Genomic DNA, 288,358 nt, shown 5'->3' with positions numbered 1-288,358 from the left:
TTGTAAATAGAGCTGCAATGAACATTGTGGTACACGACTCTTTTTGAATTATGGTTTTCTAAGGGTATATGCCCAGTAGTGGGATTGCTGGGTCCTATGGTAGTTCTATTTTTAGATTTTTAAGGAACCTCCATACTGTTCTCCATAGTGGCTGTATCAATTTACATTCCCACCAACAGTGCAAGAGAGTTGCCTTTTCTCCACACCCTCTCCAGCATTTATTGTTTCTAGATTTTTTGATGATGACCATTCTGACGAGTGTGAGGTGATACCTCATTGCAGGTTTGATTTGCATTTCTCTAATGATTAGTGATGCTGAGCATCTTTTCATGTGTTTGTTGGCAATCTGTATATCTTCTTTGGAGAAATGTCTATTTACGTCTTCTACCCATTTTTGGATTGGGTTGTTTGTTTTTTTGATATTGAGCTGCATGAGCTGCTTTTATATTTTGGACATTAATCCTTTGTCAGTTGCTTCATTTGTAAATATTTTCTCCCATTCTGAGGGTTGTCTTTTCGTCTTGTTTATGGTTTCCTTTGCTGTGCAAAAGCTTTTAAGTTTCATTAGGTCCCATTTGTTTATTTTTGTTTTTATTTCCATTTCTCTACGAGGTGGGTCAAAAAGGATCTTTCTGTGATGTACGTCATAGAGTGTCCTGCCTACGTTTTCCTTTAAGAGTTTTAGAGTGTCCGGCCTTAAATTTAGGTCTTAAATCCATTTTGAGTTTATTTTTGTGTATGTTGTTAGGGAGTGTTCTAATTTCATTCTTTAACATGTAGCTGTCCAGTTTTCCCAGCACCACTTTTTGAAGAGGCTGTCTTTTCTCCATTGTACATTCTTGCCTCCTTTATCAAAGATAAGGTGACCATATGTGTGTGCATTTACCTCTGGGCTTTCTATCCTGTTCCAGTGATCCATATTTCTGTTTTTGTGCTACTACCATACTGTCTTGATTACTGTAGCTTTGTAGTATAGTCTGAAGTCTGGGAGCCTGATTCTTCCAGCTCTGTTTTTCTTCCTCAAGATTGCTTTGGCTTCGGGGTATTCTGTGTTTCTACACAAATTGTGAAATTTTTTGTTCTACTTCTGTGAAAAATGTCATTGGTAGTTTGACAGGGATTGCACTGAATCTGTAGATTGCTTTGGGTAGTAGAGTCATTTTCACAATGTTGATTCTTCCAATCCAAGAACATGGTATATCTCTCCATCTGTTTGTATCGTCTTTAATTTCTTTCATCAGTATCTTATAGTATTTTGCATACAGGTCTTTTGTCTCCTTAGGTAGGTTTATTCCTAGGTATTTTATTCTTTTTGTTGCAATGGAAAATGGGAGTGTTTCCTTAATTTCTCTTTCAGATTTTTCATCATTAGTGTATAGCAATGCAAGAGATTTCTGTGCATTAATTTTGTATCCTGCTACTTTACCAAATTCATTGATTAGCTCTAGTAGTTTTCTGGTAGCATCTTTAGGATTCTCTATGTATAGTATGATGTCATCTGCAAACAGTGACAGTTTTACTTCTTTTCTGATTTGGATTCCTTTTATTTCTTTTTCTTCTCTGATTGCTGTGGCTAAAACTTCCAAAACTATGTTGAATAACAGTGGTGAGAGTGGACAACCTTGTCTTGTTCCTGACCCTAGTGGAAATGGTTTCAGTTTTTCACCATTGAGAACAATGTTGGCTGTGGGTTTGTCATATATGGCCTTTATTATGTTGAGATAAGTTCCCTCTATGCCTACTTTCTGGAGGGTTTTTATCATAAATGGGTGCTGAATTTTGTCAAAAGCTTTTTCTGTATCTAGTGAGATGATCATATGGTTTTACTCCTTCAATTTGTTAATATGGTTTATCACATTTATTGTTTGGCATATATTGAAGAATTCTTGCATTCCTGGAATAAACCCCACTTGGTCATGGTGTATGATCCTCTTAATGTGCTGTTGGATTCTGTTTGCTAGCATTTTGTTGAGGATTTTTGCATCTATGTTCATCAGTGATATTGGCCTGTAGTTTTCTTTCTTTGCGACATCTTTGTCATTTTGGTATCAGGGTGATGTTGGCCTTGTAGAATGAGTTGGGGAGTGTTCATCCCTCTGTTATATTTTGGAAGAGTTTGAGAAGGATAGGTGTTAGCTCTTGTCTAAATGTTTGATAGAATTCACCTGTGAAGCCATCTGGTCCTGGACTTTTGTTTGTTGGATGATTTTTAATCACAGTTTCAATTTCAGGGCGTGGGAGTGGTCTGGTTATGTTTTCTATTTCTTCCTGGTTCAGTCTTGGAAGGTTGTACTTTTCTAAGAATTTGTCCATTTCTTCCGGGTTGTCCATTTTATTGGCATATAGTTGCTTTTAGTATTCTCTCATGATCCTTTGTATTTCTGCAGTGTCAGTTGTTACTTCTCCATTTTCATTTCTAATTCTATTGATTTGAGTCTTTTCCCTTTTTTTTCTTGATGAGTCTGGCTAATGGTTTATCAATTTTGTTTATCTTCTCAAAGAACCAGCTTTTAGTTTTATTGATCTTTGCTATTGTTTCCTTCATTTCTTTTTCATTTATGTCTGATCTTATCTTTATGATTTCTTTCCTTCTGCTAACTTTGGGATTCTTTTGTTCTTCTTTCTCTTATTGCTTTAGGTGTAAGGTTAGGTTGTTTCTTTGAGATGTTTCTTGTTACTTGAGGTAGGATTGTATTGCTACAGAGTTCCCTGTTAGAACTGCTTTTGCTGCATCACATAGGTTTTTGGTCGTCATGGTTTCATTGTCATTTGTTTCTAGGTATTTTTTGATTTCTTTTTGATTTCTTCAGTGATCTCTTGGTTATTTAGTAGTGTATTGTTTAGTCTACATGTGTTTGTATTTTTACAGATTTTTTTCCTATAATTGATATCTAGTCTCATAGCATTGGGGTCAGAAAAGATACCTGATACGATTTCAGTTTTCTAATATTTACCAAAGCTTGATCTGTGACCCAAGATATGATCTATCCTGGAGAATGTTCCATGAGTACTTGAGAAGAAAGTGTATTCTGTTGTTTTTGGATGGAGTGTCCTATAAATATCAATTAAGTCCATCTTGTTTAATGTGTCACTTAAAGCTTGTGTTTCCTTATTTATTTTCATTTAGGATATCGGTGCACTGGTGAAAGTGGGGTGTTAAAGTCCCGTACTATGATTGTGTTATTGTTGATTTCCCCTTTTATGGCTCTTAGTGTTTGCCTTATGTATTGAGGTGCTCCTATGTTGGGTGCATAAATATTTACAATTTTTTATCTTCTTCTTGGATTGATCCCTTGATCATTATGTAGGGTCCTTCTTTGTCTCTTGTAATAGTCTTTATTTTAAAGTCTATTTTGTCTGATATGAGAATTGCTACTCCAGCTTTCTTTTGATTTCCATTTGCATGGAATATCTTTCTTCCATCCCCTCACTTTCAGTCTGTATGTGTCCCTAAGTCTGAAATGGGTCTCTTGTAGACAGCCTATGTACGGGTCTTTTTTTTGTATCCATTCAGCCAGTCTTTGTCTTTGGTTGGAGCATTTAAACCATTTACATTTAAGGTAGTTATCGATATGTATGTCCCTATTACCATTTTCTTAATTGTTTTCGGTTTGTTATTGTAAGTCTTTTCCTTCTTTTGTGTTTCCTGCCTAGAGAAGTTCCTTTAACATTTGTTGTAGAGCTGGTTTGGTGGTGCTGAATTCTCTTAGCTTTTTCTTGTCTGTAAAGGTTTTAATTTCTGCATCAAATCTGAATGAGATCCTTGTTGGTAGAGTAATCCTGGTTGTAGGTTTTTCCCTTTCATCACTTTAAATATGTTCTGCCACTCCCTTCTGTCTTGCAGAGTTTCTGCTGAAAGGTCAGCTATTAACCTTTTGGGGATTTCCCTGTATGTTAATTGTTGCTCTTCCTTTGCTGCTTTTAATATTTTTTCTTTGTATTTAATTTTTGATAGCTTGATTAATACGTGTCTTGACATGTTTCTCCTTGGATTTATCCTGTATGGGACTCTCTGCACTTCATGGGTTTGATTGACTATTTACTTACCCATATTAGGGAAGTTTTCAACTATAATCTCTTCAAATATTTTCTCAGTCCCTTTCTTTTTCTCTTCTTCTCTGGGACCCCTATAATTCGAATGTTGGTGTGTTTAATGTTGTCCCAGAGGTCTCTGAGACTCTCCTCAATTCTTTTCATTCTTTTTTCTTTATTCTGCTCTGTGGTAGTTACTTCCACTATTTTATCTTCCAGGTCACTTATCCATTCTTCTGCCTCAGTTATTCTGCTCTTGATTATTTCTAGAGAATTTTAAATTTCATTTATTGTGTTGTTCATCATTGTTTGCTCTTTAGTTCTTCTAGGTCCTTGTTAAACTCTTCTTGTATTTTCTCCTCTCTATTTCCAAGATTTTGGATCTTATTTAGTATCATTATTCTGAATTCTTTTTCAGGTAGACTGCCTATTTCCTTTTCATTTGTTTGCTCTGGGGCGTTTTTACCTTGCTCCTTCATCTGCTGTGTGTTTTCCTGTCTTCTCATTTTGCTTAACTTACTGTGTTTGGGGTCTCCATTTCATAGGCTGCAGGTTTGTAGTTCCCATTGTTTTTGGTGTCTTCCCCCAGTGGGGAAGGTTGGTTCTGTGGATTGTGTAGGCTTCCTGGTGGGGAGGACTGGTGCCTGTGTTTTGGTGGATGAGGCTGGATCTTGTCTTTCTTGTGGGCAGGACTGCATCTGGTGGTGTGTTTTGGGGTGTCTGTGAACTTATTATGAATTTAGGCAGCCTCTCTGCTGATGGGTGGGTTTGTATTCCTGTCTTTCTAGTTGTTTGGCATAGGGTGTCCAGCACTGTAGCTTCCTGGCCATTGAGTGGAGCTGAGTCTAAGCGTTGAGGTGGAGATCTCTGGGAGAGCTTTCACCGTTTGATATTACATGGGACTGGGAGGTCTCTGGTGGACCAATGTCCTGAACTCAGCTCTCCCACCTCAGAGGCTCAGGCCTGACACCTGGACAGAGCACCAAGCCACACGGTTTTCAACTATTTTGGGAATCTTCCAGGTGTTCATCAAAGAAGAAGGAAGCCGCTGTCTCTGTGAGATGCATCCCTACTTGTTCCTACGGTGTCTTTTAGTCACTGGGACAGCCTTGACTTTTACTTTTGTGTCCATGACCCATACGATAAATGCGACCTCTTTGGCATAAATTATAATTCCCCAGAGGTGAAGTCACAAAGCTTGGTCTTGCAGCTCATCAGCTTGTCCAGATGCATATTTCTGTTCTACCGAGAAATAAGCATAAGTTGGCAGCCAGTGCTGAGCAGGGGAGAAAGAGGCAGGATCCCCAAAACAAATGGTTTTGGCAGCTGCTAGGAACGTCCCCCCAGAACCCCCTCCTGGGGACAGCAAGCCAGGAGCAGCAGCTCCTCACGGCCACCCCTGTGAGTTTCCATGGCCGCGGCTCTGCTTCTGATTAGTTACTTTTTACTCTTGGTTTCTGAAACCAGCATATTTCTCACAAAATCCACAACTGCATAAACACAATCCTACAGCCCTGTTTTTTTCATGGAGTTGGGGCTACTTGACAATCAATACCATCTATGAACCTGCCAGTCTACAGATAGGACACTGAAATGAGAGAAGATTAATCAGACAAGCTTTACTTTCTTAAGAAAACTAAAATCCTTCCGTTTGTCAGGAAAGACAGATAGCAGCGGCAGAAAATCAAAGAAACATTCAATCAGTGAGTTCATTTCCTGTAAAACTTAGCTAATATTTTGATGTTATAGAGACACATGTCTAGTAAAAGCATGTTTGATAATTTTATCCACTCAACAATTATTTAATAACAGCATATTTTGTGCGAGGCTTACAAAGTTTGTTTTTAAAAAATTTATGTCTCGCCTATTTCCAAAAAGGTACTCGAAGTGACTTTTCCCACCCATTACAATTAATCACGATCTTATGAAATCCATACAGTCAAGTTAGTCTACTGGTGGCTCCCTGTCTTTCAGAGGACTTTGTTCTCCAGGAATGTAGTACATGTCAAATGTTCTAGTAGGTAAGTTAAGAAAATAATCTTGCTCACAAATCAACTAATATTTGCTGAGGGCCATATTTTTTTTTACCGATTATTTTATTATTGTACGCTAAAAAAAAATAACAAAAGAATAAAAAATGTTGTCCTGCTCCTACTATAACTTCTTGCCGGAAGATACACAAACAAGCAGAGAACAAATTTCTGCCCTTGGGGACATGACGTTCTCAAGCAACATGACAGCTGTTGCTTGAACAACTAAAGAGCAACGTAAGACTCTATTGAGCAATGCTTCTAAGATGTTAATGTGGTTAGAATCACCTTGGGATCTTGTTAAAATGCAGACTCAGGTTGAGTAGATCTGGGGTGGAAACTGGGCTTCCACGTTTTTAACAACTTCCCAGGTGATGGCAGAGGCTGCCGGCTCCTGCACCCCCACTCCGAACTAGGCTGTGCTACTGGCCAGTTGAGTTAGTCACTTCATCTCCTGAAACTTCATCTATTACATGTGGAAGAGTTTAATGCATAAAATAAACAGGTCTCTAATGTTCCTTGCTGCTCTAACACTTTGATCCTGTGTGTTTTTTTCTCTTTTCTCTTTCAACACTTATTTTCTCATTCCAAGATTCATGACCAGATTCTTTACTGGCAGAAGAGGCAGATGAGATAGTCTGCCATCTTGCTTTCTAAATTAATGGCTCCTCTGCTTCCCCGATTTACCCATCTTTTAATTAATTATTAGGTGATTTCATAATCTTCTTCTTCCAATAGTTCATGTATTCTACACAAATTGTCTTTTGAGTTCTCTAATTTTATATTCTCATTTTTTTCTACTCCACCAAATTTTTTGCAATAAAAATATAAAACTCTGAACGTTTTTATCTGCCACATAGTCCTCTAATATCTTGTCCTTGTTTTAAAAGGGAACTGGCATTCTACAAGGTGCCTAAAATACAAGGCAGTTTTGAACTCAAAGACAAACTTTTTAATTTAACATTTTACTAGAATTACTGTCACATAGTCTTGTGTTGAGAATTCTTGGCCATTGAGGTAGGAATACGTCACTCAAGAAGCTCACAAAGATTTTCCCTTCAATGTCCTCTCCTTTGGTGTTGCCTCTTGGCCTTTCCCGACTGCCACCAGTAAGCATCTGTGGACTATAATGCATTGAGAATACACTGAGCAAAGGAAAGCATAGCCATCTAAGTTTTGCACGCTAATTAAGAGTTGCAAATGTCTTAACAAAGTTCAGTTATAATTGAGAAATTGCCTTTTTCATCTGTTTATATAAATAAAACAGCTAGAGTTGGAAATTTTTAGATTGCCTAATAAAAAGATAAGGGCTTTTTTAAAAAAGAGTTGATCTTCCTAAAATATTTAAAGCCCTGTCCTTTAAGACCTTTAAAATCTTTTGTTTTTCTGTAAAAGACTATATAGGGATAGAAAGAGCATTTATTATCTCCAAGAGCCATACTTACATTGGCATCAGAAATTGAGTGTTCCTTGAATTTTCTACCAGGAATATTATCTTTGAAGCACTCTTTAAAATAAAAATACTATCTACATAAAGAACTCTGAATAAATGGTACTAGTTGCTGCTGGCTTACTGGGAAAGACGAATTGGCTATCAGGTAAAATGTCTCACTTACAGAATTAACTCTTCTCCTGGATCTGGCCTTCAACATTGTAAAACCAGACATCTAAATATCAGTACTCATAGCAGATTTGCTTCTAGAGCAGAGATCTGTTTTCAAAGCTTATAGGAACTCAAGAATATGATTATCCAAAAGAATGAAATACTCAAACATAACTATAACTAGTACATTGTCTCTTTCAAGGAAGCCATTTGGAAAAAAATCTCATCATGGTTGGAAAGTTACTCAGTGAGCAGAGAATCAGAGCAAGGGGAATTAAGGAATTACTAAATAGATACTGTCTTTTGCTATTTTTTTTTAAACATCTTTATTGGAGTATAATTGCTTTACAATGGTGTGTTAGTTTCTGCTGTATAACAAAGTGAATCAGCTATACATATACATATATCCCCATATCTCTTCCCACTTGCGTCTCCCTCCCTCCCTCCCTATCCCACCCCTCTAGGTGGTCACAAAGCACGGAGCTGATCTCCCTGTGCTATGCGGCTGCTTCCCACTAGCTATCTATTTTACATTTGGTAGTGTATATATGTCCATGCCACTCTCTCACTTCGTCCCAGCTTACCCTTCCCCCTCCCCGTATCCTCAAGTCCATTCTCTACGTCTGTGTCTTTATTCCTGTCCTGCCCCTACAGCCACTATGGAGAACAGTATGGAGGTTCCTTAAAAAACTAAAAATAGAACTACCATACAACCCAGCAATCCCACTACTGGGCATATACCCTGAGAAAACCATAATTCAAAAAGAGTCATGCTATTATATCTTGATGCCTCTATCACCATAGTATTAGGAAAGGACCAACAAAGGTACAGAAACCACTCTGTCTATCGAATAGATATAATCTAATGCATGATCACACAGGTAGTGGAAAAGACTGGCAGTGTAAACAACCGTGGGAAGTTATTACCTTTCTTAGACTAGAGAGGGACAAAAGGAGAAAGCTGGTTTATAGAGCCTATGGGGTCAGCCGGCCAAAACTGGAACCACAATACAATACCCATGTTCCCTCTTCCTTTCATTTCCAATCTCTTGGCAATGCCTCTCACTGGCTGAACCCACCCACAAGACAGCTTTTGAAAAGATTCTCATTCTATTTTTTCTTTACTTTTTTTGAAGGTATTCAACCCTATTTCTATGCTTTTAGTGGTTTCTCTAGAAATTTTAACACGCATACTTATCTAAATTGAAAATCAATATCTTTACCCTTTTCCAAACAACATAATTATATTCATCACTCCTGGCTTTATGGCTATAATTTTATTTAATTTAAGATCTTTTAAACCTCATAAAACATTGTCATTACTGTTTTATACAGTAGTAATAATAATCATAACACATGCTGACTGCGTTTCAGGTATTTTTCCAAATACTCTTTTCATATCCTCCTGATAACAACCCATAAGGGAAGTAGTATTATTATCACCAATTTACAAAGGAGAAGGAAAGGGCGGACGGAGGTTAATTAATTTTTGCATGATCACACCAATTAAATGACAGAGTCAGCTTTTCAAAGCACACTGTTGGCTTCAGAGTCTAAGCTCATAATCACTCTTTAGAGCCTCTGCCTGTGAATGCTGGCTTTGATTTCCCCACATATTCCTACGTTTCTTAGCTTTGCAATATCTAACATCTCAGCCCATCTTTCTGGAAACATTATCTTTTTCTGTCTACAATTTATTTAATATGGATTTATTTGATTATTTGCAGTTGTCTTTATTTTTCCTTCTTTCCTAAAAAAGACTATTTTTATTGGCTACAGAGTGCTAGGTCAACATTTATCTTCATTTAGCATATTGAAGATACTATTCCATTTTTGTCTAAGCTTTCATTTTTTATGTAATGTCAGTCAGATGTCAGCTTTCATTTTTTATGTAATGTCAGATGTCAGTCTAATCATTGCTCTATTTCAATAATCAGAATTTCTCTTCAGCTGCTTTAAGTGTTTGGCCTTTGCTTTAGGTGTTTTTAATTTCACTATTATGTGTTTTAGGTAGAGTTATTTATTTGTTTTTTAGTTATTTGCTTTTATATTATATTTATTTTCATTTATAAATCATTGAGGTTCTTGAATTAATACAATTTGGTGTCTTTCAAATTCTGGGAAGTTCTCAGCCAGTATACCCTTAGATAATACTTCTGCCTTATTCTCTCCCTCCTTTCCATTGGGAACTATTAGGTTTTTAAATTTCTCTATGTCTTTAATCTTTTCATTATACTTTCTAATTCTTTTATTATTCTGGGCCAAACTCTGGATATTTTCTTCAGCTTTTATTTGATAATACAATTTAAAACTTAAAGTGTTTTATTTATTTATTTTAATTTCCAGGAATTCTTTTGATTCTTCCCCCCAATCCTCTGGTTCTTTATGATTGTTTTAAACTTCCTTCTGCTTTTATAAAGTGCTTATAATTCCCTTGAATGGTGTCTTTGCAGGCCCTAGATTTTGCTGCTGTAATTTCTTCTGGTGTTTAGATTGCCTTGTTTCTTTATATGTTTTTGTGATTTTATTTTACTGTGAGGTGCTCAATTTGCCTTGAAACTTTATATGTGGAAGCACTTTGAAGCCTGGGATGTTTTTCTCCAGAACAGACTGGTATTTGCTTCTGTAGGTACAGTCCAGACTCACTAAGCCAAATTTATAGCTTTAGTTTGTGTGTGTGTCACTCAGGTGGTGTGAATTCAGGCCGTCATCTTCTGAGAAGACAGGTTTATCACTACATGTTCTCAAGGGAACATTCTTTTCCCCTTGCTCAGGAGAAGTATGACAATGCAGGCATTTTCCTTGACGTCCTTTGTGGTAGAATGGAATTATCTCTAATTCTCCCTCACCCTCAGGCTATGGCCCTTTTGGAGTCTGAGAATTATTGAGGTGCGGGAGTCTGATGACTTCTATCATAAAACTCTGCAAAGTGTGTAAAAACTTGTGTTCAAGTTCACTTGGATCAGAAAAAGAAATAATTTCAAAGCCTCTCAGCGTTCGCACTTTCACTCAGGCCTTGGCCTTAGTACTCCTGACTTTGTCAACATACAGATACATTAAAAAGATACTTTTTCATATTTTATATAAAATTTTTAGTTGCTTTTACCAGAAGCATAAGTTTACCAATGCATTCCACATATTTACGAAAACAGAAGCAGATCATACTTCCCTTAGATGCTAATGTCAGTTGCACTATAGCCAAAGGAACCGTAAACCAATCTGCACCTCAAAGACAATTGTTTCTGTTTTACGAGGCACCCATTATGAACTGACTTTTAGAGTTTCTCAAATAAGTCCTACTTTTGCCTTTATTTCCCAGGCATTGGAAGAACTCTTTACTCCTCCAACCTCTTCATCTCCCAGTTTGTCCACCTCGAAGAAAATCAGTCACAACCACTCATACTCAATACATTTGGACAAAATATACATCCAAAAACAAGCATGCCCTTGGCCAATTTAAAACTATGGATCAATGTTATACTAAGGTAAAAAAAAAAAAAATGCAACCTCCACATTTAGCTTTTCTAATAGGCTTCCATCATTTATAAGCACTAAATAGTCTGCAAATCTACCAGCAGATGGATGTTACCAATATGGAGTTTTTACAGATACTGATTTCTTCTCAAATCACAGTTCTGCTAAGAATTAGATAATTCCTGTACATATCTTTGTATAACACAATAGGTTTATCAACTTGTACTAAGTGTTCACTCTTAATGAAAATATTTGTTGTTGTTATTTACATATAAAATATATTGGATTGGCCAAAAAGTTTGTTCGGTTAGTGAATACGTTGTTCAATAAATTTCTTCGTGAAATGAAAAACATGTCTTTTATTTTTACTTAAAACTGAATGAACTTTTTTGGCCAACCCAATATCATAGGGCTTCATTTTCTGGCAATTCATACTGGTAAAGGTCAACTTTTAGGCTGAAGAGAATATCATAAAATGTCATTAAATGTACATACAGACTGGAAAACAGGAGATCAAAAATTATAAGAAAGTATAATTTACAAAAGCTACCATGCTCTGAAGCCAATAATTGCCCTGAGGACATCTGCCCATTGCTTGTAACTTGGAGGTTTTGAGTTTAAACACACAGAGAGGACTGGAGGCAAAACCTAGGGCCAGCACAAGTTTGAAGCCTGATTAAGTGCCAAATAGTCATGGCTCTAAAAGGCAGCATTCAGTAAAATGATGAACTAAGAAAAAACTCTACCCATCACCCCCCTCCCCGCTGCCCGCCAGGACCACTCTTTAATAGCCTACAGTATTCTAAGGATCTCGAAAGCCCTCTTCTCCATTTGCTTTCAAATGGGACCAAAGCTCAAATATTGCCTGGGTTCGAATTCTGTTGTACTATTAGTTAAGCAAGTTACGCAAACTTTGAACCAGTTACTTAAACTCTCTGGGCCTCAGTTAATTCTCACCTGTAAAAAGAGTATGATTATAATATTGCCTGTCCTATAGGATTGTTAGATGAAGGCCATTCCCATATACGCACATTACTCAAAAGTGCACCTGGCAATGGTATATAAGTAAGTGACAGATGTTATGCCCACTGAGGCACTGTGCTAATTAGCTAAGAGCACAGGCTACACGCTCTCATGGCCACAGTTACTTCACTGAGGGATGGGCATGTGACCTAAGCTGGTGCATATGAGTCTTTCTTTGGGTTTGCTGGGCATGAATCCATCCCTCTGCGGTGGAGGCCTCATGAATCTGAGGTTGACAGGTGGTGGAACCAATGTTTCCTGTCATTCTCTAGAAGCTGCACTGCAGCAGCAAAGCATAAAGCCGATTTAAGAGATAAGAGACTTTTCCTTTGTTCTCATAGCTCCTGACATCCAGCTGTAAGTTTACACTCCCTTCAATCCCATGAGTGATCTTAACCTGCAAACAATACCTCCTTTTTACCTAAACTATTTCAGATTACTTGGCTGTCACACTAATGTCACATATGACTGTCACACTCAGCCACGGTACACAGTACTGAAATCTTTTGTGCTACGGATGTGAAGAGCAGAATTTATCTTTCAGCTTTGACTTACCCAGGATAGCATTCTTTTAAACACAGGGTTAACAGCAGATGTTCTCAAACAATGTGCTATGATAGCAATTCCTGGTTGCATCACAGTTTTCTGAGTTATCTAAATTTTAAATGTTTTAACCATTAATAAAGTTCAGAGATAAAACTCTGGAACAGAGTCACTAGGGCCTTGCATGGTTAGGATTCTTTTCTACTAGAAGGTTAGTCTATTTTAATATAGAGTTAGGGCAGCAGTTAGTGTGTGACTTTTGCATGAGAGAACAGCAAGATGAGGTAACCAACAGGTGAGTATATTATATTCATGATAATTACACATGAAAATATATTATTAAAATATATAAATATCATTCAGAGACTCGCACTCTGCTGATTTATTTATAAATCACAATAGACGGTAAAATTACCTAGAAAGGGAACAACTAGCGTAGTACCTGCCATTCAGAAAAGTATGTTGAACCAAAGATGTTTCCCCCAGACATGCACGCATCTGTTTCTAAGTTACTAGTTCTCTAGCATCCTCATGAATGAATATGGTGGCCATATGTGATCCCAGTAACTGTACTGCCCCTGCATTTGACAGATGTTCAGTTTGGGGAGACTAAAATGATCCTTTTCTCTTTTTTCAGCTAGAATCTGCATTCATTTCAGTAGTGGCATTTCTCTTGGATGAGAAAGCTACCATGAAATAAACAAGAGTTTAGAACATTCCTGGAATAATCTCAGCTTCCCCTTGGGGTAACAATGCAAATCACCATTTTTAAATTTAAAAATTGAGGCAGTTTAAGCTATGCAAAAGTAATCCCAATCAAGTTTACAATAAAAATAGTGGTAATACTTTATCATGTTTTGCTATAAAGCTACTCATAATAAATTCTCTTCTTTCTTCTTCAAGTTGCTTTCGAGACCAAAGAAATCTAGGCAGTTCAGAGAGGAGGTTTAGTGTGGGAGTTTTACAAATACACACATGAGCCCTGAGACTCGGGTAACATCGCTGTCACTCAGGCCAAAGAAAGGCACTGGGAGAGGCAGTAGTACGTGAGGGGTAAGTAAAAACTGATAGGAGGCAGAGTTTGTGCTTTTACATTCTAACTCCGTCCCTGACTAGCTGAGTGACTGAGTAATTATTTAAACTTACAAGTTTAAGCCTCATTTTTCACAACTATGTGGTGTGTAATAGTGCCTGCACATGAGATCGTTGGGGAATTAAAGGAAAAACACATTTTTTAAGCACTTAACCCTATGCCTAGTATATACGAAGTTCTCAATAAATGTTAGTAGAATCCAGAAGAGACCAAAATAAACTGGGAAACAATTAATAAAAGAGAAAACAGGAAGAGAAAAGAGGAAGACTGAACGATGAGAGGTACAGCTGGTTACAGAAATTCCTGTGCAGGGTTATTTTTTAATATACTTTAATGATACAAAAACATGAATGAGGAAAATTTGTAATGTAAAATCTGCTGCCTACAACATGTTGGCAGTTGTCTTACTATTATTTTAAGACAATTAAGCCTAAAATCAGAGGTCTAGTGATTTTATTTACAACATGTCTATACACTCTTCCTTTAGGGATATTCATCCAAATGCGCAAAGTCTTTTCTTTGCCGCCTAAAAATAATTAGGGAACACAGACAAAGCTCACGGGAATTGCATTCTCTGATGTTCTTTTCACAACTACTAGACAATTCCTTGGCTTGTCTCTTGCTGTATTTCTTTCATTGTGGTGTTTTCTATCAGCTATTCCTCTGGGTTAAACACACTGAGCTACAAAACTCTTCAAGGTTGATTGTAAGAACTAGGTTCAATGTAAGCAATGCTTGCCTGGTTGTCCGGTGAATTCATTTTCTTTCCTGATTATACTTAGAAGTGATTCTCAGCCCTTCCTGGTGCCATGACTGGGAGTCAGCTTTGGACATTATTTTCTTAAAGTCTCTTCAGATTCCACAATATATTAAAACCATGAATTGACAGAAGACGTTGTAGAGCTAATGTGATATGGTTAGCCCTTTGAATAAACACTTAATCTTTAAAAAAATAACCCTTAGCCCCACCTTTCCTCTAATTCTCTGCTTTGCAGAACGGGAGCCACAGCAATAATGAGTTGGAAGGGTGATTAAAATTAGAAAAGTAAGGGCAAGCTACAGCTATCAGCATGTTTTATTAAACTTCCATACACTAGAGTGAGATAGGATTTTTAAACTGTTTGTAGCTATGTTTGCCAAAAGCTAATTAACAGGATTAAGCTTCAGAGTTTCTCTTTTCCCACTGGGCAAACTAAAACAACATTAAGAAAGATACCCCATATCTAATCTGAAATTAGTCTTGTGCTACTATGTTTGTGTCTAAACTTTAGAGTGGGTTTAGAATTCATCAACAGAGTTAAAGCTATGACATTCCCCTAAATGACTATTCCAGATTGATAACAAAATAATGAAATGGCAAATAACTTTTACTTTGAAAGTAACAGAACTAAATATAGGACATTTCTGAAGGTTCAGATTGTCTTAAGAATAGAAATTTTAAAAATTTACTATGAGAAATAATGTCTGAATTTATCCACTATAACTGAATTTATCATCTTCATAAAAACATTTACTATGTTGATCCTGTGAAATGGTTTTTATGCTAACTATATAGTTTTTAAAGTAATAGAAAGATACCAAAATATTACATAATACACTGTAAATTCTTATTCTATTTATTATGCTATAACTTTCCTGAGACTTGCTTTGTTCTTTCCATGGAAAAATTTGCTGAGAAACTAATAATGAAAACAAGAGGGTTTGAGAGATACGTATTGAGAGAAGGGCTGGGGAACTCAAAGGGGGCATTTCACATTAAGATTTCCATTGTTTTAAATATTTTAGGACATTATCATCATTTAAATTACTAAAAAATGTCATCAGGGCCCCTAGCTTTATAAAAATGTAACTGCTAACTGGAAACATTTTTAGGAGTTATTCTAAGTCTCCTTAGGAGTTACTCTGTTATTTGGAATGAAAAAGTCTTTTTTATCTTCAAAAGGTGCTATAATATTGCATTACATGAAATGAGTGGACTTCCTAGAGTAGCTTAAATAGCAAATTTTCACTTTATTCTATCACTAAGAAACAAAATCAACTTAGTATTTATTGGGGTTTTTTTTCTGCATTTAAAATAGATTTTTTTTCTACATTAGTTAATTTCTACTTGTTTCTTTACCATTCAACGCAATAAAATAAATAAATAAACAAACAAGTAAATAAATAAATAATTTCCATCAGGGTTTCTCATCTTTGGCACTACTGACATTTGAACTGGATAATTCCTTGCTTGGTGGCAGGGGTAGGGTCTGTGCTGTGTATCATTGGATATTTAGTAGCATTTTGGCCTCTACCCATTAGATGCCAGTAGTACCCTCCCAGCTGTGACAACCCAAAATGTCTGCAGACCTTGCCAGGTGTCCCCTGGAAGGAAAGGGGCAAAGCCACACTCCATTCTTGGTTGAGAACAACTAATTTATATGTATAACTGAGGTTATAAAAAGACTGAAAAATTCCAGTGTGCCCCAATTATAAGAAACTTTAATTTACCAACATTTATGTAAAATTAAATTTTTTAAGGAGAAAAAGTAGAAAGTATCAAAGAGCAGGTATAGGAAAAATGTATTAAACGCTAACATTTTCATTTTGAAATTTAACATAGTATAAAAAAATAGTGAATACAGATTATCTAAATTGATATAATTGATATATAATTATATATTATATATGAAAATTGATATAATTTTATCGTAATTTATATTGGAATATAAAATACAATAAACTTTACATATTTAAGTTGCACAATTTGGTCATTTTTGACATATATATACCTATAAAACCATCATCACAATCAAAATATTGAACATTTTAATTAGACTAGAAAATTTCCTTTTTCCCCTTTGTAATCCATCTCTCTCTCAACTCGTAACCATAGGCAATCACCCCTGATCTGCTTTCTGTCACTGTAGGTTAGTCAGAATTTTCTGAAACTTTATATAAATATGGAATCATACAGAATGCACTCTTTCTGCCTTACTTTTTCATGCAGAAAAATGATTTTGAAATGTATCCATATTGTGTACACCAATAATCGTTTCTTTTTATTGCTGGTGAGTATTCCTTGGTGTGGATATGCCACAATTTGTTTATCCACTCCCCCAATATAAGTATATACTTGGGTTATCTCCAGTTTGGGATTTTACAAATACAGCTACTCTGAATATTTGTGTACAAATCTTTGGACTGGAGTTTTGCGTCTCTTGGATAAACACCTAAGAGTGCAATGGGTGGACCGGGGGGTATGTGTTGAACTTTCTGAGAAACCGTTGGCTGTCCACTGTGACTGCACCTGTTTACATGCCCTCTGGGAGTACATGGGCGTTTCAGCTGCTCCACATTTTGTAGGGTCACACGTACAGACACTTAATGAAGTCATCACTGACGGCCCTTCACTAGAAGAAATGTTAAAGGAAATTATACCAGGTAGATACAGGGAATTACACGAAGGAATAAAGCGCACCAGAAACAGTAACAACGTCGTGATCATAATTATTCTGAAGTCCTCGTCAGGTAGCACCCATATCTCAATCATCTGTGAGCCTGCTTCTATGTTATTTATTTTATTTTACTTTATTTTATTTTTGGTCTTGATATTAGTTTCGTGCTTTAGCAACTTTTATTAAAGGCAAGTTATTCTATAGTAAAACAGTTAAGAGGCTTAAGGTGATAATATATTCCTCCAGACAGTATTTATCTTTGCTGCTGCGGCGCTAAAACAACAGAGGCTTAGTTAGCACTGCTCTGAATCACGGCTACACTGCAGCCCCACTGATGCTTATTCTACTCGAGTTTGATCCGGACTCAACCAAGAGCTCTGGGTATTCTCCACGGCCCCTCCCCATTTCAGGTGCTGAACAGTAATTTTTGTCTTGTAAGACTGGTGATAGCTCTGATATGCTTTTCAGAGGCTTCCCACCTCGCTTTTACATCTCCTGCCCCATGGGGCCCAGAATTTGGCAATATTTTCCGGGGAAAGTTAACCACGTGCTTGGGGTTGCCAAATTCTATCCTAACCCCAGGGTCTCCTCTGTGCTCGGGCAGCACCTCTGGGGGCTCAGAGCTGAGAGCCCCCTGCTCTTGCCCAGGTCCGTCCACCCCAGGGTAGAAGGCGATGCAGAAATTATTCCACCTCTGAGGAGTCTGGCTCCTGATTCAAAGCCTCTGTGTGCTTTCTCGTGCCTGACCATAGGCAATTTCCGAGGCTTTCCCTGCCAGACCTCAAATTTGGGGCACAGCCAGTGGACAGCCAAGTCAGGACTTGGGCCCCTCTGAGGGGCCATGCATTTCACATATTTAAATACCTAGCTGCAGTGCCTTCATTCCTAAATCTCTTTATCTGAGGCCTTGCCGAGGTCTCCTTATGAAGGGAGGGGGGCTATTTTTCCCCAGCCTGACTCAGCACCCACTACATTCCACTCCTGCCCTTCCGTTTCACACCCCCCCACATCCCCCGACCTCCATGGTCCACACAACTGCGGGAGCCTTCGGGGCCCCTTCCACTGTGGCACACGCCCACACCTGCGTTGATCCACCGACCTTCAACGGGTGCCCATTCCAGGGGGGAGAATGGAACCGGGGGAGGCGGTGTTTCTCTGGTTGTAGTCTCTTGCTTACATCACCTCAGGAAGCCATGAAGGGCCTAACCCTTTCCTCTTGGGCTTGTTGCTCTCATCAGCAGGGCGATCCCTGACAGCCCAGCTCTCTCCCTCCTAGCTCAGCTGAGCTCTGGAACACATTCAGCTCTCTTACCTCCCTTCTTGTCTCTCGACTGCCATTAAACATTTTGCTTCTGTATTTTACCTGGATTTCAATTATTTTCTGCAGAAGTGCTGCTCTATTCCTACCTAATCTATCCTACCCAAAGTGTGATTTCCACCCACTGCCTTTTTTTAAAAAATACATCTTTATTGGAGTATAATTGCTTCACAATGCTGTTAGTTTCTGTTGTACAACAAAGTGAATCAGCTATACATATACATACATCCCCATATCCCCTCCCTCTTGCGTCTCCCTCCCATCCTCCCTATCCCACCCCTCTAGGTGGTCACAAAGCACCGAGCTGATCTCCCTGTGCTATGTGGCTGCTTCCCAATAGCTACCTATTTTACGTTTGGTAGTGTATATATGTCCATGCCACTCTCTCACTTCGTCCCAGCTTACCCTTCCCGCTCCCCATGTCCTCAAGTCCATTCTCTACGTCTGCATCTTTATTCCTGTCCTGCCCCTAGGTTCATCAGAACCATTTTTTTGAAAGTACCGTATAACACTTCTGATTACGCTTCATTAATTGCACTTAGTTACATGGTTAAAAGTGTGTCTGGGGAATACACAGCCCTATGACTGAGAACGTTGTCATTCTAGGTCCTGTTTGTAAGGATGAGGGGGAAATGGTCATATTAAGGCAGCTCCAGTCTCTACCACATCTTCCCCTTTCGGCCCTGGTGCCAAGCTGCTTTTTCCACCTGCCCCTCTCCACGCTCTCTTGTGCGTCTAATACTGTCGGACTTGACTGCATAAAATATGTTGAGTTTCCATTCACAGGAGGTGCCTGAAGTCGGTGGCATGGTCAGAGACGAGGCAGGTGATGAATTACCGACACTGGTGGGATGTGGGGTGGCTAAAGACCAAGAACGTGTTCACGGTGAAGGGAAGGTACATACCTTGCAAACTGGAAGTACACTGGACTAATTTGTGGCTTAATTCCCAATGGTTAGTGTGTCCCTGAAAATGGTGTAATTTTGACTTTGGCTTTTCTTTATATGTGTACACTGCTCTAAAAAAAGATAAAAATTAAGTGTGATAGTACAGTCATCTTAATTTCAGATAGTTATTTTTTAATCATTGTAACTTCACATGTACTTATTTATATGCCTTGGTTGCTGGCAGAGAAGAAAATAATTAACGTTATATAAATGACTAATGCTTCTCAACGTTTATGAACAAAATATGCAGAATGATTTGTAGGTTTTACAATTGTATATTTAAATGTGGCTTTTATTTCTGATAATACATATACCTAATAGATTCGATGGGTAAGTTGGTTAGCAAACTCATCTTATCTACAGTACCCTTTAAATTTTAGCTAATACTCTTAAAAGACATACTATAAATAACTTCCAAATCATGTGTCTAGGAGCCTCTGTCCCAAGCGTCATTCCCTTAAAATATATACAATATTTGCTGACAGTTGTATGTCGTATGTAGGTTATACATATAGGTTACGTGTAGGTGTTACAATAGCTGCTCTTCAGTAAGTGGTGGGGTCTCTGCTCTCACACGAGAGCGCCAAGCATCGCGCCAGTGCTGAGTCAAGGGACAGAAAGGGCAGCATTGCCTTTTCCTAGGAGTAATGTGATACAGAGGACTATTAACCGCATATTGAAGAGGAGAAGTGGCAAAGCGGCCATCACTAGGACTGGAGAATAGAGGGAAGAGTCTGGAAACTTAGAAATCTGCGGGAGCTTAGACTCAGATCTCCAACGTGGCCACCACTGGGCTGGCGCTCGTGCCTCAGAAGCTTAGGGAGGAGGCCCGTGGAGCTGGGATTAGATCTAAGAGGAGGGCGAGCCAGCCAGCAGGGGCTGATGCTCCTTAAGCAGCACCTTGAGGTTGATTCTCAAAGTGCCGGGAAATCTGCCAATTAGCCATAGCCAGGGGATGGGGCATCGCCGGGTGACTGACAGGACAGAGGGGAAGACGGGAATGAAGAGCTCCCATCTTCTCCAGCCTAGCGCTGTCTCTCGACACCTGGCGCAGCTGGAACCATCTGGCAAAAGGGAAATGTGGTTTGCAGGGAGCCAAGCGGAGCAGAGGGGGCAGGATTTGAAACGGAGAGAAAATAGCTTCGGGGCTTCCCTGGCGGTCCAGTGGGTAGGGCTCCGCGCTCCCAGTGAGGGGGGCCCAGGTTCCTTCCCTGGTCAGGGAGCTAGATCCCGTGTGCAGGCCGCAACTAAGACCCGGCACAGCCTAAATAAATAAATAAATAAAAATAAACCTTTAAAAAAAAGATTAAAAAAAAAAGAAAATAGCTTAATAACTAGCACAAAGATCTTACATATGTTACTAAATGAGACACTGGACTATAAACTGTTGAATTGATGGTTCGATGTTCACTCTGTAGGATTTTATTTGGTGAAGGATATTATTAACTTAGTTAAATGTGGACAAAATAAAACAAACTCGAAATCATGTCCCTAAATTTCAAGTGGAAATCTATTCTTATTATGAAAAACTGAATAAAAAAAGAGAAGAGCCAAAGTAGGTTTAAACTATAATAAGAGCCATTTGTGAACACATATATTCTGTTTTCTGAGACAGTCTTAATTTCAAAAATGAAGCGAGAGTTTGAAATTATTTTTCTTGTAAATATATGTGTGTTCACAGGTAAGGGCACATGCTCTGTGTGTGTGTGTGTGTGAGAAGAGTTTTCCATACATATCTGGAAAAGTAACATAATCTTGATTGAGAGATTTGGGGTTGCGAAGAAGTGGATCATCTTAACTGAGACTCTAGCTTAAATCTTCTCTGGCCTCTGGCACAGAGTCTTAAAAAGTGAAGCACAACTTCTAGCGGAGAGAAGCGAGGATGACGTTTGGCTGATGCAGGAATATATTTTGGTTACTTTCCACCTCATTCCGGAAGAAAAAAAGAACGTCTGAGCAAATAATATAAATGAACTAAATATATAACTTCAGTTGTCACAGGCAACTTTTTCCTTCCAAGGGGAAGAAAGAATACGGATAAGAAACATATGGAAAAACAGACACATGATCTGAAAGTATGCACAAGAGAAATCTCAGAATAACATGAACACATATGCTCTATGCAACTAATCAAGCAAATGACCAGCCAGAAAAGCTCAGTGTCCCCCATGAATTCTCATTTACTTCTAAGAGTTCTTGCTGCAGACCCATTTACCCTCCAGCTGGCATTGAACAAGTAAAGTAAAAACTGTTAGGAAAAAAGGAAAAGAAGAGTAATTTTGAGTAATTACAGGGAGGCATCAGCAGTGTTAATCATTCCTCTTGAGTTCCACTTAAAAACTATTTTGTCACAGGAAAGAAAACTTTTGTTGACCAAGTCATAGAATATACGTTAGCAATTATCATGGAAATTGTGTATTATACTCACAAAATTTTTTGTTCTAATTTGTCACCCTCTGTAGAATCTGAGATTGAAATTGTATATTTATTGATTTTATAAATGTATTTTTGTAAATTTTCCCATTTCCCCATTATTGGTTTCAATGATAAATATCCACTGACGTTCTATGTATATTGCTACTTAACTCTCTTAAGTAATTGCTTTAACTCAAGTTTTTGCTTTGTTTGGTTTGATTTTTCTATTCCTTGTCTTTGTTTTGATGTTAGAAACGTAAGAAGTCCAAACTCAGAGGTTTGCAACGCAAAACCTAGATGAGACCATTTTAATGATAATATAAACTCCTAAATGCCTATTCTACTATTTAAAAATGAAGATCAATAAGAGACTGAAAGAGGGAGACTTTGGGGGGGTTAATGGGTAGTAAATTAACAAAGCAAGCAATACACAAATGACAGAAGGACAGACAAAAATTCTCAACATTTATGAAGAAAATGTGATAATAGTAAAACAGCAATTAAAAAAAAACAGAGAAAACAAAAATAAGGCAGCTGACTCTGATGGTTATTGCTGCATAGCATTTTCCTTCAGTTATGAGAGCTGAAAAAGCAAAACTATTTTTCTGTTCATTATTAACTTCTGACTTGTAAAATCACATACTATATGATAATCTATTCATTGAAATTTGAGACTCTTTCTGGCTTAGTATTGATCAATTTCTATAAATGTTCTAAGAGTTAGAGGGGAAACATATTTAAAAAATTATTGGCTATAGAACTCTATGTATCCGCGGGTCACTCTTGTTAACTGTATTTTTTAGATATTCTATTTTTTTGTTTACCTGTCAATAATTATTAAGAAAAATGTTTTAATTATGAGCTCTTAGGAATTTCCTCCTGTAGTTCCACCAACTTTTGCCTCATCTATTTCCAGGCTGTTTTAGATGCATAATCTTTAACACTGCTATATCCTCTTAGTTAATAGAATGTATTATCATAAGATAATGAGTCTCCCTACTCCTCATGTTCTGTTTTTGTTTGTTTATTTTACCTGGCTTTAACACATTACAGTAACGTTCTTTGGTTTGGTACTTTCCTGATATGTCTTTTTACACTCTTTACATTCAGTATTTTTAGTACTCTTACGCTGTTGGTGTCTTCTGGTAAATAAGAACCTGTATCTGGAAATTTTAAAATCAAACTCTCAATCTTCGTCTTTTAACTAGTGAGTTGAGTCAATATAGTTTTATTTTAAGTATGGATGTATTTGGAATTATGTCTGTTATTTTAACTCTTTAAGCATCTCCTGGATTTTTCTTTCCCCTTATTTAAATTACTTTATCCAAAACTGTTTTCAATGTTGGTCTTTGTGTGGCAAAATTTCTCAGGCCTTGAATGCTTAGAAGTAATTTTCATTAAATTATTTAAAAATAATGATGATAAGTGATGGGTAGCTTGACTGAATATGAAATTCTAGGTTCTACATTATTTTCCTCTAGTACTTTCAAAATACTAACCCACGGTCATCTTGCCTCTAGAATTGTTGAAAAATATGTTATTAAACTAATATTTGGTCTGTGGAAATAATAATCTCTGCATACGCTTTCTGTTTCTAATGTAATCTAACATTTTAAAATTTTACTGTAATTTGACTAGGTGTTTGTTTTTCACATTTTTTTCCCTTATTAGTTTCCTTTGGCACTCTAAGGGGCCTTCTAACCTGTATTGTTTAATTTTCTTCCCTTCTAATTCTGGAAAATCTATCTTCATTAAAAAAACTATTTCTTTTTCTGAAATTTCATTTCTCTCTCTTTGGGGACTCATGTCTAGATATCAGAACTTATACTTTAATTCTGCATATCAACTTTTCTATTATATGTTCTATTTCTTTCTTTTTTCCTCTTTCCACCTGGGAGTTTTCCTAAGGGGTTATCTGATGTCTTAATTCATTCTTCTGCTCTTTATAAATGGTCTGCTACTTATATTTGCTGTTTACTTAAACTATTATTTATTAACTTCATATTTCTACTCTTTATTTTTATTTTTTTTAATATCTTTAGTGGAGTATAATTGCTTTACAATAGTGTGTTAGTTTCTGCTTTATAACAAAGTGAATCAGCTATACATATACATATATCTCCAGATGTCCTCCCTCTTGCGTCTCCCTCCCACCCTCCCTATCCCACCCTCTAGGTGGACACAAAGCACCGAGCTGATCTCCCTGTGCTATGCGGCTGCTTCCCACTAGCTATCTATTTTACATTTGGTAGTGTATACATGCCCATGCCCCTCTCTCACTTCATCGTAGCTTACCATTCCCCCTCCCAGAATGGACCAGTCAAGTCCATTCTCTACGTCTGCATCTTTATTCCTGTCCTGCTCCTAGGTTCTTCAGAACCTTTTTTTTTTTTTTTTTAGATTTCATCTATATGTGTTAGCATATGGTATTTGTTTTTCTCCTTCTGACTTACTTCACTCTGTATGACAGTCTCTAGGTCCATCCACCTCACTACAAATAACTCAGATTTCGTTTCTTTTTATGGCTGAGTAATATTCCATTGTATATATGTGCCACATCTTCTTTATCCATTCACCTGTCGATAGACACTTAGGTTGCTTCCATGTCCTGGCTATTGTAAATACAGCTGCAATGAACATTGTGGTAGATGACTCTTTTTGAAGTATGGTTTTCTCAGGGTATATGCCCAGTAGTGGGATTGCTGCGTCGTATGGTAGTTCTATTTTTAGTTTTTAAAGGAACCTCCATACTGTTCTCCATAGTGGCTGTATCAATTTACATTCCTACCAACAGTGCAAGAGGGTTCCCTTTTCTCCACACCCTCTCCAGGATTTATGGTTTGTAGATTTTTTGATGATGGCCATTCTGACTGGTGTGAGGTGATAGTTTTGATTTGCATTTCTCTAATGATTAGTGATGCTGAGCATTCTTTCATGTGTCTGTTGGCAATCTGTATATCTTCTTTGGAGAAATGTCTATTTAGGTCTTCTGCCCATTTTTGGAATGGGTTGTTTGTTTTTTGATATTGAGCTGCAAGAGCTGCTCCTAAATTTTGGAGATTAATCCTTTGTCAGTGGCTTCATTTGTAAATATTTTCACCCATTCTGAGGGTTGTCTTTTTGTCTTGTTTATGGTTTCCTTTGCTGTGTAAAAGCTTTTAAGTTTCATTAGGTCCCATATGATTTTGTTTTTATTTCCATTACTCTAGGAGGTGGGTCAAAAAGGATCTTGCTGTGATGTACATCATAGAGTGTTCTGCCTATGTTTTCCTCTAAGAGTTTTATAGTGTTTGGCCTTAAATTTAGGTCTTTAATCCATTTTGAGATTATTTTTGTGTATGGGGTTAGGGAGTGGTCTAATTTCATTCTTTCACATGTAGCTGTCCAGTTTTCCCAGCACCACTTATTGAAGAGGCTGTCTTTTCTCCATTGTATATTCTTGCCTCCTTTATCAAAAATATGGTGACCATATGTGCGTGGATTTATCTCTGGGCTTTCTATCCTGTTCCATTGATCTATATTTCTGTTTTTGTGCCAGTACCATACTGTCTTGATTATTGTAGCTTTGTAGTATAGTCTGAAGCCCAGGAGCCTGATTCCTCCAGCTCCGTTTCTCTTTCTCAAGATTGCTTTGGCTATTCGGGGTCTTTTGTGTTTCCATACAAATTGGGAAATTTTTTGTTCTAGTTCTGTGAATAATGCCATTGGTAGTTTGATAGGGATTGCAATGAATCTGTAGATTGCTTTGGGTAGTATAGTCATTTTCACAATGTTGATTCTTCCAATCCAAGAACATGGTATGTCTCTCCAGCTGTTTGTATCATCTTTAATTTATTTCATCAGTGTCTTATAGTTTTCTGCATACACGTCTTCTGTCTCCTTTGGTAGGTTTATTCCTAGGTATTTTATTCTTTTTGTTGCAGTGGGAAATGGGAGTGTTTCCTTAATTTCTCTTTCAGATTTTTCATCATTAGTGTATAGGAATGCAAGAGATTTCTGTGCATTAATTTTGTATCCTGCTACTTTACCAAATTCATTGATTAGCTCTAGTAGTTTTCTGGTAGCATCTTTAGGATTCTCTATGTATAGTATCATGTCATCTGCAAACAGTAACAGCTTTACTTCTTTGCCGATTTGAATTCCTTTTATTTCTTTTCCTTCTCTGATTGCTGTGGCTAAAACTTCCAAAACTATGTTGAAAATAGTGGTGAGAGTAGACAACCTTGTCTTGTTTCTGATATTAGAGGAAATGGTTTCAGTTCTTCACCATTGACAACGATGTTGGCTGTGGGTTTGTCATATATGGCCTTCATTATGTTGAGGTAAGTTCCCTCTATGCCTACTTTCTGGAGGGTTTTTATTGTAAATCAGTGTTGAATTTCGTCAAAAGCTTTTTCTACATCTATTGAGATGATCATGTGGTTTTTATCCTTCAGTTTGTTAATATGGTGTATCACATTGATTGATTTGCATATATTAAAGAATCCTTGCATTCCTGGGATAAACCCCACCTGATCATGGTGTATGATCCTTTTAATGTGCTGTTGGATTCTGTTTGCTAGTATTTTGTTGATGATTTTTGCATCTATGTTCATCGGTGATATTAGCCTGTAGTTTTTTTTCTTTGTGGCTTCTTTGTCTGGTTTTGGTATGATGATCAGGGTGATGGTGGCCTCGTAGAATGAGTTTTGGAGTGTTCCTCCCTCTGGTATATTTTGGAAGAGTTTGAGAAGGAGAGGTGTTAGCTCTTCTCTAAATGTTTGATAGAATTCGCCTGTGAAGCCATCTGGGACTAGTGAAGTAGACTTTTGTTTGTTGGAAGATTTTTAATCACAGTTTCAATTTCAGTGCTTGTGATTGGTCTGTTTATATTTTCTATTTCTTCCTGGTTCAGTCTCGGAAGGTTGTGCTTTTCTAAGAATTTGTCCATTTTTTCCAGGTCGTCCATTTTATTGGCGTACAGTTGCTTGTAGTATTCTCTCATGATCTTTTGTATTTCTGCAGTGTCAGTTGTTACTTCCCCTTTTTCATTTCTAATTCTATTGATTTGTCTTCTCCCTTTTTTTCTTGATGAGTCTGGCTAATGGTTTATCAATTTTGTTTATCTCCTCAAAGAACCAGCTTTTAGTTTTATTGATCTTTGCTATTGTTTCCTTCATTTCTTTTTCATTTATGTCTGATCTTATCTTTATGATTTCTTTCCTTCTGCTAACTTTGGGGTTCTTTTGTTCTTCTTTCTGTAATTGCTTTAGGTGTAAGGTTAGGTTGTTTATTTGAGATGTTTCTTGTTTCTTCAGGTAGGATTGTATTAGTATAAACTTCCCTCTTAGAACTGCTTTTGTTGCATCCCATAGGTTTTGGGTTGTTGTATTTTCATTGTCATTTGTTTCTAGGTATTTTTTGATTTCCTCTTTGATGTCTTCAGTGATCTCTTGATTATTTAGTAGTGTATTGTTTAGCCTCCATGTGTTTGTATTTTTTACAGATTTTTTCCTGTAATTGTTATCTAGTCTCATAGCATTGTGGTTGGACAAGATACTTGATACGATTTCAATTTTCTTAAATTTACTAAGGCTTGATTTGTGCCCCAAGATATGATCTATCCTGGAGAATGTTCCATGAGCACTTGAGAAGAAAGTCTCTTCTGTTGTTTTTGGATGGAATGTTCTATAAATATCAATTACGTCCATCTTGTTTAATGTATCATTTAAAGCTTGTGTTTCCTTATTTATTTTCATTTCTGATGATCTGTCCATTGGTGAAAATGGGATGTTAAAGTCCCCTGCTATGACTGTGTTACTGTTGATTTCCCCTTTTATGGCCGTTAGCATTTGCCTTATGTATTGAGGTGCCTCTATTTTGGGTGCATAAATAGTTACAATTGTTATATCTTCTTTGTGAATGGATCCCTTGATCATTATGTAGTGTCCTTAAAGTCTATTTTGTCTGATATGAGAATTGCTACTGCAGCTTCCTTTTGATTTCCATTTGCATGGAATATGTTTTTCCATCCCCTCACTTTCAGTCTGTATGTGTCCCTAGGTCTGAAGTGGGTCTCTTTTACACAGCATATATACCGGTCTTGTTTTTGTATCCATTCAGCCATTGGTTTGAGCATTTAATCCACTTACATTTAAGGTAGTTATCGATATGTATGTTCCTATTACCATTTTCTTAATTGTTTTGGGTTTGTTACTGTATGTTTTTTCCTTCTCTTGTGTTTCCTGCCTAGAGAAGTTCCTTTAGCTTTTGTTATAAAGCTGGTTTGGTGGTGCTGAATTCTCTTAGCTTTTGCTTGTCTGTAAAGGTTTTAATTTCTCCATCGAATCTGAATGAGATCCTTGCTGGGTAGAGTAATCTTGGTTGTAGGTTTTTCTCTTGCATCACTTTAAATATGTCCTGCCACTCCCTTCTGGCTTGCAGAGTTTCTGCTGAAAGATCAGCTGTTAACCTCATGGGGATTCCCTTGAATGTTAATTGTTGCTTTTCCTTTGCTGCTTTTAATATTTTTTTTTTTTGTATTTAATTTTTTTTAGTTTGATTAATATGTGCCTTGGTGTGTTTCTCCTTGGATTTATCCTGTATGGGACTCTCTGCGTTTCATCGATTTGATTGACTGTTTCCTTATCCATATTAGGGAAGTTTTCAACTATAATCTCTTCAAATATTTTCTCAGTCCCTTTCTTTTTCGCTTCTTCTTCTGGGACCCCTATAATTCGAATGGTGGTGCATTTAATGTTGTCCCAGAGGTCTCTGAGACTGTCCTCAATTCCTTTCATTCTTTTTTCTTTATTCTGCTCTGTGGTAGTTATTTCCACTATTTTATCTTCCAGGTCACTTATCCGTTCTTCTGCCTCAGTTATTCTCCTCTTGATTCCTTCTAGAGAATTTTAAATTTCATTTATTGTGTTGTTCATCATTGTTTGTTTGCTCTTTAGTTCTTCTGGGTCCTTGTTAAACATTTCTTGTATTTTCTCCATTCTATTTCCAAGATTTTGGATCACCTTTACTATCATTACTCTGAATTCTTTTTCAGGTAGACTGCCTATTTCCTCTTCATTTGTTTGCTCTGGTGGGTTTTTACCTTGCTTCTTCATCTGCTGTGTGTTTCTCTGTCTTCTCATTTTGCTTAACTTACTGTGTTTGGGGTCTCCTTTTCACAGGCTGCAGGTTTGTAGTTGTCATTGTTTTTGGTGTCTGCCCCCAGTGGCTGAGGTTGGTTCAGTGGATTGTGTAGGCTTCCTGGTGGAGGGGACTGGTGCCTGTGTTCTGGTGAATGAGGCTGGATCTTGTCTTTCTGGTGGGCAGGACCACGTCTGGTAGTTTGTTTTGGGGTGTCTGTGACCTTATTATGATTTTAGGCAGCCTCTCTGCTAATGGGTGGGGTTTTGTTCCTGTCTTGCTAGTGCTTTGGCGTAGGGTGTCCAGCACTGTAGCTTGCTGGTTGTTGAGTGGAGCTGGGTCTTAGCACTGAGATGGAGATCTCTGGGAGTGCCTTCGCCGTTTGATATTATGTGGAACCGGGAGGTCTCTGGTGGACCAGTGTCCTGAACTCGGCTCTCCAATCTCAGAGGCACAGGCCTGACACCTGGCCGGAGCACCAAGACCCTTTTGGGAAGTCTGAGGTCTTCTGCCAGCATTCAGTAGGTGTTCTGTAGGAGTTGTTCCACATGTAGATGTATTTTTGATGGATTTGTGGGGAGGAAGGTGATCTCCACGTCTTACTCCTCTGCCATCTTGAAGGTCTCCTCTACTCTTTATTTTTCTTCCGTATTCTATTCTAACACGCTGTCAAGCTATTAATACTAATGTGAAAAAGCACTTTTTTTTCATACTTCCTTTGAAACCAGTTTCCCTTATCTCAGCAAGAAGTACTATTTTATTCACACTTGGACCAGATGGAGAACAGCAGCCACCCAGATATGCTGGGAAGGAGCTGACCTCAAAGGTGGAAGAGGCAGGACCAGAAACACAGTCTTTCACTGACAGAGGAGTGAGCAATAATGATGTCTCCTTATCTTTTAAAATAATATTGCTTTTATATTTTTTTATTAGAATCATTTATTTACTATAGTATATTGGGAAAATGCACAAAAGCCCAAGGAAGAAAATAGTCACCTGTAATCTCATCAAAGTTATTAGCATTATTAAAAGTTGGTATATATATCTTCTAGGAAATTTGTCTGCTTCTAATAGATCCATAAATTTGATTTTAAAACTTAGGTTATACTGTAGACATACTTTTGTAATTTGATTTAATAATTAATGTACTGTGAAAACATTTAAATATCATTGAATATTCTCCTCTGAAATTATGTAAATTTATAGCTGCATAGTATTCCATTATGTATATAAGCAAAAATTAATTTCATAATTTCATTATGTATATAAGCAAAAATTAATTTTCATAATTTCAAAAATGTTCATAATGGACATTTGAGATGTTCCTAATATTTGGCCATTACACGTCACCAATAAAACCATCCTTTTTACATAAATTAGTTTGCATATCTTTAGTTGTATATTGAGCATGTATTCCTAAATATTGCAGAGCTGCATGCTGGGTGAATTTTTTTACCTCTTTTTCAATGAATTTTTACATATGTGTGTGTCCTTGTGTAACCATCACATATTTCTAGTTGGGTCAGAAAAACATATCAGTTTAAATTTTCTTTGTGTCTTTTTTTTTCCTCTGCATTCTCCCCAACCTTAGTACTTTTCTGCTCAAATTCCACAATTTTGATACCCAAATTTGTAAATAATTATTATGGTTACTGTTTGTATAGCAACTGCACTTTAAAGTTACCTCTTCCCTAGAGAAAAAAAAAATTGTATGGTTTATCACAATGTTACCTCTCTACTGGTGATAGTTTATGAATTTGTCCGAATTTTGGGGGGATAGGTTTTGTTAGAATCAATCCTCTAGGGCTGAGTCTTTTCAGGTGGAAAAAAAAAAGACTGAAAATTCTGGAAATGTCTTCCTAAAACATCAAGTAAAGTGATTTTCTGGCAACTAAATTTTTAAATGTGAAAATATTAACAACTTTCATCCTTCTAACAAAGCTATTAAAAATTATAGTTTTGCATACCATTTAAAATTATTTGTGGCTAATATTCTGTCATTTTTACAACTGCTGAAAGAATAAGTCAAAGAAAAAGAAACACAAGAAAAGAGGCAGCAGCAAGGCCAACACTTGAAAGTGCAGAACTAAGTCACTGCCAAAAATTCAACACAATTATCTCCACGAGGCAGTGTTAATTCCCGTCCTTCACGTATATTAAGTTCTGAAGAGCAACATGAATGGCCATGGAAACAAAATTCTATTTGACTCTATAGTTGAAGAGTAGCTGCATAAAAAAACTAAAAGCCAGGCTTCCCTGGTGGCGCAGTGGTTGAGAATTTGCCTGCCAATGCAAGGGACACGGGTTCGAGCCCTGGTCTGGGAAGATCCCACGTGCCGCAGAGCAGTTGGGCCCGTGAGCCAAAATTACTGAGCCTGCACGTCTGGAGCCTGTGCTCTGCAACAAGAGAGGCCACGATAGTGAGAGGCCCACACACCGCGATGAAGAGTGGCCCCCGTTTGCCACAACTGGAGAATGCCCTCGCGCAGAAACGAAGACCCAACACAGCCATAAATAAATAAATAAACAAATACTTTAAAAAAAAAAACCCAAAAAACTAAAAGCCAAGTACATTTTTTAGAGCCCAAGGAAGTGATATTATGAGACCAAATCACAAATACATATGTTCATCTGTATAAAAATTCCAAAGAATACTCGGTCTTGCAAAAGCTCATCTAAATGACAATTCACAAAAAGAGAAGGCCAAGAATACTTGATGAGTAAAGATTTTAAAAGGTAAAATGAGATGAGAACATCTGAAAAAGGGGAATCAGAAGTCTAAAGAAGTTACCTATCAAATTCAATCAAGATTATTAGTCTCTTGGTTTATTCCATTTACATAAGAAAAGAAATGGAAAAATAGTGCCTTGGGTCTCTGTAACGTGTACCCAGCACCTTTTTCCCAGATTGTTTTGTTTGCCACTGTGAGCAGGAAGCTGTCCTGGACTTTTTTTACTGCGTTAGAGCTGATGTCTATGGGAGTTAGAGGTTGAAGACAATGTCTCCACACATGAGACTGTAAACATAGAAACAATTGAGCTGCTGTTTGAATGTAGTTTAGCTTCCTGAACCCCAAAAGAAAAGTCACTCTCTTTCTGAAACCTCAGCCACTTTGGAGACTTGATGTGATGGAGTCACAGTGAAATGAATCTCGCCAAAGTCATTTTGGAAACTGGCTATCAGTTCCTTCATTTCCACACGAAAACACTTTTTGTACCTTTTCATTCAAAAAGCGGACTTGGTGCTACAAGCTTCCAGTAAACAGTCTACTTGTTTTATTTTTCAAGATAGCATTAAGTGTAAATTTGGCAATATATTTCAAATGTTGTGTCTACAAAAAGCAGGGCTTTTAAGAGAAGTGTCCTGGAATCCTCTGGAAACACTAGAGTTGTGTTGTTTCTTTTATTTGTTTGTCAAGTTGTAAAGTCAAGTCTGGACGTTTTGCCATTGGCTTTAGTGCCATCAATGGTATAAAGAGGTATTTGGGGCTCTTTCTTTCAGAGGTGTGTTTAACACTCTCCAGAGAACAGCCTGCCATGGGAAGTGCTCAGTTAATCACCAGGGATGGGAAAGACTTTAGTGACAAGAGCTAATCGCATACTTGTCAGAACCTAGGAGAGTAGCTGCAATGTCATTTCCCACAAAACTCCAACAGTCACTCTAACTTGGGCTTCGTATTATCATCCTTAGTCTTTATTTCATGATATTTTACCATGAATATGCTGACACTGCTGCAAGGAGACCAGAGATCACCAGAAGGCAGAAAGTTATAGGAAAATTGAAATACATTTAGAGAAATATTGGTGGAATGTTACCAATACAACGTTATTGTTTTACTCAGGTGATTCTTGGAATATGTGCGGAATTCATGTGGCTAAACAGAAATGCCAAGGAGAAAATACTGTTGAGGGTTTGAATCTTTAATTTTGCCTAGATATTCTGGCTCTGATTACATACTATCTAGGTATTCATTGCAGCAGTTAATTTTTAATCTAAATTTTGGAGACACTGAATGGATAAACCAATTATTTCTCTGTTAGAAAAAGCAAGCATTATACTTAAACTTTGGATATTGGAGAAATCAATCCAAATCCATTTCTGAATCTCATGAAGAAACTATAGAGTCTTATGCTCAGATATCATATTTCAAACAATCTTATTTGAAGTATAATAAACAAATGCCCGTATTATTTTACAAGGGGTATACATAATTCAGTGTTCATTAAGTCGTTTCATTTCTTTCGTAGGATTTAAGTAAAAAGAAGTAGCATTGGACAGGAGAGGACAGTCCTTGTCCTTGTATTTAGGTCAATAAAATGTGAAACTTGTTAAATTATTTTCAGAAATTTAAATAAACCAGTTCAGTGAAGCGTGCTTTTTTGTCTACAGGAAATTGGAGAAACACATACTTCAGACTAATGTGTAATGACAACGTTAACTGCAATTAGCACCCTAAACATATTATTGTCCAAACAACAAAAGTGGTAACTGTTGACCTTAAACAGAGCATTTGTTTGCTTTCCTGTCCTCTTTTTTTGAGAATGTCAATTAATGTAACATAAATGCTGGAAACAATCAAAGTAGAAAGCTCTTTACTCTGGTATTCAAATTCAAATACAATTTTTGCCAAGTATAAGGACAATGCTGGAATGTAATTAAGACACACATATAAAAGTTTCCTAATCACATAATTGGCCTCGTCTTTTTAAATTTCCATTTAATAATAATGATTTTCTAATAAGATTACCAGTAAGAATGTTATTACCCCCACCATATATTGGGTAGAAAGCAACTGCTTGAAGATTTCAACTTAATACAACATGTAACCCATGTTTAAGCAGCCATGATACAGATTGACAGTTTTAGCAACACTGCTTTATTGGGGTAGGTGTGGTATGACAAGAAAATGCCATACACAATAGCACAGAAAATAGAAGGGTGTTTATTTTAGAAGGAATTCTCACATGTGGTGGGTGACAGGCATAAGTATATGACCAACTTCCAGAATAAAAGAAAAGAAAATATGATGACCCAGAATGAAAAGAATTTTCTTTCATTTTCTCTTGGTTGAGGAAATGGCTGTGCCAGTGCAAAAACTGCAGAGCAATCAATGAAGCTCTATTTATAGCTGAAGACATGCAAGATAGGGCAACCCATGGGTCCTGAATGGGGGCAGAAGATGCAAACAATCTAGGCCTTGGAAACTTGTCTTATTGTTATATTCTATCTGCTTCTATTGTTCTGGCTCCATCCTTGGTATCATCTGTATGTTTTTGATTTGATGTTCATTCTCTCTACTCCAGAAATTTAATCTGTCTCAGAGTTTTATTCTTTTTGGCCTTTTATTTTTTATGCTGGATGATTTTTCTCTGGTTTATCCTACCACAGTCTGTTTCTCTAAGTTTTCTCTAGTAACATTTTCACTCTTTAATGCACCCCAACATGGATCTTGATTGTCTTGTGTTTTTTTCTTTCTTGATTGTTTTTGTATTTTGACCACTGTCTCTGCCTTCCTTCCAGGCCGTTCTCAAATTGATACTTTGCTTCTCTATTTTAGAACATATGTATCCTTGCATCTTCTTTAAAGGAACAACACTCAAATGTTTTCTAATACATTCTCCTAATTTTTAAGCCAAAATATTATCACAGATTAGCTTTTTTGATACCAAGCATTCATTCATCTGTGAAAGACATCAGCTAAGAGGTATGGGTCCTCTGGAGGAGACCTTCCATGTGTTTTATGCAATGCAGTAACTGAAAGAACATATCCAGTGAGTTCTCTGCTGTTACAGCTTTACAGCTTCTGTCTCTGTGTCTCACACTGATTGTTAACTACACATCCAAAGGCGCCATGTGTTTCCACCCATCTCTTTCTTTTCCCATCTATGCTGTACTGAAATTTAACTCTAAATGGGTTTAGAAATATATATATATTTGTTTTTTGACAAAGGATGAGGCATCAGTTTTATGCTGTTCTTGTTCACATAAAAGGCAGCTGCCTGCCTTTTTGGCAAGCACTCCCCCTGGTTCATAGAAGTAGTAGCATACAAAGAGTGAGTCCATGATTGTCACATCTTCTTGGAGGATCTCAGTAATGTTCTATTTGAGACGGTAGAGATTTGAGTGGTTATTCCAAAACTGTTCCTTTAAATACATTCATCTCTGTTGAATCCAGTCAATGAAGAGTCAAACATGAAGTTTCTTTTTTACTAGTATTTCCAGTTTTTATCCTTTTGTGAATTTTCATACACATCTCATGGGAACACTGGAAACAACAGATCAGGTATTTCTTTTTTTTTCTTTTTTTAGTCCTAGAACATTTCTTTATTATTTATTTACTTATTTATTTTTGGCTGTGTCGGGTCTTCGCTTCTGTGCGAGGGCTTTCTCCAGTTGCGGCGAGCGGGGGCCACTCTTCATCGCGGTGCGCGGGCCTCTCACTATCGCGGCCTCTCCCGTTGCGGAGCACAGGCTCCAGACGCGCAGGCTCAGTAGCTGTGGCTCACGGGCCCAGTTGCTCCGTGGCATGTGGGATCTTCCCAGACCAGGGCTCGAACCCGTGTCCCCTGCATTGGCAGGCAGACTCTCAACCACTGCGCCACCAGGGAAGCCCCAGATCAGGTATTTCTAATCTGCTACTGTATTTACCAGAGAGTTTTTAGTAATTTTGTCAAAATGATTGTTTCACATTTTTACTCGTGGTCTTCAAGACTGTGCCCTCCCTATTGGCCAACCCATATACTTATGCATGTGTTGAAAATGTGATTTGTTAAAGTGACCAAAGGTCTGTATTATTTGCTAAAGTGTCCAAATATTATTGTGTTAGACACATGTCTCCTAGCAAAAGCCACTGTTTTTTTGGATTGTATTCACCAGTTTCAATTAGTGTGAAGGTTAAAAAAAAAGTGGCGATTCAGTCTGTTGAAAGCCAAGACAAAACCAATTTATTGCATGTACTCTATGAAGGCAAATGAATGTGTAGAGTTTCCTGGGATAAACAAACATTCCAAAATAAGGATATATAGATTGCCTGTTTGAGACTCCCAATGGAGTAATATATTTAGGGAAGATACTGATTCACTGGAGTCATCACCTGATAAAATTGGAGAGTTAAGCTTCAAATACAAATGCTAGGTGTTTAGTTTCCTTTTGCTGCTGTAACAGATCACTACAAAACTAACGGCTTCGAACAATGCAAATGTATTGTCTTATAGTTCTGGAGATCAGAAGTCGGAATGGGTTTCATTAGGCTAAAATAAAGTTGTCGACAGGGCCCATTCTGGATGCTCTTAGGGAGAGTCTGTTTTTCTACCTTTCCAGCATCTCAAGGCTGCCGCAGTGCTTGGCTCGTAGCTCTGCATCCCTCCAACACCTGCCTCCGCTGTCCTGCGTCCTTCCTTCCCTCATCATCGCATCACCTTCTCTGACTCTGACCCTCCTGTCTACCTCTTATTAAAAGACTCCTGTGATTATATTGGGCCCATCTGGAGAATCCAAGATAATCCCCTGATTTCAAGATCCTTAATTACATCTACAAAGTCCCTTTTGTCATGTAAGGTAACACATTCACAGCTTCTAGAGATTAGGATGGGATGTGGACATCTTCCGAGGGACTATTATTCATCCTACCATGCTAGGGAAATTAGAAAACCCTTGAGGAAACAGGAAGAACAACTCCATGATAATATTAAATTTTCAAAAGTTCCAGAAATATCCTTATTACTTTGTACATTGGGCTGACCACCGATACCTGTAGGCATTGTATACTAACACTGATATCCATGAGTGTGTGTGTGTGCGTGTGTGTGTGTGTGCGTGTGAAAGAGAGAGAAAGAGAGAGAGAACATACGTGGTGGAAATAACTGACTAACAGGGGTAATCTTTATATGAGCATCCATACTTTGTTGGAATCAATAAATATTTCAGTCACTAAAAGATGTAGGGTAGATATATATAAACTTCCTCTTTTTTAAAAAATTAGAACTGTTCTTTTACCGTTTGCAAGACAACTTTCACAGGTCCTTCTAGGTTACTTTGGAGACATGATAATTATAAGAGGAGACTTGCCATCACAAAATTATCAGAGACCTTCACTGTTCATCACATTCTTTAGAGAGAGAATCTAAATTCAGCTACCATCTGGTGAGTTAGTGGCAGAACAGAACAAGAGTCAAACTTCTAGTTTCAAATTCAGTGTTTCATTATAAAGACAGGACTGATTTACCCCTAGGCCAGATCTAAACTATATTTAGTGTCTTTGTCTGGTTTTGGTATCAGAGTGATAGTGGCCTTGTAGAATGAGTTTGAGAGCATTCCTTTCTCTGTAATTTTTTTTGGAAGAGTTTGAGAAGGATGGGTGTTAGCTCTTCTCTAATTTGATAAAATTCACCTGTGAAGCTCTCTGGTCCTGGACTTTTGCTTGTAGGAAGATTTTTAATCACAGTTTCAATTTCATTACTTGTGATTGGTCTGTTCATACTTTCTATTTCTTCCTGGTTCAGTCTTGGAAGGTTATACCTTTCTAAGAATTTGTCCATTTCTTCCAGGTTGTCCATTTTATTGGCATAGAGTTGCTTGTAGTAGTCTCTTAGGATGCTTTGTATTTCTGCAGTGTCCGTTGTAACGTCTCCTTTTTCATTTCTAATTTTATTGATTTGAGTCCTCTCCCTCTTTTTCTTGATGAGTCTGGCTAATGGTTTATCAATTTTGTTTATCTTCTCAAAGAACCAGCTTTTAGTTTTGTTGATCTTTGTTATTATTTTCTTTGTTTCTATTTCATTTGTGCTCTGATCTTTATGATTTCTTTCCTTCTACTTTGGGTTTTGTTTGTTCTTCTTTCTCTCATTCCTTTACGTGTAAAGTTAGATTCTTTATTCGAGATTTTTCTTGTTTCTTAAGGTAGATTGTATTGCTATAAACTTCCCTCTTAGAACTTCTTTTGCTGCATCCTATAGGTTTTGGATCGTCACGTTTTCGTTGTTATTTGTCTCTAGGTGTTTTTTTATTTCCTCTTTGATTTCTTCAGTGATCTCTTGGTTATTTAGTAACGTATTGTTTAGCCTCCAAGTATTTGTCTTTTTTACATTTTTTTCCCTGTAATTTACTCCTATTCTCATAGCGTTGTGGTCGGAAAAGATGCTTGATATGATTTCAATTTTCTTAAATTTACTGAGGCTTGATTTGTGACCCAAGAGGTGATCTATCCTGGAGAATGTTCCATGTGCACTTGAGAAGAAAGTATAATCTGCTGTTTTTGGATGGACTGTCCTATAAATATCGTTTAAACCTTTCTGGTCTGTGGACCAACATCAGTGATAACTGTGATTAAAAATCTTCCAACAAACAAAAGCCCAGGACCAGATGGCATCACAGGCGAATTCTATCAAACATTTAGAGAAGAGCTAACACCTATCCTTCTCAAACTCTTCCAAAATATAGCAGAGGGAGGAACACTCCCAAACTCATTATACAAGGCCACCATCACCCTGATACCAAAACCAGACAAAAATGTTACATAAAAAGAACACTACAGGCCAATATCACTGATGAACATAGATGCAAAAATCCTCAACAAAATACTAGCAATCAGAATCCAACAGCACATTAAAAGGATCATACACCATGATTAAGTGGGGTTTATCCCAGGAATGCAAGGATTCTTCAATATATGCAAATCAATCAATGTGATACACCATATTAACAAACTGAAGGATAAAAATTATATGATAATCTCAATAGATACAGAAAAAGCTTTCGACAAAATTCAACATCCATTTATGATAAAAACCCTCCAGAAAGTAGGCAGAGAGGGAACTTACCTCAACATAATAAAGGCCATATATGACAAACCCACAGCAAACATCATTCTCAATGGTAGAAAACTGAAACCATTTCCAATAAGATCAGGAATAAGACAAGGTTGCCCTATCTCACCACTATTATTCACCATAGTTTTGGACGTTTAGGCCATGGCAATCAGAGAAGAAAAAGAAATAAAAGAATACAAATTGGAAAAGAAGAAGTAAAACTGTCACTGTTTGCAGATGATATGATACTATACATAGAGAATCCTAAAGATGCCACCAGAAAACTACTAGAGCTAATCAATGAATTTGGTAAAGTTGCAGGATACAAAATTAATGCACAGAACTCTCTTGCATTCCTATACACTAACAACAAAAGATCAGAAAGAGAAATTAAGGAAACAATCCCATTCACCATTGCAACAAAAAGAATAAAATACCTAGGAATAAACCTATCAAGGGAGGTAAAAGACCTGTACTCAGAAAACTATAAGACATTGATGAAAGAAATCAAAGATGACACAAACAGATGGAGAGATATACCATATTCTTGGATTGGAAGAATCAGTATTGGGAAAATGACTATACTACCCAAAGCAATCTACAGATTCAATGCAATCCCTATCAAATTACCAATGGCATTTTTTACAGAACTAGAACAAAAAGTCTTAAAATTCATATGAAGACACAAAAGACCCTGAATAGCCAAAGCAATCTTGAGGGAAAAAGATGGAGCTGGAGGAATTAGACTCCCTGACTTCAGACTATACTACAAAGCCACAGTAATCAAACAGGACAGAAAGCCCAGAGGTAAACCCACACACCTATGGTCAACTAATCTATGACAAAGGAGGCAAGGATATACAATGGAGAAAAGACAGTCTCTTCAATAAGTGGTGCTGGGAAAACGGGACAGCTACATGTAAAAGAATGAAATTAGAACACTCCATAACACCATACACAAAAATAAACTCAAAATGGATTAAAGACCTAAATGTAAGACCAGACACTATAAAACTCTTAGAGGAAAACATAGGAAGAACACTCTTTGACATAAATCATAGCAAGATCTTTTCTGACCCACCTCCTACAGTAATGGAAATAAAAACAAAAATAAACAAATAGGACTTAGTGAAATTTAAAAGCTTTTGCACAGCAAAGGGAACTATAAACAAGATGAAAAGACAACCCTCAGAATGGGAGAAAATATTTGCAAACAAATCAGTGGACAAAGGATTAAACTCCAAAATATATAAACAGCTCATGCAGCTCAATATTAAAAAAACAAACAACCCAATCAAAAAATGGGCAGAAGACCTAAATAGACATTTCTCCAAAGAAGACATACAGATGGCCAAGAGGCACATGAAAAGCTGCTCAGCATTACTAATTATTAGAGAAATGCAAATCAAAACTACAATAAGTTATCACCTCACACCAGTTAGAATGGGCATCATCAGAAAATCTACAAACAACAAATGCTGGAGAGGGTTTGGAGAAAAGGGAACCCTCTTGCACTGTTGGTGGGAATGTAAATTGATACAGCCACTATGGAGAACCCTATGGAGGTTCCTTAAAAAACTAAAACTAGAATCACCATATGACCCAGCAATCCCACTACTGGGTATATACCCAGAGAAAACCATAATTCAAAAAGACACATGCACCCCAGTGTTCACTGCAGCACTATTTACAATAGCCAGGTCACGGAAGCAACCTAAGTGTCCATCAACAGACGAATGGATAAAGAAGATGTGGTACATATATACAATGGAATATTAGTCAGCCATAAAAAGGAATGAAATTGGGTTATTTGTAGAGACATGGATGGACCCAGAGACTGTCATACAGAGTGATGTAAGTCAGAAAGAGAAAAACAATTATCGTATATCAACGCATATTATGTGGAATCTAGAAAAACGGTACAGAAGAACCAGTTTGCAAGGTAGAAATAGAGACACAGATGTAGAGAACAAACGTATGGACAGCAAGGGGGGAAAACCTGTGGGGGGGTGGTGGTGGGATGAATTGGGAGATTGGGATTGACATGTATACACTAATATGTATAAAATAGCTAACTAATAAGAACCTGCAATATAAAAAAAATAAAATTAAATAAAATTTTTTTAAAAAAGTTAAAAAAAACCCAACTATATTTAGCTGTAAACATCTAACAAATGCCAAAATGTATAATCTTATTTGACAATTTGGTTTGCAGTATGTGTTGAGAGATTTAATCAAAAGTGAGTTACGTCCTTGAGAATTCTATCTAGCTAAGCTTAAGTACTAGTAATATAAATTACACTATAAAGTTACAGTTATACCTCAAGATTATAGAAAGTAATAACCTTGTTGAGGGTAAAGAAAACAGAAATAACCACTATTGCTACTAATAGGGACAGACAGATTCATCTATTTTAAATAGAGGAGATGCCAGTAAAGCTATATGAATTACAGAATCAGAAGGGCAGAGATTGTTACTTCATGCTATTAACAAATAGATATTCAGATATGTTGGGGCACTACCATTTAAGGAAGAAATTCAAGATTTCAAATGTTTGAAGAACTTTCACAGATTATATAGATTATAATGTTAAAATCTCATTTTGTTGCATTGTTAGACATGGTAAGCATAGAAAGTACATAGAACGATACATACAAAAACCTTAGTCTTTACCTCTTGGGTGTAGCAATAGAGAATCTTTTTCCTTTGTATTATTCATAATTCTCATAATTTTATGCATTAATATTTTTATACTGATAAAATTTAAAATGATGGTTAAAAGTTAAAGTAGCTTGTAAGGTGTTAACTAGGTGTTATAAAACACTAGGTGTTACAAAACACTTTTTAAAAATAACTATGTGATTATTGTTAAATTTTTTAATTTTATTTATTTATTTTTGGCTGCATTGGGTCTTCATTGCTGCGTGCGGGCTTTCTCTAGTTGCAGTGAGCGGGGGCTACTCTTCGTTGCAGTGCACGGGCTTCTCATCGTGGTGGCTTGTCTTGTTGCAGAGCATGGGCTCTGGGCACACGGGCTTCAGTAGTTGTGGCACGTGGGCTCAGTAGTTGTGGCTCATGGGCTCTAGAGCACAGGCTTAGTAGTTGTGGCACACGGGCTTAGTTGCTCCGTGGCACATGGGATCTTCCCAGACCAGGGCTCAAACCCATGTCGCCTGCATTGGCAGGCGGATTCTTTACCACTGTGCCACCCGGGAAGCCCCCTATGTTATTTTTAATTTGAAAAGATACATGCACCCCAATGTTCATAGCAGCATTACTTACAATTGCCAAGATATAGAAGCAACCTAAGTGTCCTTATCTAGATGACTGGATAAAGAAGATGTGGTACATACATATATATATATATATATATATATATACAATGGAATACTTACTACTCAGCCATAAAAAGGAACAAAATTTTGCCATTTGCAGCAACCTGGATGGACTTGAAGGGCATTATGCTAAGTGAAATAAGTCAGACAGAGAAAGACAAATTCTGCATGATATCACTTATATGTGGAATCTAAAAAATACAACAAATTAGTGAATATAACCAAAAAAAGAAGCAGACTCACAGATACAGAGAATAAGCTAGTGGTTACCAGTGAGTGGGGAGGGGCAATATAGGGGTGGGAGAGTGGGAGGTACAAACTATTGGGTGTAAGATAGGCTACAAGGATGTACTGTACAGCACAAGGACTAGAGCTACTATTTTGTAATAACTGTAGAATGTAATCTTTAAAAATTGTATAAAACTTTTTAAAAATTAAAAAAAAGAACAGAAAACCCTACGTGTAAAAGCCCCTAATATTGGGTATTGTAATACTAATTATATATAGCTTACAGATCAAGATTATTACGTTTTTGTGTTTAATATATAAGCTCTGATAACCAGAATTTAGAGTCTACAGGACTGAAGACAAAGAGATAGGCTGAAATAAGGCAAAGACACATGTGAACCACTAAGATTATTCCTGAAACCTTAGCAACATGCAATGGTAATTTATTTTAGAGCACATGGCATAGATATAGAGTAGATTATAAACAAACAAACAAATAAATACACACATACCATGTGTACAGTTGGTAAACTACAAAGTATACTGTTTGTTTATTTTATAGTGTGAGTTTCACTTTCAGAGGAAAGTGCTGCTTATATCAACACCAAATTTCAGAGAAGGACCTCAGGCCTTTAGGTATTGCTAATGACGAGCAGCTACACCACTACTGCAGTCAAAGCTGAAAGAAAGTAGACCATGTACACACCCATCCTCAAATGAGGAGCATCCCAATAAGTATTTTACTTTGCGTGTTCCATCCCCCAAACTGAAAAATGGATGGAAAAAAAGCATGATTTAAAATTAAGTAATACATTTTGCTGTTGCCATTGTTTTGATGCAACCCTTGTCAATCAGCCACATCAAAAGAATCAAATAAAGAATTCTTTAATTCCTAAATAATATTCATAGGAGACATTCATTAACTTTATCAAATACCTGAGTCCTCCATTTCTCCTACTGCATCCAAATTTCATCTATCTACTCACCTTTTCCTTTGCTATTGTTGAACTGAAAGATTTATGACAATAGCAATTGACTGAAACAAAACCGGCATTAATAAACTTACTGTAAATCTACTCTTTGTCCTTCATGAGAGATTTTGTTAAAAAAAATAAGTAAGCATCACTTTTTAATGATTTTAGAAGAGCTGGACTACATTTTCAATTTAATCCCTCAAAATTGTAGAACATTTTTCTAGTTTATTGAGGGATGGTTTTACTTTCCTATTATTTTTTGGTCAATCTTCGAACCTTCACTAAATTATCACCTATTCTAACCTTTATAATGGCTTTTCCTCTTTTATTTACATTAAAAATGTTCATCTTTATCAGAATTTACCCAGTGGATAGCAACAGTGGATTTCTAAATGTTGAGATAATCCACTCCAGGTTTCATTTGCAAACAATGAAAAGCTACTTCAACTAAGTAGTTCTGTCAGACACAGACAATGACTGTTCTCTTATAAACTAAACAAAAAATGTTTATTATGATGCATTTCTGTCACTCCACATATATTCTTCAAACTCATTTAAATTATTTACATTTTTCTAAGACTGTTTTGAACAGACAAAGAATGTGAATATTGCTTGGTATTTTAAGTGCTTTTACATTTCTCAAGGCACAGACCCTTTTACAATGGGTCAGGAATGGAATGATTATCTGGAACGGAGCCAGGGGCAGTAGTGAGGAGATGGCCAAGCCTGGGTAAGGGGATTTGAAGCCAAAACATGGATTAACAGCAGGATTGCCTCTTGCATCCATTACTTCACAACAAGAAGCAGTGAAAATCCTAAGGGGGCAAAAAGAGTCTGGGATAGGGTACAGGTCACGGACTGTACAGAGGTGTCAGTAGTGTACAGCTGCCAGTACATTTTTCGAAAGCTGAAAATATAGTTTATTTGTTGACTATGACAAATGGTCCTCAGCACCAGTATGGGGTATGGCAGTACCAAAATGTTGTGTGACATATATTAATATTACTTTATTTAAACAGGATAGGAGTTTATGTGGTTTTAATATCATGATTGAATTGATTACGTATTGGTGATTGAAATGTAGAAATTTTCTGTTAAGAAATCCCCCCCAAAAGAAATGTCAAATATATTGGTAACTAGGGAATTCTTCAGAATGAAAAAAAGTGGAGGAGAGGGAGAGAAAATAATCAAGTAATTCAAGGATTTTAACCTAGATTTCGCAGTACTTCTTGGAGGCCTATAGCTGGGTTCTAGATCACAAAGTAGTGTAAGCAGAATGATACCTTCCTCTCTAAGATATGTCCATGCCCCAATCCCAGGAAGCTGTGAATATGTTATATTCCAATGCAAAAGGGACTTTGCAGATGTGATTAAGGGTGTGGATCTGGCAATGTCGAGATTCCTTTAGATTATTCAAGTGAGGAATTCCTGCAAGGACCAGAAAGAGGACCACAGGAAATGAAGGCATCCCCAGGTGACAGGAAACAGAGACTTCAGTCCTATGATCTCATGGGACTGAGTGCTACCAACACCTGAATGAGTACAGGTCCCTGCAGCGCCTATAGAAAGGAGCACAGCTCTTCTCACATCTTGGTTTTAGCCCAGTAAGATCTTTACTGGACTTCTACCCCCAGAGCTGTAAAATAATAAATTTGTATTGTTTTAAGTCACTAAATTTGTGGTAATTTGTTTTAGAAGGAATAGAAGACCAATACACAAGGGTTTCCTAAACTTGTATGCAATATTTGGTATATTTGTGTGGTCATTTTTCTGATGAAAGAAGATGTATATTTCATCAGTCTTTTAAGAGTCAATGAGATAGACAACAAGGACCTACTGTATAGCACAGGGAACTGTATTCGATATCTTGTAATAACCTATAATGGAAAAGAATCTGAAAAAGAAATATATATATGTATACTATATACATATATATATATATTTACTGAATAATTTTGCTGCACAGTTGAAACACTGTAAATCAACTATACTTCAATTTAATAAAAAGAGTCAATGACACACCATAAAAAAAGCAAGAACGAGTGAACTCTATCATCCTTCCCCATATTGCAGCGGTAAAAACATCTGCATTCACTGTGAAAGCAGAACATTTCTCATTTTACATATTCAACTGAGAAACTTGGGTTTTGCGACAAACACCTCAACGCAGGAGCACCCAGCGCACACTCCCCTCCCCTCCCCTCCCCTCCCCTCTCCTCTCCTCTCTTTTCTTCTGCCTTGCCTTCCATACCTCCAAACCAAGCAACATTTGGTGCTTATTTATTATATTTCCTGTGAACTGTGAGATATTTTGGATACTCAGGAGTGGATTGTGAGTTCCTACAGAAGAGCATCTTTTTGTTTTGTTCTGTTTTTTTCTTTCAACTCTCTACTGTGCCTAGCACTGGTAAATTCTATTAAAATATTCACATGATTGAATCAAAACGTAAGGTCCTATATCAAGACAGTGACCTGGACTACATACCGTGTAATTCTGTCCACACCAGTGATACAGTCTATGTATTTGTTTATTCTTTATATATCTAACTCATTATTTTCTGCAAAAAAAATAGGAGAGTTCCCAGATTTCTACGGGAAAAATATCTCAGTGCCCTCAGATTAATTTCCAAGATAAGAGTCTGGATGGATCGTGGGGAAATAATGGTATAGGAGCTTTGATATTTCTCACTGATCACCTTGACTCTCTCTGGGATGTTTTCTATTTCTCTAAGGCCTAAATCCACCCAGGCTCCAGGGGAATATAGTTAATGTTCAGATATGTAATCAGAAGCTTAGTGATATTTATTAAACAGACATTATAGACCAAACTCTATTTGGATAAACCACAAGATTCACAGATAGAAAGAAACCCTAGGGGTAAATGAATACATTAAAAGTTAAATGGGGGGCTTCCCTGGTGGCGCAGTGGTTAAGACTCCACCTGCCAATGCAGAGGACACAGGTTCGAGCCCTGGTCCGGGAAGATCCCACATGCCGCAGAGCAACTAAGCCCATGCACCACAACTACTGAGCCTGCATTCTAGAACCCGTGAGCCACAACTACTGAGCCCGTGTGCCACAACTACTGAGCCAGCGCCTAGAGCCCGTGCTCCGCAACAAGAGAAGCCACGGCAATGAGAAGCCCACGCACCGCAACGAAGAGTAGCCCCCGCTCGCCGTAACTAGAGAAAGCCCACGTGCAGCAATGAAGACCCAACACAGCCAAAAATAAATAAAATAAATAAATTTAGAAAAAAATTAAATGGGGGAGGTTAGATGAGAATTTGATAGTCTCATTTTCTAACTAGGTTATTTCAGAATGACTTGAAATTATGTAGTGAATGAGAGAGGATGATGACTGACAATGACTTTGCACGCAGTAATCTGCTTCCTATTCAATCTTATTTAAATATTTTCACAGGATATCTGGAATTGATAAAGTGTTAATAACAGGTGCAGAAGTTTCTCCATAAAGTGTGCAGAGGTGTGCTGAGCACCCATACAAATGGAAAGTGAGGGGAAAAAAGCCTAGAGAAGTTGGAAATATGGTGAAAATTTTAAAAAATGAGATTCAACTTGAAATAATGTGAGGAAGTGTGTCTGCAGAAAAATAATCAGAAACAGGCATTCAGTGGAAGGGAGACAACTGGAAAGCTGTCAAACCGAACAGGACAGAGGGGAGAGGACACCAGATGATAAATTAGATAGCACTGAAACAGTGTGACAATTTGGAGAAAAAAACTAAAAATCACCTTGGCAGCCACAGGATGTTTCCAAACAAGAAAGTACACCTGAACTAGAATTCACTTTGAGATGGTATTTTCTCTTTTTCTACGTTGAAGAAATCAGAGGAACAGGAAGGCATTCAAAAAAGAACAGCAAATACAATTAAGAGTCTAACGGGTTTGATTTATATAGTGAGAGGGAAGAAATAAAATGTGCAATCCTTGGCTAGGGACTTCTAGAGAGAACATAATTGTCCAGCGTCCTTAAAGAATTTACATGCTGAGTCAATAGAGAGTGATTTAGTTCAATAAAAGGGAATATAGGCAGAAGCACAGGGAGATGAATATAAGCTCTAATGCTGAAAACATGTTTCAAATTTTGTTAATACCGAAAACTAAAGTGTTTCAACTGGTGCTGACTCAGAGTTCTGCTGTTGTTTTTGTTGGTGTTTTTCACCTTTTTTTCTTTTTTTTCAATTTTATTTATTTATTTTTGGCTGTGTTGGGTCTTCGTTGCTGCACGCGGGCTTTCTCTAGTTGCGGCGAGCGGGGGCTACTCTTCGTTGCGGTGCGCAGGCTTCTCATTGCGGTGGCTTCTCTTGTTGCGGAGCACGGGCTCTAGGCACGTGGGCTTCAGCAGTTGTGGCACGTGGGCTCAGCAGTTGCGACTCGCGGGCTCTAGAGCACAGGTTCAGTAGTTGTGGCGCACGGGCTTAGTTGCTCCACGGCATGTGGGATCTTCCTGGACCAGGGCTCGAACCCTTGTCCCCTGAATCGGCAGGCGGATTCTTAACCACTGCGCCACCAAGGAAGCCCATTTTTCACCCTTTTTGAGAGTTATGCTAAGTGACCAAGGGAGACAGTTGTAGGAAAATTCTTTATGCCCCTGTCATTCTCTTTCTAACAGATTGAGACCTGTCCTTCATAGTACAGAAATAGCTACTGATTTTATAATCGTAGCTTTGTAATAAGTCTTGATATCTGGTAGGGCAAATCCGCCCTATTGTCGTTCTTCTTTTAAAAGACTTGGATGTTTATTTTGTCTCTTTATACATACTCTGTGTACTTACTGATTTTAATAGTTTAAACTATTATATTAGTCTGCTCGGGCTGCCAAAACAAAATATCATAGACTGGGTGGCTTAAACAACAGAAATTTATTTTCTCACATTTCTAGAGGCTAGAAGTTTAAGATTAATTATAAAACCTTAAATATATAAGAGTATCAAATGACGTCATCATGTATGGTATATTAACTTGAAGGAATAGTATTAAAGCACTAGTAAGAAAAATGGAATTGTTTAATTAGAACAGCTATAACTCCAATTATGTTAAAATAATTATGTTAATGAGAAAAAATGCATAACATACATATATATGCATATATGACACACGATGGCTACTGTTATTTTGTATGAACAGTAGAAAGTGGAAATCAAGGTATTTACTCCATTTATTTCCTTTTTCTTTAAATGCAACATTTTCATAATTTAAAAAATATAATGCCTAGAAAGAAGCATTGCAACTGTTTTTACAGAGGCTCATTATTAAGAGTGAACAGCTTTTTTTCCAGAAATCCGTGTCACATTGGGGATAAACTTGGTACCATATCCATTCATTTACAGATGCTTCTCATCTGTTTATTCTCTTCCGGGCACTTTTCTAAGCAACTGAACCAATTCACATGCCCAGCTGATTGTATACACCAATTGGCTTGGGCCTAGGTTCCCGGACCAATCACTGGCAAATGGATGAAATTACTCTTAGCCAATCAGTGTGACCCCCAAACCAGGATTTTGTAGTAGTAAGCACTGACTTTAGAGTATTCAATCATCACTTATATGACATATTTGTTTAATGAAAAAATTTACAAGACTCTTCACTCAGTATAACTTATAGCATTGAATATATTAACTTCTAGCTAATTAATATTCCTAGCTTTTATAACTTAGAGGAGGAAAGATGAAAATATTTTAAATATTTTGAAGAAATTTAGAAAGATAGCAACTGAAAAACTATAAATAAAAGTTACCTTACTTAATCTAAACAGTTTCAAATACTTGTAGTTTACCATCTTTGCCTCTCATACTCAACTATGGATTGAAAAGTTATCTATGAGAGAAAAATTAGTTACAACACATTTATTGCATAACCTAAAGAAATTTATGCCCCCAAATTTAAGTCATTCTTAATAACGGAAATAGCTAATTGACCATTATTTGTGACCAAAATCTAATTATTTGGAAGATGTGACTATAGAATTTTTCTTCAGAATTACATTTTGATATTTTTCCAAGAGATGTTGTAACCTAAATAAAACTCTTATAATGATACAAAGTTATAAACCCAATTTAGCATGTGAATCATCATGTTAGTTATACTAAACCATTATGGCTAATTCTCCTTTGAAAACTTTCCAGGAAGAACTTGATCTTTCTGTCATAGAATATGATCCCTGTATTTAGAGAATTTAAGGGCCCTCTAGTTGAGTAACAAAAATGGAACAGATGATGTTTTAATGGCAGTTGAACTAAATATTTTGTAGCTGTTTCATAAAAAAGAAACTCTGGGGATTTCCTGCTAGTAAGTGAAGAATAAGTAAAATGTCAAACCTGCTGGTATAAGAGGTCAGAAATTATATCTGAAGTTGTCTAAAGCTATAATTGTTTCTCAGAAATAAAAGCTATGGATATGGGAAGACATTATAATAGATTTCAAAATACTCATGGTTGTTTGGTAGAATATTTGAACTTTATCTTGAAGATAAAGATAGTTACCCTTATAATAAAAGGGTATAAACTTTGTATAGTTCTTATTGAATCATGTTTTATTAAAAATTCTACAATTTAATATTATCTTACATGCATTTTGAGAGAAGGGGAAACTGAATATGGCAAATTTTCAGGGTATTTTATGGACAAAATATTCAAAATCCCAGATTCCTAAACTCTGACTCATTGAGCTATGCTGTCTAGGTGAATTAACTTAGAAAGTAACCGGAAAAACTTGGTTTTAAATTACTTCTCCATTAGTCACTAGGTGTGTATTTTGCGGAAAGTGACTTGATCCTTCTAAGCCTCAATTTTCTTAACTATATAATGGATATATTAAGGCATCAGTAGATTAACTAATTTTTTGATAAGACAGCAGTTATATTTTAATCAGCAGAGCCATATGCAATACCTTAAATCCATTCTGAAACAAGATATAAATTTAAAAATTAAAAATTTCTTATTTCTACTAATGTCAATTCACCTATAGTGATGTTTCAGAACCTTGGGTGCACATGGGAATTCCATGGGGAGATTTAGAAATTACTGCCTGGAACTCAAACCTGAAATTTGTATTTAGTTGTCTTGGTTACGATGTAGACACCAGGATATCTAGGGATTGACTTAAAGGATTAATTATTAGAATTTATCCCTGTATAGTTTTGAATAAGAATATATATTTACTTTTAAACTTGATGAATAAGCATCATATTTAAACAGCCTCAAGTGTAACCACACAGCTCTAAATAGCAGGTCAAGCTTCATTGGTATTTCCAATTGATTATAAGCCCCTACCAAACTCAAATTAATGATCTGTAAGGAGTATTAAATAACACAGAATAGAACTCCCCAGAAGCAATGTGCTTGGCCCTCTATTTTCTCATTCTATTCACCCCCCTGAGTGATCTCTGCATCTCCAGGCCCTTGATTACCATGTGTATGCTGATGATTTCAAATGGCCACCAGCCCAGATTCACTCCCAATCTCCATACCCATGGCCAACAGTGACACACCCAATTATATATTGGGTATATAATATCCAATTATATATCCCCAAAGCACTTCAGAACCATCATGACCAAAACTAGATTTACTCCTTTCTCCTTAAAATCCTCTCTTCCCTCTTTATTTACTATCTCATTAAATAATACCTGTTGCAGAGACTCCAAAAATAGTGGGTGGACCTCCAGCTACTACCTGTTCAGATGTCAGGACAGATGATGCCATACGTGCCTCAAGAGGGTATGAAAAGGTTTACTCATCACCTAATGAGGCTTTATGGGGAGATCAGGGGAGTCCCCAGTCAGGTCCCAGAATGTTGAGCAAACAGGGAAAGGAGACTGGTTTGGCTTTCAATGAGATTAAGGGGTGGGGCTGGGGTGAAGGTTCCCTTTTTGGGTCCAGGTCTTTAGTAGTTTGAACTTCCCAGAGGTGCTAAAGGAGAAAGAACCTGGGGTTTCTTAACAGCTCGTGAGGCAGAAGCCATCAGTCACCCTTGATTAAGGGTGAACCATAGTAATGACTCTGGCTCCATGTTTGTCGTGAATTTGGAACTTCCTGACCACTCACACAAACCCATGAAATGTATTGTAATCTAGTCAGTATACATCTTTAGTGGATCACTTTCATTCTACAATTATAAATTAACTGGTGTTATTCCTAAGAATAAATGCAGTGTAGTAGGTCTATTAAATAAGGGAACATTGGCAATCCTGCACAGACAGATAATAAACTCTAGGATACAATACTGAATTGGAATTAACGCAGAGAAATTTTTAAAAATATATGTATATATATAAGTGACTAGAGTAGTACATCTGTATCTATTTATACACACATAAAATAAAATTAAATATATTTAATATTCTATTAACTAAAAATACATGATGAATTTTAGGCCAGTTTATGGTAATCTTTGTAAAAATAGGCATGTATTACACTTGAGAAAAAGATGCTCCTATTAACTGCTGTTTCTTTAGATACTGTCCCTTGGTGATACTGAATAATTCATAAACCCTTGGGGACATAAGGTGAAATACTGAAATTGATATAAATAGTGTAAAGCTATACCACGTGAAAAATTAAACTTTTGTTTTTAAACTTTGGTCTTTAATCATGCTGTGTTCTCTAGTTAGTATCCTCATGATCTTTTCCTTCCGTTCAAATCTCAGAAGAGAAACTTTCATTGCTAAGAAGTGCCTTAGTATGTAAACCGCATGGTTTATATTACCAGAGTTGGCCAGATTTGATGAGAACAATTAATCACAATAGTTCTTACAATGGCAGAAATGGATGAACTTAATTTTTTTCTTTTTGAAAGGAAGAGAAAGGGGGGAACAAAATCTCTTAGAATTTGTTAAAACAGCTTATTGACAAATCTGTAAGACAATTATGATAAATATGTACTGTAAATTCTCTGGCAAATTATTTTATTATTGCGAGTATTTTGACCTTAGTATTAGTTTCTCTAAAAATGAATTTGACCAAAAAAAAAAGAAAACAAACTAGTGGTCTTTTGAGTAAATGAATAAAATACAGACTGAGAGTAAGGAAATAGATTTTTTTAAAAAATACCCTATAAAAATCTTTGGTTATTTTATTTTAATTCTATGTTTGTATCTATTGAAAATATATCCTAAGCAGATATTATTTTCATAAAAATATTTGATTTCTCTAAATTGAAAGAACTACTTGCATAATCCTGGAAAATACAAAAGAGGTTGCCTCAATTATGTTAGTTTAAATTATTTTCATTTGCTGTATGGACTGATATAGTTCTACCTCAATGTAGATATTTTAAGAGAACCTGACAGATAACTAGAAGAAATATCCAGTTGAATGGATTCTATTGCCAATAACATGCCAGGCTTGGCTACCCTGAAACCCTTTAACCACAAACACCTAAAGATTCTAGATAAAGTGTTACAAGTTTAATGAATGGCTTTGCTAAAGGAAGAAAAGAAAATATCCAGAAATCCTGAACAATCAGGCAAAAGAAGCCAAGTCCCAGCCAGTTGAAAACTTAGTGAAAATTGCACGCTCTTCACTAGGTTCTTTCAGGTCTACTCTGACTGCAAAAACCATTCAAATCTTCACAACAACCCCCTGAGGTGGGCACTATTATCCTAGTTAACATTACATGACTTGCCCAAGGTCACACCTTGTAAATGGCGGACGTGGAATGAGAACCTAGACAGTCTGACACTGGAGTCAGTCAACTTAACCAGCTCATGGATTACAAGTCCCTGGACGTGAGATAACAGAGCAGCCTCAAAGGCTCTATAACAGTGTTCAAAAAGATCAAAAAGTACACAGGAGTCATAATGAAGGAACAAGATAGTAAAATAAGAATAAACATATTTGAAAAAGATCTAAATAGAACTTGTGGACGTAAAAAAAAAGTCATTGAAAGTAAAACTCATTTTACTTTAGTGAACGTTACTTGAGTAAGCTATTACCGCCAAACCTAGTGGAATGCTGAAATTACAGATTAGAATGAAGTTTGCTATATCTGTTTTTCTGTCACCGATTTGGGAAATGAAAACACATCATATGCTTGTGTATTGTAAACTTAGAGCTTCCTAGTTTCCTGCTGCCTCAACATCCCTGCAAATAGGCTGTGAGTACCCCACCCAGATGACCGGGGGCAGCAGTGTGGTAAGGCTGGCTGGCCCCTGCCACAAATAACCCATTTTGTCCTGAACGTGACCTAGTGACATCAGATACATCAAGGAAACCCGTGATGCCTTTCACGTGGGTACTCCAACCCAACCCCCAGTAAAGCACTTGCCCAAGGGCCCCTCCCTCCCTCCCCACTTTCTCTCCCTGACCCTCCCCTTCTCCCCCTCTTCTCTCAGCTCCCACCTGCTTGGTTGAGCACGCTCCCTTGGCGCTCCTTCCATTGGCCCCCCTCTTGGTGAGCACTGACTGTCTCTCTAGGACCTGTGAGTATAATAAACTTTGTGTTCCTGCCTCTCCTGTGACCCCTCTTGTGGCCGTACCTGACTGACCATCTCATGAAAGAATATAAGACAGCTGGCTCCTAAACCTTCTTCTTCAACTTACACTTGACCATACTCCAACCACACAGGTCAGAAAATGACAATCCTACAATGTACCCAGGTGGAAGAGAACCAGATTATTGGAAAGTATTTACATTATACTGTAAGTATCCTTTGACTAATATACATACATTAATATGTACATATAGTTTGAAAACTGGGGGTGGGCAGGGTGGGATAAAGAAATTGAATCTATTCCCTGTCTTTTTAGAAGTGGGAGAGAATCACTCAAATGATGGAATGCATTTGGATGGGCACACAAATTTACTCAAGGGAGGATATAATGGGAATAATTTTAATTTTGAAATTTTAAAAATGAAAGGTCTAGGTTGATGGACCCTAGATGTTGCTCCAGATATAGTTTTGGCTAATATATTTTATTATTTCCCTGAGCTTTAAGGTTATAATTTTTTTAATATTACTGTATCATTACTGAATTTTCAAAAGCTTACTTTTCTTATAATTAACAAAATCACATTAATAAATCACTGTACTTTTTATTCTCTCTCTCTCGCTCTCTCTAATATAATATACAGTCACCATAGTCAGCATGAAATAATTACAAACAGAAAAATAACCATAAATTCCAATACCTATGGGAGTAGGATGCTTTTTTTCCCCCTATTTTGACAAAGAGGCACAAACACACATTGAGATAATTTTACAGTTGAAAATCGGAATGATCACTGAGAACGTTCAGGTACCTGGGGAGATCAGGTAGCTTGCTGAAGGATGTTCTAAGGGGTAGACCTAAGAAACTAGGGTCTGTGTGAATGAAAAACTCCAACTCTTTCCCAGTCAAACGACCTCCTGAGGTGACAAGAGAGGAAGAGCGAAGATAGTAGGGCGAGAAAAGGAGGGAGGCATCTCGATGGCATTTGGAAGAAATAATTTCATCCTCTTTTGAATGCCCGGAGTGCTTTACCTGTAATTATTTAAACCCTCTCATCTCTTCAAACAAACATTAATCTTAATTATAATAAAAATATCTTCCATTATTGAGTATTATTACTTTGCCTCCACGTACCTTTTAAAGAGCATTGCATGCATTCATACACTTACTTCGTACAGCACATTTATGAGGTTGCTGCAATTATAATTCTCAGTTTACGAATGAAGAAGAAAAAAGATCAAGTGGCCAGCCATGACCACACCTGGCAGGCAGCAACAATGCTGCCACGATTTCTTGAACAAATCAACGAATAAATAAACACTTTAATCTTTCACTACTACTGTAGTCTCTGTAAATAGCAGGCATGTTTTCTGACATATTTTATATCCTCATATTTTTCTGATTTTTTTTCAACATTGATAGCAATAAGATTGTTGAGGAAAAGTAACATTTTTTTAAAAGATTCTAAAATATGAGCTAGTGAGCAGCTCAGAAGATCATGTCAATTCTCATTAGTAACATAAGCACTTTTCATTTGACCATTTATTTCTTACCCCTTTTCATCTCATTTATAATCTGGTTTTATTCAGCTTCCTTTTCAAATCTCAAGGAATCTCTTGAGTATTTCCTGTCTCCCATGATGCTGTGCATCTGTCCTGGGAATTCTCAGGCAGATGACTGAAGTACAGGGAGTCGGCTGACTAGCCAGAGATCACACTGGAGCTACTGAAATTTAGGATTAGAGCCTGAGGCTCTCTTGACCCTGCATTTTCTCTCCCCCAACAACCATTAAGATTAATTACCTCAAAAAAAATGAAAACCACCACAAAACCCAATAATTACTTCATTCTTCTCATGACTGAGGAACTGAATAACAGACTAATCAGACTTCAAGGATCACAATTCAATAATCAAAGGAAAGAAAGAGACACACAGCACTTGGCCTTGAAAAGGTAAATCTGAAATAAAGGCTTAGATGCGAAAACCAGAAATTGCTAAGGAAACACTAATGGCTTGCCTTAGTATCTGCAATCCGTTCCATCCTGTTCTTCATGTTCCAGAGAGATTACTCTTCGTCTTGTACTTTTCCTCAAACATGGTATCCTTGAAAGAAAAAATTAAAAAGTATCCTGTGGTGTGTTTCTTTTACTTTGAGTTATTCTAATTTAAGCTAATTTAATGCAGTTCAAATGTACATGTAATTAAGCATGTAGGAAGCTTTTCTTTAATAAGCGCAGTTAAGTTCAGAACTTTTAAGAACATCTACAAAAGAGCCTCACACTAACCTGCTGGCAAAAAGTAAATAAATGACCACACCAACTACTTAGACAATGCAATACTTGACTGAAAAGACATGCATGTACAAGAAAATAAAAGAGAAAGTATAATTTCAAATTACTTGCAGTACATAAGTCATATGGTTACAGGGGAATTTCAGCCATTTACACATCATTAATTGAAACTGAGGGAAAGGGAGGACAAGATAAGAATTTTCATCAAATGTATTAGTTTGAAGGAAAATATTAAAAGAACCTAAAGATTTTATGCATTCAAAAATGTTCCTGCTTAACATTACAATTTTCCTTAATTTTCTCTCTTTCTCTTTCGTTTCTCTCCTTTTCCCCATCTTGCTACGTATATTATCTTGCACAAATTGAAAGCAGAATTGTATTGAAAGAATTCCAAATTTGAAAAAATTTGTGATTGTCTTTAGTTGAGAATATACAACAGATTATTCACTTGGTCATATTTCAGGAAACCTGTCTAAGCTAATAGTTTAAAGAATTTAAAAACATTGTTACCAGTTTTTCACTACATCTTGAATATTGTAGAGATCTCTATCCTAGTTATCTTAAATGCTTCTTAACTTTTCCACCCATATCAAAATATCTCCTCTCATTTCCCTTTCCACAAATAAAAAAGCAGGAAATAAAAATCAGAAGCTTTTAATATCATACATAAATTTTTTTATAACAAATTTTGGTGATGAAGTGCTCAAATAATAAAACTATTAACTCTAATTTTAAAATAAATATTATACCTAGAGCATAAATTTATTTTGTATAAGCAATTAATGTAATGTTTCCAATTAAATGTGATATTATGCTTTTAATAAAAACTTCTGTTTTCATTTTAAAAGATAAACTCTGGGTTGTACATTTTTACAGTAAAAATAATTAACATGTTCAAGTTTCAGGTTTTAATATATTGCCAAATGTAAGCTTTATACTAATTTAAACTTTAAAAAGGTACAGTATTTAAATATATATTACAATCTTTTTATATACAACCATGAAAATAACTGTCTTAGAAGTGTCAAAAAGACTTTGGTATTTAGCATCTGTCTTTATTTCAGGTTGAAACTTTGATTATTTTTCTATAGGCTTCTTTAATTTATTTCTTCTTTTTCTTAAAAGATATCCACCTCAATAAAACTGCAACATTTTAACTGATGATCACTTGATAGATTAAAAAAGATAAAGTATATTTTGACAAGTATATATATTTTAAAATACACTATCAGTCATTTACCTTTTAAAAACTTACACGTTTAATCATGTCTAACGTACACTTTTTTTTTGATTGCCCTTAAAAATTCCCATGTCCCTCCTTTATATTTTAGCCTTTTGAGCACGGAAAAATTTCCCTGTATCCTCTCAGCTCTGGTGGAATATGTGACTTGAAGTGTGTATTCAATAATCGTTTTGTGATTGTTGAATAAATGGAGTCCACATGGTTTAGTATGTACATAAATTATATTGCTGCTATTATTCCTAATCATTTCCTTCAGAACATATTTAATCATGGCTTCAGTGTTGTTCATTTGTTAATTTATTCAACAAATATTTTTAAAATATTTGGATAAGGAATTGACTCTTCTTAATTAAGTAACAACAGCTATCCAATCCTCTGTGCCTGTGTTAATCTTCCTGAACATGGCTAAGCCCTTGCATTCCTAAATTTTAAGCATATGTCAGATCCATTGGCTGGGATCTGACCTGTGGTCTTTCTTTAGCTTGTACTATGATCTTGTCATCATGCTCTGGTATGACAAAGTTCACAACTAAATGGAAAGGACTTTTATTAATTAAATAATATATAAATGATGGCTTTCAGAGTGGCTCACTTTATAAGATAGTAGATTTCAGAAGCATCTGTCACAGAGTCTGGAGCCTTGAGTCTCATTTATTTTGCTTTGTATGTGCAAGTAGTCTGAGCTCTTTTTTACTCATCTGCAAAAAGTGAATATCTCTATCTAGGCAACACAAGATTGCTGTGTTAATTAGTTTGTGAATATGTGACAACACTAAAAAACTATAAAGTGATATTAATATAGGGATTGGCAAACTATCACCTGTGGGCCAGTTGCCTGCTTCCGTAAATAAAATTTTATTGAATCACAGGCATACCTGTTGATTTATGTATTTTCTATGGTAGCCTTCAGCTGTAACGGTAGAATTGAGTAGTTACAACAAAGATCTCAGGCATGCAAAGCCTAAAATATTTACCATTTGATCCTTTAAGGAAAAATGCTGACCCCTCCTAATAATATTAATACTAATAGTTACTACAAATAATAATAGCAACAAAAGTCAATGGGTATAACTCTAAAGGAAAATATCTGAAAAATTCAAGTGGTGATGCACTGTTTGTTTCTTTAGGAAATGAATACAGTTGATTTTGCTAACTGATCAATAAAATCAAACAGCAAGTTTTTATTTTAGGAGTAAATTTTTATTTCCAAGCTTAAATTTAACCTTTACATAAATGTGTTCCCTTATAATCATTATAATGACAATGAGAGCTTATTAAGCTCTCAATTTCACACCCATGTACTTAATGTTTATACTATATGTTTAATACTGATTACAAAAATTAGAAAGAATGCTGACATTAGTGTGTAATCATAAACTTAAATATATTTATGATATTTTAAATTGTGATACAGTGAACAGATGTCATCTACATTTACTTGGCTTAATTAAGACTACAGATTAACATTTCCAAGTTTTAAAATATCAGAAATGAAAATCAGTTGGATCACTTGATCTAAGGTAATTAGAGAAATATATTCACTTTATTAGATCTTTGGATTAGAGGTAATTTGAAACCAGCTGTGATCAAGCAAGATACCATATCAAAAATAATCTATCAGACATCAATAGTACTATAAAGTCATTCTTTGTAAAAGGAAGAGTCAGAGGAAGTTTTATTATGTGTAAAAGTTAGTCGTATAACTAAGTACAGACTTACATAAGGTCCCAGGGAAAGGGAGGCGATACAATACAGCTTAGATGATTTATTTGGTCTTGACACTGTGTTTGTTATTTGAAGAGACTTATTCTTTAAAGTTATTTCATTTGCTGATGTATCAGTTGTTGTATATCACATTTTGAATATGATATTTCTCTGAAGAAATCAAAATAATATTTTCTTTCCTTTTGTGACATAGAACCAAAAAGATTTGACTTTTCAAAGATTCTAACAGTAACTGCAGCTTATAGTAATTAGGCAAAATATTCAGACTATTACATGATGTTTAAAAATAAAGCATAACCGGGGCTTCCCTGGTGGCGCAGTGGTTGAGAATCTGCCTGCCAATGCAGGGGACACGGGTTCGAGCCCTGGTCTGGGAAGATCCCACATGCCACAGAGCAACTGGGCCCGTGAGCCACAATTACTGAGCCTGCGCGTCTGGAGCCTGTGCTCCGCAACAAGAGAGGCCGCGACAGTGAGAGGCCAGCGCACCGCGATGAAGAGTGGCCCCCGCTTGCCACAACTAGAGAGAGCCCTCGCACAGAAATGAAAACCCAACACAGCCATAAATAAATAAACTAAAACAAAAAAAAAAAAAGCATAACCTATAAAACAGATATCCAAATGACACAGGACTTAAACAAACAGGTTTCCTAGTTTCAGAAGGTTATATATAAATCATCTTGATCTTTTTTTTTTTTATTTTTTTTATTTTTTTAAACATATTTATTGAAGTATAATTGCCTTACAATGGTGTGTTATCTTCTGCTTTATAACAAAGTTAATCAGTTATACATATACAATATGTTCCCATATCTCTTCCCTCTTGCATCTCCCTCCCTCCCACCCTCCCCATCCCACCCCTCTAGGTGGTCACAAAGCACCGAGCTGATCTCCCTGTGCTATGCGGCTGCTTCCCACTAGCTATCTATTTTACATTTGGTAGTGTATATATGTCCATGACACTCTCTCACCCTGTCACATCTCACCCCAACCCCTCCCCATATCCTCAAGTCCATTCTCTAGTAGGTCTGTGTCTTTATTCCCATCTTGCCACTAGGTTCTTCATGGCCTTTTTTTTTTTTTTTTTTCCTTAGATTCCGTATATATGTGTTAGCATACTGTATTTGTTTTTCTCTTTCTGACTTACTTCACTCTGTATGACAGATTCTAACTCCATCCACCTCATTACAAATACCTCCATTTCATTTCTTTTTATGGCTGAGTAATATTCCATTGTATATATGTGCCACATCTTCTTTATCCATTCATCTGTCGATGGACATTTAGGTTGCTTCCATGTCCTGGCTATTGTGAATAGAGCTGCAATGAACATTTTGGTACATGACTCTTTTTGAACTATGGTTTTCTCAGGGTATATGCCCAGTAGTGGGATTGCTGGATCGTATGGTAGTTCTAGTTGTAGTTTTTTAAGGAACCTCCATACTGTTCTCCATAGTGGCTGTATCAATTTACATTCCCACCAACAGTGCAAGAGAGTTCCCTTTCCTCCACACCCTCTCCAGCATTTATTGTTTCTAGATTTTTTGATGATGGCCATTCTGACTGGTGTGAGATGATATCTCATTGTAGTTTTGATTTGCATTTCTCTAATGATTAATGATGTTGAGCATTCTTTCATGTGTCTGTAGGCCATCTGTATATCTTCTTTGGAGAAATGTCTGTTTAGGTCTTGTGCCCATTTTTGGATTGGGTTGTTCATTTTTTTGTTATTGAGCTGCATGAGCTGCTTGTAAATCTTGGAGATTAATCCTTTGTCAGTTGCTTCATTTGCAAATATTTTCTCCCATTCTGATGGTTGTCTTTTGGTCTTGTTTATGGTTTCCTTTGCTGTGCAAAAGCTTTTATGTTTCATTAGGTCCCATTTGTTTATTTGTGTTCTTATTTCCATTTCTCTGGGAGCTGGGTCAAAAAGAATCTTGCTGTGATGTATGTCATAGAGTGTTCTGCCTATGTTTTCCTCTAAGAGTTTGATAGTGTCTGGTCTTACACTTAGGTCTTTAATCCATTTTGAGTTTATTTTTGTGCATGGTGTCAGGGAGTGTTCTAATTTCATACTTTTACATGTATCTGTCCAATTTTCCCAGCACCACTTATTGAAGAGGCTGTCTTTTCTCCACTGTATATGCTTGCCTCCTTTATCAAAGATAAGGTGACCATATGTGCGTGGGTTTATCTCTGGGCTTTCTATCCTGTTCCATTGATCTATATTTCTGTTTTTGTGCCAGTACCAAACTGTCTTGATTACTGTAGCTTTGTAATATAGTCTGAAGTCAGGGAGCCTGATTCCCCCAGCTCCATTTTTCGTTCTCAAGATTGCTTTGGCTATTCGGGGTCTTTTGTGTTTCCATACAAATTGTGAAATTTTTTGTTCTAGTTCTGTGAAAAATGCCAGTGGTAGTTTGATAGGGATTGCATTGAATCTGTAGATTGCTTTGGGTAGTAGAGTCATTTTCACAATGTTGATTCTTCCAATCCAGGAACATGGTATATCTTTCCATCTATTTGTATCATCTTTAATTTCTTTCATCAGTGTCTTATAATTTTCTGCATACAGGTCTTTTGTCTCCTTAGGTAGGTTTATTCCGAGATATTTTATTCTTTTTGTTGCAATGGTAAACGGGAGTGTATTCTTAATTTCACTTTCAGATTTTTCGTCATTAGTGTATAGAAATGCAAGAGATTTCTGTGCATTAATTTTGTATCCTGCTACTTTACCAAATTCATTGATTAGCTCTAGGAGTTTTCTGGTAGCATCTTTAGGATTCTCTATATATAGTATCATGTCATCTGCAAACAGTGACAGCTTTACTTCTTCTTTTCCGATTTGGATTCCTTTTATTTCTTTGTCTTCTCTGATTGCTGTGGCTAACACTTCCAAAACTATGTTGAATAATAGTGGTGAGAGTGGGCAACCTTGTCTTGTTCCTGATCTTAGTGGAAATGGTTTCAGTTTTTCACCATTGAGGACAATGTTGGCTGTGGGTTTGTCATATATGGCCTTTATTATGTTGAGGAAAGTTCCCTCTATGCCTACTTTCTGCAGGGCTTTTATCATAAATGGGTGTTGAATTTTGTTGAAAGCTTTCTCTGCATCTATTGAGATGATCATATGGTTTTTCTCCTTCAATTTGTTAATATGGTGTATCACATTGATTGATTTACGTATATTGAAGAATCCTTGCATTCCTGGGATAAACCCCACTTGATCATGGTGTATGATCCTTTTAATGTGCTGTTGGATTCTGTTTGCGAGTATTTTGTTGAGGATTTTTGGATCTATGTTCATCAGTGATATTGGCCTGTAGTTTTCTTTCTTTGTGACATCTTTGTCTGGTTTTGGTATCAGGGTGATGGTGGCCTCATAGAATGAGTTTGGGAGTGTTCCTCCCTCTGCAATATTTTGGAAGAGTTTGAGAAGGATAGGTGTTAGCTCTTCTCTAAATGTTTGATAGAATTCACCTGTGAAGCCATCTGGTCCTGGGCTTTTGTTTGTTGGAAGGTTTTTAATCACAGTTTCAATTTCAGTGCTTGTGATTGGTCTGTTCATATTTTCTATTTCTTCCTGGTTCAGTCTCGGCAGTTTGTGCATTTCTAAGAATCTGTCCATTTCTTCCAGGTTGTCCATTTTATTGGCGTAGAGTTGCTTGTAGTAATCTCTCATGATCTTTTGTATTTCTGCAGTGTCAGTGGTTACTTCTCCTTTTTCATTTCTAATTCTATTGATTTGAGTCTTCTCCCTTTTCCTCTTGATGAGTCTGGCTAATGGTTTATCAATTTTATTTATCTTCTCAAAGAACCAGCTTTTAGTTTTATTGATTTTTGCTATTGTTTCCTTCATTTCTTTTTCATTTATTTCTGACCTTATCTTTATGATTTCTTTCCTTCTGCTAGCTTTGGGGTTTTTTTGTTCTTCTTTCTCTAATTGCTTTAGGTGCAAGGTTAGGTTGTTTATTCGAGATGTTTCCTGTTTCTTGAGGTAGGCTTGTATTGCTATAAACTTCCCTCTTAGCACTGCTTTTGCTGCGTCCCATAGGTTTTGGGTCGTCGTATCTCCATTGTCATTTGTTTCTAGGTATTTTTTGATTTCCCCTTTGATTTCTTCAGTGATCACTTCGTTATTAAGTAGTGTATTGTGTAGCCACCATGTGTTTGTATTTTTTACAGATCTTTTCCTGTAATTGATATCTAGTCTCATAGCGTTGTGGTCGGAAAAGATACTTGATACGATTTCAATTTTCTTAAATTTACCAAGGCTTGATTTGTGACCCAAGATATGATCTATCCTGGAGAATGTTCCATGCGCACTTGAGAAAAATGTGTATTCTGTTGTTTTTGGGTGGAATGTCCTATAAATATCAATTAAGTCCATCTTGTTTAATGTATCATTTAAAGCTTGTGTTTCCTTATTTATTTTCATTTTGGATGATCTGTCCATTGGTGAAAGTGGGGTGTTAAAGTCCCCTACTATGATTGTGTTGCTGTCAATTTCCCCTTTTATGGCTGTTAGTATTTGCCTTATGTATTGAGGTGCTCCTATGTTGGGTGCATAAATATTTACAATTGTTATACCTTCCTCTTGGATCGATCCCTTGATCATTATATAGTGTCCTTCTTTGTCTCTTGTAATAGTCTTTATTTTAAAGTCTATTTTGTCTGATATGAGAATTGCTACTCCAGCTTTCTTTTGATTTCCATTTGCATGGAATATCTTTTTCCATCCCCTCACTTTCAGTCTGTATGTGTCTCTAGGTCTGAAGTGGGTCTCTTGTAGACAGCATATATATGGGTCTTGTTTTTGTATCCATTCAGCCAGTCTGTGTCTTTTGGTGGGAGCATTTAATCCATTTACATTCAAGGTAATTATCGATATGTATGTTCCTATTCCCATTTTCTTAAATGTTTTGGGTTTGTTATTGTAGGTGTTTTCCTTCTCTTGTGTTTCTTGCCAAGAGAAGTTCCTTTAGCATTTGTTGTAAAGCTGGTTTGGTGGTGCTGAACTCTCTCAGCTTTTGCTTGTCTGTAAAGGTTTTAATTTCTCCATCACATCTGAATGAGATCCTTGCTGGGTAGAGTAATCTTGGTTGTAGGTTTTTCTCCTTCATCACTTTAAGTATATCCTGCCACTCCCTTCTGGCTTGCAGAGTTTCTGCTGAAAGATCAGATGTTAACCTTATGGGGATTCCCTTGTGTGTTATTTGTTGTTTTTCCCTTGCTGCTTTTAATATGTTTTCTTTATATTTAATTTTTGACAGTTTGATTAATATGTGTCTTGGCGTGTTTCTCCTTGGGTTTATCCTGTATGGGACTCTCTGTGCTTCCTGGACTTGATTAACTATTTCCTTTCCCATATTAGGGAAGTTTTCAACTATAATCTCTTCAAATATTTTCTCAGTCCCTTTCTTTTTCTCTTCTTCTTCTGGGACCCCTATAATTCGAATGTTGGTGCGTTTAATGTTGTCCCAGAGGTCTCTGAGACTGTCCTCAGTTCTTTTCATTCTTTTTTCTTTATTCTGCTCTGCAGTAGTTATTTCCACCATTTTATCTTCCAGGTCACTTATCCTTTCTTCTGCCTCAGTTATTCTGCTATTGATCCCATCTAGAGTATTTTTAATTTCATTTATTGTGTTTTTCATCGTTGCTTGGTTCCTCTTTAGTTCTTCTACGTCCTTGTTAAATGTTTCTTGCATTTTGTCTATTCTATTTCCAAGATTTTGGATCATCCTTACTATCATTATTCTGAATTCTTTTTCAGGTAGACTACCTATTTCCTCTTCATTTGTTAGGTCTGGTATGTTTTGACCCTGCTCCTTCATCTGCTGTGTGTTTTTCTGTCGTCTCATTTTGCTTATCTTACTGTGTTTGGGGTCTCCTTTTCACAGGCTGCAGGTTCGTAGTTCCCGTTGTTTTTGGTATCTGTCCCCAGTGGGTAAGGTTGGTTCAGTGGGTTGTGTAGGCTTCCTGGTGGAGGGGACTATTGCCTGTGTTCTGGTGGATGAGGTTGAATCTTGTCTTTCTGGTGGGCACGTCCACGTCTGGTGGTGTGTTTTGGGGTGTCTGTGGCCTTATGATTTTAGGCAGCCTCCTTGCTAATGGATGGGGCTGTGTTCCTGTCTTGCTAGTTGTTTGGCATAGGGTGTCCAGCACTGTAGCTTGCTGGTCGTTGAATGAAGCTGGGTCTTGATGTTGAGATGGAGATCTCTGAGAGATTTTTGCCGTTTGGTATTATGTGGAGCTGGTAGGTCTCTTGTGGACCAGTGTCCTGAAGTTGGCTCTCCCACCTCAGAGGCACAGCCCTGATGCCTGGCTGGAGCACCAAGAGCCTTTCATCCACACAGCTCAGAATATAAGGGAGAAAAAAATAGAAAGAAAGAAAGAGGATAAAATAAAATAAAATAAAGTTATTATAATAAAAAATAAGAAAAAAAATTATTAAGGGTAAATGTATTCAGAAAAAATTTTTTTTTAATTTTTAAAAATAGATTTATTAATTTTTTATCGTAAAAAATAAGAAAAAAATTTTTAAGAAAAAAATTTATTAAGAAAAAAAATTTTAATTTTTTAAAATAAAAAATATGAAAAAACTTATTAAAAAATTTTTTAATTTCTAAAAATAGAAAATATGGAAAAAATTATTAAGAAAACATATATTAGGAAAAAAAATTTTTTTTAAGTAAAAAAAAAAAAAAATGGACGGACCTAACCCTACGTCTAATGGTGAAAGCAAAGCTATACAGACAAAATCTCACCCAGAAGCATACACATATACACTCACAAAAAAAAGGAAAAGGGGAAATTAATATATCCTGCTCCTAAAGTCCACCTTTTGAATTTGGGATGATTCGTTGTCTATTCAGGTATTCAACAGATGCAGGCACATCAAGTTGTTTGTGGAGCTTTAATCGGCTGCTTCTGAGGCTGCTGGGCGAGATTTCCCTTTCTCTTCTTTGTTCGTACAGCTCCCAGCGTTCAGCTTTGGATTTGGACCCGCCTCTGCATGTACGTCGCCTGAGGGCATCCGTTCCCGGCCCAGACAGAACGGGGTTAAAGGAGCAGCTGCTTCGGGGGCTCTGGCTCACTCAGGACGGGGGAGGGAGCGGTACGGAGGAGGCGGGGCGAGCCTGCGGCGTCAGAGGCGTCGTGACGTTGCAGCAGCCTGAGGTGTGCAGTGCGTTCTCCCGGGGAAGTTGTCCCCGGATCATGGGACCCTGGCCGTGGCAGGATGCACAGGCTCCCGGGAGGGGCGGTGTGGAGAGTGACCTGTGCTCGCACACAGGCTTCTTGGTGGCGGCAGCAGCAGCCTTAGTGTCTCCTACCAGTCTCTGGGGTCCGCGCTGATGGCCGCGGCTCGCGCCCGTCTCTGGGGTCCGCGCTGTTAGCCGCGGCTCGCGCCCACCTCTGGAGTTCGTCTAGGCGGTGCTCTGAATCCCCTCTCCTTGCGCACCGCGAAACAAAGAGGCAAGAAAAAGTCTCTTGCCTCTTCGGCGGCTGCAGACCTCCTCTCCGGCTCCCTCCTGGCTCGCCGCGGCACGCCAACCCCTTCAGGTTGTGTTCACGCCGCCAACCCCAGTCCTCTCCCTGCGATCCGACCGAAGCCCGCACCTCAGCTCCCAGCCCCGCCCGCCCCGGCGGGTGAGCAGACAAGCCTCTCGGGCTGGTGAGCGCTGCTCGGCGCTGAGCCTCTGTGCGGGAATCTCTCCGTTTTTCCCTCTGCGCCCCTGTTGCTGTGGGATCCGCGCTGATAGCTGCGGCTCGCACCCGTCTCTGGATTTCGTTTAGGCAGCGCTCTGAATCCCCTCTCCTTGCGCGCCGCGAAACAAAGAGGCAAGAAAAAGTCTCTTGCCTCTTCGGCAGCTGCAGACTTTTTCCCGGACTCCCTCCCGGCTAGCACCAAAGCCCAAGCCTCAGCTCCCAGCCCCCGCCCGCCCCGGCGGGTGAGTAGACAAGCCTCTCGGGCTGGTGAGTGCTGGTTGGCGCCAAGCCTCTGTGCGGGAGTCTCTCCGCTTTGCCCTCCACACCCCTGTGGCTGCGCTCTCCTCCGCGGCTCTGAAGCTTCCCCCCTCTGCCACCCACAGTCTCCGCCCGCGAAGGGGCTTCCTAGTGCGTGGAAATCTTTCCTCCTTCACGGCTCCCTCCCACTGGCGCAGGTCCCGTCCCTATTCTTTTGTCTCTGTTATTTCTTTTTTCTTTTACCCTACCCAAGTACGGGGGGATTTTCTTGCCTTTTGGGAGGTCTGAGGTCTTCTGCCAGCGTTCAGTGGGTGTTCTGTAGGAGCAGTTCCACGTGTAGATGTATTTCTACTGTATCTGTGGGAAGGAAGCGTCTTACTCTTCCGCCATCTTGCCCCTACCCTCCATCTTGATCTTTTGATACAAATCAAAAATTGTCCCACCTAGGATCTGCATTCAGTGTAGAATGAATCTACTGTAATTCTAGTCTGTCTTCATGAACTTGACATATATTGATAAACTAACAGAAACAGACTTCTCAGAAGGAAAAACCATCACTATACTATACTTTGACTAGAAATTCAATTATTTCTTAAGATGCCATATGACTCTACTTTGGGGGATCCAACTTCTAAACTGGTGTCCTATAGACACAGGCATAGTATAGATCCATTCTTTATGAGGCTTCTATTCATAAAAATGTTGCATACTCTTACTTTTTTCCTGATTGTATATTACTTTAGAAGAAAATCAGCTAATGGGAGAAATTTACAGGAAAAATTTTTAGGATTTCTCAGAACATTCTTAAGATGTGTCAACTTATTCTTTAATAGATTACAGAATTGTTTTTTCTTTTTTAAGCAAAGCTTATTAAGGCTCAAGTTGACTAGTGTTGCAAGCTTTTGGGGACTGATTATAAATGCACTGCTCTGTAATATTGATACATGACACTGAATTATGGACTTAAGCCAAAGGAGAAATATCAAAGTTAATGGTTCAAAAGTTAAAGGTCAATAAACCAGTAGTTTTCCTTTTTTATATGCAACAAAGAGGTCTATAAATGGAGCACTAGAACAGAAGATATGTTAAAAAATAAAACATAATTCTACCCTATTTTTGGTCAAGAACATTAAAAAGCAAGAATAAAGGAGGCGTATGCTCAGAGCAGGGGGGATGAAGAAATGGCTGGACCAATCCGTGTCCCTGCACCTCCACGTGGCTACTGGGCGGGACCAGTGGGACCGGGCTCAATACTGGACAAATTAACCTCAAACAAAAAAAAAAAAAAAAAAAGGAAAACACAAGATAATGAAGAACAAATTGAAAAAAAAACTGATGAGGAAATTTGGTAATGTATATCAATAAAAAACCTTAATAATGTTTATATTAAAATCTTAATAATCAATGATTCCTAGAAAATCCTAATAATCAATGTTATCATCAGCAAACACTGTGGTTCCAAAAACAAGTAGAACAATATACTTCTTTCAAAGCTTCTCCAAAATCTTACATTCTTCACATATGATAGTCATCAAACACGTTTGAATAATTTAAAATTATGAATATATGTTTATATATGTATATGTATATATAATATATGTAATTTTTAAAAGCTGTTTTTAAAAGATTAGGTAAATGGTAGTCATTCAGAAAGTTCCCAGTAAATTCAGTTTAACACTTTTCTTTGGCTACTTAACTAGCGCCCTGTGTAACTAATGCAAGCAGAGCTTATTACAATTTAAATTTGTATAACAAATGTTATAACAAATTATTAATGGGTGAACCAGGATAGCTATCTTTTAAAATGTCCTTACTCCCTAATATGTCTCTGTCCTTTTAAGAATGAAAATGTGTAATTTGTATAAGGAGAAACTTCTAGTTTATGAAACACAAAGTGTCATAGAAAAGTATGTCTTTAAGAATCTGTATATTTAACAACATACATGTAACAAACATTGACAGAGCACTTATGTGTCCTCAGGCTTTGGATGCAGCAGTAAAGCGGGCAGACAGCGTTCCTGATCTCTCACTTCCTGCTGTATGTGGAAGTCATCACATTTTCCTGTGTCCTGCCTGCTCCAATCACAAATACAGATTCAGTGTCTCAGAGGCTGCAGATGGTCACTGGCTTTGGCAGTTTAGCAGTGTTTTTCTTTCACATGGTGAATGAAGTCTTAGGGTTATTCTTCTGCTGATTACAGAAGCAGAAGGTAAGACTAAGAACATTGGGTGTATGTTAGATTCTCAAAACAAAAACAAACACATCAGAAAACTAAAAGTGCTAAAAACAATTTTAATCAACTTTTCCAGTGACTTGGTATTATCCGTACGATATAAACTCAAACTTTTGGAGTAGTTGATTCACTTCCTGGGTTACGGCCCTACGAGGCTGTGTCTGTTATCAGTCTAATGATCCCATTTGTCTTCATGGACACCACACCCTCAGACAGCAGGTGAGCAACCAGGGATCATAAAAGAAGAGATGAAAGGCATCTGAGATTGGACTATTAACATAAATTGGATGATAATACACTCATACTGTTATTTCTATAGGAGAAAATTTGGCAAACATTTGACTAATTTCATTAAAGAACATAGGAAGTTTGGATCATTTCAAGTACCATTTATCATCATCTGAATACCTTAGCATGAGTGTTTATATTTGATTAAATCAACAAAACAAGTTCAACAATCCTTTCCTCTCTGTGTTATTATAAATCTTACCTTGAAATCATTAATATTTCTTTAAGTGCTGAAAAAACCCTCTTTGTATGGCATGAGGAATAAGTCTAAGATTTTACCAAATTCTTCATTTTTCTGTTAGTTTTTAATTTTATATGAAAATATTTGCCAATACACTTGATTGAAATTATATATATATGTATGTATACATATATATATGTACTTTACTTAGTATAAATAAGAATATTCAGGACACAACATCTGAACAGACATTGTTAAAGTCTGCCACTGCAGCAAGCATAGCAGTGTTCCCAAATAAACTTCTGTGTGTCCAGTAAGTTTAATGTATAAGGCTCTCCAAGTGCTGGCTTTTTGTGAAAAAAGCGCACACGCAGAACACACGGGTTATTGCCATACATTTTAGCTGTAACCGACAGTGGATGTGATCAAACGATTGCAGCTACTTATTGTTTTTCATGCTTCCTGTCACTTTGCCATATATTTCATTTAATTATTGCTTTAAATGAAACAATTCAAAAGTCACTCTCTTTTTTGCAAAGAAAAAACCTGGAGTTAGATGAGAGAATTGTAATTTAGAGAGTTAGTATCAAGCCAGGATAAACAGGTATTACTTAGTAATGGAGTCCCCTCATTACACACAAAAATTACATATAATTGATTATCTTTCAAACATACAGTGTGTATGAGACTACAAAATCAGTACTGCAAATTGGTTGAACTGTAATCTTCCGCTTTCTCAGCTGTGTAGTTGCTTCAAGAAAATTAAGTCCACAGTTTCTGTTTCGTTTTCCTTTCTGACATTGAGTAAGTGTGATCAATAGGCTTATGTTTCATTTCATTTCATTCCCATGAGGTGATCTACAAAACCACAAACGCACCAAAAACAGAAATGACTTTATACCACTAATTCTGCTTGTTTTCATAGACCTAATCCTGGAAGTAGGAGCTGCTGATGGGCAAGTCACAGCCTGGATTTAGCCCACAGGCATATTTTGTTTAACCAGCACAATATTTTAAAAATTTGGAAATTTTGTGAATCGTTCCTAATCTTTGACTTCTCTTGAAGATCAGAAAAAATCTTTCCATATGGATCCACACTCCCAAATGGTAACAAGCAGCTGGACGTGATCTGTATCTGCCACAGGCTCCACCATTCCTACTGCCTTACATACGGTGCTCTTCATTGATTCAAACTGCCTACAGAATATCTACATTTTCTGGATTGGCTGCATTTTTCCATGACTTGGTCCCTAGCACAATTAGAACACAGCAATTAACCTTTCCCTACATATTTAATTGGTATTTCCTATTTGCTTCCTTATCAATTTCGTATTGACTAACTAGACTCATACAGCATATGATACTGAAGAGTACAAGACTATAGAGACTGAAATCTCATTCTATGAACGATGAAAATTGAAAAAGCTAGAGTTTGAGTTAGCACGTGCCCTCTGGCCACTTGTCCCCGAAGCCTGAAATCTTAACCCGGACACTGTCTGTATGCCTGTGGTTCGGTCCACTGCACAACCTGACCAAGGTAGACAATTCCTTGGACAAAACTGATTCAGAGTTTTCTGGAATCCTAAATTGTAAGTACTAAACCCCTTCTGAACCTCTCTGATGTCAAGAGTTTAAGTTGAAGCATCATCATTATAAATTATAATAATCAGTTCAAATCCTATAATAATGCCTTTCAATGAAAACTAAGTTATTTTTAGTTTTTAAAAAAATGTGCATAATGCTAAAAATGGCATTTATCTGAAGATGGTAAAACCTCTTATAATAAATACATGCAATATGTGAGAATAATATATGTCTGCTTTTCTTACCTCTATAATCCTTTATCTACCCTGTTAACCTTCTATATTTCTTACATTGTTTGAGATGATAAACAGAAACGGTGCAGAAAGATACTTGTTTAAATTTTACAAAACCAAAGAACTGTAATGAGCCTGATTCCACTCTCCTTAGCATACGGTTTCTTTTATTATATGGCATGGTAATTAAATGCATTAAAACTCTGCTCTTTGATCTGTGTTTTTAAATTTATCACTTTAGTTTTCAGGGTTTAGCATAAATGAGCTTTACTTCATTTTTAAATTTCATTTCTGACACATTATCTATAATTCAAGCACGCTGCTACCCAAAGGAAATTACTTCAATAATGTGCAGATGAAAATCTTAAAGAAAAATTCAAATTCCCAAAAGAATTATTGGGAAATGTAAATTTATCATAAAAATACAAACCATGCACATTTATGTTTAAGATGCTTTTCCCAACACAAATACACACTTAAACACACACACACTCACATGCAAATCCCATTTTCAAAGATAATTTGTGTAATATTTTATATTCTCACTACAGATATGAAAGTGTTTTCTGTCACTCAATAATGTGTCTTATCCATCTCTCCATATTAAAATAGGTAGATCTAGTTTATACTCAATGGCTACCTAGCATTTAATTGCATGATAAACCTAAATTTATAAAACCACCTCTGGTAAAATGTGGGTTATTTGTTCCTTTCTGTGTATTACAAAACTTAAGTGAATATATTTGTATATACATCTTTTCACACCTGTATGAGGTAAAATGAGGATAAATTTTTAGAAGCAGAATGGCTGGATCATACTGTCAGGAAATAAGTAGAGTAGTTTAAAAATGACCTCTGAAAATACTACATTAGTTACAACTTTTGTTATCTCAGCATCAAGAATAGAGAATGTTTGTCTCTCCATACTTTTGTGGACACTGAGTATTCTCAGTTATTTAAAACCCTGGGACTTTATTTAATCAATCAGTTTGCATCATTTGTATTTTTACCTAAAAACTCTTTATAGATTTTAGTGTATTTTTTTCTCATAATAAGACATATTAAAACAACAAATGTGAGCATCATTACTAAAATACTACATCTTAAAAAGTAATAAATACTAATCAATAGAGAAAACTGCTACTGCTACTGTCTAATTTCACCATTCTGACCAAACAATTGAATATTTGAACTCATTTCATAACTCATTCCCCACCATTTCAGATACGACAGTTTAAGTGTCCTTTGAGACACATACCATTTCCATTACTATTTGAAGACCATTTTTTAAAAAAAATAAATGTATTTATTTATTTTTGGCTGTGTTGGGTCTTCGTTTCTGTGCGAGGGCTTTCTCTAGTTGTGGCAAGAATAATAATCAGTTCGCAATAAAAATGGAAATGGCTCTAAGACATTAAAAGATTATATATGTATGAATCTTTTGACTCAACGATTCTGTTTTGGAAAACTACCACCGCAGTACCTTGCAAAATATGAAGAATTTTATATTCATGACTAGTTACTAAATGACTAATTTTAATAGCAGGAGATGGCAACAATCCACCAGTCCATCAGCAGGAGAGTGAATAAACTATGGATTATGTAGCCTCATAAGGAATAACCCTGTGGGGATTATTGTAATAAGGAAACAATAGAGAAATGGATATATAATAATAAGCTACCATTTATATAAGTAAGGAGAAAACATGATTGTATATGTGTCTGTATTTTTAATCAAACAAATAATGAAGGGATAGATAACTTTTTTTTTTCTTTTTTTGGCTGCGTTGGGTTTTCGTTGCTGCGCGCGGGTTTTCTCTAGTTGTGGCGAGCGGGGGCTACTCTTTGTTGCGGTGCATGGGCTTCTCATTGCGGAGGCTTCTCTTGCTGTGGAGCATGGGCTCTAGGCACGTGGGCTTCAGTAGTTGTGGCACACAGGCTCAGTAGTTGTGGCTCATGGGCTCTAGAGTGCAGGCTCAGTAGTCGTGGTGCACGGGCTTAACTGCTCCGTGGCATGTGGGATCTTCCCAGACCAGGGCTCGAACCCATGTCCCCTGCATTGGCAGGCAGATTCTTAACCACTGCGCCACCAGGGAAGTCCTTAGATAACTTTTTAAAATGTTTAGCTAAAGCTAGAGGCAAGGAATAGGGTAGATATGACAGGGTGAGACGCTAGACTTTTTTGACCATATCTTGTTTTATAGACTTGACTTTGTAAAAATACAAAATTTTTACAAAACCATATGACAAACAAAAACAATCTAAAATAAAATGGAATAAAGAAAACTAAATACATATTCGATTGATGGCAGAGTGATAATAAATGATGTTAAAACACAACCGTCTGCCTAGACATTACCAAAGTGATATAATGTAAAGATAAAAAAACCCCAAAAACTGGGGGGACTTCCCTGGTGGCGCAGTGGTTAAGAATCCGCCTGCCAATGCAGGGGACACGGGTTCGAGCCCTGGTCCGGGAAGATCCCACATGCTGCAGAGCAACTAAGCCTGTGCACCACAACTACTGAGCCTGTGCTCTAGAGCCTGCGAGACACAACTGAGCCCGTGTGCCACAACTACTGAAGCCCGCGCACCTAGAGCCCATGCTCCACAACAAGAGAAGCCACCACAATGAGAAGCCCAGGCACCACAGCGAAGAGTAGCCCCGGTTCACTGCAGCTAGAGTGAAAGCCCGCACTCCCAATACAGGGGGCTGGGGTTTGATCCGTGGTCAGGGAACTATATCCTGCATACCGCAGCTAAGACCCGGCGCAGCCAAATAAATAAATAAATAAATATTAAAAAAAAAAAAACCTTAAACTATTTTCAGTAATCAATTTTTGCAATTGGTGTTGGTATTGTTACTATGAGATTTTTGTACATACATTGTAGAGTAAAAAAGGTGAGTAATTATGTGGTATGATAAGGATAAAATATCAAGTATTATTGAGAATTAGAATTCTCTGTTTGGGAAAAAGAAGAAAAACATGCAAAACAGAAGGGGTTAAACAAAACTCCCATGGTCTTGGTTTTGAATTGCAAGTATCAATATACACTACTGATGTATTTTATCTTAAAATTATATTTCCTAGCTCCCGCCACTGAAAAAGTCTAGAAACAATGACCCACTCAATATCAAGGACCCCTGGTATCACCCAGATTTAATATCAAGCTCTAAGATCTGTTTTTACTAAAAGGAACTAGGGATTCTTGAAAAAAAAAATGGCTGATTCCAGGTCTTAGTCAAGAAATGGTTAAGTAAACACTAGGACATCTTTCAGGACAGTTATCAAGAAAATTATAAAAGATTGAAAGGGCTATGTGCCAAAAGGCCTCAGCAACCATCCTGAAGAGGCTCCCCTGGCCCATTACAGGAAATCTGAGCATAAACAGATCAAAAATTAAACACATATTCAAGTGTTTGTAAGTGATCTAAAGCAACACAGAACAAACTAAACCAACTGGTCACCTCCAGATGACAGGGAACTAAGTCATTCTTTTGAATAGCTAGCACATAAAGGGATATAATCAAACATTTATCCTGCCTCTCCTATACATACTGTGCCACCAATAACCAAATAACAGATACGCTGAAGTTTCTATTTTTAGAAGTATTCCAATTAATAAGTGAAGAAGGAGTAACAGAAGGAAAATAGCCTCGTTATGCAACATTAATACATACTGAAAGATCTTGGCATTGAGCATAAATGTTTCTAACATCACAAAATAAGAGACTTTTAAGTATCATGGGCCTCTTGAAAAATCACATTACCACTCATGAAGCTGGTCTTATGAAAGAAAAACAGATCTAAGTACGATCACCTCTCTAGATCAGAGGACTTAAACTACAGCACAGGGATCAAGTCAGTAATGCTCAGACTGCAGAAAGCTTCTCAGGATAACCTCCTGGCTTTTCCAGCAATAAACTGCACGTGAAAAAGGAAAAAAAAAGTCGAGAGAGAGAGATGAAAGAGAACTTATAGATTAAAAGAGTCTTAAGAGACATTTGAGTCATTATGAAATATGGACAGTATTGGAAACATTCTCCAATCAAATGTGGAAAAATTACTACATTCAGGAGGTCATTGGAAATTTGAACATCGACCTGAAATGTCATAAAAAGTAATTATTATACATTTTAGGTAAATTAATTGCATTGTGATAGCATGAGAAAATAATTCTTATATTTTAGGGCTGCATATGGAAATATTTATGGATGCGATGATATAATCTGGGATTTGCTTTAAATAATACGGTTGTGGGGAAATGACTGGTGGAATCGATAAAACAAGACTGGCTACAAATGGATAGTTTTGAAGAATACATGTGTCTTCATTACTCTAGTCTGTATTTTTTTTGTATATGTTTGGCATTTTCCATGCTGAAAGTTAAAAATAAATAAAATAATTTCATTCAGGCCTTTACTTCACAGCACTAATAAAGTAAGCAAGTCCAACTTCTGCAAAATAAAAATAAGTAGCTTATGTTTTGTTCTCTGCATAAGAAAATTTAGATTTTAGAGATTTTTTTTTTTTTAATTAATTTATTTTGGCTGTGTTGGGTCTTCGTTTCTGTGCGAGGGCTTTCTCTAGTTGTGGCAAGCGGGGGCCACTCTTCATCGCGGTGCGCGGGCCTCTCACTATCGCGGCCTCTCCTGTTGCGGAGCACAGGCTCCAGACGCGCAGGCTCAGCAATTGTGGCTCACGGGCCCAGTTGCTCCGCGGCATGTGGGATCTTCCCAGACCAGGGCTCGAACCCGTGTCCCCTGCACTGGCAGGCAGACTCTCAACCACTGCGCCACCAGGGAAGCCCGATTTTAGAGATTTTTAACATGCATGAATACGAATAGAAATATTAAACACTGAATTACGTCACTACTTTTCATTTGACTTACTGATTATTGCCATCATTCTTAGTATCACTCTAGTTCACATGAAATAACTACCATGTTTTTCTGCATTTAAGTTTTTATAATAAGTGTTCAAAGTTCCCCACGTTCTTTTCGACTTATTCCAGGATGATGTTTGTAAATCATTCAAGCAGTCCCTGAAAGCAATTTGTAGTCTTCAATTATTAAGTCACCGTAGTATGCATAGAGACTTTGTGGTAACACCCTAGACACTTTGATATTACTCCTGTTTGTTCATCTCTCTATGTCTTCTCCTTTATCAACATTTTACCCTTGAATAAATTTTTTTAAAAGCAGTATAGGTTACAAAATGGTATCTCAAAAGCGCTACAATAATTCACAACTTCATCCACTATTCATGGTGTATACCATGCTGGTTACTCACTCTAGCCTCCAATGGAGATAAGATGGTTTCCATGCAATGCACAATTCCTAGCACACTTACACTAACGGTACCCTCCCTCTCTCAACTGAAACACACTCTGGAATGCTTTTGAAAAAGTCTGTCATCGTTATGGTAACGACTGGAAACCAATTCACAAAACGACATCCATTATTATTAGTAAGAAATTACTTGCATTGCCCTTCGCTACTGATGTCAATACAGTATTGTGTCAATAATATAACTGAAAACCTCTGCCTCAAAAGACAATTTGGTTTAGTGATGTTTTGATTAAAAAACAAAGTTCCTTTAGTGAAATTCTGAAATTTTAAGCTCTGTTTGTCCTATCAAGGATTATAATTCCCAAAAAGAAAAAGTAAAGAATATCCTTATTCCTGAAAAAATTTTTTTTGAGAAAAAATAAAGTCATTACCATTTGAGAGTGGTGCTACACCAAGAGGTAGGAAACACAGATGAAGTACACTGTATTCATTCAAAGAGAGAAAAATAAAAGGAAACTAAAAAAACAGGATGATAATTCAAAGAACAGAAGATTCAAAAGGTGCTTTAATCTTTATTTAGCAAAATAAGAAAATGTCTTACCACATTTTAAAAAAAGAGTGTCTTCAATAGAATTTACTGCTAAAAATAGCTATAGTTCATTTTAGTCACATTGCATTGCTTTGTGGTATTAAATCCAAACACGATTGAGTTTTGCAAGTCAGCCTGCCTTTAAGATTCTTCCACCAACACTGATTTTCGTAGATGTGGGTATCTAATAAGGCCCAGTAAAGTAGAGCTTTGTCATTGTGTACTGCTGACTGATCCTAGAGTAGCACAGTTTGATTTTACTAATGCTTCATGAATAATACAGGAGTAGTGGTAAGGGCCTGAAGGGGGCAGGGTCATCTGGCAACTGCTTCTGGGAAAATGTCCGATGGTTCTGTCTCCTGGTGTCTAATTTTAGAGAATTTATTTCTGCATTACAAAGCTGCTTTAAGGGGTGCAAATATATACTGTGGTTTACAAAACTGTACATGCACATTATATCATCGTGCCTCTGGCACATCTATGCGTTTGCCATATGGCAGCATGCTGAACTGAAAATGTAAATTACATAACTCAAGTTTTCTTTGATAGCAAACAAAACTACTATGGGTAACAATGATCAAACTTCATCATATTCCAAATAATATTATAACTTGATGAGTTAGCTGAAAATTGTCTAAATGCAAATTATAATTGATAAATTGAAAACAAATCGCAGTGCACAAAGGAGAAAACAATTTAATAGAAATAAATATGTATTGAAATTATGCACCAACAATATATTAGATAAAGTGATCTTAAACTTTTAGATACCGATCCAAACCTTAATTGTTCAGGATAAACTTAATTTGGAATGGGACTTTTTTGGCTACTATGCGTGGAAGGAGTCTGGAGGCTTGAAACTTGCTCCTTTATTATCGGAAGCTGTCAATCTAATTTAAACTGGCAGATGTGCTTTTACAGCTGGGGCCATATTGAGATCTTCATGTTTGGGCCTTTGGGAGAAAAAATGGTGCATAAAACAGCAAGCACCTTTGTGAAGTTGCTTTGTAGCATAGATAGATAGAAGCTACAATGTTTTCTTAACACACTCCTAGAATTGACTGTAGCTTTTCCCTCAACCCCAATAAACCACATTGATTTTATGAGTGACCATGTCACTGAAGTTCACAAGTAAGGAAATAAAACATCAAATTTTTTTCACATAGCCTATCTCATGCTATGTGAAATTTTTAAAAATTTACTTTGCAAGTTAACTTCTAAAATTAATTATTGTTATAAAAATATTCAATGACACTGAAATCATTCTGCAATTTTAAGATATTCTAACACATCTTCTCAATATAAAACACTGAAAGATTTTTCTGCAACTTTTGTCTTTCTAGAATAGCTACCTGAAGGCCATATTAATTAATGAATGAGAGTATAGTAAATATCTAGATTTAATTAGAAATTTAAAGTTTAAAATGTTAGCTTTACCAACTGGAGTTTGATATTTCATTTTTATGTTTTCTTACAGACTTTTATTGATCATCGTAGCATTTTTAGAAGGTCCACAGAATCTCTGAGTCATTTCTACATGATGCATATATTCCCTTCCCTATGAATGTCATTCACAGAAAGTTACAACGTGATAAAGCACGCTACTGTCGATCTCTATGGATTAGCAGTGAAGTCTCCTGAGACAATACACAGATAACATCCCAAGGTTTGTTTGGAGAAGAGTTGAACTGAGGTCACTTTCCAAAACAACAAACTGCTCTCTATGACCCTGAAAGGTTAGAGTTTAGGAATTTCCTGGAGAGATTGTGTTGTCTAGCATTTCTTTAAACGTATCAAAGGACTCAATTAGCAATGGTAAAACTGTCTTAATCAAAGATGTAAAAAGGGTGTGAGTTTAACAAAATATATTGAGAATTAGAGGGGAAGGAAAAGGAAGACAGCAATCAGGAATCATAAGCAAAAGAAAAATGCTTAGACAGAGAAAGACAAATAACATATGATATCGCTTATATGTGGAATCTAGAAAAAGGGTACAAATGAACTTATCTACAAAACAGAGACAGAGTTATAGTTGTAGAAAATGGACTTATGTTTACCAGGGGGTAAGGGGGGAGGGATAAATTGGGAGATTGGGGTTGACATACACATGCTACTATATATACAATAGATAACTAATGAGGACCTACTGTATAGCACAGGGAACTCTATTTAGTACTCTGTAATGGCCTATATGAGAAAAGAATCTAAAAAAGAGTGAATATATGTATATGTATAACAGATTCACTTTGCTGTACACCTGAAACTAACACAAATTGTAAATCAACTATACTCCAATAAAAATATTTTTAAAAAGAAAGAAAAATGCTTAGATTTATGCTAAACAAAAGTCAAGTAGGTTATGTGGTTCTGTTTATCGTATTGCTTCTTATTCATTTGCAATAATTTATTTTTTAATTGTATTAGAATGGTTTTGGGTAAAATACTATTCACATAAATGATACTCCTGCCAGCAGCTAACATTTTTCTCCTGAACTTACTGTAACTCAATTAATAATATTTGTGCCTGGTAATACATGGGTATATCACGTATCAGTAGAGTGAATCTCAAATTCCCCAAATCCATTATAATGCCATAGCAATGTCACAGCAAACCTTCCACTGCAGACACTTTTTTCTTTTCTTTTTTTTTTCAGTAGTAGTTTCTATGTGTTGAAAGAGATCTGCCTGGAGATGATGGTCTGAACCAAACCATCTCTTCAGCTCCCTTCTAATCTTACATTTTAATCAATAACTAAACTCCACAATGTGGTATATTAAGCATAAATAGTTTTTATTAGCAATCTCTAGCTCAAATATAAGTACCTTGAAGAAACCATGGGTTCAAAACACATACTTAAATTAAGTCTATTTTTTGCAAACGTACTCTAGCAACTGTCCTGAATTTTTCGATTCTGTCTGTGTTCCAAAATTCTAATGTGATGGGTCAAACTCATCACTCAACTGAATTATTTGCATAAGTAGGACTTTGTCCCAGCTCAGCCTCCTATTCATGTTACTCTTGGATCTATACCATGAAATTTAAGATGATACCTACTCCCAATTTTTATTGGGGTCATGTATGAATTTGGCAAGCAATACCATTATGTGCACTTAACCACTGAGTTGTACGGTGAAGTTGAAATGCCCGTGAATGTAGATGCTCTAAACGGGTGCATCATGATAATATAGGTCAAGGAATGTCAAGTGGACCAGGTAGAAACAACATCATTATGCTACATATATAAAAATATATTTTTCTATGTAATGAATGATTTGCTATAATTTCTAATAACACAAAGCCAAATACTTTAGTCAAATATGAATTATACCACATATTCTGAAAAAAATTAAAACTCCAGTCCTTAAAAAAAAAAAGTGTTTGGGTCACTCCTATGAAGGTAAAGCTACAAATAGTAGACCATGTTGCCAGATACTTGGTGACTAACGAGGCTTAGTTTTATAGTACCCTATCTATGGATTACTATATAAGGGAAATATACTTTCTGAAAAAGCCCTTTTCCAGACTCTTCAACAGAGAAATGGGCCAACAAAAAGGAAGATGTTCCCAGAGCCTATCTTGGACAAATAATGTTAGGCTCTCTTATTTGGACCAGAAGTATTTTTTGTAAATTTATGCTGAAAAAAAGAATTATAGGCATTAATTTGATAAATACTTATTACTAACAATATTTGATATCATCGGAATCTGGTCAGGAAAATAAGAGAAACCAGATTAAGCAGAAATAAAAGTATAGTAAACAAGCAGAAAGCACTTGTGACCAAATGACATTTTGTCCCTGTTGGTGCTCCCTACTGTGGGATATCTTTTAAAATTAGAGACCACATGGCACTCAGCAACTTATCAGACAAAAACTTAAAAATATCTTTATGCTAAACTTTAAAAATGTATACTAAACTTCAAGATTTATTATATTATGAGGTAAGTTATCATGAAAATATACTATTATGTTCCTTAGTAGATAAAACCTTGGTAGATACTATTTATTGTCCTTGGTAGACAACATCGAAATCTTTATTTTAAGAGGAGGAGATTAAAACTCAGATAAAATTTATAATTATTAATATAGAAAAAATATTAATAACTACTTAGAGGTCATAAGAAAACAGTTTTAAACTGAAACTTCAGAACAATGATGTTTAGAAATTCCTAAATTCTAGGGAATTCCCTGGCGGTCCAGTGGTTAGGACTCCACGGTTCCACTGCAGGGGGCATGGGTTCAATCCTTGGTCAGGGAACTAAGATCCCGCAAGCCATGCAGTGTGGCCAAAAAAAAAAAAAAATTCCTGAATTCTAGTTTAATCTTCTTTTTCTGTCTATTATTATCCCTTAATCTAAGGATGTAAGTTTATTCCTTACACTTTCACATTTGCAGCCTGTCAGAACTTCACTGACATTGACAAAAAGCTGCTACCAAGTAATTCTCCTGTTGTGTGTTCTTGTTACTTTGATGCAGAGGGTCAATGCTTTTGGTGTAATCAGGCCCACCACCTACTAATTCTTCATGTAAAAAACACAGATAAGAATGTCTACTTCAGATTATTATGAACATATTAAAGGAAAACATGGGTGTAAAACATAGTACCTGGACAGAGGAAGCAGTAGATAATTGGTAGTTATTCGAATTATTACAATAATTTCATTATCATTAAAGCCAGCAGTAATAACCTTGAACTCAAGATGGTCAAAGCTTTGACCTTGTGATAACTAAGTAACTGCACTGAATTATGTCTAACCACATAGTCATTGATATTCATATATAACATGAAATTTAAGAGGAATAATATAATAGCTATCAATCCTCCTTCATCTATAATTCTTTTGACTTTATTTCTAAGATTTCTTACATACTTAATGATAGCCAGTACTTCTGGGACATATAGAGTCATCTTGCCTCTGAGACCTGTAATATATACCCTGTTTCATCTGTCAGCTCTTTATTTTTCTTCTCCTATCAGCTATTCCTCTTGCATGTATAGAAACATACCTCATAATGAGGAATTTTCATACAAAAAATTATTTGAAAAGCCTATTTACAGACCTATCATAGTAAAAACAACAACAAAACACACACATACGCACGCACACACACACAAATATTAGTCCACCACCATCCGCATTCCTCCCTTTTCTTATCACCCTGATCCCTCCAACTCCAGATAATTCACCATCTTACCTACTTCTGTTCTTATAACTTAGATGGATGGTACACAAGGGACATTGGCCATACATAGTTCCAAAGCAGCTTATTTTTTTCCCAACATAACCTAGTCAAGCTTTTGTTTTTAATATATAGACTTCATTTATTATGCATTGGGAAACATTTTTTCCTATAATTTACAAAAAAAATTTTACTAAAACAGATTTCAATTAGAAACATAATTGAACAAGTAAAAGAAGAGTTAATGAATATGTTGTAGAATCAATAAACTCAAAGAGGGGAACATAAAATCATAACAATTGGCTTTCCTAGTGCTTATGGAATCCTAAAGATATTGCCTTCAGCAAAATTTGTATAACAAAGTACCACATGACAAAGAAGCAACAGAAAAATAAATTTTAAAAAAATCTGTAGTCTGGACTTTTAAAACTAAAATTACATGGCATTTTTGTGTAATCCTGGATCTCTAGTTTATCAATCATTACTATAAAATCAAGCTATACATATTTTCTTAAGAATAAAACATTAACCTCATATACTAACCATGTAATGAAATTTTTAAAAAAATGTTATCACTTATTTATGAAATAAGAAAATGACTATACTACTTAAAACAATGCTTAGGCCTTGATTTTAATTCTGCATAGATATGAAGTCTGTGAGTAAAGACTGAATGAAAAAAATGTAGGAATAGGTTGATTTCTATTCTTTTTTTAACATCTTTATTGGAGTATAATTGCTTTGCAATGGTGTGTTAGTTTCTGCTTTATAGCAAAGTGAATCAGTTATACATATACATATGTCCCCATATATCTTCACTCTTGCATCTCCCTCCCTCCCACCCTCCCTATCCCACCCCTCTTGGTGGTCACAAAGCACCGAGCTTATCTCCTGTGCTATGCGGCTGTTTCCCACTAGCAATCTATTTTACGTTTGGTAGTGTACATATGTCCATGCCACTCTCTCACTTCGTCCCAGCTTACCCTTTCCCCTCCCTGTATCCTCAAGTCCATTCCCTAGTAGGTCTGCGTCTTTAGTCCCATCTTGCCCCTACGTTCTTCTGACCATTTCTTTCTTTTCTTTTCTTTTCTTTTTTTTTAGATTCCATATACATGTGTTAGCATATGGTATTTGTTTTTCTCTTTCTGACTTACTTTACTCTGTATGACAGTCTCTAGGTCCATCCACCTTACTACAAATAACTCAGTTTTGTTCCTTATTATGGCTGAGTAATATTCCATTGTATATATGTGCCACATCTTCTTTATCCATTCATCTGTTGATGGACACTTCGGTTGCTTCCATGTCCTGGCTATTGGAAACAGAGCTGCAATGAACATTTTGGTACATGACTCTTTTTGAATGATGGTTTTCTCAGGGAATAGGCCCAGTAGTGGGACTGCTGGGTCATATGGTCATTTTATTTTTAGTTTTTTAAGGAACCTCCATACTGTTCTCCATAGTGGCTGTATCAATTTACATTCCCACCAACAGTGCAAGAGGGTTCCCTTTTCTCCACACCCTCTCTAGCATTTATTGTTTGTAGATTTTTTGAGGATGGCCATTCTGACCAGTATGAGATGATATCTCATTGTAGTTTTGATTTGCATTTCTCTAACGATTAATGATGTTGAGCATTCGTTCATGTGTTTGTTGGCAATCTGTATATCTTCTTTGGAGAAATGTCTATTTAGGTCTTCTGCCCATTTTTGGATTGGGTTGTTTGTTTTTTTGATATTGAGCTGCATGAGTTGCTTGTATGTTTTGGAGATTAATCCTTTGTCAGTTGCTTCATTTGCAAATAGTTTCTCCCATTCTGAGGGTTGTCTTTTGGTCTTGTTTATGGTTTCCTTTGCTGTGCAAAAGCTTTTAAGTTTCATTAGGTTCCATTTGTTTATTTTTGTTTTTATTTCCATTTCTCTAGGAGGTGGGTCAAAAAGGATCTTGCTGTGATTTATGTCATAGAGTGTTCTGCCTATGTTTTCCTCTAAGAGTTTGATGATGTCTGGCCTTACATTTAGGTCTTTAATCCATTTTGAGTTTATTTTTGTGTATGGTGTTAGGGAGTTTTCTAATTTCATTCTTTAACATGTAGCTGTCCAGTTTTCCCAGCACCACTTATGGAAATGGCTGTCTTTTCTCCACTGTATATGCTTGCCTCCTTTATCAAAGATAAGGTGACCATATGTGCGTGGGTTTATCGCTGGGCTTTCTATCCTGTTCCAGTGATCCATATTTCTGTTTTTGTGCTACTACCATACTGTCTTGATTACTGTAGCTTTGTAGTATTGTCTGAAGTCCAGGAGCCTGAATCCTCCAGCTCCATTTTTCTTTCTCAAGATTGCTTTGGCTTTTCGGGGTCTTTTGTGTTTCCATACAAATTGGGAAATGTTTTGTTCTAGTTCTGTGAAAAATGCCAGTGGTAGTTTGATAGGGATTGCATTGAATCTGTAGATTGCTTTGGGTAGTAGAGCCATTTTAACAATGTTGATTCTTCCAATACAAGAACATGGTATATCTCTCCATCTATTTGTATCATCTTTAATTTCTTTCATCAGTGTCTTATAATTTTCTGCATACAGGGCTTTTGTCTCCTTAGGTAGGTTTATTCCTAGATATTTTATTCTTTTTGTTGCAGTGGTAAATGGGAGTGTTTTCTTAATTTCACTTACAGATTTTTCATCATTAGTGTATAGGAATGCAAGATATTTCTGTGCATTAATTTTGTACCCTGCTACTTTACCAAATTCATTGATTAGCTCTAGTAGTTTTCTGGTAGCATCTTTAGGATTCTCTATGTATAGTATCATGTCATCTGCAAACAGTGACAGCTTTACTTCTTTTCTGATTTGGATTCCTTTTATTTCTTTTTCTTCTCTGATTGCCATGGCTAAAACTTCCAAAACTATGGTGAATAATAGTGGTGAGAGTGGGCAAGCTTGTCTTGTTCCTTATCTTAGTGGAAATGGTTTCAGTTCTTCACCATTGAGGACGATGTTGGCTGTCGGTTTGTCATATATGGCCTTTATTATGTTGAGGAAAGTTCTCTCTTTGCCTACTTTCTGGAGGGTTTGTATCATAAATGGGTGTTGAATTTTGTCAAAAGCTTTCTCTGCATCTATTGAGATGATCATATGGTTTTTCTCCTTCAATTTGTTAATATGGTGTATCACATTGATTGATTTGCATATATTGAAGAATCCTTGCATTCCTGGGATAAACCCCACTTGATCATAGTGTGTGATCGTTTTAATGTGCTGTTGGATTCTGTTTGCTAGTATTTTGTTGAGGATTTTGCATCTATGTGCATCAGTGATATTGGCCTGTAGTTTCCTTTCTTTGTGACATCTTTGTCTGGTTTTGGTATCAGAGTGATGGTGGCCTCGTAGAATGAGTTTGAGAGTGTTCCTCCCTCTGCTATATTTTGGAAGAGTTTGAGAAGGATAGGTGTTAGCTCTTCTCTAAATGCCTGATAGAATTCGCCTGCGAAGCCATCTGGTAGGTTGATTTCTTGATGACCCAGGATAGTGCATGAAATTTTTTTCTCCTGTCTTAATTTCTGTTGGCATTATTATTATAATATAGTGTTATATTATAATACTGTAATATTACTATTTTAATGGTTTAAAAGTTCTCATCTTTAAATATTTCTATTTTTAAAAAATTATTTCACCATAAATCATAAGGAAGTATTACTCTACGTCATTTGAGTCTGTGTCTATGAACAGAAAGAAGCAAAGTAAATTTTGAAATAAATCAAGGAAAATTTTACTTACTGCTATGACAATCATCTGGATATTTCAGGTGAGCACAATTTTTACAGTAAATAATGTGACTAATCTTTACATATCTTTCTTTCATTTGGTTGTTAAGAAAGCTGAGAGTAGGGCCAGAGAGAGAAAAAGATACATGATCATTTATTTCTCTAGTCTTTTCTGGTTTGGGTGCTGATTTACTTAAGTCTTCAGAGACCTCAGCATCCCTATGTTTTAGGAAGGTGAAAAGTAACATGTACTTATGCCGAAGTAACTCAGAGGGTAAGTTGTTATTTTTCCCTCGTTGGTACTGAGGACAGGTACTCTGGGCACTGTTGAAAGCTATGTTCTTAGCAGACCCTTTGTACTACCTGAAATACCCTCGCCTACCCACGCAGAGTATAAAAATGTCACAGAGCTCAAAGACAAAACATGGCACCTTACAGTGTTGGGTTAGGTGGAGGCTGCTAAATTCCTCTGGACATATCTAGACTTCAGGCAAGGTAGAGCTGTTGTCATTTTCCCTGAGTAGGTGGAACAAATATATTTATACAATTCCAACTTGTGATTCTAGATCAATGTCTCCCCACACCCAACTACCATCCTGGCACTGGGCATAGGGATCTTCCCTCATCCAAGTTGCTGGCAGAGTGACTGAGTGAGTTGCTGTTATAGGTTTTTGTTTTGATACAGGAAAGAGAAGACACGAGGTGGTGAAGTGAGAGACTCATGTTAGGAAATAGGCGATCGGGACGACAGAAGCTGATATAATGACACTAAGGCAAAGCATGGATGCCCAGCCAGATCGGTAGTGATCGGCTCTCTGAGTGCGACAAGGAACTGGACTGCACTAGAGTTTCGGTGCAATATTTATGGAAAGGAGCATGGGCTCGGGGAAGGGTATGGAGGGGTTGTGTGCACAGGGCAGAGGAATGCCCTCCCCCTACCTTCCTGTCACCAGAGCACCACCTGGTGTGTGTGTGTGAGGATGATGGGGAAAGAGTAGCATCAAGGAAGCCTTCCATTCCTCTGTCTAGAGTCTACTCTGTTTTTCCTATTTTCCCTCTTCACCCTTACCTGGTGTATGACAGAGACCGTTAATCTTGTAAATGGGGTTTTCTCTTTATATGGCTGTTAGGGAACCTGCAGCAAAATCACAGGTGGCACTTTTTTGAACTTGAAATACCATCACCCTCATCTTATTTCCCTACTCAAACTTTCCCTTTAACCAAATTTCCTAATCTGTCTAATTTGAATTCTGTTGTATAATTTTTGATAAGCTTCCTCAAGTCTCCTTTCTAAAGAGGTGACAGATAAATAGATGAATGTGAAATAGATGACTGATGAATATTTATACTCTCAGGCAGACCGTGTAGCATACAGGCTGCATTTAAAGTCAAGATGGGAAGGACTTAAGGAGCAACAGGGATCTTAGGGTGATGGAAAGACATTTTCCCTCCCATCCCCTCCCTCTTCCTCTTCTGTGCCATCACCAAATCCAATATCACACAGTGCAAAATATAGGGGTCTAGAGATCAAGGAAGATGAACAAACTAACACTGAGAGAGGCTAGGAGAGAATTACTTAACAGTAACAGTAAAAGTAGAGTAGGGCTGGCTCATATATTAGTCAAAAATTGTGTGTGTGTAACATACAATATATACTGATTATGTATTATGCATAATACAAACACACACAAACACATATGAAATCAGTTGAGAAAGCAAGAGAGGTTCATGAAGCTGGGGAGCGGGAAATGCAACCAGGAAAGTGCCTGCTGGACAGCTTTCAAACCTAATCTTGATTAGTTGGCATATATGTTATAAATAATTTATATCTCTCCCCAAAGCATTTGAGTCTTAAATTAATTCTGTGCCTTGTAGCTAAAAATTAGACATATCCAATGATATTCTTTTCGAGCCTCAAGCTCAGATTCTTGTTTGGGTAGTTAATAGAAATTAATATAGAAAAATTAAAGCTTTATGACAAAATATGTCCAGAAAAGGTCTATTGGTAGTAAATGGTATATCTTTCAGCATTAATCTGGGATTTGGTACATTATAGACAAACAAGTCCACCAGATTTTCCCAGGAAATAATTTAGGAACTCAATTCTTGGAAATATAGCCTGAATTTAAAACTATAAAAGTCCCAGCACAAATTACCATCAAATATCACAATTAAAATGATTAAAACTCAGAACATATTTGTCTTAAAAGCAAATAGGCTATTATTTTATAAATCAAGATTGAGATCATTGATCTTAGAGATGATTTCACTAGAATGCTTTTGATAAACCATGTCATGGAAAAGAGCAAGAAAGTCAGGCTACTCAGTATCAATTTTCAAAATTATTGTAAAATTAATGACTATAAAGCACAGTTTTTCCTTGGATTATTCATTTATTACATCTTTCTAGACTTGTCTCTAATATTTTAAGATCTAATTTGATGATGTTACCATTTAGTGAACTTTACTAGATTCAGTAAGAACCTTTCGGAAGTCTGGTTTTGTGTTGAAAATTAAAGGAACACAAAAGAAGTAGAAAACACAGCTTCTGCCCTTCTTATTTTTAGTGACAATTATGATGCTTTGAATGCATAAACTAATTCAACATAAGTTGTAATCAAAACAACTTAGGTTAAATAATACTTATTAATATGCTTTTCTCTGCCAATCATTCTGTAGTTAAATAATTCACACAGACACATATTATTATTAGAATCTCTTCCACTACGAGGGAAATAAGTCAGGATGGGGAATTATCATAGGATCACATAAATAGTAAGAGGGAGCGCTTCAAGTCCAGTGTACTTTTTACTACATGTATATTGCCTGCAAGAGCAGAAAAAAGATGAATTTACATTTGGGCTCAAAGTTGAAAAATCAAGCCTGTTCTGTTTTGAGTGCTATGGTTCAGAAGTCTTCCTTTAAACATTTTCTTTAAGTCCCAACGGAAAGAAAACATATTTCATGGGTTAGCATAGAAACATGTAACATAATTTGCTTCTTCCTTCGCCCAGGATAAATGACAACGCTGACGACACTAAGACATCAATGCTGGATCCTTCTCTGCAAACTTGTCTCGATGGGTAGAGATTCCCAAAAGGAACCGAATGCAAGGAGAGCTTAGAGTGACAGTGACAAAAGTTTCTGACATGACAATTAGCTGAGGGCCTGCACTGTGCTTTCAATTTCCCTATCTTAAAAATACGCTCTAATTCACAATAATGGAATTTAACTTAATAGAGTAAATATACCTAAGGAGCTGTTACTATAAACCCAAATAATTTTAAAATTGCTTGTATAAACTCATTGATTTACTTTATAAAACAAATGTTATAATTCAAATAAATTTTTAAAATTAAACAAATATAAAAGAAACTATACTCAACCAATAAGGAGTTAAGCGTATTCTTTGGAAATGTAAGAATTCAGGCAGGATAATTAACGTTTTCTTAACGAAGCTGAAGCATCATCGGGCACAAGCAGGATTTTAAAGGACAGTAACACAGTGGAGGGTTTTCCCAGCCCGACAGCTCTTTTCCACTGAACTCTGATTGCTTTTGCGGTTTAGATCTATTCTCTGAGTCTGTCCGTCAAAGCCAATATTAAAGATGTGCTGGTTTGTTTTACATGTAAAAAGAGAAAAGCCATTGGACAGGCTGGGTCCTATTCCATGCATCATTGATCAGAAAAGGGGTCTTTCCACATATAACAAGAATTTGGGGTAATAATAGTAAAACTAATGTTTTTCACATACTGTATGAAATTGTCCTTCCGCTTAGAATCAGCATCCAAAATCTTCTTACTCCAGGGAACTGAACTAAACAAAATAACATGTTTTCACCAGGCATCTCTCATCATGGACACTACTCATATATGAAAGCATGAGGCATAATACCCTATTGCATACTTACGTCCTGAGGCACATGGGGGTTAAAATGTTCTACAAGTCATTATTCAATACACTTCAAAAAAGAGAAGTACAGTCAATGAGATCATAAAAAAGGAAACATAATTGTTTCACTTTCTTCCACTGTGGCTCTTACAAGATTGAAGCATCTTGATTCTCCACTAAGAAGAGTTGAGACAGGAAGCTCAGTTTAACAGTGTCTTTTCTTAAATATCCCCGAAACCTGTAAATGCTAGAGCCCATTATCTCTGTGGGATTCTATATTAGCAGTGAGTCTACGGTTAGGGTAATACACTTTCCCATAAGTAACCTGGAGTAGATCCTGAGGCCTTTTGGTATAAAACTAAATTAATGGGGTACAAGTCTCAATAATTTAAGATGAAATGAAAGAAAGTAAACCTGTATTTCCTTCCTTTATAGCATTTCTGATTTTTACCTAAGGACTTGTTTAATATCAGTCTCCTTCATTTTCTTCTGAATATCTTATTTTTATTTCTTTTCTTTATATCCAAGTTTTTAGCAGAGTCTGAAACCTAGACTACCAAAATACATTTTTGACAAATGACAAATGAGTACGACCTCACTTGTGCTCAATCATCCCTGAGTTTTATCTTATTATAAGACAACTGCCTAAACATGTGACATCACATAATAATGTAAAAGCACTGACTGAGGAACTATGAGTCAGATGTGGCCTTCCATTTACTCTCGTACTTAGTTTTGCCCAACAATCCTATGAACCGACCACTATCATTGCCTCATTTGGTAGGTGAAGAAGGTAAAGGACTGAGAAGCTAAAGGATTTCTCTAACTCATAGGGCACTGTGTATCAGACCCAATGTTCAAACCTAAGCAGGAATTGTCTGAATCCCACTCTTGCTTGAATAGGGAACAGTCTTTCTACCATCAAAATAAAATTTATGTTTGATGTGAAGACCAATCTTACTACTAACCACCCACTAGTGTCCAAAGTAGGCAAACTTGACATTCTTTCTTAGAAATTCATTAACTTTGCACACAAATTAAATTATTTAATTATAAAATAACACAAAGTAGTTTAAAATGTCGTTAGGTCTCACAGCTTATGAACTAGTTTGAGATTTTGACATCTAGAAGACATAGTCCAGAAACTGGAAGCTTCTAAAGGTAGAGATTTCAGGTGTCTCACTCTGATCTGAACCCAGAATATCATATGAAATAGATATTATTATTACTATTATTATTAATTATTATATTTTATATATGAGACCACATATTATAAACCTGAGCAAAACCATACAATTATAATTTTCATTTTAGTTAAGGTATATAGTTATTTTCATGAGATGATATTTTCCACTTCCAGTTCAGATGTGTTCAAAGGATGGATATGACATAGGAACTGGAGAGAAAATTTATTTCATCAGATACTAAATATACATTCTAGCTTGTGAGGAATGTCAGATTGACTTCCATATCATGTAACTAAACAAATCTAGGCACCCCACCTCAGTTCCCCATTAGGTCCCAAAACACAATGCTCCAGCTGCAAGCGGTGGGCACGTTGGCTTAAATAGGGTGGTGGGATTAAGGTTGACAAGGAGCTGTAACTGCCCCACCTGTCACCTGGGGCAGCCTTTCCTGCTGCGTCCTCATCCGAGGACAGGCAAGTTCTGAACGTCACGGGAATCACTCCCCTTGACAGCAAATTGAAAGGAAGTGGAAATAACAATAACTGCTGGATGCATCTATTCAAGGTGCTGTTTGTGAAATTGCCATCTTGCCCTCTTCCAGGTCAGAGGATTGTCCACTCTCTCTAAATCATTAAATTCTTAACCATTAAGTCATTACATTCTTTGAGTTTTAAAATATTCTAGTTTTTGCTAAACATCATAAATCCAAATAACAATGGTTATAACTTCTCTTGGGGGTTTGAGGAAAGGGATACTCAACGTGGAAGAAATGATTCCCAGTGCAATGGCTGACTTTTTAACAGACTTGTGCTCCAGTGCCATAAACTACATGATTTCATGTAAAGTAAACCCTTTCCTAAATGCTCTTTTACAGGCTTAGCATTGAAGACATTGACCTAAGTGTGAGATCTCGTATCACGTACTTTCTTGGTGACACCCTAGTCTTCTTGAATAAGGTAAAAACTAATTTATATGACATTTCTGAGAAAATTAGCTCATTTCCTGTGAATTTGTAGAATAGCTTCCAGTTTATCAGCAATTTTCTACATTGTGCACATTGCATGTGCCGGCCACTGGCCCAGCACTGGACTTGACTCAGAATGAATTAATCTTAATTAAAAAAGGATAAAGAAAGGATAAAGATGGGAGAAAATTTGTTCTCCATCTGAATAAATGCTTTAATAAGAATCTCCAGGGACTTCTTGGAATACACATCGAATACCAAAGGAACATCCAAAGGAACATCCATAGGAAAATGAGGTCTGTTTTAGAAGCATACTTTGGCTGGACCTGCGAGAGATAAAGTGCCGAAATGCAAGGCTACGTACAGACAGAAGAAAAACAACAATATATTAGAGCTCGGTCAACCCAAACAGAATAAGCTATGCCTTGTTTTCATGTTGATTTTGGCATAAACCACAGTACACTTGAATCATTTTGAAAGATGGTAACAGGAGAAGTTGTATTGGCAACAGGCCAAATAAAAGCTAAGGCTAAAAAGCAGTAGCCAGACTGTTCCTTTTGTGTAGAGAGGCTTTGCTATCAGAGAGCAACGGGAAATTCACATTGGAAAAAACACTCTCTTAATAAGTGGCAAAGGCTGGAAAAATCTAGAGAAAGCAAGAGGACACATGAAGTGGTAACACAACTTCACACAGTGAAGCTGAAAAGCAAGAGTGGAGATAAGGCCCGCTGGGCAGTTCCTTCTTGGGCTTCGGGTACACCTGCCATATGGAATCTGCACAGCCTTTGATCACGGCCTTAGGAAGGGAATGCTTTTAAGGATGCCTCCCAAGGGAGTCCACAAGTGTGGCTTCAAGAGAGGGCTTCTCTCCAAGCTGAGACTTTGCTCTCTTACATCTAAATTCATGATCTGGTGACATTTACACTTTCCTTAGTGATTCAGAGGCCATAATGATAATATTAAGAATAAATATACATTCTCCTACATAATCATGACTGACAACATCCCACTCCAAACGTATCATCGGATCATACTTATAACACCTAAAGGAAACCAGTCACCTTCAAAACTCTACCCTCAGAGACCTCTCAAAGTGGCCCACCTTTACGAGAATGTGGCCTGCGGGCAGTGGCAAATTGCCCTAACATAATTATTACCAGTCGGAGAAACATTGCTAGCCTGCAATGAAATTTTCAATTGTCTGTCGAAGTATAAGAAAAACAAGAACAATTACAGTAAACTTTATTAAAGCTATATTTATTCAATATAACAAACTCAATTTGAAATTACATCATTCTAATTTTTGTGTTAAAAACGTTTTATTTAAAAAATAATGGTAGGGGCTTCCCTGGTGGCGCAGTGGTTGGGAGTCTGCCTGCCAATGCAGGGGACACGGGTTCGAGCCCTGGTCTGGGAAGATCCCACATGCTGCGGAGCAACTGGGCCCGTGAGCCACAACTGCTGAGCCTGTGCGTCTGGAGCCTGTGCTCCGCAACAAGAGAGGCCGCGATGGTGAGGGGCCCGCGCACCGCGATGAAGAGTGGCCCCCGCTTGCCGCAACTAGAGGAAGCCCTCGCACAGAAGCGAAGACCCAACATGGCAATCAATCAATTAATAAAAAAGTCTTTAAAAAAAATAAAATAAATAATGGTAAAGACCATTTTTTAAAAATTGATTTGCATTTTATGTCTTAACTGACAATCTTTTGTCAATTCTGATTTTATTTTTATAGTTCATCTTAAAGTTAAAAAGCCTAGGAATTATTTCAAATGGTAGACTTAGTAACAAAAATTTGGCTTTCCAAACTTTCCAAATTAAGCACAAGAAACATTATACAAAAAAGAATGAATGATATATAATATTACACCAACTATACTTAGATTTAAAAAAAGGAAGGATGAATGAACCATTGTAAACTGGAGAAGCTGCAAATGTGCATGCAAGAAAGTTTTGAAAAGTAACCAATATGGGAATTAAAACAGTGAGATGCCATTTTCTTTAAAAAATTTGGTAAAAGTAAAAAGGATAATAATACTGGGTGTTGGAGTGGGTAGGTGTGAGGACCAAGCATTCTCACATCCACTGATAGCAATGGAAACTGACACTAGTATATTAGACTCCCATTTGTTACCGGCCATCAAAAGACATATAATTGTGCATTAGTGCCATGCAAAATTTCTCCACATAGGAATTAACTTCAAAAAATACTATGGATATATCCAATGACTGAGCTACTAGGAAGCTCTCCTCAGAAGTGTTTATATTAATAAAAAGATTAGAAAATACCTCAGTGTACAAGACTAAGAAATTAGCTAAAAAATTATGTAATCCCTAAAATGGAATATTACATAGCATTAATATGATGCCAAATGTGTGATAACTTTGAGATATCTTTAGAATGTATTGTTAAGTGAAAAAAAGAATCCAAAACTGTGTATAGTATGATTTATGAATAGATACAGAGAGAAAGAAACCTGAAAGTGAATATAGCAAAATTAACAGCTAGGTGGTGAGATCAGAGCTTTTTCTTCCCTTCTTTTGGATGAGTGTTATGGGTTGAACTGTATCCCCCCAAAAGATATGTTGATGTCCTAACCCCAAGCACCTCAGAATGTGACCTTATTTGGAAACAGGGTAGTTCCAGGTGTAATTAGTTAAGATGATATCATAGTGGAACAGAGCTGGTGCCCTGATGAGAAGACAATGCGAAGACAGAAACACAAAGAAAAAACACCACGTGACAACAGAGGCAGAGACTGCGGTGATGAAGCTGCAAACCAAGGAGCATCAAGCAACAACAGCCACCACCAGAAGCTAGGAAGAGGCACAGAAGGATTCAACCTAGAGTCCCAGAACTCTGTCGACACCCTCCAGAGTTCTGACTTCCACCCTCCAGACTGTAAGAGAGTAAGTTTCTGTTGTTTTAAGCCCCCTGGTTTGAGGTATTTTGTTATGACTGCCCTAGGAAACTAATACACTGGGTAACACATTCTGAAAAGCACAACAAGCGTAAATGCATAGCTCAGTGAATTAGTGACAAGCGGGTACCCACGTGAGCACGCTAGAAGCTGCCCATACGACTCTTAGCAAGCCCCATCGCTTCCCTCTTTCCCAACGGTAACTACTATCACGGCTTCTAACCCTCTAGCTTCTTCTGTTGAAAATGTTTATAAATAGATCCAGAAAATGTTTATAAATAGATTTTTTTAAAAATCATTATTAACTTTGTCACTCTTTATAGACATTGGTCCACTTCCACATGAAAAGTAGGGAGCATCTACTTCCACTTAACATTCTATAGAATGATGTTGTACTGCAAACCAGAGTAACTTACTTCACACAGGGGGAAAAATTACTGAAATCATGCCCCAAGATGTCCCCCAAATATGTTTTTGTGTGTATAATTACAAGCGTCTATAACTCCACAAAGCTAGTTCCTTCTTAGGTCAATGTAGTATCTTTAATATCCACACCTGACCATTCAGATCACCAAACTTTCAGAAGAGGTTAAAAAACAGCTATCGTCTGTCAATCAGATGCAAGTCCAAATCTAAGTGACTATATAAGCACATACATAGTTTAGAGCTGCTTGAAGTTAAAAACCTTTTCTCTTGTTTCAGAGATATTTACATTAAGTACGCATTTTTGTGTGTATGGCTTCTTTCATCTAATATTATGTTTCTAAAATTTAATCAAGCATATACCACATCTTATGCATCCATTTATCCTTGATATTTGGCATTGTTTGTAAATGATGTTGCTATGAACCTGCTCGTGCATGTCTTTGGTGCCTGTGCACCCACTTCTGCTGGTTATGTAACGGGGAGTGAATTGTCGAGTCACAAAGTATGCATGGCCACACAGTCTTCACAGACAATTACAAACAACTTTCTAAAATATTTGTGGCAATGTACACACCAACCAGCCGTGAGGGAGAATTCTTCTACTTGGTACTGACCATCTTTTTGAATTGTTATCATTCTTGAGGGAGTATAGTAGTATCTTATTGTATTTTAATTTGCACTTCCTTGATCACTAATCAGTACTTTTTCATGGGTTTATTGGCCATTTTGGTACCTACTTTGTGAGTGCCCAGTGGTAAAACTACACAGGTAAAGAGTCTGACAGAATAAGTAATTTGATAATAATAAGATAATAATAAGAATTAAATATAATATTATAAGAAAATAGTATCACTGGTAACATATATTAGTAAATGGTTTTAGTAATTTTTTTGGTTTTAGTAATATTTATTGAAATTAATAAAATATATTATTATGTATAAGCAAACTAAACCTTTAGAAATGAGGTGAGACTCATACCACCTCCTTCCTCTGTAAGAGTTAGTTTTATGAAGCACATTGTTTCAAGCTATATAAAGCCCCATTGAAAATGGTTTAAAAAATCAGGCTGTTGATTGCCTAATATTATAACAATTTCAGAGTAGCATGGTTCCAGTATCCATTAATTCAGTGTTCACTGAACATTACTGAGACCATCTCTCCAGTGTTTTGGCTCTACAACAAAATAGCTAGGCAGGATGTTCAGAGTGGCTCTCCATGGGTTCAGACCATAAGGAGGTCTTTCAAATTTACAGGGAAAAGTTGGTATATTAACATTGATTTTTCTCTCATGTCTGAGAATCTCATTGATTTATCATCTGATGATATGCTTTGTATAGCTGGGAAAGAAAGCCAATGTCCTGAACCAAATTTCATAGGTATGGTATAATAGATGGGGGAAAAAATCTAAATAAGCATCTTGAATGAATGCCCAATTAAATGAAAATTCCAAGTTTAAATTCCAGATGTAACACTGAGCAAGTTTTCCTCAAACCCATGTGGGTTGTTACACAAATCTGTAATCCAAAGATCATGCTTAAAATGTTATTTTACACCTTAATGTATGACACTGATTAATGCTATAGTCACACAGGGATGATCTTGTTTCAAACTAGAAATATTCCTTGAAATGAGAGTTCAATTCAGCATGAGAAAAACTCCAAGATGACAGAAAGGTTTATTAAAATATTTTTGGTGAAAGCTATATAGAAATATCTAGAAACAGACTTTTTCACTAGAATTTAACATTTCTTTATAAAATGCAAAATAAATAAAGCCTTCCCTTGCAAAGCTTTTGTGCCAGAATTGCATTTGGTAAAGTTCCCCCTGGGCTCACGAATGTTAATTATTATCCACACCAAGATTCTAAACCTACACTTCGCAGCTTCTGCAGACACACCCAAACACACCCAGAAAATAAAGGCATGTGCAACACACACACACACACACACACACACACATCACACTGTCTCAGAGAAGCAATCTCCCCAGAGATTCGCTTGGTACCTGTACTTCCCTTCTCTCTTCAGGTTAGCCTGACAGATGCTTCATTTCCCTGACTTCATCTCTTGCTTTCCTTAAGTCTAGTTATTCCTCTCCTTTTGGATATTCCACTCAACTCCTGTCTGTCTCACTGGGAACATCTTTTCTCTCCCTGTGATTCTTGGATCTTACTTGGGCTGCAGGATCTCCCCCACTCCCTACCTGGAAGGAGAAGGAAGTATGAGAGCTCTGATGGAAGTAACAGCACTTCAGAACCAGTGCTTAAGAAAGAACCTCCCATGCCTTTCACAACCGCCTTAGATGCTTTTCTTTCTCCCAGAAATAGGAGGGAAACTCAAGGAGGTTGCTGCATCACGCACTCTGGTCCTGTTACTCAGTCATGGATGAAGATTCGTTCAGTTAACTGGAGGTTAAGACTGACTGTCAGTTAACATCTCATTGGCAGCCCAGAAATGATCCATCCTAAACCAAACAGGGTCTGCTTCACTATCTTTCTATCTATAACTTCAATCACATGGCCAAAATATCAGCATTAGACCCATGAGAAGGAAAACTGATAATAGCTCATGTGTGGGGGAGAAGACACTTCATAAATGTTCTGAGCATTGGGCCAAACACTCTACATCTACCACAATATTTGGTGCACCAAACTGGAGAGACGGGTCCTATCATCACTCCTCCTTTCTAGACAAAGAAGCAGAACATTGTAGAGGATGTTTGCTTAAATTTATAAAGTTACTTAAATAGTTGAAGTAGGATTCAACTTCTGCTTGCAGGGTCTACCTCTAACATTTTTAAAGATGCAGGTCAAAAGTACAAATGAAGGCTCATATACCACACATCTAAATATTTTGACAAATTGTTAATCAATTTTAAATGAAATAACTCAGATACTCTTACCCTAACAAAAACTGCTTCATAAGAACCTAGAAGATCAGGTTCAAATCTGGATGTCTAGATTCCTTGGTATCCTCAGGAACAAAGCCCACCTCTTCTCAGTGTGGCCTCTGTCCTGTGGCACAAGCAGCCACATGCATTCACTCCTGGTGTCCCAGCTGTCACATCCACCAGGCTGTCTACACACACCACAAACAGTCAGCCTTGGCCAGCTCAGGGCTTGAAGAGCTCACAGCGGTGGTGTGACCCATGCAGGAAGGGCTGATTTGGAAAAGAAACCAAACCAGGTCCCGGAAAGAAATTAAGAGCTGTTAGCTCAGAGAATTTGGGGTCCAGGTACCTGGAGTGCAGTTTGAAAAAGAGAGGGTTTGGCTCCTTCCTTGAAGCTATAGCCACCTTGCTCACAGGGGGCATCTAAGAGGACCAGGGTGGGGCTTTCTAGAGCAGTGCTTCTCAAACTTTAATTTTATTTGGATCACAAAAGCCTGGGGCCCTGAGCAGGGGCCCCGTTACTGATGTCTGAGGGCAATGATCCCTGCCAGATTCTAAAGGCTATACTTGTAGCTCCACTGCTACCCTGCTGCCCAACAAAGTTCAGAAGAAAAATAATACAGAAAAGATAAACTCATGAAGTCTCTACAAGCATAGTTAGGAAATATAATACATATAGAAAAGTTTCCTGGGAAGAAGCTCAAATAATGAGGTCAATTTCAGAGATTCTGTTTCTTTCTCCAAAACTATCCAAGCCCAGTTTTCTCTCTATAGAATACATCGCTTTATCGTCTTATGTAAATCATTATTTGTTGGCTCTCAATGACACGGAGTGAGTGGGAATACTAAAAATACTTTGCGACTTGGCTCTAAGGAATTGTGGAGAAAATCCTGGCTTGTAAGCTGGGGTTTTGGCTCTAGTTCTATTGCTAACAAGCCACCATGGGTAAGTCACTTAGCCTCCCCACCTGATTTTCCTTGTCTAGAAAAGCATGATAACAGTGAAGGCCTTGCGGACCCCAAAAAATGAAATATGGATCAAATACAACAATACATATGAAACATGTATTTTGGAAATCATACAATGGATTTATCTACAAATCTATGTATATGTAAGATGATAAAATTTACTGTTACTGTAAAGAAAAACAATCTTTTTATCATCTTTTTAACTTTTAAATACTGCAAATATTATGTAATGTTTTAGGGCATTATTTTCAAAAACATTTCCAGGATTTATGAACTAGGAAACAAAGAAAAACACTTTTAGAAAACCATTTTTCTTGGGGAAACATTCATGTTAGTTTCTGTCTTGCATAATTTTATGCTAAAGATAAGACATGAAATAACTAGGTAAAGTTACAAGAGGCAAGTTCACAATTGAATTACAGGCAACTTCTACACATATAATTCAAAACAGCTTTTTGAAAAATCTCCACCATTCAATAGTTAAACATCACATATGTGTGAGAGAACTGAAAACGATTTGTTTATCACATACATGCCCAGAAATGTATTTTAAAAACTCACCATACAGGATATCATACATTAAGGATTTGATTATACATTTTCCTAATTTAAAGGCAGAATGAACTATTTTCCCTTTTGACACAGTTAATCACTAATCAGATAGTTTCTTTTTTCTAAATAAAACAATATAAATATAAATAAACAATTTTATATTTAAGGGATCATCTTTTACTGTCCCCTTGAAATTAAAGTTTCCATAAAAGGAAATGAAGCAGCTGTAGACCTTCTGAATAATTACTTCAAATAATTCACCTTCTCTACAAGTTTCTTGTATACATCAATATACCTTGCTTCACTATCACCTGACATTTATCACCTATATTAACATCTTCATCAGGTCATAAGGGCAATATGTCCTACATAAATGAAATTTATATAAAACTACAACTTATTTCTTTAAAATAAAAAAATGTAAATGATTTTATATGGAAATATTTATCCTTCATTCATTGAGTCACGAGTATATGACAGGTCCTTTATAAATACATCTAATTCTTCCAAACCTTGAATCCTTGGTTTTGATATCCATTTTTACTTGGGCTTTAGAATCTCATCTAAAGACATCCATATAGGGCAGCACCATCCAATACTGTCACCACTAACTGCATGTGGCTAGTGAGCACATGAAATGTGGCTAAGACAACTAAACAAGTGAATTTTCAATTTGATTTAATTTCAAAGTAACCTAAATTTAACTTAAAAACGATACTCCATTCAATTTTTAGAAAACTTTTAAGTGTGTTTGGAACAATTTCCGTACGTGAGTTTCCCTTTCAACTGCAAGTTTTATAAGTCTAAATAGAGATCAAGTATTTCAGGTGAATATTTAGCATCCGAATTGAGACATTTTTGCTGTAAGTGTAAAACATACACTGGATTCAAAGACTGAATGCCAAAAATTTGTAAAATATTTCACTGATGATTTTTAATGTTGATTATATATTGAAATGATAATATTCTGGATATATACCCTAAATAAATATATTATTGAAAGTAATTTTACTTATTTCACTGTATTTAATTTAATGTTAAATTAAATTAAATTTTACTACCAGAAAATTTTAAATTACATATGGATTCACATTGTGTTTATACTGGACAGCACTGGCATGGAATATGGCTGCCTTCAGAGTAAAATCTAGCCTGTCTGTCTACCAAGTTGGTTAGTTCCATTAAGGATAAGCTGATTCTCAGTGTATGAATCATTTGCATTAATCAGTTGTCTTTGGGTTAAATAGAAACACTGAACATGATTAAATTTTAATATGAACCAAGAACGTCATTGTGGCATATATTTTTACTCTGTGCTATTTTCAGTGCCAGTAGGATGTTTTTAAGCTATATTACGCAGTCCAAAACTGTTTTGGTTTTGTGGTTCTCATATCTATTTCTTTTTTTTAATATTTTTTTTTTCTAATTTTTCCCCTTGTTCTCAGACTATGAATTTTTCTCCCTTCCCCAGCCCCGTTACAGACATGTTTCCCTAGGAGGTCCTTCTTCCCTAATCTCCTTAAACACCTTTGGTGTTCATTCTCTGTGGACCAGAAAGTCAACTAAAGGGGTCGCTTAGCATCAGGTATAAAGTGTCATCCATTTGGCACCTGCTAAACATGTGCTATTATCCAGACCATTTGTCCAAAAGATTCTCACAGAAAAGCAGAAAGATATAATATAATGGCTTTATAATGAATATTTCATCTGCTTAGAGAACCTTTATTTTTTTCTGCTTAACTTCCATGTTTGGCATTGTTCTAAAGGTTTCATTTGGCTAAATAAGTGAATATAGGTGTTATCATTTCCATTTTTAATGTTATTTGGCTCAAAAGTGAGTGCACATTAATTAATTCTACAGCTGCCACTGTCTGCTAAAACTGGCAAAAGAAATCATAGTGAAGAAAATTCTGAAATATGGTATATTAAATCAAGAATGAAAATATTCCATCTGCCAAATCATTTACTTCTGAATGAAAGTCCATTAGAGAACATTCAGAAAAACACCTCCGAGAGCTCATCATTATAAGTGACTTCAAGACACTAGCCAGGTGGGTGGATTTGTTTTTCATATATTTTCATTTTGTAAGACTGCTGTCCATATTACAAAACAAATTAGCATTAGATTATAGAGTGTACTCCAAAATCCACTTAAAAGGTCTAACTAGTGGTTCTAACATTGGTTATTAGTAGTCAAGGTTAAGACACCATTTTAATTTATTTTGTTCTTTAAATATTTTGAAGACTTTTGTTCTTTAAATATTTTGTTTTAGGTTCTTTGGATTCTATGTATGTGTTTATTTCCACGCCAGAATATCCATGAATCCCGACAGTCAAGGAACAGAATTTCCACAGGTAAATTTATTTACGAAGTTTTAAGTTTTAAAAACGTTAGATTATAAAGAAATGAAAATAAAATACAATGTTAAATTTTAATAAAAGTTACCTAAATCAACTTTTTAAAATTTTAGAGAACTTCCAAAAAGTGTAGTCAAATTTATTGCTTGAAAAAAAAAAAACCTGGATTGTTAAAAGCGCCTAATTTAACAAAAGAATGGAAACACAGAGGTCTCCAAAGACAGCATTTCAAGCCTGTCTACTGAAGCAGCTGTGATACTGCCATGAAACCCAATGAACGACAAGCTCAGGCGCCAGCCCACCTCACGCTGCTTGCTGTGGGCTCTAGTCACCGTGCTAGAACAGAGATTTCTGAAATTGGGAATGTTCCTTTAAAGTAATGTAAAGTCAGACATAACTGTCTTCCAAAAGAGCAAAATGGCGTAAAGTTAGAACTTGTTTCCCAAAAGAACAACTATTTGAAGCTGCGCTTAACATGTGCAATTTTTAATGAAATTCTGAAAACACTGGCGATAAATAGCTATGCAGCAGAAAACTCCCTTGAGTGCAAATCACAGAACAAATCCTCGTCTTAATACAGGATGGACCGACTGTCCAGATTCCCAGGCATTACATTTTTGTCCTATCCACTTTTTGATCTCTTAGTCAAGACTTCAACTCTCCATTCTAGCCCAAGCTGTCCCCACCCACAATGTGGACATCGTTAAGAAGAGCCAAGCAAGATCTTTCAGACCCTGGAGCATTCTGTATAGTTTACTGTAGCGCAAAATAACTTCTCACCTTCTATCATATTTAATGGGGATGTTCTCCTAAAATCAACTAAGGAAAAACTTAAGCCCTTTTTCAAAAAGAAAAATGAAAAACAAAATGGTAACACACAAAACACCAGAATTGACATTATGCTTACCTTCATGTGGAATCTAATCTTTTATCCCTCAAACAACAACTCTCCCCATGCTTCTTTCAGAATATGCCTATTGTTGAAATTCAGTAAAGACTGAATTCTTATCCTTTTTGTTCCCTTATCCCCTATGTCTTCTGAATATAACATTGCCTTTTTAAAGTTTCCAGTGGCCTATACTTGGAAGAAATGTAGAATTTACTTTAAAGCTGTATGTTTAAAGTGGTTTATAATGTTTTAGAGTTTATGGTTTTCTTTAAGAATGTAAAGAAGCTATGTAGCTCTTCTCTGCTAAAAATACCCTTAAACACAAAATATTACATACAATTTCAATGAATTTATGGATTTATTGGAAAAGACCTCCCAATGGTAGTAGATCTCAGGTCAAAAAACTCATGAGTTGCATTATTCTCATGAGTATACATTGCTAGTACTATACAACTTTTACCTAGTATGTAGAGTGTATGAATTGGGAATTGACCATCAGTGGCTGCATGGAAATCTATTTGATGTACACTATTTTCCCCCAGTTTTGAAGATTTAGGATTTGTCCCTCAAAGTTACTTATTTTATAACAATTCAATCGTGTGTTTAGTTTTAATTCTATCTTTAACTGTTGCTTGAAAGGAATTTTTTAAAATCATGTTAATCATAAATAAATAGAAGGCAATAAATGCCTATATAAATTTAAGGATGATTCATTTTGATTATTAATTAGGAAGTTGAAAAAACAGAGGCCAACAAGGATAATACCCAGAAATTCACCATACCCATGATGAAATAGAAAATAAGCTATATCAATAAGTAAGTCAAGAGAGATAAGGAAATTATGTCTATGTACGTTACCCCTCATCTTTCCAAACCCTAGATAGTGGGGTACCCCAGGAGTCATTCCTCACCTCCTCTCTTATCCATCCATATTTAGGTCCTAAGTAGTTGCATCCAGTTTCAATTTCAAATGCCGCCTGTACACTTGGCACCTCATAAATGATTATCTGCAGTCCCCCCCTCTCTTCCGAATTCCAGAATCATATCAGTACCTACTAGACTTCTCCATTTAAATGTCTAAAAGAAATCTTGTCTGAAATCCATACCTTATTTTCTCTCTCAAACCCTGTTGCTCCCAAGGTTTTCCCCATCTCAGTAAAAAGGCATTTCCAGTTATTAACACCAAAAGCCTTGCTGTTTCACTACACTTCTCCAGGAAGAACCTATAGACTCTACGTATTAAATGTATACAAACTCTGACCAGTTGTTCCCCACCGCAGTAGCAACCTGGTCCAAACTACCATAACCTCTCCTCTGGATTACGGTCGTGCAAAATCTCTCAACTGCCTGCTGCTTTACCATTGTCCCTTATTCTTCATATAGCAGCCAGAGCAATACTCGTAAGTTTGTTTCTGGTAGATCAGATTTAGAAGTAGAAGGAAGAAAGGGAATCTCAGCTGACTCCCAGATTCATGACTAGAGTAAGTATGTAGATGATGATACCATAAATACAGATGGGTAATAACAGAGGAAGAAGAGTTTGTCAGGAGTTGGTGGGATCACAACTCCTGTTTTGGATATTTTAGATATCTATCATCACACATGGAAATGGAAGTGTCAGGTGTGCAGTTTGATATCTAAGCCTGGACTTGAGGGAGTACTAAGGGATGGATATATCACTGGGTATAAATCCACATACATTGATTTAAAGCCAATGGAACTCATGAGATTTTCTAAGAAGTGAGTATATCTAGAGAAAGAGGTCCAAGAATGAGCTGTGGGACCACCCAATATTTATCAATATGGCAGTGGAAAAGAAGGTGGCCAAAGGGATGAAGAAAGAGTAGCCAGTGAGACAGTAGGTGATTTCACAAAAGCTAAGAGAAAACACTGTCACAAGAAGAAGATGTAACTGTGAAAAAGATAGAATTATTTCTCGAATTTCATAAAGTTTAAGGTAGATGCAGGTTTATCAGTGGATTTGGTGTTGGGAAGATTAGATAATAATTGTCTGATAGCTTCTATTTTCCCAAGAAAATATGAAGTGTGATCATCAGCTGGGAGTTGGCAGTGAATAGATGCTATTGGGGGAGATAAAGAAGATACTTTTCTTATTACAGGAAATGAGAAAGAAAATTTACTAGCAAAATATAAAATGTCATATCCCTTCCAGTTCTAGAATTCAATACATTTATCTCATTTTCCAAGGAATTCCATAAACACTAAATCATACAAAAGATGGACGAAGGGCACAGAGGATTTTTAGGGCAGTGAAAAAAAATCTGTAGGATATTATAATGATGGATGTACGTAATTATACATTTATCCAAACCTAGAGATTGTACAATACCAAGAGTGAACCCTAAGGTAAGCTATGGACTTTGCGTGATTATGATCAGTGCAGTGCAGGTTTATCCTTGATAAAAAAAAAAAAGTATCATTCTGGTGAGTGATGTTGATAATGGAGGAGGCCATGCATGGGTGGGGGGCAGGGAGTACATGGGAAATCTCTGTACCTTCCTCTCAATTTTGTTATAAACTTAAAACTGTTTTTAAAAAAGTAAAGACTCTTAAAAAAAAGATTAACAAAGGGAGGTAACACTTTGAGGTGACTAGGAGAAGCTTTATGATAGAGTGAGGATTTGAGGAGTCTTTGTGGTTTAGTTAGGACTTGAAAAAGAGGAAATGAGAGAAGAAGATGCATGGAACGAAGGCACAGGTGTTTGCCAAGAGGTAGAGGTGGAAATGGACAAGGTGTCAACATTTGCGTCACCTGGTGAAATATTTCGCTAACTACAAAACCACTTTGTAAAGAAATACAAACTCTCACTTGCTCTTTCTAACATTAAGTCCTAGTAACTCCAAAGAGTTATATCTCAAAGCAAATTCACCTTCCCTCCATAAATCAGCTTCTGTCCCCTATATTTCCCTAAATTCTAGAAATGAGACCATGATTCTTCTTGTCTCACAGGTTCAAAATGCATGTGACCCTTTGCTCTGTCCTTCATCTACCACAGGCGGCCTCGTTCGGGCTCTCTGGCACATCTGGTCCTTCTTTCTCCCTGTCACTCTCATCAACCCAGTTCAGCCATCCATCATCTAAAGCTCACATGACTGCAATCATCTGCCACCTAATCTAGATTTCTCAAGTGTCTCACAGTCCAAATGGATCTTATGAGTACTCCTGAACCACAACATTCATCATATTTTCCCCTCAAATCTAAAACTTTTGATTACTCCTTATTACCTCCTAATTAAAGTCTAAACTCATTCACCTTGTATTAAGGCACTTTGGAATCTAAAACCAACTTTTCTTTAAAGCTCAATTCCCCAATATTATCTAATACGAACTGTCGATTATGTCTCTGCAAAGTTGCCACATATATTCCCATCACCATGATTTTGCTTATGCTGTTCCTTTTAGTTTGGGTGTGCTCCCACCAAAACACACACACATACACACTCATACACACTATTCCTGTCTCTTGAAATCCTGCCCATCAATTTAAATAGTACCACTTTCTTCATGAACCTTTCCCTCATAGGTACATTACAAAATGTTCTCTTGCTTCTTTGAAGTCAAACAACACTGCTTTATTATTCCCACGTTACTCTAAACTTACAACGAGAAAACCCAGGCTTACACGCATTCACTGTCAGTTAATTATATGACCATGGACAATTCATTTGACCTCTCTGAGCCTCAATTTTCACATCTGTAAGATGTAAGGGTTGTAAAACTAGTAAAATATGGCACAGGTAAAGTTTCCATTCATGTAATTGGCATTTGCTGAAGACCTTCTTGATGAATCATTGTTAATACATAAGATGAAATATTTCTCTGTATGAGGCAAAGACTCAGAATTTATTTATTTAGGAATCTGGAAAGCATTTTAACAGATATTATCCAGCAGTTTAAAGTTTATAATAGATAACAGCAGCAAGAAAAGGCGAATCATAATAAATAGTAAGCATCTATTATGTGCTAAGCTCCCTGAAAACAAATAGTTATAAGAAATGGAAACACTACAAGCAAACAATTGTACAACACCTAAAGAAATTTTCTAAAAGCTAGAACATTGCTACATTGCTTAAAATATCTTTTGTTATAGCAAAAGCAAACATTACATATATCTTTGATATAAATATGACACCCAACATCTCGACTTAAAAATGAAAAGGCCGATCTTATTTTGTCTTCATGACGTGAACAAATCCATCAGAGGGATTCTTTAATGGATTAACCAGTTGGTTGGCAACGTGAAAACACAGGCTTGCCCAGACCATAAAATAATTTGCCAAATCAATCAACTTAGTAACAACAAAATCAAACAATGCTAGCAAAAATTTGCAAATGGATGGGTGGAACTCCCACTTTTCAATCTGTTGTTTTGGAACTACAGGCACATACTGTAAGACTTTTAATATTTTGAAATATTTCTTACTTCCACTTAATTAGGGAATGCTTTAGAGAAGAAGACAGATTTTATTTTTATGATGGAAATTTCTCTGATTTTCTCTAAATTTAGGGGAAAAGAAAAGTGTGCAGCAAGTATAAGGATGATTGAAAAATTGTCAAGGCAAAAAGGAGTTGAAGGAAATAATCTTTTGCTGTAAAGTTTACCTAGTTGGGGTTCAGTGGGAACAGAGGAAGAAGCTAAGCGTATAAGCATAAACCAAAGACACAAAGAAAGCTGGAGATGAGATTCTTGGGTTTAATGTGTAGGCTGAACAGGAATCAAGGCAGAGTCCTGAGGGGAAAGAGGTGGTCAGATTTTTCAATAATGATTCAATCTACTGGACAAGCCCAATTCATACTCAGAAGTTAATTTATTATCCCTTTTCCTAGCTTAGTATCTAAAAAGTGAGACTTCTCAAGTTACAAGCTTTGCCAATTCTTTTTTACACTGTTGTTGAAAACTTTACAAACAACAACAAGAAGTTTGGTTAAAATGGATTTATTACAGTTTAAGATCCAATTATTTGAATGAAAAAATCAAAGTAGAGACTAGGGAAGTGAGTGTAAGACAAACAGAGCCTGAACTAACAGTAATTCTAGAAAAACTCATGAGGAGAGACCAAACAAGAGAGATTAGAAGAAATTAGATCTCCCCGTGAAAAGGTCTTTCTCTTTTAACTAATAGAAATAGTCTTTCAAACAACCTTATTTAAAACTTGAGCTTCCAGGGCTGAGCAGTTTGCCTTTACATCACCTTACATTCATTAACTTTATAAAATCTGGGGAAAGGCATGCCAAAGAAGCAATTAGTTTACACACCACTAAACAGAAGGTGGGTGAGCTAATGCAATATCTGTCACTGAAAATGGATCCTGGGCTAAAGTTGATTGCTGTTTTCTTTTGTTTTTCCCTGATAAACTTTTTTTTTTCCTGAAAAAAAAATTCATAAAAAGTGGGAATTTGATATTTATCTTAAATCTACAGACTTGGCTTGTTCATTAAGGGCATTGAATTTGTTTCCCTGTTAAAACTAACAGTAAAGAGTGATTTCAAAATCTCAAGGAATTAGGATCTTTCTCTAATGTTCTGAATGAATCTACCCAGGGGGATTGCAGTTCCTAGTCAATTTCAGTTTACTTTTTGCCTCGGGCAGGTCTCTGCTAATTCTTCTCTAATTACAAGCACTGTTGACTTCATAAAAGACACCAGTTGTTGACAATGTTTGAAGATTTATGAAAAGTGATCTGGCATCATTATACAGAACTCCCTTTCAAAACTACACTTGTGGAAACAAGTTGTGATTCTTAATCAGGAGGTCCGCTTAATTTAAGACAAGCTAAAACACTGGTCTTCCACATCTGCTTAGTCTAATTCACTGACATACGCCTTAGAGCTCAGTTATTGAGTACCAAGCTCATGGATGATGTGGCTTGAAGACTAGGTGCCCATGGAATGGATCAACCATCGTTTCCATCTGGGATCAGTGTGACTGGCATTTAATGACATGGCTTAAAGGTTGACTTCACGATATGAGAAAAGCATATACATTTTAAAGCAGAAACTATTCTTATTGAGCACTAGTTCAATATATTATAATACTTGGATGGCCTTCGATGAAAGTCTATGAGCAAATGCTATAACTTACGTTTCCATAGTTGATTCTATTCTTTGTTGCTTCCAAAATACTTCGTCACGAGCTATCAGAATAGGCTGCCCACAGACGACGTTTCATATTACTTTCTTCTCTCCCTATTCATCCATTTGAAAACTTACAATGGCTTCTACTTGCTTTATATACAAAGATGAAATTCTACTGCTTTATCACTGACCTTGATAAACCAGCTCCAGCTTTTGAGATCACGAATTCAAACTACTTTTACAGACCACACTTCTATCCCATCCAACTCTCTCACTTAGTTGATCTCACTACTGCTGTTCTTGGCTTTTTGAAAACATCTAGTTTCTTTACTGTTTACCTATGGATAAATCCTCTTCTAGTCTTTTAAGTTCCATAAATTATAATTTCAAACACTCTCTTGACTGCTTCCTTTATATTCTTACTCTATCTGTCTTTCATGGGGTCTACGTGAAAAACCCAAACCTGAATCTACCCACTTCTCCACCTTCCCCACACTGACACCTGGTGTAGATGTCACTTTGGGTTGGGCTCATTCAACACCCATTCGCGATTCTCATTTCCCTTTTCTGTTTTTGTTATAGAAAAGTTAGATACTTACTTTCCTGCGTCTTCTTGAATCTATAAGTGTCATATGGCATAACTCTGGCCAGTTAGACATAACAGGTAGTTTCTGCTAAAGCTTTTGCTTTTTTGATTAAAAAAAATTGCCTATACTTCCCTTCCTTCTTCCTCCTTTAGATGCGAATGTGATGCCTGGAGTTGCAGCAGCCATCTTTTAACCCTGAGCCAAAGGCCAAGGAAACCACCAAGACACCATTCCTGACCCCAGGGGGATGCTGAACCTACTCCTGCAGGCACCACAAACAGAATTCCTAGCATACGAGGGGAAATAAACTACTATTTCTTTAAGCCACAGTAATTTAGCTTTTTGTTACCTGAAGAAGAAAGCATCTAACTGATATTTCTGGTCTGGCGAATGAACTATATTATATAAACAAACAAAAAAATAAATAAATAAAAATAAGCCACCTGCTCAGACTGTTGTCACACTAAAAGTACGGACTCTAAGGTCACATGGGTGTTCGGTTCTGCCCAGCTCCTCCCTTTCTCTTCTCAGCATATTTTCAGGTCTCCAGAAGGCTATTTTAACCCTGCCAGTTAATAATTTCCCTTCTTAATGTACAGAGAAAAAAGAAGCTGCCAGTCTTTTCTTGGCCCCCACGGTCCAACTTCCGTTCCTCCCGCTCTGTCCCTCCCAGTCTCGCCAAACATGTTTCTGGACATGTCTTGTTTGATCTAGCGAGAGAAGTCCATAACGTTCCTAAAGTTCTCCTTTCCAACGTGCTCTTCAGCCTCTTCTCCCTTTAATCTCAGAGTCCTTTTCCAGAATACTCCTCAAAGTCTCCTCATCCTGTGTTTATCCCTGTTAATGTTGGTATTTTCCAGGATTCTATCATTTGCCCTCTATTTACTCACTCTTCCACCCAGATTTTTTCCTTGCATCTATATCTGACTGGTTACTAGAAAATCCCATTTTGATGCCTCAAAGATATCATGTCCAAACTTGAAATCCTATCTTCTTGCCCCCAAACGTCCTACTGTGTTTACTGTCTCAGTGAAAGGTATCATCCTGTATTCAGTGACTCAGGCTAGAGATGTGGCACCATTTCCGATCCCTTTATCTCCCTCAAACTTCACCTGGACTCCATCATCTAGTCTTGTCTGTTCTACCACCCAAATATCTCAGGATTCTAGACAATTTTCTCTGAACTCTTTGACACTTTTCTCCAACAGACCCTCATCTCTCTCCTAGAATATTACCACAGTCTCTTAACTGGGCATTGTGCCCTACTCTGCTCTCCTACAGCCCCTTTCCTACCATCCCCTCCCCTCTGGCAACCAGCAATCTGTTCTCTGTGTCTATGAGCCTGTTTTCATTTTGTTTTGTTTGCTTGCTTCTTCGTTTTTTTAGATTCCACATATATGTGAGATCATACAGCATTTTTTTTCCCTGTCTGACTTATTTCACTTAGCATAATACCCTCTAAGTCCATCCATATTGTCTCAAATTTTGACAATTTTTACTTGCTCTACAGTAAGATTTATTACCCCATTTAGATATCATGCATGATGTAAGAGGTCCAACATTAGGATTTAAGCATTGAAAGAGTGTGAGAGAGGGGGAAGTATCTGCACAAACTTAAAGGTAGTAAATCTGGAGTCTCCTGGTCTACCTACTCCACAGGTTTAAATCATTGAAAGAGATTCTATATATCTATATCTATGCATCAGAAAGCTTGATCCTTTATGTCTTATATTTTCATGTTTTGAGCTTAGGAAGAACGGAGATTAGGAAACAAGAGGTAACAAACAATTTCTCAAAAATACCAACCTCAGTCACTTTCAAAATGAACAATTTCTAAGTGAGCTGGAGTAAAATGATATAATGTCATGTAAGGCAGAAAATGTGAAGTCTTGGAAGCTTTAATGCATTCAGCTGCATTCTATTATCTCCTGCTTGAGAGTCAGCCCTGTAGACTCCTCTGATATACTCTTCATTAAATCCATCACTAAGACCTTGAAAAGAGGCACCCTTGCTATGCTTTTAAATGAATACATTAAATATGTTCAATGACCCAAGAAAAGTATTCAGGAATGCCTGGAAGAGAGTGGAATTAATCTTTCACTTATATAGCACTAGCAACTCTTCAAAGTATTTGTACCTTTCAGTAGATGTTGATTCACTGGTTATAGGTTTATATACTAAATAAGCCAATAAGTAGGTCTTGACTAGTGTATGCTCAGCACTGTTTGGCATGGCAAACTATACAAGAGAAATAATCAATATAGTGCCCATTTTTGGAGAAAGATATGAGAGACTCACATGACACTGCTAGAGAATGACCCCAGGCCACATATATTTAAGTGCAAAATGATACAAGGTTACGTATATTTAAAGTGCTTCTCTGAAAGTTCAGAGAAGGGAGAGGTCATTCTGAGTGTTCGTACAGAATCACAAAACTTTAGGACTTGTATTTTCTCCATTCTATTTCCAAGATTTTGGATCATCTTTACTATCATTACTCTGAATTCTTTTTCAGGTAGACTGGCTATTTCCCCTTCACTGGTTTGATCTGGTGGGTTTTTACCTTGCTCCTTCATCTGCTGTGTATTTCTCTGTCTGCTCATTTTGCTTAACTTACTGTGTTTGGGGTCCCCTTTTCACAGGCTGCAGGTTCATAGTTCCTGTTGTTTTTGGTGTCTGCCCCCAGTGGGTAAGGTTGGTTCAGAAACGTTTAACAAGGACCTAGAAGAACAAAAGAGTAAACAAACAATGATGAACAACACAATAAATGAAATTTAAAATTCTCTAGAAGGAATCAATAAGTGAGGCAGAAGAACGGATAAGTGACCTGGAATATAAAATAGTGGAAATAACTACCACAGAGCAGAATAAAGAAAAAAGAATGAAAAGAATTGAGGAAAATCTCAGAGACCTCTGGGACAACATTAAACATACCAACATTCTAATTATAGGGGTCCCAGAAGAAGAAGAGAAAAAGAAAGGGACTGAGAAAATATTTGAAGAGATTATAGTTGAAAACTTCCCTAATATGGGAAAGGAAATAGTCAATCAAGTCCAGGAAGCAGAGAGAGTCCAATACAAGATAAATCCAAGGAGAAACACTCCAAGAAAAATATTAAACAAACTATCAAAAGTTAAATACAAAGAAAAAATATTATAAGCAGCAAGGGAAAAGCAACAAATAACATACAAGGGAATCCCATTAAGGTTAACAGCTGATCTTTCAGCAGACACTCTGCAAGCCAGAAGGGAGTGGCAGGACATATTTAAAGTGATGAAAGGGAAGAAACTACAACCAAGATTACTCTACTCAGCAAGCATCGCATTCAGATTCAACGGAGAAATTAAAACCTTTACAGACAAGCAAAAGCTAAGAGAATTCAGCACCACCAAACCAGCTTCACAACAAATGCTAAAGGAATTTCTCTAGTCAGGAAACACAAGAGAAGGAAAAGACATACAATAACAAACCCACAACAATTAAGAAAATGGTAATAGGAATGTACATATCAATAACTACCTTAAATGTAAATGGATTAAATGCTCCAACCAAAAGAAATAGACTGGCTGAATGGATACAGAAAACAAGACCCATATATATGCTGTCTACAAGAGATCCACTTCAGACCTAGGGACACATACAGACTGAAAGTGAGGGGACAGAAAAAGATATCCCATGCAAATGGAAATCAAAAGAAAGCTGGAGTAGCAATTCTCATATCAGACAAAACAGATTTTAAAATAAGGACTATTACAAGAGACAAAGAAGGATACTACATAATGATTAAATGGTCAATCCAAGAAGAAGATATAACAATTGTAAATAGTTATGCACCCAACATAGGAGCACCTCAATACATAAGGCAAATGCTAACAGCCATAAAAGGGGAACTTGACAGTAACACAAGAATAGTAGGGGGCTTTAACACCCCACTTTCACCAAGGGACAGAGCACCCAAAATGAAAAGAAATAAGGAAACACAAGCTTTAAATGATACAGTAAATAAGACAGACTTAATTGATATTTATAGAACATGCCATCCAAAAACAACAGAATACACTTTCTTCTCCACTGCTAATGGAACATTCTCCAGGATAGATCATATCTTGGGGTGCAAATCAAGCCTTGGTAAATTTAAGAAAATTGAAATCGTATCAAGTGTCTTTTCCAACCACAATGCTAAGAGACTAGATATCAATTACAGGAAAAAAATCTGTAAAAAATACAAACACATGGAGGCTAAACAATACACTACTAAATAACTAAGAGATCACTGAAGACGTCAAAGAGGAAATCAAAAAATACCTAGAAACAACTGGCAATGAAAACATGATGACCCAAAACCTATGGGTTGCAGCAAAAGCAGTTCTAAGAAGGAACTTTACAGCAATACAATCCTACCTCAAGAAACAAGAAACATCTCAAACAAACAACCTAACCTTACACCTAAAGCAATTAGAGAAACAAGAACAAAAAATCCCTCCAAAGTTATCAGAAGGAAAGAAATCATAAAGATCGGAACAGAAATAAATGAAAAAGAAATGAAGGAAACGATAGCAAAGATCAATAAAACTAAAAGCTGGTTCTTTGAAAAGATAAACAAAATTGATACACCATTAGCCAGACTCATCAAGAAAAAAAGGGAAAAGACTCAAATCAATAGAATTAGAAATGAAACAAGAGAAGTAACAACTGACACTGCAGAAATACAAAGGATCATGAGAGATTACTACAAGCAACTCTATGCCAATAAAATGGACAACCTGGAAGAAACGGAAAAATTCTTAGAAAAGCACAACCTTCCGAGACTAAACCAGGAAGAAATAGAAAACACAAACAGACCAATCCTAAGCACTGAAATTGAAACTGTGATTAAAAATCTTCCAACAAACAAAAGCCCAGAACCAGATGGCTTCACAGGTGAATTCTATCAAATATTTAGAGAAGAGCTAACACCTATCCTTCTCAAACTCTTCCAAAATACAGCAGAGGGAGGAACACTCCCAAACTCACTCTACGAGGCCACCACCACCCTGATACCAAAACCAGAAAAAGATGTCACAAAAAAAAGAACACTACAGGCCAATATCACTGATGAACATAGATGCAAAAATCCTCAACAAAATACTAGCAAACAGAATCCAACAGCACATTAAAAGGATCATACACCATGATCAAGTGGGTTTATCCCAGGAGTGCAAGGATTCTTCAGTATATGCAAATCAATCAATGTGATAAACCATATTAACAAATTGAAGGAGAAAAACCATATGATCATCTCAATAGATGCAGAAAAAGCTTTTGACAAAATTCAACACCCATTTATGATACAAACCCTCCAGAAAGTAGGCATAGAGGGAACTTACCTCAACATAATAAAGGCCATATATGACAAACCCACAGCCAACATCGTTCTCAGTGGTGAAAAACTGAAACCATTTCCACTAAGATCAGGAACAAGAGAAGGTTGCCCTCTCACCACTATTATTCAACATAGTTTTGGAAGTTTTAGCCACAGCAATCAGAGAAGAAAAAGAAAAGGAATACAAATTGGAAAAGAAGAAGTAAAGCTGTCACTGTTTGCAGATGACATGATATTATACATAGAGAATCCTAAAGATGCTACCAGAAAACTACTAGAGCTAATCAATGAATTTGGTAAAGTGGCAGGATACAAGATTAATGCACAGAAATCTCTTGCATTCCTATACACTAATGATGAAAAATCTGAAAGAGAAATTAAGGAAACACTCCCATTTACTACTGCAACAAAAAGAATAAAATACCTAGCAATAAACCTGCCTAAGGAGACAAAAGACCTGTATGCAGAAAACCATAAGACACTGATGAAAGAAATTAAAGATGATACAAACAGATGGAGAGAAATACCATGTTCTTGGATTGGAAGAATCAACATTGTGAAAATGACTATACTATCCAAAGCAATGTACAGATTCAGTGCAATCCCTATCAAACTACCAGTGGCATTTTTCACAGAACTAGAATAAAAATTTTCACAATTTGTATGGAAATGCAAAAAGACCCCGAATAGCCAAAGCAATCTGGAGAAAGAAAAATGGATCTGGAGGAATCAGGCTCCCTGACTTCAGACTACACTACAAAGCTACAGTAATCAAGACACTATGGTACTGGCATAAAAACAGAAAGACAGATCAATAGAACAGGACAGAAAGCCCAGAGATAAACCCAGGCACATATGGTCACCTTATCTTTGGTAAAGGAGGCAAGAATATACAGTGGAGAAAAGACAGCCTCTTCAATAAGTGGTGCTGGGAAAACTGGACAGCTACATGTGAAAGAATGAAATTAGAACACTCCCTAACAGCATACACCAAAATAAACTCAAAATGGATTAAAGACCTAAATGTAAGGCCAGACACTATAAAACTCTTAGAGGAAAACATAGGCAGAACACTCTATGACATAAATCACAGCAAGATCCTTTTTGACCCACCTGCTACAGAAATGGAAATAAAAACAAAAATAAACAAATGGGACCTAATGAAACTTAAAAGCCTCAGAATGGGAGAAAATATTTGCAAATGAAGCAACTGACAAAGGATTAATCTCCAAAATTTACAAGCAACTCATGCAGCTCAATATCAAAAAACAAACAACCCAATCCAAAAATGGGCAGAAGACCTAAATAGACATTTCTCCAAAGAAGACATACAGATTGCCAACAAACACATGAAAGGATGCTCAATATCACGAATCATTAGAGAAATGCAAATCAAAACAACAATGAGGTATCACCTCACACCAGTCAGAATGGCCATCATCAAAAAATCTACAAACAATAAATGCTGGAGAGGGTGTGGAGAAAAGGGAACCCTCTTGCACTGTTGGTGGGAATGTAAATTGATACAGCCACTATGGAGAACAGTATTGAGGTTCCTTAAAAAATTAAAAATAGAACTACCATATGACCCAGCAATCCCACTACTGGGCATATACCCTGAGAAAACCATCATTCAAAAAGAGTCATGTACCACAATGTTCATTGCAGCTCTATTTACAATAGCCAGGACATGGAAGCAACCTAAGTGTCCATCGACAGATGAATGGATAAAGAAGATGTGGCACATATATACAATGGAATACTACTCAGTCATAAAAAGAAACGAAACTGAATTCTTTGTAGTGAGGTGGATGGACCTAGAGACTGTCATACAGAGTGAAGTAAGTCAGAAAGAGAAAAACAAACACCGTATGCTAACACATATAGATGGAATCTAAAAAAAAAAATAAAATTGTTCTGAAGAGCCTAGGGGCAGGGCAGCAATAAAGATGCAGACGTAGAGAATGGACTTGAGGACATGGAGAGGGGGAAGGGCAAGCTGGGACGAGGTGAGAGAGTGGCATGGACATATATACACTACCAAATGTAAAATAGATAGCTAGTGGGAAGCAGTCACATGGCACAGGGAGCTCAGCTTGGTGCTTTGTGACCACCTAGAGGGGTGGAATAGGGAGGGTGGGAGGGAGACGCAACAGGGAGGGGATATGGGGATATATGTAAACGTATAGCTGATTCACTTAGTTATACAACAGCAACTAACACAACATTGTAAAGCTATTATACTCCAATAAAGATGTTAAAGAAAAAAAAACAAATAAACTTTAGGACTTAGAGATAATCTAATCTGACTTCCTGATTTTACAGATAAATAAAATGAGGCCTACAAAGGTAAAAGAAAGAGGAAAAAAGAAAGGAAATAGCTTTTTTAAAAAAAATATTACGTATTCTTTGTATGTTTTATTTCACTTAATCCTGGCACTAAGTCTACAAATCTGGTGCTACTATACCCATTTTCACAGGAAGTCTATGAGGTTGAGAGATGAATTTTTTGTGTGTGTATAAGTTCTCAAAATTCAAGAATTCACATTCGGGTTCCCTAATTCTAAATCCTATTTTCCACAGCATGAAAAAAGGTTAAGGCACATAATATGTGCATGGTACATTCCTATATTTTATCTTAATTTTGAAATAAAATAATGCCTGCCAATAACATAATATAAAACCTCCCCTGCCTCCCTTCTGTGCTGACTTTTGGATAGAAATATGCAAATCAGATAGATCTAAAACATATTAAGTACCTATGCATAAGTGTAATAGCAAATACTTTTTTTTATCGCCCATCTTCTAGTTGCTTTGCATATATTTATTCATTTAATTAACCATCATAACAATGCTGGGAAGTCTGTCACTTGCACCCATGGAGGCAATAACTGTATACTGCTACTACTCACTGAGAAAGAAGGGGATAAGAGATTTAGCAAGAGAGTCAAGGGATTTGGTTGCTCTACTAAACAATAATTAAGAAGGGTTCCCTGTTTGGCAAAGGGGCTGAGATTCTGCAGAGAAAAAGCAGCAAATGAAAAGCAGGGATAAGGAGCTTTACAAGGGTCAGGCATCCTCAAGAACAGAGCAGAGTTCTTGGTAATATTCTCACTGAGATGTTATATTTCCCTTTCTCTCTTCAAGAATAGTGACTAATGTAGACTTACTTCTGTTCTAATTCTTGTTGAAGCTGAAGATTGGGTTAATGATAATGATACAATTTCTCTTTAGCAATACCACACACTGAAGCTTTCTGCCCTGTTTGAAGAAAAGTCTTTTTAAGTATTTCAGCAGCAAATTTAAGATTATTGCCTTCACTTAGATTGTTCGTTTTTATCTTACTTTCTTCTTGAATTTCCTATTTCACACAATCATTTGGGAAAAAGATAACCAGTAAATCCTGGATATAGCAATGTAGCAAAGGAGTAATTAAATTGGATTTCATGATAACAAAAATTGAATTTCTATCTATATTTCCCTTCATTATATACAAGTTAACTGCCAGTGCATTTTGCTATTTACTTGACTACTTGAAAGTTCTCAATAATTAATTTGTATAAAAATTAACAGCTTTCATAATCATCATCACTTATTATGGACTTTACAATAACATTTATGTATACTTCATTTGACTGATAAAATTCCAACATATGAAGCAGATCCCAAGCTACAGTTAGAATGAGTACCTAAATTTGAAAGTGTGTAGTCAGATACTAATGATAAATCTGCATGACATGCCTTGTTCTTGTTCCTGAGATTTAATTTGATGGCACCTATAATATCTCACAATCACTGATCACGCAGAGTAAGTTCAGCTAAGTTAAAAAAAAAAAAAGCACTTAAATAGGCATTCAGCTTATTAGTTCCAAATGTCAAGCTGAAGTCAAAGGCAAATAGTAGGTTTTCACCACTTAACTAGACTAAGCCACACTTCGGTATAGATCAAGTTATTGTACTTATATTCTGTTTTTACTTTAAGGAGTCCAAGAATCTGTTCAGGAGACAGAAAAATAGCAAATTCAAGGATTGAAACAAAAAAGCATTATTTTTATAAACGGTTTTTTAAAGTTAAAATTGAAATGCAATAAATGGTACCTGTTTAGGTGTACAATATGACAGATTTTAGTATAAGTATCTGCCCATGAGACCATCACCAAAATCAAGAAAATAAACATGTCTGTCACTCTCCAAACTTTCCTGTGCTTCTGATGAATTCTTACCTCCTGCCCCTCTCCACTCCACCACTACCCCTCCCTGGTCCCCAGACATCCTCTAATCTGCTGTTTGTCACTATACCTTGCATTTCCTAGGATTTTATATTAATTGAATTATAAAATGTGTACTTTTTGTGGCCTAGGTTCTTTCACTCAGGATGATTATTTTGAGATTAACTTGTTAGAGTGTATATCAGCAGTTCATTCTTTTTTATTGCTAAGAAGTAATCTGTTGTGTGGAGTTATAACTGTGGGTTTAACCATTCGCAAGCTGATGGACATTTGGGTTGTATCCAGGTTTTGGTTATTACAATGAAGTTGCTATGAATATTCATGTGAAGCTCTTAGTAGGAACATATGCTTTCCTTTCTCTTGAGGTAATACTTAGGAATGGAATTGTTGGATCATATGATAACTGTATGCATCACCGTCAAGTGTTTTACAAATGTGTTGTACCATTCCACATTCCCACCAGCAGTATATAAGAGTATCAACTATTTGAAAAATATCATTTCTTGAAGCAGTAGGACTGAAGACAGTCCTATAAGCTATTTTTCAGCCAGAAAATTCTCAGCTCACAGAGAATGTCACTAGGTCTTTGTCACATGGCCCCCTCCATAGACCCTCTCACCACATGTCAGCCCACCTCCCCAAGGCCAGCAATCGAATCCTTCTCAGACTTTGAATCCCCGACTAAGGCTGGGCACCACCTCTTTTGAGTCTCGCCTGATTAGGTCTGACCTACCCAGGGTAATCTCCCTTATGATTACTTCAAAGTCACCTGACTTGAAACCTGAACCACATCTGCAAAATCCCTTCCCTATGTCATATAATGCAAACTAATAATAGGAGGGAAATAAATCACATTCTTCCCTGTTCCCTCAGAAAAGAGAAAATCATTGGAACTAAAAGTCTTTGACAAGATAAATAAAACTGATAAAATTCTAATCAGATTGATCAGTAAAAAAAAAAAAAGGCAAAATAAAAAATTACAAATATCAGGAATGAGAGAGATGACATCATTGCAGAGCCTACCTATAATATAGCATTAGAGTGGTAGGGAAATATTATGAATAACAGGTCTAGCTTTTTCATCCAACCTGACAAACTCTGACTTTGATTTCTAGTATTTAGACCAACTATATTTAGTGTGATTATTAATATGGTTAAGTTTAAATCTATCATCTTGCTATTTGCTTTCTATTTTTCTATCTGTCCTTTATTCCTTCTTCCCATCTTTCCTGCCTTCTTTCAGATTAATTAAATATGTTTTATGATACCATTTTATCTCTTGTGTTTGGTTAGTTCAGGGGTTGTTTTAGGATTTATAGTATACATCTATAACTTATAGTCTACCTTCATGAGATACTACACCATTTCACATTTAGCCTAAAAATCTTAGTATTTTCTCTCTTAACTTTTGAGCTATTGTTGGCATATGTTTAATTCTGTGTGTGCGTGTATCAATATTTTTTATCCATTCACTTGGTGACAGATACTTAGGTTGTTTCTATATCTTGGTTATTATGAATAATGCTGCAGCAAACATGGAAATGAAGATATTTGAGATATAGATTTCATTTCTTTTGGATATATACCCAGCAGTGGGACTGCCAAATCATATGGTAACTCTATTTTTAATTTTATGAAGAATTTCCATACTATCTTCCATACTTGGGGTTAATTCATATTCTTAGGTATATGAGTTTACAGTTTTATGAAATTTGGAAAATTTTCAACCATTAATTCTTCGAATAGTTTCCTGCCCCACACCCTTCTCTTCTTCAGGAACTCTAACCATGTGTACTTAAAATTGTCCTACAGCTTACCGATGCTGTGTTTATTCTTTTTCACTCTATGTATTTGTTTTGAGTAGATTCTATTGCTATGTCTTCAAGTGTACTAATCTTTTATTCTGAAAAGTTTAGTCTACCCTTAATCCTCTGCAGGGTAATTTTTATCTCATCATAACTTTTTTATAACTTCCATTTCTATACTTAACTTTCAAATACAATATATATGAATATATTGTACAAATATAATATAAATACAATAACTGTTTAATATCCTCCTGCTAATTATATACTGTCTCTGTCAGTTCTCAGTCACTTTTGATCAACTGATTCTTCTTCTCATGTGTCATGCCTTCCTACATTTAACATGCCAGGTAATTTTTTTTTTTTTTTTTTTTTTTAAATTTATGGCTGTGTTGGGTCTTCGTTTCTGTGCGAGGGCTTTCTCCAGTTGCGGCGAGCGGGGGCCACTCTTCATCGCGGTGCGCGGGCCTCTCACTATCGCGGCCTCTCTTGTTGTGGAGCACAGGCTCCAGACGCGCAGGCTCAGTAGTTGTGGCTCACGGGCCCAGTTGCTCCACGGCATGTGGGATCTTCCCAGACCAGGGCTCGAACCCGTGTCCCCTGCATTGGCAGGCAGATTCTCAACCACTGTGCCACGAGGGAAGCGCCCACCAGGTAATTTTTTATGGCCAGAGATTGTGATTTTATCTTACTGGGAGCTAGACCTTTTTATAATCCTATAAATGTGCTTTATTATGGAACACAGTTAGTTACTTGGAAACAGCTTGATCCTTTCAGGTTTTGTTTTTAAGATTTTTTTTCCAGGGGAATAGAGCCATGCTTAGTCCAGGTCTAAATTATTCACCCTACAGAGGCAAGGCTCTTTTGTGTACTCTGCCCAATGCCCCATAAATCTTTGACGTTTTCAGTTTGCTTGGCGTGGCAGTTACTATTCCAGCCCCTTCAGTTCTTTTCATGACCCTCCCACCAGACTCCAAAAGTCTGCTCACACGTAGACACACTCTGATCAGTATTCTGTTGAACACTCAAGGGAGAACTACCCAGGTTTCCAGAGTTCTTTATCTGCTCAGTTCTGTTCTCCCTGGTAAATATTCTGTTTCAGAACTCTAGGTACCTTGGTTTCCATGGTCTCTTAACTTGGTCTCCTCAACTTAGGGGCTCCGCAGTGTTCTGCCTGGGTTTCCCCTCCTTGCACTGCAGATGGAAACTCAATCACAGCAATACACTGAGTTAATTGCAAGACTGCCTTGTTTGTTTCCTGTCTCTCAGAAATCACTGTCTCTTGTCTGATGTCCAGTGTCTTGCAAAGCATTTTTTCATACATTTTGCCCATTTAATGGTTGTTTTAGGCAGGAGGGAAAATTCAGTCCTTGTTATTGCATCTTGACGAGAAGTGGAAATCACGAGATTTATTAGTGTTATTGTTTTTAATGACATGAGTATCCAAGAGCCATCAAAATGGTCCATCATCAACCATTTTCCTCAAATAGAAAAAGGAGTACATGGTGTCTAATTTAGTTTTAATTTCTACAGACCGCATCTGGAAGGAATGTAAAGTATGCATGTATGTATGTACGTACGTATGTATGTATGTATTAATCTTATATCCCCAGTGTCATATATGTTCTGCATATTCTAACTCCCCAGGAAAATCTCTGGGAAAGGGAACAGCTCGCAGGATACAATTCAATTATTCTTAAATCCTGGCCATCACTGTTTAAATACCCTCAAAAGCCCATCTCACAAACCTTACATTATAACATACATTTTTTATCCCCCCCAATTATTCTGAGAGGTTGAATTCCATCTTTACAAAAGTTATGTATATATTTGTCATGTTTCTTAATCTTTTTCATTCTCACTTCATCACTTACAAAAAGTAGCAAAAACAGAGCAATATAGCATGCTATGAATTCAATTATATATGTAAAACATCACATACATTATGTGAAATTGATGTGATAGCTATTTAATACTATTATTTCCCACTTGTACTTCACCCTGAGAACAAATTGTTAATATTAGCAGAAGTCACAATATTTATGCCTGTTTTTGTTCCTCATACCAGGAAAGCCTTTGAGATTCAATTTTACTAAAGGTTTCACAGTCTTGCTTTTGTCAGTTTTCAATATAACTGTGAAGGTTTCTAGTTTGCTACATGCAACTCGGTGTTGTGTGAAGATTCAGCTTAATTACCTTTTAGGGTAATTAGAGGAGACATAAAATAAAACTATGTGTGCATAGCATCTTAGATAAATTATATCCTAAATAACAAGGTGGAATAATCCATGTTTAACACAACCGGTAACAGCTAGAGAATAAGATTCTGACGGTATGCTTTCGACAAATACATATTTCACTTTGCAAATAAACTGCTGAGAAGATTCTACATGGCAAAGTAGCTCTATGCTGACTTCAACCTTTCTAAGTGTCTGCTTCCTAATACTTCCCTTCCTCACACTCTAGACCATAATTGGGATAAAGCCTTCATACGATACTTGGGTTTTGACTGGTTAAAATCTGATTCACTGGCACAGTCTCTGATTAATATTCGAATGGGAATTACAACTTATACCCCGAGAACACTGTTTATCTCTCATCCTCTCAACAGTGGGGAGTCTTCTTCTCTCATATCCACATAGGATAGGATCGGAAAGTGGGAAAGATGCTTCCTGGCTGCTTGTTGCCTGCACTCTACTTAGTGTCCTTCCTGTTTTAAAAGTCTCAGTGGTTTTGAAGCAATTCTGCCACAGCCTATGTCACTCAGTTCTTCTTACGGCCAGCTACACATGTTGCTCGCCACTTTCTCTGCTTTACTGTCTCACCAATAACTTCAGTTTGGGGACTTTCAATACATGTAGATGACTGAGCCCAAACTCTGGCCTCTGTCTCCCATGACCTCCTCAGTTTTGATGGGCATTTCCCCAGTTTGTATTTCACAGACCACTATAACAAGTGTTTATATGCGTAACCACTGAAATTTACCTTATCACCCCTCAGTCACCATCACCTGGAAAACTACTGCTTTGCACAAATTCAAATCACGTCTCCACTTGTTCTGCGCCTAGACCCAAACACCTAAAGCCAAACGTATTGACTGATCCACTTTAAATTAATGATCACAGATTTAACCGGACGCTCAGCGCAGTCTACAATTAACTCTCCCTCATTAATTCATTCTTTCATGCTCTGAGATGATTCTATTGTACCTTCTCTTTTTTCCCCTCAAACTATCAGCATCCCTCCTCATACTGATGGCTTCTGATCTTTACCTTTGAGCAAATAGCACTACTTAGAAAATAAGTGCTTCAGCTGCATACTAACTCCTTCTGGAATCAGCCTCCAACTTCTTTTCTGTTACTCTACCTGTACCCGGGCAACATCCAATGCGTTTGTAGCACTTCATGTGTACTAATACCGATCCACGTATTTTACATACATAAATTTACTTAAGCCTGCAATAATACTCTAAGCTCAATGCTATAATTATCCCTATTTTACAGATAAGGAAACTGAGGAACATGGGGATTAAGTAATTTGCCAAAAGGCTGCACAGCTAGTGAACCAAGGAACTGGAATTTGAAATAATTAATAGACAATTTCTAGAGCAGTTTTAGGTATATAGAAAATCAAGCAGAAAGTACAGACAGCACCCAAATTCCACCTTTCCCTCCAACACACAGACACACACACACACACACAGTGTCCCCTATTAACAACTTTCATTCATTCATGTGGTATGTTTGTTAAAATTGATAAGCCAATATTGATACATTATTATCAACTGTATAGTTGATAAACAAACTCCATAGTTTCGAGTTCACCGTTTGTGTTATACAGTTCTATAGGTTTTGACAAATGAATAAAGTCATGTATTCACTATTACAGTACCTTACAGAATAGCTTCACTGCCCTAAAAATCTCCTGCACTCCACCTATTCATCCCTCCCTCCCCCTGCCCCAAATCCCTATCATCCCTATAGTTTTGTCTTCTCCAGGATGTAATATAGTTGGAATCACACAGGATATAGACTTTCAGACTGGCTTCTCTTACTTAGCAATATGCTTTCCAGGTTCCTCTATACTTTTTCATGGCTTGATAGTTCATTACATTCTTTGCCAAATAATATTCAATATTCCATTGTATAAATATACTACAGTTTATTTACCCATTCACCTACTGAAAGGTATCTTGGTTGCTTCCAAGTTTTGGCAGTTAGGAATAAAACTGCCATAAACATCTGTGTACAGGTTTTTATGTGAACATAAGATTTCAATTCCTTTGGGTAAATACCAGAGTATGATTGCTGGATGGCATGTCAAGAGTATGTTTAGTTTTGTAAGAAATTGCCAGACTGTCTTCCAAAGTGGCTGCACCATTTTGCATTCCCACCAGCAATGAATGAGATGTTCCACATCCTCATCAGCATTTGGTGTTGTCAGTGATTTGCATTTTAGCCATTTTAGCCACTCTAATAGGTGTGCACTAGCATCTCATTGTTGTTTTAAGAAACTGGGATTTTAAAGTAGGCCATCTGACACCAGAGTCTGTAGTTTTTAGCTACTATACTGCTCCTGGTTAAGACCAAATCCCCAACTTGTGGACTAGATCCCATGGCCTCCTATCAAATCAAGGGCTATGCTCCATCCTGCAACATCATTTTCTCCCTTTTTATTGGACCATTCCCTTCGGCATATAAACATGCCTTAATCTCTTTTATCTTAAAAAGAAAACCCTTAGGCTTCAGACAGATTGGGACCTGGGACCCTTTGCTACAGTGCTTGTACCTGGACACACCTCTCCTCAAGCAATGAAACACAAAGATACAAAATACAAGCTATAAGGGACTAAAAATAACTGTGTGCACGTGCAGTTGGGGCAAATTATGGACAAAAAGATAAAAAAAGACCAAAAACCCAAATGCCACTTCTGAAGAGCTGGGCGCAAAAACAGGGGGTCTGGAGCAAAAGCAGGGCACTGCACGTGCCCCCTGCACACAGCACCGCCTAAGGGGCGGGCAGACCACCTAAGCCACACCTCCAGCCTGACCCCTGGACACACCCCTGCCTTCACCCCATATAAATAACCAGCTCAACACCCCTCAGGGAGCTGAGCAAGCAAGGGGACTTGCTACTTGCTCTCCTTCCCCCCTGCTGCAGGAGGGGCCCTAATAAAGCCTTGCCTGACTTTCTTGTCTGGCCTCTACTCAGTTTCTATGGATTAAGGAGGCCAAGAACCCTGGTCAGTAACAGGCTCACTATCCTTTCCTTGGTCTCTGCTCCCCTTCATGGCAACCTTCTCAAAATATTTCTTCTTACTTGCTATTTATGTTTCTTCACTCAATTCTCTTGATATTATGCTTCCTGTCTGCATCATTTCTCTAACTCTTAATGTCGTCGATAATTTCCACTTAACTCTCAGCATCATCTGACATACTGATTCCCCATATATCCTTGTAACTCTTTTCCACTTGGTTTCTGGGATACCATACTTTTAAATTTATCTCCTACTATGTTGGTCCACTGCAACTAAATTGCTTTTCTGAATTCTTCTCATGTCCTAATGTTTAAGTGTTTGAGAGTCCCCCATCTCAGTCCTTGGTTCAGTCTTCATTTGTATACTCTGCCTCCCAGGTAATGATATCCATTTCCGTGGTTTTAAATACTACCTGTAATCGGATGATTCACAAGTATAATATATATTTCCAACCTTTCCACAGGCCCTCAGATCAGAGTCTTACATCAAACTGAACAGCTGACATGTTTACCTGGATGTGACTCTAATACTTACGAAGCCCCAAATTGAATTGTATTTCCTGTCCCTGTCAAAACTTGCTTCTCGCACAGGGTTCCTCGCTTCAATACGTGAACCACCATTCACCCTGATGTTTCCGCCAGACATTCGAGTCATCCTGTATTCCTTCCTCTCTTTTGCTCACATTCAACATCCAAGTTAAAACAAATTCTGTTGGGTTAGCCTTCAAAATATATCTTAAATCACAACAATGTGTCACCATATCGACTTCTAGTGCCTTCAGATGCTCCACGCTCCACGACTTCCAGGACACCATTCGCTTGGGATACAATGAGAATCTTGCCCTAGAGTTTGCCCAATGTAATGGCCTTGACAGCTCGTGCCACCCTCATCTCTTGCATTGACATTACAATAGCTTCCCTGCAGTGTTTGCTTCTTGAGGAAGGCAAATCGTAGAGTAAGAAGGATTGGTAACTCACACATTCTTCATCCTATCGCTGAGGGAAGTTCTCCATTGGTGATGTGTTTCCCAGACTGCATCCCTTGATTCATTGCTCCTGAGAGATGCTCTTCAAGGAAGGGTTTCATGGCCAAATAAGTTTGAACATGACCCCCAAGTATATCCCCCCTCAGGAAGGTTCACAAAGTAGTTTAGCCTTTATAGTCTTTGAAAAAGCTTGCAGGAAGGAAACACGTTTAAATTTAAGTAATTTTTCCTAATCTTATTCACAACAGAACATTTTTTCTCATCTTATCGGGTAAGGAGGAATGTTTATACCTCCCTCCTCACCTGTTCTTTTAAGAACAACCATAGTTTCACTATTCACTGAAGTGAACACATTTAACCAGCATTTCTTCACCTTATTTGCTCCTCTCCCTGGATGTTACAGTCTCAGATACACAAAATCTGACTTGTATTGGTACTATGGTTATTTTACTTGACAATTAGGAAATAGGTTCCAGGCTGGCTTCTTTTTTAATTTCCTGACTGATGAATCAGTAAGAAAAACAGTGGATCCTTTTATTCTTCCTGTTTCCATCTGTTAGTTCTACCTGAGCCATATTTTCCAAAGTGGTGGCTCTGGGAGAGGGAGACCGTATTCCCTCTGCCTCTCCGTCTCAGCTTCTTCACTGGGCCCATGACAGGTAAATCAAGTCAGGCTCGCACATGTGGGCTCACACGTCTTAAAGAATGAGAAGGGAGTAAATCCCCAGTTAGACTTCAGGTTGAAATCATACCCTCCAACATATTTTGCCCCAAACCCTGAACTGTGAGATAGTTTCACGCTGCTAGCCATTGCTCTCTATTAGTTCTAAATTTCTGTCACTCCTATGAATGTGTTCCCTAAGAGTCAAACCCTGATGAGAGGTGAGTCTTACAATATCCCGTAAGCTTAGGAAACACTTGTTATTAGTAAACTCTAAGGTCAGATATTATACCTTATCTTAAATTTAATCCACTGTTGGTTACTTTTCTTTGAGATGTCAACATTTAAACTCCCTCTCTGTTCAAAGAAGGAAATGACGTGTTCCTGATTAAAAGAGTCTCAAGCAGTTTGATATAATGGATAAGAGGATGGAGGCCACAAAATGGCATTTAAACAATATTGCCAAAAACACAGGTATGCAGCATTTACGCTAGCTCTGATTTCAAACATTTCTCATTCCTTAGGAACTAGTGATATTTTTGTAGCATCTTGGGGGAGAAGAGAGAACATGATACATTTTACTTGCCCCAAAAGATTATCATTAGCAAAAAAGAACTTCCTTTACCTAAATAAGATGCAAACAAAATAAATTCTTGTACACATCTATTTAGAAAGTTGTTTAATTTATTAGATCACTAAAGTGGGATTTTGAGCTGTTAAGTGTGGAAAATTATACTCAATTAAATTTTCGTTTAGAAATTTTCAACTATGCCTTCAAACATAAGGCTGAAGACATAAACCTTCATATTTTCTTCCTTCCCAAGACTTTAAGACCTATCACCACTTAAAATATTCTTTTCTTTTCTACTCTAGAGAAAGAAATTTAGTTATCTGCAGTACATTACAAGTGAACCAAGTTGTATAAATTATTTGCTATTTAAAACACCTGCATTTTAAAAATAATAATTTAAACTATCCTCTTTCCTTCTGTTATGTTAGTTATAGTATCTTTGTAGTGATTCTTGGTTGAATCAAGTAATCTAGTTCTCATGTGGTTTTCTCAGACTTTTTAACAAAATCTTCTTAGTCCTTACTTTCAGATATCCTGGGACTCGATGAAACAGGGAGCTTGTTTGCAGCCAGCCTTATCTTTCCTATTGATTCACTGTGCAATTTCTAGTAAACCATTACAAATCTAGCTGTGTCAATGGACTCATCAATAAAATTGTGATGCTATTCTCCCAAACTAGCCTACGAAATATTTAGCTGTCACAGGTTAATTGAGGAAGGCGTGTAGGATGTTGAACATAGTTGTTTCTTTTTCTTTCTTCCTTTCCCTGTCCCCGCCCCATGCTACATTAAAGCAAAGTATACTTTCCTCCTGATGGTTCCTCGACCCACTCATCCGATCTTTCTCTAAGATAAACCCTTCTTTTTTGATGACAAAAACAACAATAAAGGAAAAACTTCTTTTTCAAATAGTTTTCTTTTCTTTTGAATCAACAATTCAGCCATTACAGGTTGAAAGAAAACTACTAGTTCCCACTCAATTAAAACAAATGTATAGCAAATTGATACTGAATTTTAGATATAATCGTTCTGGTGATTTTATCACGGAGAATTGTGAAGTGACTACATTTTAATGAAATAGCTCTTCAGTCAGGAAAGGAACATTAAAACCGGAGTTTCACTAAAATATGTTCAGTGTTCTTTTGTACTACAGTTTTCGCACATCGGATGTAAGATGACTTCTCAAGCATTATTTGAACTGGTAAATAAGGCTTCCCTGAGAAGCTCATTCCCATTTAAATCAAAGCCAGGACAACACCACCCCACCTTACTTGCAAGGCCTGGCGGGACCTTTAAAGCTTCTGGTGTTTATGGCTGAGTCTCCACTGTTAAGTCATTTGCTGGAGGAAGTTACCTATTGCCTGGAGAGCAAAGGCCCTGACGTCACTTGAACCAGAAAAAAGAAATGTCTTCCCCAAGAAATAATCTAATGCTCACATGATCATATGAGCATCACATGATTTACTGCTCACATGAGATTTAGCAGTAAATTTAATATTTTTGGTTTAAGATATGGAATCCCTTCACTCAAAGAAAATTTTCCTTATCTAAGTTTGGCTAGTATACATAGGAATATGAGGAATAGGTGACTGAGAAAGTTCTAATCAAATTAGGACTGAATTTGAAGGCAACTAATGCTGGAGGAATATATAAGGAGAAAGAATGAGCAGGAAATGATGACGCCATTTCATGAAGTTCTTGGCTGTTGCATTATCTTAAATAAATTGCTTATTAGTATTATTTTAGCCATACTAAGTAAAATGCTCACCATTAAGAAGATATTTTCTAAGGAAAAAAGGGAATACTGTCATTGTTGAAATGATTAACAAGGTTGTTTTGTAGCTGCTGATAAGAATAAAGTTTTTGTTATATATATTTATATATATGTGTGTGTATATATTATATATATATATACACACACACACACACAATTTAAACATTATGTATTAGGACATATGTAAATATATGGTATGTGACCACTGCAGAGATTACACAGAACATACTTTACTCATTAGTATACACATGTGACCTTTGTTTAGCTCCTGCATTTTCCACTTATTTCAAATATTTAAAATCTAGAGCTTTTTCGTAATGAAATACAAAGTAAGAATGTTATGATGATTAAGTTTTAATTTAATAATCTTGAACAGAAATTTATTTTTAAATGTCTTGCATCTTGAGCTACATTTTAGCTGCATTGCATCAGGAAAAACAATAATAAATAAAACATAATAAACAATAAATAATAAACAAAAACAAAACAAGAGGCAGCAAAAAAGTCCAGCACAGTAGAACTGAGCTCAGATGTCAATGTCTCTTAGGAGGATTAAAAATAGATGTGGAGGGACTTCCCTGGTGGCGCAGCAGTTAAGAATCTGCCTGCCAATGCAGGGGACATAGGTTCGAGCCCTGGTCCAGGAAGATCCCACATGCCGTGGAGCAACTAAGCCCATGCGCCACAACTACTGAGTCTGCGCTCTAGAGCCCACGAGCCACAACTACTGAGGGCACGTGCCACAACTACTGAAGCCCGTGCACCTAGAGCCTGTGCTCCACAACAAGAGAAGCCACCACAGTGAGAAGCCCGCGCACCACAATGAAGAGTAGCCCCCCGCTCGCTGCAACTAGAGAAAGCCCGCGCACAGCATTGAAGACCCAATGCAGCCAAAAATAAATAAATAAATAAAATTGATTCTTTAAAAAAAAAAAAAGTAGATGCGGAGACACACCTGTACCAGAATAAAATTACGTGCAAAGGAACCAAGTTCAAGGAAGAGTGGACAGAAGGCGAAAGAGGGAACCAAGAAGCACAGGCATTTTGTCTGCAAGAAGGTATAGACTTGTTCCTGTGACAGATGCTCTCACGGCACTCATTGGCCTTGCATCCACTGATCTTAAATACAGATGTAAAACTAGCAAATTATAATAATTAGGGTAAGAAAATAGATTAAAAGCTATCATTATTAAGTACTGATTACATATCTTAGCTCATCAACCCTCACAACTGCACCTTGAGGTAGGTGCCATTAGCCCCATTTTATAGATGAGGAAACTGAGACTCAAAGTGACCAACTGATCATCTCAAATTACCCCAGATGGAAAGCAGCAACGTGGAATTCAACCCCATACTCATTCAATTTCAAAACTTTCTCTCGTGCTCATATACAGAGCAATGCCAAGAAAGGCAGCATGAATGGTGTTTTGTGATTTGTGTTGGACTCTAAAGAATAGCGAAGCTAAACAAGAAGACCTTTGGAAACTAGGCTACTTTTAAAAAACGTCTTTCTGTCTAATTTGCCTGGAACTAATTATAGCAATGTTTACATTATTTGGATGCTGGACCAACGCAATGCTATGTATCTCCATTGACTGTTTCGTTTTCTTGCAGATGTTTGGCATTATATACATATAGCCAGGGACTTGAGTTTCCAATTTTTGTCACCATTTTAAAAAGATCACGTGATTGAAGAAATTTTCTGTATTTGGAAGATAAATTTTAATTAATCAAGTCCTCAATAATCTTATTCAGTCATCAGTCAGCATGAATAATACACCAACATTCTTTTTATGTAGGTCCCTGTCTTCTCAGTACAAAGTTACGGTATTAATCTACAACTATCAAAGACTGAGAATGGTTCAACTGCCAGGCATTTGAAAATTTCTGATTTCTGTCTATACATTTCCTAAATAGGGCACATAATACAGTGACTGAAAGTGATATGAGTCTGGGGTCTCCAGACAAACAGAATTAAAGAATTGGTTCATGGGATCATGAGAGCTTGCAAAAGTGAAATTTGTAGGGCAAAAGAGTAGGCTGGAAACTCAGGCAAGAGTTATTGCTGCAGGATTGAGGCAGAATTTCTTCTTCCTGAAAGAAAGTTCAGTTTTTCTCTCAAGGCTTTCAGCTGATTGAATGAGGCTCCCCCAAATTACCTAGTCATCTCCTTTACCTAAAGTCACCTGATTGTAGATTTTAACCACATGGACAAGATACCTTCATAGCAACACCCAGATTACTGTTTGATTAAATCACTGAGCGCTATAGTCTAGCCAAACTGACACATAAAACTAACCATCACACTAATACAGCACACTATTTCCCAAAGTACATGTTAAGATGTTCCTAGGAGGATATAAGTATTAGTCACCAAGTTAAGGAAATGATGGGCATTAATTACAACCTTTTTTTTGGTAAAATCTCTTTCCAGATAGACTGATGTCCTCTACTTTGCTCTCTTGCATTGTTTTACTCCCACAAACATTTAACTTCCATTCTCTTTTAATATCAGCCTAATACCCTCATAAGCAGCCATCTAGCTTCTTCTTGTCTACTATCTAGAGTGATACAGAAAGACTGTCCTGACATTCTGTAAAGGAAAACTCAGAGAATAGGTCATGACATTCTTTCTCCAGGATATAAAATGTCATTGTCCAATTTTCACCATTTTAGAACTTGTTAATAGTCCTCTGATCATAGTTGGATCATTTATTCAAGTCTATGTTGTTAAAAAAGAGAGAGAGTGATCTCTTTAACACTGAAATATAATCTTCAATGAAAATCTCATGCATCAAATGTAGTATTTCTTCTCCTCTCTGGGGAGAGATAACAAGCCTACATGTCCCATTTCTTGACAGTATGAATTTTTCTATATTGATTTTCTGGTCCTCTTCTTGATGTGTTAATTGGCCAAACACTACTACTACTGACATGATTGTTATTATGCCATAGTGTATCTGGAAATACAGACTTCTCAGAAAATACTTTTTAATTTCCTTGCTAAGTTCCTCTTTGTACATTTTTAACCTATTACTCATACTCATGGCAAGAGCAATAACTTCATTGATGAAGCAAACATCGCTCACTGCTATTACTGCTTCATCATGTATCTTCAGACAATTGATTCTGACTTCGGCATTTAGAGCCTCATATGAATAAGACAATAGCCAAGATACACTTGGAAAATGGTCAGTCTTGAAAGCAGAATGATAAATGGTCCTATCATCACTTGGAACTGATGGATGAGAATAACATGTCTTTAAGGTTATTCACTCTAGTACTAAGTACTAAGTAGTTCTCTCACTGATCTTGGTTTAGCAGTTTTCCAAATAGGTGCTATTTAGCCCATTCTCTTTATCCATTTTTTTTTTAATCAAACAGACAGCTGAAATATTTAGGCTTTCCCTCTAAATAATTTCCTCCATTTTTTTCTGTTTTTTTCTGTAGTTATTTCCAGTTTTTCAGGGTCCCTGTGGTCTTCCAATATATGTTGCTCACAATGCACGGCATATCCTCTGAGTATCCAGTAAGGCAAGGCAATAAGAAATCGTCCTTGGCATAAAATTTGTTAAAAGTATAATATTGTGGTAGAAACATTCCAAAATTAATGATTGCAGTTTGTTTGTTACATCTTATAGATCTGAACCGGAATTATCCTTTTTTAATGATGTCATCACATTTTTATTGGGGGGATAAGGAGGGAAATGAATTGTCTCATGTGAATATAATTTTTTAGAGGACATTCCTCTGGGAAGGAACAGGGGGAAAGTATCTGCAGCATCCCTACTTCGTCCGGGCACTGTTAATCAATACTCATTGCTTTTTGACTCTGAATATCAACACTCACAGTTATTATTACAGGTCCATAATCCTTTAGAGTGAAATCCCTCAGGTTACATATGTCTCAGAATTCAGAAATCTTCAAGTTTTAGGGTCTGAGGTTATCTCCCAGTAATCCACAATATTAATACTACCTCAGTGAAATGTATAAATTCCTACACAGATCGAAATAAGGAAAAACTATCAATAACCTCATGTCAGCTCTGGTCAGGTATGCTGACAACGGATTCAGGTCAAGCCAGGTTTCTGCTGCCAAATAAGAAAAAAAAAATTTCAGTGGTGTTTGGGTTTCAGAATTGCGAATAAGGGATAGTACACCTGTATCAACCCAACTTTAGGAGGAGGAACTTGGCATCTAGAGTGGTTGACACCAGTCAGGGATACAGAATTTAAACACAGGCCTGTCTTGACCCAAGGACCTTTGCTGTTGCTGCTGCTGAGCCTAAGATGGGGTAAAATATGCAGAAACACTCTCTAAGAATAACTGCACAATTAGATGCTCCAAGGGGCGCGAAAAATAAAAGCCTTCAAAGATTATCCATCACTGAATCAGCATTTTAAACACGTGTGAACAAGTTTTCCCCTGGGATCCCCAATCACAGCACCCTGGGGAAGGTTATCTTCCAAGCTTTAGAAGTTGATTTATATTCAATAAAAGGAAAGCTTACGTGCTCTCCTTAACTCATCTAATTTCAAATTAACTCAAGTGGCTCTCAAGAGGTTGCTCTGACACTGAAAGTTTGCCACTAGATCAGATTTGAAGGACCCATGAAGCTATTATTTTTCATGCCAATCCACGTGGGCTATTAATTAATTATAGTTTATGCTCACATCTATTCCCAAGCTACAAAAAAAGGTCTCACTTTTTCAAGCCTACAAGAGTGTGCAGGCTATTAACAGGTATTAACTGGATACCACTGGTGTGAGGACAGTGCAGCTTTGCCTGGGCAAGAAAAGCTGGCAGAAGTACTGCAAATACTCTGGGATGCTACTCAGCCAGAACTTTGACAAGGGTTTTTAGAAAAACATGATGTTATCCTGAATACCAGATGCTGCCTGCTAAAACTTTTGGACCAAGTAATCCTTTATTGGAAGGCCAAATACTGTCCCCAAGTGTTGCAATCAGCCAGAATTTTCTACACTCACTACTCTACCTTAGGTGAACTTCCCATGATTATGCCACAAACAAAGAAACAGAGGAATTCTAGTGGAATGCTTTAAGCTGGAAATAAGTGACATGATTATTACTGTATTCAGTGAAAGCTTAGGTGCAATTCATGCCATAAGTTCTAAGAAATGGGGTCTTAATCACTGTCATTACTGTCATTCTCAGTTATGGGAAGCCACATTACAAGATAATCCTTCAAAACAGAATTTTACATTATGGTCAGATTAATTAAAGATTTGGCGAGCAAATTTTTATCGCACCCACAAATTTGATATAACTATTAGTATTCTAATAACTGTAAGAACAAGTTTTAATCAACTATTTCTAAATCTTCACTAACAAATTTTGGAAACTCAAGAAATAAAGCGGTTAGAAATGTAACATTGTGACCAACATTCAGAAAGGTAGAGTCATTATGCACTTTAAAAGATGTCAAGCATATCATGCTTAATTTCCTTTTTTTTTTAAATATAGAAAGTTGCAATTGGCAACTATGCAAAGGTAACCTAAAACTGAATTTATCTACATGAGAGAATTGTTAAATAAAAAGATGTAAAGCAGTCAATAATTTAGATTCTACTTTTGATCCCTTTTTGAGCCATTTGTGATATACTCCTTATGCTGGATTAAAATTGTAACACTTTGGTATATTTAAGCATGAATAATTCCACAATGGGTTTAAAATGAAAATAAACAATCCTCTCCTTATAGTGGTGAGTCAAGCTTCTAAAATGATATCATTCTTGAGATTCAGTGGATTTTTTTTTTTTAATGTGCTGGCAAAATTACTTTAGTCACAAATCACTGGACACATTCTCTCATGAACACTGTAATGGTATCCATACTACTCAGCATAGTTTTCCTTTGACTCCTCTTCTAATAGCTGGAATAATTTATATTTCTAGTGTTTTTAAACAATGCCTGATATTCTCCACCAAGTTGCTCAGTATCTAACATAATGTTTTCATGGCCATTTATGGATACTTACATAAATAACTGTAGTCCATTTAGAACACTTTCTCACTAAGTAATAATAATTCCATTTATAATATCACAAAATTAGCATTCACAGGGAAATTATTTCACTGGCTTTAGATATGGATGCCCTTCACACTGCTCACGTGTATAGCTGAGATAGAAAATACATAATTATACTGTCCATTATGATAATTACTCAGGCATAGGAAATGAAATCTATCCAGAAAAGACATCAAAATACACAAAAAGAAATTGGAAAATCACAACTGTCTTTTAGTTTGTTTGTTTGTTTCTGGCTAAAGACAAAAACAAAGAGAACTGAATCAAATGAAAACGGGTTAACTATACTAACATTTCATTGCCTTTCAATTTAATCATGATATACAACAATTGGCTAGCCCAGAAAAGGGAGAATCTCAGCATGCAGTAAAATATTTTCAAAGCAGATTGAGATAAAGATTTGTTGTTGCTCTTTATTGAACCATATCCTTAATTACAAGAACAAATTAGAGAGATAAAATGGGACATGTAGAAAGGAGGAAGAGCTAGCTCCTTTTTAATACCATTCCAGTGGTTTGTGACATGTTTACACATACTCTTCCAAAGTATGTGTAAATTCATAAAATGGCTTTGCCCTCTGTGTTTGTTCTGACTCATTATTTATTGAAACAGTAATCTTAAAGCCCCCAATATCAAAGATCCAAGGGCCAGGTTGTAGAGCAGATAAGCATTATGCATTAGCAATAGTTTTGGAATAACAAGCAGAATAGTTGTATATTAGTCAAGGTTCTCTAGAGAAAGAGAACTAATAGGATAAATTTCCATATTGATTTATTATAGGAATTGGCTCACATGTTACGGAGGCTGAGAAATCCCAGGATCTGCTGGCTGCAGCTGAAGACCCAAGGAAGCCAGGGCTGTAATTCAGCCTGAGCCTCGAGGCCTGAGAACCAGGAGTTCCTTTGTTTGAGGGCCGTAGACGATGGACTTCCCAGCTCAAGGACAGAGAGAGTATTTGCTCTTCCTCTACCTTTTTGTTCTACTGGGGTCCTCAATTGGTTGCATGATGTCCACCCACACTGGTGAGGGCAGATCTTCCTTACTCATTCTACTGATTCAAATGCTAATATCTTCTGGAAACACCCTCAAAGACACACCTTGAAATAATGTTTTACCAGCTGCATGGGCACCCCTTAGCCCAGTCAAGCTGACACATAAAATTAATCATCACAGCTGTAAGAGAAAAAAAAAAATTGGTTGGAAACTTCTCTATTTGAAGACTTGATTATTGTAGAGAAGAAAGAGGAATTCCTATTATTCAGGTATTTACGTCTTGGCAAGTTAACATGGAGCCAGTATCCAGTCCTTGGCTTCACAGGATGAGAACCTGATTACTTAAGTTACTCTGGTTCAATAGGAGGAGGTGATCCAGCGCTGGAAAACCTATTTACACTATTCAAACAATCTCACTCGAAAGAGAAGACAGAGACCAGAAGGTCAATTTGTTAATTTTCCAAGGGAAATTTACAGAGAGAGAATAGCTCTAATTAACCAATTACACAGAATATCAGAATATCATTTCCTTAATCAATGTTTCTCTATAGCCCTAAATTAATGTATTCAATTTCTCTATCATCACTAACTTACTTAAGGTTGGACAACACATTTTACTTCTTTATCAATGGCTGAAACCCCCGGAAATGAATTAAACATCTCTGTTCATAGGATTCACCAAACCCAAATTACTCTTTCCCACCTGGTTGACTCCCTTGGCTGGGGCATATGCTTGTGAGTAAGATATCTGACACAATAGTCTATGCTTAATTTAAATGATTTCTACCTTGGGCCTTCTCCCGCAGTTTAATTCAAATAAATTAAATATATGTTTGCGGCAACTCCACTGTGCACAGCAAATGAATATAATCTGGTGTGTTTCTTAAATGTGATCAAATGGAAAGAGCAGTGAGCTTCGAAAAGAGCCCTTCTAGGCTGTTTCTGCCCCTCAGTGTCCATCAGACATTGAGTAATTTACCTGGCCTCTACATCTCTTTTGTCAGCTATGCATTGCATCATTATATATTATGTATGTAACAGATTTGTTTTAAGACTCAAGTCACATGAGACAATTGTATACAAATGCTTTCTAAAATATAATGTCTGTGTCCTATACTACAGAGCTACAGTAATCAAGACAGTATGGTAGTGGCACAAAAACAGAAATATAGATCAATGCAACAGGATAGAAAGCCCAGAGATAAACCCACGCACATGTGGTCACCTTATTTTTGATAAAGGAGGCAAGAATATACAATGGAGAAAAGACAGCCTCTTCAATAAGTGGTGCTGGGAAAACTGGACAGCTACATGTAAAAGAAAGTAATTAGAACACTCCCTAACACCATACACAAAAATAAACTCAAAATGGATTTAAGACCTAAATGTAAGGCCAGAAACTATAAAACTCTTAGAGGAAAACATAAGCAGAACACTCTATGACATACATCACAGCAAGATACTTTTTGACCCACATTCTAGAGAACTGGAAATAAAAACAAAAATAAACAAATGGGACCTAATGAAACTGAAAAGCTTTTGCACAGCAAAGGAAACCATCAACAAGACCAAAAGACAACCCTCAGAATGGGAGAAACTATTTGCAAATGAAGCAACTGACAAAGGATTAATCTCCAAAATTTACAAGCAACTCATGCAGCTCAATATCAAAAAAACAAAAAACCCAACCCAAAAATGGGCAGAAGACCTAAAAAGACATTTCTCCAAAGAAGATATACAGATTGCCAACAAACATGTGAAAGGATGCTCAACATCACTAATCATTAGAGAAATGCAAATCAAAACTACAATGAGGTATCACCTCACACCAGTCAGAATGGCCATCATCAAAATATCTACAAACAATAAATGCTGGAGAGGGTGTGGAGAAAAGGGAACCCTTTTGCACTGTTGGTGGGAATGTAAATTGATGCAGCCACTATGGAGAACAGTATTGAGGTTCCTTAAAAAATTAAAAATAGAACTACCATATGACCCAGCAATCCCACTACTGGGCATATACCCTGAGAAAACCATCATTCAAAAAGAGTCATGTACCACAATGTTCATTGCAGCACTATTTACAATAGCCAGGACATGGAAGCAGCCTAAGTGTCCATCGACAGATGAATGGATAAAGAAGATGTGGCACATACATACAATGGAATACCACTCAGTCATAAAAAGAAACGAAACTGAGTTCTTTGTAGTGAGGTGGTTGGACCTAGAGACTGTCATACAGACTGAAGTAAGTCAGAAAGAGAAAAACAAATACCGTATGCTAACACATATAGATGGAATCTAAGAAAAAAAAAAAAAGGTTCTGGAGAACGTAGGCGCAGGACAAGAATAAAGACGCAGATGTAGATAATGGACATGAGAACACGGGGAGTGGGAAGGGTAAGCTGGGATGAAGTGAGAGAGTGGCATGGACATATATACACTACCAAATGTAAAACAGATAGCTAGTGGGAAGCAGCTGCATAGCACAGGGAGCTCAGCTCGGTGCTTTGTGACCACCTAGAGGGGTGGAATAGGGAGGGTGGGAGGGAGATGCAAAAGGGAGGAGATACGGGGATATATGTATATGTATAGCTGATTCACTTTGTTATACAGCAGAAACTAACACACCATTGTAAAGCAATTCTACTCCAATAAAGATGTTGAAAATATATATATATAATGTCTGTGTCAATGAAAGATACTGTAAGAAAAGACACAGGCAGAGCTTGATCGGAACACCTATCTAAGGGACTCCAGGCATCTCCCAGAGTCAGCTTTTTCTTGATGTCCTGAGCCCCTCCTTGGAATGGTCATAGGAGACGGAGCTCTGCTAATCACACAACATGCAGCCAGCTGTGCTCCTCAGTGGGAAGTCATCAAAACATGAGACCAGGGAATTAGAGGCTCCCTCCTAATAATAAAATAGGAGAGTGGAAAAATTAGAAAACGATTTCAATTTCTTTGATGATAAATTATGAGCCCTGTATTAGTTTGCTAGGGCTGCCATAACAAAATACCACAGACTGGGTGGCACAAACAACAGAAATGTATTTTCTCATAGTTCTGGAGCTTGGAAGTCCAAGATTAAGGTGATAGCAAGTTCAGTTTCTCCTGAGGCCTCTCTCCCTGGCTTGCAGATGGCTATCTTCTCACTGTGTCCTGACATAGCCTCTTCTTTGTGTATGTGCTTCCCTGGGTCTCTTTCTCTTTTTATAAGGACACCCATCGTATTGGATTAGACCAATATGGTTTTATGATCTCATTTAAGCTTAGTTACCTCTTTAAAGATCTTACCTCTAAATGCAGTCACACTGGGAAGTAGAGCTTCAACATATGGATTTTGTGGGGACAAAATTCAGTTCATAACGAGGACTTATACAAATAAAGGGGCGATGGGAATAAAGGGAAATAACATCTGAAAGACATTTCTGAGATAGATTCAAAAGCATCATTTGATCAACTGAATGTATGAAGTGGGAAGAATGAGAAAGAAGTTAAAAAGGCTTCTCTGGGCATTTGGTCCATGCCAGACATTTTGCTACTGTGCTGGAGATACAAGGATGAACATAAAAGACACAATCCCTGAATTCAAAGAACAGATGCTCATTTTGAAGTAGCAAAATGAAATCCTATATTCTAGTACTACCTTAGTACTACCTTGGCTACTTTGCTTCATACTTAAGCTTCAAACTATATAAATTCAAAGATTTATCTTTGAGAGAATGTAGGCATTGGGATTTGTTAGATCTGATTTTAAATCATGAATTTATAATTCACCAGTTTTGTAATCCTGTAGAAGTTAATCTATCTGAACCTCAGTTTTTTCGTGTGCAACACATGAATAATTATATCCACCTTACGTGGCCGATACAAGAATAAAATGAAATGATGTATAGAAGGTGTATAGCCCATGGCGAGGTCTGCAATAGACATTCTATAAATACTGTCAGTAGAAAATGTAGGTAACTTTCAATAAATAAAACTAAAGTTTGTTTGTTTTCCTAGTGGGAGAAGGAAGAAAGAGAGACAGGGAGCAGGGGTGTGACAGATGAGAAGAGAAGCTATAAGAAAGGTGAATGGGGGCAAAAGAAGCTTTGCTTTCTTCAGTTATGATCAGGAGAGGTCCTTTCCTTCTCCTCCGATTTCTCTGCAGCCCAGAGACCCCAACCGGGATTCAGTGCAGTGGTTCCCGACATTTTTTTCATATGAAGATTCCTTCTTAACAACAAAAAAGGATCTAGACACTATGGCCCTGATTTTATCTTTAGTAATTATTGCTTAAGAAATACATAATAATGCAAATTTATTCTAAAACCAATAATACCTAAAATAAATTTGTATTTTATTTATCATATTGAAAAATACTCATAAAGATATCATTATAATATGTATTTAATTTAAAGATATGTATGTGCGGACATGAACCTCTTTGAAATAAGTCTACAGAACTCCAAAGGTCCATGGCCCATAAATTTGTATCTGCCAGCCATTTGTAGATCACAAATTCCAAAATCAGCAGATGTCTGCTACTAACCTAGTAAACTTGATCAGGTAATTCATTTAACCTCTTAGAGACTCCACTGAAATATCACTGATATTACCTGCTGTTCCTCTATCATTAAGCAATTGTGAAGTACAAATGAGATCAAGCACTAAAAAGTTCACAAGGAAAAGTCTGGTTCTTTTTCATTACCACAATGGAAGCAATAGAAGCTATGGAAAGAGAAACTGCCATGAAAATGTGAAATTATACTAGTAGTAGTGGTAGTAGGAGCAATCTTCCAGGGAGGTGACCAAGTTATTTTTCTACACTCCAGTTCTGTTTAGGACCTACACCCTGCATGGCATATGTGAACACTGGAAAATTCATGTGTTCTTCAGCTATCAAATGGAAAACAAATTCTTAAATTAGTGAAAAATTTCTATCATACTACATGATATTTTTTACTAGGGGAAACCACATAGTAGTAGTGGTTAAATGAAGTTTGATATAGACTTTCTCACCTTCTTATAGAAAAATAAAACCCATTAATATTTTCTAGAGGAAGATTACCTGATAATGTGGAGTCACTGCTGATACTGCCCTTTTGGTAGCATCAGGAAAACAACCCAACATTTGGTGACGGCAAAGGATGGAAAGGAATAGATGCAAGAAATAAATTTAGAGGACTGATTAGAATGAACGAGTGAATCTATTTGAAATGGGAGTTCCACTTGCATTTACACGTAAGTTAATGACCAGCGAGTAGTTCATGCACTTTCAAGGAGTTGAAGAACATAGAGAAGAGAGATTCAGGAGATGTGGAGTTTGATGAGAAGCCACAGAAAAATAAACAGGCCTTATTTTCTATTATAAATTTTACCCTAAGCAAAATAATTTATATTTTGGATAAAAGTATTCTCCAAGCACAAAATCAATGCTCAGTAAGGCATAGCCTTGCAAAACTTTCCAATAGTGAAGACTATTATTCAAAAGTTCGTGGCTTTTCAAATTAAAGGATCTAAAGCAGCTACAGAAGCTATTTGAAACTGTCTACAGGAAGCACCAGAAAATTAAAGAGGGTACAAACTATTAGACACCTTATAACAGAAGATCAAGAGGAAGAGACAGCCTGACTGATCCCAAGGAGTGATAAGAAGACCAGGGAAGGATTCCCAGCAAGGCAGCAGAATTGGGGGGGGGGGGGGAGGCCATGATAAGGCTGCAGGGGAAGAGGAAAGGGACGAAGCCTCCATATATGCAAACACCTCTCTCAACGCCTTTACCTGCTCCATCCGCAGCCCAAGAGGACACATCCAAGTAAATTTCGTCTCTGATTTGCCTCCTTTCCAGCTTGATATTATGTTTTGCTTACAACACGTTATCAAATGTTATCTTTTCAGTCAATCTCGTGAGCTTCATTTTCTAAAGATTTGCTCAGCATTTTCCTCAGAGACACATTTCCAGACAGCCTGTTTCTCATTAGCTGGAATAAACAGGAGTGTGTTTACAGCGCAGCACCAGACTTAAAACAATTCTCCTTTCCTGGGGAAGATGGTCAGGGAATTAGCAGTGCTATCACCTAAAGGAGTGAACTTCAGTGCTCAGCTGTGACGTAAAATAGAATATTGGTTCACTGAAATAGTCTTTAGAAAGCAAATTGCGTAGCTCTGTGACATAGAAATAGAGTTCTGTTTTGAACACAATTTTAAGCAGTTCTAACATATAAAAATCTATTTATGCCAAACAGACATGATAATGTAGTGATTATAAAATATTTCACTTGTGCTCAGCAAATAGTGACGGCCCACTGTGGGCAACAGGGAGAATAGGAAGATGAGTAAGACCTTCTTAAATAGTTTACAGTCTAGTAATTAATCTAACTTAACCGTATAAATAAAACCCTTAGAAATCACTCTTTAATACTATGGGCTTGCTTAGAAAAAAACGTTAGTTAAGTCAGTTACAAATAATAGGGATTTTCCCGTGGAAGTCAATAACATTATCAAAAGATGTCATTGAAAATATTTGCAAATACGTTGATGAAAGAGAGTATTTGCACATATTTTTACCATTGTAAACTACTTCTCAAATGTCTTGGCTAGCAAAATCCATAATCAAAAGCAAGAGCAAACCCACTCACACTTACACAATCACACTGTATTTTCTGACCTATCTTCCCATCCGGAAGGTAGTTTCACTATCATGGTGGTCCCATTCTACCAAGACCCATCAGTGCAGTGAGAGTGAGACATTTAGACAAAAGACAATGTAGATAATTTACACATAAGTAATTGTGAATGTTGTATTTGATAAAGAGCCAGTAGAATATTATTCAGAATTGCATACATAGATTTTGCTCTCTCCGGGTTTACATGTAACTATCTAATGTAATATTCCTATAACAACACTTTACATGTAACTATTTAATGTAATATTCCTATAACAGCAGTAGTAAGTATAGAATATTAGAAATAAGTATGTAATGCAGTTCCTTTAAATAAAAAACATATACAGGGAATTTTTTTTAAATGTCACTTTATTATTGACTGTGTTTAATATTAAGCAAAACTCTAGCCCCAGATGTTCTCATCAATATTCTGGGACCCTTCTGCTTCAGTCACTAAAAGATGGTATTGAACTAGTACCAAAAGAGAATATTCAGTTTAAGAACATTATTTATCTCCAAAACAGCTCGTTAATTACTTAAGACTACAGGCTATCCCTAGATACTCATATGACATTTAACTTTGTTTTTCTCATTACTACAGTATAAATTAAATTTCAAATCAAACAGCTATTTGTCTTCATAAAATTATTTTTTAAAAGGAATTTACAATTATATATATGTTTTTCTTGGTAAGAAAAAGTAAGTCCAAGTCCAAAATCTCATAAAATATAACCTGCTTCTTGATGTGTCAATAAATTTCTTTGTGGGATACAAAATACACATGCTTTTTGAGAGGACCAAATGTGTGGTCAAAAAAAAAAAATTGTTGTGGCTGTTTGGTGTAAAGAGAAAGGCCTATCTATCTGGTGACTAAAATATTTTACACTAATTATTATAATCCTTACTTCTTCTAACTATTGAGAAAAATATATTATGAATCTACACTATTAATAAATTTCTACTTCAAATAGTGGCAATTGTGTCTCAAGATAGAAAAAAAATTCTGCAAAATATTTTGACATATCCTCAAGAGGGTGTAAAGAGACTAGAGTAATACAAGTGAGAAAGGAAAGATTAACAGAGTAATCTGTTCCATTAGAATGGAGCTAAAACAGAGTCAGCTCAATGAACTTGAGATATGATCATCTGGAAGTCACCCAGCATAAATTGCTCAGAGTACTGTGGTGAAGACGCAGGACAGTGTCTACTGGCTAAAACTCAAGTGACCACCCATTTGGAATGTAGCTTTTGAGCAGAGCCACTAGAAGATGACAAGGTCCGATCAACACTGCAGAGGAAGGTGTTTTGGAGGAGGCACAGATATACTCATTTTGTGAATGTTTGCCAAATGGAGTCCTTTGTTCAGAAGTTGGAAAGAAATTTTTTGCTAAAAGAAACTTTGAGGAAGTTATGGTACAGAACTGGCTAGTCTGGCAACTACCACAGAGAGCAAATTAAATGGATCCAACTTCAGTCGTTCACAATTTTCCCTGCACTTAACCAACAATAAGGTCATTATTTTACAATAATTTATTCAGAATTACTTAAACCTACTTCATTTTCACAATATACCTCAAACTGATTCAAAGCACAACAGGAAACTCTCACTTCCTTGAATTTTAGCAGAATGATATTTGGAAAAGCAGTTCGTTTTTTGGAAGTCATTCGTAGGAAAATGTCAAATATTGAGGAGGAGGCTGTGGGCACCTTGGACCTAGAAAGAAGATGGAACGCCTGAAGCAAAGGTTTTTCTTCCAAGCAGAATACTGTAGGTTTTTTTATTTTTTAATCTGAGGTAAAATTCACATAACTTAAATTCACCATTTTAACATGTACCATTTCAGTAACTTGTAGTATATTCAAAATGTTGTGTAGCCATCACCACTATCCAATTCCAGATAACTTCCGTCATCTGAAAAAGAAACCACATATCCATTAAGCTGCCGTTCCCCATTCCCTCTTCTCTCTGACCCTGAGCAACCACTTTTGTCTCTGGACTTCCCTACCTCTGGATTTGCCCATTCTGGATGTTTCATGTTTCTGAAAAAGTCTTAACTTCTCCTTCAATTTAAAAGGATAATTTTACCAGATATAGAATTCTTGGTTGACAGTTTTTTCTTTCAGTACTTTGAATATGTCATTCCATTGCCTTCTGACCTCATGGTTTCTGAGGCAACATCAGGTGTTATTCTCTTATTGAGGATTCCTCCCCTTCATGTGATAGGTTGCTTCTCTTCGCTGTTTTCAGGATTCTCTTTGTCTTTGGTTTTTGACAGTTTGAGTATGAGGTGTCTTTGTTTTTCATCATTACCTCTTCAAATATTCATTCTGCCCCCCTTCTCTCCTCTTCTGGGACTCCCATTATACCTATGTCAATAGGCTTGATGGTATCTCACAAGTTTCTTAGACTCTACTAATTTTTCTTCATTCTTTTTATATTTCTGTTACTCAAACTAGACAATCTCAAGTCTCTTAGACTCTACTAATTTTTCTTCATTCTTTTTATATTTCTGTTACTCAAACTAGACAATCTCAGTTGACCTATTGTCAGGCTCACGGATTCTTTCCTCTGCATGCTCAGTGCTGCTGCTGAACTCTTCTGGTGACTTTTTCATTTCAATTATTGTATTTTCAACTCCAGAGTTTCTGTTTGGTTCCTTTTTATAAAAATTTTTATCTCTTCACTGATATTCTCTATGTGGTGAAACCTAATTCTCATGGTCTTCTTTAGTTCTTTGGCCATGGTGTCCTTTATCTATGAGCAAATTCAAAATAGGTGATTAAAAGTCTTTATGTATTAAGTTCAATATCTGGGCTTCCACAGAGACAGTTTCTATTAATTGCTGTGTATTGGCTACACTTTCTTGTATCTCTGTATGCCTCGTAATTTTTTTTGAAAACTGGATATTTAAAACATTATGAAATGACAACTCTGAAAATCTATTTTCTCCCTTTCCCAGGGTTTGTTTTCTGCTACTTACTGTATTTGTTTGTTCAGTTATTTTTCTGAACTTATTTTGTAACATCTGTATTCTTTGTCATATTTAGCCACTGAAGTCTCTCTTCTGTTAGCTTAGTGTCAGCTAGTGATTGGATGGTGTTTGTAGACCCACTCTGTGTTTGGGACATGACTTTAATGCTCAGCTAGTCTGAACTCTGCCTTAGTCTTCACTTCCTGCTTGTGCAGAACTTGAAGGTCAGCCTGAGGTGAGAGCTTAGGACCTCCTCAGGTCTTCCCTGAGTAAGTGCACAGCCCTAGGCACACACATGACCTTGCAGATCCCCAGGAATATGTCAAAGATTTTTAAAGTTCTTATTCCCCCAAATATCTCATTCCCCAGACTTTGCTCCTAAGCTATTTCTTGCCCCAACTTTCATCCACTGCCCCAGGCAGCGGCAACTAATACATTGCTTGTAAATGCTTTTGACAAACATTGCCCTTTTAGCCAGGCACCATACAAATCAAAACAAACAAAAACAATCCTTTGCAAATGAGATTCATTCTCCTCCCTCCAGAACTGGCATCTGTACAGGGAGTGTGGGTTGTTATCCTCAAGGCCACTGCCAAGGTGGTGAGTAGGAAATGGGACCTGACTGAATTAAAACAACACAATGCTCTGTGTTCTTACTGAAATTCAGTTTTGGTTTTTTGTTTGTTTTTTTGTTGCTTTTTTTTTTTATTTTTTAAAATTAATTAATTTATTTATTTATTTTTGGCCGTGTTGGGTCTTCGTTTCTGTGTGCGGGCTTTCTCCAGTTGCGGCGAGCGGGGGCCACTCTTCATCGCGGTGCGCTGGCCTCTCACTGTCACGGCCTCTCCCATTGCGGAGCACAGGCTCCAGACACGCAGGCTCAGTAGCTGTGGTTCCTGGGCTTAGTTGCTCCGTGGCATGTGGGATCTTCCCAGACCAGGGCTCGAACCAGTGTCCCCTGCATTGGCAGGCAGATTCTTAACCACTGCGCCACCAGGGAAGCCCTGTTTGTTTGTTTTTTATTAAGCATTTCACTGGTTGCTGCAGGCTATTGGTTAGATTCCAGATTTCTGAGAATGCTGATCCTGACAGTTTTTGCCAGGATTTTGTTGCTTTTATGGAGGGATGGACTTCTGAATTCCCTACTGCACTATTTTCTCTGACATACTCTAAGCAAAATCCCTACACATTTCTGAACAAGTTAAAGATTTCTGTGAGTTAGTTAAGGTTCTTTTCTTTTTTCTTTCTTTTTTTTTTTGGATAACATTATATTATTTTGTTTACTTGTTTTTTAAGCCAAGAGAGGATGTTGAAATAATTTTATAGAACACTTTAAAGAAAATAGCAATGTGTAGGGCAATTTACCTCTTTTTTCTAAAATCAGTCACCAACATATTCTGAAAATTACTAAAAATATATGACAGACCTACTAAAGAATGGACTTGAGGATATGGGGAGGGGGAGGGGTGAGATGTGACAGGATGAGAGAGTGTCATGGACATACATACACTACCAAATGTAAAATAGATAGCTAGTGGGAAGCAGCTGCATAGCACAGGGAGATCAGCACGGTGCTTTGTGACCGCCTGGGGGGGTGGGATGGGGAGGGTGGGAGGGAGGGAGATGTGGGAGGGAGGAGATATGGGAACGTGTGTGTATCTGTAGCTGATTCACTTTGTTATAAAGCAGAAACTAACACACCATTGTGAAGCAATTATACTTCAATAAAGATGTTTTAAAAAAAATATATATGACAAAGTAAATAATTCTAGCATGAATGTATGTAAGGTATGCAACAGACTCTTGTCTCAAAAACATGCCAAAGATAACTGGCCCAATTATATTCCCAACCAGATTGCTGACTACAGTAGTTCATTGTGAACAATCTTTTATGGATAGAAAATAAATGTAACATGTTGGTGTGAAAATATAAAAGTGATTTTCAAGCCAATTTTAGAACTCCAGTAATTCAGTTCTTGTTTTTCCATTATCTCATTATATAGTACGTTATAAAATTATTAATAATGAAGGAGTTAAAACTATGATCAGACCCAGTATTATAGGTATTTTTTTTTCATTTTTTTAAAATTGTGCATTGTGATACTTCCATAAGTGGTTCTCTGCCTTTGTGTTTTTGGTTCACATCTTTGATTAAAAGCATTTTTGGCAAAGGTTTAAATACATTTTGGTAAAGAATCTGACAAAATTAAAAACACTAAAATCAAAATAACATACACTAAGTGACTTTCCTAATGGCTAAAACAACTATTTCATTGTGTTTGCACTACGCACTTGGTGCACTGTAGTTTGTAGAAGTGTCTATTGACCCAATAATAATGTATCTTCTATGATCTTCTATACTCATGAAGGAAAATGTTTACACTTTCTAGTAAGAATTACTTTTTCTTTCTGGGAGCCTGAAGGGGAACAGTCAACTTAAATTAACTATGTCTCATACCCGTAGCTAGAAATGACTTGGTCTAGAGATTGTTATAAGACCTGAAATTTCACTTTCTCTTGATATTCTCCTGGCTAAATATCACACTACAATTATATACATATAATTTGTATATATACAATTTTTATAATAGAAAACATATCCTATGCATCATATGCATCAAGACGCATGTGTTGTTGCCTTTGGCAGAGGGTATCCCTGAAAAGCAACATCCTCCTGGCTTATTTTGTGCCTGTAGAACAGGCAGAATTTGGCATTTTCTCCAAGTCCTGGGCCTGCTTTCTAGAGCTCTTACAAATACCCATGTGCCTTTGACATCTTGTTTCAAGTCTGTAAATTCCTTAATTACACAGAAATCGGCCTTCTTCTCTTCTTGTTTCTTTTCAGACTAAGCTACTATACCATAGTTTTACCAGAATTTGGGCTCCACACACTTAATCTGGGAATACCTTCTTGACTGTAAGTTTAATTTGTAATCTGCTTATCCCTAAAAGGAGAGAACATCTTGGGGCCTTAACAGATACTAGAAGCAATTGGGAGTGGAAGCACTTACTTAATATATTCTCTAAACGTTATGAACTCTACTTTGTTTTTTATTACTGGGAAAGAAACAGGAATATTGCTCTCTCCCAACAGACATTCACATTCAATAAGGAGCACTCATGCACCATGGTACTCCCACCACACATCCTTTAGCAAGAGGAAGGATGTAAACTTTTGGTGGCATCACAGAATGAAGAAAATCCTGTAAATTCATTTTCTCACTCAGGCGATAACCCTATGTTTGATTCCCACTCTAGACCTCTAATCTATCTATATGCCATAAATCTAAGCCCCTAGATTATGTTTCCTCCTTTGTATAAGTGTATATTTTACTTTCTATTATTTTGGTTAATTTATATTGAACAAAGTACACATAATTCTGAAAGATATTATTTCTCTGAGATTAAGTTGTTCCTAAAAGTTCAAGGCAGTTACTTTCCAATAGACTTTCCCTGTAGTTTTAGCCTTTACAAGACAGTAATTATCTTTAGCTGAATCAACATATGATACTGTACATAGGATACCCATAGATAACATTGACAAATCTAATGCCTACCAAAAAAAGAAATATTCTACAGGTGTTCTACTTACTACATGGAACGCTGTAGATAAGTTACTTAGCTTTCTATGTCTCAGGCTAATCATCTGCAAAATGGGGTGGTGTGGTGGCAGAGAATGTTCATTATCTAGCCCAGCACTTGTATCCCCTTGCTTCTCAGTAACAGAAAAACAGTTTTATTTGGATTAGTCATGCACCCAAATACAGACCACTGTTCCAAGCCTCTTGGCAACAACTGGCTTCTCAAACATCACTAACACAAAAATCAAAGATAGATAGATAGAGCAGTGTTGAGTCTACTGCTTACATGGTAAGAGAGAATACCACCTCAGTAAGCTTTGGCAGGGAGAAGTGAAAGTTTGATTTAAGGCAGATCTTTCAAAGCAGGGGTTTGATTAGGATTGGGTACGAATCAAGACCCAACAGTCCAGGATTGGTGAAACAGTAAGACTAGGGTTTTTAAGGAGAAGGATCCAAAGAATCTTAAGGGGCAATTTGTCTCTTGATGCTTTCCACTGAAGAACTGAAGGGTCTTTAGGAAAGTTCGTATAGAAACAATCAAACCATTTTTTCGGGGAGTTCTAAGAGAGCAAAAAAAAGCTAATGAAGACAATGGAATAGGAAAATCACGTTAACATAGGCAGCAAAGTGTGATTTCCACTGCCATTGTCCAAGCTGAGTGTGTGAGTAGATTTGATTCTCATTCCCTTGTGACCAGCTGTGGTGTTGTAACTATTCTTTTGTAAATCAGAGGCACTCATAAGTGCTGTATGGCCCTTTGGAGAATTGTCTTTAAATGGAGGAGTCACTGCATCTTCTGACCTGATGCCTAGAATGCAGCTGTGATGTCTGAAACTGGAACAGCCATCTTGGTCTGTATGGTGAAGCACAATGGAAAGAACATGTTCTCTACACTATAGTTACTCACTCTCCCACTCCCGGACCACTTACGGTTCCCGGTGAATGTGAGGTTCTTGATGTGTCATCGCAGAAAGAATTCAGCGAGAGACAAAGTGATAGGTAAGAAGTGGATTTATTTAGAGAGAAGCACACTCCATAGAGTGTGGGCCATCCCAGAAGGGGAAAGAGCCCCAAAACATGGCGTGGTTAGTTTTTATGGGCTGGGTAATTTCATAGGCTAATGAGTGGGAGGATTATTCCAATTATTTCGGGGAAGAGGTGGAGATTTCCAGGAATTGGGCCACTGCCCACTTTTTGGCCTTTTAGGGTTTTAGCCTCAGAACTGTCATGGCGCTGGTGGGTGTGTCATTTAGCATGCTAATGTATTAAAATGAGTGTGTAATGAGGCTCAAGGTCTACTGGAAGTCGGATCTTCTGCCATCTTGGACCCAGTTGGTTCTAACCAGTCTTTTGTCATATCCTATGGCTACGTCATTCTTTTAAAGGTTGTGCCCTGCCCCCTTCCCTCCTGTTTCACTACCTCTGCACATTTTCTATATGAAAAAATAAACTGTTACATGTTTAGGTCATTCTTGTTGCAGCTGTTGTTGTTATTAGTTTTGTTTTAATTTTCCGATATATACCTCAAACATGATCCTGATACAGGGGTAGTAACATACTTCTATCATAGGACTGCTGTGATGACTAATAGATACATACATGTGGAACACTTAGAATGGCACCTACTTTTCAATAAGTGTAATACTATTGTATTACCTAGTTCCCTCCTTAGTTTCAGAATCCAGGAGTTAGGAAACAAGTTAGAATTCACTACTAAGAAACCTAGAAAAAAAAGTAGAAGTCAGAAAGAGAGGCGATTATTAACAGAAATAAGAAAAGACAAGTAAAATATCGATCCCATTTCTTCAGAAACTCAGAGACTTTTAATTGTATAGTACCATAATAAAGAATTTAACTGACCTTTGTCCCCAATTCCTAGGAGGTTGCCTTAAACTCTTGGAATTTTCCAAGGGAGTGGAGCGTCTTTGTTACTCATGCTGGGTCTCCCAACCCATACCCTAAGGCCATACTTGATAGTTGATGCTGACAAGATGACTCGAGACAGACACCTAGATAGTTCATACTAATGAGATGAGTCACGAAGGGAGAGCCAGAAAGATCAACCCTGTGGTTAGAAGGTTGGGGCATCACACTCTGTGTTATCAGCCTAATAGGGGAGGGGAGGAAGACTGGAAACTCTTATTTGGCCAATTCCGTCACTCATGCCTATGTAATGAAGCCCCAGTAAGAACTGTGGGTAGTAAGCTTAGGTGAGCTTCCCTGGTTGGCATCGTCTCGAGTATTGTCACCAATTGACAGGAGGTAATGCCATCCGGGGCTCCACAGACAGAAGATGAGGAGGCTTCATGCTTGCCCGCTTCTCGGCTCCCAGATGTCACCCTGTGATTCTCTCCCTTTGGCTGGTCCTCATTTGTACCCTTCTGCTTTAATAAACTGCAATGGTAAGTACAGCACTTCCCTGAGTTCTGTGAGTCGTTCTAGCGAATCATCAAATGTACAAGGGTAGTGGAAACCTCCAAACTGGTTGCCATCTTGTCAGAAGTGAAGACAGCCTGGTAGCTGCTGGTGTCTGAGGTGAGAGCAGCTTTGTAGAGAGGACTGTGCCCTTAACCTGTGAAGTACGGCTCAGCTCCAGGTAGCTGGTGCCAGAAGTCACTGCAGAGACAGAAGCCGAACTGTCTCTGTCAGCCTTTGGCAAGCAGGAGTTTTGCTCTGGGCTTGAACCCTTCCTGCCCTCAGCCCCACTCTGCCCAGCTGCCCCTGCACCATGTGTATGTCTTCATCTATCGGGTATTACAGAGTCACAAGAAAGAAGACCATTGGAATAAATATCAAGGATTTTAACATTTAAAACTGAAGAGGAAACAGCAGCACTTAATTCAGTTTGGGATTATATTACTTTATAGCTGATAAAGAGAACAAGCTCCTTATTTTAAAGAGCAAACATCTAAAATAGCAATGAGAACTACTGATGAAAATTCTTAATCAGAACAAAAATTGTGCCAATTTTAAAAAGTTATTTTCCCAATATAGCTCAAAACATTTGATTTAAGAGTACTTTTTAACCAAATAAGTAAATAAATAAATAAATAAATAGCCTGTGTTACTTTTTAACCAGATTTTGGTTTAGGGCTTTAGGTCTACTTTACTGGAGAATGAAATCCTTATAAAGAACTAAAGCACTTGTTTGCGGGTTTTACTTCTGACTTACTAAGTCAGCTAAGTTATTCTCATGGATGATTATTTTAATTAATTATATTTTCCATTTTTATGTATCCATTTTCCTCTGACAGTACATCCCCTTGAGAACTTTCTGTGACTCTCAAAAAATAATTTATATAGGAACTTAGCAAATATTTATTAAACTAATGGCAAAAAATTACTAACCAATGTGTTTTCTGGCATGTCAGCATTTATCTACTCTACTCCAGATAGCTCACTCATCAGCACCCCTATTTTATTTCCAAGTATTTTCAAACATACTTCATACAAAAACTCATTGCTCTGACAAAGTTCTGGCAAAAGTAAGATAGACAAGTTCCCTAGAGTTGAGGTGTCATCAGTGATGAGGAACAGCCACGTACCAACTCCCTAATCCAAGAAACTGGGGATTCTTCTTAAATTTTACCTCATACCATGGGTCCATGCCAGGAAACTTGATAGTGTGGGTGGTGTCCGATTCAGAGGCAGGGGGCCCTTTAAATCTAACAGGCAATGTAGGGAGTGAGTAGCAGGGTGTGAGGTCTGAGCTGCAGACTAAGTCAGACCAAAGGCAGCAACTCCAGAACTATGATGGGGTTTTCTAACTGCTCCGTTATCCCAGGCTCAGAGGATGGTCAGCGGTACCCAGAGTCCTCAAGACCACCTGGTGAAATTCATACACTCTTTCCCTTCCTCGCTTTCAAATGGTGCCACTCCGCATCTTTCCTGATCCTAAATTTCTCACTCATCGGTTCATCTGTCCCCAAAACTGACCCCACCACTCTCTATACTACACTCAGAATTTTGGGTTAACCCACTCTAAACTCTGTTCTGATCGCAATCACATCACCTCAGCCAGAGTCAGGGCTAAAACAGAATCAGTAAGATTCAAGTGTACCACTTGGATGACTTCTAGACATCCTGAAGTTGAATGTTTTTATTTGGTTTTTACCTAACGCTTATAAACCTCCTACTATGTGTCAGGCACTATAATAAGTGCTTTACAATTAATTAATAACAGCATAAGATTTAGTTTCACAATAATCATTCCCAATTTACAGATGAGACAACAGGGGCACAAAAATGGTTAAATACTTGTTGAACGTGACCCAGCCGTCAAATGGCAGCGTAGGAATTCAAACCCAAGCTTCCAAGCCCCAGATTTCCGAATGCTTTGTTCTGCTGTGTAATCATCCTAGACTTTGATAGGGCTTTTTTAAGGCAAAGCATTGGGGTCTATTAGTTATTTTGGTAAGAGTAACATACTTTGTATATCCTTTGACAATCTTTACACTTATACAAGATATTTTTACACAATAGTTTTACAGTTTTATAAACTATATCATTATTATGCCAAGTAAAATGATGTATTATTTGACAGAGCATTATTAAATATTTTCATGTTGAAAAAATTTATAACAGCACACTAGCATTCCACATAATCACTGATCGACAGTGTTTGGTGTCTGAGTCTGTACCTTTGGAGGAATAAGCAGATTTTTTTTTTCTTATGGGATTTATTTGGTAAGAAATCATAGAACTGTAAGTGAGTTCTTAAAACCATATTTTTTGCTTATTTTCACATTACATGTATATTCCTATATATTCCTATACCAAAATATAACCTATGTATAAATGTATCACTGTTTCTCAAGCTCACCTTACTTTTTTGGTCCCTTAAAATTTCTCACTCATTCTATTATCACTGCAAGAATAATATCAATACCTAGGCTTAAAACTTAAATCTTGCCCCATAAAACCTTTTTTATGATTACCTCAGCCTTTAGTGTATGTCCTCCTATAACATTATGTTCTGTCCATTTACTTTGATTTTAAGGGAGGTACCAAAACTCTATTTTGAAATTTAATTTGTCATTTAAATGTTTATATTTTTGTCACTCTTGTTGTTGACTTCTGCATTATACTGCAAATTTCTGAAGTCAGAGACTTTATTGTAGAGCTTCCCTTTTCGCAAACCAACACTGCATTTTGTTCATAGCAGATATTTAATCAATGATGTGAGAGGAAAGAGGCTACCTTTATCAAGCAAGGACCAACCTTGCATCTGGTACCATTAGGCACCGAGTATATGCCATTTGATTTAAAAAGTCCCTGCTCTCACGCAGCTTACACGTTAGTGGCGAGGGACAGTTAGTGATCTTTGTGTTAATCCTATAATTGCAACTGAATTTGCAGCTAGGCACTGCAGGTGGTGTCGCCAAGAGATCCAGGTTTGGTTTAGCCGACGTGGCCCTAGAAGGCCACCAGGAGGACTAGAGAAGTACAAGAGGAGGAGGCACCAGACACGCAGGAACCCTACGAAGAGAGCTCCACAACCAGCCAAGGCAGGCGCAGGCCTCGTGCAGCTGATGAGTGGCGGAACGAGTTCAGGAGTCCGGGGCCTGGTCACTGGGAGGGAGAGCGGTGGGCAAGGAGTCTGGAAGGTATTGGGTCAGGTCAGAGGGCTCTGGGGATCAGGGAAGGGGTTAAACTTTTTCTAAGTGTGATGGGGTATTTTAAACAAGCCAATACCAATCTCATTTTCCTTTTTAAAAGCACCTTGGCTACAATGTGAAGAAATTTTACAGGTGGTTCTCTTAGACCTTTTGGGCTGCTATCACAAAATGCCACTGCCTGAGTGAGTGGCTTATAAGCAAGTTCTGTAGGTTGGGAAGTCCAAGATCAAGGTGCAGACACAGTGTCTGTTGAGGGACACCTTCCTGGTTCACAGTCGGCTTCTCCTCTCTGTGTTCTCACGTGGAGGAAGAGGCCAGAGATCTACGTGGGGTCTCTTTCATAAGAACACTCATGCCATCCATGAGGGCTCCACTCTCATGACCTAATCACCTCCCAAAGGCCCCGCCTCCCAATACCATCCCCCTGGGGAATAGAGTCCCAACATATGTCTTTTGAGGGCACACACACATTCAGTCCACACCACTGGTCATTTAAACTGGCCTCAAAGGGTAATGTTTTCCCTCCACTTTCTCAAGAGAGGAAACAAATAACATCCTTAAATTCACAGCACCAGTGACAGGCAGAGCTCTGATTCAAGTTCAGGGATGTTTAATCCAAAGCGTCTGATCACTGATGAAAGAGGCCTTAATATTCTCTTAAAGTGATTGCTTACTCCGTGTTATCATTCAATTTTAAAGGAAAGATGGAGTTTACCTTCAGTCGCATTGAAAATGTTCTTTATCCACACTGTGTAGACAGACACAGGATTCAGGGGAAAATGCAGCTCAATGAGTTCCAGGCTGGCTGGCTGACTCTTTCAGAAACCTCCTGGCACATACCTAGCAGCTGGGGAACCAGAAGCCCCCAATCTATGGCCACCAGTCAGTAATAAGATGCTTGCTTATCCCTTGATCGGATATTTAACTATAAGCAAAAGTGAGTCGAAGCTAAATTTCAGTGGAACATCTCTAATGCCCTTAAATGTTTAAGAGAAGACTGCATTTCCTATTTTTATTCTGGAAACATCTTTCCGTATTCCCATTTAACATGGCTGTCTCGTGATAGTTCCTATAGATAAAATATCGGGCTTCCCTGGTGGCGCAGTGGTTGAGAATCTGCCTGCCAATGCAGGGGACACGGGTTCGAGCCCTGGTCTGGGAAGATCCCACATGCCGCAGAGCAGCTGGGCCCGTGAGCCACAACTACTGAGCCTGCGCGTCTGGAGCCTGTGCTCCGCAACAAGAGAGGCCGCGATAGTGAGAGGCCCGTGCACCGCGATGAAGAGTGGCCCCCGCTTGCCACAACTAGAGAGAGCCCTCGCACAGAAACGAAGACCCAACACAGCCATAAATAAATAAATAAATAAAATTTTTAAAAAATCAGTGAGTTTGTCACTAAAATTGTGTGCCTTCTGCCACCTGGGGGGAAGGCATTCGGCGCATGCTTTGTACTGTTGAGCTTATCTTAACTTCTGAACACAATTACTGTGACACTGATATATTCAGGACTATTGTATTTGTATCACTAAAGAGTCACTTTAAAATGTGATTTTCTTTTTAAGAGACTCTCAGGCAAAATGGGAAGTAAAGATGCTTAGGAAAAAGAGAGCTAAGTGTCTAGAAAACAAGACTAGCCTTCCTCACTTAATCTTTGGTTAAAGAATTGAGCTGAGATGTTTCAGTGCTGACAGTTTTAGAGAATTCCACTTTTTCTTTGCCTTTACAAACTCGAGGAGCAAAGACCACCGGGATTTCTGCTCTTTCTTTGTCTTATGGTTCCACTGTATTTCTACTCATGTGGGAAGTGACCTAATGTGAATATAACAGGTAAATCCAGCACCCCTAACCTTGATCGTGGTTCGGGGGAAATGTCCTAAATTCTATCCTGGAGCCATTAGATAAAATGCATCCTTATGATTAACCTCAGGTGACATTTTATCCATTTCTTCAGTGTACGTAAGTGTGAAAAGTAAAATATAATAGTCATTTAGAAGGCAGGCACATCACATTCACATATTTTGCTGTTTGAATTATCCCATGGCATGGGCACTGATGGCAGGTACAATGCTTCCAAACAGTTATGGCAACATTTAGGGGCCAACATTAAAACTATTACTGCTTTAGCAGTCCAGTGGTTGCTTTTAAAGACAAGGTGTAGTAAATGCTTTTGTTTAAATTCATTTTCTTTGCGGTAAAATCCCATTTCTTACTTTAGAATATTTATTTAAAATCAGTAACAAAAACCAAATGTCAAACTTAATACTCAATATTTTTGAATAGAAAAGTCATGCCCACATATGGACTATAAAGTGTATACTATATTGTGCATAGTTTCCAAGCACAGACTGTCAACAAAATTTTTTTAATGAATTGCAGGTAAAAGAACATTAGTAGGTAAATAAACTTTCAAAATTTTCTATATCATTCCCTAATCATTAATAAAATTTATGCTTAAACCTGATATAGACTTTATTATTAATTACATTTGTCAGCTCACGTTTGAATTCAATTTGTCTATGTAAGTGAGAAAGTACATCTGGTCTTTTTCTTTAGCATGTCCAATTGGGTCAAGTATGTTCGCTCTTCTTGCATAAATTCATAATAAACATCATGGTCCCACACAAGGATAAAACCCATCTTATGAGAACATGTGCACAACACTTATGTCCTGCTTCATCACATGGAAGACCAAAAAAATCACATTTCCTTCACTAATGAAAATAATGTGATTGCACTTTCTAAGATAATCCCACTAACTTGGGCGTGTTCGTCATATAATTCAGACATTGTTGCTCCTGAATTAGAAGTGTTATCAGAATTCAGGAACACCACCTTGATGCTGAAGGACATTATGGAACCATCAGATGCTGGTCGGTTACTTTGGAACAGGTACTGCCAAGCTAAAGATCCAAAGATGATCACTAGCCAAGTCCAGCTTTAGGTACTACTGCTCACAGCAGGGAAGCCTCAGAGAGCCATCCTGACATTGCCATGGAAACCTGATGCACAGGGAAGTACTGGTTCCACATTCCTCAAGAGAAAGATCTGTAGGAAGAGTCACCATTGTATGTATCGAGTATTGCACGTGGCCCCCCCTCAGTGCTGTGCAATTACGGTCATCTCACTGCTAATCTAGCAAGACCTTTTGAAGGTAACCCTGGGAGAAGAGAGAGGTAAGCAGATCTCCTTGCTCTGCCCCCTTCCAAAGTTATACTCAGTTACGATCATGCTATACTTTTAGATGTCTGGACTCCTACCTTTATATTTTTTGAAAACCATTTGTGCATGGCTGTTAAACACAAAGCGTGCTCTTGACGTCAGGCAAGTGGATTAAGACTGGATCCAGAGAGATTTCTGGCTTCAGGAATATTGATTACACAATTGGTCCTTCCCTACAACAATCTAGGTCTTGACCTTGTGCCTACTTGCCAAGTTCAACCCCTCTCTATCATGCTAGAATCTCCCATGAGAAAAATCATAGCGTTCTTTCCTGCCTACTAATCTCTGTGGGGATTTCCTCAAAAGAAAGAGGAAATAGGATCTTGATCGCTTTTTTCCACGGGCAGTTCCTTGCTCTTTTGCAAAGTTTCCCAGCTCTTTCCCAGTAAATCTTGAGTTGCTCTGTAATCCAAGGAGTGGAACAGCCAGCAACCTCTGTCAACACCCAAAGTTTGTTCCTTTGGGCTGATTGATTACAGCTATACCAACAATAATAAAATAACTTTTAAATAAAGTGACTTTATATTAAATTTTTTCAATGAAATATCAGCTGAAAACCAAATATGTCTTTCAGAAAATCTACTCCTATTCTTTTATCATCTGTGTTTTGCCAAGAACATTTCAGAAGAAACTCTTCCCTAACTAATTCTACATTCATACTCTTTGGTTTTCCTTAAAGAAGCACATTAACCATAACTGAAACTGTCAGGGGGAAGCAATGAGCTCAATTTAAAAATTAACATGAATTTCTAATATAAATGTCAACCTTTAAAATATGAAAATGTCTGTAACTTCGTTTTTTTGTCTTTTATTTATTTTTGGCTGCATTGGGTCTTCGTTGCTGCGTGGGCTTTCTCTAGTTGCGGCGAGCAGGGGCTACTCTTCGTTGCGGCGCACGGGCTTCTCATTGTGGTGGCTTCTCTTGTTGCGGAGCACGGGCTCTAGGCACGCGGGCTTCGGTAGTTGTGGCTCGTGGGCTCTAGAGCGCAGGCTCAGTAGTGGTGGCGCATGGGCTTAGCTGCTCCGCGGCATGTGGGATCTTCCCAGACCAGGGATCGAACCTGTGTCCCCTGCACTGACTGGTGGATTCTTAACCACTGCACCACCAGGGAAGTCCCCAAAAATGTCTATAACTTCGGCTCAACATTTGTAATCTTATATAGAAAACAGTTTCTTTAAATTTTATCTATTTCAGGGTATGTATTTAGACTCTAAATTTTTATTAGAAAAGATTTCTTATTTGGAGATTTCCTTTTTAATGGAAATAACTCTGCAAATTTAAAGCTTTCTAATTCTAATATTGTCTACTTTCACCATTGCTGAGGCCATTTTGATAGTTCAGTCAATGAAAACAAAATCAAACCATTCAGGCAAAAAACAATTTGAAAGATGGTGCTGACAGACATAATCATACTAAATTTTAAAGAATCTATGACTTATCTTTTCCATGTAAGTTTAGATGTTTCTCAAAATGTTTTCAAAGAATAAGCAAACATGAAATACTCTTAGACTATGAGGAGATATAGTAATTTCAATATTTACTAAAAATAAGTATGAAAAAAAATTTTAAGTTTATCATTACAGATAAAATATTTACCCTTTCCTAGAACATCAGGGTAGCCTCCTAGGTGGGGTCAGAATTGCTTCTGGATCTGCTTCTCAGAGGGCCAGTATTCATAGCCCCCTTATCTCCTGGCAGTCCATTTAGGAGTCATATTTTCCTTTTAAAGCAAAAAATTACAAAAGACCTAAAATTACATGTTATTTAGAGGAAAAATAGGTCCAATCGCCCTGCACTCATCCTTCTGAGTGAACTTCCTTCACTGTTTCTGGGATCCCCGTCTCTCCCTCTTTCTACAGCATCAGTGGGATGCTTTCAGCGAATCACAGACATTTTCTGGCATGGTCCTTCTGAAAAAATGGGGCAAGGCTAGAATCTCACAAATTCAGACTCTTGTGAGGCTCCCTGATACATCTGTTTTCCTTTGTATATTGAGAATCACTGTTAATTTCAATTCTAAAAATGTTTCTAAAAGTTGTTCTACTTTAAAATAATGCCTGTGAAAACCTGATACAGGCAACGGAAAGATAATAAAATGTCTCCAGCATGAGGATAACAGGACCAGCTTTCTAATTTACCAAGAGTGTGTTCATGGCAGCCTGGAAAGTGGTTTGCCATCTGGACCCACAACAGCCAGTACCGATGTTATCTGTAATAGTCTACAGGTCAGAACCTGAACCAAGACACTGACTACGAATGAGGAGAACACAGGAGAAATTCAAGACAGATTTCTAAAGTAGAAGTACCAGAATTTGGTGACTGATTAGGTCACTTTATTTAAAAGTTATCTTATTGTTTTTGTTGTAGCTGAAATTAATCAGCCCAAAGGAACAAACTTTTGGTGTTGACAAAGGTTCCTGGCTGCCCTACTCCTTGGTACCCAGAGCAACTCGAGATTTGCTGGGAAAGAGCTGGGAAACTTCACAAAAGAGCAAGGAACTGCCTGTGAAAGAAGCAATCAAGACCCTATTTCCAGAGTGAAACAGTTCTGGGTGTACTCTGATGTTTTTGCAAAAATGTTCCTATAAAAAGCGTTTCATATTCAAGGAATTCATGGAAAAGACTCTGACAAGTACAGGTTTCTGGTAACTGACTGTACTGCTGAACTGAATGAATAAGCATTTTCAGAACTCTAATGGAAAACTGATGAATTCATAAAAGTGCTAACAAAAGATAAAGATGAAAAAAAATTAATTACATGAGACTGAGTGAACTGATGAGGATGATTATAATTTTTGTGACTTTCTGTTTGAATAAAAAAAAAAAAATCCCATGAGGACTCAGAGGCAAGAAATATACAAATCAATTTTCACTGCAAAGTAAAGGAGCTGTTACAGTGGAGGATTACTGGACTGAATGTCAATATTATGACATAGTAGGGGTGTGTTTCATGTTTGGTAATTGCAATCATTGTTGCTTTTGTTGTGGTCATCCTAAATAAATAAATAAATAAATAAAAATTTAAAATAAAAATGGAAAAAAAAAAAAGACCCTATTTCCTCTTCGTTTAGAGGAAATCCCCACAGAGATTAGTAGGCAGGAAAGATGACTAAGATTTCCTCATGGGAGATCCCAGCCTGAAAAACAGGGAGTTGAAACTAGCCATGAGGTACAAGACCAGGGGTGAAGGGATAAAGTTGTCAAAGGATAACTCCCGATTTTCTATTTGGGGAGCCTGATAGGAAAGACACTAAACCAGGGAGAAAATGCAAGACGAGGAGGCAACAACAACTGGAGAAATCAAGTAGGAGACAGAACTATGTGAGCTAAAGAGATAAGACAGGACTGGAAATGTTGACACTTGAGCTAGCAGGGTACGTGATATTTAAAACGTTGGGACAGATGAAATCACCCTGGAAGGGTGTACAGAGGCATGTGGCAGCTTGAGAGGAAGCTGAGCTAATCCTGGCATGTAGAGATGTCTGAGCACCTTTGAAGTAAAACAGTGTGGACAGGTCTATTAGGGGTCTGATAGTAAAGAGGAAACAAGAGAACACAGGCAAAGCACCCATTCTGAGGGAATGCCACATTATGAGAGGCAATTTTTAGTCCTGCAAGACATCTGTTCCTCAGACCATCCTCAGACCTGGCCCTTTGAACTTGGACCACCCATGCTCAGTAAATACATGCCATGAGGCAAAAGACAGGGACTAAAGGGAGGAAATGGAGGGTTTGAGGGGCTGTGTTCTCAACGTGGCCAAAGAGCAAAGACAAGCGACTGGCCAAGATGGGAGGCTGTGGTCTGAGAGAAGCGTTATCAAAGTGTACGACTTCAGAGGTGTAACAGTTTCCCTGAACGTAGAGTCCAAAATGTGGTCCTCAGGGAGAACGATGCAAGCAGAAGAGAGATGAAATGAGCTTGATTTGAAGAGATCAAGGAACTGAAAATTGGAATGTGAGTCGCTCATCCACATAAACATTGAAATCTTGCAGCTACTTCAGAGTTAGAGTGAGAGATGAAACTGTGAATCGGGTTATGGGAGCCACCAGCTTCACATGGCTACTGAATACTTGACGTGTAGCCAGTCCTAGTTGAGATGTGCTGTAACGGTAAACTACACACCAGACGCTGAAGACTTAGTATAATAAAAAGGCTGCAAAATAAGCATCCGATTAATAATTTTATATTGATTTCAGGTTGAAATGAGAATATTTTGGATATGTTGAGTCAAAATATATTATTAAAATTAATTTCACCTACTTCTTTTATTTTTTTAATAAGATGGCTATGTGAAAATCTAAAATTACCTTTGTGGCTTACATTGTATTTCTAAGGACAAGGGTTGACCTAGAAATTTAAATGGTTTCAGGTAATCATTCTATCCCTTCTTATTACTGACTGCTGATACATGAAAAAGCAAGGGCTAGTTTATTTACAAAGTTTTGATATGCAGCCTTATGATTTAGTAAGAAAATATAAAGTTATTAAAAGTAGATGAGGGCTGGCTACAACAGAATATTGGGGATAAATTTCGGGCCCACTCCTTCCCAGATTCTGGGTTTGGATTGGGGTAGGATTATAAAATCAGATAGTGAAACTACAACTAACATTATTCTACTGATTTCTGTTCCTGCTTCTCCAGCCCCAAATAAGTTCCTACTTAGATTCTTCCTTACCTAGGAAGAGGACGTCAAGGTCATACAACATGTTACAGATAATTTTAATATTGAGATTTAAATTTAAAAACCTAAATTTTTCAATACTATATATTACTAAGTATACAGCCCCCAGTTAATCTGATGCAATAGAATTCCTGTGTCTGATTTGAGATGTGAGCTGATTTGTAAGTTGCAACCTCCAATACAACCAGTGTTTTAAAACAACTCCCACAATTATTATAGAAAGTGTTCCCTTTTTAATCACACAAACTTGTTTTTTCTTTACCTGCCCTTTTCCATATTAAAAACAAAAGTACAGTTTCTAAAGATAATAATTTCATAGAATATTTTCTTAGAAGCAGCACTATTTTTTTTTTTTTTTTTACTTTTAGACATAATTACTCTTTAGAGATAAATATTGATAAAGTAAGACACAGTAAAAATCTAAAGTGACACATAGCATTAGTTTGGGAGCAGGCCAAGGAGGACCACTGGCCAAAGAGAAAACAGTGACAGTGACATAACATGCAGCTAAGGAAAAGCTGGGCCAATACTACGTAATTTACTTCATCGCTACAGGAGGTAGGCCATATATTTGTCAATGAGCTTGACAACAGACAGACAAAAGGGAGAAAGATAATCTGATGAAATATTCAGAGTGACCAAAAGAATAAACCAGTTACTTTGGCAAGCTATGTCTTTTTGTAGGAGTGAGCCTGAGGAAATGTTCTGGCTGTGGTTCTCTAAAAGGAACATACTATGTGATACTGTTTATTGAGTCCAAGTGGAAATTTAATTTTTAAAATATCTGTAATGGAATCTCTATATCTTTGTGTACACACACACACACACACACACACACACACACACACACACACACACACACACACGAGTCCCCTTTAATCTTTTTCTTACCCTTACCTGGCTCCACAGATAATTCTCTGTCCAGTTTTCCCTATTACGTACTAGAGTCGGGCCAGTCTTATCATGGCTTTTCCCATTAAAAGTTAACTTTCTAGGCTAATTTTTCAGCACCCTGATCTCTCTAAGTAACAAATCTGAAAAACTGAATACTTCCCGGAAGCAATAAGTGATAATAGGTTAATAGGTTACCTCTCCTGAGAACTGTATGTAATTTAATGGCTTTTGGTTATATGCCCCACCAGAGATGTTTAACTTTCCTTTATTTAGCAGGAAATGGTATTTTTTCCCCCAAAGAAAGCATAAGTGGAGCTCTAATATATCAGAGGGGCACAGAAGGAGCTGACCAGAGTGCAGCATTGGAGCTACCTGCCTCAGCTATGCCTTTGACCTTGGCAGCGGCTGCTGGGGACCCTCAGTAGGACGCCAGCATCTACAGGACACGGTTTCAACACCACTGCCTTCAACAAAATGGATGCCACATTCCTATAACGGTAGTGGGGACATTTGGGGCTTATTAACCCCTCAATTCCCTCCACCTAGAGAGCAGCTACTCTGCCACTGATCAGAAGCACCCCTAACTCCCATGTTGCAAAAAGTGTCTCAGAAATATAAAGCCAATACGATCACTAGGAGGTACCATGCTGGAGAGGATACCTAAGGATGACGGAGAGGAAACAGGGTTGGTGCTGTACAGGAGAGCCAGGCAACTCCACGTCAAGAACTCAGAGGCTTCTCGAGGGGCAGTACTTAAGAAACAGTTAACGTGGTATCAGTCACCCGAGCAATCTGGTTAAAATGCAGATTTAGACTGAGTGGGTCTGGGGTGGGGCACTGGACCTCAAATTTCTAACTAGGTCCTTGGTGGTGCTCAGGCTCTTGGTCGGAAGACCACCCTTGACTAGCAAGGCTCTAGGGAACCTCCCGGTGATACCTTACCTGGCGGTAAGAAGTTCATTGAAACATACTCTTATGATACGATCCATCAATCATACTTCCTGGTATTTACCCAAAGGAGTTGAAAACATGTCCACACAAAATCTGCACACAGAGCTTCACAGCAGCTTTATTCATAATTGCCAAAACTGGGAAGGAACTAAGATGTCCTTCAGTAGGTGAATGGATACATAAACTGTGGTCCATCCAGACAATGGAATATTATGCAGTGCCAAAAAAAAGTGAGCTATCAAGCCATGAAGATGTGGAGGCACCTTAAATACGTACCACTAAGTGAAAGAAGCCAGCCTGAAAAGGCTACATGTTGTATGCTTCCAGTTATATGACCTTCTGGAAAAGCAAAGCTATGAAGATAATAAAAAGTTCAGTGGTTGCCAGGAGCGGGGAGAGGAGAAGGATGGATAGGCAGAGCACACAGGGTTTTTAAGTCAGTGAAAATACTCTGTATGGCATTACAATGATGGGCCTACGCCGTTATAAATTTGTCTAAACCCAAAAAAGTGTACAACATTGAAAGTGAACCCTAATGTAAACTATGGACTCTGGGTCATTATGATGTGTCAGTTGGGTTCACCTTTAGTAAAAAAATGCACCACTCTGATGAATGATGTTACTAATGGGGGAGATTATGCACGTGTAGGGGCAGGATGTATATGGGGAATCTCTGTACCTTCCTCTCAATTTTATTACGTACCTAAAAATGCTATAAAAATAAACTATTTTTAAAAAAGAAAAAGTTGATTAAAGACTACTGCAACCCACATAGGCAGAACCAGAAAGGGCTCAGAATTTGCGGGAATGAAAGTTTAGGTCATACCCTCTGGTAACAAATCCTGACCAGCTGGGGCGCTACCTGAGGGCAAAACAAATATAAAATGCAGAGAAAAGGAGGAAGTGACAAATAATGATCACGACTCACAGTGCATTGCAGAAATGAGGACCCATTAATTTTTTCTGGTACCGTTACATGCCAATTTATTTTTGATTCCATCTTGTGTCTAAGGTGGGTCATTGGCAGGTAACTTTACAATTTCGTCTATAAATTCTAAAGTATCAAATAGTGATTGTGGCTGAAGCATTAGAAGTCAAAACCATACAACAAACTCTCGAATTTTGCAGACTGGAATCATAGATTCAATCTGACATGACCTTTAATAGAATTAGACACTGGGCAGCAATCATTATGAATTGTGAGGAACAAGAAAGTCAGTGTAATCTAATTCACTTTTATAATAGAATGAAACCCCCAGAGGGTTTGAGTCATGGTGATAAATTTAATAATTCTTGACATAACCATTCACAATGGTTATATTTCTGTATCATATACTAGTCTCTACAAAATGGAAAAAAGATGTAATAAAAAGTTTACTCCAGAACTTTCCCAAGGGTCAGATTAGCTTTATGAAATATTGGGTAAAGCAAAGATGGATTTGCATATAATACGTATGTGGTCTCTTCTGGACTATCTCAATATAATAATTGTGAACAGTTAATCCTTAGATTATTAATTTTATTTTTTATTGTTATTATTGAGATTTTTATTTCAAATCACTAGTAACGAAACAGCTTCCTGAAACAAAACAGAAGAACACCCAGAGAAGAAATTTAGGGGAAAAGGACCATTAATGTTCCCTTGTGTTGATTTTGAGAATAGCTTTCTCAAAAGGTATACGTTTTCAGAAATACCTTTCTCATGATCTAATTACTGAATGGTGTTAGAAAAGTCTGAGATAGTCACTATTTACATTTTCTCTTACTTTTTAATTACAGAAAATATCATACACATACCAAGAGAACAGTATAATGAATTGCCACCTTCCATTACTCAGCTTCAATAATTATAAAAGTTCTTTCTTACATCTATACCTGATTGACTTCCTACTTCCTACTTCTCACTCAATAACATTAACAATAATAATGATAATGACAATTACTTTATGGGTATGAATATAGACTATTCATATTATTATTACAGGTCTAATTTGGGTATAAGATACACAAAAAGGCTTTGGAATCTCAGCAGTAAAATTCTGACCAATGGATACAGCTATGCAACCCAAACCCATCAAGATATGGAGCATTTCCATCTCCCTTTATAATTTATTCGCATTATAAATCCCTCAATATGTTAGTTATTGCTTTGTCTAAGAAACTAAAATATGGGTGTATATTTACAGATTTTTAATTTTTAAAAAATATTTAACTACATATTTACAGTTCTGGTGATTTTCATTCCTTCCTACAGGGCTAAGTTCTACCTGTTGTGTAATTTCCTTCTAGTCTAACAAGCATCTATTAGCATTTCTTACAGTGTATGTTTGTTTCATTTTGCCTTTCGAGAGTAGATATTCCTCCAGTTTCTGTCTGATTTTGGCAACTTTCTCACTGACTTCCAGTAGTCGGAAGTTTTGGGGGAGGAAGGGAATGAGACAGATTTTATCATTGTTATCTGTAGCTGGCTTAGTCCACCGTTACCAGAAGCTAAAACCCCTCACTGTTTATATTTTAACACACTAAATGGTAGTCCTGTTCATTCATTAAAGACACACTTAATAGAACTTAAAAATGTGCTATACATTAACGAAGGCAAAGCTTATTCACGGAATTCCAAGTGATTTAATATCTTAGAAGATAGGACATGCTGGAGAGCAGTCTATGGAAAAATAGCTACACAAATACGCATGAATTTTATCTCACAGGTGATAAGGAGCTGTTGACAGGATTTAAGCAAAAAAGAAACATAAGCAGATATGAATTTCTGAAAGACCAATAGTTTGGATGAAGAAATTTATAGAGTAAAACCTATGGGTAAAAAGACAAGCTGGAATAGAATTCATGTGGGAGAAGAGGAAAATCAGAGAGACAGGAGGTAGAACCTGGGGACTCGTTGGTTATTGAGAGTAGGTAAAAGTGATTTGATGACAGGTGCTGACCCCAAATCTGATCATTAAAATTAAGTTCTGAGTATTTGTTTTTCTAAGTTTTACTGATACAACTGTCTGAACACGTAGTACATGTTCCCTGATATTTATAACAAGGGCTCCCGTCATCCGCTGGGTGCAGAGGATACTAAGCAAATAGGGACACAGGTATACCATACGATCAGAAGCCCAGTATCTCAGACTTTAGGAATTATTTCCCAGAGTAGTGGTTCTTAATCATGGCTGTACAAAAAGGCCAAAGGAGTATTTTTTTTTTAATTTTTTAATTTAATTTTATGTTTTTAACCACACCATGAGGCATGCGGGATCTTAGTTCCCTGACCAAGGATCGAACCTGCGCCCCCTGCATTGGAAGCACAGAGTCTTAACCACTGAACTGCCAGGGAAGTCCCTCAAGGGAGTATTTTAAAGAACCTGATATTCAGTCCCCACCCCCAGAGACTCTGATGGAACTGGTCTGGGGTTCAGCATGGGTATTGGGATTTTAAAATTAGTGATTCTCAAACTTTACTGTACATCAGATTCACCTGTAAGACTTTTTAAAGATTGCTAGGCACCGCTCCCTGAGTTTCTGATTTAGCAGACTTCTGGAGCAGGGCTGAGAGTTTCTACTTCTAACAAGTTTTCAGGTGATACTGTCACTGTTGGTCTGGGGGTTGTACTTTGAAATCCACTGTCCTAGAGAGACTTAAAAGTCCCAATAGACAGTTAAAATTAAATAATGACATAGGTGGTGTACTATTAGAAATAAAAATTGCTTTGGCTGATAAGACAATAGTCTGACCAGTTTTGAATTCACTTGTAGAAGTTTAAGTGATATAAGCCATAAGGACAAAAAAAATACAGGCCCAATAAAGATATAGAAGGATCAGCTAAATAATAATAAATTCAAGAGACCATAATTTGAAGAAGTTGAATGTAAGCTATCCTGGCGATTAAGAGTGAGTTGAGTAAACTTTCTTTAAAAGAGTGTTACTTGGAAATAAGATCATACCTAACATTTTTCTAGATTCCACATATATGCATTAATATACGATATTTGTTTCTGATTTGCTTTGCTCTACCGTACAAACTAACACAACATTGGAAAGCAACTATACTCCAATAAGAATTAAATAAAAAACAAAAACAAACAAACAACAACAACAAAAAAGTGTTACTTGGTGATCTTATCTTCTACGAGGGCAATTCAAAGTGAAATTTATTTTAAGATGCAGATGAACGATTTAGACAAATGTAAGAAATCATTCTTCCCAAGGGTGGTGATGAAAAAAAGTTTACCAAAGTTGCTTCTGAGGCAGGGTATTTATGTATCTCAATTCTAGAATGATTTGAATATAGATTTTCCCAGAATCCGTGCATGTGACATCTGCAGTTTCCACCTGTACTTTTGTCCACTGCTTGTTCTTTTGCTCTATCTACATGAATTTAGGAGCTCAGATTATATAGAGAAAAGAAGTGAGAAGGCACAAGCTAAAAAAATTAATTCAAAATTATGAAACTCATGCTGTATTTTTCTGCCAATCAATAACTTTAAAGGAATTTTCTTTTGCCATCTTGACTTTTGCTTAAACTAGTTTACAGACATTCAGAATTATTAATGCCTTCTTAGATATGATCATCATTTTTAAACATGACAACGTTAGGTGAATTTCTCTCAGAATAAATGTTATTTTACTAAACAATAGATTACTGTAGAAAAAATAAGGTATACTGTAATTATTCATGTATGCTGTCAACTCTAAAGGACCTATTCAATGCAAATAGCAAGGGATGTTATCTATAGTACTTTACAGTGTTCTTTCAGAAAAGAGGCATTTCCTGTTATTTCTTTTGCAGCTTATCTGTAACCTGAAATGTAATAACTATGGATGAAATCATTCCACTTCCAAAACAACTATATATTTATGTGCATGTCATTTTGTTATAATGAAATTCCTATAAATATCTTGTTTTCTTTAAAACCAAAACCTCAATAATAACCTGTGAAAAAAGGGATGGTTAAATATATTCTGTCATGAACTTAAGGTTGTATTTAAACACAAATAGCCATTTGGCTGACTATGAATAATGATCATTGATAAAGTAATTCACTCAGCTATATGTGACATTTATTTCACATACTTTTTATTTCCTCTTTAGTCCTTCTTCATTATATTTTCCTAAGCTTATTGTCCTGTTAATTGTTTTTAATTTATATACTGTTTAAATATTACAAACTGACATAAATTCTGCAGGAAAAAAGTGAGAAAAATAGATAATAGATGGATGTCTATCCAGATGGATGGCCATACAGAGACAGGTAAGAGATGATGAGTTACAGAAGAGAGAAGGAAAGAGGGAAGACAGGAAGGAGGGAGGGAGGGAAGAGGAAGGATGGAAGGAAAGAAGGAATTTCTATTAATAATTTTGGGTAATAAAGTCTTTGGATTGGATTCAAGAAATGCCATTTAAAAAATTACAGTTGTCCCTCAGTATCCAAAGGAGATTGATTCCAGGATGCCCGTGGATAGCAAAATCCATGGATGCTCAAGTCCTTTATATAAAATAGCTTAGTATTTGCACATAACCTATGTACACCTTCACATATACTTTATTTTTTAATTTTTTAAATAAAGTTAGATTTTAATTCCAAACACTTTTAGATATTTGCATTCCCATATCATCTTTTTTCCTGAACTTAGCTTTTTTTTTAAAGTTTTTATTGGGGTATAATTGATTTACAATGTTGTGTTAGTTTCAGGTGTACAGCAAAGTGAATCTGTTATACAAATACATATACTCACTCTTTTTTAGATTCTTTTCCCCGATAGGCCATTACAGAGTATTGAGTAGAGTTCCCTGTGCTATACAGTAGGTCCTTATTAGTTATCTATTGTATATATAGTAGTGTGTATGTGTCAAACCTAATCTCTCAATTTATCCCTCCTCCCCTTAACCCCTGGTAACCGTAAGTTTATTTTCTACATCTGTAACTCTATTTCGGTTTTGCAGATAAGTTCATTTGTAGCCATTTTTTAGATTCCACGTATAAGCGATATCATATGGTATTTGACTTTCTCTGTCTGACTTCATTCAGTATGAGAATCTCTAGGTCCATCCATGTTGCCACAAATGGCATTATTTTGTTTTTTTTCTATGGCTCAGTAATATTCCATTGTATGGATCTCTACATTGCTTATCCAGTCGACCCCTGAACAGCAGAGGTTGGGCCACTGACCCTCAGAGCAGCCCTATAACATTACGGTCAGCCCTCCCTACCTGAGGTTCCTCCCTGTCTGAGGTTCCTCTGTATCTGAGGTTCCTCATTCACAGATTCAACAGGCCACCAATCGTGTGGTGTATGAGTGTATATGTGAGTGATCCTATTGTACTTCTATTTTATCCTGAATGTCTGTCCATGAAATTCCATATTCCTTGAAAACACAATTTTAATGCATACATAATATTTAATTAGAAATGAAGGTAGCAAAATTTGACCTCAGTTCCCCCTCTGGCTAACCCTGAACTCTCTCTTCTCTTTCCTCCACACATTTTCCAGAACATTTTCTATACTCACTGTCTCTATCTCCTTGTTTCCCTTTGTCTGTTCAACCTACTGAAATAAGCCTTATGCTTCCAACATGACACCAAACTGTTTCCATCAGGTCAGCAGTGTTCCAGTGCGTGCTCTTCAGAGCCCATCTTACTCTCTTGCTGGGATTTGACACTGCTGGTGGACACCTCTATTTAATACACTCTCTTATCTTGACCTCTGTGACAACCCCATCTCCTCACTTTCCTTCTAATTCACAGGCCACTCCTCGTGCTTCTTTGCAGGCTTATCCTCTTCTTCTTGACTTTTTACGATCGTGTCCACCGGGGCTTGGTCTCAGAGTTTTCCATTCTCACCTAATACTTTCTCTGGAACTGATCACTTTTCACTCTGACAGCTCTAATTATCAAACATTGATTACTCAGAAATGTATATTTTGAGCCCCAGGCTTCTCTTCTGGGATCTAGTCTTGTATATTGGCTAAGTATTCAACATTTCCACGTGGATGAATCACTGGTGACTGAAACGCCACATATCCAACATGGAACCTACAATCTTCCTGCATACACCTGGTCCTCTTCAGCTTTTACATCTTGCTGCATGGCACCATCATCAATCCAATGGTAAAAGCCAAAACCTGAGGTATAGCTCTAAAACCTTCTTGTTGCTCATTCTTATGTCCAATAAAACAAAAAGTATTGTAAACTTTACCTCTCTTGAATCAGTCCGGCTATTTCCATTTCTATTGCCACTATCCTAGTTAGATTTATGTCCTTTCTTGACCGAACTCTCATTATTGTATCCTGACTCTTATTTGCTCATAAACTCTTCCATTCCATTTTCAGCACTGCAGTAAATAAGGGTATTAATTTAAAAGTAGAAGTCTAAGGATATCACTACATCGTCATGAATTCCTACAGGGCATATGGGATCTGGCTGAGAACTAAGTCATAAGCTGTCAGCTGGAAAGTTAATGAATCCATGCAATTCAAGCAAACTCCAGGTGTAACACTCCTATTGGTACAAGGGGTTTCAAAAGAACGGCAGTAGACAAAGAGAGTTAGCTCCTAACATACGCCAAGCTCAGAGTATACTGAAGGTAGACTATCAGGCAAGTAAAAGTCAGGAGATAATTTTCTTCCTTCTATCCCCATACCTCTCTCCTTTTTTCCTTTCCCTTCCCTTACCTTGACATCAAAGCATGAAAAACTTCAGCTAGCAAGGAGGCTGAGGAGTAGCAACATAAAGCAACTATAACCAGCCCCTTCCTGCCATTGGTAGTGAGACGGCAACAGGACCAGTAGTGGAGGAAGGCTGCAAGTTTAACAAAGATAGGAACTCTTTTTATAGATATTATTAAGAAACTGAATTACAGCAAAAAAACTACAAAATTCAGACTGTTTCTATGTCTAGAAGGAACTGGAAGACTTTTTATTATCTAAAAATGAGCAGAAAACTCTTTGAGCCCGCCTTAAGTTTCATGCAACGGGCAGGAGTAAGTGTAAGCAGGCACTAGTGGAAAAAATAGGGATTTCTAATTATACACTGTGAATCTTTCTTGTTCAATGCACCAGTTTGAGCAAGTCAAATATGCAGAATTCTGTAATCTAACGACCAGTGAGAATGAGAAATCAAGGGCTGTGAGCATGAAGCCTGAAGCTCTAGCTCCTATCTTGTGAGTAATAGGACAACCTTGAGATAGCAGCCTTGAGACAGACAGCAAAAAGCAGAAAGACAGAGTGGCTCTGACCCTGGTGAAAGTGCAGCCGCCACACATCAGCCCTGTACTTCCCACCTACGGACTCATATTACATAAGAATAGATCTCTGTCACTTTTTAAGCAGATTGAATATATGTACCAGAATTCCCAGGACAACCGAGGTTTATGTCTATTGTTACAGTGTAATTATTATCAGACCCCCTTTTTACCCTCAAAAATTTTTTGGATAAAATATAGCACACACGAGAGAGATTAAAAATACATGAAACAAAAATTGATGCAACTGCAAAAGAGATATGGACAAACCCAGCTGGAGGTATCAATGCTCCTCTCTCAATAATTGATAGAACATGTAGCCCAAAAATCAGAAGGGATACAGAAGAACTGAATAACACTATCAGTCAACTTGACTGAATTGACATTTACAGAAAATTCCACCCTACCGTGGAAGAATATATATGCATTCTTTTCAAGTGCATATTGAACATTTACCAAAGTTGATCACATTCTGAGCCAGAAAATAAGGCTTAATAAATTTAAAAAGATTCAAGCCATACCATGTTTTCTGTTCACAATGTAAATTAGACGTAACAGAAAGAACTCTAGAACATCTGAAAATATTTGGAACTTATAAAACACAATTATAAGTAACCTATTTGTCAAAGAAGAAATCAAAAGGCAAATTAGAAAGTACTTTTCACTGCATGAAAATGAAAGCACAACATATCAAAATGTGTGGTAAGCTGCTAAAGTAGTACTTAGAGAGAAATTTATAGAACTAAAACTTTATATTATGAAAGACAAAAAGTCTCAAGTCAGTGACATCTTTTACTTTAGGAAATTTTTAAAAAATACATTAAACCCAACCTAGACAGAAGAAAATAATGAAGAGTAGTATCGATGGAATAGAATTAAAAAATTGAGAGAAATCAATGAAATAAAGGCTGGTTCTTTGAGACGACCAATGAAATTGATTAGCCTCTAGCCAGACTGATCAGGAAAGAGAGAGGGAAGGCACAAGCTATTAATATCTCAGGAATGAACCCCATCATGATGGACCATACAGATTTATTAAAAAGGAAGAAGGTAATATGAAAACTGTTATGCCAATGAATGTGTGACAACTTAAATGAAATGAAAGAAATCCTTGCAAGGTAAAATCTACCAAAACTCATTCAAGAAGAAATCATTAATCTGAAGAGACCTACATCCACTAAAGAAACTGAATTTACAGTTAAAAATTTTACTACAAAGAACACTTGAGGTCCAGATGGCTTCAATTGTGAATTCTACCAAACATTTAAGAAAGAAAGAATACCAATTCTATACAAACTCTGGGGGTTATTCCAGCAACAGAAGGTTAGTTTAACACTCAAAAACCAATCAATGTAACTCACCATACTAAGCAACTAAAAAAGAAAAACCATCTGATCATCTCATGAAAGCTTTTGTCCTTTTGTCATACAAAGATCTGTATATGAATGTTCATATAAACTTTGTTTGTAATAGCCAAAAACAGGAACGCAAATGTTCATCAACAGGTGAATGGATAAACACAATATGGTATCTCTGTCCATACTATGGAATACTGATCAGCAATAAAAGGAGTGAATTTTACATGTCCTCAACAACATGGATGAATCTCAAAATAATCATGCTGAAAAGAAGAGGTCAGACCCAAAAGAGTACATACTGTATGCTTTCGTTTACATGCAATTCTAGAAAACGCACACATCTATCTGATAGAAAACAGATCAATGGTTGCCTGGAGATGAGAAAGCAGAAGGCAGTAACACACAGAAACCTTTGAAGGTGATGAATACGTCCACAATCTTGATCGTGGTGATTATTTCATGGGTGTGTGCATATGTCAAAATGTATCAAATTCCACAGTTTAGATATGTTCAGTTTATGGTATGTCACTTATATCTCAGAAAAAAGCTGTTAAAATAATAAATGAATCAATCAATCAAGAAATGGATAAATAAATAAGTTTTTGTTTCAAATTCCTTGCTCACTTTTAATTACATTCAACAAACCACTGCGCTAACGTTACAAGGAAGACCAAGACGAGGGAGATCCAGTCCCTACATTCAAGCTGGTTACAGTTAAATGCAAGGGCTAAGGCAGAGGCAAATATAATTTTATCAGACTGTGATTTGGAGAAAGGGGTGGAGAGGGAGGATGGGCAGGAGGAGGAGAAGGAAAGAAGAAAGAGAAAGAGCCTAAAAAGAAGAAACAACGGTGCTTTGGTTAATCAGAGAAACAAGAGACTCACTCATCGTTCAATAATTTACTAAATGTTTATAATTTTCCAAGCACTACACCCATCATTGAGAAAATACCTTTAAGAAGTAAGCATCCAAGGAGAGAAACGTACATGTAGATCACGGAATACACACCAAAAATGAAGATTTATATTAGAGTGCTCTAGTGACAAAAGGAGAAAAGAATTCACTCTGATGGATTAGAAAGAAATATGTGACCGTGACCTTAAAAAAAAGTATTTCAATGAACCTCAAGACTGGAAAGAATCGTTCCTCCTATGGAAATAGCTAAAAAATTCCCAGACATGAGAGTTTATCTGGTATGACTGGAGAATGAGAATTCTTCAAGCAGCGCTGGCAAACAGGACACATAAAAGGAAAGTAATGGGAAACTAAGCTAGAAAGGTGGGGCTGTGATAATATTGTGAAAGAAACTGCATCCCATAGGAGGCAGTTTGGAACCAATGCTATAAGCACACGGACACTGAAAAACAGTAGCATGAACACCAATTGTTCCAATCAGTTATGAGATGGGCCACAAGTAGTTTGTTAATTATAATGATTATACAACTCATGTTTGTAAATTAGATGCTTTCAAAAAGTCAATCAAAATTTTCACTCTCATAACATCACACTCATGAACTGGTTTTCCACTATTCTTTCTTGAGTGTGAGGGTAGGATGTACAATCACAATTGGGGAGTGGTGGAATTTCAATAATCCTTTAATAATCACAGGAAAGTGTGAAAAAAGTGATTTATAAAACAGGTGAATCATGGCAGGAAAGTTACATATGTATATATACATAGAAAGAGAAGAATCATTGACACAAACCATGGAAGGTAAGTTCAAAATCAGACGAAAAATTCTAGAATGCCTGAGGAAAGGATGAATAGATGGAATAAACACAAGAAAAGCCAACACACATGAAAATAAAGGTTAAATGTCAGTATCTGTATACAATAAATCCTAGAAAAATATAAGGGGAAAATATAACAGCTCGCATAAGTTATTTAAGACATGTGATCCATAATTTCACAGCTATAACACACACATACACCCATAAACAAACATGAACTCAGACTGAAAGATCCCAAAGTGTGCCAGAGGTGATAAATAAATCACTCTGGACATACTACAGTAAAACTTAATAACATCAAAGACAAAGGAAGCATTCTAAAAGTTCCCAACAAGAAACGGCAGATCATGAAACCAGGAAAAGCATCATATCAACATTCTTTAGGAGGCAGTAGGGGGCAGTGCTTGATCTCCTAGATGCCAGATCCACAGTACTTTGAATCTGGCGAACACTAGCTCTGGCTCTAAAATTAAACAAGATATCTAACTTCCCCATAGCTCAGCTTCCTCATTTATAGAATAAAGATAATAATAATTTCTATGTCATAAGATTGTTGGAAGTACTACATACATTAGAATATGTGAAACCCATAAAAATACATTAGTAGTCACTATGTGGCTATAAATGATTATTTTTCTCAGATTTCTTGGTAGCATTATTTGATGGAGAAATACCACAGGATAGCATTTGCAAAGTGCTTAAGAAAAGATAGTCCACGTTAGAATTTTATATCTATTTGAATAATCATTTAAATACAAGGGTGAAAAAAAACATAAGAAAGAAATCAAGATAAATATATCAGACATGACATTAATAACTTACAATTATATGTGAATTTGTAACTATTATTCATGCTCTATCCAAAGTTTATTGAGGGACTATTAAATGCCAAGTATTATTTTAAATTCTTTATATATATGAACTAATATACTATTCCCATAAGCCCCATGTGGAGAAGAGAGGTTCACCAAGGGTCACTCAGGGTAAATCTGATAGGCAATCAAATTCCCTCCGTAGTAAGCCTTCTTTGTAAGATCTGTAAATGTGAGACAGGTCTTAAATACAAACCATCTGTTCCTTGTTCCCTTTCTGAGTCTTTCCTCCATGAAAGTTTGTTTATAGACGTTATCTCTGAGAAATGGTCCTTGAGTATGGTTTCAGTGGTGGCAGAAACTCTGTTTCTAAGGAGTTTTTAATTTTGGTTACCTGTCCTGTTGTGTTCTCTTCCACAAAAAGAGCCAATTTGTGGTTGAGTCCAATTATGGATAAAACCAAATACTTCCTAACAAAGGATTGCCACTAGCTGGTTGGCCCTCACAGGGAAATGTGTGCAAAACAGAGAACTTTATTGTTTGTTTGCTTGGTTGGTTGTTTTGGACAAAACATGCACACATTTCTCCCAGTATGTGAGTCATAGCAAGAAATGACTACAGAGAGAGGAAATAATATTAAAGTTAGAGACCTTGACTTTTCACTGGTTAAGAAATAACTATGGTTGGTTAACTACCCAGAACCTTAAGGCTACAATCAGGTAAAAAAATAGCTAAGGCAGAACAGCTTAAAGAAAAAAAAAAAGTATGCAGATGCAAGCATAGCCACAGTCATCTAAATCTCGTTCTGTAGGTCTGGAGTGGAAGCTGGTCATGTCCTGCAATCACCATCTTGACACAAAGCCCTGAGGTGCAAGCTCTTTCCATCTGAAGACCAGCTGCCTCTAAAAATTTCTTAAGAATCCCTAATTTTAAGCGTCCTAAAGGGATGTCAATTCTGTTGTCAGTGGGTTAAACCCTGTGTCTTTTTTAGCTAGGACACATGAATATAGGTTTTCACTTTCTGGAGTTTAACTGTGTTCTAGTGGTCAATATTACCCGACAGTTCCTTTCCATTGTGGGTCCTAGGCCTTTTTTTTTTTTTTTTTTTCAATGGTGTCTTTTCCAGATGACAAAGTCTCTGTTTTTTAGGGCATGTAGAGGCCACTTCGGAGAATATGAAGGAAATGCAACTCATACTTCTTGGTGATAAGACTGGTTTTATTGCTTGCAGGAATCCCTCACAGTGTTTTGCCACATCTGCAAGGTAGACCCCCAAACTGGGGAAGAAATACACAGCCTTAAAGGAAAACCTGTGATGTGTTTTTATGACGAGAGTCAGTGAGTACACATTTGAGCTTAAAAATACCACTGACTTTCTCTGCTTTTCATGAGGATTGGAAGTGATAGGGCCAATACGATTTCTGAGTAAACAGCAAGGATTTGCAAAGTTCTCCAGTAAGTATCCCAGTAAAATGAGTGCCTCTAATGGTGGAGAGATAGGTTGGAATTCTCCAGTTTGGAAACACAAAGTCAAGTTAACTTTTTTGCTACCGTCCGAACCATACCTTTCCAGCAAACAAAAGTTTTGTTCCACCTTGAAAATTAGCACATATTGAGTAGGACGTTCAAACTCCATAACAAGGTGTAATTGTAGAACCCATTTGCAGGTGTTCAAGGGTATCCTGAGACTTGAGTTCTCATCCATGTCCCATCTTTACAGTTTTCCTGGGGTTAATCTGGTGCAGGTGAGATACGCAAACAGCAACAGCAACCTTAATGCAATTTTCTCAACGACACGAGAAAGTACGGTGATCAATGTATCCTCCTTGGGGTTTGGCATAAAACTTTTGCAACATTCCAGTTGAAGGCTTCTGGTGACACCAAGCAGTCCCTCTGAAGGTGACAGAGATTATCCTCATGTGATGTTTCTCAATAACTCTTTTCATCCTCCAAAACAGGTTGTGTCGCAAAGAACACTCTTCAGTTAGTCTTTGGGATTTGAAGGGTAAATGGGAAATTTGAGTGCTTGGTACTACACTGGAGTAGCTTCCATTGATTTCCCTTTTTTTCCCCTTTTGTTTTGCTCATCAAAGTTTTGGAGGTCTGGCAATAGGACTATTTTCCATTCCAGCTTTTGCTTGTCTATTAAATCCCCTATTTCTGACTTAAGGCCATTCAGAGGAAATGGGGAAAGAGCTGTGGTCACATCATCTCCAAGAGCTACACCTGAATGTTTTCTAAATGTGTTAAAGAGCCTATCCTGAAAGTCTCCAGTGTATTCATCTTTTTGTTTGTTTGTTTTGGAGCATGTTCTCCAAAAACGTTGTCTAATAATTTATAGTCTTCTAAATTCCTCTGGTTTTATTATGGAATTTGAGGATTCTAAAGTCATACTCAGGGTATTCACAGTGCCTTTTCCATTCAGTTTTATTGCACATGTGGTTCCTAATAACATATAAATGAATTGATGTAGATCTGGGAGTCCGGAATTACATGTTCCTAAAACTATTGCAAATTGCTCTCTAAACTTCTGCCGACCCGGCTAGGCTTTGGAAAGTCTTTGAAAACCACTTTCAGGTCAGACCATGACCAGAGCTTAAATTCCACCATAAGGGGCTTGTTCTGATCTGGTTAACTTTCAGAGCCAATTCAGCTTTTAGAGTTTCTGGCTGACCAGAAGGAAAGGGAAGCTAGTCGGAAAGACTGTAGGGGCAAAGGATAAGAGAGGGCCACGGGATGGAAGAAGAGAGGTAGTAAAATGAAAGTTTTTGTAATAGATTCAAGTTATGATTTGGGCGGATCTAAAAGAGAGATAGCCTTTTGCATTTTTCATTTGTCTCTTCCACGGAATAGTTAGAGAGGCAACTGTGGAATCTTAATTTCTCTTGCAAGCTTCCTTTAAACAATTAAAAAAAAATACAGATCACTGAAAGTTTGGAGATCTACTCCATGTCCATTCTAAGGCACTTCTCAAAGGAACCATTTTGTTCTCAAGAAAAGTTTCCCCAAATGGCCACTGAAATGCTATATAATTGTTGGTAAAATTATGCCATTTAGAAAGAGGCTCACATGTATTAGAATGTACCTATATGTACGGGGCAGCAACCTGGCCTGCTGTAGGAGACAGGAGCTTGGGTTTAGTCTGAGACAAACCCATGACAGTCTGGCGACAGTCGGTCCAATCAGTGGTTTGTTCACCTTATGTCCTGGGCTCTCCAACCTAGTGGCTAGGCAATCTCCAAAGGCAAACCTGACAAATCTTAAGCTCTTGGAAGGTTTGGACATGAACTTCCTGCTATCAACTACCAACAGAAAGTAATGAAGAGTAGTGACAAAAAGCAACGTGGTAGTAATGAGGCAGCTTTCAACCAAGGATACACTGTTTTCAAATCTGATCAAAGAATCAAAGCATTCCTGAAAGGGATTCTTAGGGGACACAATACACTTAGCATTTGGTAGCCTGATGAAGAGAAATTGGAACTGAGATCCAGTGTGAGACTTACCCCCTCACTGTAGGCCTCAGTTTCCCCTGTTTCTGAATTGAAGAAGGTCTTAGGCTTCAGCAGCAAGTAAGGGAAGTGTCAATGGGATCTTGGTAGGACATCCAGGTTGTTGAACTCCCCGAAATATCACCAGCAAACCTTTGAACAAACAAAAGTCACGTTTAGGATAACTTATTGCAGTACGGGAGAATACCATTTTGACAGAGTCTAAGCAGTGTTTCAAGAGAGTTAAGTAGAATAATTGTAGGACTCTGGGGTCTGGACTTGAGTAGGTTAAAGTGGGTCTGCAAAAGTGCAGAACTGAGTAGGACTGGGCAAAGTTCATGATGTAGTAGTTTAGGACTGGCTGACACAGGGGAGTGAGGGTCTTGATAAACAAAATGTCATTGACAAGCAGGGTGTTTGTCAGAGTGAGATTGCTATCTTCAATATACAGATTTGTGGGCATTTCCTGAAGCAAACAGTGGACTTAATTATTAGTTTACAATCTTATCTTTCCCAGGCGAAAGCTTCCTAGAAGGAACAACTAAATCACGTTGACTTAAGTTTCCATCATTTTATCTAAGTCATGATCACAGATGGTCTCAATTCTCAAAGACTAAGATTTTAATATTAGAGAAAGTAGAATTTCAAATAAAATCATCAGAAGTTACAAAAACGGACATTATACACTAGTAAAAGGAAAATTACATCAAAAAGATACAGTCATCATGAACCTCCCGGACTTATAGCAATATAGCATCAAATTATATAAAGAAATAACTGAAAGAATTACAGTTAGAACCAGAAAATAAAGTCAGTAATTATAACTGGAGATTTTAACAAGCCACTTCCAAACAAGATTTGAATACTATAATTAATAAGCTCAAACTTAATATCCAACAAAAAGAGAGCGCACAGAGAATGAGTTCTAGTAACTGAGCATGTACAAAAGTCACAAAGAAAGCCTCAATGCATTTCTAAAATCAACATAATCTATAATACAACTAAATATTATAAAATTAAAAATTAATAACAAAAATTCCATCAGTCTGTAAACTAGAAAAAGAAAATAACTTTTCAGGTAAAGAAAAAAATCATAAGGAAATTAAGATAAATTTACAACTGTTCAGCAAAGAAAGCACAACAGGCCAAAAGTGGCAAATATACAGGTAAAGCAGAATTTAGATGGAAACTTATTTTTCAAGTATGTTCATCAGAAAATAGAAAGACAAAAGACAACCAGTCTAAGAATTCAACTAAGGAAGTTTGAAATACAGCAACAAAGTAAAATTAAAGAAGCAAGAGGGCAGAATAACTGAAATCAGAAATAAATGAACTAAAGAAGATGGTCCGAATGGATACTGGAGAACACAGAACGAATACAGTATTATCCTTATGTGCCTTCAAACAAAACAGAAACCCAATACAGAAGACAGACAAGAGGTGTCACTCTGGCTGGGGTCTGGGGAGAGGACAAGAGGAGCCCCGCTCCCTAACTCCCCTTCCTCAATTTCCTTCCACTGAGGAACACTCTTTGAAAAATCATCGTTTTAGAAGCCCGGTTATAAAATAGGTCCTGTGTGAAGCTAGTGCTGAACTCACAAACCAGAAAAAAGGCCCTTCTTATGCATCAGAGTGTGCTGGTGGTAGGAAACATTTTCTAGGGGGTAAGCAAGAAACACCAAAACATACAAACAAACAAAGAAACAAAGAAGCCCTGAAACAACTAACGCAGGACTGTTTTCTGGGATTGTTGATTTCTTTTTCCCCACTCAGGTATACTTTTTGCAGGATTTCCTTTACTTAAAATAATAACTGTAGTAGGAAGATAACATTTTTGAGAGGGGAAAAAAAAATAAAGTCTGTATGTGCTTACTGCTGTATTTCAAAAAAAACAAACAATATACTCAATAGGACACATTCTGATTCTGTTGATTTCACAGTCCTCACCCTATGCGAGGCTCCGGGAGTGGTGGAAACACCTGAGATTCTCAACTTGGTTGCCTATCAGGACCCTGATGCTCACATCTTACCCCAGACCAATCAAGCAGAATCTCTGACGGTGCACTCAGGCATGCGTGTTTGTGAAATCTCCTTTTGGTATTCCAAGCGCAATCAAAGTTGAGAACCAGTGGAATAGGGAATGGTTAAAAGGAAGCTCCAGCGTCTACTTGAATCCCACCCAGATCTGTCCTTAGCTCTTCTTCCCTTTCCAGGGCTTTATCGGTCTCTGAAGACAAATACGGCAAATTAATCAAATAGGCAGAGCAGCGGGAAGACAGCAGGAGAACTACTACCCTGACAGCGTCAGCACCCTCAAACACCCCAGCAAGCTACGATGATGGACTCGCTCTGAGAGGACAGCACCTGACGAAGAGAAGCAACGAAGCTCAAAGCTTGGGCACAGCAAACCAACTTCACAGATGTAGGGTAACGGGGACGTGACTAAACAGTAGTACACACGAAACATTTCTGAGGAATTCAGTTGATTTTCAATGTAGTGTGAGTCAACGCTGATTTGGCTGCCAGAAAATAAACTCCATCCAAGGCGGCATCAGCACATGTATGATGTCTGGACAAGGAAGACCCTTTCTGCAGGCTTGCTGGAACCCTTTCAGTACTGAGTCACGTTCTGGGGCGCACACTACCTGAAGAACATGGAGAACTAAATTATGGTGGACGAGGGAGCTTGGAGCTGTCTTCAAAAAGGGGCGGGCGGGGAGGAATACGAGCGTAGGGAGAACACGACAGGTACTTTCAAAGTATGTGAAGAACTCACATAAGGAAGTTAGATTCGCTTTACGGTGTAAGGTCCAGAAGGCAGTGCAACGAGCAGATGGGAGGAAGCACTTCTCAGCGATGCTGACCGTCAAACGGGCAATGGACCGCCGCGCAGAGCGGGGGCTCCCGTCCCGGGCGGAACCGGGGCTTCAAGTAAACCGGGGGGAGGGGAGTCGCAGAACCTGCAGAGCGTCGCCTCAGATGGGAAAGTCGCCTCTCCACCCCGGGCAAGCGGCCCCGGGGTGCCTTGCCAACCAGGAGATGCTGTCGCCTTCGGCATCTGTCGCTTCCGACGACAGCGTGCTTAACACGTGTCTCACCGTCACTCCCTTTCTCACTGAAAGCCACGCCGCCCCGAAGCTTCTCGGTGAGGAGCCAATTGCTCCTTCCGCATCTGCCCCGAGTCTGCGCTCTCGGGCCTTCCCCCCGCGGCCTGCCCTCATTCGGCTGCCCCGGGCCCCGCGTGGCCCAACGGGCGGGGGTTCCGCCGGGGGCTGACTTTCTCTCGCCCCATCTGGAGTGCGGGGCTCCTTCCACCCCTCGAGCAGGGCGCCCAGGGCCGGGCTGCCGGGACTCGGACCGGAGCCCCCGGGCTGCCGAGGACAAAGGGCGGGCTCGCTCCTCCCGAGCCACCTCCCGGCGCGGGGCCAGCGCCCCCGAGCCCCCGCGCCGCCCGCGCCCCGGGCCGCGCTCCGCGAGCGAGCGGGGGGAGGGGCGGGGGGAGGGGCGCCGGGCGGCGCGGCCCGGAGCGCGGGGAGCCGCTTCCGAGGAAAGGGCGAGGGGAGGGCGGCCGGGCTCGGCACGCTCCCTCCCTCGGCCGCTTTCTCTCACATAAGCGCAGGCAGAGGGCGCGTCAGCCATGCCCTGCCCCTGCGCCCGCCGCCGCGCAGCCCCGCGCCCCGCGCTCCCCGGCCTCGCCGCCGCTCCCGCCGCCCGGCCGCCCGGCTCGCCCCGCCGCGGGGAAGGGGAGGGCGGGGGCACGCGGGCTCCGGGGGCGCCGCAGGGCCCGAGCCTCGCGGGGCGTCTCGGCTCTGCCCCCCTCGCTCCCCGAGGCGCGCGCCGAGCCGCCGAGCGGGGCGCCGTCCTCCCGCGCCCTCGCCTCGCCTTGCCTGGCGGGCCGCGGCCTTGGGCGCTCGGATGTCCGGTTTCCTGTGAGGCTCTGCCCTGACCCCGTCGCCTCGCGGGCGCCGGCCGGGAGAGCGGCTCGCAGCGTCGGGAGCGCCGAGCCCGGACCCGCTCCCGCCGCCGCGGCTCCGCGGGGTCCCCGGGCGGCCCTCGCGGACAGGGCCGAGCCGCGAGGCAGCCTCGCCGGGGCGCCCGGCCCCGCGCGCTCGCGGCCCGTCCACCATGCACTTGCTGGGTTTCTTCTCTCTGGCGTGTTCCCTGTTCGCCGCCGCGCTGCTCCTGGGTCCGCGCCGAGCGCCCGCCGCCGCCGCCGCTGCCGCCGCCTTCGAGTCGGGACTCGGCTTCTCGGACGTGGAGCCGGACGCGGGCGAGGCCAAGGTGGGTGCGCGCCCGCGCGCTGCGGGGTCGGACCGCGGGGGCTTCGGGTCGCTGAGGACCCGGGACGTGCGCAGAGGGCGGGCTCCTGTTTCACCTTGTGTGCCTGGGCTCCACGGTTACCGCGCCGAGGGTAGGTTTCTGGGAGGAAGGTTTTCCTAGAAAATAGGACAGCAAGTTAGGCGAGCGAAGGGCCCGGAAGGTGGCCGGTGACAGCGCTCGTGCAGCCGCCGGAGGGCGGCCCCCGCCGGTGCGCCGAGCGCGCCTGGACCCCGGCGCGGAGAGAGCCCGAGTTCAAGCCGTCGGGTGGGCTCTGCTCTTCCCTGGCAGGCTAGCGGGACTCCAGCGGCTCCCGGGCTTGGGTGAGCAGCCCTCCGGGGCTTGCTTTCCTGCAGAATTCCTCCGATGTGGCATTTAGGAACCGGGCTTTAGGGCCTCGGACTGCAGATTCACTCGGAGCAGTTGGTCGTGCTGGAGATGCAGCAGGATCTCCGATCACCATCAGGCATGGCTTTTCAACTTAGTAAACGCTGCGTTTCTGAAATTCGGTCGTCAGGTACTGAAAAGTAAGGTGGATTTCCTTGCTGGTTTTTTAACATGCGATGTTTAACTCTTTGCCTAAAAAATGTTGCCAGGAGACTGTTGAGACATTCGGATTTTCAAGTGTCGTATCGTATTGGTGCCCGCTTCTCCCTTGATCTCCTGAAAGAGTATCTGTTTACCTTAAAAGTTCAGAACTGACCTAAGGATGGAGACTATGCTTAGGAGAGTTCTTAAGTTCCTGGAGAAGTTTTGTCTTCCACAGAAGACGGGAAGCCTCGGTTCACACACTGGCAGTACCCCTGGCTGGAACTAGATTGCAGCACTTTATTTCACCTGATGGCAACTGAAGGGCCGGGGGTGTGCCACTGCCACCCTTGAGTTGACTGTATTGATTAGCATCTATCGAATGTGTACAAATTAAATTGCTTTCCCGGTTTTATTTTGAAATACGCTGTAAGACTGAGAAGACTGAGTTTCGAAAAACCAACATACCTTTGTGTTTAAGTTTTGGGAAAAAAATTGAAATATTGGAATTTGTCGTTCAGTGGGATCAAGGGGGAAAAAAACTGTGGAGTAGAAACATATACATGAAAGTTCAGAAAAGAGCGCTCTATGTGCATTGTGAAATACTTTTCAACGCAGATATTTACATTGGTGTAATTATTGCCCTGAGAAAGTCTTCCTAGCCTCAAATGCCACAAAAATGTAACCTTAGACCCACTAACACTTCCTGTAATTTAAATGCCTTGGATTTCATGGTATCGATTCACTTTCTGTTTCCTCAAACTATTTATTGAAAGTATGACTTAGGAAGGCAAACTCCTCCCTATTGCCTATGTTAACCTACTTCGGTTTACGGCAAGAAAGCGTGAAATAGGAGGTGAAAGGACCAGCCTGTCCTGATAAGCCTAGAGCCTGTGTGAGAGTCGCTGCCTGCTGGGTGGATCCTGAATGGATGGATGGGCCCGTGTGTGCCTGTGTTTACGTCTGTATGCGGCTGGAGGATAACAGTTAATGTGTTTTTAGTTTCCAAAATTGTCTTCACTGGTGATGTAATGAGAGTTTCCCTTTGCCATGAGAATCTTTGTGCATTCTTGTTGGCTTTTCACATTTGACCGTCTCTTATATATTCTGTATGGTGAGTATGGGTTGATAACTCTGTGTGCGGTATGGACGCTTTTCCACGTGACGGCACCTCGGCTTAAGGCTCTGAGTTCCACAGACCACAAGGCGGAGTGTTACTCCCGCACCGAAGTGTCCCCCAGTGGTTGAGTAGCAGCCTGAGAGGGCGTGTGTCATTAATGCCTCCGGCGAGCTGCTGTGTCCTTGCCGTGAAAATGCCAAGACACGTGGTCCAAAGACTCCATGTCTCTCCCTAGTGGACAAGACTAGTCGCTCATTTGGACGTAAGCCCTGGACGGGAGCTGATTGTTAATTTTCTGTGCTTTACATAAACACCAAGAAGAGATTTCAGAAGGTGAATAGAAGACGCTAGATATGCATAATCCCCCATAAATGCAGATTTTTGGTAATTTACACTTCAGAAGTGTTTTTTAATATTAAAATAAAATAGAAAACAGCTCACAGGCTGTGAACCAAGGTTAGCCATCCCATTCTTCACCTCATCCCCAAAGCCATACAGAAAATTGGAGGTAAAATCACAAATGGAAGCCAGATCTCCTTGTTTCTAGACCTATATTTACTGTTATTAGGTTCCTCTTTCTAATTATTCATGGTTGTAGACTTACGAAAAACTTCGGAAGTGTTTTTCCCAAGGATGTTAGTGCAAGCAAGTCAACATCAGAAAAGTAAGGCAAGCAAAGTATTGCCTAATTATATAATTAAAATTAACTACACATGATGGGAATAAAAGGAAATATTTAAAATTATCATCAAACTAAAGAAACCTGCAAAACCTCAAAAAAGCACTAGATTACTAACTACAATCGTTTGCCAACGTGAGATTAGATAGAGTTTGTTTTTTGTTTTTTCCTTACCTGAGAACAACCGGTTCACTGTGGTTGGTTGGAGTTGAGTGTGGTTTTAAGAGAAAGGTTGGTTTATGATTAACAAAAGGAGGAATTACTTCATTACTTCATATCATGAAATATGCTTCTATTCCAAAAGGTGGGTTCGACTGGGAGTTTAAATACCTCGATCCTTACAGGTTGTTAGAGTAGTAAATGCAAGGAGAGCATATCTTACATTGCAAATGCCTTTGTTAATAAAGATTGAACTCAACAAAAGAAAGCTTAAAGATTTACAATCTTGTGTCAATTAAGTGAATGATCAAAAAGATCAAATATTATTGCATAGACAAATGTAACTTATCTAATTTTCTGTATTACATAAATAACTTTAAATATCCCTACATTTATAGTTTAAATGCAAAAAAAAAAATGATTAGCTTAGTATTAACACTAGTTGCTTTAATGAGAATAGCTGTTTTCAATTAACATAGTAAAAGTACATATGGTTTACGGTGACTATCACAAAAAAAACTTCCTAATGGTGGCAACTATTTTGTAACATGCCTTATTTTCTTTCTCATCATTTATAATTCTGCACACTTTGGTATTTTATTTTTTTATTTACTGTTTCAAATTAATCAGTGGCAGTGTTTCTCAGAATACTATCTTTGTGCTAACTGCATCTGAACTCCCTCCAGGTCTTTAATATATTTTTTTTTTTCCTTACCTGAGAACAGCCAGTCTCTGGACTTGGGTCTAGGAACATGCGTTTTTAACTAGCATCCTAAGTCATTCTCACGCACAGTGACAGTCTTACACTCAGTATGTCTGGTGTGTAACAATGACTAATTTCATTGGTCTTATCATATTCATTACATAGTTTTTGAGTTTGCAGGGTAATCTGTTAGGCATGGGGCATCTTAAAAGACATAAAGTCATTTTCCTCTCTTCAAGGAGCTTGCAACTCAGGCAGGGAAAATAAAGCCTGAAGCACAAAAATACTGTGAGTTATTGGAGGAAGAGTACCAAAGCGATGTCTGTGTCCTCAAGTTTGGGCAAGAGAGTCATCCATGTGGCCTGGTTGGTCTGGGTGCCTTGACTTAGGGCAGAACTTGAGCTGTAACTTGGATAGGAATTTCCAGCAGATGACTACATCAAACACAGGCATCCCTTTCAGGTCTTGGATGGAGTGAGAAAGTGAGAGGGCAAGTAGAAGTGTTTGACGGCAGTTGAGGGGTTATATAGAGTAACAGTGAAGACTCTTAAATAAGAAGAAGCTTTCAAGCTGGATGGAGATCACAATGTATATGGCCTGAATCAGTTTAAGGAACTTGAATGCTGGGAGTCTTGCTGTGAGTCTTGGAGGGTTATTCATGATTTAAGCACCTGAAAGACATAGGTAGTAAGAAGGCTATTGGAAATCATTTATGGGATTGATTAGAGGTCAGAAGGACTTTTGCTGGGGGCCTGATCTGGTTGAGAGGCAGCAGTAATAGTCAAGAAGGGAAGTGACAAATAGAGCAGAGTGGGGACAGTGGAGACCGAAGAAAGAGATGTTACACAGGAAGAACCCATAGGTCTGGTGACTGATTAATATGAAAAGCAAGGGAGTGGGAAAATTAACCTTGGCATCAGTATTATAACCATAGGAAAATGTTGGTCCTGCTGCACTTCAGAGAAGAGAAGAAACTGGTTTTCACTGATGTATGCTGGAAGCTAAAGGCATTATTCCATAAGTCACCTAAGATTTTACTAGACTTAAGACTCTTTGGAGAAGTAAAATAAGCTTTACAAATTTACATCCCATAAAAGGAAAATAACTGTCTAGCATCAATAGGACTTAAACTTTAAAGAACTATTTGAGCTCTTGACAAGTATTATTACAATCCCTAAAGGAAAATTAACAGTGTGCATATCCTATTACCCTGCATTAGAAATAAGGTAAATTTTATTCAAGTAAAATAGGCCATAAATGTGGCTGTAATTTTTAATCATTTACTTGCAGCCTGCTCTGTGCTTCTTGTTGCTTCATGATATTTCTCTGATGTACTTCAGATACCCATACTTTTTCACAGTAACCAACCATCAATCTTTAGAAAGGAAGTTCAATATTAGGGATATGTGAAATGTTTGTGAAAGTGGAAACCTTTGAACCCTCTTCCTCTCTTTACCTCACTCTGCATCAATTCATGTTAGAGGCTCCGAGTCTGACATAATTAGGTTGTATCTGTAATGTCCTGAGTATCTATAAGTTAATTTCATTTTGTTTTTCACTACGTCTCCCGGAGATGGATGTTATTATATTTTATTAAAGATGACGAATCGAAGACTCAAATGACTCAAGCAGGGGCAAGAATAGAGCTTTTTTCTGTTTGAAAAACTTTTGCAGCATGTATTTTAGAAAAGCGTGGTAATGGGTTTGAGCCTTTGGGCTTTGCTAAACACCCACTTCCTCCTGTAAGTTGTAGCAGCATGCAAGGGGGCAGAGAGAAGTATTGCTGTACAGCGAGGGCCCCCTCATTACTTTTATTTAGGCCGCGTTCCCCACAGTGGAACAATCTGAGAGAAACTTGGACTTTCTTCCAGGGTTCACCACGTGGTGCCCTCTGATTAAAGATAGATCACAACTGGCTTAAGCCCTAGTACTGTTGTAAGAATGGCTGCAGAACTAGAGGCCTAACAAGAATTCCTGACGATAATTGAACAGAGTTTCTAAATTGCACTAATATAACTTCAGTGAAACATTGTGATCTTACTATGTCAAGTGACCTCTCGGGATTAATTGGATTTGGAAAGAACAGACTTCAGTTGCAGAGGCATGATACTTCCTCCAACTTCTAAACATTACATTGTTCCCCCTTTCACCTGTTACATCATTCCTGGCGGATAAGAGCATTCTTTAAGTACTACACAGGCCTACTTTTTGTTGCAAAACACATATTTGTCACTTCAGATTTGTACAAGTTGTGAATTAAGGTATCATTAATTTTTCACATTAGAAATATTAGTGTAGCAGAGAACTTTAAACAATAAGAGGGAATAGTTCATTTGATTTATAATGTAACACTAAAATTTATTGTAAATATTTTAGATTTGTCAGTGTAGTTGTTTCTTCTGAAATTTACTCCAGCAGATTATTCAGGTGCTTCCAATCCTCAATTGATTTACTTTTTTTTCAGAGTTCCTAGTTTACCTGTTGGAGAGAGAAGAAGTTGTGTTGATTTAATTCGCTTTATTGGGCATCCATCATAGAATCAAATAGGCACCTTAAATTAAAATACCTTTTGCCGGTGGAATCTTACCCTTTCCTGGTACTGATAGCACCCTAGTAGCTTTCAGATGTTAGAAGGGATTCCTGATGATTCCTTTTCTGCAATTCTGAAACCCCAAAGCTCATTTTCATAAATTATTTGGTGCTATAACCTTGATCTGATCTGCCATAAAGCTATTTATAGTCTTTATTTATCCTCTAAGTTTGAGTATATCTAAACTTCATTGAAGAAATAGTAATGTATTTATGAGATGCTGCCATAGACCTTGCTGGGGGTTGGGGGAGAATTAAAATGTATATGTACTGGGTTTCTTGAAAAATCTGGGATCTGAAGTTCATGCAATCCCCAGGGCTTATGGTAAGGGATTGGATTGGAGAGCTGCTCATTTCCAAAGGGCTTCCTTCCTCAGTCACCTATTGCCTCAGTGACAGCCTGGAAGGGAAATGGAAGGACTCAAGAAGGAGGCCCTGTGGACACCCCTACCTCCATTTTACCCATTGGAACCAGGTTTATGTACTTTTCACTCCAAATTCTCATATTTAAATCTTCAATTCAGGGGCATTTTAATTAATTCTCACTAGCAGCAGCTTCAGTTCTAAGCAGGAAATTACAATGAAGTGAGTGATACAAAAAATGTAGAGTGAGTGACTCCTGTCTATAACAGGAATCAAGAAACTTACTCATTACAAATACCAGAAATGAGTTAAACTATAAACGCAGACAGTGTAAGGGATTTTGTAAGAGTCTCCTGCTTTACCAGAAGTCGTTGGCGAGGCTTCTGGGGGATGCCTCAGCAGTCATGGGAAAGGTGGGGTGATGTTGAGTCAGCTGCGAAAAGCGGGTAGATGCTGGTTACGGAAAGGAGGGAGGGAGGGGTATTTCGGATATTGAAGTGTGAGAGCAGAGTACAGAGGCTAGTAATGCCACTGCGGTCAGGGGGTGTTCGGGCAACTGGGAGCAGACCCCTTTGGCTGGAGAGCCCAGAGCTTCGAGGGAAACAGAAGGGAATATTGTAGAAAATGTAAGAAACCAAGGAGCAGGACCCATGTTTGAGAATGGGTTGAAAGCAACAGGAGCCACTGAAGATTCTTCAATGAAATGTTGGAAGTGGTGTTTTTAGGAACTTAACCTGGCATCACTGAGCAGAAGTGTCTAGAAAAGTGGCTAGAAGCTGGTCCGCAGCTTCCCAGAAGCCATTTTCAACTGCAGGCTTCCTGGAGGTGTCTGGCAGTGACTGCTCTCCTCACTTCGTTGGCCACGCATACATGTTATTTGAACTCCTCTATATGCTCTGGATTTCTGATGATGATAGTGGTGACCACTTAACTTATGTAAGCACCCATCACCATCCTGTCCAGAAACATTTATAAAATATACTAATAAGAGTCATCGTTCTGGCTCGAATTCCAAACAGAGCAAGCAATGTAAACAGTGGTCATGCTTAGATACACACACACACACACACACACACACACACACACACACACACACACATCTACCTCTTCATGGTTCTTCAAGCTGCCATCAATGGCTTACGTGTTCTTTCTTGCCGAGCTAAATATTTTAGACAATCTATTGAAAGAATATTAAAAAATCATAATATATGAGATTAGATTTTCCATCGTTCATACACTTATTCCTAAATCAGCTGGTAATTAAAAAAAAAAAAAAAGAAACAGAGAGAGAGAACCCTGAAGTGTCCTAGCAATTCCTTCACTTTAAATCTGCTTACAAGTATTCCTATTGGTAAGAGCAAAAAGGGGGGAGAAATGAGCTATCAAGTAAATGACACGATTAGTTTGTAGTTTCTGTTATAAATTTTTTTTAATGTGGCAGAAAATTGACTCAAACTCAAAAGACAACTATTATAAAATGGACGTAATGAAAGAGGGAATATTCAGATGCACAGCCTTGTGTAAATAACAGTGCTTCAGAGTTTAAAAGTCAGACTTCTCAGCAAGGGTAGGTTCAACATTGTCCTGGTTTGGACAGGTCGGGAGGAGATGAATATTTTAGAGGAAATCAGAAAGATGTGGTTTACCGTTTCTATACTTGTAAAGATTTTAATTAGCCATTTATTTTGTAATTTGTTTCACCTTAAAACTTGGTCCCCAGAGTACCATTTTCACCACCTTTTATGCAATAGTAATGCATGCATTATAAGTGGTGAAGGCTAGAAATATGTATATATGTATGTGTGTGTGTGTGTGTGTGTGTGTGTGTGTGTGTATATGAAATCTCCTTTAGAACTATGGTATATAGTAAGCATTCTGTACATTTTTTGTTAAGTAGATAGGTTTCATCATCAGAAAAATACCATAGACATAAGTACTGTGTCCTAGGCATGTGAAGTAACAGTGATATTCTTCAGAGTGATTCTTCAGCCCCTTCCCACCTAATTTATTATATGTGTTTTTTTTTTAATTATTGTAAGCTTACCAGCAGTTGTCCTGATTTCTGCAGTACGGGAACAGGATGTAATGTTGATGTTTGATTTTGAGACAGTTGGGGGAAATCCAAAGTGTGTGATCATTCAGTGTAGGAAGGCTATGTATTGTAGATCTGCTTATGGTATGCTTCCACCTCTCCTGTGTGCCAGGGTTTGTGTCTGTCCCTGAGGACGACAGCTCTGGCCTTAGACCACCAAATCAAGGAATAGAGCATGACAGTCATGCCCTAAACTGCATACTTAAGTCACTGGGTAAAAAGGACTTCGGTACACAGGGCATTATAATGCCATATAATTTCACATGAACTCGTCCTGAATACTTTCAAAGCTTAAATGCTTTCAAGTTTAAATCTCTATTAAAGAAACAGACTATTGTTGCTACTTTAATGTGTAAACATCTCGTCTTTATATTCTTAATCGTCATGGGAGAGATATAAATATGTATTCTGCATTACAGTGAAATCATCCCAGAATAGCTAAAAGATGAAAAATACACTTTCACCAAGTAAAATGTAATGAAAATGTAATGGTGGAAGGTTATATGAAGAGTTAAACTTGTGTAAATTTGTTCAGAAAGTGTGATTGCCCTGCCTCTTTGGGGTGCTTTTCTGGACTGGCAACCAACAAAGTGTCCGGTCTGTGCTGTCACTGAGCTGAATCTTAGAGCAAATACTTTCCTTCTCCAAGTCTAAGTCTGCGTTCCTTGAGTTCCCTCATTTGCTCACAAGAGTTGATTTTATTTGCTGGTTCTATCTGCCAGTTTGCCAGGCAGTCAGGAAACACTATGAATTTCTTGGGGCTGAACAATTGATGGTGATGAGGGCGTGTGAGCAGATGGGAAGAGGAAACTCAGAATAAGTGGTGGATACAGCTCCCAGCTCTTCAAGAGCTAAGAACATGTTTTTACTCAGTAACATCTTGAAAGTATTCACTTCCTTATGATTCCAATACAGATGTTAGTTGGAGTATTTTAGGAACTTTTGATCAGATACCATATTTCTAAACAGAGGAAGTTTTGCTGACTGAATCTGGAAGGAAGGATTGAACACTAAATAGATACTCAGCTAATATGTAAATGATTAAAGAATTAGATAATACATTATCTATATAAGTCTAGACACATTATCCCTACATACATGCAGTACTGGTATGATCTATTTTTAAAGTAATTTTCGTTTCTTGGTTTAAGGATGCTTTATATTTAAAGGCTGATATATTTCTCCAGTTATAGTATTCAATTTTAAAGTTTAATCTAATTTTCTTCACAGTAATTTTTCATTCTCATTCTAATTTATTTTTCTAATAAAAGTGCTATGCTTATTTTGGGGGGTCAGAAACAGAATTAAAATAACATTGCTTATTTAATATTCTTTTATATGGAGAGGAAATGTTCATAAAATTAATAATATTTTTGCTTCCAGCTTGCTTAAATACTTGAAATGGGTGGAAAATCTCTATAAAAAAAAAAAGAGCAGACTTTGATATTGTGGTTGTTTGGGAAGGTTCTCCTATATATGAGTTGGTGCCACTTGGAGACAGGCAACGCTTACTCCCTCCCGGGAACTGACTGGGAAGACGGGACGCAGATGCTTATCACCTCCTCAGCCAGCTGGTGTTCAAAGGTTTAATACCTTTTTCGGAAATGGCAAAAATAATTACCTTTCTTAAAAAGAAGTGTTGGCGATGGCCCTATAACCTATCCTCAAGAAAATAGTACATTTTTTCTTTTCCTTGTTTATGCTTAAGTGGAGTCTTTTCTTCCACCTAATATCAAACCACCCACCCAAGTCCAAACAAAGAATGGATACATTTGGCAAATTACATTAGACTGAAATCTTAAAGAAAATAGTCTTGATTTTCTTTTAATTGGAGTGACCACACAGCTGCTATGAATTCTATGATTAAATTCCTATAATCTGTAAAAGAGCTTGTTATTTCCTCTCACTCAAAGTTCCTTGGAAATAGTTAATACCAAATACCAGCATGAAGCTGTTTTAAAACCACTATGGGTTACTTTACTACAGTAGCATTGCCCACATGGAATATTTTTAATTCCTTCTTTTTCGTTTGTGTCTGTTGTGTGTATTTCATTACTTTATCCTTTTGAAAGTCTTCTTCCAAGTTTATGTTTTGAAAAATGGAACACTTTTTTAGATTCATGTTTGCGTACGGGTCCTGACATTTATGACTTCCCTAAAAAACAAACAAATTCTTTTGTCTTAGAGCCAAAATTTTAGTTTTGGGATGATAGTGATTCATTGTTTGTTCCCTTTGAATACTAGGTCTTTTCATTTTGATGTCCATCCATGCCAAATTAGAATTTTATCAAGGCCAAAATTATTCATGAGTCATAACCATTACACTTCAAGTTGGGTAATTTGAAGCTGCTTTATATACACAGATTAAGCAAATAATTATAAATTTTAGTGCAAATGATTTTTTTCCCCTAAACGTTGGTAGCAGCGAGGGCTGCTCAGTTGGAGACTTATTCTGTTTTACTTTAGGAAAACACACCCTTGTGTCACAGCTACATGAGCATAGCTTACGGTCAGGCTCCCCGTGTTCGCATTTGAGGATTCAACCCAACCAGTTGCTTGGATACGGGAGGGCTGACTGTTCTATGCCATTTATAGACTAACGGACTTGAGCATCCATGGATTTTGGTATTTGTGGAGATCCTGGAACCAAGGGATGACTGTATGTAGTTATATTACTGTCGTATAGGATACCATGGTGCATAACATAGTGAATTAAAGATGGAAATGTTTAAAATCGGTGTTACCTTTTTGTGTCATGCTTACTTGACAGTGCAGGCTCTTCTGCAATCTTAAACTGGGGACAGAGTCACACGAAGGACCCTCAAGCTTCCTTTAGCAGAAAACACCTGAGATTCAAATTGTGCCTTCATGTGCCAATTTTTTAAATTCAAGTTGCCCTTAATGTTGATTTTCACTTTGACACGTCTGCAGTGTGTCTACAGTGGTAAGAGGGAGGAGAGCACACGTGCCTGATTTGTTCCACTTATTAGCTCTAATCCTCTTAGGGCTGGACATGGGTTTCCTCCACCCAGGACTGACTTAGGCTAATATAAATTTGAATTTCTGTTCAAAATTGGAATGGTAACTCATAAACTAGGAGATGTGCTAACGTTAAATCTGTGATATTCAGATGAACTATATGCTAAGCCATGTGCACTCTGTGTGACACATAAGTATTAAATACTTGCTTAGAGAATGGATTATGAGTTTTAAAAGATAGCTATCTAAAATGTCAACCGGTCAAGTGCCATTAGTCTGAATGTTAAGAGTTCCAGTTAAATATACATATGTTTAAAACCTTTTAATTTTTAATAAGCTATCACTAAGACATCATAAGTATGGATTTCAGTATGTGTTTCTGTGAGTTTCATTGGGACCTAATGGTACATAAATCCCTGAAGGTGCATGCTTTTACCAGTTCATTGGAACATTACAGTCTATCCGTATTTAGGGTCAGTCTTTTTCAGAACAGTTTCTATTTTGCTAAGCCTAAACTATTATCACTTTTGTTTATTAAATCCATTTTTTAAACTATCTAGGTGTTTTGCTTTTCCACTGATGTGAGCTGTCCTGTCCTATGTGCAGTAGGAAAAATGTACAGTAATTCTAGCATCGTGGTCTCCCTTGAAGGTTAAAAAGACTCCTGATTTAGAAATTAAGATTTCACTCCAAAGCAAAGTATCCCACTTGATGACATGCCCCAGGGTGCTGATAGATACGGCAACACTATTAAAAACCGAAATATCAGACACATGTTACATACCCTTCTGTATAAATTGCACATTCTTTTCTTTCCCTTTATTACATATTTTTACTCATACATAATACTTTGCAGGTAAATATTTTTAAACACACTGTAAACAACTGTTGCTCATTACAAAATATATGTGCCCACTACTGACAGGAGTTATTCATTGTTTATATCACCTTGTGGCACAAAATACAAATGTCATGTTACAAAGAATGTTAACATTTATAGTGAGATTAGATTTTCTTAAAAATTTGAACTTAAATTCTTTTGGAAAATCAGATTCTACAATCTCTGTTATCATTTCACCTCAATACATCTTCCCACTATTTTGATGCATAAATGATGCTTTTATATTATGGTGGCTTCAGTTTTAGTGTAATATTAGCTGGTTTATGGCTTGATAAATTTAGTGCATATACTGCATCCATAAATATAGTATATATATATAGTATGTGCATTTAGTTTGAAGAACCAGAATTTTTTCCAAACTCTCATCAGTTTTGTTTGTTTGTTTTATTTTTTGTTTTTTGTTTTTGGTGGTGAGGAAGGAAGTCAGTGTTTGACAACATGTAAAATTTATAATAATTTTGTCAAACGGATTCATTGCTACAGTTTGTAATCAGAAAATTTGGGGGGATCTTGCTAGAGTTTATGAGGGGAAAGAATATTTGAAAATGAGGCACTCTCAGGAAATGGAGAAAGTAAGTTCCTGTGCATGTAGAGCAGAGGGTGTTTTGGATCATAGCACATGTTTTGCAGCAGGGAGTTGAAGCATAGTTAAAATACATCTGGGTTATGTTTAGTTATTGAAACTTCTATTCAATGAGATTGGTAATTAAGAGATGAACATAGTTTATAATAGCCCTTATAAGTCTTTAGTTGGTCAGCAAAATAACTTGCTCTCAAGGCCAGATGATTTAATCAAAATTATTTAATTAGGTAATTCCTATTTAATCAAAATTTGATTATAATAGATGTTGTAGTACTAAATAATTTGGGATTGCGGGCTCTTGTTGGAGAAAGAATACGTTTTTTTCTTTTATTTAGGGCATCTTAAGGAACAATTTTCCCTCCAGTAGCATTCTTTTGTAGAAGAGGGTCCTATTATTTGCTTTTTTCCTGAATATGTTATTTCTTTACTTTTGGCATTGTCTTTCTTGCTTCCAATTATGATTGTGAGCAAATAGCAATAGAAATTCTTGGTAACTTCCAGCATGATTTAGTCATCAAAGCTCACCAGCAAATGCATGTAGCATGAGAAAGCTGAGCTGGCCGCAACTAGACCACCAACATGTGAAGTCACATTGTCTCCTGTTCCCCAGTTGTCATTTTGTTCCTATTCATGAATTATTCTGATTAAAGTTCAATATTTTGCTGATTATGATTGTGGGCAAAATGAAAATCTATTTCATTTTGAATTATAAATACAAGACATCAGATTCTTAGATCTGAAGAATTATTTAGACTTTGATTATAACTTAAAGCAGAGTGAGCTAAAGAACTAGATTTCTAGGCATATTTTGACTATAAAATAGATACCTCGCATATAGCAAGAGTAGCTTTTATATCTGTATCTGTCACTTTCTAAGATTTATTAATGTGTTCACCAAGCAGTTATTGCCTTCTGTGTGCCAGTGTTTAAGGTATTAAATAAAATCTGAGGAAAACAATTCTATAAAATTCCAAGATGTAAACTGTTTTACGTCTTTCAAAGTTTCACATATATATAATAGTGACTTGTTTTTCATAAATATAGACAGGAACTTAGACTTAAGCAAAAAGTGACAACTGGTTACCTAGGCCAATGAAAAAGCTATTACAACACCCAGACAGTGTTAAAATTCAATGAATTTAAAACATCTCCTGTGCGGTAATGCCAAATAATAAGTATCAAAGTATGAAATATTTTTAATGAAATTAACAATACTAACTGGGTTGTCGGTAATTAAACACATTAATTAAAGATACATAATCTAATAGCTATAAATAGTAATACCTTATGAAACTTCTATAACTTAACAATCCAAGTTCATTTTGATACATAACAAAAAGATAAAAAAAGACAATATAATAAAACCAAAATAATAATAATAACCTAAAATAATAATAGTAATTGTTGGGTCATAGCATCATATTTTGCTAAATAAAAGATGGCGCTTGAGCTAGGGTTTGGTCCACACGGGGTCAGGATCAGGCAGGGATGATTCTTCTCTGTCTTTACATGCTTCCTTTCCCTCTTGCTGCAGCTTTTGGAAGGTTGGTCTGTTATGAGGTCTTGGCAACACCTATAAATATCACAGGGTGCAGAAGTACAGCTTTTTTCTCTTCTCAGACTTGATCATTTATGCCTAAGCCCTGCTGCTTCCTATTCATTTTCTTCGTGTAGTTCAAAGGTTTAATTGGAAATATTAAATGTAGTTGGGACCAAACTGAGTTTGAGGTCTCCTGTATCCAGTTTAGAAAAGTTTACTTCCCAGCTTTCTTTGCAGCTAGCATGCCATAGGACAGTTCTGGCCAATGAAATCCAGAAGACAAAATCTAGTAAGGATTTAAGGGAAAACTTTTGTTTTTGTGATGAGACACTGCCTTTCTTCATGTTTAGTTTTCTCCCCTGGAAATCAGAAATCCCTTATAATTAAAAAAAATTACTTTATGCTTATCAAAAGAACACTTCTAGACTAAGGTGGACTAAAATTTTTATAATTATTAATGTGAGCCCGTGGCTATGGAAGGACTTTATAAGTTTGTACTATGTCCTTAATGTGTTGAGTTTAGAGTTAAAATAATTTGTATCTTTATATCTAATATTCTTTGCCTTGCTGATGAATTCTTTTTAAATGTTATGTTTATATTTTGTAAATACTTCAAGAAGCCTTGTTCAGTAACCACATTCCAAATAAACAGTGTTCTATTAAGAAAGCTATACATTTTGTCCCTTCTCACTGTTGAAAGTGTTAATACTTTGGGAATGACCCCTGACCAACTCTAAGTGTTTGGGTAGCGGTAACTAGAGGGAATAGCGAGAGAGAGAGAGGATCCTCATAGGATTTAGAGAGAGAGAAAGTGGGATGAAATATCTCAGAACTGGCGAAAAAAAATGTGCAAACAAGAAAATATTTTTCTATCTTCATTCAGATTAATGAATAGTTAAACACCTGGATTATTTAAAAATTGTGTTTGATTCTAGGCTTTTACAAGCCTGAATTTGTCACCATAGCATCAAGATGGGAAATTAGGAAAGAATGCTAATTTAAATTTAAAACAGCTGGAAATATAATACATGGTGTAAACGACTATCTTCTCATCTATCAACAAGTGCTTACAGATGTCACATGAACTGTTTTAACTGCAATTATAAAACTCGATGGAATGTGTAGAGGTGATTCCAAAAATTTGATTGGCTAACGTTTAGAGTACTGGTTCTTAAGAAATACTCTGTCCAACACAAATTTTAAATATATGCAGCCCCTTTAGTACTAATGAAGAGTTTCAGGTTAACATTTGGGGAAAAAAAATCACCCTCAAATAATAAATAAGGGATATATAACCTCAGTTCAAGCTATTTTTTTATAATAATAGTTTATTTCTAAACACAAGTTTCTTTTAGTTAGATAAATTTTTTTCAGCTGTAAGATTTTGGAGCTGTAGTAATCTGGAATGATTAAAGATTTTATACTTGACAAGTGTTCTCCCTGGGGGCTACTCGCTTCCCCTTGGAGCTCTGGAATTATTATCCTCCACCCCGGGGTAAATGTCTTAAATTCCCTTCTGCCACGTTATTTCCCATGTAGTGGATTGTTAGAGTATCTGTGAGTGAGCCGTATTCCTACAGGACACTCCCAAGGCTCTTTGACCATATTGGTCATTAAAACCTGATCAGTCTTGGTTCAGGCAGGTCTGAGGTTGGACCAGTTGATTTGTAGGATGTTCTTACCTGGCAATATAGAGAATACAAATCAAGACATGTCATGTGCAGGAAGCAACATTAAGTAAAGCATGTGTTCTAATGTATTCCTTCAGACATAATCTGGACCATGAAGTGTATTTTTCCTTACCACATTCATATAAGAAGATCAGGTTGATTTCTGGAATTGGTTATACTTTTTCATTTTTGGATCCTTTCATATTTAAATCTTCAGTTTCATATTCTTCTGTTTTATTATACACACTGTAGCCATTTATCTATGCAAAGTTAATTTTTTTTTTTTTGCCACAAAAATGTTCCACAAACTCCGCACATGTAGACTACTGGGTATAACCAAATACAGTTGCTAAGTCACAAGCAGTCTTCTGAAATAAAAGTTCTTTGATTTTGGCTTCTGAAGTTATTAACTACATATTACTTTCTATCATATTTAAAATCTAATGCTCATAGAGTTAATTTTCACAATTATTGCTGAGTTTGATAGTTCAAAATATCAACCAGAATTTTTTTCATTCTATTAATTATACGTTAAAATATATATTAAGTCGTGCCATAACATAAATTATTCAAGAATTGCAAGTAATGTCATGTCTTAAATCAACCATATATAATATGTATTACCAGTTTTATTTTTAAAGGCACTTGCCATTTATTCAGTATTTTAAAGAAATAAGGTTATCTTCATAAGTGAATTTTCTGGACTCCTGAAAATTAGCAGTTTTAAGTATAAAAACTCAAATTTATTGCGTTGATTAAAGTATACTATACATAACTTCATCTTAATGACTCAGCTGTAATGAAAACAAGAATTACTGCATTCCTCCATTGCCCTTCCTGCGACCATTATTTACCACCTCTGCTATGTGCAGTCACTTCTGCACTTTTTAAAAATTTGCGTTTATTCTTCTCTCTTTTGCCTCCTTTCCCCCAAGGCTTCTCCTATACTTCTGTTCTTTGATGCTTGGGAGGTGTTTTTGTTTTTTATAGCTATGACCCCACCATTAAAGAATTTTATTTCAGCCTCTGGTGATCTCACCAACTACTTCAAGAATATCATTTGAAATGGGATTTGGTTGTATGTAACAAGAATCTAACTGCAGTGGCTTAAGCAAATTTGAGTTTACTTTTCATGCCACTGGAGTTAAGGGCTGGTGCCATGTGAAGCTCTATTTGGCTATCAATGTCCCAGACTCTCCCACATATTCTCCCCCAAAGTTGCAACAAGACTAATTCCTCTACAGCATTATGTCTGATTTCAAGGAAGGAGGAATTAGGAGACAGGAATCTGGTGCCTTAACAGGAAAGCAAAAGCTTTCTTGAAATCTATAGTAGATTTGCACTTATTCTTATTGGACAGAACTGTCTTTTGGCCATCCCTAGCTGCAAGAGAAGCTGAGAAATAAAGCACAGGCAACTTCGGACAAGATTGGAACTCCCTTTATATGGAAGAAAAGGAGAATGGATTTTGAGTATCCTGTGTTTGGTTTGTAACATTGTATCAATATGATTTCTAATTTTGTTTTCTTTTTCCCACAGATTTCTCACTTTTTTCTCATGCTTGCAAACTTGGTGCCTTCCTTGTATACTCATGTGAAAGATTAATGTTATTGAAGGATTAAATTTTAAGTTATATGAATGTTATTACGTAAGACCTTTTGACTGTTCAAAAGATTTCAAGTTTAGTTTGGAGGGATAGTTCTTACCTGAAACATTTGTAGAACATGAGAATTTAAACTTACTAATTTTGTTGTGTCAAAAGTAGGTGTAGTAACAGAAGGGGAAAACTTGGGAAAGCTAGTGCCCTTGAAAAATATTCAAGTTATGTAGATTTCTGTGTAAGAAAAATTAATACCAAATCAAGCAAATATAACATTTTTAATTAAAATTTTTTTAATATTGGTGTTGGTTTTCCTTTTACTCTGTATTTTCTGTGAGGTTGGAAAGAGAAAATTTTCTAATTTTACTTGACTTCTTTCTAATGGATTCATCTCCCTTGCTTAATGCTTAACTGTAATAGGACTTTCTTCAGCCAACATGCTCACTTTTTCCTCTCACTGAGCCGTAACTTTTGTGAGACCAATTTGGTGTTTGTGGAGACTTCCAGTGTCTGTGTGGAAAGTGAGGGACAACTATTGTCAGATCACAGGCTACTCTGATAACAGATAGTCCTGACCTTACTGTGTTGATTTTCAGATCACCACCTTGTGAGAATGGCAAAAAAGTACGCATAAGAGGGAGATGGTTGATTAAAATTTCTTCACACTACCAATAAAACACCAGGTACAGATTCAGCTGTGTTGTCCTCACAAAGGAAGAACAGGGGTTACTTCTCCCAGGCGGAGTGTCCACGGTCTTACTGCCAGATACAAGAATCTTCATGTGTGTTCTGTGGTTTCTGCCTACACCTCTTCATGTGTCTTATACATTTACTGAGAAGGAAAATGGGAAACAGAAGCTCATAAGCACGTAATCAGTGCATGTCTGATGCTCATGGAGCCCTTGGGCACAGTTCTCTGTTACTTCTTCATTACCTTTAATATTTCGCCCTATTGATTTTGTTATTCAAATTTGTAAACCTATGTGTTAAACACATTTTTTTTTTCCAGTAAGCAGACCATGTATCAAATGTAATGGGAATTTGACATAAAAAGACATTTCGAACAGAGAAGAAAACAACTATTACAAGAGTGTTTGAAGTTCAAGTATTTACCTTGTTTAATTTCCATAGATCATCATCTGATACACTAATAAGATTGGACCAGTTTATGTTATCTTAAACTTTTCCCCCTGCAACTGGATTATTTATCCTTAATGGTTTGAATTATTCTTCCTAATCTGCCTTAGGGGCAATTTTCATACATGCTGATGTTTCAAAGTAGTCTCCATTAGAATTTAATTATTTGATGCCAAGCACTGATTCTTTTTTTTCTTAAGTGCATTTTCTTGAGAAAAGTAAGTTTTGCACGTTCATTGGTGATTTGCACTTTCACGTGAATGAATGATGAGAGTGAGGGCAGAGGGAGAGAAGGAATGGGTGTGTACCTGGAGGTCACGTCACAATCGGCTGCTCTGTGGGGGGAGGGGAGGCAGAGGAGAGGTGCCCCTCATTCAGAAAAGCCAGACCTTCGTGTGTGACGCTGCCGTGGAATTCTCATAGCTTTTATTGCACTCTTTATCCTGATCACTTTAAACCAGCTCAGCAGAGCATTTGTTGCTCGAATAGGAGCTCAGTTATTTTTCAGGGGCAGTGGTCCAGAGGACACTATAATAGAAATAGATAATTTCAAAGTTGAATATATGTTAGATACTATTTTTATTCTCTGTTTGGCAAGTCTGTATTGAGAATTTATTCCACTGTGCTTCCTCAGGGAAATAGCCTATTCAGGTCACTGGAAATAACATGTCAGGTTTGATAAGAGACTTCATATGTAGGCAAATAAACCTCCTAAATATATTTAGAAAATCATTCTAGTGACTAATATCTTAAAGTGTTTCCACAATAACAATGTTGGTAATGTTAGGATTTACCCTTTTGCATTGGAAATGACTTGTCAAGTCTTCAAAGAGACTTTATGAGCAGCCAAATATACTTGCTAAGTATGTTTAGAAAGATTTTTACTAATATAAAGTTTTTTTTAACATAGCCTCTTAATTTTAAGCAATAATACTGATTGAAATCATTAGGTAGCTGGCAAGAGAAGTTAACTTGGTTTTTGTTGGTTTAACATTTCTAAATATTTTCAGTTTAATGGGAAAAGAGGAATAAGATCCATCTACAATGGGAAGTTTCAATATTTAGGGTTACCAGGAAATAGTATTTTCAGGGAATACAGGGGCCCAGATTTGATTCCCAGATAATTCAAGTATGCCTTCTTTAAATATTCTATTTTATTTTATTTTTAGAGAGCATAGGGTAGTTGAAACAGCATGGACTTTGGGGGTGGGAACTGTATTTGAATTTAGCACTGCACTTAGGAGGTGTATGATCTTAACACTTCTGAGTCAGTTTCTCAACTGTAAACTGGGGGAAAGAGTGTGTACCTTACAGCATTGTAAACTCACGTGAAGCGCTGTCTCACCTTAGCTACTGGTAAAACATTAGTTCTCCATCGAGGGCCTGTCAAAATCATTAAATGCGTCAGCGTGATCCCCACTCTTGCCTTCAGAGTCCTTAACTGAGGTTTTGTGATTCAAGGTCCACAGATGGAATAAAGTTCATCTAAATATCCATTTATTAATGTAATATCTGCTAGCTCAATACATTTTAATAACATATGAATAACACATTGCTCTTTTCAACATAGCTGTGACCTCCCCATTGGCAAAGCCCGTGTACGACGATCAGAACTCCTCGTTCTGTGCTCTTTCATGCAGCGGTCAGTCAGGTGTGGCCAGAAGAGAGGCTCAAGAAAACAAAGTCTGTCATACCCGGAGGAACGGGTCGCCAAGGGAGGTTTTGGTGAAGAGGCAGAAGGCAAGAGCGAGGGGGAAAGCTGAGACTACATACAGCCTTCCTTGGAGTTTCCCAGGGAAAGGCAAGGCAGGGCAGCTTGGACAGTTAGGAATTGGGGAGTTTGAATAATTTCAGGGGCACTAAGCTAGAGGGGTGGCCCCTAGTTGCCTGGTACCTGGCCCTGGGATGGTTAAGGCAGAGGAACATTGCTTCCTGGAGTGTTTGGGCCAGAAGAGAAGGCCAGGCTCTGGATGGGTTAGTTTGTCTATCAAAGGCATGCTCCCAGCTGAGCACTTCTAAGAATTGGCCAGCCTCAGAGCGGCAGTCTCTCCCCAACCAGAAAGGTTTTTAAATTTTCAGTTGTTGAAACATCAGAATATGCGGAAAATTTTAAATGTATACAATGTGTCCTATTACTTGACTTGGCAACATTTGCAATAGTTGATCTTTCCTTTTCTTGATGCGCTGTCTCTCTTGGTTTTGACTCAGTGGTTCTCTTCCTTGTCCTCCACTGCTGGCTATTCTTCCAGAATTTTTAATATTGAAGTGCCCAGGGATTCCCCACCATGTCCTCTGTTCTTACTGATAACCACTCGCTCCCTTGGTGGTGTAACCCAGTCCCGTGGTTGTAAATAGCCCCCAAATTGTGTCTTTAGTCCAGATCTCTCTTCTGAAGTTTAGAAGGTAACCAGTTCACTTTTCCACTTCCTGTTTGGCATTTCCACACTTCTGATCTCCTCCACCCTGGGTCAAATTTGCTCTTTCCACATCTGCCCTAACTCAGTCAAGCTGACAAATTTCCTTAATTTGGTCAAGTCACAATCCATGGAGTCATCCTTGGCTTACTTCTTTCCTACCTCATATCCAGATTCATCAGGGAATCCTGTCCTGGTGGCTAAGCCTTCAAAGAATATCCAGAATCTACCACTTCTACACGTGGCTTCTGCCACCTCTCTTACCTGAGCCACCATTGTCTCTCACCTGGATCACAGCATGGTCTGTCCACTGGTCCCACTGGTTCCACCCTCAACCACCTCGTGGAGTGTTCTCAACAGAGCAGACAGACTAACCCTTTTACACTGTAAGTCGCATTACATCCATCTCTTATTTAAGGCCTTAGAATAGCTCCCTGTTTTACACAAACTACAAGCCAAAATCTCTGCAAAGGAATAGCAGTCAGGGTCCTGCAAATGTTTTAGTTGGAAAGAATTTAATGAGTAGTCTGTTTTATAGAACTGTAGGTGTTTATGACGCACCCAGAGACCAGCAATGGTGGGAAGTCCTAACCATCCTATTCTCGCAGGGCCAGGATGAAGGGAATGGTGTTATCAATCCTGGAAATTGCGGGGCACCATGGCAGAGGGGCTGCCAGCAGGCTCTGGAACCGTGGAATGCACACACTTTCATGTCTACGGCGAGGCAGGGAGGAAGTGAGGGGACTATATATCCCAACCTATTTTTTGTTCATATCCTAGTCGAACACTTGGTTTTGTTAGCCTTTTCCATTTTAGCCATTCTGGTGGTTCTATAATGATATTTCACTGTGGTTTTGTTTTGCCTTTCCAGAGTGACTAATGAGGCTGGAGATCTTCTTATAAGTTTTTTGCCCATTTGAATATTCTGTTTTCTCAAATGCCTGTTCAAGTATTTTGCTCATTTTTCTCTTTGGCTATATATCTTTTTTTAATTGATTTTTTAGAATTTCTTTACATGATTTGAACCCCAGATTTTTGTAAGATATATACATTACACATATCTTCCATCTCCTACTGGCCTTGTTTTTATTTTTTGTTTTTTGTTTTTTTCTTTTTTTAATGACTGGAACTTTTTAATTTTAATGTAGAGTGAGTGGTTCCTTAAAGTGGTTCCTTCTTTTTCCTTAACGTAGAGTGGTGTTTCTTCTTTTTCCTTTATGGCTTTTCATATCTTGTTTAAGAAATCTTTGTCTATTCAGTGTCATGATGATAGTCTTATAGAAGCTTTATTGCTTTACCTTTCGTGTTTAGATTTATAATCAACCTGGAATTGATATTTGTATAGGGAGGAGAGAGTGAATCAGGATTAATTTTTTTCTTTTAAATGTCTAAGTATCTTAGTGTCTTTCCCACTGCTCTGCAGTGTTATTCTTGCCATCAATGATCTCTCTATACATACACAGTTTTTTTCTGGACTCCCTGTTTTATATTTCACTCTGCTTATCTTGCATCAGTATCACACTGTCCTAAATTCTGTAGTTTCATAGAAAAACTTGATACATGGCACAGATACTTCTGATTTGTTCTTTAATATTGCCTTGGCAGTATATGGTGGGATTGCATTGAATCTAAAGATTGATTTGGGGAAAACTGGCATGTTAGCAATATTGAGCCTTCTTTTAGGTCTTTTAAAATTTCTCTCAAATAATATAAAAACTTTTTAAGTTTTCCTTTTTGCATAGAGGCCTTGCACATCTTCCGTGTTGGTACCTCGGTATTTGACATTTCTGAAGCTATTGGAAAGGGATTTGTTTTTGTATATTATTGTCTGATTTTCTAGGTAAAGTATTCTAGGTTGGCATTTATTTTCTTTCCATACTCTAAAGATTTTTTCCATCATCTTCTGACCAATCTTATTACCACTTCTTTGAACAAGAGATGATTTTGATTGTTGGCTTTTGAGGTTTTCTGTCTTGGATTTAAGCAGTTCTGTTACACTTTTAGGTGTAGCTTCCTTTGTATTTAATCTGCTCAGAGTTCGTAGCAGTTCTTGAATTTATAGCTTGATTTTGTTTGTATTATTTTGAAAAATTCTAGACTATTATTTCTTCAAATATTTCTTCTACCCTGCAGTCTCTATCCTTCAATTGAATGTATGTTAGCACTCTCCACTGTCCCCTCTGTGTCTCTGTGTCACTTTTCTGTGTTGTCGATGTCTGTTATGCTTTTTCTCTAGTTTTCTACCGATTTTCATTCCAGTTCACTAGTCTTCTCTTTTGCCCTAATACTATCAATCCAATCTGTTGAGATCTATTTTTAATTATTATATTTTGCAGTTCTCAAATTTCAGTTTTTTAAATAAATTCAGTTTCTTTGAAAACATTCTTCATCTTGCCTTCCATTTTCTTAAACGTACTAGTCATCATGTTTTACAATACCTGTTTCAATATCTGGCTCATCTGTGGTTTTATTTGTATTGTCTATTTTTTCTAGGTTTTTTTCCTCTTAGTCTTATTTGTAAGTATGGTTGAAATTTTTTATTGAGTGTCTCACATTGTATATGAAAAATTATAACTGTCAGAATTATGCTGTTTGGGTTTTTTGTTTGTTTGTTTTTCCAGAGAGGGTTTCCGGTATCCTCTGGTAGTCAGGTAAACTGGGGACAGATCGCTCCAATTCAGTCAGAGTGTGACCCGGCTGGAGGCTTGTCTCCAGTCTTTGTGCGGGTCATTCTGCCCTGGTTTACCCACATTGCTAGGGAGTTGTCATTCAGAAGAACCGTTTGAGAGCTTATGGGTTTATGCAGTCCTTCTTGCTTGGCAGGTCCTGAACTCCGATTTTGGTTTTCTCAGCACAGTGATACTGCAGAAAACATCCTTGTGCTTTTCAGATTTTTGCCTGGTTACTTTGCTTCTTGCCCTGGGCGGTTCAAAAATTAAGCCAGTGCCTCAAGAGGAAAACCATAAGTGTCAGACTTGTGTCTCTTGTGTTACCTTCTCTCCAGGATCTGAGCCCCTCAAATCCTGACTACTGCAGCCTCAAACTTTAGTGTTTTACCTCTCCAGCCAGAGTAGAAAGTGTGCCAGATAGATAGAATGCCAGAAGTCTCACCTTTTTCCTTTACCTCTTTGTCCTTTTCCTGGATTCTCAGCCTCTTTCCCATCCACGGACTGGCATATTACCCGAGGAAGGAAGTAGCCCTCAAAATGTCAGTCCACCTGAGTTTTTTTTTTTCCTACCCAGGATCTTGGCCACTGAAGCCTGGGATTCCTCTACAGTTTTGTCTTCAAGTAGGTGTTTGCTGTTTTTAATTTTATCTCATGTTTTCTAATTCTCAGCAGGAGCATTGTTTTGTCACAAGCTGCTCCATCATGGTTAGAAGTGGAATTCACTAAATAAGCCATCTTAATCATTATCGTGAGGTTAGTATGGCTTAGTGACTGAGGGAACAAAGCTTTTGGATAGGCTCATGGTTTAAATTCCACTTACTGTGTTTGAGATGCTTACCCACTGAAAATTCAGTTTTATCATCTGTAATCAGAAAATCAGACTTTTTTCATAAGATTTTTGTGAGGATTAATGGGAAAAAAATGCACATAAAGAATTTGTTGCCCAGGGTGAGTACGACTTGAGTGCTTATGTAATCTCTGATTTCCCTCTTTCACTTCATTTTTGGCTTCCTAAAAATGCTTACTTTCTTATTAGATCTTCACTATATATGGAGACACATACACACACGCACACATGTATATGTATATATGTGTGTGTGTGTGTAGATAGGTAGATGGAAAGATAAATAGATGGATGGATGCACTTTATCAGAAAGAATCTGTTCTACCAAGCTGTCAGCAACATAAGTAACTAATTTATAAGAGATTTTCGGATTGTCCTTAAGACCTGCTGACTTTAGGACTCGTTCTGAGTCTGCCTCTCACCTCAGCTGTAGTGTGCAGATGCCAAATGCACAGTCATGAACAATTTAATCATAGATACAGGGGGAACTAGAAGGTTTTCAGTCCTCTCTGAGCTTGGCTGGCCCAAAGGCATGGGGAATTGCTTAGTCATAGTGAATAAATTTATGCCTCCTAAGGCTAATAAACAGGTCAGAGACAGCTGGGTCTACTACCAGTCACTTTCTAAACTTTCTCTGCCTCTGACCAGATTTTCTTCTCAGGCAATGATTTCTTCCAATTTGGAATGAATTCTAGTACTCTCTGTCATCTCATTTTATATTCCATGTCCTTCTCTCTCCCCTTTGATCTCTCCGTCTGCCTATGAGGAGCCTATATGCACTTTGTCTTATTTTTGTGTCCCGTAAGATATAAGTAACATAAGTACTAAGTATATGTTTATTTTTCTAGTGTTACATGGGCTGTATATAATGTGCATGGGGAAGCAGATTGACCAAGGCAGAGAGTGTACACACACACACACACACACACACACACACACACACACACACACAGAGTAATTCATTATTGTCCTTGAGGCAATATTCAACAGTAGAAATCCTATAATCTTCATAAATCTGTGACAGTTTTGGGGGGATTTATTTGTTTTTTAGTTAGCACCTACAAAAACTGTATATTTGTTCTCCTGAAAACTCACATGTGCATATGTCACTAAAGAGTTTATATCAGCTGTTCTTATATTCACAGACATTAGGTTAAAGATACTTATATTAGAATGCCCACTGATATTTGAGGGAAAAGGTATAGCAAGAAGAGGTAAATATATTTGCTTATCAATTGTATTACTTAATTTTCTAGCAAATTTAGGATAATTCCATAGATCAGTAATCATAACACTTTTTAGTTTGTTTTTGATTGTCATTTGCTTTTGTTAGATCAATAGCAGGAATCTACAGAATATTTTCACTTTAGGGAACGAATCACTTTAAATTCCTAGGATCCCTGACCTTGCTCTTTGGGCTGGGCTTGCAGGGTTCCAGACTTCTTTATACTGACCTTGAGTGATTTTACCATGTGCGAACCACTGGTGCTGGTACTGTGGGTGATAATAAGCTTAAATGACATCTTAAACAAGATTGATGCTGCTTGGAGCTGCCTCAATGTGGTGTTTGTTCAATTATTTAAAATATAATTCTTTGTTTTGGAATCAGCAGATTATTAATGAATGGCATGTGTCTGGGGAATAAATAGGACTTTTTGAAAGCCCATGCATGGGGAAAAAAGTGGCCAGAGAAAGGGCTACTTCTTTCATTCCATGTTTCACACAGAAGCATTAGGTTGTATGAGAAAACTTCTGGAATAAACTTGTGAAGTGTTGGATAAGAAAAGGAAACAGTAAAAGTTTGTTACAAAGTGGAATTCTTGTTACATCTTCTTACCTGCTACCCTGGGGACCCTTTAGTATGTTGGCTTATAAATGTTTATTAAAAATGTGTAGACAATATAGCCTGAAAACATCAGAAGACATTTTAGCTAGACTTAATTAAGTCAGATTAATCCTGCGAAGCACTGAAAGATGGTTTTGCCTGGAGAAATTTTTTATTCTTTGGCAGTAACTATTAGAGGAAAGCCCATTGCGTAGTAACCTAATTGAAATGTCTGCATACAATTCTATTAAAAATGGCTTTTATTTTAGATTGTTTTCCTAAATACAGAAAATGTATAAGGGTCTTTATAGGTAATTTTTTTAAAAGCAGAAATATATTAAAATAATTATCTGTAACATTACCATCAGAACCTGCCATGCTTTGCTCTATATATTCTCAAACTATATTCAGAGAAAATAAAGTCATGCTTAAAATATTATTTTATAGCCCACTTTTAAAGTATAATATTCACTATTATTCATATCCTGAACTAGTCCTTACGAATGTTAATGACTGCATTTCTACTTATGTTCTGTGTCCTCCTTGCTGTTAACTATTTTCATTTTTCTCTGTAAATACAGTTATTTCTTTACATATTTTCTCTAGTAATTGGAGAGGTATGCCTTCTTCAGTGATATACCTGTTTACCTTTTAAGTTTTAAAAAATATCTTAATCTGGTTTACTCTGACAATACCAGTAGTAAAATTTATTTCTCTGGCAAAGAGATATAAAACATTTGCTGCATCCCTCCTCTCCAAAAAGCATGTCTAGTTTTGGTGATGTAATTGGAGAATCAAGACATATTATTTTAATTATCTTATTATATTTTACATCTATCTCTTCTTCATGAAAAATTGAATAAGGGTTTACAACCACATTGTACACGTATTTCATGCACATGTAATTTACAGACATGTAACCCCATATAATTTACATTCACATGTAATTTACATGTCGGTGCTTTTTAACAACCATATTGTACATGTATTTACAACTACCTTGACATGTATTTAAACCCAGATCCCTGTGAAATGATTTCCAAGCTCACTATCAATTATTTTATAATGTAAGTTCTTTATTTTGATTTAGTTTTGAGTCAGCTGAATGATGTCTTTTAAACAAATGTTAGGAAGAAGTGTGGGAGTCTATGGATTGTATTCCTTATACATGTGAGGATATCATTTCGTTCTGCTTTATTCACACATTAATGGCAAAATACTAGGCAGTAGAATTCATAGCACACAGTATCCCCTACTTCATCCGGCCCCCTACCCCCAACTTCAACAACAAACTCTATAAACATTCTTTAATTGCTCTTTGGCATTTATATTATGGAAGAGAAATCTAAAGATATCAATAGAATTTTACGTGTGTAATTATTCTATTTCCAGGTTTTGGGGGATTCTTTTTATTTATTTTTATTCGTTTACATATTACAGAAAACTTTTCTTATCCTTAGAGTTTAAATATTTCATTGGGATGTGTCTACATATTATTCAGTTCTCACAAATTGTGACTGGTGCTCAGACTGGTAATAAGTGAGCGTTCTGCCGCAAAGCTTTCATGCACTTGGAGCTATTGTTAATGATACCATTGTTTTCTTTAATGTTAGTCCCTCAAATGATGCTTCTTCTCTAGCTCCTCTTCTTTTCTACGGAATTCCAGTTTCACGTATTGATTCTCCTGGAATTGTTTTGAAAATTTATAGTTTTTCTTGTTTTTATAATTTTACCATTTTCCTCTGAATTCTGAAAGAATCTGCAAGGATTATCTTTTACTTCACAGATTTTTTGTCACAGAGTGCCTCTTCAGCAATTTTGAATTAAGTAGTTTGATGCTTATCTTAATTTCAACTTTCCTCATTTAAGGGGTTTTTTGGGCCCTTTTTTGTGGACACAGTGTGATATTTTGAAATAATCTCCTATGTTATACAGTTTTATAAAAAGTCATTTATTCTAATTTTCAAGGTGAATTTTTTGAAGCTGTTTTATACTTTCACAGCTGATCATTTTTCTCTGATCTCCGGCCTTATAAATGAATGAAAATAACCCCATAGTAGAAGTTGACGAGGGGTTTGTTAGAGGATATATGAGTTCCTGTTAAATAGAATATTTTAGGTCCAAAAATATAACTATAAGAGTTTTGAATTCTTTCAGCTTCTGTCCCTTTTTTTATGCAATTAAAACTCCCTCTCTCTATACTTACATTCAATGAGAATCTTGGAGGAATGGGGTTAGAAATATGCACTCAAGTCACCATTTAGATTGTAAAGTGAAAATAAAGCAAAAAAACCCAGATATCTTCATGTATGAACTGTTTCAATATGCTTCACTCATTTTTAAATAATGTTCAAAATATCCTAGTGGTTAGATTTTTCCACAAGTATCTTTTATTTCCCCCGCTCTCTTAAATGAATTGGCTCAGCCCCCCAAATACCAGGCATAAGAAGTCTTTCCAAAGGGAAGCATATTAAATTTAATTTCTAAATATAAATTGAGGAATATTTATCCTGACAATTCTAAATTTCAACAAACAGTATAGCTACTGAGTTTTTACTTTGATGAGACGTTATTTTAGCTTTTTCTGTATTTATGAATTTTTGCAATTCAGTTGTGACTTTTTACTGGTTCTGTCTTTCACGAAGGTAGATAATTTTCATAACATTGAAAATTGTCGTTCCAGTGGGAGTTTCTTAGTGTTTCGGAAAGTCTCCTAATCACATCAACAGGAAGCTCTTCTAGTGCATTTAAAATACAATTCTGTAACAATGGACTTGAAGATGAGTTAGCTTGGCTCTGCTATCACTGGGTTTGGTGACAGTGGGATGAGCTTACAAAGGCTGGGATAGCACTCAGAAAATGCCAGTCAAGACTAATACATGGAAAAACCAGGGTCTCTTCTAGGGATGGCCATGTGATAGTGCCAAGACGTATAATACATAATTGCAGATTTATGAAATACAATGTCCAGGGAAATTATGCTTTCACTTTTATGGGTTTTTCTTATATGACTATGAATATGTGTGTATCAGTGGCATTGTGTTACTTCTGAGTGTCTTAATTTGGGCTTCCATAGAAGTAGACTTTGAGATGGGGATTTGAGGCAAGGAGTTTATTTGGGAGATGATCCCAGGGTACACTGATAAGGAAGTGATAAGAAAAGATGGGATAGGAGAGGACCCAGTAAATGGCCCATAATCGAGGAAGCTACCACTGTGAGTATCTGGAGTTTAATTCCACTGGGGAACTCTGGGAATCAGCATAGAACATGCACCTAAGTGTGTGGTTATCTACTCCAGCAGCAATGGGAAAATCATGGGCTACCTAATCAACACATAGCTGCTTGTGTCACTTCGAGTAAAGAAAACGTTGACCAGCATTTTAAAAATCATATCGATTTCCAAATATATATGTGGTGATAAATGCTGTGTTTTGAACATTGGAAAGAATTTGGAATTTGAGAAAACAGAACTGGTTTGGAATTCTGCCTAATTACTCTCTATCTGATCTCGGTTAACGTTTAATTTCTCTTTGCTTTAAGTTCATCATCTGGAAACTAGTGACAATAATAATATTCTTGCCTCTCTCAGGAGTTTGTTGTAAGAATCAATTTATGCAATTGACATGAAAGTACATTCTAGACTACAAAATAGTACATGCAGTCTTTTTTTTTTAACATGTTTATTGTAGTATAATTGCTTTACAATGGTGTGTTAGTTTCTGCTTTATAACAAAGTGAATCAGCTATACATATACATGTATCCCCATATCTTCTCCCTATTGGGTCTCCCTCCCACCCTCCTTATCCCACCCCTCTAGGTGGTCACAAAGCATCTAGCTGATCTCCCTGTGCTATGCGGCTGCTTCCCACTAGCTATCTGTTTTACATTTGGTAGTGTATATATGTCCATGACACTCTCTCACTTCGTCCCAGCTTACCCTTCCCCCTCCCCGTGTCCTCAAGTCCATTCTCTTTGTCTGTGTCTTTATTCCTGTCCTGCCTCTAGGTTCTTCATAACCTTTTTTTTTTTTTTTTTTAGATTCCATATATATGTGTTAGCATACGGTATTTGTTTTTCTCTTTCTGACTTACTTCACTCTGTATGACAGACTCTAGGTCCATCCACCTCACTACAAATAACTCAGATTTCGTTTCTTTTTATGGCTGAGTAATATTCCATTGTATATATGTGCCACATCTTCTTTATCCATTCATCTGTTGATGGATTCTTAGGTTGGTTCTGTGTCCTGGCTATTGTAAATAGAGCTGCAGTGAACATTGTGGTACATGCCTCTTTTAGAATGATGGTTTTCTCAGGGTACATGCTCAGTAGTGGGATTGCTGGGTCGTATGGAAGTTCTAGTTTTAGTTTTTTAAGGAACCTCCATACTGTTCTCCATAGTGGCTGTATCAGTTTACATTCCCACCAACAGTGCAAGAGGGTTCCCTTTTCTCCACACCCTCTCCAGCATTTATTGTTTGTAGATTTTTTGATGATGACCATTCTGACCAGTATGAGGTGATACCTCACTGTAGTTTTGATTTGCATTTCTCTAATGATTAGTGATGTTGAGCATCCTTTCATGTGTTTGTTGGCAATCTGTATATCTTCTTTGGAGAAATGTCTATTTAGGTCTTCTGCCCATTTTTGGATTGGGTTGTTTTTTGATATTGAGCTACATGAGCTGCTTGTAAATTTTGGAGATTAATCCTTTGTCAGTTGCTTCATTTGCAAATAGTTTCTCCCATTCTGAGGGTTGTCTTTTCGTCTTGTTTATGGGTTCCTTTGCTGTGCAAAAGCTTTTAAGTTTCATTAGGTCCCATTTGTTTATTTGTGTTTTTATTTCCATTTCTCTAGGATGTGGGTCAAAAAGGATCTTGCTGTGATTTATGTCATAGGGTGTTCTGCCTATGTTTTCCTCTAAGAGTTTTATAGTGTCTGGCCTTACATTTAGGTCTTTAATCCATTTTGAGTTTATTTTTGTGTATGGTGTTAGGGAGTGTTCTAATTTCTTTCTTTTACATGTAGCTGTCACGTTTTCCCAGCACCACTTATTGAAGAGGCTGTCTTTTTTCTGTTGTATATTCTTGCCTCCTTTATCAAAAATAACGTGACCATATGTGCGTGGGTTTATCAGTACATGCAGCCTTAATTGGCTTTGTTAGCAAATGGTAGTGCCAAAGAGTTAATCTCAGAAATCAAAAATGCAAAAGATATAAGTTAAGCCACATAATTTTAGTCAGTTTACAGATTTCTTAGTGTTTCTGTATAAATATGGCCAGTATATGTTATATTTATATTGAACAAACCATAACTCTATGTTAAAAGATTGACTATTTACTGAGAGTGAAAAATCTCATTGTTATTTTTCTATCATACATTTTAAAATTGCATTTTTTTCTATCCCTTCATTAGAAATGTTTTAAACCAATTCATTTATGTAGGAATAAAAACATTTCAGTGGTCTATCAGACATTGAACTCTGCATCATCTACTTTGGAGGGGTTATGAGGCTGTGTTCTGATTCTAGCTTTTCTAAAACTTTGGCCAAATCGGATTCTGAGTCTTCCTTTGCATCTGTGTTAATATTAGCAAAGATTCTTTGGGGGCACAGCAAAGAACAAACCGTCTTTGATGAAAGGGTCATCCTAGCTGCCAGTGACCAAAAGAGGTGCCTGCTGAGAAGCTTTGTAGCAATACTCCAGACTGACAAGGATTCAGGGGTGAGGAATCCACACACTAATGAATTCCAGAAGGTGTGATTGCTGGCTTCTCTCTTCTTAAGCCCTAGACATAAAGCATTGGTGCTCAGGTTTTTTATCCTGTAGGCCATGCATCATTCTTTGACGTCCCCTGCCATTTCCCACCCTTACCAAAAATAAGCCCCAAACAAAACAATAATAAACAATTTGCTGTTTGATTTTTAGACAGCACTACCATCAAACAGCCCTTAAGAATGTCACAGCTGCAACCTGTCACTTAGTATTTCAGCAGGATCAGGCCGGAGGCAAAAGAAAGGGGCAGGGAGGGCCAGCGTGTGTCAAAATTTTTCCTTCTTACAGATTTCAGTTCATTGCAGTCAGTATCAGTGAGCTGTTCTGGACCTGTTTCTATGTGTTTAGTTCCTGCCCTTCATCAATAAATTGTAACGAACCCATTCATTGAGCGCTGTATGCCTTGCACTGTAGTTTTGGTCCTTAAAAATAACATCCGACCATAGGTATTACTGTTCTCATTTTACAGATGAGGACACTGAGACTTCTAAGTCACGAATCTAGCTCGTAAGTGGCAGGGCTGATGGACTTGGACGTCTTAGCTCTTTCGGAATACCACCTCTCTTTCTATTAGCCAAGTTTCGATTCTTCTGTGAGAAAGTCATGTTTCTTACTTATGTGTGAGGGACACCCTTTTTGGTTATATAAAATGTGCACATTTATATCTTACATGGAAAACTTTTATTAGAGGATGTCCTCATCTTTGCAAGACTGTTGAACTAACTAAAGACTCAAGAAATTTCCATTTTAATAGTGAGTAGAGGGAATGATTCTCTTTGCATTTTTCATCCCTTTATATCTAAGTGACTTTACTCTGTCAAAAGATATCAGAGTGAAGGAGAAGACATTTTTTTGTTGGCAGTGCCATCTGTATCTTTAGAGCTAGAAGATCTTGTCTGTATTACATGCAGATTATGGAAAGTCAGGAGACCATTACAAATGCCAGTATGAGCTATGTCTAAGCCACACCACCAATAGGAGAGGACTTACTCTTCAGGCCTCTATTTTCCATATAAATTATGTCCTGCTTCTTCCTGGCATTTACAGGATCCTGGACAGTCTGTCTGATGTTTTCTGCTTGTTTAGTGCATTAAAATTTCTAAGAACGTCTTGATTAATTGTGTGGAGGTCTCCACTTTAATATTGAGGAGACTGAAGTATCCAGCCCAGGAAAGATCCATTTCAAAAGTTTTAATGCAACTTAATGGAAATTTAAAGAAAAATTATTATATTTAGCAGTAATTTTGTATCACACTTTACAGAATGCAAGTTAAATTGGGCTTTTCTTGTTAGTCAGATTTTACAGATGAGGAAACCAAAGCAGAAAGATGTAACGTGAAATGTGAAATCAGTTCATCTAATTATTCTCTCTCTTTCTCTCCCCTCTCTTCCTCCTCTCTCTTTCTCTTTTCTCTTTCTTTATATCTTTCGATCTAATGCTATTTGTCTAGTACCTAAATATCCAGACACTTTACTAATTGCTCTTCTGTATTTAATTCACAAACCACCTAAATATATGATATTATTTTTCTCAGTTTATAGTTATAGTTAAAGAAACTGAAAATGAAGTTCAGTAACAGCCCCAAATATTTTGTAGCATAACCGTGTAAAGCCTGGAATTCGGATTTAGGTCTTTGTTTATTGCAGGACCATGCTCTATCTACAATGTCGGTTTGCTTTGTTATTTTATAGCAAGGTAATTATTCATTACTTCAACAGCTACCTAAGAACTGTTTTTAAAACACAGAAAATCTTATTTTACAACAGATTTTACATACGTCATCACATGATAACGTGACCCATTTGGGGTTTATACAAAACTCATCTAGTGCAGTGTTAGTATAGTCTAAAATTTTCCAGAATTTTTTGTTCACATTTTAATGTCTCGATACATACATAAAAAGCCCTTGCCAACCCCAAAGGAATTGTTTCAATATTTTGAGAAATATTAGGCTAAACCCAAGGTGTATCTCGGCAAAGTAAATATTGTTTGGTCTAAGGCGGCTTCTCCCTCCCTCCTGACCATCGTTTCACCTGCTCTCCTTATAAGCTGCTTAATGAAACAGAACTTGATCGTTATTTGCATGGTGTACTTAACAAGTCCCATCTTTGCTTCTGACCCAGAGGTTGCAGTCACATTCTTTATAGTTTTTGAATGAAGACTGATTGTAATTTTTCTTTAAAAAATGGTGGATTTGTTTTTATCTAATTTATCTCTGCTTCTATTTTTACTGTTACTAACTACTCAAAATAAGATTGGCATCACCATTCTTGTGTAAATCATTCAAATCAGTCTATTTTAATGCAGTGCCCTAGTGAAGAAGATCATGTTCAGTTCATGACTTCAATTTGTATCCATCTTGATTAGTTTTTAAAAAGTAATTGAAAAGAAGCATCTCATTTCCCCGTGCTTCCACTTTCAAAGCGTATATAACCACGCTGTTAAATTTCACACATGATGTCACAGGATACAATCCCATGATACATTTTCATGATGTCAAAGCTCTGAATTATGAAATGGGAACCGTGAAGCAGAAGCATATGCCTTATTCAGTGTGCGGTGCCATGTAGCAGTGAAATGATGCTGTGTATCCCCCTATTTACATATTCTTAAAGTGCACGTCTCCTTGGAAGCTAACCACTGAAGCAGCAAGTAAATGTCTACATCTGGTTAATCAATTAAGCAAACAGGAGTTTATCAGCATCTGGCACCTGCCTTACTTTACTAGCTTTATGTGAATAACTGATGCCTGGTGACCTTTGATAATTTGGAGGGTTGCTTGGAATTTCAGTAGGGGTTTAATAGTGTTAGTGTGCTGTTGTGAATTTTGATATTGTAACCAACATCCTCTTGGTGGCTTTACTCATACTGGAAATCACAGCATCTTCCAACCAAAGTCTGTGTAGCCTTCAGTTTGAACACAGATACTCTAGCTTGCGCAACTTTCCAAAATATAAGCACCAAGAGAGAAAACAAGTCAAAATATAACAATGATTATGGGAAGTGGGAGATTTTCAAAAGTACATTATTCAGCAAGTAACACAAACTGCATCTTACTAACTGGTAACTTAAACTTAGTTAAAAGGGATTTTTTTCCCCTTAAAAAAAAAACCTGTTACTGGTAAACTGCAAAGAACCAAGTAAAAACTGCCTAGTCAAGAGTCTGGAAGGTTCCTGGCTGCTTCTGGTTTTCAGCAGTAGAACTTCATCTCTTTCTCTGACATATTTATGTTCAGGTTGTTCAGTTCCAAAGGCTGTTCTCCTCTGCATTTTCTTTATAAGTTTGGAATTGCCAGAAGGGTGAACTTACGGGGGGAACATTGGTTGCTTTGATGCCAGCATCACTGCCGTCTCAGGTTAGCAGACAGGGTCCACCTGCCATCTCTAGCACCTGGCCCTGTTCTTGCCAAATAAATATGTGTTGGAATAAACTTAATGGTTGGCCCTTCACATCATTATAAGCAAGACTTACACCACCAATCACGGAAGAATTTGAATAGAATTGACTAAGAGTAAAGTTGTTTTTAGAATTTTGCAACTTAATAATTAGTGCCAACAAAATGCATGAGGATGATGACGTACAATTATGGAATACACTGAACATTCAATCTTCAGAATAACCCTGAGGATAGTTATTAGGAAACATTTAAACATAATACAACTGCAACTCAGAATGATTATTAATAACAATTAGGAGATATATGTGATCCCAAACTCAGGATCTTCCCTTCAACCATGCGCTTAAAGATAATGAAGAAAGAGAAGAAGAAAACAGAAGGAACACTTAACTAAATAAGAGAATTAATACTACATCATTTATAGCTTTTCTTCCTAAATAAGGTGGTTTCGTGCCAAGAAAAAGCATAATGATCACTCTAGTTCACCTTTACTTTCCATTATGTAGATCTTGGGTACAGTCCAGAGTTTCCTTCTTCTCATGAACGGCATGATCAGTAACAGTTGCACCGAACACTTCAATTTAAAATTCACAGTAAATGACTTTTCAAGGAAAGGTTACACTTTATCTTTTTTATTCTTCACAGCATGGTGTGTTTTAGGATGTATGGGACACTGCACATTCTTATTAGTTTAAAATTAGGAGCTAGAGGTCTAAGGCATTCAGTAGCAATTTGGCAGTTTCCCAATTTCTGTGATACTAAAGATAACCATGGCAGATAAATCAAGCCCCAAAGTAGACTCTGGCCTGGATTTCTCACATTTTAATATGCCTACAGTGTGTCCCAATACAGTCTTCATCAGTGTTGATTATTCAGCTGGTACAGCCCTGGGCACTAAAGAGATTTACATAAACTAAGTCATTATTCCAACAATTAAATCAGCTGGAATTAGCATAAGAATTGTTTTGTTTTCTGTTTCTTATATTAAGAATGTTTTCATGCTACAGTGTTAGGATTGAAGTCAAATGAACGGAACCTTCCCTGTGTTCTATAGCTTTCCAATTTACTGTAAGAGGATTTTTTTTTTTAACATCTTCATTGGAGTATAATTGCTTTACAATAGTGTGTTAGTTTCTGCTTTATAACAAAGTGAATCAGCTATACATATACGTATATCCCCATATCTTCTCCCTCTTGGGTCTCCCTCCCACCCTCCCTACCCCACCCCTCTAGGTGGTCACAAAGCATCGAGCTGATCTCCCTGTGCTATGTGGCTGCTTCCCACTAGCTATCTGTTTTACATTTGGTAGTGTATATATGTCCATGCCACTCTCTCACTTCGTCCCAGCTTACCCTTCCCCCTCCCCGTGTCCTCAAGTCCATTCTCTAGTAGGTCTGCATCTTGATTCCCGTCTTGCCCCTAGGTTCTTCATGACCATTTTTCTAAGTGTCCATCAACAGATGAATGGATAAAGAAGATGTGGCACATATATACAATGGAATATTACTCAGCCATAAAAAGAAACGAAATTGAGTTATTTGTACTGAGGTGGATGGACCTAGAGTCTGTCATACAGAGTGAAGTAAGTCAGAAAGAAAAACAAATACCATATGCTAACACATATATATGGAATCTAAGAGGATGATTTTATACGGACAGTACATCAAATGGAGCTTTGGGTTTAAAAAAGAGTACTTAGACTTTTCTATGTGGCAAAAACAAGATCCAACTTATAATAGATATTGGATAGTGACATTGATAAACTAAGAATGTAAAGCTAAATATTTATTCATTAGCTTCTTTTTTCATTTTTTGGTTATCTCTCAAATTCAGGGAGTTCTCATTAACTCATTAATTAATGGATTAATAACTATACAACAAACATTTGTTGAGAACTTGCTGTTTATTCCTTGATCATTGAGTTGTTCATTTAAATCAATAAGTATTAATTGAGGTCCTACTATACATAAAGAACCGGTTACGGTGCAATGAAAAACATTACCTGCAGTTGGGACAAATGAGAAGTTTTCTTTTGCTTAAGACATTTTTGAAATATTTACTTTGGAAAATGTCTCCATGAGCTATAGAGGTTTTTTTTTTCTTTTGAATAATCTAAATGATGCCAAATATAATAACAGCCAAGTCATTTGGAGCCAAGTCTGGTAATAGTGTAAGTGTTCCAATTATTATGGAAGGCTGGTTTTGATCAAAGTGTCTATATAACTATAAAATGATGAGATGATTTTTTCATTTGTATTCTGAAAACCATTTCAAACCGTTGGTTGTGGCTTGTTCCTAGCCCTTTTCACAACCTCTGAGGACAAATCCTCCAGACAACTTATAAGAGGACGAAACTGATCCTAGCTTAGGGCTCCTTACATTTTCTTGCACAAGATTAAGGGATCTTGGGGTTGATTTCTTTGAGGACCAGTCTAACCATCATCAAGCTATAAACAAATGGTTGGTGCCATAAATCAGTGTGGAAACTAGGAAGTCACTATGTAATTTAAATGTGGCATTTATGAAAACTCCTGAGTCTGATTTGTTTTGAGAAGGTGATCCACAAAGTGACTTTAAATTCTTGAAAATCTGGTTTCAGCTACAGCAGAGGCACTTTGGCCCAGAGCCAACTTTGTGCAAAATATCTTCTTGGTCACTTGTCCATCACAAGTTACTAAAATTACAAAGCATAACCACATATTAGCCTGCCATCTAGATTCAGAAGTTTCAACCCATTACTTATCTTGTTCTATTTTATTTCTTAAAATCTTTTTTTCACATCTTTATTGGAGTGTAATTGCTTTACAATGGTGTGTTAGTTTCTGCTTTATAACAAAGTGAATCAGTTATACATATATCCCCATATCTCCTCCCTCTTGGGTCTCCCTCCCACCCTCCCTATCCCACCCCTCTAGGTGGTCACAAAGCATCGAGCTGATCTCCCTGTGCTATGTGGCTGCTTCCCACTAGCTATCTATTTTACATTTGATAGTGTATATATGTCCATGCCACTCTCTCACTTTGTCCCAGCTTACCCTTCCCACTCCCCGTGTCCTCAAGTCTATTCTGTACGCCTGCATCTTTATTTCTGTCCTTCGCCTAGGTTCTTCATAACCTTTTTTTTTAAATTCCTATATATGTGTTAGCATACAGTATTTGTTTTTCTCTTTCTGACTTACTTCACTCTGTATGACAGACTCTAGGTCCATCCATCTCACTACAAATAACTCAGATTTCGTTTCTTTTTATGGCTGAGTAATATTCCATTGTATATATGTGCCACATCTTTATCCATTCATCTGTTGATGGACACTTAGGTTGGTTCCGTGTCCTGGCTATTGTAGATAGAACTGCAGTGAACACTGTGGTACATGACTCGTTTTGAATGATGGTTTTCTCAGGGTATATGCCCAGTAGTGGGATTCCTGGGTCGTATGGTAGTTCTATTTTTAGTTTTTTAAGGAGCCTCCATACTGTTCTCCATAGTGGCTGTATCAATTTACATTCCCACCAACAGTGCAAGAGGGTTCCCTTTTCTCCACACCCTCTCCAGCATTTACTGTTTGTAGATTTTTTGATGATGGCCATTCTGACCAGTGTGAGGTGATACCTCATTGTAGTTTTGATTTGCATTTCTCTAATGATTAGTGATGTTGAGCATCCTTTCATGTGTTTGTTGGCAATCTGTATATCTTCTTTGGAGAAATGTCCATTTAGGTCTTCTGCCCATTTTTGGATTGGGTTGTTTGGGTTTTTTTTGATATTGAGCTGTGTGAGCTGCTTGTAAATTTTGGAGATTAATCCTTTGTCAGTTGCTTCATTTGCAAATATTTTCTCCCATTCTGAGGGTTGTCTTTTCGTCTTGTTGATGGTTTCCTTTGCTGTGCAAAAGCTTTTAAGTTTCATTAGGTCCCATTTGTTTATTTTTTTTTAATTTCCATTTCTCTAGGAGGTGGGTCAAAAAGGATCTTGCTGTGATTTATGTCATAGAGTGTTCTGCCTATGTTTTCCTCCAAGAGTTTTAGAGTGTTTGGCCTTACATTTAGGTCTTTAATCCATTTTGATTTTATTATTGTGTATGGTGTTAGGGAGTGTTCTAATTTCCTTCTTTTACATGTAGCTGTCCAGTTTTCCGAGCACCACTTATTGAAGAGGCTCTTTTCTCCACTGTATATTCTTGCCTCCTTTATCAAAAATAAGGTGACCATATGTGCTTGGGTTTATCTCTGGGCTTTCTATCCTGTTCCATTGATCTACATTTCTGTTTTTGTGTCACTACCATACTGTCTTGATTACTGTAGCTTTGTAGTACTGAAGTCCAGGAGCCTGATTCCTCCAGCTCTGTTTTTCTTTTTCAAGATTGCTTTGGCTATTCGGGGTCTTTTGTGTTTCCATACAAATTGTGAAATTTTTTGTTCTAGTTCTGTGAAAAATGTCATTGATAGTCTGATAGGGATCGCATTGAATCTGTAGATTGCTTTGGGTAGTATAGTCATTTTAACAATGTTAACTCTTCCAATCCAAGAACATGGTATATCTCTCCATCTGTTTGTATCATCTTTATTTTTTTCATCAGTGTCTTATAGTTTTCTGCATACAGGTCTTTTGTCTCCTAGGTATTTTATTCTTTTTGTTTCAGTAGTAAATGGGAGTGTTTCCTTAATTTCTCTTTCAGATTTTTCATCATTAGTGTATAGGAATGCAAGAGATTTCTGTGCATTAATTTTGTATCCTGCTACTTTACCAGATTCATTCATTAGCTCTAGTAGTTTTCTGGTAGCATCTTTAGGATTCTCTATGTATAGTATCATGTCATCTGCAAACAGTGACAGCTTTACTTCTTCTTTTCCGATTTGGATTCCTTTTATTTATTTTTCTTCTTGATTGCTGTGGCTAAAACTTCCAAAACTATGTTGAATAATAGTGGTGAGAGTGGACAACCTTGTCTTGTTCCTGATCTTAGAGGAAATGGTTTCAGTTTTTCACCATTGAGGACGATGTTGGCTGTGGGTTTGTCATATATAGCCTTTATTATGTTGAGGTAAGTTCCCTCTATGCCTACTTTCTGGAGGGTTTGTATCATAAATGGGTGTTGAATTTTGTCAAAAGCTTTTTCTGCACCTATTGAGATGGTTGTATGGGTTTTCTCCTTCAATTTGTTAATATGGTTTATCACATTGATTGACTCATGTATATTGAAGAATCCTTGCATTCCTGGGATAAACCCCACTTGATCATGGTGTATGAGCCTTTTAATGTGCTGTTGGATTCTATTTGCTAGTATTTTGTTGAGGATTTTTGCATCTATGTTCATCAGTGATATTGGCCTGTAGTTTTCTTTTTTTGTGACATCTTTGTCTGGTTTGGTATCAGGGTGGTGATGGCCTTGTAGAATGAGTTTGGGAGTGTTCCTCCCTCTGCTGTATTTTGGAAGAGTTTGAGAAGGATAGGTGTTAGCTCTTCTCTAAATGTTTGATAGAATTCGTCTGTGAAGCCGTCTGGTCCTGGGCTTTTGTTTTTTGGACCATTTTTAATCACAGTTTCAATTGCAGTGCTTGTGATTGGTCTGTTTATATTTTCTATTTCTTCCTGATTCAGTCTCAGAAGGTTGTGCTTTTCTAAGAATTTGTCCATTTCTTCCAGGTTGTCCGTTTTATTGGCATATAGTTGCTTGTAGTAATCTCTCATGATCCTTTGTATTTCTGCAGTGTCAGTTGTTACTTCTCCTTTTCATTTCTAATTCTATCGATTTGAGTCTTTTCCCTTTTTTTCTTGATGAGTCTGGCTAATGGTTTGTCAGTTTTGTTTATGTTCTCAAAGAAACAGCTTTTAGTTTTATTGGTCTTTTCTTAAAGTATTTTAAAACCTTCTTCTCAAGCTGAGGTGTATTCCCACCTTTTGCCTGAGTTGAGCATCTTACTCTGTCAAGTGGACATTAGAGAGACTTTTGTTCAATTTATCGTCCTCAAAACCAATAAAGTTATTCAGCAGCTACAGAATGTGGAACAATATCTCTCAAAGTTTGCAAAACATTCTGCTCATTTTCTGCTGTCCGCATCTGCAGCTAATAAAGATATAGAACTATGTTTTGAACTAAATTTAGTAATATAATTTAATTACATGTAATGGAATTCATGGATTACTTTTAAATAGCCGCTAAGGAATAAAATGTGAAAAATAAATTATAAGGAATTGATGTGATTTCCCAGGGAGTGTTTTATTGGGAAAAAAGCAAAGCTATCATATAAAAGTTTTATAACTAGACTATCTTTATGATTATTCTGTTCAGAACACTGATTTACATCGTTATTTGTGACCTTTTTTTATCAGATGAAGAAAGGTATTTCTCCTTTTCAAATAATTTTAAATTATGAGTATTACATGAATACTAAAAGATGAATTCTTTTTTTAGAAACACTGAATAAATTCTGGATTAATCTAGGTCTTATTGATCTGAAAAACATCTCAAATTTAACATTTTATGTTAAATTAACAATTGTAGAATACTTTCAAACTTATTTTATAATAATTCCCTCCCCTTTAGTAAATTTTTATGTTCATTTACATTCCTTTTTCAATGTTGGTTTACATGTTAGGGTGTTTATTAGTTAATGTAACAAACTGTGTGGTCTTTTAATTAATACTACCACTCAGGTTTGTAAATAATACATGTTTTGTATAACCATTTAGAATTTGTACACTGATACATTAGATATTTTTTTAAGAAGAGTTTTTTTAAAAAACAATTATCATTTGTTGAACTAGAAGAATCATTATTTTAAAATGCAATCTTAAAAATAGAATGAGTTATGATTCACTGTGTAGCTTACTAATAAATATTTAGTCTGTAGTTTTCTTCTATGTGTTTCTTCTATCTCTGTGTGTTTAGCTAAGAATTGTTTTTAATTTGGTTAACAGTACCCCATTTAGGAATATGAAAAATGTTGACGCAATTACAAAATACTTAACAATTTTATAAAAGAAGAAGCATTTTAAAAATCACAACAAAAGATATTCTCATTGAAATGAATTTTTATATCCAAGATAATCTTTCATTCCTTATATGTGTATAAGTTTAAAATACATACTTCTCTCGCAGCCTCAGAGAAAATAGTTTCATACTTATACCGTGTTTGTTATGTATACCAAGAATTACACTGAATTCTAATGCACATCATCTCTTTTAATCATCACAAGTCGTGAGGCAGCAGCATTTATTATATCCTTTTTACAGTAGAATTAATTGAGGCACAAAGAGACTAAATAATGTATATGCAGCTGAGTTTTACCTCTAAGGCTAGATCTAAAATCTAGGCTTTTAACTTATATATTGAGTGCATAGACAGACTAATAGTTATTTAAAGTTACAATTCGAGAGAAAACACCACAAAATCTATCTATAGGCTAATTAAACAAAATATGGTCACTTTATTATGAAAACCTTACTTGAAATGTGGGTGAACTTTAACAAATAATGAAATTCAAAGCTATCTATTGTCTAAAAGCATGCAGTCTTTTATTTTTGTATTAGTGATTTAGGTGCAAATTATTCCAATATTTTTCTTCTCATTCAAGAAAAAATTTTCAGAGCTGGAGCCCTTACAGAATTCTCTGCTTACAAAATTTAAGGCATAAATCTCCCTGGAGGAGATGATCCTCAAAGGGGGAGATGGTGCCTTTGCTCTAGCAGGAAAGAATGGAAGTAAATCCATTTTTGAATAAACAGGTACCCCTTTTTCAATTAAGACCAATTAATTTCCAAGGCCTTTGCTATTTTCCATATTACAGAGAGCTATTTAAATGTGCCAGTTTACATAAGATAGATTTCAAAAGATTACGAGAAAGAATTTTACATACCTCACGGAAACAATTTAATAGTCTTTTCAAATAGTAATTTTGGAACTGAGCCAAATGGCAAGCACCTCCTGAAGCAATAGGTGTGATGCTACTTGGCCCAATGTCCCTTCACACTTGTAGGTCAGTATTAGGTCCCCCAAGATTAAACCTCACGGTATTCTATTCAAAGTGTCAGCATTCATAAGCCTGCAATTGCAAGCTCTTATATGTTTCACAATCTCTTGCTCCACTGAATTTGTATGCACCAAAATAGGCAAAGATAAGTTAGTTTCTGGGAAGATTTCCTTTAAGAGCCTCTGTCCAAAGCATCCAGTGCTGAAGAAAAAGAAAAGGTAGTGGTGTTATGTATCTACTAATATTTTGTTTCTTTTTCTTTTCTGTCTTATAATATATAAAGAATAGAACTGGGTCAAAATCCTATGAGTCAGAATTCTATCTTTTTACATGCAAAAGGTTTTCACTGTTCTGAATAATGAAAGTTATTTTATACTGTTGAAATTTAAATTGTTAAAATAAAAACACATGCAGTCACCAATTTTACCAAGGTGAAGTAGAAAGATTACAAAACAATCTTATTTTTGATCCTGAAAGTGTGGATAAAAGTGTTGGATAAGAGAGAATGATGTTTGAAAAATATGTGAAGAAAAATAAAGAATGAAAGACAGATTTTCATTGTACCCGAAAGACTAGTTTTGAGAAATGTTAATAGAAGTTGGGGAATTGAAAGGTGTATTTGAATCTATTTAGAGTTAGTATGTGTTGTAGGAAGAAGCTCCAAGAGAAGAGAGAAGTGAATATTGCCAGAAAAAAGATTCCCCGTAGATTGAAAAATAAACAGCAAAATTCCATTACAGAGGAATCCACTGGAAACTCTTTCCAAGCAAGGAATGGCCCCTTCAACAGCTATAGATGACATCTTTAGCAAAATCAGAAATAGTTGCCTTGCCAATAGTTTAAAGGAAAAGGAGGAAACTGACAATGTTTTCAGATTATATTTATTAAATTTCTGCCTTTGTACAGTCATAAAATGATCATTGTCTTTAATATTTTCTTAAAACTATTATTATAAGTCCATATACTTAGAAGTTGGGTAAACATTTCTCCACAACCATTTTATTAATGACATCCTAAACTTTGCATGTGAGTATATAATTTATAATGAATATGTTTATATACATATACATACAGACAACATATTATATTTATTTTAAACATTTTCTTTTCAAATAATTTTATACTCCTTTAGGTTTCTCCTACTTTTGCAATTTTTAACTGTTTCTTATAGTCTACAAATTCCTTTCACTCACTTTTCCTAAAAGTAATTAGTCAATGCTGACTACAAATTAGGTTTTGTAAAAGCAGTTGTTTTTAGTTAAAAATATAACCATCACGTTTGTTTTAGAAATTGTTGTACATTTTTTGTTACCAGTCTAAAGATGGGTTTTCTAACATAAGAATGTGATAGTTCCTTCTATTTATTGAGTGCTTGTATTGAGCACAATATAACTCATTTGTTATAATAACTATTAAATGTTTTTAATTATAAAATATTTGCTAAAATTACAGATGATAATGTAGCAGACCACCATGTAGTTTTCACCTAAACCCGAAGTAGACTTGACTTTCTTCTTCAATCTTTTACTTAATTGTACTTTGCATGTGTCTATAAAAACAAATCAATAGAACAACCTTGTATACAAGTATTAAAATCAGTATCTTTTTAATGGGAAAACAAACCCAGAGAATTTTAGTAACTCTTCCAAAGTTGCTTAGCTAGTAACTAGAAACAAAGCCCAAATTTGACCACAGATAACCACTTTTCTCAAGCCCTGCAAGATTATACAATATTGCTCTCAACTCAGAAGGTAAAATCATACTATTTGAAATGAAAAAAGAAGAGGAATCTCATGAAGTCCTGTGTGTACCAAACAATTTTTTCTAGGAAAAAGCTAAATTATATATTTAACTTTTTAAAGAAAAAAATCAGTAGTGTTAAGGTTGTGTTTCTGCTTTAAACTGACCTGTTAGTTTCTACTGGTGTAAGTACTTTGACGATGTTTAAAATTTTACTTTAGCCTTCAGTTTACATATATTTAAATTTTAGTTAGATTTAGGTTCCATTCTTTTTAATTAAGATATAATTACATATAGAGAAATTCAACCTTTATAGTGAGTTTTGACAAATTATATACATGCGGTAACCATTGCCACAGTCAAGATGTAGAGTAGTTCAGTCAGCGCCCTCTCCAAAAATTGTTGCCTTGTACCACTTTGGAGTCAACCTTTTTTTCCACCTCCAGCCTTTAGCAACCACTGATCAGGTCCGCTCCCTATAGGTTTGCCTATTTCAGATGTTATATAAAGAGAATCATACAGCAAGGAGCCTTTTGAGTCTGGCTTCTTTTACTCATTATAATTCAGTTGAGATTTCTCTATATTGTTGCAAATATCAGTAGTTCCTTTTTATTGCTGAAATAATATTCTGTTGTATGGGTGTATCATAGTTGTATCCATCTACTCTGTTAAAGGACATTTGCATTGTTTTCAGTTTTCATGATTGTGAATAAACTCTATAAATACATGTGTACAAATTTTTATGTGAACTTAAATTTGCATCTCACTTATATAAGTATCTTGGAGTGGGATGGCTGCTAAGCGTATGTTTAACTTCATAGGAAACCACCAAAAGGTTTTTACAAAGTGGCTGTACAATTTTACATTTCCGTCCGCGATACGAGATTCCAGTCTCTCCACATCCTTGTTAGCACTTAGTATTGTATTTTTTTAAATTTTATCCATTCTAATGGATGTGAAGTGGCATCTTGTGAAGGTTATAATGACCATTGCCCTGATAATCAATGACGTTGAGCATTTTTTCATGCAATTATTTGCCATCTGGTAATCTTCTTTGGTTAGGTGTCTGATCAGATCTTTTGCCCATTTTTGTTGTTGTTTTCTTACCATTGAATTTGAATGGAAATTTTTATATTTTGGAATGAGTTTTATCAGATATGTTTAAATTATGTATTCATGCCTTTTTCATCCACTTTCATGGATTCCACTAGAAGGTGAGGTGGTTTCAAAATCTATTCTCAAAAACTGGAGAATCTCGGATCTTGGATTTTGTGATTGTTATTAATATTTGGCTCCCTTGAAAACCTCCTGCAGGTGCGTTTTTAGTAGTCTCTTTCTTGTCAGGGTTCCTCAAATCTATATCTTAGAAACCCCCAAACCCAAGTTCATTCTTTTAACAAATTAGAAAGAACTGGTTAGGAAGATTCTCAATCTCTTGGGTAAGACATGAACCAATGAGTCACCACCTCTTTGTCTCATCTACCTGTTTTCTGCCCTGCACGCTGCTAGATCAGTCACCACCCTCACTCAAGTGCCCAGTGACGCAACTTTCCAGTTGTCATCTTACAAAGTGTGCAGAAGAATTAGACTTGCATTTTAAACTATTCCCTCCCTCCAGAAACACTCTCTTTCGATTTCATGACAATACCTCTTTCTGCCTCTCCATTTGCTATTTCACTGGTTCATCCTCTGGATTCTGAATGTCAAGTTGTAGCTCCCCAACCTAGGTTCTGTGCAGCTCTCTGCTCACTCTGTACCTCCTTAACCACACACATGGCTTCATTTTCCAACCAGACACATAGACAGCTGTCATATTTAAATTTACAGGATAGGCTTCTCCTGATCAGTAGAACCATATATCATACTGCCACCTCATTTCCACATGGATGTCTTAAATGCTTCCCAACTCGCATGTCTAAAATGAATCTTTTTTTGTTTCGTTTTTATTATTAATTTGTATTGGAGTATAGTCGCTTTACAATGTTATGTTAGTTTCTGCTGTCCAGCAAAGTGAATCAGCTATACGTATACATATATCCCCTCTTTTTTAGATTTCTTTCCCATTTAGGTCACCACAGATCACTGAGTAGAGTTCTCTGTGCTATACAGTAGGTTGTCATTTGTTATCTGTTTTATGCCTAGTAATTTATATATGTCAATCCCAGTCTCCCAATTTATCTCACCCACCCCCCTTGGTATCCATACGTTTGTTCTCTACATCTGTGTCTGTATTTCTGCTTTGCAAATAAGTTCATCTGTACGATTTTTCTAGATTCCACATATAAGCGATATTATACAAGATTTGTTTTTCTCTTTCTGACTTACTTCACTCTGTATGACAGTCTCTAAGTCCATCCACATCTCTGCAAACGGCACAATTTCGTTTCTTTTTATGGCTGAGTAATATTCCATTGTATATATGTACCACATCTTCTTTACCCATTCATCTGTCGATGGACACTTAGATTGCTTCCATGTCCCGGCTATTGTAAATAGAGCTGCAATGAACATTGTGGTACATGACTCTTTTTGAAGTATGGTTTTCTCAGGGTATATGCCCAGTAGCGGGATTGCTGGGTCATATGGTAGTTCTATTTTTAGTTTTTTAAGGAACCTCCATACTGTTCTCCATAGTGGCTGTACCAATTTACATTCCCACCAACAGTGCCAGAGGGTTCCCTTTTCTCCACACCCTCTCCAGCATTTATTGTTTGTAGATTTTTTGATGATGGCCATTCTGACTGGAATCGGTATTTGCCCTCAAAATGGGTCCTCCCATAGTCTTCTCTTTTCATCCTTTGTCACACACGCTAGAAACTGGGTTTTCATATGGACATTTTCCCGTCTCCCTCACTGTGCAAATATAAACCAAGTGGTCCAGGTTTCAATGCCCAATAGCTCTCAAACTTGTTTACCAGAATCCATGTCCACAAAGAGAATAGTCTCTAGCACACAAGAACTTAAGTACTTGTTGAATAATGACGACTACAATTGCCACATGTTTAAAAAATGAATAATCAAGAGCCAAGAGACGAATTTAAAAATATTGCTTAAATGCCTGAAGAAAAAATACGCCTCTAAGAAATTGTTTTGCCTGTATGTGTTTATCTCACTTTGGTGTCAGTAATAACGGCTTCATCGAATAAGATGGGACGTGTATTTTTCCTACTTTATTTTTTCAAAGTGTTTGTGTAAGTTTGGTATTATTTCTTCTGATGTTGATGTTTCATAATGTCTTCTCTAATAATATCTGAAAGAATTATAGGGTTTTTCTTTAAGGGTTCTTCTACTTCCCGTATTTTCTGTTTTCGTTAGATTCCATTTGTTTGTTTTATTTCTCTTTTTGTTACATTGGAGAGTTCCCTCAAATTTCTTACCATCCTTTGCTGTTGTTATTGTTTATATTTAAGGCTGAATCACTGAAAAAAATCAGTAGAAGTTCCCTCTGGGTGTGGAGCTAGTCAACTGATAGGATTTAATATAGAGCAAGTGGGTAGACATCTGGGGGTTTTTTTTCCTCACTGGGGGCAACATCTCTGTAAGCAACCTATATATCTTTTCCCTGTGGCCACAGAGACTCTCCAGAAAAAAAACATTCTATGACTTCGGTGGGCGGGGGTAGGTGTGCACGGTGGTGGACGGCTATTGAGGGTGTGTGAGTCTGCCTGCTAACCAGGATGGGGACCAAGCAAAGTAAGGAGCTTGTAAATTTACTGTTTTCTCTGTAGGCTTTTCCTTAGTCCTCTCTTCTTTTCAGTAAGTCTTGTCCTGCTTTTTGCTCTCCTAGTGACCCTGGGTTTGGAGCTCTCTCTTTCATTTTCTCCCTAGAATGAGCCTCTAGGATCAGGCTAGGATTTCAAAGATTTATTAGCTTGACTGGATGGAGGGGATAAACGGAGTATCTGAGGGCTAAATTTGGTCTTTACGTTAACTTCAACCAATCTCCCCATGTTTACCTGTTTCTTCACCTCCGTTTAGCCAAGTACCTGTGAGCAAATATATTTGTGGATCTGAGGCATAAAATGACTTGCTTCTTCCCAGCTCTAGGCACATGGTTTTCAGCTCTGTCTCCTCTGATAACACTTCTATGTATTTATCTTAAAAAACATCAGTATCTTTCATCTACCATGCTCTCCTATCCTGTTCTTTTTACCTCTGTGCTCATAATACATTACCCCTGCTTTAGGGTGAAGCTCTGGGGAGGAAAGCAGAGCTGTACAATTGCTTTGAATCTGCCAAATTTAACTAGAAGTTGAAAGATTAATTTTTCATTCATGACCAACTTGGTTTTAGCTCTGATGCCAATAAATATCGTTAGTAAACTAAAAAAAGTGTGTGTAGAAGCATCAGATCTATAGGAAAAACTAAAACCAACTAGATGACAGGCTTTTATATTACTTCATCTTACATTTGTCATGACCCATGACTGCTTTTGCTCTTCGACTGATATAAGAATCGACACATTAGAAATGTTATGTCAGTGATATTTCACCATCGCAAGGGGAAGCCTATATAAATTAAATATTTAATTCTCACTGATACTGAACTCATGGTCCTTACCGCTAAATTTTCTATGAACTTTGTGGTTGTTGATTTTGCTTTTTCGTTTGGTACCCTTTTGCTTTGGGTCTTTGGCAAGCACCTCTGTCCTTATGTCCTTTTCACCTTTGTTTTGTGGGTGGCAGGACTTCCATTCTGATGAAATGGGGATAGTTGTAAACTTCTATTACTTTTTCTAGCCAAGAAGAGGTTAGGGCCAGACAGGGTACGTGACAGTCCAGTAAGGCTCTGTGTACTAGAGATACAGAGGTGGTGAAAGGAAGGTCATTCTCAAAGGTCCTGGACTTTAGATTCCTGAGTTTGAGGAATAAAATGAATGGCAGCCTTATAGAGCTCTGCAATGCTTTTGATAACCTTTATGATGTGGGGCAAAAAGGAGATAAAAGTGTAATGTTTCAGTTACAACATAATTCTGTCTTTCCTGTTCATGCCCCAAACTACTGACTTCAGAATGTATTTCTGAGGCCATGTGCTTTAATTCACTTTCCCCCACTCAAGGGGGAAAATGCAATTAAGTGCTTAAAAAGTTTCCACTTAAAATATAAAATGAATAGGGTCTTCCTTAATCCAATATTCATTTATTTATCTTTTCATGAATAAACACTTGTTTTGTTACTTTTTATGAGGTCTGTGTGGATCAGACTTTCTTTTTTTCCTTCTTTCTGTCTTTGAATTCCTGTATTTAAAATTTTTTTCCTATCCATATTTGATTTTTGAGTGTGAAAATAAGATAGAGAAAAATATTCAGATTACAGTGTTGTGGATTTCCTATGTTTACTATCTACCATTGACTTAACCTTGTCAAAGAGTTTAAATATTAAATGTTGAAATAGTTAAAATAAAAATGTTGTACTGTTTTTCAATGTTAGTTTTAAAAAGAAAATTGTGTTTATTTTCTTATTCCTTGATTCAGACTAAACAGGGAACTATTTCCTAAATGATACCTTTGTCATCTTAAGAAAAAAAAATACATCATTATCAATAATTACTTTTGGGCCATTTTAATAAGATTTGAGTTAAATTACATTTAAATATTTTTCTAACGTTTCTCTTTGGTTTTAGGAAAGCATTATTTATAGAGTTCTTCCATGTCATGAAAAATGACAGGAAACTGATTTTAACCTATCCTACTCTTTCATTTATTCTTTGACTACATTCTATATGCCAGTCTACAAAGGTAGTATACAGTAGGCAATAAGACAGGCATGCAAGGGAGTTAAATAAGAGTAAATAAGCTAGTGTTTGCAATGTCTGAAATAATATGGAGGAAACAAAAAGGTGCTGAAGTAGTTTATGTCAATTAGGTTATTTAGTTACAGTGGATGGAAAGCTGCAGTAATCATGTGACCTTACAGTTGAAGCCTTAACGAAGAGAAAGCACCACCCGTGTATAGTGCCTCGACATACAATTTTAGGAATGGAACAGATTTTTCCGAGGTTTTAAATTTGAAAAAAGCTTGGCATTTTGGAGATACCAACGTTCTATGACTGAGGGCGGGAATGGTATGAGATGAGGTTGGCGCATTGGTGGGAGTCACATGCTCAGGGCCTTAGATTGGATTTTATCTGATGTCTAAGCCACCGAAACCTGGGTGAGTGGGATCATTCAATCAATGAGTGTTTTTCAAGGATTCTTGTGATTTGTGGGTGGAGAGTCAATTGGAGGGGTAAACAGAGCAGCTGAGAAGATCAGTTATGAAGGTAATGCAATAAATCAGGCGAGAGAGATTGGTGGCGTAAACTAGGAGGTCAGCAAAGGACATGGAGAAAAATTGCTATATTTTAGAGGTAAGATTATTAGTACTGGCTGATAGATTATATTTAGGAGTAAGGGAAAGAGAGATAAGTGTTAATTCCCAGACTTTTGAATGAGCAATAGGTTAGTAAGTTTTAATGAACTGGGAAAAACCCGGGAGGAAATGCATTTGGAGAGGAAATTCATCAATTCCGTTTTGGATTTGTTAAGAATGAGACCTTGAGAAATCTAATCATTTTTTCAGGGTTGGGAATGGATGAGGATACTCAGAAAGACGTGTAAGGAGGATGTAAGGGAACTATTTCTGAGCCCTGAGAACTCAAACATTCAGAATTACATATCAGAGAAGTCAGCAAAGGTTACTGATAATAACAGCCACTAAAGGAGAAGGAAGAGCAGAAAAGTGTGACTCAGGGAGAAAAAGAACACATGGTTTTGCAATACGAGCAGGTGATCCGCAGGACGGAGGTCAAGTATGGTGGGGTACAGAGGGTTCGCACAGAAGCTGTGGGAAGCCAGTTGCAGTGGGTTAATTGTGGGAGCCTTGACAAGTGATTAGGAGGTAAGGAATAGCACAGATATAGACAGCACGTTCCAAAATGGAAGCTGTGAAGGAGAACAGAACAATGGCAATAGCTCAGTAGGGATGTGGACTTACACAGGGTTTTCTTCTGCTTGTTGATGCTTTTGTTTGTATTTATTTTTTTAAATCTGGGAGAACCACAGTTTCCTGTGCTAATAGGAACACTACAGTAGAGAGAGAGAAAGAGAGAGAGAAAGGCTGAACAAGAGGAGTCGTGTTGCTAGAACAGGATGGTTCCAAGCCCCTGTAGAGTTGCTAGCTTTGGAGAGGATGAGGAGAAGCATTTCACTCGTTTTGTGTCTGAGTTGCTCTTTAACATCTGTTTTCTTTATGAAGCGTGAGGTAGGCTTGCCCACTGCATGCAGGAATGAGGGAACAGAAGTAAGTGGAGATGGTCTGAAATTAGCACGGGAATAAACCAGCATGGGATGAATGAACTGGTGGCGAGCACTGTTAAAGGAAGACTCATTCTGACACTGGCTGACACGCTAAGGAAGCCTACTGAGAACTTCATCAGGGTTGAGCGGAGCTGTTTCTAAAGGAAGCAGATGGGGATCTAGGAGTACCTGGCTTGATAAGGGAATGGCTGTGGTTCCCCCAAAACTGAGAGGTACTGCCCCCAGAAAACATTCCAGATCCCGAACGCTGAATTCCACGTGGCAGCAGACTCTCATCGTTCTCCTAGCTCGGTTACCTACTGAGTGTGTGTCCTCAGCATACCCCCACCCACCACACACACACACTGTCACACAGACTCACACACACACACACACTCACTCTCACACACACACACACTCACACACACAGTAACACAGACACACACACACTCACACTGTCACACACACACTCACACACTCTCTCACACACACACACACACACACTGTCACACAGACTCACACACACACAGTCACACACACTCTCACACACACACACACTCACTCACACACACAGTAACACAGACACAGACACACACACACTCACACTGTCACACACACACACACACACTCTCACACACTCTCTCTCACACACACACACCACTTCCAGAGCCAGAGTGCAACTGTGGTCCAAAATCAGTACCAAAGAAAAATAAGTAGTTGAGTAAATGAATTTATAAATAAAAGCATGCTTAGAATTTATGCTTTTGCTATTTTGACAAAAATCCTTGAATGGGTTTTAATTATAAAGAGAAATTTAACAGCTCAAAGGTTAGTAAAAATGCAAAATGAAATTTTTGTGTTTTCAGACACAGTACTTCTGGTTAAATAAGTCAACTTTGCTTTACTCAACATTGTTTCATAGTAACAAACTCCCCCCCACCCCCACCCCCGACACTTTGGTAAATAATCTGGAATCTTTTAGACATAGAAGCACATAAGGAACAAAAAATTTAATCTGGAATTAATTGCAACACACAAAACAGGTATGCCTTAAAATTAGCAAATTCTTTGGAAAAAAACAAGTTCGAGGATCTTATAATTAATATTCTCAGCCCTCAAAAAATTATATATCATTTCTAGCAGGTAAGCTCAATGAAAGGAGAAACCTTGGTTATAACTAGCATGCCTAGAACAGTCTTTGGCACAGAGTAGTCATTCAGTAAAAGTTGTAAAATCATAAAATTTTCCCTTTGGTATTTATTTTAAACATCTTATTAGGGACAAGTGACTGCTTAGTGTACCAGCCTTCTTCCTATGTGCTTTACCTTTCCAAATACTGTCTTATTTACATACACAGAAGCTTTGCAAGATACATTTCAATATCTACATTTATAAATGGGAAACCAGAGGCTTGGGGTATTATTAATATCAGCATTTTCTACACTTATGAAAAACCTACTATAAATAAGCACTGGGCTATTTACATACTTTATTTCAAAGTAGCTCATTTTTACAGCAGTCGTCATATTTCACAGGGAGAAATGAGCCTCAAAGGTCACACTCATAGTAAGTGGAGAAGGTGAGATTCAAACGCAGGTATATCTGTGCCCCAAACACACGTTCTTAGTGTTATTCTATATGATGTATGTGTGGTTCTCCAAAACGTGATCTGTCCTAGAAAAATCAGAATTCAGTTAGATTTTGTTAGAAATGTATCTCTGTGTATGCATTATGTGATTTTAAGTACTGTGTAGACATGGTGGGAGAAAACGAGATTTCACAAGGAACACAGGTTTTAAGTGAATAGGAATTAATGTTAAAGTATGCTTTGAGAACTGAACCTTTTATGGAGTTTAATGAATATCCCTTAATATAATTATTGCCCACATGTTTACTGCTATTACCACCACTACTACTATTACTAAACTATTGCTATCCTTGAGTGCCTAATGTAAACCAATGCAGGGGACACAGGTTCGAGCCCTGGTCCGGGAAGATCCCACATGCCGCGCAGCAACTAAGCCCGTGTGCCACAACTACTGAGCCTGCGCTCTAGAGCCCGTGCTCCGCAACAAAGAGAAGCCACTGCAATGAGATGCCTGCGCACCGCAATGAAGAGTAGCCCCCGCTCGCCGCAACTAGAGAAAGCCCGCGTGCAGCAACGAAGACCCAATGCAGCCAAAAACAAATAAATAATAAATAAATAAATTTTAAAAAAAGAAAAAAGACCAATGGAACGAAAGTTCCAAAGCAGACCCAATGTAAATAGTCACATGATTCACAACAAAGGAACTAGTGCAGTGCTATGGCAAAAGTATGGGCTTTTCATTAAAATTAGATGTGGGAAAAAAGAGAATCAGGACCTCTACCTCACACTATACTAAAAAATCAAGTCTAAGTTAATTGTAGGTCCAAGTTTGAAAAGCAAAATAATAAAGATTCTAGAAGACAACATAAGATAATATTTTCATGACTTTCATGACAACATAAGATAATATTTCATGACTTTCATGACTTTGTGGTAAAGATTTTTTTTAAATACACCAAAAGCACTGACCATAAAGAAAAGTTCAAACATCATTAATATTAAGAATTTTACTTCATCAAAAACACCATTGAGAGAGTAAAATTATAAGTTTCCTAGTGGAAGAAGATGTTTGCAATACACATATTTGACAAAGAACCTATATCCAGAATACATCTTACTCTTATAAATCAACAAGTAAAACAGCCAACAGAAATGGATCAAAACCTTTTAATTGGCACGTCTTAAGAGAGGGTAACCCAGTGTCCAAATAAAATGAAAGGGCGTTCAATGTCATCAGTCCTCCAAGCATTACTCATTAAAACCACAATGAGTTAGTATCCCATACCTATGAGAGTGACTAAAGTTTAAAAACCGCTAGTTGTTGGCAAGGGCAAGGGCTCCATGCCAGGGAGCAGCCCTCGGAAGCATAAATTGTCAGTTGGTGCAATCACTTTGGAAAATGGTTTGGCCGTATTTATAAATGCATACCTCCTGAACTGTCAATTCTGTTTCTAGTTATGCAGCCCCCCAAATGCATACTTTGTCCATCAAAAGACAAGTAGGTATAGACGAGAGATAAATTGCGTAAGTTCATAGAATGGAAAACAAGACGGCAGTGACATCAACTGCTTTATACAACAAAGAGGAATTCACAAACGTGAGACTGGGAAAAAGGACCCAACACAAAATATTATATGCTGTAGGATATCGTTTATGTAAAATTTGTAAAAGACTAAAAACCAATTATGCTGGTAAAAAGCAGAAATGTAGAAATGTAACAAAATGGTAACATTTGGTGGAAAGTTATAACTGAGAAGAACAAAGAAAGTTTCTAGAATGTGGTCAGTGCTCTGTAACTAGATCTGAGTATGATTACAAGGGTTTATTCAATTTGTAAAAATCCCTCAAACTATGTCCTTGTGATTCATTAATTAAAGGTTTTTTTAAAAAAGTATTGTTAATATTACTTTCATAGTAATATTAAATAGCATTAACATAAATTGGTCTTAAAATACCAAAGAAAAGAAATTTTACTAAAAAGAAATATTATAATAACCCATTACATTTTTAAAATTTCAAAATAGTTTTCTGAATAAGCATCTTTGAAAAAATATGTAAAACTTGTTTTGAAATTAGTTAAATCTTCAGCAGAAAAAAATTATAAGCAATCAAAGGAAAACAATCATGAAACATTTTGAATTTATTATTTACCTAGGAAGACTGTGTCTAAACTGCTACATCCTCTTCTTGTTGGAAAACAAAGGAAAGCTGTTAAGAAATGTCTATGTAAAAAGGAAAATAATGGCATCCTGGCCAATAAGTAAACGTCCCTAAGAACGTTACATTTATTAAGTCTATCTGCTGGTGGTGTTTTAGACCCATTCACTCACTCCTTCTGATGTCTCTAGGGATTTTACAAGGTGAAATTCATGCAAATTTCCAACCTTCTGGTGTGTTCCTAAGAGGCTAATAAATGACAAAGTCCACTCTTACTCGGCTTCAGGGTTTCCCAACAGCAGCACTCTTGACACATTTGCCTGAGTATTTCTTTGTTGGGGGGAGACTGTCCTGTCCATTCTAGAACACTGAGCAGCCTTCTTGGCCTGTACTTACTAATACCATTAGCATCACCGCCATACCTCTGAAACCAAAAACATCTGCAGACTTAGCCAAATGACCCTGGGGGTGGGGAGATCATTCCTGGTTGAGAGCTACTGCTCTACAATATGTATATAGGAATATTTGAATAATAAGTTTTAGTTTTTTAGCATTTCTTTAGTAGTCAGTAAATGCATTCACTATTTATGGCTTCACCAACCTGGTGCTACTTTTGTAATCATATCTGGAAAAAGGATGGAATTAATATTTTTGAGACTATTTTGCCATTCTACAAGGAAAAATAGTCAATTCCATTCGAGAATAAGACACAAGCAAGTGGTTTTCGGTGTTCAGTGCAAGGAATCAGTGTGTATAGAGTATCTTGTCCATTGCGTCGATTATGCAGACATGACAGGTTGTCTATGTTGACATTAGAAAGTTGTCTCAGAAATAACGTAATTGAAAACAAATATTTAAAATATTTTCTAGGAGTCTATTTAACTTAGATTTTGATGAAATAAAATTTGACTTTTTATTTAATTCATATATTTGGTAAACCAAAATAGTAACTTTTATTTTTTAAAAATAAATAACTTATGCTCTCAATAATGGATTTTAAAGAGCCCATTCTTTATTATGGCATTATTTTCAACATTTACAATAAAAATGTCAGAGGATTAGGCAAAAATTAAATTAAAACTTAAAACTTCCAATTAAAACTTCCAATATTAAACTAAAATGTACATATCTGCTTCCAGAGTTACCTTTCTGTGGCACATCAGGTTGGTGTAGACCTGCATGATGGGTGACCTGTGGGTGAAAGAATCCTTCTGATACCTTCACTGAAACCCTGGGTAAAATGATTTGCTAAGGTTATGTAAAACATTTACAAATTTCTGTTCCTTAGAAGGATACCATTTGATTTTCCAGAGTTATTTGTTATTTTCTACCAAAGGATGATTTTAAAAGTTTTATAACTATGTATTGGAAGATTTCTCAAATCCAACCCCTCTCCGTTATGCCACCTAGCCCAAATTTTGCTTTAAAAAGGTTTAAATAATTAGAACATACTTTTACAATTTATAAATTTGCCCAGAATGGCTGGTTAGCTGAAGGAAACAGAATGACCCACAAGTTCATCTGTCTTACAACTGCCATTCTTAAATAAGGAGTGAATAAGCAATTTCCTTTGCTATTTTAGGGGCAGAATAAATAACTTCAGTAACCGCTTATTCTGATGATTGGATTAGACCCTATTTTCAAAGAAGAAAGGAAGAAAACCCAATGGTAGTGTAAAGCTATTCATCTTGATAACTGCCTTATAATAGTTTGATCCCTACTGATATTTTGGTTTCTTAGGACAAAGAGATGATGTATGTGATGAATAATATGACAAATATTTCCTTTTCAAGCTTTTAATAAATTTCTTATCTTATTAAACTGGTAATTTAATCAAGTCATCTTCCCTTTGCCTTATGAAGCTGTCCATGAAAATGTACATTTCTTTCAAATATAAAATATTACTTGAGCCAGACTTTTTAAAATGGCATATGGACAGCTTAAGATAAGTACAAACATCCCTTCTTTTCTAGTTTGAATATTAAGTAATTTTTCTCCCTCTTCCACCGATATAGACGTATTAGACAACTAACCAGATTTACCTATGACCCTTTTGGTCACTTCCTGAAAATATAGTAGTATGATCAAACCTTTCTTTGATGGACTCTTGCCCATTCTTTCAATTCTGATTATGAATATTTGATGAGTATATGCTTTTAGGTGAAAGGAAATTTTCCATAATTTAATAATGTGCATCCTCCCATTAATTTCCAACTTCATAAAATTATTAAATGAGTGCCAAGTTTATATACAGCATAGCGATTAACTTAAGATTGTTGTTCAAAGGGACTGTTGACATTGGATTTGTAGGGTTTTTAACAGCCAATTTCCACTCATTGACAAATCCAGGACCATTGCTAACATTAATGCTAGATGAATGCTATGGTTTCCCACCTCTCATTGACTCTCTGCATTATCTCAGGTCTTGGAAGAAGGGCAACCTACGTGCACTTTTGCTTTCTCCCTGCACCTGAACAACCCCTAGTCAACACAGAGCAACAAGAGGAAAACTAGTTTTTACACGCTATGTGGGTAAAATATAGTGATCAGAGGCTGCTTTCAAGGTCACCTCAAGTGTTCACTTCATGTTATGATTCTTCATAGCCAGAGAGAATTGCAGAGTGTGGGTGAAATCCCAAAGCTCTTTCTCATCATGTAACTTCTAGAATCAGAGATCTTACTTCATCCTTCTCCTGGCAGAGTAAGAAGGGAATGTTTTAGGTGTATGAATCACCACGGAAGGGGTTTATGCCTGGTTGTACATAGTTCCCTGCCGTCAGCGTTGCACTCTCAGCTTTGACTTCCGTAGCATCTCAAAATCTTCCAGTGAGTGTACACTTAGGTTACTGTTTGCAAATGTATACTTGCTGAAGTTACATAGGAGTAGTTGCTGTAACCTCCTAATTGATCACTCCAAGACAGAATGCAAAATTAGATTCATTCTTAGATTATTCTAGGCTTTTTATTACAGTTGAATATCCATTTATAAGACACTTTCTATTTTAAGAGACACCAAATCCCTTTGGAAAATAAAAGGAATATATTAATATTCAAGAAAATGACCTCAACGTTCTGGAAAACATTGGTGAACATAAAGACCCAAGAAAGCATTGACAAAGAATCTGACTTTGTAGAACTTCTGCCTGGAGTTTGGTGTGTCCCTGGTTCAGAACTCATTCTAGGTTACTGGGACCTCTTCAACTTCTTCAAAATAGGCTATAAATGTGAATGTGCCATGGTTAGCTGACAGTATCTATCCTCAAAATTCTGATCTTCCCTGGATTCACAGAACAGCATGATAGTGCTGACAAAGCTCCATTTCTAGGTTGCCTTTCATTTAGAACAAAAACGCAGAAGGCAGATCTAAATAAATTCTGCGCCAGAACTGGTACAGTACCCACAGTTACCATACAAGACTCAGTTTATCTAAAAAAACAGTCTCTGTACTGTGCTTTTGCTCCCCAAAGATGTTAAAATGGCAAGTAATCCCACCCCTGACGACAAGATGTATAATATACTTCCATATCAAATGTCTGTTTGAATCATCACAAAATGCCATTGCCTCATTTAGAGTAAAATGAGGTTCAGAGAAATGAAATCTAATGTTACTCAATTAAAATAAGGTCTGTAGCCAAGATGAATATCTGGATCTTCTGATACTACAGCTTGTTTTTCTTCCACACAAATATGATTAGTAAAGTCTAGTGGGAATAAGTAAATCAACGGCACAGTGTTAAGCTATTTTTATACCATTTTGTCTGTGATAGCTTCTGCTTTTGCCAGTGGTTGGTTTACATCAAATGATTTATCAAAGGCATGTTCTATGCAGATATAAGATGAGTAAAGTAAACGAAAGGCTGAAATGAGAGCTAATACTATAGCCTCTCCACATGCTTAGAGATGATTACTTTTAAATTTTTATTTTGATAATAAAATTTTATGTATGTTCATTATTTAAAATTTAAAATATAGAAATATATAAAGACTTAATAATTACCTTAATCTTGCAATTTGGAGAAGATAATTTTTTTGCTGCATAGCTTTTACTCTTGAGAATATATACACACATGTATGCAATCTGTCCAGATATATTGTTCTGTGAAAAGATTGTACTGCATGTATGAACATTATGTTATAGGTATACTATATATAAGTTGTATATTCTCCTTTTTCATAGATTATATTATGAACCTTTTTTTATGTCTGAGTTACATATCTGTATCATTTTATAGTGACATTACTTTCTGTGCTAGTTTCTGTTTGTACTGTACATTATTTAATCAATTCCTAATTATTGTCTGTATAGCTTGTTTTTTATATTCACTATCGTAGACAGCCTCATGATAAATTTGTACATATTTCTGGCATAATTATATTATCACTCCTGTTGGATAGGAAATTTAATTCCAAAGTGAATTAGCTGTCTAAAATGGAGCTTGTTTTTAAGGCCCTTCAACTTGAAATGGCACATTTTCCTTGAAGAGCTGTACAAATGTATACTGTCACCAGGATTGAAAGGGATGATAGTTTCCTTCACTTTTGCTATCACAAAATACATATTAATTGTATTTATTCCTTGTGAATACGTAGTTTAAGTACTTTGCCCATTTTTCTGTTGAAGTGTCTCCTTATGTTTTCTTCTTAACATGTTCATGCAATCTTTTAAGAATATTAGTTCTTTTCTGTCTGTCCTGTGTATTGCCAATAGTTTTCATACTTTATTTTTTGTCTTTTATTTTGTTTGCAGTTTTTTCTACCATAAAGATAGTTTACATTTTATTTTTATATTCACATTTAGAAAGGCCTTTTTTCAACCTAAGAGTATAAATAGAGTAACTTTTATTTTCTAGTATTTTTTTTCATTTTTTTTATACTGCGTTTTCTCTGTTGTGAATTATATGGTTGTTTTTGTTGTATTTCTCTGTTGGGTAACCTATTGTTTTCTCTTACAGATATAATTATTGTTAGAGCCATTTTCCTTTTTAAATTTTAAAGCACTAAAGTGATTTGCCATGAAACTTCAAATAATACTTAATTGAAAGCCCCTCTTCACCACTATCTTTCTTCTTAACAGTTTGGTGTGTACCTTTCATTGTGTCGTATAATATTGGTACGTTGTATTGCAGCTCCTTTTGGTAGAGGGAACATTCCTGCCTGTTTCGTGTGAGATTCATGTGATCAGTTTAGGTCACAACCTGGCTTTGATAGCAGCTGAGTTGTGGGGAAAAGAATCCCAGGGACCCAGCAATTACACAGTCTCACGTTGCTCCATGTGTTCAAGGGCTATTCACACAAACAGGGGCAAACAGAACCCCACCTATGACATTTTCCTCCAGGTAGAAGTGACCGCAAATATACCCATGTACTTTTATCATCTTTCTCCCCAGTAGTAATCCTTTTAGATTCTGAAACATTTTTGATTCTTGAATTTTGTGTCTCATGTGAGATTTTCCTGAGATAAATATTTCATACACATTTAATTGGGAACCTGTGTGGGGATGTTTTGTCACTTTTGTTTAAGCTAAGATCTCCTCTCCACCCCACTCTCCATCTATTCAGTAGAATTATATTTTGTATAACTGTCTGGCATATCAAGACTCATCCTATATCTTCCAGAAGGTCATGGATTAATATAATATTTTTATAACATAGACCTAAAGAAATGAGTTGATATGCTCAATTCACACAATTAATGAAGAAAGGGGAAAACACTGAAATTCATAGCCAGTTTTATTATCTAATAGGAAGGAACACATTTCATAATCTACTGCCTAGGATGCTCTGTAATAATGTAAGAAAACTACATTAGATTATGTTTCTCAAAATGTAGTACAAAAATCACCTACATCAGAATAACTTGGATTACTAAAAATCGTGGTGAAAAGACTTTCAATTTAATTGTATTTTGATTTTTAAAGCAAATATATTAATTCTGCACTTCAAAAATTAGAAAGGGAAATCTATAACTTGTTAGAATGTAGCCTCCTGATGTCATCCAAGATGCCTGGCAGGGGAGATGGGGGCAGGTACCTGCATTTTTAACAGCTCTCAGATTGATTCCTATGCAGCTAAACTTTGAGAACCAGTGTCCAAAGTATTTAATTACATATTTAGACTAAAAGCTGGGATAATCATGGCAATAGAAAACAAACATTTGATGACATACGTCAGTTTGCAGATAGATAAAGTTAAACAATGTCCCATTTTCCCATAATTTCAAGGCATAATTTAGAAAAAAAAACTGTATTTTTTTCTTAGGTATGGACATAATTTGGAATGCTCTACTTAATTGGATACACTAATATAAACAGTTAACTACTTATCAGCAGAATTAATGTTCTCTGAACTATTTCATGTCTTTTTCATAGCAGAATAAATCTTGGTGATCAGGTTTTTTGGAAATACTGGAAGGTTCTGCCAAAATGTAACCCTTACTGTGATTCTGTTATTGAAATCCCATTCTTCATGTGATTATTTATTCTAAGATAGTTTCCATAAACTGAGATTCCTAATTTCACGCATCCTGCTTAATTGTATTTTATTGATGCTGATAACTAAAAATGAAACGAAGCATGAGAGTGGATTTTGGTTTAATTTTATTTATGTTGGAGGGTAATAGAAGCTTGAATAACTTCTTTAACTTACACACTAGCCAATTTGGTAAAGCAACTGTAAATAAAACAGGCTACTTCAGAAATTATTTTAAAAATTATGTCTCAAAATTTTCTGTCCTAAAAACTAAGTATGTATTTTACATTTTAATTGTGGTATTTAATTTCATTTCAACTGTGGTATTGATTCAAATTAAAAGATGAATGTAATTTTACCAAGAATAGTTAATTTGGGGAAAATTAATAATATTTTAATAGAAATTTAGCATATATAACATATATAAATATATATACATATATATTTATACATATATAACAAGCCTAAAGGTTTTCTAATGCATATATTACATATGTGTGTGTATATATATATATATATATATATTTGTATAGATAGACAGATAGATATAAAGCAAGGCTAAGGTTTTCTACTGCATCTGTTTCCAAATCCCTTAATCTGACAGGTAACCGATCTTGCGTGCTTCTTTGACAGGCTTATGCAGGCAAAGATCTGGAGGAGCAGTTGCGGTCGGTGTCCAGCGTAGACGAACTCATGACTGTGCTCTACCCCGAATACTGGAAGATGTACAAGTGTCAGTTAAGGAAAGGTGGCTGGCAACACAGTAAAGAACAGGCCAACGCCAATACGAGAACAGAAGGGACTCTAAAATTTGCTGCAGCGCACTATAATGCAGAGATCTTAAAAAGTAAGTATGGGAAAGAAAATATATAATAAGCTTCACGTATCAACCCAGTGAAAATTGTCTATCTGGTCCTTTAATTTCAGCATTTGTAATACCACTGAATACCTTTAGGGCCGAAAGTAAATAAAACAACAGAAAATAAGGAATTATTTTCAAAATACAGAATTTTATGATTTCACTGTGAGTGGTTAAGATGATTTCTTGAAAAATAAAGACAGGGAGGTGCGTGCATATCAACACACTGTAATTTTTTTTTTAACTGAGGTGATGTCCCATCAGAAAAAATTTTAAAACATACAGATAAATTTTACACACTATACCAGTTTAATCACTTAAACATTCTGCATCATAAAAATAATTGCACATAAGTTTTCTTTAGCTTTGGATATAGAAATGTTTAATTTCTAAATCATCCAAAATCACCTTATCAACTGCTACTTGTTTCTGTGTTGCTTCATAGGGAACTTGCTTGAGAGCTGGACTTTGGTAAAAGTCACAAAAGATTATGATGTTGCACAAAATGCCATAGCATAAATAGGTGGACACTTTTAAAACGTTAACTCCTTCCTGTTGTTGGATATTAACTGCTGTAAAGGTTTGAGATTGCAAATTATTTTGAGAACAAAGGCAAACAAGCAAAATGGTTTTATGGTTGAATAACCAGTAGTTTATATCTTTTTTTCCCCAAAACTTTATTTTAGGGTAAATAGGGGGAAAATAAACTAGAACATTTAAGAAGTACATCATTTTTAATGCAGTCTTTAAAGAGTCAGCAGTGTTATAGGTAAAGCACTGACTCATTGGGAACAGAATTCCAAGAGAGAGCATGAAAGGACTAGGAGATTTTGACTTTCCTGAAAAAGCTTAAGTTCAGGATGCATGTCCCAGTTGCTGGAAAATACCCTCTCATTTCAAGTACCTATCACCAGGACATTACCGAGGTTGCCAGATCGCCTGCCTGAAAATGAGTTTTGAATTGAATCCAAAACCAAAGCCGTCATCTCATTTACATCTCAGTTTAAAAAAGAAAAATTAAACACGTTGTTTATGTTTGCTCTGAGACGTCAAAAATGCTACGTATGATAGCAAATGAGCACGAGTCTCTCTCTGCGGGTTTTATAAACATCTGTATGTTAAATGTTCATTTTCTTAAGTAAAGAAAACCAAACATAAGGGCCGTAGAATCATTATTCTATTGTCATTTTGAGAAAGCGTCTAGATGTTAGTTGTTTTTTTTTCTTTTAGAGAATACCTTTAGCTGCTCTGTTAAAGATTATATCCTCTTCCAATTCACGGGGCGATGCAGGATCCCATCAACTATTCCTCCAAAGTTATGCATCGTACTTAACTCTTCACTCTGAAATCAAGCGTGAGTGGCTTCCACCTGCTGTGGGTGTCTCGGCCTAGGCGGCTTCTGTGCGACTCACGGCCTTCCCTGTGACCCGACAGGTATCGATACCGAGTGGAGGAAGACCCAGTGCGTGCCGCGGGAGGTGTGCGTGGATGTGGGGAAGGAGTTCGGGGCAGCGACGAACACCTTCTTCAAGCCTCCGTGCGTGTCCGTCTACAGATGCGGCGGCTGCTGCAACAGCGAGGGCCAGCGGTGCACGAACACCAGCGCCAGCTACCTCAGCAAGGCGGTAGGCCGGGCTCTGCGCGAGCCCTGCACCCGGGCGCCGTCCTCCCTGCGGCCTTCAGAGGGCCTCAGTCCCGCCCGCAGTTGCTTGTCTGGTCCCTGGGGAACGAAGTTAATGTCCCAGTAGTTGGTGCTTTCCGTGGTAGACCATCACCGAAAGAGTAATTGATGCTTCGTGAACTCTCTTTACAGAGTGGCATCCAAGAAAGCCACGTTTTAAAGGTCAAATAGAAATGCTCACGCCAGTAGCGTATTCTGCAGAAAGTCATATTCATTTAAAAAAGATATTAAGATTTAAAAAAATGATGCTGTTTTTATATTCAAGCCAAACTCTATCAAAGGGATGGCGGCCTTCTGAGTCTCTTGAAAAAACACGCCATCTTTTTCAAAGTGAGAGAAAATAAACATGAGGGATTTTGGAATTAAAATAAATTTTTTGGAATACCTTTAATTGTGTATATTTTAAAATAATTCAGTTCAGCAGTATGATATGTGTCCCAGACAATATTGTTTATTATTATGGTGCTTGACTTAAATGAAATATAAATTTGGTTGATTTTTTCAAGAGGTCCAGATATACCTGTTGGGTTTTCCAAAGAACAAAGGGCTGTACGTCTTTTAAAATTGGGATGACATGGAACACACTCAAAAGATAGATTTTTGAAGAATCGTTTTATCAAGTAAAACAAAATGCATCTATTAAGAGCTCATTATCTGTCATTTCAGAATTGCCTTATTGGATTTAGTTGGTGGATGAAATTTTATTTGCGAAGCGCTTATGTTGTACAGATCTGGATGACGACCATTGTAGTGCTGGGACTTTGTTGCGGTTGTCGTTCACTTCTGGAAATTCCTGCTTTTTTATAGTTCAGTTATTTACTTCGCAAAGATAAGTTACCAGTTGACAAGGTCCAAAGCTATTTTTCATGCCTGATTTCCTCCACAAATTCTTCTATGGTGCCTTGTTAATACAGAGAATGTGTTTTAAGGTGCATCTTTTAAAAATGTCTCAGGCTTTTTAGAGTCATATTAATTAAAGATTACTTTCATATTGAAATTAAATAGTTCAAAATACGTCTTCCTGAGATACAGATGCCCAATGTTCGGTATAAAGGTCCTCAGCCAGGACTTTTCTCCCCAACACCAGACTCACCCCAAACAACAACAGCACCATAAAAAACACCTGGTCTTCTAGTTTTCCCTCTTTCATTGCTTGACTTCATCTCTATTTGGAGAGAAGAAAATCGTCGTTGACGTCTCCTTCTCTTGTCACAAAACCCAACTGTCACCGAATCAGATATTTTATCCCCTGAGTGTCTTGAATCCCCGCACCATCACCGTCGGCCAAGACACTTTTGATGCTGTTTCCGACTTATGTGAAGTAACATCCTCTCTGCTCTCCCTGCTCCCACGCTCCCCCCGTCCCCGCTTCCTAATCTATCCTCTAAACTGTTCCCAAGCATGAGATTTTTAAACACACAAGTCTGATGTTGTCAGTCTCCAGTGGTCGCTCATTACGCCTAGAATAATATACCAAAATCTTTATCACAGCCCCTGCCTTCTTCTGCAGCATCCTCTAGCATAACTCTCCCTTGACCTAACTTTTTGTGCTTCCAATGCTCCAGCTTCCTTCAGTTCCTGGGAACCCGTTTCCCCCTCTGCCTCAGAGCCTTTGCACACACCTCTGAGCCATCCTGGCCTTCTAGCCTCCTCCCCGCTGAGGTACCGGTTCCTCAGATCTCAACTCGGGCATCACGTGGCTCAAGGAAGTTCTGGGGGAGATTTTTCTGACCTCCTTGGTTACACTCAGTAATTCTTGTAAATGCTTTTTAGTTTCCAATACTTTTCTTTCATTTTTAAAATTCTTTTCTTTTTCTTTTTTAAATTTTTATTGGAGTAGAGTCGCTTTACAATGTTGTGTTAATTTCTGCTGTACAGAAAAGTGAATCAGCTATACGCATACAAATATCCCCTCTTTCTTGGATTTCCTTCCCATTTAGGTCACCACAGAGCATTGAGTAGAGTTGCCTGTGCTATACAGTAGGTTCTCCTTAGTTATCTGTTTTATACATAGTAGTGTGTATATGTCAATCCCAATCTCCCAGTTCATCCCCCGCCTTCCCCCCTTGGTATCCATAAGTCTGTTCTCTACATCTGTGTCTCTAGCCAATACTTTTCTTTCAAAGCAGTAACTATAGCTTATAATCATATCGTTTATAATCATATAGTCATTATTATTTGAGTAATGTTTATCACCTCCATAAAGGCAAAAAGAGATCTGTTTCATGCACTAATCACCCAGCTGCCTACAACAGAGGTAGTGCACACCCCCTTAAAGGATCCCATGAAAACTGCGGACCCTCTCACCAGAAAAAAAACGAAAATATAGACACATAAACAGCATTTCCCCCTACAGTTTCAGGGAGTTCTCTGACTCTTAATCCTTAAGTGTTGAACCAAGTTTTAAAACAATTTCTTAATGATTAATAATGATAAAATAGTTGATTAACTCACCTGTGTAATTTTTAAATGAACTGATTCTTTTACCAAACAAAAGTATATGCTAAAAATTATAGCTCGGCCTTTTAAAAATGTCTGTTTCTTTAACAAATGGAAGAGAAAATTCTCCTTTTTTTCCATTCATAGTTAATATGAGCAAAAGTCAACATTCTATTCCTCTTACTATCAGCTCACTAAATACATGTTTACTTTACACCTGTGCCAAATAGGAGTCCCTGAGGTAAAATCTGAACTTGGAAAACAGAGAATCAGTACATTGTTCGTAAGCAAAATACATAACTTTAGTCTTCAATTAACCATTATGTAGTGGTTTTTCTGTGACCACTGCATACTTATCCTCTATATTGGTCTAATTAGGTCTCATATTCACCTAACTGGTATCAGAGTGAAAGTATTTATGTAAGGACAAGTACGTATGTCCAACAGCATACTAACTGCTCTGTCAAGCGGGAGGCCTTAGAGAGGTTTAGACTTTAGAAATTCTAAGTCTTCAGGGCTAAAAAGAGCATTTAGTGCTAAGTTTAAGTGCTATGTATAGGTATAGAATTTGACCCAGTAGCCTCAGTACTTAAACATCAAGTATGATACCATTTTCCTATAAGAAAATTAAGTCTGCTTTAGATCATATGGAATCAGTTCTTGCTGTATTTAATCTTCTTTCACCTCCAAGCTTCCCAGAATTTAGGATTACTTTTATAATACATTTATGATGTTGCTATGATTCATTTTACCTGCTTCCTCCCAATTATCTGATCATATGAAAGAAAAAATCGGGATTTGCCTATGCCATTTTTGAAGTCTGTCTGGTTTCTTGTTGGTTTATGTTTTCACATTTTGTTTGGATTTTTTCGATAGACTTGATACTTGCGATAATCACAATTCTTATCAATTTTGATCTGCATAGCAGTGGCTTTAAAATGTGTAACAACGGAGTAGTTTTCATTTTAGCATTTCAAGTTTTTAAAGATGTGCAGAATTTTGGAGTTAAAAGTTTGAAGTCAGTTGGGAAGGAAGTCCTTAGTCTTCCGAGTTCCGCTCCGGACACCCTCCTCTGACTCTACACACCCTCTTTCCTCACTTTCTCTTTCTGCCCTTCCTGGTGATTACTCCCAAACCTTTATCTCCAGCCCAGACCTCTCTCGTGGTTTCTGCAAAACCAACTCAGCCTCATGACTCGGCTTCCCCCAGACAGGTCACAGTCAGCCTGTGTCACGCTGGAGTTACAGCCTGTCTCCCACCTCCACCCACCCTCACAAATAAACAAAAAAGTCATGAATCTTTTTCTTTTTCCAGCGTTCTCTGTCTTAGTAAATGATGCCATTTTTTTCGTTGGTCCATCTGATTATTCCTGCTTTCACCAGAAGCCCAATCAATAATTCCTGTTAACTCTACCTTCCAAACGTCTCTAGAACCCATCCGTGTCTTCATTCTGCTGACTCCACTCTGATCTGGGCCGCATCCGTCAATCACCTGGAACATGACACGTGGACCAGCCCACTAACTGATGTCCTACCTCCTTCCTACTTCCCTCCAATCCCTTTGCCGCATTATAGCAGTGAGTTTTTTCTTTTCTAAATGAGAAGTCAGATGCTGCTCAAAACTCTCCTGTAACACTGCCTGTTGAGACTGAGCCAGCATGCAGCGAGGGTGTTGGTAAGCTGGTCTTTTCTCATTGGATTGCTCAGGCTAGCGTCTCTTCTGATCGGTTGATACCAACCTTCTAAGTTGTGAAATATTTTGAATGACACTCCTCTTTAGGTGTCTTCTTTGGGTTAAATCCTTTAACATGGTTTCCTGGGCCCTCCATGATCTGGCTGCTACTTAAATCTGCAGCTTCAATTGTCTCTGCTCTTTCCCGCAAAAGCTACTTTCCACAAATACCCAGATTCCTTTACTCTTTAAATTATGTCAAAATCTCTTACCTCCAAGTCGTTCCAGTACTGCATCCTGGGTTTGAAACACCTCCTGACACAACACCACCATGTCCCCACTTATCGAGCTGATTTCTACACATCCTCAGGCCTAGACCTAAACGTCGCCTTCACAGCGTCCTGTCCTGTGCTCCGATAGCACCCTTTATTACCCGTACAATATAGCATCATTACCTTATCTGTCTGTCAGATTATTTTATTCCCCAGGCTCTAAACCCCGTGAAAGCAAAGGCTGGGTTTGGTTATTACCGTGGGGCATAATAGCGCGGTAGTTGGCACGTAGTGAACACTGGGCACTAAATAAATACTTAAATAAAAGGGAACCGATTCGGAGTCAGAGGTAGAGTTCGAATAGGCTGGTTTTGAAGCATCTGAGTGGTATTTAGGTGGAGATACCAGAGGAAGACTGGGCATATAATTCTAGAATTCTACAGCAGTGATTGGATCTTCAGCTATAGATTTGGGAGGAAACCTCATATTGATGAGTGTGGTTTGAAGCCTTTATGTGGTTGTTACTGCTGAGAGAATTCTTGTATCAGGAGAGAGATCGGAAGCTAATACCCAGGGAAAGCCAATATTCAGTCGTTGGTATCCCGCCCATTTCTCCCTTTGATTTTGTAATATCATGCCCTTCTCCCACCCAAAGAATCCACTCAGATTTATTTTTTAAGGTAAAAGGGATAATTTGAATTTAAATTCAATTAAGCAAATATGGTGAAGCACCTACTAAGTAGTGTTTATCAAGGAGGTTTACAAACCAAGGAGAACAAGACATGAAACACCTGATGGCACTGTTTTCATTTGTCTTTGACCTTTTTACTAATTTTGCAGCTTGTAAAAGCTGGCACTCAGGTAACACTCTTTCCTGAGTTTATCTGTTTTTTTATATTTTCAATATAGTATAAATGGGAGCATGTGATGATTGCTTTCAAACATAAAAGGAAGTTTCTTACCGATATTTTCTGAAGGGGAAAAACAAAGTGTTTTGTTACAGGAATTCCAGACACATCTTTTGGCAACAAGTCACCAGTTAGAATCACATAAACTGTAAGGACAATGTACCTTAAGTAATGTAAAACCCAAGTTTTTAGTAGAAACTTCATAGAAAACTTTTATGGGGTTCCATGAAGGACAGGTTATCAGCATGTGTGAGGAAGCCAGCCGTGAGTTGAAAAGTAAAACCACATGCACTGAGCATTCCAGAGTGAGCTAATCCATAACAACTGCTCCGAAGTCCTTCCCAACTAATATCTAAGTGACTTTGAAAAGTTACACAGATCGGATGTCTTCTTGACCTCTTTCCTAAACATATGCTTTAAGTGTATTTTCTCATGAGAAATTGTATGTTTAAGACACATAACCAAAAAGTAGAAAGTGGATTTTGCAGAACGTAAATTATTTGATGGCCAAAGTAGGAGCAGAAGAAAGTCATCTGCTTTTGAGCCAAACATATGGATAAAAAGTTATTTAAATGTTGGTATTGTTGTTGAATAGTGTCACTGAAGATAGGAATGAAAGAATAACTGCCAAATCTATGGGCTTTCCTTGGACATCTTGGAGTTAGAACTGGAGAAACTGTATGTGTTCATTAGTATCAACTGAAGAAGCAGCTCAGTCTGGGCCCTAAACCTCCTTTCCTCATTCTGATGTACATGAACCACATTATTTAAAATTCTGTGTTGCTGTCTTAGAAATAGCTATTCTATGTTTGTGTTATTTTATAAAGAAATAATATGAACATATAGACTAGCAAAAGCATGCCAGATTATATTGGAGTTCAAGTGTTTCTTAAAATTGTCTTTTACTGCCAAATTCATTTAAACCTAAGTAAGTAAACTGTGCAACTCTGGAATGAAACTTAGAAGTATTATTTTGCACTGCCGACAGGCATAGTTCTTCCATTAATTAAAACAGAACACTAGCAGTCTGAAGGATTACTTTATTACATTCATATGTATTTAACAAGTGGAATGCGATTTGTTCTGAATTTTTAGCTAAGTAATATTTGGCAAGCACGGTTGTTGGAAATCAGGTTTTATCCAGATGTGGGAAAAGAACTCTATACCAATACCAGTTATCAGAAGTTAATGCATCTGTTAAACAAACCACTTTTTTCCAACTTAATGTACTGATCATGTCCACAAGTTTTATTCAATATTTCTAAAACTCCTGAATTGGGGTTTTTATTTTAATTGTAGCACTGTATGTACATTTTATTTATAAAAACATGTAAAATGAATTCAATACCAGATGTAAATCTGTTAGGACCTGCTGTCTTCCCAGACCCAATTTAAGTTCCATAGACCCTTGATAGCTGGCCATGTGCTTAATATACTCAGTGGAAATGTTAAAATAAACCCTCAATTTTCATCTTTTCCCATGTTTAGGGATTATTTCTTTAAATGTTGTGCAGTTTTTCTGTCTGACTTTGCAGTTATTAGCCATGCTCTCCAGGGGCTACAGATGTGTCTACACTTAATTAACAGACTCAGGGTTGGAATATTTAAATTACATACGGTAGTGAAATATTATTCTCTGGAGAGAAATTGGTCATATTTTGAGATAAAAAGATGTTGTAAAGGAAGGCACTTTTTGTGTCATATTTTTATCCACTCAAACATTCTCTAGAATTTGGTACTAAACTGTAATCCAGGATCTTCTCAAAAAGGAAGTTCTACACCTTTTTCTTGCATAGCCTGCAAGAGAAGTAGAAATAGGAATTGTTGCTTTACAACTGTTGCTATGCTGGTGTAAACAACCTATTGTTTCAAAATGTGGCTTTATTTGAAGTCCATTCTTGTTGGTGGGAATGGACTGTTAAATCTTCTTATTAAAGAATTCCAGTAGATAGCAAATGGGGACCTGTCTGTTGGAAATGTTTGTCATTTCCTCTTGTTTATTACAGTTTTACTGAATACACAATCAAAAATTATTTTCAGTTTCCATCTTTGTTTAAATGCCGTCGTTATGTAAATTCTTTTGATCTTCTCCAAAACCAGCAACTCTTTTAATAGGCATATGCTGATAGTATAGCATCAGTCTCCATAGTGAATTTTATTATTATTTAGATGCTTAATTATTTACAAGCTAATACCATCTATTGTTCAAGAACAATTCACTTTATGGTATAAAACTATTTTAGGAAAATCATCATGTTCAAAATATCAAGTTATAATTATCATCACCCATTAGTATTTACTAGGTGCACATATATACACAGAATTATTAGCTAAAGCTGAACATAGTACATAAATTTTGCACTCTATGAGTTTAAATTTAAAATAGAAAGTACTATTGTGCACACATTAAAGAACAAAACAATCTGACAAGAGTATAAGGATCTTTACTGCATTAACATATAAAGAATCTATTTATTGTTTCAAAGACTGATGTGTTTGGATAGACCTTAACTCTTTTGAGAGAAAATTATAGTCACTGTGTTGGTTTCAGTCTTTATATAAATGACAAGCACAGATTTCATAAGGGGGTTAAACTGCAGGTTCTTGCTTACCAACAGCATTTGTGGTAAACTATTTGCTGTGTTTAAAATTCTAACCTAGTATCATCATACATACACAGATTTTTTTTTCCTAATTCGCTCTCATTGTTAGTTTCGCTTAACTAAAACAATGACAAGAGTCATTGATTGATGACTGTTATCTTCAGATGACTGTTGACTTGAGATGACTGGTGACTTATAGGTTCTCAATAAATAGTTATTGAAAACTGAACAAAGATTTTAAATAAGTTAAAGAATTGTAATTTCTCTAATGAAGATTCAACTCAGTTTTAAAGAAGAGGAAAAAGAATCACCCAGACAACACTGCCATGAAATCACCACCATTATTATCCCTATTTCATAAATCATGAAACAGCAGCTAAGAGAAGTTAGATAATTTTTCCAAATCACAGAAGTAGCACAGATGCAGGACTCTAATTAATGTCTATCTCTTTTTAAGACTAAGATCTTGGTTATTCTTATATCTCTAGTAGAAAAGGGAAGTTGCCAGTTATTTGAAAAGTTTATTTATTTAGGGAAACATATGAGTTTATAATGTGATTCTAATTATTAATATTTTTCAGCTCAAAAAATGTTTACATTTTCTGAGCACATACTATCTAATTAGGAAAAAGGGCTATAGACATTCTTAGTAACATAGGGATTAAATAGAGCAATATAAAATTCACAAATTGGTCTGTAAAAAAGAAAGTGGAATTTTTATACTTATTAAAAAGAAGTAGAAACTGTATTTAATCATTTTAAATGAAAAAAGAAGTCAATCAATACTCACATTTAAAGCTAGTGCAGAAAGGAGGTGGGAAATGAGAGCGGCTCCTTTAATGTGTGACAGCAGCTGGCACTGGCACAATTACGTCTTACTGTCCACACATACAGCACAGCTCAGTAGATGTTTCTAATTCTTCTGAAGTCAACAGATGAATAAAAATCTTTTTCCCTTTAATATTGGTCAAAAGCATCTTTCTCTGGACCCTTAAATTTTTTCCACACTGACACAGTCAATTAGAAAGTTAAGGAAACTGCCTGAAAAATCTCAGGTCAAAATTTGGAGGTGGACTGTGTGTTTCAAAGAGAAGAAAAGGGTTTTGACTTTAATTTTCAGCCCATTTCTTCCTTTTGATCAAATTAACTGAATTGAGCTGGCCAATTGCCTACTTGGACTCAAACAAGAGACATTTCTATGACATCAATAATTAAATATTTATTTTCCTTAATTAGAAATAATTTTTCTCTCAAACTGCACCACAGTTTTAATGCCTATGAAAAATCAACTTACAGGAAAAAACAGTTCTCTGAACAGTGATTTGTTTTTTCAGTGCCTCTTTACCTGTCCCTTTACCCTTTTAGTCAGTGTATTCACCAACACAAATCCCTCCCACCCTTTGAAAGTAGAGCGCCAGGCTTATTTTACCAGGAAGGTGCGTCTTAATGTGCGTTTTACTGATCTCCGTCTCCCTAGAACATTCTTTGAAGCCCTAGTTCCTGAATACACACCTGGTGCTTTGGGGCAGGTCCTGACTGTGGACATTCTCCACCCAGGAATGGCCGAAATCTGTCCACGATCACTGATAACACTCACTGTGGTCTCTCTCCCCTTTGGAAACCATGCCAGGGTGGAAGCCGGCACGGCAGCAGTCACTGAAAGTAGGAAGGATGCGGCTGAGGTCTGGGGATGGGAAAGCATCGTTCACTCTTCTGCAGTAGCTGTTATCTCACAGTGCCTTATCCCTCGCTACCGGGCCCTGTTCTGCCTTGTGTCACTTGAGGCGATGCCAGATCTTGCAGTGGTTATTACACGCATTCTGTAAGCAGAAACGCCCTCGAGGCCTGACCCATCTCATCCCTTTCGCTCCAGTCACATGAGGCCACCCTTCCTGTTTCTTCATTCCCACCTGCTCCTGCCCTTCGGCCCCTGCCCTGCTGCAACCCTCAGAGTCGCTCTGTTACGCAGTTTTCTCCGCTCAGTCCTTATCGCCCTTGAAGACCTTTGACCCTGTGACCACACCCACCTTCCTGAAGCTCTCCTCTCTTTTGCTTCCCCTGGCTTAACAGTTCCCCTCCTGGTTCTCCATGTCGGATCAGACTTCTTCCCAAACATATTTACTGGTTCATGTGCCTTTTTTCACCCCTTATATGTTCCTGTTGCCCAGGTTTCTAGTATTAGGCGTGTTCTGTTTTCATTCAGAATGATGTCACCAAGTAATCTCATCAATGCCCAAGACTTTAATTCCAACTTTAATACCGCTGGCCTTTAAGGGGCTCTCCTAAGCTCTAAGTACATATATCTAATTGCCAGTTAAACATAAATTCTTAGGTTTTTCTGAGCTGACCTGTACATCTTTCTATCATTTCCACTATGACAGAGTTTAAGTAATTTATAAATATATAAATATGAACATTAAATAAGCAATTCTAAACCACTTTATATTTCTACTGTAATGCTGGTTCTTAATGTAGGGTCGAGAGATGTCATAAGAAGTAGAAAAACTGTAGTCTATATAGATAGTACAGAATTCTCTCTCTTAAAATAGTTATACATAGTGCAAAAGATTTCTGCCAGTGTGACATTTTACCTAATAAAAGGCTTTCATCCAAACTGCATAAACAAATGTCTTTTTGAGACATTTGAGAAGAAACTGGTCAAAATAATAATACTGGGATACATTGAGGCCATATGTTGAGATTACCTACATAGAATAGAAAATATTCTGGAAAGCATCTAGAATCTTGAGAATATATGCAAATAATAATAACTCATATCTACACAGCAATCAAAATACATATCACAATCATATACGTTAGCTTACATAATTTTTACAACAGTCCCATGAATTAATGGGTCAAATGTTACCCTGAATTTACTGGTTGTTAAAGAAATATACAGCTTCGAGAAGTTAAATGACCTTTCCAAGTTCACATAACTTATAAGTGGGGTTGCTAATAAAGGTGCCCTGTCTGGATGTGAGTCTGTGCCCATTCCTCCTAAGGCACTTATGCTAAGAAAGTAGCTGAAGTTTTACGTGAATATATAAGAAGTACATTTCAAGTGAAGAAAATATGCATTTATAATTTAGATATTTCTATATTTCATTCTTCAAAATTCATTTCAATGAATCTCCCTGTAGGCAAGGGAGCAAGAATGGGCAACTAATTCTATGCCCTAAGTATCTGCAATGATCTTCAACTGTTGGCATGAAATTACAGCAAAGGGTGGAATCGCAAGGCTCTGGGGTGTGTTGTCTTTTTTAGCACTACACAAATGTCTGTAAAGGTACCAAACAACACACGGTTTAACTACAATTAAATTACTATGAGCTGATCTTATCAAGCAGGTAATGGTCAGGATTTCACTTTCACCATTATTTCTGATCATAATTTAGATTTTAAGAATCTTTGGAATTTAAATCCTCTTAGTTTTGCTTAATCACTAATTTATTTGTATATTCAACTTAAAACATTGTTTTTGCGGAAGGGAGAGGAAAAGCTGAAGTTCTCCACTAATAATGCATTCAGAATGAGGTTTTAAACAAAATGTTAAGACTCTAATCCACCATCATGTATAATGTCCTACCCTATTTTACACTTATATTTGCATAATGCCTTCGTCAAAATAGCAGAAACGCTCCTTTACTAATGAATGTATTTATTTTTCTTTTAAACATAATAAATTCATAAGATATCTCAGATAAATGTAAAACTACTTTGAGGTTGAAGTTTAATTTGGAATGAAAGTCAGTTTTACATCTATGTATTTTATGTCTGTGTATTCAGTTTACATAAAATAGGACTTAACCAAACATTTCTAGGTTGTGTGACCAATAGCTTTGCTCTTACATCACAAAGATATTTATATCAGTGCCATGTTTTTAAACCCCTGGAATAATCTAGGACTCTGAAACAATCCTTTTTTCCTTGAACATGTTGGTCTGTCACATCTCTGCTCTGTAATCATCAGTTGGTTATCAAAATTCTAATATGCTTTATAATAGTGACATGAGATAAGCATATAGACTGTTTACTATTCTGATAAAGGATACTTATTAGACGCAAAACAGTTTTTACATTATAAGCATAAAAAACTTCAGCATCCTGCATACATTATGCAGCACTACCTAATCATGAAGAGTTAATCTCACTCTTTTTGGACTCCAACATGTACCATAAAAATGCTTTATAGCATCTGTATAATTTTTCTTCTCTTGTCCCTTCTTTGTAGTTGTTTGAAATTACAGTGCCTCTCTCTCAAGGCCCCAAACCAGTAACAATCAGTTTTGCCAATCACACTTCCTGCCGATGCATGTCTAAGCTGGATGTTTACAGACAAGTCCATTCAATTATTAGACGTTCCCTGCCAGCAACACTACCACAGTGAGTATGAATTAAATCTATTTTTTCTTCATCCTCTACTAATATAAAATTATTTCCAAGTAAACACAGTTGATTGAAAGAATTTTTGTGAAATTTGCGATAATATACCTCCGCATCAAATAAAAAGAAGACAAATTTAAAAGTGCACCATGAACATAAAATTAAACTGAAACAAGAAAACCCATGTTATAGACAAAATAGCTCACAATATAAAAGAAGTATTTCTGTGGAATGACACACATGCCACCAACATTCAACATTCATGAAATCAGGTGTGCAAATTCATAGATGATGCTAAAACTAAAAATATTTGAGCCTAAGATTTTTGGTCCAAAACAAAAAGTAAATATAAATACATTATTTTCCATCTATTAGCATTCAGTTGCCTCTCTTCAGTCTCCATTAGTTTTTGTCTATATATCGATTCATATTTTTTATTTCAGCAAGGATTGAATACTGAAATTTTGATTAATACTTGAAATAATTTTTCTTAATATTACTTCAAATTAACAATCAAAGTAACATTTGTTATTCAAATTTTTTTTGCATCCTATTTTTTAGTTTGGTATATGGCAACATATGCTTCATTAGATCTTATAAAGGGCCTGGATAGAGCATCACGTATTGACTCTATGAACAGTTTATAATGAATCATTATGCATTGCCATCTGAGATCTAGGAACTTTTTGCCCCCAAATTAGGATGCAGCTCTTTGTTCTTTAGGATAGCCAGGGAATGTGGAATGGGCATGTAAATAAACCTTAGATAATTCCAACATTTGTAACAAAAGTATAAATAAATTGATGGGTAAACATATACATTTACCAAAAACCTTTTTAGAAACCTTTCATTTTAGTGGACTTGACAATAAAAATGATGGGCTAATAGCAGTTTTCCCTGTTGGATCTCTTTGTGCTGCTTTACTTAGTGTGACAGATAGGAGGCGTTACCTTTCCAGGGACACCGTAGGAAAAACTCAAGGATAGCCTAATTTGACTGACAGAAAGAAAAAATCTTACAGGCATCTGTGAATAAATTCATACTGATGCAAGTGGAGACAACGGCCCCCTGAAGTAGTAGGTGCGATTTTATTCACGCAGCCCTGGGAGTTCTATTCACCTGTGTCCCTTGGCAACTCATCCATTCTAAGCACTTCAGTTGTTATCTCTGTATTGATGGTTTCCAGAATTATAGTTCAAGATCTGACCATATTGATGACTTACAATATTTTATTAAGTCCCTTTTATATAGCTGTGTTTATTATTATATTAGACGTAATAGGTACAAAATCAAAGATTTATTAAGTCCGTTTATTTACCTCTACATTATTCACAGTAATGGCCTTTCATATTCTTTGAGGCCTTGAAAACACGCAGTTGTCGTTAATTCCTTCTTTTCCTTATATCACACCTGAAAGCTATTGATTATTTTGGGGGGAGGGGAGATATCTGCTCCAGCCTAAACTTATCATTTCACTTCCGTCACTGTCATCCTGATCCGCTTCTTTCTGCATGAATTTCTGATTTAATGCAGTGGTTTCAATACTAGCTTTCTTGTGTCAAATGTGTCTCCACCTCCTGTGTAATGTCACAAGTAAGCTTTAAAAGGCATCATTTCATTCATCTGACCAGAAACTCAGTGACTTTCAACTTCTCAAAGAATTGGGCACCGATTTTCCACCTCTGTCTTCTGGTGTCAGCCTTCCTTTCTTGTTTTGCTTCTCATTCTTCACCAAGTCTGTGTTTCACAAAGTCTGGTTCCCTAAATACCATGCTTATTTCCTGCTCTGTAACTGTTTCTATTCTGACCTGGCTTAAAATAAATTTACTTTCTTTTCTGCCTTTCCAAAGCCGTATCCATTTCTCAGAGTTCAGGTAAAGGTCTTTCTGCTGCATTTGTCTTGTCCAAATACCACAGTCACCTTTGCTTCGTGAATTCCCATAGCAATGACTATATTTACTTTATCCTTGCATGGGTTTTTTAGGGGTCTGTAACTGTTGCATGTGAACCTAGATCATGAGATTATTTCAGGTAGGCTTATGTCTTCTGTCATGTCCAGCTAATAACACTTACAAATAATTGAGCTATTAACTACTTTCAGGCCCTAACACACATTGTCTCATTTAACACTGACAAAAGCATCTGTGAAGTTGGTGGTAGTTAGCCTTATTTTACAGATGAAGCTGCTAATCACGCTCCAAACTTGGGAGCTAAACAAGTATACTACACTCATCAACAAATGCTTCTTAAATAAAGTAACTTATTTATCTGTATATATCTCATAGCATTTGTGTATTTTACTCATACTTTCATCATTACTTATTCTTCTAAGTACTATACTGTATGCTGTTGGAGGTCAAGAAGAGACAAACGTTTGAGCAAAGAGAGCTTGGGTCTTAGTAAGCAGAGCTGAGTTAGGCCTGCCATTAATTAGCGTTTTAACATTGGGTATTTCGTGTGTCTGAACCTCAGTTTGCTTATGTGTAAAATGTAAAGATGTAAAGAGGATTGAAGGAAATACTGAACGCTTCTGCACTGCTGACTATGGTGTCCAGCATCTAAGAGATAGTCATTAAAGGGCAGATTTATTATTATCGTTAAGATCCATGTTGGATTCATTTCCTTGTCTCTTGTGTTTTTCAGTGTGTTTCACTGTGTTCAATAAGAAATGTATTTTATATTCCAAGCCAGTGAGCACATAACTATGTGTGTATGTAATATCCATCAATGTATGTGTGTAATATTTATAATATACATATAATTTTAAAGTAGATAACTATATATAACTTTACATGTAGTTATACAGCCATATATAGCTATAAAAATAAAACAAAGTATTATTTTAAAATATTTCCTTTAGAGTAGTGCTATTCAACCTTTTTTTTTTTTTTTCATTATCACCCCCTAAGGATCCTTTTATAGGCATTTTTTCCTAATCACCTCCCCCATGAAATCTGAATACCACAGACACATTTATATCTCTTTATATACCTTAAGTATATCTGGGCTTCATACATTTAAAAGGAAGTAGAAAGCTTACTTTTTCATTCAGTGTAGGATTAAAAAGGACAAAATAAAAATGTTATAATGAAAAGTTAAATAAAAATGTAAAAGCTATCAATATTGAACATAACTATTTGCTGAGAAACTTTTAGAGTAATTTATTTACTTATAAAAATGGTAATATGTCAAATTACATATGGAAATTAGCAATTGATATAAACTAGAACAATATAAATATAATAATTTTTAAAACATTCAAAATAATCATGTTCCAGCAAAAGTAAAATAATTTTAAAAAAATTTTTTTTAAATTTTAAGAGAAATTAACTTTAACTTCGGCTTCGTATGAGAAAACAGTGTTTAACCTATATAGCTACTAGATATTCATTTAGAGGGTATCAACAATTTTTCTTCTCGGCATATGACATACTAATGTTTTGATTAACATTTAAGCTCAAACATTATTTGAGCTTAAATACACACAATATGATCGATAACTTCCCACCTAGGTATTTATCCAAGAGAAATATAAACATATTTCCACACCATAACTTGTAGACAAATGTTATATAAGCTCTTTAGCCTGTAACTGAGAACAAACCAATATCCATCAAAGGTGAATGAATAAACAAATTGCAGTATATCCATACAGTGGAATATTACTGAGCAGTCTAAAAAGAATGAACTGTTAATACACACAACAATATGAATGGATCTCAAAAATGTTAAGCTGAGTGAAAGAAGCTGGACTAAAAAGAGTGCATACTGTATGATTCAATTTACATGAAACCCTAGAAAAGACAAAGATAATCTAGACTCAGAGAAAGCAATCAGTAGTTGCCTAAAGATGCAGGGGGTGGGGATTGACTGGGATTGAGCAAAGGGAACTTTTTGTGGGTGATGGAAATGTTCTGTATTTTGATGGTGGTGAGCGTCACACAGGTGCACAAATTTGTAAAAAGGCAGTGAATTTAAAATAGCATTTTGGGACTTCCCTGGTGGTCCAGTGGGTAAGACTCTGCACTCCCAATGCAGGGGTCCTGGGTTCAATCCCTGGTCAGGGAACTAGATCCCGCATGCTGCAATTAAGAAGTCTGCATGCCGCAACTAAGACCCAGCGCAGCCTAAATAAATAAATATTTTTTACAAAACAAATTTTAAAAAATAGGAGCATTTTCTTATATGCAAATTATTCCTCAGTAAAATTGATTTTTGAAATGCCAAGAGAAAAAGACCCCTTTCATTAACTATAATTTTGAAATTAGTTGAGGTTCAAAATGGTAGACGTCTTAAAATCTTTATGGTGACACTTTAAGTCAAGATTATAATGATTCCTTCAGGGGGAGGGCTTCCCATCACTCCTTTCTATGGAGATGAAATCCCGCTCAGATGCAGCAATGCCCCATTTCTGCTCCAGCCCTGCTCTCACCCACCACTGCTGTCAGGAGGAAGGCAAGTCATGTCTTTTCCAGATGCTTGGTGTTATGTTTACATTATTATGAGGTTAAATAAGTAGCAGATCATTTGTTTTACGTTATTTAAGAACAAATATAACTAAGAATCATTCACAAAATGAGTCATTCATAAAATAATTCTTGAGTCTCTAAAAAGGACAAAGAATGTGTCTAGGGACTGTGAGAGAGGACAGAGATGAGCTTCACTGCCCCTAACCTCTGAGCATTCATAGTCAAGGGACAACGTGCGTTATATTGATATTATTATTGTTATTATTTATTTTCCTAAATATTACTGTGCACCAAGCCACCCGTGGTCTCATGCTCATAACTAGTGCTGCCAGGTGGTGGCCTTGATGAGAGACACCACAGAACACAGAGTGTGCTCGCTGGAGGTGCTTCCTGGTTGGAAAATTCATCCTCTGCTCACTAGCCCTTTTGAGTTTTGCTAAGTTCTATAAACTTTTTGTGGCATTTTTCATCTTTAAAACAAAAAAATAAAATGTTACATATAACATAATACAGTGTAAGATTTATAACCTAATCCTCACAATCAATTCAATAACAGGATACTATATTACATATTAATCTAAGATTATAATACCATAATAGAATAACGATGATGATGGTGATAACATCTAACTCACGAGGGTGTAATGATGTTTATTATCAGTATTCATGTTGCATATTAGCCCAGTGCCTCACACACAGTAATCATTCAATAAACATTGGCTGCTATTTTTACTAACATTTTACAAAGGAGAAAATTGAGTCTTAGAACTGTAATTAGCATATACAAAGCTAAAAACTAAAAAAAAAAAAAAAGTGTCAGAAGGAGATAAAAAGTCAAGTGTTCCTTCTTCTTGACCCTATGCTTTCCCCCAATAGCATATAGCATTTCTAGTATTTTCAAAACAAAATTCAAGTCTCAATAGCAGCAGCGCCAAAAACTATCATAAATTCAGAGGTAGAGGAGAGTATCTCTAACAGAAATGGTCAGTTATCCTATTCATATTGATGTTCTCATAGATTATTCTCTTTTTTCCAATTATTTCCTCTTATATTTTCCTTCAGATTAAATTCCATGAGTTTCTATGGCCCCGTTAATGACGGAGACTCTCTTTTTATGGAGGGAGCCATTTATGATTAAGAAGCGATGCCCAAGATTTTTCTACTTGCTGTTTATTCATTCATGAGTATTTATGTTGAGTCTTCTATGTGCATAGCACTGTGCTAGGAAACGTAGGGTTTTTATAAATGGATTAGGTAATTTCTTAGCTAAAGCAACTTATGTACCAGAGTACAAATATACACAAATATAGCTAATAGAATAAGTGTATAATACACTATGCTCTGCTTCATTCAGCCATTCAACAAACAGTTATTATGTGCCCTCTAGGTACTACTGTTGTGCTAGGCTATAGACATAGAGAGATAGGATTGCTATTCCAGAAGAAATCCCATAAGTGAGTCAGACATGTAACCTTAGGACTGGAATTGGTGTGGGAGAGGAGGTCACGCTGGATGCATGACTGCAGCAGAGTGTGTGATGGAGAGGATCTACGGAAGTCCAGAGAGGTCAGCAGAAGTGCAAACGCCATTCCAAGGATGGACTTCTTCTCTCTTTCCCTTCCAGTCGCTCAGCAGCCGCTAAAAGATACATGTAGGACATGATATTTACATTTTATGTGATAGAAAGAACAGCCTGGTGGCAATGTAGTACGTGAATTAGAGAAGCAAAACAGGAGTTGGAAAAAGTGGAGAGGAAACTTCTGAAATAATCCAAGAGAGAAATAATAAGAGTGGGTACCAAGGCAGTGGAAGTGGGGATGGAAAGACATTTGAAATATAAGAAAGTATATGACTTGGCAACTGCGTGTGTGGGATGACAAAGAGGGAGAAGTTGAAGATGAAACTGCATGTATGATATTCAAAAAGACGGGGAACACCTGTTCACAGGAAGAACGGGTTTGAAAAGGAGAATTTAGTATTTACATGTGTACTTTGAGTTTTTGCAGCATCTCTGGGAAATCAGAGTGAAACGTTCATTAGGCAGTGGACCTGGAGCTGGGGAGACACTGGGGTGGGGGACATGCTCGTTGGGTAGCTGCCGGCATGCAACTGGCGCTTAGAGCAATTGGAAGAAATTAAACCAGCCAAGGAAAATATAGGACATAAGCAGGGAAGAGGAACAGCAGATGACACCATGGGGAATATGAATGTTTAGGAAACTCGAGAAATCACAGACTAGCAGGAGACTGAGAGAGACCAATCAGAAAACTTAGGCATAACAACTGGGAGAGAAATATATTACCAAATCCAAAAGATATTGCAAAAGCCAACAAGAGTTGAAGGAAAGGAGTGGTGAGAGGATCAAATATCAGAAAAAGCTTAAGAATGGTTAGGATTGACTCCAGGACCTGAAGGACGTGATACAGAGATAACATAGGCATTTATTAATGACCTACTATGTGCTAGGCGCACAGAGAGAGGGTGAGAAAGAAAGAGGGTAAGCAAGAGAGTGAGAGAGAAAGTCTCAATTACGCATGAGAAGCTGAATCAGAGGGATCAAGTAACTTTCCCCAATGTCACACAACTAAAAATGTAGGAAAGCAGAGATTCAAACTAAATTAGGAGCCAATTCATCCCTTTGGGGGTGCAGTCATTACTGCATTTTTAACTTCTTGAAGTTAAAAACAACAACTTCAAGTATACAGTAAAGGACAAAACAATGACATATCTTTCTGCCCCAATTCAAAATTTAACAAATATTTTGTCATATTCACTTAAGATACAACCCAAAGCCCCAATCACCGTTCTTCATCCTTGATTCCCAGAAGTAACCACTATGCAGAAATTGTACTTTTCTCATTCGTGCTTTGCTATTTTTATAGCAGGTGGATGTATTAACATACCACAAGAGATTATAGGGTACACCTTTGTGTGTTTAAATTTTTGTGTTAAAGTTGGGCCATTAGTTTTTGTCTCAACAGTATGTTTTATAGATGTAATCATATTGATTTCTGTAGGCCTGGTTTGTTCATTAAACAGCTGCATAGTATTCCATTGGATGGATAGATAGATCGTTTTTTCATGATTATTCTATGACATTATACTATAGGGAAGGCAATATTCAAGCATTAGGAAAAGAATAAAATCAAAGGAAAGAGATGTCACATTTGAGAGACAAGTGCCTTGAAGTTAATTTTACCCAGTGGTAAATTTATTGGTTAGTTAATTGGTTATCATTAACAACGTTCCTGAAGTTATCCTAGAGAAAATAACACGTTCTGGGGACAATGAATAGACTCGAATAATTTAAGTGGGTTTAAATCTGTAAAAGCAGTAGAAGATAAATGACAAAGGCAGTGCTGAGACTATGCTTCTGGAGCTTTGAGCACCAGCCTGTGGTGTTTTGTCTCTGTACAGGTACTGGGGAAGCATAGGGAGTTTTGTGAGTAGAAAAATGACAAGACATTGCTCCCCATGGCCAAGGCACCTTGAGTTGTTTTAAGGGTTAATAAAGATAGAGGATATGTATTATTTCAGCCTGATAAAGAAGCTTATCAGTCTTTGGGGGAGAGTCATGTTATGGTGAGAAAGACAAAAAGGAAGGGTGAAGAAAGGTGCAAAAATTGGCAAATCTAGCCTGAAGGCTAATTTGTGAGTTTGTTTACTGCCTTTATTTCTTTTACAAAAGTGTTAACATTGTTTACTAAGATACCCAATAAAGCATACCTGCTTCTAAGAAGTTAGTTATTCAGGTTTATTAGGGAAACTTCATTCTTGTGACAGTTCATCTCTTCAACAAACAGAGTAGATTTACAGCCACGAAAACCTTTGATTTAGAATCTGAGTGTCTTTGGACTGTTCATCTATTACAATGGATTCTTAGTCCTAATGCTTAGAAACTTGAATATCCATGAGTTTTTCTTTTTCCCTTTTTAATTTTTCATTATTTCCCTTTTAATTTCAAGATTGTACATTGTTGCTTTACACAAAATAGAGATAAACAGAATAGCGTGTTGATTTTAATAAACTATTTCAGAGCAGAAATGTGAAGATAATTTACCTGCCAATTAAACTGTGACATAGTCTAGCACCAGTTGATCAGAAACTACCCTTTTTTTCAGCATTTTAAAACATGAATTTTTATTCTTCCCTGAAAATATCCTCTTTGCAGTTCAAGCCCTAGGTTCATATGCAATTAATTTTGAAATCTTAATTCATATGTCTATTCATCCTCTTTCCTACAAAGCTCATCATCTAAATATTGTCAAACACCTTCAAATGAGCACCTATGATATGAACTCAGGTAAGAGATCCCAGACCCTGAAGCGTATTTTTTTCCAAAAGGAAGCCAGCCATGCTGTATAGCGTGCCTGTCTTCGGGCTCTCTGGTTTCTGCTTTCTAAAAGTTAATAATCGAGAGCACAGCATCCCTATGGCTTGCTGACTGGCTGGTAGAAATGACAGCAAAATGTATATGACTGAGAAGACTTCATCAGTACCTCCTCTGCGCTAGGTTGTTTCTGTAATGTTACCCATAGGTAGGGGCTATTAGATCAAAGATTTTGTGACGTTTAATGTCAGGTTTGCCCAGATCACATTGATGATTATTTTTAATAAATGTCCGTATTATTAGACCACATCTACCGATCATTTTCTAAAAAATTTATAGACTTTTTTAGAAATTTTAGGTTTACAGAAAAACTGAGCAGGAAGCAGAGAGTTCCCATCGCTCTCCCCCAACTAGTTCCCCCTATTATTAACATCTTTTTTTTTTTTAAATAGGTCTTTATTGGAGTATAATTAGTGTGGTACATCTGTTACCATTGATGAGCCAATACTGATACATTATCAACTAAAATCCATAGTTTAGTATCTTTTTGTTGCACATTATCTGGATTTTGACAAATGCATAATGACAGGTATCCACCATTATATTGTCTTACAGAATGTCTCACTGCCCTTGTGACCCCTGTTCAGCCCTACTTCCCTGCCCCGAAACGCTGCCCTCAACCAGTCATTTTGATGTCGTAGCGACACTCTCATGCCCTCAACACATGTTGTCATTGTTTGGGTTTTGGTTTTGCTTTCTTGTTGAGATGTGACTGTGATGAGATAATGAGACCAGTGGCTATTGAAGGACATTTTTACTGAATTCCTGGTTACTATTTTATCATTTCTCTGTTCTAATTCTGTTAGTTCAAGTTAAATATAGCGATAAAAACTGACAAACTGACAAATAGAGTAACTGCTAGATTTCCATTGTTTCAACCTACCATACCTCTCTCAACCTTGTATATCCAAGCAAATCCAAAAAGTTTAAAAATTTAAAAAAGGAAAGCACCTAGGCCTCTAGACTTATCCTAGCATCCTGTGCTGCTGTGCGCCAGTTCTAGTGATCATGCAACTCAAAAACGAGCGCTCCTGCACGCAGCTAGCCAAGCAATGACTACACGGCATAACTCACGCTCTATATCCAGGTCTCAGATGGTAGCTGAGTTGTTGTATGTGGCAGGTACCTGCTTTAAAACAATCATTTATATTCACACAAAAAGTGAAAGGTTAGATGTCTAAGCCCACTTTTTATACTAATGCAACTATTGTATTAGCCTTTCACTTATTAAGTCTAGAAAAATGATTAAAACTATGGATTTTCATTAATCAGACATAATTACTATTTTTTTTTTTATATCCTAACAACCCCAACTCCATCCACTGTTCTTCCAGTCACAAGCAGAAAAGTAACAAAAGCAGACGTAAGCACAAATTAGCATGAAATCAATAAAAATCAATACCAGGTATGATAAGTATATGCATTTTATTTAGATATATGTCTGTTAAACATGTTCCTTTTTTAAGACAATTTATATAGAGCCTTTAAAATGAATATAATTCTGATTTCTACCCATAGTACTGAAGAAGCTACTTAATAACATTCACTATCAAGGCCATTTTTACTTAACCACTTTTCATTTGATATTTACCACTCTTACAAAAATATAAGCAAATCAACATCTGTGTAGATTGCTGAGTGTATTCAAGGGCCACGCATGATGAACTCAAGATGAACACAACAGTTCAAAGACTTTTGGAATAAAATTATTGAAACCAGGGCGCTGGTTTTACCCAGGGCTCTGTGGCTCTGATAATGAAAGAATATAGTTGCCCCTCCACCTCCTATGCTGAGAGCAATCTTGAGCAAAAAGGGTCTGGATTGATATTAACCCCGAATGTATTACAGGTTTGAGTGATGTTGATCATAGTGGGCGAAGTTCAAACGACATCAACAGTTGGCCGTTAGGAAATCAAAACCCTATTTTGATATTTTTCAAAATTAATTATGTAGTCAGAGTTCCCCTTACTGTTTTCACAATGGAGTACAAGAGCATCTTATTGGATGTCCAACTGAATGACATGAAGCTCCTTGGAAGGGGTAAAGGAGAGCTCGTAGTACATGCTTTCAAACTGATATTACTGGATCACACACCACTTTTAACAAGACTTAGCAAAGGATGGCTATTTGAAGAACACACCTGTGGACTATAGATGCCACATGATCAGCAGAATTTTAATCTGCTGGGATGTTGTAAAGATACCTTATTAAAAGAGCTTCCAATGAGATTAATTAACAGCACAGTTCATCTCCACAGAAAGAATTTGCTTTTTAAAAAAGTCATTGAGTGCTACAAGTTGGATTAATATTCAATTAATGTCAACATTCATTTTGAGCAACCTATGAAATATTTTTAAAGAGATACTTAGTAAATTATATCAATAACCATTTTAATATAAATCAAGATGCAGTTCATCTTTTCCACTTAGAAATATATTACCAAGATTATAGTTATTTGAAAAAGAATAACATTTCAGCTCAGCTCTAACTAATGCCAAATAAAGGTGGTAGTATGTCTTCATTCCTTAAATATTGATTTGGAGAGTCAGGGAATTTCAAGTATATAAAAACCCGAGTGCCAAAAAGTAGAGATGAGAGTCCAAAACATAGAATGCACAAAATAGCCTACTACAATGTTCAATGCACAAGAGCTAGTAATTATTACCCAATATGTAGAATTTAACCTAACACATATTTGGAGCAGATTAATCTTTTAGCATTTCAAAAGGAAGATCAATGGCAAAATAAAATTGATTTAATCATTAAATTTGTTGTTCTCTAACACACAAACCGTTAAATTTTTGTTCCCCGGTTTTAATTAGCAAAAAGTAATAGCTACCAAACCGGCCAAGTGAAGTTTTGAAATAATTAATGAAATAATTCTTAGAAAAGCATCTTTACCCTCCATACAAATGATCAGCGGGATTGTGGATGTGTTAGTGTGTGTAGGGATGGGAAAGGAAAAGTAGGAAAGTTAACCTATTTACATATGATTCTCAATGTAAATCTACTTCACATATAATTGCACAATGTTCTGCTTTTCTATGCAAACAAAATGTGCCTTTGAATCAATAAGTTACAGTATACAAGATAACTAATTTATAAAATTTTTAGATATGTTTACACACGTTAATATTCAGAACTCAAAGAGAAATTTCAATAGGATAAAAATGCTTTGGAAATTAAGATGTGTAGAAGGTAAGTAAATTATGCTAAATCTTCTATCCACCATGAAAACATTTCCTTTCATTCTAACATAACAAGATTTTGGAAATTGTCTCCCATCTTTTCACATGAGAAGCTTTAAACACTAAGAAGATGCTATTCACTTTTACAGCAGGGAACTTCAAGTAATTATAAAAATATATTCTATCCAAATATGCTTTTTTATTGAAGTATAGTCAAATATATGTTTAATTAAGTCATATCTTAGCAGGATTCCAAATTTCAGCATTGAATTGTGTGTTAGCACTGATGCGTAGAAGTTTTTTTTATTTTTGGCAAAGCTTCTGAAGCTATATTCTTCTAGAAATTTAAGTTTTAAGAATATTAGAAATTAAAATATTTAATTCACTTTGAGCAAACCATAATTAGTTGGCAATATAAAGTTGATGCTGGCAAAACATTTCAGGTATAACATAATTGAAAGTGTTATTCTGAAGGCCGTATTTTTATCATGAACATTCAAAAACAAAAGAACTGTGAAGTCATTATTTAATTCTATAAAACTAGGCAAGGGACCTTCTTGATTTTTATGACACTTCCAGAAATGTCATTTCCTACATTCATTTCTACACACAGTCCATACTTTTGAATTCATACTTCTGAAGATATGAAATGTTAGAGAGAAAACTATATTTTTCCTCACTACATAAGAGAGAGGAAATTGTTTTTGCTTCATACCTGTTTGGGATAAGCAGTTTTGCATACATATTTAAACGTAAGCACAGACACATTAACACATACTCCTGCAGTTGAAGATTTTATCTTTCACCAACCTCACTTAGGCTAGTGATGGAGATTATTCTTGACACTTCCCATTTAAATAGCTTAGATGTGTTTTGTCAACTTTAATGACTGTAACTAAAACAAATACATCTGGTATTGCAACCATCTATACACAAACACACATACACCACACGTGGGAGACAGGGAGGTTGTGTGTGTGGGGTTGTATATGCATATTTATACACACGTGTCTGTCCATGCACATTACATACATTTCAAAAATATTTATATGCATATATATATATAATTGAAATAAAGTTGCAGAAAACATTCTTTACCACGTGTACCCTAGTAGTTCGTATTTTATTATATGCTATTCTTTTATATTTTAAAAATGCATTTCCCAGCCCATATAATTGAGCTCAAGATCCACTAATGGGTTGCAGCTAACAGCTGGAAAAACACTGGCTTAAGTAACAGCAGTATAAATCACATGTTGGAAAAATTAAACATGCTTTTCTACCGCGACCGCAACAGCACTGTACCCACCTGATACCAACATGGTATCAGGAATGTATTACTTAAACCACATATAGGTCAATGTTGGGACAGTGTAGCCAGAATGGTTTCACCATCATTGATAGACAGAAGAGTGACTTGAGTTTCATGAGCCAGGATTAATTGCATTGCTGTTATACACTTACACATAACTGCTTCTTATTTGATGGAAGGCTGCTAAAGTTTTGGGTAGGATGTAAATTTTAAAAAGCAATGATACTATTTTGGCAAATTGTTAAATACTGTCTAGATTTTATGTGGAACAGAAACATGTTCATGACTTCCCAAGAAAATAATGACAAAAATATGTAATGAGTAGAGATTTGCTCTCAGGAATACCTCAAATTATTAGGAAAGTATAATGTTCTCCAGGAAATACTATTCAGTGAAAAGCAAGGTCTGGAACAGTGTATAAGGGATGCTATCATCTGTGTAAAAAAATAAGAAAAAAATACATACATATAGACTTACATCTTTTCTTTGCAAAAAGAAACACTGATGATATAAACCAAAAGCTATTAAAACAGCATGCTGGAGATATGAATCCAAAAGACCTTCTCTGAATATACTTTTTCTCATAATTTTAACTCTGATAATCACTTAAATGTTTTCCACTTTCAAAATAATGAGTTGAAAAGAAAAAGCATGTAGTATTTGCAGGATAAAGCAAATATCTCAATATATACTTATATTTAAGCAAAGATGGTTAGAAACCAAGATTTTAGTGGAAGTTATTAGTTGAAGTCAAAGGACTAAATTTAAAACCGCAGTAATGTTCAATTGGATTTGGAAATAGCACTATGAACTTTTTTGCCTAAAAATATGTACAGGTATTTCTTGCTTAAGATCAATAACCTATTCCCCCAAATATAATAATGCTCTTATCCAAAAAAGAGAATTAGGGCTCCCTGAAGGGATGGCTGATGCAGGCATGGGGGAGAAAATGGGCAACATGAGTGTATAGCATCTGTTCATCCCAGAAAGCAGAGAAGCTGGAAAAATAAAGGGGTCATGCCATACAGGCGCCAACACGAAGGGGTCCCAGTTAGGCAACAGTGAGACGACTAGCACATCAAAGGAGCATTTGAAGCCAATATGTTCAGATTTTTAGTTAAATAAATAAGCAAGATGGAAGGAAGAAGGGAAGGAAAAACTAGAATAACAACAAAGAACATGGTCTTTGATTCCTTTCTGTGGAACGAGGAGTGGGAAATCTGTATTCATGGATCCTTTACAGCTATAGGCATCTGTGCTTCAGAAATAAGGCCGTAAAGATGCATGTATAAGGATGTTTCCTGTAGAATTGTTTGAAAAAGCCATAAATTGGAAGAAATTCCAATGATTACCAATAGGAGATTAATAAAATAAATAATAGCACATCCATTTATGGACCACTATGCAGCCAGTAAGAATGATGGAGCAAACTTCATGAAATGACATATAAAGAGGTCCATAATATATTGTTTAATGGAAAAAGGAAATTTCAGAATAGTATAAAAGTCTTTATCCCATTTTTGCACGAAGTAAAACAGTATGTGATTATACAAATAAATGTATTTGCCTTAAAAAGATAGAAATCTGGAATGAATGATATAAGACCATTCCACTAACTGTGGTCACCTCTGGGATTAGAATTTGACAGCACCTGTGGGTGGGAGCAGTTTGAGAGGGAATGTTTGCATTTCATTTTATATATTCTTACGTCATCTTAATGCTTTTTTACAAGCATTGTTGATTTTGTAACACATAGGTAAGAAAAGAGATGATCCCTTCCATGTAACAATTATTCTCTTGCTTAACCCATCTCTCCCACAGATGCCAGGCTGCAAACAAGACGTGCCCCACAGATTACATATGGAATAATCACATCTGCAGATGCCTGGCTCAGCAAGATTTTATTTTTTCCTCTAATGTTGGAGATGGTAAGCCGAATGCTGTATTAAAGGCTAAATGTCTCTATTTTGATTAACGAATATTGTAATATTAAAATCACATGTACAATATTCATTTTCATGCTTTGAAATCACTCACTACAAAATAGGACACTTTCTGCTTCGTATTGGTATTATTTTGAACTTCTTTGTAACGGAACCTACCTGTGTGTGTGCACAACCCTTTAATGAACAACATGGAAATGAAAACACTTTTAAAGGCTTTTTATTGTTTCCCACCACACCCAGAACCAAGTAAGGGATAGTAAAGATGTCCTGACTGTGTTTGTCTAGACTCTGCAGACGGATTCCATGACATCTGTGGGCCCAACAAGGAGCTGGATGAAGAGACCTGTCAGTGCGTCTGCAGAGGGGGGCTTTGGCCTTCCAGCTGTGGACCCCACAAGGAACTAGACAGAAACTCATGCCAGTGTGTCTGTAAAAACAAACTCTTCCCCAGCTCGTGTGCGGCCAACAGAGAATTTGATGAAAACACATGCCAGTGCGTATGTAAAAGAACCTGCCCAAGAAATCAACCCCTGAACCCTGGAAAATGTGCCTGTGAATGTACAGAAACTCCACAGAAATGCTTCTTAAAAGGAAAGAAGTTTCAGCATCAAACATGCAGGTAAGAAATCTTCATAAACTGTATTCATTTCATTTCTCTTACTGGAAATAGTTTTCTCAACGCAAAGCAGTTTTCTCAACCAAACTACTGGTTCTTTGTTAGAATGGAACTAGTTAAGTTCTGGAAGATGAATTCTGATATTTTGTAACCAATGCTAAATTTTTGTGAGACTTTGCTCCCAAAAAAGTAAGATGGGAGTCCTGGGAACCAAAACCAGATCCAAGCTCAGAATGCACTAAATCCTTGTCCCAGAGACTAAGGTAGTAGCTCTCCACATGAGTTAGAGAACAGATGCATAGGACAGTCACTTGCGGAGCATTTTCAAAATACATCCAGGTAGTGCACACCTGCCCCCAACAAAATGATGATGCCATCAGATGTAATTCTGTACAGCTGTTCTAAGTGCAGAACATGTGCAAGCGTTACAAAGGATAGGATGATACCGTTTACTGTGGAATTGTATCTAAAAATGAAAATAGTTAAGCGAAGTATAATATTTAATGGAATCAGAGAAATAAATTCATACGTTGTTAGAGGTTACTCAAGACATTCCTTAAACCTGATTCTGCTCCCTTCTTCACCAGAAAAAAATGAGTCTCTTGGACTCAAACACTTTCATTGTTAACCCCTGAACCTCTTCCTCTTTGATCTGAGAATAAGCCAGACCTGTGCTTTTGACATTTGCTCCCACCCTCCTTCAGCATCTCGCTCCACCACTCACGCCCTCTCCCTTCCATATCTTCAATGTCCTCAACTCTAGTGTTTGTCCCCCTCAATTTTTTCTATTTTATTGGCATCTCACTGCAATTTTGAGCATTCTGTAGCAACCAAGCTCTGTCCTTGTCTTCTGAGTTGCACCAAGACCAGGCATTTGGCATTTATCTGTTCACCTCTTTCATCTCTCATTTATTCAACCGACTGGAACCTGGTTTATGCCCTAATATTCCACGATCAAGTTCAGTAGACCGTTCATTGTCAAATCCGATGGACACTTTGGTCTTTCTGTAAACCTGTCCTTTCCGTAGTTTCTCTTTAGGCTCTCCTCTGGTTTGAGTGAGACCACATTGTGCTTTCCTGGTTGTCCTTTAGGTTTTCTGACCACTTGCTGTCCATCACTGGAGTTCTGACTGGGTTCTCTTCTTCCACCCACTCTTTACAGATGGTGATAACACCCTTTCAACAGACGATTATTCACACGACTTAAAACTTTATTTACATTTATTTATTTACAATTATTTATGATTGTAAATAATTACAATTTATTGACATTTATTTACAATTTAGTATCTGCATGAATACTTCCATTTATTTACAATTTAGTATCTGCATGAATGTTCATCATTACCTTTATCTTCAGTAAATAAAGTGTCCTTCTTTTTGATTCTCAAGAGTTTGTATTCCCACTTCAGTTAATCTTTCTGATGATTTGTCCACACTAACATGTTAGCTACTGCATGAGGAGACTTCCATGAATCTAGGTATCTCATTAATGACATTTTTTTTCTTCCATTATCATTTCAGAAGACCTGATAGGAATCCTTGTTTTTCCTCTTTAGAATATTCTGGGCAATGATATTCCAATTTTACTTGCATATCCTACTCTAATCACCAAAAGGATATTTCAAAAATGCAGAGTATAGATACTAAATCTTATTAAAGATCATGAAACCATTTTTTCATATTGAATCCAAGTGAACCCAGTATACATTGAAAAACCTGAAATTTTTGTTTACATAAAACTAACCAGCCATATTTTTCTACAGAATTCTTACATTAACTTAGTAGAAAAGATTTCTGTCATTGTATTTCTCCTCATCGCATACATTGTTTCTTAATGGCTTTCTATTTACTGACTCTCTCCCCATGGTCATTTTTCTAAGTGTATAATTCCAGGTTTTATGCATATACTGAAGCAAAAAAAGATAGTTTAATATTTTGAAAATATATATACTCATTTTCTCTTCCTATTTATTCCAAAATTGTGGCAGGCAGAGTATACATTCTGTGGTTCACTGCCTTAATCAGCAACTTACATTGATCATTGAGAATTGTATCTCTTCAGTAAAGGAATACCAGTGGCCTTATAATAATGTAATTGTATTTAGAACTGAAAATAAATAAATAATATTCTAACAAGATATGCTTTCTTTTCTGGAGCAAAAGAAATGCTGTTTCAAAATCACATCTGTAGTTTTTCTCTGGTGCATGTTTGATCTCCAGGTCACCTTGCATTTTTCTTGCCTTATATCCATCCCCACTGCCCCATGTTACGTATACACATCCTCCAGAAAATCCTTCAAAGATGGCTCCCATTCACTGGCGCCACAGGGCTACTGATGGTATTGGCTGCTGGGTCGTTTGTCCTTTTGCCACCACTAGAAACTGGACATCTAGGGTGGGAGGAAAGGGACCCTCACAGTGAATACCGTCCCTTCTCCCAGTCCCTCCCCCCAGACCGCACTGTGTTCACGTGCAGCCCGGGTGGAGGAGGGAGGCTGACAGCTGCCAGCCCAGCCAAGAGTGAGGATGGGGCCCTCCCTGGGGACCACAGTCCTGCCAGAATGGCTGGGCTTAATCGCTCCAAAGCCTGGGTTCCAAACGAGTCCCAGAGTCTTGTGAATTCCGCCATGCTTACGTGATCACGCTAAGTCGGCAGACCTTAAATACTCACTTTCAGAATTTCTGTTTTATGTTACTTTCATCTACGAAGCACAGAGCACTTCAAAAGAACTAATGCTAACAACACCTCATTCTTCCATTCGTTACTTCTGCAAGCAAGACTTTTTTTTTTTTTTTCACCTTTTTTGACCAGGATTCTTTATTTATTTATTTATGGCTGTGTTGGGTCTTCGTTTCTGTGCGAGGGCTTTCTCTAGTTGTGGCAAGCGGGGGCCACTCTTCATCGCGGTGCGCGGGCCTCTCACTGTCGCGGCCTCTCTTGTTGCGGAGCACAGGCTCCAGACGCGCAGGCTCAGTAGTTGTGGCTCACGGGCTTAGTTGCTCCGCGGCATGTGGGATCTTCCCAGACCAGGGCTCGAACCCGTGTCCCCTGCATTGGCAGGCGGATTCTCAACCACTGCGCCACCAGGGAAGCCCCTTTTTTTTTTTTTTTTTTTAGGTTTTTCCATTCCTCTTATATTTGGTAATTCCAGGCACAAACTTTAGCAATTTATAAACTGGAGAACAATTTTATGATAAAATGAGTAACTCTGTTCTAGTTTGAAACTTAGAAAGACACAAAAGTGCGTTTGTAGCATAACAAATTCATCTCCTTGGTCTTTAACAAAAGTCTGTCCTTCTTTGTTCCCCTAGTTGTTACAGACGACCGTGCACAAATCGAGTGAAGCATTGTGAACAGGGACTTTCGTTTAGTGAAGAAGTATGTCGCTGTGTCCCTTCATATTGGAAAAGACCACATATGAACTAAGATTGTATCTTTTCTAGTTCGTCATTTTTCTGTCATGGGAAAACGGTGTTGCCATGTTAGAACCATGAACACAGAGACTTTGTGGGACCTGGTAACAAAGACAAAAGTCAGTTTCCTGAACCATGTGGATAATGTTACAGAAATGGACTGGAGATCATCTGCAAAAGACCTCCTTAAAAGACTGGTTTTCTGCCAATGACCAAACAGCTGAGGTTTTTCTCTTGTGATTTTAAAAAAGAATAATGACTATATAATTTATTTCCACTAAAAATATTGTTTCTGCATTCATTTTTATAGCAATAACAATTGGTAAAGCTCACTGTGATCAATATTTTTATATCATGCAAAATATGTTTAAAATAAAATGAAAATTGTATTATAAGCTGGTAAGTTGAGTCCATTACCATCTTACGCTATCAGCAAAACTTGATATTATGAAAACTGTCCTCTCCCCCTGCCCTTTTCCTTTTTCTCTAGTTGGATGTCAGATTTTGATTGCTGTATGATCCAGTAAAAGAAAGTTTCAGAGGGACAGCGGTTGCTATTAATTTTATTTAAATTCATCTCTTAATATATTTAATGAGTAGAAATGTTTTAGCACATGACACTTTTGAATTTATAGCCAAATGAATCAATAGAAAACATATCATCTTATAAGAGAGTCTGCTTAGCATGGTTATGCAATTGAAAGTTATTCAGTGCCCTTGGAGCATTCAGACTCTTAACCTGATATGATAGCGCTCTGTACATATTAAAATGGCTTTAAAATATTTCTCTTAAAAAGAATCTTTCCATATTTTTAATTTCTTCTGACCAGCTAAATACTTTTTATAAACTGAAGTGCTCCTATCCAACACATAAAATAAATTGGAAATGACATTTAAATGCTCATATGTGCTAAAAAGGAAACCTTTCAGTCACACAATTAAAGCACTTGTTTCGTTTTTTTAAAAAGGCAGCACACTAAAATTTTTTTTTCTGGGAACAAATATTTTGCCTACATAAATGCAACCACATAAGTGGTTGGCTTGTTGGCAGAAAATTGATTATTTGCTCGTAGGACATGGCTACTAGCAAATAAAAATACATAGCTACTAGCAAATACATAAAAATAAGTAGTCCTGAAAGGAAAAAAAAGAATCTATAGAGTTATGTAAAAATGGCTTTTAAAACTTGCAAATTTAATATAACAAAAACATTTTAAATGGTATAGGTGACTACTCAGTACAGTACAAAATATTAGTATCTATATGTTTTGCTACAAAATAATTTATTTTTTATAATATTTGATTAGAAGGTCGATGCCCTAAAAATATTGAAACACTGTTTTCAATACTGACTTTTAAAACAATGTTACATGCAAGGTTTACTGAATTACAGGTACGTACTCTGCACAACTTTAACATGTCGTTCATAAAGTCAGATTTTTTTACGTACTGGGAAAAAGAAGTAGTCTTCTGAAGTTCTCTCATTATACATTTATGGACCATCTTTGTATTTTTTAAGTAAAGATGAATCTGAAGCCTGTAGGCAGAAAATATATGAAAATATGCATTGTACAATCTATGAACCAGCTATGGTCTGGGTAATTTTCAAACTTGAGAACAGCAAAAACAAACAAATGAACACAAAAAACAACAGCAGCAGCGACAACAATAATAATGAAACAAAAGTAAAAGATAAGTATATTTGACAACAGCTATAGTTTTATCAAAATTTCCCCAACAGAACAAATTCAGGAGTCATTACAAAAGGAAGAATGGAATCATAATAAACAATATCTTTCCACCTGCTGGGGAGGCACGATCCCCTGGTGCATAAAATGGTCACCAGCTATACAATTCAACTGAGATTCAATTTAATACTTTTTCACATTTCAGCCAAGAATGTAAGCAAACAAACATTATATAAGCTGTTATGTTGATCTAGCATCAATCATTTTTAGTCTTGATACATTTTAAATATATTAATTTTTTTAGATAATTTAGAAAAAATCTATTCTAAGTTTCCAGTGAGCCCCCTGAGGCCATGTAGAGAATATTAGGATCTGATATAATGACCGTTACAAGTTATCAGCTTAAAAAAATCTAAACTATGTGTTGACAATTGGTTTCTCAGAATATATGAGTAAGCCAAAGAAATCACTAGACCAAAATATAAAGTGTGAGGCATGCCAGAAAAAATAACATTTAATTTGTCCCTGGAGATGTAATAATTTTGATGAAAGGCAAAAGTAACATCAACAAAGACAATACTTTGCCAGAGATTCTTGCAAACAATTTTATATGGACCATAAAAATCTCACTTCACTACATTATAATAATTGAGATTCTGTGGTACTGGTTAAGAAAGGGACTAGAGATCAAGCTAAGCAGTGATTTAAAATATTAGCAAATAGGATTCAGCAAGTAGCTAAAATAGACAGTGAGCATTTTCATAAACTCTGCAAGCTTCCAACTACCAATCGGTCAAATCTCAAGGATAAAGATGAGAAAACACTGGAAGCTTGCAGCAACAGTTACTATATCCAAATCTTGGAAAGTTAATAAACAGAATTTTATGTCTAGAAATCTAACACTGTATATATACTCTGTTTAAAAGACTCATGGAACAAAATATTTTGGTAAGCAGTTATAAGATTTAGCTTCCGTATCTTTTTTTCTTTCTTTCTTTTTTGGAAGGGGGTTTTGACATTTGCTAACTGCTTGAGTGAAACAGATTCATTATTAGAATTTCTAAAAATAAATTTTGTCCTCCGTACCCATACTGCTCAAAGCAGAAGTCTGAGGGGTGACCGCCAGTGGCATCCCCCGGGTACACTTCTTTAAGAGAAGGGATAAAGGTCACTCACTTACCTCCACACAGTCCAGACTTCCTCCAGGGGTACCCTGCTCTGCGGGAATTTTATTCAATGAGCGTGAGACAGAAACAGACCCAACAGGTGAGAGAGATCACATTGCAGCCCTTGTTTGGGCATTTTGCCAAAGTTTATGCAACTCCTTACGTGGTCAAGTTTCTATATTAACCTCCCCAGGAAGTGCCGTGGCAAAGAGCTGAACCAAGGTCCTGTGGCTCCACTTTGTCTACGTTTCTACACCGTTTCCCAAGATATGAGCTCCCATTAGCAGATTTTTCAAAGGATGCTTTTTAGGGACTTTACCTTTTGAACTGAAAATAAGAATAACATAAAAAATAGTATTGCCCACCGCTGCAGTAGAAGAGAGTGTGTTGACGTGTCTGATTTTTTATCTAGAGGAACTGTAGAAAGTTCTGAATAAATCCAATGATTGTATCCTAAAGAAGCATAGAGTCCACCCAGAGAACTGTCTAAGGAATGCCGTGACGCGTACATTATAAAGTAAGTACTGGTTTATATGTTCGTGTTTGAATTTTTAATATATTGCCTCTGTTGTAAGTGGAGAATAGCTAGCTATCTGTTAACTTGTGGAAGTGTAAATGGGGTTTGATGGTTTGAAAAAAAAATTTAAACCAAAGTTTCACGTGCTCTTTTATCTTCATTCCATAGCCAACAACTAATTGCTTTAAAAAAAAAAAAAAAAAGCATACTGTAAGAAAAGGAGCTGGACTGGGAATTGAAAGCCAGGTTTTTAATCCTGACTTTTCTGCTTTGTCCTTGAGCAAATCACCAAAATCTTCTGAGTCTCAACTTCTTAATCTGTGAAAGGAAGGAGTTGAATTAAATTGTGCAGGATGTCCAACTCTGAAGTTACAAACTTTGTACTAAACTACATACAGAGTGGGGGAAAAAAAAATAAGAACATTTTAAAGAACTTCAGGGAAGCCCCATTCCTGTGATTAGTGACCCCATTAAGAGGAAATATTAATCTTTTAAAAATGTTTCATATAAGAAGTTGTAAATGAAAAATCTGTCTCCCTTATACTGTAATTCTAATTCTCAAATTCTAACTAATTTAGATAACTCAAAGCAACATTTTTCTTGATTTCTTCATACCAAAGGTGGTCACACATGCAGACGCTGGAAATTTTCTTTCAACTGTTGGAAAAGTAAGTATCTCAAAAAAAACAAAACCAAGCAACTTTCACAGGAAAGCAAAAATTGAGACTTCCTGTGCACTGCTTCCAAACCTCAGTCAGAGGCACATATACTGTATTTCATCCAGGCAAGGCTGTTAAAGCAGAAATTGACTTCTGATACTATTTCCATCTGGGATACTGATAATAGGATTTGATTAGGAACTGGGCCTGTACCGTCAGGATCTGGCATCTACATGTTCGTAAGTACAGAAGTCAAAATACTCAGTGCTGCCCGTGGACTGAACAGAGACAACCGTAACTCTTTTAATAGAAATGATTGTGAGACACCATTGACAACTTCTTTTTTTTAAGTCTCTGAAGACTAGTTTTTTTTAAAATTAATTAATTAATTTATTTATTTATAATTCTTTTTTTTTAATTTCATTGAAGTATAGTTGATTCACCATGTTTTGTTAGTTTCAGGTGTATGGCAAAGTGATTCAGTTATACATATATATATTTTTTTCAGATTATTTTCCCTTATAGATTATTACAAAATATTGAGGATAGTTCCCTGAGCTATACAGTAGCTCCTTGTTGGTTATCCATTTTACGTATCATAGTGTGTCTCTGTTAATCCCCAAAATCCACCAAATAATGACTAGCTGGATAAGAAAGAATTTGAAATTGTCTCAATCAGAAATACTTAATTTTACATATAAAATTTATAGTTTTAAAAGAAGAAAAAATTTTATTTATATTCACCACACACTGCCTTATATGACTTCATACCAATATTTGTAGTATTTTGTTAATGTCATGGGATTGTTTTTCATCATTTTAAAGCAGTTGCACATATTCTTAATCTTTTTAAACATTATTTGTCCTTATATTTAAATGTTTATATTTAAATTCAGTAGAAGTTCTTTTTTTGAGAATATAATTACACCTCCACCATGTAGCGGAACTATGTAGCTGACCTGTTCATTCCGTTTACAAAAAAAACAAATTGTCTTCAGTTTGAGAGTCATATCTTGAGACACTTGCCATCAATATTTCACAGCAGCCTTCCCAATGTGTAAAA

At 37.0% G+C, this 288,358-nt stretch overlaps 2 protein-coding genes across 2 annotated transcripts; one reads left to right on the top strand and one right to left on the bottom strand.

The window, feature by feature from the left end:
* Nucleotides 1–54,443: 54,443 nt before the first annotated feature.
* LOC309619505 (uncharacterized protein) lies at nucleotides 54,444–186,800 on the bottom strand (the record flags this gene model as incomplete). Its single annotated transcript, XM_082374696.1, has 4 exons — nucleotides 54,444–55,934; nucleotides 112,749–112,852; nucleotides 182,036–186,352; nucleotides 186,684–186,800. The coding sequence occupies 2 exons, from the start codon at nucleotides 186,798–186,800 to the stop codon at nucleotides 184,871–184,873; spliced, it is 1,599 nt and encodes a 532-aa protein (XP_082230822.1). The 3' UTR covers nucleotides 54,444–55,934; nucleotides 112,749–112,852; nucleotides 182,036–184,870.
* Nucleotides 185,787–284,141, top strand: VEGFC (vascular endothelial growth factor C). The gene is made up of 7 exons (XM_082374595.1): nucleotides 185,787–186,301; nucleotides 249,742–249,955; nucleotides 251,402–251,592; nucleotides 263,776–263,927; nucleotides 279,108–279,214; nucleotides 279,518–279,851; nucleotides 283,164–284,141. The coding sequence occupies exons 1-7, from the start codon at nucleotides 186,146–186,148 to the stop codon at nucleotides 283,276–283,278; spliced, it is 1,269 nt and encodes a 422-aa protein (XP_082230721.1). The 5' UTR covers nucleotides 185,787–186,145; the 3' UTR covers nucleotides 283,279–284,141.
* The last annotated feature ends 4,217 nt before the right edge of the window (nucleotides 284,142–288,358 follow it).

The sequence above is a fragment of the Balaenoptera borealis genome (assembly GCF_965194805.1).
Source record: "Balaenoptera borealis genome assembly, chromosome: 21".
Lineage (NCBI taxonomy): Eukaryota > Metazoa > Chordata > Mammalia > Artiodactyla > Balaenopteridae > Balaenoptera > Balaenoptera borealis.
This window is presented reverse-complemented; position numbering and strand designations above follow the sequence as displayed.

Coding starts and splice junctions, on each gene's coding strand:
- VEGFC (XM_082374595.1), top strand. CDS start 186,146: ATGCACTTGCTGGGTTTCTTCTCTCTGGCGTGTTCCCTGTTCGCCGCC. Junction 251,593..263,775: donor CCAGCTACCTCAGCAAGGCG/GTAGGCCGGGCT, acceptor CCTTCTTTGTAG/TTGTTTGAAATTACAGTGCC. Junction 263,928..279,107: donor CTGCCAGCAACACTACCACA/GTGAGTATGAAT, acceptor TCTCTCCCACAG/ATGCCAGGCTGCAAACAAGA.